Consider the following 288,358-nt stretch of genomic DNA (forward strand, 5'->3'; position numbering starts at 1 on the left):
AAACACCTTTGACAGTAACCGCTTATCTCCCAGGCTAGCAATGTGGACTGATTTCATGGTATTCGATTAATTTAAGCTCCCCTCTCTCTCCTTTTTTTTTTTCATCTAAGAAATAGCTATTTGACATAAACATCTTTGTTTGGCATATCACTAGGAGATCTGCTGCTAATTATAATGCTGAACCCAGATGCTGGTGGAGGAAATTAATCTACGTCCTGCGTAGTTTGTTGAGCTTGTTTTAGTAGGTTTGCCAAATATTTAGTGAAACCCTCATATGACTTTTATTATCTGGAGGTAGATATTAAAGGTCCAAATACTGTTCTTATTCTCCCTGGAATAAACCTAGACAGCTCCACGGAGGGAAATAAATATAGTTACATTTCTATGGATTTACATGACTTTAGTCTAGGTTTACAGTACTGTAAATCCTCAACAGTGGAACTAGGAAGCTAAACTCAAATACTCCATCATCTAAACCTGAGCTCTTCTCTTAGCTGAAAAACACAGTTTAGATCCCAAGCGAAACGCCAGTATCCAACATGTACTTTGCTACACTGGTATACAGAAATCACTTGTTTTGTAAGCTGGCCTACAGAAAACATCTGTGGAATAATTGGCATCAAAATGACTGTTCAGAAAAGCGAAAATGCGTCATTACAAAACAGTTTGAGCTATGAGCTACTCCAGGGGCCAGAGAACCTCATGTGCCTGCTTGGCTCACCTGAATTTCCCATGACACCTCATAACGCATCACCAGGGGAGGAAGGTTGCTGGCAGTGGAAGCTGTCTGTGTGGGCAGGGCGACCCTGGCATGAGTGCCAGCCTTGGACATACAGATGGTGGACTCAAAGCCCCAAGAGGCACCAAGAGCTCACTTGGGCCCAAGGAAAGCTCCCGCTCCCAAAAAGGAAAATGTTTCAGTTCCACTAGGAAAAATGGTCCAACCGCACAAAAAAACAAAATACATGTTTCAGCTGCAGAAAAAGTGACTGTTTTTCTGTAGAATATGTTGGGTTTTGCTAGTCTTCCCTTTCCCCACCCATTTTGACAACATAATATTTTCCTGTTGCAAAACTGGGAGGTGGGGAACCATCAAAATAACTGGTATATCCCACACAGAAAACAAATGCAAGCTTTTGGCTCTAAGCTTTAAATTAACTAAAAACAAACAAACAAACAAAAAAACCCCAACAACCTTTAAACCAAAAATCCCCAGTCCACGTTCCCCAAACAGAAGCAAAGCTATGTTGTGAAAAGTGTATTTTACATGAGAAACAAAACTGACAGAAAATTTCCCACCCTGCTCACAGACAAAACTGAGTAAGCCAGCACAGCATCCCTGTATGCCAGCTGCCACTTAAGGCAGCAGTATCATTTAAGTAATATAGACCTAAAGAGAGGAAATTTCCTAGAGAAAAAAAATAAAAACCCTGCTGAGAGATGATAACCTCTGGCACAATGAATGGCTGTTAACCCCAGCTGGTTATCATTTGCAGGAAACCCCATAGCCCTGAACTGGGGTGATGATTTTAGAAAGAAAACAGATATTTATAAAGTAATAATATAAATTTTTAATTTAAATAGATGATGTGGTTTCATCTATGGCATTTACAGTGCATCGTTAATTGTAGCTACCCTGTTGGAAAGCCACTTTTGAGAGAAGCACCAGGTGCTCTGATTATGACTGTGAAACAGGCTGCTGCTATCAGAAGGGTTGGAGGGAAGGGAGCTTCGCAGCAAGACCCCTGTCAGTAAGACACGATTTCCCGTTTCGTGGAACAGGCTGCGGAGCCCAACTCACAGGTTAAGAGATCCTCAGGGATCTGTGTAGATCAAAGTCATTTACAGGAGCCTGAGGCTAGCTGTACAAACTGTGCAAAGTCCAGTTCTCAGCCTGACAGTAATTGAGTGGGACAGATTTTAGGCAAAACAAGTTCCTGCTTTGTGCAGTATTTGGAAGGCCTCCACTGTTTGTTCCTACCCAGGTACAGCAAGCAGCAGCAGAGCAAGTTCTCCGTCGAGGGGATCCTCTTCTATCGCAGATGTGAAGACACTGCCACCAAATAAATCACTTCAGCACATTTGTTATCTCTCTTACATCCTTTTGCTCTGATATTCTCTGTGGAGCTGTTTGCCACCTTGGTGTGCTCTGCGTTTTGCCCCATCTACACGGGTTTAATTTTCACGCGTCTTTTCCAAGTCAGGAGGGGCAGAAGTAATTTGCTACATTAGCAGGCAGGTTAAGTATTGTTCCATGCAGCAGCAAACACTTATCCTTTTTGACAGATGCATCTGGAGCAGCAGAGGGTACACTCACCTTTGATGTGGGTTTGGAGAGCTCCAGTGCTTTGTGTACTCTTTCGGGCTAAAGCAAACACAATATAATTTGCCTTTCTGCAGCACAGTTCCAACTCAAGCTAGAATTTGGCAAAGCAGAACAATGCTAATAAAACAAGTGTGAAGGAAACCCAAATATTCATGATTTGCATGGCAACATCTTCTACACTCCTTTGGACACTAGAGTGAAAATGGGACCTTAGACTTGCGTTATTCTGCTAGAAGCTCCCAGTCGGCACTATCCAGAAACCAGAGTTGAACCTTGCTTTCCAGAGGAAGGCCCTCAACTAATACCTCGTGCTGCAGTTGCTCACAAGACAAGCCTTTCTCCCCACACAGGGATCTGAGGGACAGAGGTTTTGACCAGAACACCTCTGAGGACAGTGGTAAGAGTGCAGAAGCCCCAGGCTATTCTCATGTCCACTCCATACATTCATGAACAGAATCAGGGTATAAAAGATGCAGTTTACAAACCGGTCCAGTTACCAGCCTAAAGGGAAAGAAAGAGCTGGAGATGGCACAACCTCTCCCTTCTAAACTGCAACAGGGTTTCCAGAATCACAGAAATCACAGCAGAAATGTGGTTGCCATACATTTAAGAAACTGACTTCAGGTGGGCAACCTGCTCTGACAGATTTCGCATTAACACGCCAAACTGCACTTGCTAACACTTCACATCAAAAAGCAGGTGCACACATACACGCACAAACAGCAAACCAGGACTCCAAGCCCTGATCCAGTTGGAGCTCAATCCAAGGAAGCATGGGACACTGCCAAGGTTCGAACATGAGGCTTGGCTCCAGAAAGGATGGGAACCACTAGACGACACACTTCTTTGGCACAGGTGGAGCCCAACCCCAGAGATCTGGAAGACAACCAAGTACAGACAAGCCACTACAGCCGGCGTTCAATACAGCTTCACGCAAGCATCCTCCGGTAACCTTCTAGCTTTACAGTCATTTGCGCAGTGAAACAGCAGTAGCAAACCGCAACAGGAAGAAGAGTCATACTTGTAGAAATCAGCATGATATACGGCCCTGTAGAATAATTCTCCACGTAGGTAAACGTTATCCGGTTGTTCTTGTGGTATACTTTTGATTGTCATTCAGTCCACGATGAATGCTATCAGCATAGTAAGCTAATACAATTGAAATGCTAACTAAGATTGTTGATAGTGCCCTGTATCTAGTCCATTATAATCTCTGCCTAGAGATTGTGGAGTTTGTAATAGCTAGCAATAAAATATTTTTGTCCATAAAGAAGGAAGATAACCACTGCACATAGACTTTGCTTAGAAGTACTCTGTGACTTAAAATTTCTAAATATACAATGCTTGTTCCAACTAATATGGCATTATTGTCTCATAAAGAGTTCCTTGCACTGTACTTTTAGTTAGAAATTCTGTTTTTTCAAGGATGACCTAATACAGAGTCATTTAAATTGCTGGCATTTATATCTCTAATAAACTGTAACCCGATCACCAGGGACTATAAAGGATTATTTTTTCTCTTAGATTATCACAGAGCAGCCGTAAAAGTACAAAATCCACAGAACTGTGTGTACCTAGTCCTAATGACGAACACAGGCCTTCATCCTTCTGGCCTCAGCAAAACCTGATAGACTGGGCCACTGAATGAAAAGACTAAAACAGTTGCTCCCCTTAAATATTTACTCATACTTCCTCTTTTCTCAAACCAGATACCAAGCTCCTGCTGCCTCTTCGCTTTCAAGGGTATTTGGCTCTTTGCTTTAATTCTTCTTGTGCTCTGTATGAGCAGAAACGCCCGGTGCAGATCACACCCACTGTCACGTTTACACCAGGAAGGGACTGGGAGAAGAGCTGCCGCTTCTGTTTTACGAGAGTACTTTGGGCGTTGGTATATACATACACAAAGTGGCTGTTTTACTTCCTCCTTAAGTTGCATTTTATTGACTTATTTATTATGCCTTCATTTCACTTAGGGTGGACAGAAACACTCTGTTTAAATTCACTTTTATACAGAAATTCAGCAGCAGCAGGGGAACTACGGTTCCCTGTGCTAATACTACGAGAACACAAGGATGGCCTCACTGAGTTTACCCTGTGCCCCAGCCAAACCAGGGATCCTTCTCCAAACATTAGTTTAAATCCTATACATTCCAGATCAGGCAGATGAAAACCTACTTGTACAATTTGCTTTGTCCACTGCGTTTTCACTGAGTGTCAGCCATCAACCCCATTTTCCTCACACCTTCATAAGCTTCTCCTTTCTCTTCCCTTTCTTAAATGCTCTTTTCCCCTTCCGTTTCTGTTGGCTAAATTTAAGCTATATGATGAATTCTTCAGAAGAGGGAAACAATGGTAGGAAAATACATGATAGGCCAAAATGAAACCAGGACAGGTTTGACAGCAAACAAGGCATGTCCTCACCTTGGGCCAGGCACATGCTCCTCCTGATACGGAGGGAACGGTGGTGCTAGCAGGGCATCTGTGGGGAGCCCAGGTTGTCCCATGTGCTACCACAGACTGGGTGGTGATTGGATCGAGAGCAGCCCTGAGGAGAAGGACTTGGGAGTACTGGTGGACGAGAAGCTCAATATGAGCCGGCAATGTGCTCTTGCGGCCCAGAAGGCCAACCGCGTCCTGGGCTGCATCAAGAGGAGCGTGGCCAGCAGGTCGAGGGAGGTGATTCTCCCCCTCTACTCTGCCCTCGTGAGACCTCACTTGGAGTACTGCGTCCAGTTCTGGAGCCCCCAACATAAGAAGGACATGGACCAGTTGGAGAGGGTCCAGAGGAGGGCCACGAAGATGATAAGAGGGCTGGAGCACCTTTCCTATGAGGACAGGCTGAAAGAGTTGGGGCTGTTCAGCCTGGAGAAGAGGAGGCTCCGGGGTGACCTTATAGCGGTCTTCCAGTACCTCAAGGGGGCCTACAGGAAAGATGGGGAGAGGCTGTTCAGGAGGGCCAGTTATGATAGGACAAGGGGTAATGGTTTTAAAATAGAGGGAGGTAGGTTCAGGTTGGATATTAGGAAAAAATTTTTTACTATGAGAGTGGTAGAACACTGGAACAGGTTGCCCAGAGAGGTGGTGGATGCTCCATCCCTGGAGACGTTCAAGGCCAGGTTGGACAAGACCCTGAGCAACCTGATCTAGTTGGAGATATCCCTGTTCCTTGCAGGGGGGTTGGACTAGATGACCTTTGAAGGTCCTTTCCAGCCCTAACCATTCTATGATTCTATGATTCTACCCCCCCAGAGATGGAGACAGCCTAACTCTGCTACCAGATTCTCCTGGCCTTTCCCTTCTTTAAAGGGCAGGGAAAAGAGAGGCCCATGTACAAGCATTATAAATAAATCCAAACAGAGACGTAATTAGACTGTCTTTGCAACAATACAAAGAGCAGCAAAACCACAAGTCTTTAGTAATAAATGACATTTTTGGTCTTCAACAGATTACAAGTGCTATGGAATTGAAAGTCAACGTTTTCCTTCCATTCACTAGCTCACATTTTTCTTACAATGGAGCCCTTTTTAATAGCTAATCACAGTCACTTCATCCAAGGAAGGGAACAAGCAAACCCACCTACAAGTCTTCAGCTCTGTGAGGTGGCAGCTGCATGAAAGGTTTCCGGGAGAGGCTGGACCCAGTCAAGGCACATAGGGGACACCAGGGACAGCTGCAGTCCTGGGTCGCTTTGCTACAAAATGATCTCCAAAATCAAGGGTTCTGGGATACACAGCCATCTATGAAGCCAATAGCTAAAGCCTCTTTTGTTGCAGTTCTGTTACTGGCAGTTTTATTGTTTCTCCACAGCAACGCCAATGAGCCTTAATTCTGTTTCCTCTTTTGATCATTTGATACTGACATATCTCTACTCAGTTGTGATTTCGTCTGGCACCCAGAAAGGTGTTGTTAAGCTCAGCTCCACGGGCTACACGCAGTCATTCATACCAGCGCAGAGCAGATAGAAATGGCTTCAGGATCAGGGTGACATTCACTACCTGCTTGTTTTGCTGTGGGCAACCACCCCCCTTCAGCCAGATGCAGTGGAATGGCAATTCCAGCCTCAAGCCTTCAAAGGCTGCAGCTCTGCTCTGTCCCATTCCCTTGCCAATGGAGCTGTCTATAAAGTTTTCAGCAAGGCATGTTTATTGAAACTCTGAAGGAACCAGGATTCATTAAATGCCCTATCAGATGTAAAATACATTTTGCATGGTCCTGCAAAGGAAATTTCTGCAATAAGGTTAAAAGAAGTCACTGCCAAATATTTCAGAGGAATAATGTTTATAGATTAAGACTGATTCCCTTCTCCCTGTTGGAGCTACAGCCATACAGAGTCAGTGTAAGGCAAAGCAGAATCAGGTTCTGGCTACTTTTAAAGTACGGCTTTGCTGAACCACTAACTAGGTGTGGCAAGTGGGTGGAAGAGCTATTAGTAACAAACAAATTAATTTTGGCTATCTGGGAGTTAGGAACTCAGGAAAGAGAAAAATGGAGGAAAGACATCAAGCACAACCAATCACATTAAATGGGTCAGAGTTTAGGAATGTAAAAGCTTGTCATATCCTTTTAATTATAAGGGTAAGTTTAAGAATAAAAGACACAATTACAGCTGAAAAAATACCTCACTTAAAGACTAAGTGAATAGTTATACATCCCGCATCCTTCCAAAAGAAATATTTCAAAGATGGAATATATACATAAAATACCATCAGAAACTCAATAACAATTTTTTAAAAACTTCTGACTCATAGAGCATTCCCTTCCTAAGAACATACAAGAGGTGTGAAAAGTCAATTTATAAACACGTTCTGATTTTACAAAGGCTGTGTTTTGGAGCACAAGTGCTCTCCAGTCAAGCAAAAAAGCAAAACCAATCCGTAGAACTTCCCAGGTACAGTCATCTTGTCCCCAGCCACAGCATCATTGTGGGCCTTCAGAAAAGGGCTAAGCAACATGGCACAACATACATCCTCCGCTAGTATCAGGCCTGTTGTTTAGCCTTCACCCTTCCGAGTTCTAGATCTTATTCCTGCTCACGCTGGTATCAATAGGCACTAGGAAAAACATCCCTTCTCCACAACTCAACTCTCTCATTTCCTGGGCTACCCAGGCAGAAATAACGTAAACATTACCCAGCTAACATGGGAGTCACAAGCCCTTCTACTAGGAACTGCGGCTTTGGGCCTTCAGTACTGTTCTGAACAGTTTTCTTTTGATCCTGAGTTTTGTAATTTTAAAGTCTGGCCTCAAGGGGGAGATGCCAGAGTTAAGGATCTTCATTGATCAGCATGCAATAGTCTTAAAATTCTGGTAGTCCCAAATTGCATTGCCAAGATAATCCTTCTCCTACAATTTCCCTTAGCCTTTGAGCTGCGCTTTCAGTGACAACTCACAGTGACCTTCTGCCAGCTGGAACCTGATCATTACTCCTAAAATAGAAATCCACATCAGTAAGTTTGTCCCAGTCAATTCTGCAAGCCAAATCTGAAACCCATCCTTGTCAATGGGAGGCCTGCACTGTTCCTGTCAGCTGGATCAGATATTTGCACCAGGCACACACTGATTACAAGAATGCCAAATACTTTGCAGGATTGTATCCTTCTTCTCCATTGTGCAGCGCATCTTTCCAGGCACAGCTAAAGTCGTAATCTTCCACTTAATTTTCCGCAGTTCGCATAAAAACATAGATATTTAGTATCCTATCTCAGTAGTATGGACATCAACCCAAACCTGTCTCAGCTAAATTTACTTAAATTCTCTGCCTCTTCTTGTGGCTGGTTCCCCATGGCACATTTGGCTTTCTCATCAGGATAAGCTTGGCGCTATGCACTTCATGCCATCTATCCCACAGGGTAACATATTTACAGTGTTTACAAAACAGAACATGTTTGCAGCACTCATTTCATCACGGTGTTCACATAATCCACATCTCTAATGATAGGTCATGCACTACCAGGCTGCTTTGAGGAGCCTGAGATAATATGGAAGAGCCTCGGCTCAAGCTAAGGTTAAAAGCCTGCAAATAGTTTTCAGATAAATTCAGCAAAGTGGGAAAAGTTAGGTCAACAACATCGTGAGAATATTGCTGCACATAATTTTTGTTACTGAACGTGAGAAGGACTACAGACACACATAGTTTCTGGGCATGCAGGAAGGCAAGTGTGCAGGTGATGAACCAAGGTGGATTGGTGGATGACAAATAAAGCTTTATGCATATTCAGGAGATTTGGTCCAAGCACAACATCCCTGTACCACAAGAATACATTCAAGACACAAGGTGGACACTGCTGGGTCAGTCAGCAGCCTATTTCAGACCTCATAGCACTTAGGTGGGGTTCAGGGACAGAAGATTCTGATAGGTGAGGCTCAGTTTGGTTCAAGCCCAGTCTCATTCTTTATCAGAAGCTGGACTTTATCCTGTCTGTTTACTATGGCAAGGACATACACCTTCCCTTCAGACTATAGCCACATGGAAAGACCAGCAGTCAAACATCCTTTCCAAGGGAAAAGAGGGTTCTTCTCAAGTATCTTAAAGTTATGGGCAAATGTATTGACTCCTGTACGTTTGACTGAAGTCCTTTTCCCTTAATATAAATCTATGCTGTAACCATGACTCATATTCTTAGGCAGCTTTTCTCAGGTAGTCATAAGCAAATACTTGAAGCATTTGTATATTCGTGCGCTAAACCCAGTCTGGCTGCCTAGGTGTTGCATCATATAAAAAGCTGAACATCGTACCTGGCTCTGCATAACACACAAATTTGGTAGGGAGGAGATTGGCAGGTAAACCAGGGGGTTAATATTCTGGTGCTTTTCCAGCAGCTCCCTGCAGAACAGGCAGGCTTTCTCTAAACAGAACCGAAAGGGAAGCAGTCTATGCTGCTGGCAGCAGCACACACCACTGGAGGTGCCCTCCCATTCCCCCCCAGACAGCCATGGTGGGGAGCTGTGCTGAAGCAGGGTAAGGCCAGCATTGGTGGGAAGGTGGCCTCTGCCCAGCAGGTCCTGTGTTGCTCCCAGCCTGTGCATACAGGCACGCTCTCTGCATCCTTGGCATGCTTCTGTCCATGCTGAATCTCTTGGCATCCAATGCACATGGTGAGGACTGGTAAAGCAGCCGAGTAAATGGAAGTTTCTGTACAGTATCACTTGTCCATTCAAGCTTTCCACAGATATTAATGGGACAGATGGAATAATCAATGGGGCTTTAAGGGATCCAGCTTCTACTGGCTCAAACTAGAGCTTGAAGGTAATATAAACAGACAATAAACTCACTAACTCTGATGGAGATTTACAAAGCAACAGACAATTTGGTTGAATAAAGCGGAGTTATCAGACATTTGCAAAGCCATAAGCTCACCTAAAGGCACAAAGAACTCAAGAAGGTATCAAAAAAGTTATACAGGGAAAGAGAGAGAATAAAATAAATTCCCCTAATGTACCACAAATATCAACCACCACACACTACCTACAAACCATATGTTTTTCCCATCTGTTCTGTTATCTTCAACTAAATTTATAGTATTTGGGCTATCGGAAGAATTGTCAAGCCTGAGCTGGGCAGGATTATAAAACCTAGGTGTTATTACACTTTAAAAGACATTTTCCCTCCCCCTGCCACATCAGGCACAAGATTCTACATTTCTCTTGCTGCCTCCTGGCTCTAGTACTACAGAGGATGCTACGCTTGTTCTCAGCTACAGTAAGTGGTAGGGCATCCCCAGCCCCCCAACAAAAGAATAGTTTCTCTACCTTTCTAGTTTTCCTCTCTCTTCCCCATCCTTCTCTCTAGGTACGTCAAAGAGAGGTGCAGAGGCTGAGGCTGCAGGGCTGCTTCCTGCAGCACTATGAACCAGCAAAGCCCTCGTAAGTCAGCAGAAAGCTTCAAGTTCTGTCCCGGCGAGGGCCAGCTCTCTGGGGCAGGCTCCAGGAGCACCACTTGAATTCTCCAGCTGCTGGGCCAGAGTCTCAAATGTGAACAAACAGGATTTGTAGATCAGTGCTGTGTTCATATAATGGTAGCGCAGGAGAGCAATGGTCTGCTTCAAAGCTTACGGGAAGTGGAAGTCTCCTTGAGAAGGAAACAATAAGACTCCATAATTGACCACTAGTATCATGAAATTAAAAAGGTATCTTTCCTTCCTGCTGTCCAGCTACATAAGCCAGAGAGCACCTGGGCTACTTTTCCCCTAGCACAGAGCCTCCTTTCACAGATTGCTTGTCACTGCCACTGAGGAATCCAAGAGCTTTTAGGTGGTCTAAGAAAAAGCACTTTAAAGCACAGCCTGGGTGGCTCTCAGTCTACTCCTTCACTGCTAATCCTACAGCCAATCTTTTAGGAAGAGCTCAGCATGCTGGACATATAAGCTCCTTAAAGATATAGCCCTAATTTTGGGGGCCACGTTTCCAAGAGGTGTTCTCCATTGTGTGTATTCATACACGGCATGTTAGCTCTCTCCTGCATGTGCAGCAACAGTGCTTTTAAGAGTGCACACACACAGAGGGAAACGGCTTGGAAAAACCCAATCCTAACTGTCAAGTCAAATAACAGCCCTTCACGCTGAACCCTACCCCTTTCATGCACAAGACTCTCTAGTTTGTGTATCGCTTGCAGTAGCTGTCTACTTCTCAGCACCTCCATCCAGAAAGCAACATGACTCACACAGCTCCAAAAGCCTCCTAGGAAGCCCACAGATAAGTATAACAGGGAAGATTCCAGTTTGGTTTTTCACCTGCGAAGGATTACGGTAAACGTAACGATTTTCCGCACAGAAGGTCTTTAAAGAGTGTGCAGGATTCCAATAGGTGTCTCATTAATGCCAAGTCATGGAGCAAATGGTGCCGCACTCCTGCTGTCTGGTCCACCTGCCTGTTGCCAAGTGGTTCTCTCCAGCATTGCTTCAACCTGTCGACTGCCAGGTGATGGTCTCCTGCTGCCCCCAGCCCTGCTGCGGAACCGGTGCTGCCTCCAGGACATTCCCTCGTTTGCTTGAAGAGCTGATTTCTGAAACGTGCTAAAGCTCAGTGTTGATCCCTGGGAGAGTCCACCTCCCCCTTTGCCCTTAAACAGCGCATATGGAGGATGTTCTGGCACAGCATCATCTCCGTTCTGCTTTCCAGGGTGGATGGCGGATTGCAATGCAATTTTCCTCCCGGCCCCTCTGTATTCATGACTTTCACCTGCCGTAATCAGCAGTCATTTCCAAGCCTGCCACTGTCACAGAAGAGGCAGATGAGTTCAGAAAGGAGTGAGAAGTGCTGCTTCACTCTTACAAACGTTGATGCACAAAACAGGATTGTAGGTATCAATTCAAACTGTGCAAAAATATATTTTTTAATTTTTTTTAAAGATTTCTTCAAGTAAAGGGAAGGACTTGCATCATGTATAGGAAAGTAGGAACAGGCTACAGAGCCAGTCTCCTCCCTTTCCTTTTCATAATATTCAAGCAAGCCTAGGCCAGGTGGAGTACCGGATACCCTAGAGTGCCCTGGAGAGCAGTAATTAGGCCAGGCAGGCAATATGGGTGGAAATCCCACTTCTAAGCGGTAATTTCCTTGGCTTTTACTACAAATAGGGCTGCGTAAACAATGGAGTTTGGGGTTCAGTGGCCAAGAAGAAATACTAAAAAATTAAATTTTACAATAAACAGGAGACCTTCTTAAGAAATCTCTTTATGAAAAAAAAAAATCTAGCATTATTTAACCCTTTCAGAAAAATCACCTAAGTTAAAAAAAATAAAAAGGAAACCACTCATTCAAAGCTTTCTGTCCTTCCTTTTTCTAGACAGAATAGAAAAAAAAAAATCAATTCATAAATTTGAGTTTGTAAACTTGAATCATCACTACAGAAAAAGTGTACATCTCTCTATTACAAATGCCCCAAACTGAAATGCTTTCGAAAGTGCAAAGCAGGGTGGCTTGTTTTTTTTGTTTGGTTTGGGTTTTGGTTGTTTTTGTGGTTTTGTTTGGTTGGTTTTGGTTTTTTATACAGGTATAGCTATATGGATATAATGCAAAATATTTCAACCCTTCTAGCCAAAACTATTCATCCAATTTAATCCAAATTAGTAGGTGTCTTTGATTGCTCCAAAATTTCATTTGGGGCAAATGAAAATGACTAGGTAAGAAGAATTAATCATTTGGGGTTTTTTTTGTAAGTTGTTTGTTTTTCAATACCTTTATACTGAGTATTACATTCAATGCTGTCTAACAAACATACTAAGTTTACAAAAACTGTTCCATTCTTCAAATTTTCCTAAAATCCCCTTAGCACGGTTGGGTTCTTTTTCCCTAGACATATGCCCTGTGATAACTCTAAATATGAGTCCAAACTCCATCCTTCATAACGTCTGTGAAGGGCTGATGAAGGGTAATCACACAGCCAACAGAAGAGATTCCTAAGAAAGGAAGAACCCTGCTCATCTCAATCCAAGGAAGACTGCAGAGGCTTATCAAATATATCTTCACTTTTGCAAAGCAAAGAAATCCAATCTGGAACTGACGAATGCAAACCTGGAAGCCCTACAATGCCATTGGAAAAAGTCACTTTTAGACTATAGCAAGCCATGGAAGCCACGCATGTTTGGAGGAAATAAAAACTTTTATTCCAAAGTTAATCCAGGATTTCAGAAGTTCTTTTGTATATAAGACATGAAAGAGATCGTTATACAGGATAAGCAAAGATAAAATCTTGCACAAGGGCAAAAGAGCAGGCCTGCCACACCAGGATTTAGAAGCAGGTCTACTGCTGCGTTCATTCATCTACGCGTTCAGGAGCGTGCACACGTACACACGCGATGCACACATGCGGCCATGCTCACTCACTCACTCTCTTCATCCGAATCCTGCTTCATCTCACAATTACTGCCCCTAAGTAAAGCAACGTGCTGCTGATGTCGCAAGGCAAGACAGTTGGTCTATGATCAACCAGCCAGCCAGAAAGAACACCACCACTGGGGATGCACAGTTTTGCCTTTTCCCACATTGAATGGGGCATTAACTTCAAAGTCTATGATCCCTTAAATCTTTAACAATAATTAATAGGAGAAAGATGACTAATATTTGTGTTTGCCCTTAAACCTGCTCTTGGAGGAGAGAATAAAAGCTCAAAGAAAGTGGCATTTTGTGCAAGCAAAGTCAACAATATTAGTTATTCCTGAATTGGTTTGTCTTAACTCTGGTGTTAATGCTTTACTTGGCCTTGTGCTCCCAAGCACATTGCATTTAGCACTTCAGTTCCTAGAGAATGAAGTATTTCACTGCATAGGTCTCCCTGTGCTAACAAGAGCAACCTGAGGGCTGCAGCAATGTCTGCCAGTTGCCATGGGCTACTGCAGTCCTGAGAAACTGTTACAGTCCAAGGAAAATCAGCTCACACCGTCCAGTCCTGGATCCAATGCCCTGGGCTTGTGGCCTCCAGAGTGTCCCCAGAGCTGAGGTACGGGACCCTGCAGGGAACCAACACACCAGGTGGGCTGACGCTTTCCTAGCTCAAGGGAAGACTCACATACAGTGTCTCTAGGCCCTAGCTTCAACATTGACCTCAGTGAGTCAATACTTCACTTCGGAAGGTTTGTTTTCTTCAGACATAAGTAGCATAACGGATTTTTTTTTTTCTCTAGTCAAGATCAATGTATCCTTTTATTCTGACAAGCAAGTTTACGATATGATTTTAAGAGGACTCCATGTTCAAATCACCTCCAATGTGCCATCTCAGGGAAAACTGTAAAAATTAGAAAGCTATTTTTCACACCAGCCAGAGGTCTGATGGGCAAAGCCAGGTTTCTTCCATCCTGTGTGTAACAGCCATACCAAGAAAGGCTGCACAAATAGAGAGAGAGTTCAGAGAGACTAAACCAGTAGAAAAGACAAACTCTCCAGTTTTTCTGTGTCAGCTTGAAACAACCCATGGAAAGAAAAGTGGTAGAGTTGACAATTTTTTCCTAAGGTTTCACAGCAGGTGCACACAAGGCCATTTTAAGATGCCTTCATGCTCAGCAGATCCCAGTGTTGCTTTGTGCATGCCAGTACGCTAAGCCAGGTCAGCAAACCCCAAGCACTGCTCACTCCTGAGCCAGGTATGGCAGGCAGCGAGAATTTCTTCAAGTCCCCTGCAGAGATCATGGGAAAGTTGGGCAATATAGGAATGCCCTGTGGTAAGGAGATTTCCCCATATCCTGCTCTGATGAATGCTCCGCACCAACAGCACAATGTAAAGCCACCCCAAAATAAGGAGAGTCTGGGCCAGAAAACATGGAGCTAGCAATTGCATTCCATGTTCCTTCCGTCCCTGGTCCAGGCAAACTCGCTATCATATTCAAGAACAGGATGAGCCTCAGGATCCAGAAAACAGACAGATGAGTAAACTAGCCCTGGAGCCCAGCCCAAATTTCAAGGATCTGAATTTTGTTTGGAATTTTGAAGCCCACAAATTTTTTGTTTCTCTTGCCTTGTTTTAGACATCCCTCCATGCCAGGCTGCCATTTAGAAACTATTTAAATGGGTGTAGGAAAAGAGAAATTTCGTTAGATTTTGTCTGACCACTTCATATTCCTACCAATGAATAATGGAGCAAAACAGAGATGGAAAATTAATGTCCCTTATTTCAGGAGAGCTTACTGCAAGGGCCTGATCCAAAAGCCACTAAGCTAAATGAGCGTCCTTGGATTAGTTTCTTAACAAGTTTCAGATGCTCAGTCATTTCCATCAGTCATTTGCAGAGATGAGAATGAACTTCAAAGGGTTTGATGTAGAACTGAACTTCCAAGACTTTGGATCTGAACATCCTGGGACTTGTAGGTATGTTTCCAATCATCTGCAGATGCAGCCTGCAGTTAAAGGAAACAGATTCCTAAAGGTTCTGTATTTTGCAAACAGAAAGGTCAAAAAAAGTGTTTTGTTTGCAGGAGATGGTCAGTTCATTCTCCCACTGATTCTTATCAAACCTTCACACAAGCCAGCTGTGAACCACAAAGATGGGAGGCAAACTACTGGAATTTAATGGCTCACTCTCCAAAATGTATTGGCTCATAAACATACACTGTGTTCTCATTCAGTGCTAATTTACTTTAACAATAAACTTATTGTGACTTGTATTCCCACTTCAAAGAGAGTTTTTATGTGGCAAATGGGAGGGGCATAAGTGGGAGTTTTCCTCTGGTGAATGAAACAAAGATACAGTAAGGTGAAGAAAAAAAGCACAGTAATTAGCCTCCATAGGGTGTAAGGCTATAAAATAGCAGTGCCTCAAATTATTTGCAGACGTGTCCATGTTGGAGAGAAATAAAATCTTTCAGAGAGTAACACACCTGTGCCACGGGTAATTGCCCTCACTTGCAAATTAGAACTGGCCCAACAGATGTTTATTCCACCACACAGACAGCAAAAGTAGTAGGAAAGGCTTTGCCTCTTTGCAGAAGTGGAAAACGATTAAACCCACCATAAACTGGTACAACCCAGCTTTGCTGGTACCTCTTCCTGCAGCAGCTGCTTCAGCACAGAGAGCTGATCGTCTCTTGACAGGATAAGCACAGATGTGAGCCAGCCCAGAGACTGCCTGGGAGGCGGGCAAGACTCAGAGAGAGCAAGACAGTAAATCCACATCTGTGGGAAGATGCCAACATCCAGGGACATGCAGGGGGAGCAGCCTTGAGGTGCACAGGGAAGAGGCAGGCCAGTGGAAGATGGCTCCAGCATACCTGCGAGACCCCATCAAGCCCCAGAACAGAGCCCTGGCAGCAAAGCTGCTGCAGTGGTTGCTGAGGGAGGACCAGCCCACCCCAGCATCAGAACAACTTGGACTCAGCAGCCTGAGCTTAAGACAAACTGGCACTTGGGCACTTTTGAACCAGCATACGGGGTTTTCCAGAAGGGTTTACAGTCCCATCCCAGCACACCTGGCTGGACTAGCCGTGCCACAGCCCCACAAGACTGAGACACACTGAGGGATGGATCTCTAAAGGCACGTGGGGCCTCACGTTCATTGATTCAGCTCAAAAAAATCCCACGAGTGTCTGTGAGAAGTTGGCTCTTGCATCTCTCCTTTCTGTTGTTCCTTGGTCCTTAGCATAACCATTTTGCTTTCCTTTCTCTTTCTAAGCAGTCCTAGATTCCTTCCATGGCACCACTTGGTTCAGTCCAACCACCCTGGGAGTACTACGTCTCCCCAACGTTATTGAAGAGTCTACTCCAGAAGAGCAACTCAACAGAGCAGCTGTTTGCAGGATGCTGGAATGGACAAGGTCAGCCTGAGTTCCACCCTGTGTGTCACTGCTGCCTGGAAAAATGCCGACTAAAGAGGTTTTTCTTGAAAAAGATCAATATCATTTTGTTCAAACCAAAATGTTTGGGGAAACATGTCGATTATGATAAAACTGTAATGGAGAAAACAGTCCAAACATTCCATTGCAATCATATAATATAGTTAATGCTACAGTAAATATTTACATTGACCCTTCGCAGCCATGCATTTCATATTTAATATTACTATTACATTTAACATTAAATCTAATAGAACAATTTCTAGGGAAATAATCAACATTTCCCTGAATTTGCTTCACATAAGGTTCTGAGATTTTCCTTTGTCACTTCAATTACAAATGAATTTTAATTTTTAAACACTAGGACTTCCTACCAGCCAGGAACTTCGGCTCCTTGCCACCAACAATCCAAGGTCAGAGTAGTTCACTGGAATCGCTAGTATACCTCCAGCCTCTTGCTCCTGCGAGAGTGTCTGGGAGACAGACCACCAAACAGATTATCACTGGGCAAAACTGGCTGCTTCAGCACAGGGCAGGCATGCTCAGCACACCGGAAGTGAAGAGTCAAAGACAGCACTACCAGCCAGAGCCTGCTCCTAGCGCACCTCTCACTCTGCCAAATGGCCTTCCATCATGTGTAGGCAATTGGAGACTTGAGTTGGACCACAGCAATCTTTTCCTATTTTGTCCCAGTTTGTCAGTCTGTCCTAAAGACATTACTGTTTCCTTTTACCTGCTGAACAGCTGGTTATGTCCATCTTGCATGTGTCACATACATTTACATATGTTTCTAAACTCCATTTTAGCCAAGAGCACTGGAACATGCATCACTCAAAGGACCATGTTACGTCACAGCCTCGGCAGCATGGGCCAGTGTCCAGGAGTGCGGTGACAGCTAGAAAGACACTACCTCTGAAGTGTTTAGACCTACCACATATGACGCACGTTTAATCTGCATTCATTTGTTGTGCTTGCTCTGCAGCTGAAGCACCTACTTGCAAGCTTGAGCCCTTGAGGTGGGGAACTTCATGCTGTGCCCCACAAATGTGTCATTAGAGAAGTTTGCCTGAAGAAAAGGTTTCAAAATTTTTTGCACAGCTGCTATCTACCTTTCTTAAGCATGGTGTTCATTTAAGTATCTCTCTCTCTCTCAAGTATATATGCCTATAACTATCTCTCTATCTATATAAAGTATATATATATATATCTCCATTGTTGTCATTTAGCCCAGCAAAATACTTCTGAGATTTTGTATGTTTCCAGCCTTAATGGTGGACATACACATAAAGGTGTTTGATCAGAGGCACTAAAAGCATGTTTAGAGGAAACACTTGAAGAGTAGTCATTGAAACCAGTCACATTGTCTTTCCTAAGAGCACATCACACTTTCTTCCTCTTCCTTGCCTTTTAGTTGACTTCAAGCAATTAATTTTCTGAAATGCCAAGTGCATTTTTCTCAATCACTCAAACCCACATGCGATGCCTGGTGTAACCAGCCTCATTTTCCCCATCAGAAAGTGTTCAAACATACCCTGCTTTGCACATGGAAGTTGGACTAGATGGTCTAAAGAGGTTCTTTCCAGCCTCAACTGTTTCCCATCACAACAAACCCAAACCAACATGGGAGAAAAATCCAAACAATAAAAACAGTTACTTCTGAAGGAACACACTCTGTTCTTCCTACTTCATTTACACCCTACTACTGCACCCTTTTCCAGAATAGTCCCCAATAGCTCATACAGTCAAAAACTGATGTATATCTTATCAGCTAAATGCAACTAGCAGTCTTACCAAAATAGCTAGCTAGAGTCTTGCAATATTTGTCAAGCACCTCACCAACTGTGAGTCAGGTGAATGTGGAAGAATTTTAACTTGCATTTGTTTAAGCCACACACTGGTAAACTGTCCCAGTTACTGCATGTGAGGAGTGCTTAAAACAGAAGCCCAGTGCACCTGAAAAAACAGAAATCGGAAGGAACTTGAGGGGCTTTTACTCTAAAGTCTCATAATTTTTAACACTCTGTTTTGATGCACCAGAATTTTAGTTTACTGAGAATACCAGGCTTGAGAATATCAGGCTTGAAAATATTGGTATTATCAACAGAGAATGGTTTTGAACATTATTATATAAAATAAACAGCTTTGCCTTATAACTGTAATTTTTATATATTGCATACTGTATACATTATAAAATATTTCAACTGATTTAGGAAACCTAGGATTCAAAGCAGGCTGAAGAAAGATGTAGTTAATTTCCTGATATTTGCTCATTTGAGCAGCTTTTTTTTCCTCTTGCTTCACCAAAGGACTGTGACTATGCTAAGACCCCACAAATCTAGTACCTTAGAGAAGATTTCTGACAAAATTGCATATATACAATGGTTTGGGGAATCCCAGATCTGCTTTGGCCACTGCAGGCTGACAACTGCCTTCCAGATTTTTCCAAATCCCACTTTCTTTGCCTCTAGTGACATCCTATTCAGCAGAGGAATGAAAAGCTTGCCTTTTGGTTTACCTGTTTTGCTGCACAAACACCTCTATGTTACCTTAGACACGTCTGAAAACGACAAGAAGTCATGCACAGGCAGTAGGGATGCTGAGGAAGGCTTCTCTGCTACCTGTAGGTACAGTCAAGGTGTCAATTTATCAAGAGAATTTGTCTGCAATGGTCTACACTGACCATGAATAGATATTGTGCATTATTTTCCTTTCTGTCTGCACTTCCTACTACTCTACAAGGAAGTGAGGTTTAACATTTATAATTTTATTATCCCAACTTTTATGTTTTCTTAGGAAGTTAGAAATAACCAAATCCAAATCCTGAAAATAATTGGTATTTGAACTAATTCCCCAGCTTAAAAAACACATACAGCTCATTTTCTCCATTAGCAATGATGAGAGAACTGAGTCAGCTTAGAATCACCATTCTAATCAAGAACTTCCCTAAAAGTGTTCACAATCTTCTGCTGCTGAGAACACAGAGTGTCTGTTTCTGGCACAAATGGGTTAATAGTGCCACCCAGCTGACCTGCAGCCTGTACTGCAGAATTTCTATGGTTTCTATTCCTCCTTGCTGGTCTTGAAAGCCAAGACACCAGTACTATGTGCACTGTAGTGAGCAGCCTCTCCTAAGCCCATTCCCTCTGCATGTAGTTGGCAAAACAGACGCTACTGCATATTTAATGTGCTGGAGTCACACAGCCCATGGATTATCTTCTAGCATCATGCCCCAAGCACATCACAGGAACTGGCACTATGAGCAGGAGGAGTGGAGCAGCTCCTAACTGAAATAGCTCCTTCTCAAAGGTGCTGAGCAAGGGAACAGATCTAGCCTGTTTTCTCCTCAAAATACTGTAGTCCTCGGAGAGCCAAATGCCTCCCCCTTATCAGCCCCCCCCCCAACACAAGCCACTGCATCTTTGTCTGACAGCTCTGTTACTTGAATACAGCCTGTACTTGCCACCTCGTTGTGACCAGCCCCTTCTCCCTGCTGGCATACAGCTGCTCACTCCCCTGCCAGCACCCACCAGCATTTGTGACCACAACCATAAGGTGCAATGGCAGGCACTTGGGGCACTGAGTTACCACAGACAGCAGAAGCATCACCTTAGTTTGCAGCTCAGATGCTGACATGGCTTCACCCAGCACTCACTTGGTGAACGTGCTCGGGCTTTTTCTTGTTCTTGTTTACCCTGTAAAACAATGCTCATCCTTTGTTTTCCCCCAGCAAGGTGCATGTCATCATTTGTGTAAGATGGGGTGAAGGCTTTTACACCCCTATTCTGGCTGCCCACCCTGGCCCAACGTAGTTGTGCACTCCACACTTCTGTTGTGGCTGATTCTCTATGGCTTTGACCTTACGGTTATTCCTGCGCCGTTGGGGTAGGTTGGCCTGAGCAGAGGAGCAGCAAGATTCCTTAATTCAGCAAATGAAAAAAGAAAAGACTTGAAGGAGATGCTACTGATACTTCTGCCAGCCCTCCGGACTGAAGACAGCAGAGCATGCCATCAAGGAGCTTTGCAACCTAAGCAACAGCTTACCACTGGCAGCTCTAACCCAGGGGCACAGCCTTCCACAATCAAGAGGAGGAAATGGCCGTATTCAGGTTACTCTGCGACTGTCTTTGCTACCACTGTGTTAAGTGTGCTGAGAAGCTTTAGCTAATGAGGGTATGCACACCCATGCTCCTTCCTTCAATTGAAGCATACAAATATCCTGAGGTGTACAAACTACCTGTAACAGTTCTTTCCTACATCATACTTACAACTGAAAGGTGCTGAGATAGCAGGGAACAGGGAATATAGGAGTACAGCAGTGATATATTCTACAGCTGACCCAAAAACTCCAGGGTAAAGGTATGAACCACCACTGACTGATAGAATTAGCTTATATGTTCAGACCTAATGATTAAGACTAAAAAAAAAAAAAAAAAATCGTAGTAATAGAACAATTCCATTTTCTGACACATTTTCTGCTTCCAGAAAAAGCTTTATCTAGCATTAACATCAGTGATACACGAAATAGGTGTTCCTTCTGGGAAAGGTCCAGCGGCAAAAGCAAATTGTATCTCTGCCATTTAAAAAGACGTGCTGCCAGTAGGAAGAGAGAGGAGAACTTGTTGTACCATTAGGTGAACATTTATTTGCTGCATCTTTAAACTCTAGCACAATGTATCAGAAGACATCCCAGCCTACCTGGGTCTCTCCTGTCAAGTATGCAGTCTCCCAGTTAATGAGTTACTTAATAGCTCATAAAGTGTCCCCTAGGCTCCCCTCAAACCACAGCCATTCCCATGCAGCAAACCAAGCACTGATCACACTTACAGCCATTTTTCATATAAAATGTCAGAAAGCAGAAGAAAAACTATGCTAAGATCCAATAAATAAATCATTGATACTTTTTGCTGGGGGAGGGCGAGTAGGAAGTTGGGCATCCTGTCTGCATGTTAGGAGACAGGCTCTTCTAGACTGCTCTTTTATTTGGTCACTAAAACGTGCACAGACAATAAAACTGTGTAATCATCTCCTAACACTTCAGCCCAAGCTTTACATCAGGATCCTTCTACTGAGCTAAACCAAGATGCAGCTTCTATTTTCCTGGACCTTAGGCACAGCCGTTGGCAGCCAAGCAGACCGCAGCAGGAGGCAAGCATGGCAGAAGCTAAGCTTGGTTTCCTCCGGATCAAAGGGCACAATCCATTGGCACCATAACCCAAGCTAAAGTGTCTAGATGGACTTTGAAATATGTCAGAAAAACGTGAAAGTTTGCAAATTAACTTTTATGTTACATCCCACTCAGCTGATGTAGAGTGCATAAACGCTACCACGGAGTGTGTCATAGAGCATACTCGATGGAGGACATTTAACGTTAACATCTGTACTGACAGGGTCACTGGCAATAACAAGTGGTTATCTAAGTGACTGACGATCCAAGCCTCTAGCACAAAGGTTGCTATTTCTTTTAAATTTGTGGTTATGTCCTACTACTAACACGTGTTTCTTTCCTCAGACACAAATCCTTGCTAAAAAAAAAACCTATTAAGACTAGAGTACCTGATCAATAGTAGAATATAGTGCAGTTATGAACTATAAAAAAAAAATGAGTAAGAATTTGAAACTATCTAGCCTGTGCTCTTAAGGAGTTATCTTTCTGTCCTAAAGGGTTTTATTCCAGGAGAGATTTGGTCTAAACGAGTATTTTGCGTGTAGTGACTTATGGATATGCAATATATGCCTAGCTGGTATACCAAATAACAAATGAAATCTTTGCAGAGAATATAGAGCACTTACTGGAAGAAGGTTTTCCAGACAACTGTGATTTCAACCATTAAATTAGATTTACAAAATACTTCAAGAGTCAATATTACTCCACAGTGCATCCTTGCTATATTTCATACATTCAGCACTGCATGCAAAGCATACATTACGAATGATACCCACTCACAAGCAAGTAGCTTATATGTGAACATATGTTCTCTGAACACACATACACACCATACCTGTGCTTGCAGGCACAGTTTGCAGTATTCAGTGTTCCTTAACTGTCTGAATATCTATGGGCTGTTTTAACTAGAGAATTAAATACTCTTTTCAGTAACAATCTCTCCTTCCTCCCAGCTTTCTGGAGAATTTTGTTGATATTTTTTGATTATTTTTGCTGCCAAGCCATAAAACGCACACAGCTGAGGCAGTATTAAGGTGGCTTTTGTCTTCTTCCTTTGTTTCTACAAGAACAAGCTTCATTGACTCAAGAACCATCAAAGCAGTATCATTTCACCCATGTTAGTATGCATGGCTGTGCAGCTGGAGCTGCAGGAAGCCTCCAGGGCTAGGCGTTTCAGCATGATGCCAGCAATGACATCACCCCCCAGTGATCCTTCACAAGAACCTCCTAAGTTTGGTTTAGGCTGAGCAGATCTGGACAAGTGCCGGTGTGTGGTCAGGCAAAGCTTTCCAAGAGTAAGGCAGAATACTGTCCCATGGCAGGCTCACGGGAGCACAGCATCTTGCACCCTTGCAAATGTGGCCCTGGAGCCCGAGTGCTCCCCCTTGGAGAAGCACATGCCTCCAGCACAGCTCCCAGGAGTCACTTTTTCCTGCTTCTACCCTCTGCATGGGACTGTTTTAACACTCATGCTTTTCTGTTCCTTTTACCCTTGTGGCAATAAGGATAGTCTAGAGGGAACTGGTGACTTACTGACCTCTGATCCCACACCTATACCTGCCTGTGTCCCACACCAACCCTGGCCAAGCTGGGGCTGTGCAGGCCCATGGGAGGCCCTGCTCCCAGTCCTGTGTGGCTGCAGAATGGAAGGGGTAACCAGACTGCAGGAGGTCTGCAGAACCTCACCACGCAGGGTGGCATTTGCCAAGGAAAGAAGCAGGTTGACTTTAAAAGCATCACGATGGATTTAACCAAGTTGACAGAACAAGAAGAAAGAACAAGAAAACAAACTCAAGGCAAATTGCATTTGATCTGGAAATTATTAATATTGGAGACAATAAAGACAGCCCCCCTGAATACTATTTGCATAGAATCCCTCCTCAGAGGCAAACCACACTTTAAAGGACTTCATCTCGAAAGAGCACTGCCGAATTGAAACAGAACTACTACCATGACTAGAGGGTTGCGGTGCCAAAAGATGTCAGATTGAACACGAAACAGAATTTTCATTCTTTTGTGTGCTCCATAAATATTAACAACTTGACACCCCGTAATGAAAGCAAAATGCACTTAAGCACGGGCAGAAAAACCAAACTAGCCAACCATTCTTCTTTTAGGATTACAATTGGAAATTAGTTGTAGAGGTCAGAGTTTTCCAGCATCACTGTAGGTTGGGATTAACTCCACGGACATTGTGAGTGCACAAGAGGAGAATTTGCCCTTGTGTGGTGCAAAAGGGTTGCAAACACCATGAAATAGCCACCCCATCCTTCCAGCCCTTTGCTAGGTGGAAAGAAGCAGCTGCCAAATCCTTAAGTCAACAGACTGGCCTCAGCCAGCGCTCGAGGCCAACAAGCAGAGCGAGGTGCAGCACAGGGCTACAGCACCTAGCTGGCCTGCTCAGGACCCCTCCTGAGGCAACCTAACACCCACTGTGGCTGTGAGGCACAGCATCACCCCCTCGTACCCACCAGATGTACTGACAGAGCTTGTGAGTCGCACAACAAAGACTTCAGTGGCTGGGCAAGAAGTGACAGCGAGAGCACAGCAGCCAGGAGTTGCTGCAGTGCATTGCTTCGATTCATATCAGTTGAGCATTTGCCTACCAATTCTCACTTTGCTCATTTATCTGATAGAAGGATCTGTATGTCTTTAGGAAAAAAGCAGCAATTGCACCCAATCTCATCATTTAAACTAGAAGATAAGATTTTTCTATTTGTCTCTGTGCCCACCAAAAAAGGTAGAACATTATCCTCTAGGCCAGAACTTCCACTCTCCAAGATACACAAAAAAAAGAAGTAGTAACAGTAGGAAAAAAAAAAAAAAAAGCAAGAAAGTATACTCCAGCTTGTCTGTTTGGGTTTGACTTGGAATATCCACAAAGTGCAGGATGTTCTGAATTCCATGTTTTGCTCCAAGCATCTCCCAACAAAACATTTCTATATATCCCTTGGAGAAAGCTGAAGAGGGTAGGAAATTGCCTCTGTGTGTGGAAAGTAGCAGTAAATAAAAATAGGGAAATATTTGTTTCAGTCATTCACCCCTCGCAGACCAGTAAAGGCTTTTGCACACACTACCATGAAAGAAACATTTGTAAATATCTAAGTTATTGCCCAACAGAGTGAAGTCAGTTCTACCACTGAGAAGGGCACAAGTTACTAAAATATAGCTCTGTAGTATCTCGCTGCTCCCCTTAAAAATAAAATAAGTTAACAAAGCAGAATATCATTGCTACCATCCCATTTACCAGTGCCTTCACATATTTTCTTCCACCAATTTTAGAGCCAACTTCAGGAACCAAAATGAGAATTAAAGGGGCAATGGTGCACCAGGCAATAAGAGTATTTCCTAACCAATCACAAATATTTCAACTTTTGACTCCTTCATGCTTTGCAAGTCCCCAGAGAACCTTTTGAATGCCTGACCTTCACTTACCACAGAGCTTCACTTGCTGTGTCCGAGGCAGGAGCAAGCCAACCTCACTGAAGGCTCTGGACACCAAGATGAACAATAGCTTGGGCTTAAGGAAAGCTCCTTTTTAATAGCAAGGGTATGCACAAATGCTCTGTCTGCAAGCTCCTGTTGTAGGGATCGGGATCTGCCTGAGCTGAGAGTTGTTTTGCTTCCACATCCTCCTCCAATGCAGGAGGAAGGCACTGTGGAACAGCTTCTTCTTGATTTATTATTGTATGGGAACAGGATAGTCTTAGGTACATTCCTGAACCTCAAACTACGTGCTAGAAACACACAGCAGAGAGTCTCAACCTCGAAGAAACATAGAAGACACAGAATCCTGTTGTTTCTAGCCTTAAATGAAGTCTGTTTAAAGTCTAGGGAACTCAGCAAGCAGCTCTGTGCAGAAGCTATTTCTGCAACGAGTCCCCAGAAATTATTTGGGGCATCAGTTACTGCCATTGGCCTGAGCATAACCTTGGAAACACTGACCTTACCCATACCATCAAATACAGTCCAGAGGAGCTGCCTTCTGTACAAGCCTCAGACCCCCCTGAAGGGAAGCCAGAATTGCCTGGAAAGTCCCACCGTCTCCTGCTGAGACAAATTGTAGTTTTGTGCTCTGGTAAATACAAACTGTGGGTGTACCTCCCTCAAGGAAGGGTTAGAGCTCTGCAATGCTCCTAATCTATAAATTGTTTAGGTAATCTCATTTGACTTTCCTGATAGATCAGGAATGTATTTTGCAGAATCATTTACTGATTGCCCATTTCATTCCTTTTGAAGCATTCCCAGAAAGGCAAGGAAAGGACAGGGACCTTTTGTTCTATATTGTCTTTCTTCCACCTGCAACCATTAGGATATTTGGCTTTAGGTCTTGTTCAAATTTCCTCTCCCGGTGAAATTGGATAATTTCTCTCTCTGCCTCTTGCTGCCCACCACTGCCCTTTCTACTCCCCCAGCAGCTGCTGTAGGAAGACATGCAGGAGTAGCTGCTGTAGGAGCATACAGGAGACCAGTGACTCTTGGCAGAGGTAACTCACACCAATGCTTGTGGAAGAGGCACACAAGCCGTCTCTTGCACCATCACTCTTTGAAAACTACTGCCACAACAATGCCCTGAGCTCCTCCAGTTGCCTGTACAACATACTTTCAGCGTCTGATCAGTTCCAGAAAGTGTTTCACCAGACCAACCCATATTTAGGACCCCAAAAACTCCAACAACAAAACGACAGAAAAAGAGCTGTGGAAGATTTTGCCAAGATCGTGCAGGCCCTTTATTGCCCAGCCAGCAACACAATCAGGTTAGGAGCTTATGGCCTAACCCCAGCCACTGGACCCCAGCGGCCTATCCTACCCAGCAGATGCTACTAGTACCCTTCGCAGGGCTCAGGAGGACTTGATCTAAATTTTACATAAAAGTATATAAGAACAATATGAAAACATTTATGTAAGAGACAAATGTGTGCATTTTTAAATTAGCTTGTTCCACAAACACAGGCTATTGAACAGCCCCATCTGCACATGGGGAAGGCAGCAACGGCCAGGTGTGTGCGTGGGAGAAGGAAAAGATGAAGTAAGGAGGAAAAAACAGGAACAAGTAGCTGAGTGCAACGTGAGGATGAAGTAAGGAGGAAAAAACAGGAACAAGTAGCTGAGTGCAATGTGAGGACGTAGGGAGGAGGAAAGAGGACAGACCCTCTTAACAGGGCTTAGCAGCAGACAGGGCTGACCTGTGCCAGTGCTGCTGCAGCTAGTGTGAAGTGCAAGGGCAGTTCCAGTGCTGTGGGTGGGATTCTGTAATCCCACCACCACCCAGCTTCACCCCTCAGGGACTTTCTGTGAGCTGCCGGGCCTAGGCAAGTCTGGCATTCACCTGAGCAAGTCTGGTAGCCCGATGGGCTGCCTACACTGTGACTGCCATAGTGTTTCACTGGTAATGAACAGGGACCTGAAGGACTGGAAAAGGAAGAAGTAGCCTGTTATCCGTGGGAAGGAAGAAAACCCATCTTGGTTCACCTCGCTGTCACCTGCTGACATACAAGTGGCATGTCTGGAGAAGGGTAAGGATTTACAGTAGCCCTGAGAGTGGCCAGACCCCAAACTTTTTGGGGAGCACCAGCTAGGAGTGAGAGTCCCCATCACCACTTCATGAGTTTAACTCAAACATCTCATCTGTGTTTGAAAAAGGGTTTTTAAAAGATGCTAAAGCCCAAGCTGAAAGTTTAGAGCTGCCAAGGTGACATCCTTGGCTCTGACCAGGAAGCCGAGATGGCAGGTGCTCAGGGACAGCAGGCTGACATCAGAGCAGGGAACACCTCTTCTTGAAAAGGGGAGCTGCATTGAAAGGGAATGCATAAATACTTGGTGCCCAGCATTTGGTCTGGAGCAAAAGTCATAGGGAGATGTCCTCAGGGCAGTGTAATGCTGTACAGGTTAATGACACACATTCTTGTATCTTTAAATCTGCTTCCTACTTGGTTGCAGATGCTAGCTAAGCACTCCCTTGGAAAACCTACGGCGTTACATATCCAAATATTTGAAATTCAATGGACATTGGTCACTTAAGTCTCACAGGGCCCAGCTGAGGAGCGAATTCTCAATTTCTATGCATCTTCACCTTTATGCATGTGCTTAAAATGACCGAATACCACTGGATTGCGTCATGAGTATCACTGAAAACCATGTGTTAAATATGCCTTCCCTGAACCAGCCTTAGACAATTCCAGTTTTTTACCAGAGGAAATTTGAGTAAATCAAATTTTAAAAAATTATGAAACCTTTTAAATAGTCAAATTATTCTGTTGAACCTTTTTATTTATATTAAAACCACCACAACTTAAAAAAATTACAATTTTGCTGATTTAATTTAAACCAGCACTGAAAACAAAGGATTTGACTGCAGTGCTGTTAATGATTCCAGAAAGAAAACCTAGCTGTTTACATGTTTGACACAGAGACTTTTCCTGGCCCCTTTTAGCTGTCCATACAATACCTTGTTAAGTTAACACTTAATAACACCCGATTAATACATAACAGAGAGAGGGTGTATTGCAGCCTCATTTGCTCTATTTAGCAAGTTATATTAAATTCTGTTTTTCTCCCTTAGAACATCGTAAATATACCAATGTTCACCTTTGAGAATGAAAGTCTAAAGTGCAACTTAATATGGGCAAATCATTTGGCAAGTAATTTGCGACCCACGTTAAAAGCACCTGCTCTGCTAAATGGGGTATTTGAGGCTAACTGGAGCTTGAAGCAGAAGAGCATGTTAGTCATCCACTATCTCCCTCTCCCCAAGCCTGTGAAGCTAACCAAAAACCAGGCTGGTCCCACACAAACACTGCTGACCACGAACTGAAGAGACACACCTGGAAGCCTTGGCTTCCTCATGAACATCTCTGTGCCAGCTGGCACTTTGGAGAACCTGTCTCTTGCTAGCTTGTGGTGATGTCTGGTGGACGTTACAAAATTCCTGTACCAAGAAACACTCTGACATACTGAAACATCTATAAACTGCTAAAGGCTACAGCACATGTGCCAGACAACAGACAACTCTACAGACTAACATAATAACAACCTCCCCCTTTTCCACATGGGAAGTGGGCAGCAGAAAACTCCAAAACAGAGTTTGAAGTAGAGATTCTGGAAAAGATCTGTAAAGGAGACCATGGCTCAGGCTTCTGGGGATGCACAAGGACCCTCAACACAGGAGGGAGGTACTTGCCTTTGTAACAGAACTATTTTTGTTCAACAGCAGCCCAAAGGTCTGGGCAGGAAGCCAGGCACTCAGTGGGAAGACTTACAAGGGGACCCAGCAGTATCTGTGCTGAAGAGAGTGTAGGGGCACACCCATCATCCACACAGAGCTAGGCCATATCAGCAAGTCAGATACAGGGTCGTAGACAGGACCTCACCATACTCTTCATTGTGTGTTACTATCCTTTTAACCATCTCCTCAGGCTGTGTTGATTTCCCACATCCTCCCCCCAGACCAGGAAGGCTGTAGGAGCTGAATACTGCCACACATGCACTAAGGGCTACTGTGCTGCAGATGTGTCCCCCAGCCACTGTGCTCACCCAGAAATTGCCCTGCAGCCGGTGAGGACCACCCTGCTCTGAGCAAGTGGAGCTGCCTCTCTGTCTCAGTGGAAGACTTTTACTAGAGTAACTTGGGACCAGCTATGAATTTAGGTTTCCAGCTCTATATGGGTTTGCAGGGGTAAAGGTAGTTCATGCTTTAGTACAGTCTAAACTCTAGTTCTCCTGATGACATGCTGATGTGCTCAGTCCTGACGATTTAAATCTTGTGTTACAGGAACAGGAAAACCAAATCCCCAAATGAGTGCGGGAGGAGAAAATACATTCTGGCTAGGACTTCACTAGGGATATGATTCTCTTGTTAATAGGTGGTAAAACACCTTTAAATATGGGAAAGAACTATAAGCAAGGCTACAAATACATCTAGGTTCGAGTAGCAATGAGAAAGCAGAACTCCTGCTAGTGCATTTCTGACAGTGCTGACTGACACCCTGCGTTTCGAGGGGGATAGGGGATGCATCTTAGCTCCTCCACTGGGGTCCAAACTCTTTTCAAAGGACTTTTTATGGCAAAGCACTTAGTGCCTCACATTCTTACCCAAACTCCCGCAGAACACAGACACCTTCAGACATGAAGTTTAGTTCAGGTCCAGCTCTAACACACACAGATTTTTACGAGTTGTTCAAGGTATAATGTAATAAATTATAGCAATTCAGCAGCAATTGAGCATGCATTTTTACACAATATTATAATAGACACAAATGAGATAATTTCTAGACACATCTTTTCTTTCTAAATCACAAACATATTTGCAATATGTTCTAATTGATATAGCTGCAATGTTACCAGAGCTCTCCTGCCTCATACTGAGGTTCGACCAGAAGAACCTGAAACTTTCCTGTGTTAGGAAGGGCACAGAAAGCCTCCATGTGCTTTACTTCCAGGTGGCTGTACAATAAATGCCAAGTACAATTGAGCATCCGCTGACGTAAAGCTAACCAAAGCACAGCAATACAGAACATTTCTAGGTCCCATTCTCCACCACCAAGTTGCACTTGGCAAAGATGGGGAATGTCTGCATCAGGCAATTTGGTTCAGGGCTGACACCAGAGATCACTGGGGACCTGAAGCGGTGCTGCCACACCAGCAGGGCCCTCTGCCCAGGCTAATTAGCTGGCCTACAAAGAACTAAGACAGCTCAGCCACTCCCAGGGAGAGTGCCCACTCTCAGCTAGCTCCTCTATGCATCTGTTCAAACACCAGGCTCCCAGCTTGCTTGCAGGTCATCTGGACTGTAACTAGCAGGCATAAAGCAAAAGCACAGAGAAGCCAAGCTTTTCACGACAACTGCTTGTTCTCCCTTCAGAGAACTTTACCAACTATACTAGTTCTGACTGAGATAGAGTTAGTTACAGTAGATTCTGTCATGCTATGTTTCGGATTTGTGATGAAAACAGTGTTTTCATTGCACCCGTGACAGCCCTGGTTGCTCACCCCTCCTGAATACAGGCCTGCTGCAGGTGCGCTGTCCCACCTAGAGTGTCTCAAAGAATTTGTTTGCCCGAGATTCCCTAGTGTGCCCAGATGAAGTTTAAGCATTGCTCCCCTCTGCAGGTGCTACCAGTAAAAGTCATCTCCACTTTCCTATACGTGCAGCACTTACACTGAGATCCAGCTCTCTAGAAACTCTTACACACAGCACATAATTTAACAGTAGATTTAATAAGACACTGATTATACACATAATCCAACTATAATATTGATATGGGGTGGATCACAGGGCTGCAAAGTTGCAGAGACATTCTATAATCAATTGGCATTTAACATTACAGCTTTTAACATACAGCTTGCTGGCCTAAAAGATCTCTGTCAAATGCATAATTGGGAGCTTTAATTAAAGGACTACCCACAGCTTTCTAAAGAGCTAAAGACCAAGAGCCTGCAACAACTGAAAAGAGATGAGGTTTGTCACATTCTTATTACCCTCATACACTATGAGCAGCGGTCACGTGCTTTACAGGTCTCTTGCAACAGCACACCGGGCAACTTTCCAGACTGGTATTTCCACTGCAGTCAGAGCCAAACTGCAGCTTATCAGACTCTGACTGTTAACTTTGTCCTTGCTGGAGATGTTTCCACACCTCACCCTCAGGTCTTGGGAACTACAATATTTCAGGCACTTAAGTCCTATAGTGGAGGCATTGCTGAAGTTGCTGTTCCTTCTAGATGCCCATGTTGAGGCATCCTTTCCAAGGCAAATCTCATCTCACATAGGCTAAACGAGTGATAATACACATATTAGTAAGGCAAATAGACCACAGGTAATCACGTTGTCCAAAGAACCCGCATTTGGGGAGAGGGGAGCTGCAGGGACACTCATACAACTCATGGCTGCCAACTTTTGACAGCCGCATGGAAAGGATTTGCAGAGAAGGGACCAAAAGGCAGTGGAAGCTGGAACAGCTGCAGAGACTGGTGAATGGACCATTCCCCGATGCAGGTGGAAAACATGAGAATCACTTCTTTTGGCCTGAGCTTTGGCCCCTTCCTAGTTGACAGTAGTGCCATGAAAGAGCTCGTTGCCAACCATGGCATTAGCTACTTGAAAGTAGCTAATGGTTACAATGATTACAAGTACACACCTTGCACGTACGTTATTTCTCCCAACCCATTTGTTCATTCCCACACACAAGAAGGACATGGAGCTGCTGGAGCGAGTCCAGAGGAAGGCCACAAAGATGATCCAAGGGCTGGAGCACCTCTGCTATGAAGACAGGCTGAGAGAGTTGCGGCTGTTCAGCCTGGAGAAGAGAAGGCTCTGGGGTGATCTTATTACAGCCTTCCAGTACTTAAAGAGGGCCTACAGGAAAGCTGGAGAGGGACTTTTTACAAGGGCATGTAGTGACAGGACAAGGGGAAATGGATTTAAACTGAAAGAGGGTAAATTTAGATTGGATATAAGAAACAAATTTTTCACTCTGAGGGTGGTGAGGCACTGGAACAGGTTGCCCAGAGAAGTTGTAGATGCCCCATCCCTGGAAGTGTTCAAGGCCAAGTTGGATGAGGCTTTGGGCAACCTGGTGTAGTGGAGGATGTCCCTGCCCATGGCAGGGGGGTTGGAACCAGATGATCTTTGAGGTCCCTTCCAACCCAAACCATTCTATGATTCTTCTGCAGCTATTCCCAGTTCCACCACCTCAGTACCCAGTAAGATCATAGAGAAGAAAGGCAGAGATTTATCATTTAAGAGATGAGTGGATTTTTCCCTATCTCTGTACTGACTCTTCTTCCCATATTTCTCTAAGGCTGGAAATGCAGTGTCCTGCCAAGGCCCTGCCCCTTTATACAAACACTGTTCAGCCAGCTCTTCTGTACAGCTCTGCCAATTAATTAACAGGATGGATGACAGGGGGGATGTCTTACGGTTGTGCCAGGGAAACATGGGCTGCAGTACCTCACTCACTGGTAAGCAGCATACGAAATATCCAACAGCAGCAGAAGGACACTAGACAAGGCAAACTATTTGAGCTGAGCCCTGCTTGGGGAAACTGGAACACACATCTCTTGATGCTATCTTCAGGAAGGTGGCAAGACGGGGTAATGCCAGGCTGGTGACCAGATGCAACAGCCCAGGGTGGTGTTTCCTGTCCTCATTTCTAATGTGGCAGCATTGATGGCATTGGGCACAAGAGATCTTTCTGTGAGGCCAGCTTGCTAAGTTTTGCAAGTTAACTCGATTTCACAGAGGGCAATGTGCAAGAGTCCCTTCTAATGGCTGTTGAGCCTCCAGAGCTAACACAAAGTAATGGCTTTCAGACTGTTTATTGCTCTCTGCCACCCCAAAACATGTCTACATTGCTAACAGCAATCATTTATCATGTTTAGAGAGGTGTTTGCAGTTTATTGTATTATCTCCCATAAGTTAAAGGTGCTATTTGCTATAGACTCAGAAGGCGTCTCTGAAAGCAATTTTTTTTTCAGTTCCCTTCCCAGATAGCAGAATTCCTAAATTCTCTGCATTTGGCATTGCATAATGTATCAGAGGAAAAGAGATTGAATCCTAATGTACAAAACAATGACTATACATTTATCTACCAGTGAAAATTACATTATTAACAGCTGTTAATGCACATATATAGCTGAATAGCTAATTCTGAAGGGTCTCTCTCTTTTCTTGTCTTCAGCTCAGTTCATACAACCCTAGGCACTTGTGTGCTGCTTCTAAAAGGATCCGCAAAAGATCCTCTCAGAAAAGCAAAACATGTCAAATTTCAGTCAGGATCCACAGCTCTCCAGAAAAAGGAGAAAAGCCACTGCTCTACATTAATAAAGAAGAGAGATGAGTCTGTGTAATCAGGGCTCATATCACATATTACTATTTATGCTAAACCTACTGTTTATATTGTAGATGTAGCGAGAGCCTGTAGTTCTGGCCACTGCACATTTAGAGGCATATGGGTTTAGATTTTAAGCAGTTGTAGAACAAAGTTAATCTCACTCTGGAGCTAAAAAATGAATATAAGCAAGACTCTTTCATATCAGAAATCCTTCACATGTTTGTTATTACATGAATCCTCCAGAATATTTTCTAGCAGAAATACTTGGCACAGTAAAAAAGTTCCAATGTATTTGTTCAGTTTAAAAAAAAAAAAAAAATCGAGTTAAGATTGCAAGGCTAGTGATGCAGTCATATCCCCGAATATAACCCGAGACTCAGACAAACCAGTAGTGGGAGGACCATATATACTTAGTGACTAGGTTGTCAGCGTGGAAACCTCAAGTGGGTTGTAAGTGTAGGGTTGACTGTCTTTGGTTTTTTCACAGTTGCTGATTCAGCTCTGACAATCAAGGGATGTTGTTGTTCAATTTGACTAAGCAGACTAAATCAACTGATTTCATATTTATTTCAGTTCTGTTTGCCTTATCTCAAGCCATTAGGCTGATACCTAGGCCTGGAAAGAGCACTGGCATTTTCTTTAACGAACATCTCCAAATATGACCTTGCTTATTTTCAACACCCTTGAAACCAGACGTGCACAAAACCAGACATACACAAAAAGAGCCCAACTCTGTCCATTAAAAATTAAAAATTCTCTGCATGCCATGCAAAGCCAGCACCAAATACACTTGGTCCATAGGAGAGACTTGCATGCTAGTGTCAATTGCCAAGCGCACTGCCAAACAGATCAATAATTTTGAAGTTTGTTTGCTTTTGGAAGTTTTTTTTTAAGTGTACATTAAATGACAAAACACTTCACACCATGTTTCCCTTCAAGTCTGGCTGTATGCCACATGTTGACCTTGCCCACAGTTATTAGTCACTATTAATCAGAAACAGCTCCTCGTCCTTTTTCCCTTCGTTCAGAAAACCTTGCCCTTAAGTGCTTTTGGTGCACTTAAGGGCCAGTTCAAGAAACTAAGGACTAGAATTTTATTTTTTTTTAAAGGTCTAATGCTGTTTTGAAAGTTCATAAGCAGTCAGAAGTGACATCACTTTTCTCATATATGTTCCTAACCATAAGCAGTGGAAATTTCAAAGCACACTCAGCATTGGTCTTTTTTGTTTTCCCACTAAATCAATAGTCAGACTTCTGTTGAGCCTAATGGGAACCGAATTTGTTGAGTACTGTGAAAGCCTCACTCAAAGTAGAGCAATTAAGGAGTTAGATGGGACCAGCAGAGTCTCCTGGATTTCAAGATTAAAAGCAACACAGGTCTCTTCCCCTTGCTCCTCTTTCCCCATTTATGACCAACATTGCCGGGGCTTCTCAGATAACGTCCACCTCTGCACAGCAAACAGACATAGTCAGGGCTACAGAAGTCATATTGCCTGCCTGAGCCCTCCTGCTTTCCAAAGGCGCTCTCACCTTCCTACACAGTATGAAAAATAATAATATTAAGGCACTGTTTTGATAGAGACAAAATGATTGTTCGAATAGTTCTGCTAATTTCACAAAGATGCATGATAATGTTTCACATATGGCTCTGTGCCTTTTAATAACAGAAATTGAACACACATTTCAAGACACAAGTTTTGTTGATATGCTGCTGATAGTCCAGAGTAGCTGTTTGCCTTGTGGTTTTAATTATTCTAAAGACAGCCCAGGGATAATTTACCCAGAGCTAATGGGTTTATGGGCTCTTTAAGAAGCATGATAAGCCCACAGATGTGGCAGTGAATGGCATGGGGGTCAGAGCTACCACGGGGGCCTGTACTCTGGAGGATAAGAAAGTGGTAGGGAAGGGTTTATTCTGCAGCCTTGGGCCTCTTAATTATCACATGGCCGTTAGGATAGTTGTGCTCTGTGTAAACATTCCTGTTTTCTCTGGAGGGGACTCTGATCTTGAGAGCACAGTCCACAGCCCCAAGAGTCAGTTCCTGGCTTCACAGCTGCATACCTATGGACAGGGCTGGACCACTTGTGCCAGAGAGCACACCCTCAGGGTCCATCTCCATGTTCCCCCCGACAGAGGGCCTGGCATTTGTCTGCAGCAATCACCCCACCCACGTTAGCCAGTCTCCCATACAGCCAAAACACGTCAGGAGTCCACAGTCAGCCTGATGTCCCTGTGCAAGCACCCACCTTGCCAACACCTCATGCTAGCCCTGGGCCTGTTCAAGCTGGGATGGAAGCTGGGCAGCTGGAAAAGGACAGGCTGCAACTAGTTACACCAGCTAAAATTACATCACTTTGGCTGTCAAAATAGGTTTTGGTTGCCATTAAGTCCTGTGCCAGGAGCTAGAGTAAGATGGTGATGACACTGTGCCATCGACTGCATTAGGAGGTGTGGGGAAAAGGGCCTGTAGCTCACGTGTTTATGAACGGGCAGCACACCTGGGCCTCTCCAGAGCAAGGGGGATCCACCCCTCCCATGGCTGCAGCTTCCCAGTTGCAGTGCTTTTACCTAGATAGCAAATTTGGAGGGTTTTAAACTACATCAGGATATTTCAGACCTAGCACAAAGTCAGTGGCGCTATTCCTGAATCACACCAGTAAAAGGTGGGTAGGAATCTGGCCCCTTCTATACAGGCTGTGTTACACAGTGTTAAGCATCATTTCTTTTAGAATACTACCTGTTAATCATTCTAGACAATGACTCGTATTTTAGGGATTAAACATGCCCAACTTATTGTATAAACCCTGGAAACATCTTCAAGGCAGAAGATGATTTTATCTAGAAGGTGAAAAGTACAGGCAGGAAACGCGGCAAGTCCTAGGCGGTAGAAGCCAACAGTATCTTAGGTTTCAGAGGTAACAACAGATTTAAAGTGCCTGAAAACGCAACAGGTTGATTCCCCCTGTGCTGGGAGAAAGCAGGCAGCCAACAGCTTCACAGACACCAAGACAACCACCTCGCCTGTCAGGGCCATAAGGAGAACCAGGCCTCCCAGCTGCAAAGAAATCTTTGCGGTTGATGTGGACCTTAAGAAAGAGATCAGGCTTGCCACATTAGAAGTTTCTCCTTCTTTGCAAGAGACTCCATCAATTTTGCAGAGGTTTTCAGCCCATTATCACGTTACAGGTAGACAGTTGTCATAAAGCATTAGATCTAAGCAAGGCTGACAGCATAACTGCGGGCTAGCTCCAGGCTTGGCAGTCTGTGCAGCACCTGCAGGCGCAGGACCAGAGCAGCTCCATCAAGAGACAGGCTGGCGTAATCTGCTGTGAATCACTTTGAATTGCTGCCCTTAATTGACAGTGCACTCAAGACCTGGCCTGCTATGTAGGCAAAAGCCTCCAAATACTAGCACACACGCACTCTTGCCAGAAACCTGCTTGCCCTCAGCTGATCAACAGTTTGAGACGCACCTTTTTTTACTAGAGTAAGAGCTCTGTATTTCGCTCTGCTCCTTCATTGCTGCAGGCTCACCATCGTCACAAGAATAAGCAAGAACAATATTTCTCCTGAGAACTGTTGAGGGTTGGTGAGGTGGGGAAGTCAACATGCTGCTACCCTGGGGAAAGGGAGAGGGCACACACACTTCAGATAGGGTCATGAAAGCCCAGATCTTGGAGAAGTGCACAGCCGGTATCAGTGTGCTATGGGGCAGCAGCTAACTCCCACAGGGCTCTTGGAGTAAGATGGCAACTGCTTCTCACTCTAGGGATACCAGCACCCCGATGCATCATCCAGGTTTCACAGCATCTTTTCCTATAGCATACATGGGGGAAAAATACATCCAGACAATACAGACAGCAGAGCACAAAGTCATGACTGCCATCCTTGCACTCCACCATGAGCCTAACCCTGTTCCCTCCAAGCCAGCAGGCAGTTGCTAGAGATTTAAATTGGCAGGTGCCAAAACTTCCTTGGCCAGGTGAGGGGGATTCCTCTTCTACTACTGCTGTCTCAAGTCACCTCCTAAGCAAACTTTCACCTCCTTGTGTCCCAAGCTAAGCTGCAAGTTGGGCACCTCCTTTGGCCTCAAGGTTTTTTGTTCTTACTGATGTCAGAATTTTACTGGACTTTTAGATCCAAATTCTTATCCATCCCGTGCTGGAAGCATTAAGAAACTGAAACTGAAAGTACTTAAACCCCTAGCCTCTGTACTGCCAATGGAGGATGTAGAGAGGCCAGAAAAAGGGGATTCAGGCCTTAGAGGCCCCTTAGCCATCTCAGTTTTTTAATTAAAGTTCCAAAAACGTTTGCTGAAAAGATTAGGAGGCAACATCGAGACCATGCTGGGGGGGTATTTTCACTGTTGAGCCAAGTCCCGTCTCTGCCACAGATGCAGTTGTTTGCTTCCTGATGAGAAGCCAGCTGAAAGAAAAGTCATAAAGAGATCATGTGGCTGAAGGAGCAGTTTCCATGATCAGACAAACCCTTCTCCTTATTCTTTTAAAGTCTGCAGAGTCCAGATTACAGTACCTGACCAGAGCGACAGCAGCTTGTTCAGAGCCACAGGACCTACCCAGGGCTGCACGCTGCATGCTGCACCAGCTCTGCCTCCCCAGGGACCAGCCCAGCCTCTTCAGGATTTGTTTAGCCCCGCATGTTCATTGCAAGGGCTGATTTGTAAGAGGGACCACCAGCAACAAATGTCAGATCTGGTTTAGAACTTGGTTTGAAGGCATTTAGATAGAAGAATAATTGCACGGGGATGTGGTTTACTCTGGAGGAATAAAGGCTCTGTTTAAATGTCTGAAATTCCTGGTGACTCTAATAATTGCAACCTCCGCCTCAATAAAATGCACAAATAATGTTATTGAAACATTTCCAATCCAAAGATATTATTTTTGGTTTAAAACAGATGCAGTAGTCAGTATTTAAAAGGAAGACGTCTGGGCGGACTTACCTCTATTTCAAGGGAAGAGAAAACTACTGGAACGTTGGTTCAGTCTCTCTTTCTCTGTTTTTATAGCCTTCTTAGTACAACGTTATAGCCTTCATACAGTTCCTCTGGTGCTTTTTCTAAACAACTGGAGAGTAGCTCTACAATCATGCACTGAAGAGGTTTTATTACATTAAGGTGTATTTAAGAGCTTGACGTGGTAAGCCACCACATCCACAGAGAAGCACTAACTCTGCAGTAGCTGAGCATCCTCAGTACCATGCCGAGTCAGACCAAGAGGCACGAGCATTGCTCCAGGCATGGCTATTATACCAGTCTTGCAGGCACCAAACGAACTTATGAACTTGAGCCTTCTGCCAATTTTCATTTGGAGGATCATAGGGCTACACAAGAATGGCTAATGGCTTGTAGGTTCAAGACTGTATTTTCAGTGGCATCTTGACACTTTGAGATGCATCCAGGCAACTACTCACCTACTAGTAAGCCTCAAAAGGTGTAAGCTGGTAAAGTGCCCGCCTGCAGCTTTAAGTGCTTAAATACCAAGTGCCTGTATCTCTTCTGAAAAGAGAGCTCAGGATCCCCAGCACTCTTGGAATTTTGCCTTGAGCTCTCTGCTGACCTGCATTGCTCACATGAGCAAAGTCAGATGCATCTCACAGAAGCTGGCAGAAATTGGGCCAGTATTTCATGATTCATGTGCCTATAGGATTAGCTATAATTAGCATCTTCAAGTAAGACAATAACCGTATCATGCTATTGCACTCCATGGATGCAGTATCAGCACATATGGAAGTCATTTATTACTATAAATATTCGGGCACTTGATAGGTATCCAAAAATATAAAATCAGGTTAATCATTCTATCTTATAATCCCTGGCAAGAGATTTGAACTCAGGTTTTTCTGGCTCAGCCTAAGGTTTTACATATATGATCACTTCTGCCAGCTGGCAGCACTAAAGTCTTAGGCTGAAGTAGTTCTCCAGCAGCCAAATCTATCTGTATAGTAACGTTACAGAGCTTCACTTTATGCAAGCCGTATACTACCTAAAGATATCTTGCTGTTACACAGAGCTATGAAAGTTTATGTAGGAGAGGTAGAAGAATTACTTTTTTTCTCAGAGTTAATCATTAACATCTCTCAGGGAAATAAACAACTGAGGCTATTGTCTTATTTCCAAAGGTTGCCCTGGGGCAAACGAAATTAGTATATATATATATATATTCTATATATAGCAGCTCTACTGTCCTCACATGCGTATGTGTAAAATTGTTTCCAAAAATAAACTGGAATAAGAAGTCTCTAAAGTAACTACCCATCAGAGTGACAGCATGGGAGAATCAACTAACAAACTTCTCTCTTAAAAAACCACTCAGCAACATCAGGACCAGTGGTTATTCGACTTCCAGTAACACAGCACACCATCCTTGGACTCATCGCATCTCCCACAAATGTAATAAAATTCAATGGCCATTTTACAATCTCCTATTAGGTGTCATCAAAGCCACAAGACCCATGTATTCCTCCCCAGCCCTGCTCTTCAAGGGAAACTACTGCGTTTTTGGTGCACACAGGTCTGTGATTTGTGAAGTTACAGCAAACACAGGCCCACGCTCGGTTCCTGGACCTGTCTCAGACCACCTGCACTATCACCCATGTATATAAGATGAAGACACTTCTCAGATGCCAAATATTCAGAGGCCTGGCCACAGCCTGTCAGCCCAGTCCCAGCTCTGCGTAACACACAGGTCTGGGGACAGGACAGCTACTTCCACAGGATGTAGAGTCAGAGCGAAAAAAAGCACAGATGGATCAGTTCCAGCCCAGCACAGAGGCAGCCCGGGCACCCCTGCAGTGAGCTTCTGGAACAGGGAGGCTGGCACAAAGCCAGCCCAGGGCTCTGCAGAAGCCCCCTGCAGCTGAAGCCTTCAGCAGGAGCCACGCCGGCTCTTTGCAGAGGCTCTGGGATACATCTGTGCCCCAGCCTTCAGTGCATTCCCCGAGTGGACGTACTGCCCAGGTTATTGCATCACCCATCAGCTCATGGCCAACTGACAGGAACCAGAAAAGCTGGTGGGATCTTGTTACAAAAGGAGATTACAAAAAAAGAGGACAGTGACTAGCAGCTGAACACAGTGATGCTGGTGTCTCTCTAGGACGGGAATTCCCCCAGTCACATAAAGCCAAACACTTGAGCAGCTATAAAACAAAACGATTTTTTTTCCCCAAGTGGTGTCAACCTGACATCCCTGAGGAACAAAACTTCTCTGTATCACCACAGCACAGGTGCCAAGTAGACAAAAGACCCCATCTTTGAACCGTGCACAAGAAGGGTGAAGCAGGTAGAACATGTACGAGGTTTCTGCAGTACGTAACATAGGGCCAGCCTTATGTTCTCTTACTTCACTAGGAAACCTCAAGCATCTCAAACAACCTGCCTAGCCTTCATCTACTGCACAGCCTGCAGACTCGCCACCACCTCACAGGCTTGCTCAGGGAGCCACCAAGGCTCCTCCTCCTTACCCTGTTTGCTTCCAGGAGGAACCTACCAGCATGCTCCTCTTCTGCAGCCATTCCTGCTCCTCTATCAGAAGGCTATAGGTAGCCCACTCTCCTCTGCTTGCTGTGACAGGTCAGCACATACCCACAGGCTGCAGAGCTCCTTGCCCAGGAGACCACGTCTTTCTCTTGGCTTGCATAACACTCTCCTCCAGAGACCTTCACCACCCACTAATTAAAAGAGAGCTCTCTTCAGCCCTGGCAGCAAGGCAGTGAGCTGGGCTAGCCAAGCTGCTTCACAAACACACCTTGAGGCATTTAAGCAAGTGGCCCCATCCCACACACCCACCTAGGTGAAGTCCCAGAGCTGAGTGAACCTCTCTCTGGGCTGGTAGCTGCTGCCCTAAAACACCTCCACCTCACAGTTCAAGCAACGCGTCTCTCTTGTATACCTTACTGCTGTGTTTTGGGCAGCAGAGACAAAATAATCATGGCAGTATGTTGCTAGTTCCTTAGCTGAATTTGGAAAGCTGGATCACCGGCTGGATGTTGCAGTGGTTGATATATTTATTTACATGGCCATATATGCAGTATGTACCACATTTCAACCTATACATGTGTTTGCAAGACAATGTGCTCCATTTATCCATAGAACCTTAACTAACATTGCATCAGAAAAAAAAAGAAACAATTTGCAAAGGGTGAGTGCCTATTAATCATAAGCTAAAGGGGAAAGGAAAAATTTTAAGTGAGATATAAAGGGAGGAAGTGAGATATAAAGGGAGGAAGTGACTCAGTGGGTGGGAGGGAGGGGACAAGCGTTCCAGACAGATGGGACATGAATAACTTTTCCATCTCCCTCTCTCTCTTCTCTCCCAAGTCTTGCAGGAACTGCTGTGTTGAAATAGTCAGTCATTAACTATTTGATGAGGTTTTAAAACCTGAACTGAATTCTCTGAATGTAACCAACTATTATTACAGGGTCTGCATCACAGCAATGCAAGTATTGGAGCCCTTTGGCAAGCCATAGTAGTGAAGGCAGGACTGAGCACTCTGTAGGAAAAGCCACTAAATGGCGTCAGCTGCTTAGCTCTGCATAGCCTTGGTAATGCCGAAGGAATCAGAGCAGTAGTGATTAGTGAATTTGCAGACCGACTGTGACCGAGCAACAGGACATCCATCTGTGCAGCCGGCAAAAAAGCTGTTGTTCAAGCTCTGGTAGGGTTGCTCAGCCCGTGGGAGAACCAGGCCTCGGTATGCACCGGGAGAAGGTCATGCTGGAGGAAATGACTGCGGTTCTCCAAAAACCCTCTGGCTCTGGCTGTCCTCCTGCAGTGCAGTCCCTAGGGCAGATTCTTCCACTTAACGGCATCCATCTTTTCAGAGGGCTGGGGCACAGGCAAAAATGCCCTTTGGTGCCAGTTCAAGGGTAGGATTCAGACTGTGAGTGCTAATAAGTTCCCATACTGCCCATGGGGAACCTCTCCTGCTCAGTCCACCTTATGCTACACAAACAGGCTCTGAGAAAGCCTGAATGAAGCATTTCCCTTCCCGGATGCCAAAGGCTAATTGACCAGCATGAGACCTGCTGAACTTGGTGGAACCAGGGTGGATATAATCACTCAAGAGAGCCAATAACCAATTAACTGAATGGCTTCAGCAGTTTCGAGGTCTGCCTCTTTACTCAAGAGCAAAACAAAGATCAATTTCTTAATAAGCTTTGTAATATGTGCTATTCCCTCTCATTATTATTATTAGCATTGCAGCAGTGTTTTGTGCATGTAATGAAAGAATAAGACAAGGGCCGAAACAGCCTGGGTAGTAGAGAAGGAGTGGGCAAAGTCTCAAGCCAAAAAAAAATGTATACATACATATCCATATATAAACCAGGAAGGCTGTACAAGTCCTCCACAGCACAGGCCCACCAAGTCCTGAGGGAAATCTTACCACAAAGTAAGAGCCTAGCCCTGCTGACCACTTTTACCTGTTTATCAGAGTTTTTGCATGAGGAAAAGCAAAAATTCTTTAGTACAGTAACCTACCGTGGGAGCATCGAGGCTTGGCCTGGCCTCCCCAGCACCACCACAATGGCCATGGACTCACCTTAGCCCGTGAGCTTGGCCAGTTGATTCCAGCAGGCAGAAGCCATTGGGAGCCAGCTGGTGACTGGGCATAGAAGCCCAGAGCCCAGCTGCTCGCTGGCCCTGAGGCAGTGACAGCACGTGGCAGGCAGGGCGCAAGCACGTGCTCCCTCGTGCCGCTGAGGATGCTGACCTCTGGCAGAGGGCTGGGGCAGGTAATGCCTCTGTCTGCTACCACCACATCTGCCAGAGCCCCGAGAGATGTGCTTCTCAAATCCCATCATTGCATTGCCCTGCAGTTCCCCTATGTGTTTTGCTTTTGAAATTGCAGGTTTCTACTCTCTCTGCAGCTACATCACCAGCTGAAATCACATTCCCTTTGTCAGAAAGCTTCCAACACTCCTTACAGCATTCTCTCTTGCAGAAAGGCAAGAAACAGCAGAGCAATGTAAAAACTCCTCCCCACCTCCCAGTTTCTCCTTTTGTACTCCCCTGAAATCAGGGCCACTTGGAGATAATGATCTCACCCATGAAGATACAAACAGCATCGTCTACATTTTTCAGCATCTCCCACATACACCATCACGTGTTACCAGGCAGCCTTCTGGTGGAAGCGCAGGTTTCCCTTTTGGATGCAGGACTCTGCGTGGCCTTGAGAAAGCCTGCTTCACAACAGCAGCAGCAAGACAGCAAGACATTTCTCTCGTGTGTTTTAGCTAAGAATGTTTTACCAGACTGCACAACAAGGAAAACATTGCAGAAGAGGTCTCTGCAGGAGAAACCAAGAACTTGGAGGAAGGGGATGATGCTGGAAGCCCTTTTTTAAAGGAGCTGTAGCTGGATAATTGTCCAAGACAGACTGGCTTGTTGACTTTCCCACAGCAAAAGGCACAGGGCTGTTTAATTGATTTTAGCCTGTAACTAAACATATACTTCTTTCAATATAATGAACAGCAATGATACAATACTGCTCTCCTAATGTAAATTGATCCATTACAGATGAGTGTTTAGATCAATGTGTGATGTCCTGATTGGAAATAAAACTGTTTGCTCAAGATCGCTATAAAGACAACAGGCACTGATGGATGATATTTATGTGACAAGAAATGGCTCTTAAAATAGAGATTGCCAAGACCATGTCCATCAATTACGAAACCAACATTCACCCGGCAGCCTCGCACACAATTTTAAAGACGACAAGAAAGAGAGAAAGATCCCAAGGCCTTCAAGATAAACACACAGGGCACTAGAACAGCAGAGGGTCTTGTCAGCAGAGGTCTCTCAACAGAGACGGAGAGAGCTTCATGGCCATGCACAGTTAAGAGCAGAAGTCAGCCAGAGGAACAAAAACACCCACTAAAATGTCATGGGCCAAATCCTCTGTGTCTTTAAATGGATAGAAGGCCTGAAGAAGCTCCTAAAGCCTTCTGAGTTTATAGCAGCAGGCACTTCCCAGTGTCATTTCTAGTGCTCCCTTGAAGCAGCACCATGCGGCCCAGTTCAGCATGGTGGGCAAAGGACTATAAAAGGCAAAATGCTTAATGGAAGAGACCTGCTTACAGCCTCTCCCTCTTTTTGGTGAGGACTATCCCCAGCCAGGGCGAAGCTGAGGTCTCAGCAGGCTGGTGCAGGTGGGCTTACCTCTCTCAGCTCCACAGTCCTGCTCACTTTCCAGCATGGAAACTTATTATCAGCTCCAGGCACACAGGTGTGGGTGGCCATGGCCACCTGGCAGGGCAGCCAGTGCCCATGGTCATGCAGGCCTGAACAGTACTGTTCATCTGCCCCCATTACACTGGGGTTCGTTTCCTGCAGAGAGCAGCTGGCCTCGTCGTGTAATTGCACCATGGCTTTTGTCCTAATACGCTCACAACTAATGTTTGGTCACCTCTGTGCACATGGAGGAAAGTTTATGACTCCAGCTACCTTCCAAGTAAGTCGGTTGTGATTAACACATGTGCTTCTCTTGATGGTAGCTATTTGTTGTGGTCTTTCGTTACCTCACTTGCATGGGGCATTTTTGTTTCCTCCCTTGTGTGCCAAGGAAGTTTTCTAAGAGCCGGAGTGTGGGCTTGCCTTTGCGCTGGACTGTGTCCCAGCCATTCATTACTGGGGCAGCTGCAAGCACTTCTCTCTCTTCTAGGGATGAGCTTCGCCTTTGAAGCACACTGCCAGAGCCCATCGGGGTGCTCGGTGGGACAGGGCTGCGCCTGCACCACACAGGGCCTGGCACCTCATGCCAGGGGGACCTCCTCGCTGTGCAAGCAGGAGACCGTGGACCCGCGCCTGCCCGGGCACCCCTCCATGGCAGGGAGGGCCCTGCTGTCGGCAGGGCTGGGAAGGGCCAGAACGTGGCGCCGCAGGTGATCGACATGCCTAAGATGGCCGCCAGGGGTGCTAAGATGGCCGCCAGGGGCGCTAAAATGGCCGCCACAGCGATCACCACACCGCCTCCACACCGCCTCCGCAGCGAGCTTGCCCCACCCACTCTGGCTCTTCCCCATCCCATTGGCTGGGGCACCAGCAGCGCCGCTCCCGATTGGCTGTGCCCGCAGTCCATCTCGGCAGCACAAGGGCAGCAGGCGCTGACCGCCAGCCTGGGGTTGTCAGAGCGCGGGGCTGAAAGCGGCTCCCCCGTGCCGTCAGCCTGGGCTCTGGAAGGCCTCGTGTTGTCCAGAAATGGCCCTGGTGTGAGAGCAGGAGCATGTGGGCAGCTCCCGTGGCTCCAGAGCCGGGTGGACCGACTGAGGCTGGAGGAGCCGCTGGATGGCCGAGGCCTGTGGCGACGGGTGAGACAGCGCAGCTCAGGGCCTCAGCCCCGCGCTGGACAGGCGAGTGCTGGAAACACCAGCTTGCCTGCCGCTTCAGCACCAGCCAGCCATAGATGTCCATGGTGGGACAGGGCCAAGCAGGCTTGGCGCAGCAACGCTCGGCTGGTGGGAGGTGCAGTCGCTGACTGTGAATATGTTGGGTGATGGGTGGCCGGAGGTCAGGAAGGGACGCTGGGTGGGGGAAACTAAATGAAAGGACAATGTTGACACAGAACAAATTATGCTAAATGGCTTATGAAAATAGATCCATTAAGGGAATGATGTTCTGCAACAGCATTAAACACAAATAGAGGAGAAAAACAGCCTTTTAAATACAAACAAAGGAGTCTTGGTTTGTGAAACCAATGGCCAGACCCTGTGGTGAAGGACTGCATCTGCTGATCATGTCCTACTCCTCTTTCCTTGCAAGAGTCCCCTTTGTGTCCATGAGACCAATCTGCTGCATCTTGTCCTCCCCTGAGGGGTAGCATATGCCAAATGCTGTTTCTGGTCATCTCTGATCATACATAGCTGAGACTGTGATGAGTGTAGCACATGATAGAGATGGATCAAGGCTGTGTGAGCAAGGAACAGTCTGTTAAGCCAGAAAGGAGCTGGTCCCTCTCCTCTCAAAGCCGAGGGCATGAAATTATGTAGCATATACAGAGAATAAAACTATGTAACTTAAACAGTGATGGGTACTATCTGTGAACATTCAAGGTTCACAAGCAGCAAATAGCCTTTTTACTAAAAAGCTTCTCTTCTGTCGTTACTTTGATGCACTCTCAAAAGGAGTACGAGGGGAAACTCCGTCTCTAGCCAAAGCAGATTTTTGCTGGAAATAGCCAGAACCAGACTCAGTTGAACACTAAGTCGTCAGTTCAAGAGAATTCATCTGATCAGAACAGCTACTTTAGAAGGGGGGGGAAAGATCCTTCAGTACCTGAGACTTCCACTCAGAAGAGAAAAGCCTAATGAAAAACAAAACCAGGAAGGGAAAGCCAGACAAATTGCCATTAGAATATGGTACAGATTTAGCAGGGAGAGAAACCGCCATTCAAACAAACTACTGAGGGCAACATTTTTCAGCCCCTGAGGTCTTCAAATCAAGACCAGATCCCTTCTGAAGGGTAAGTTACACCACTTCTCTTGAGAGGAACTGGCTGTAGCTCCTGAAACACTAACACAGGACAGAGGGGATGAGTCTTGCCTTGAGCACGTGCTGCCTTGTGTGCCTGGTGCATGCGTAGGACCCCCGGCAGAGGCGAGCCCCTCAGCAGAAGGGCAGCCCTTCACACAGCCAGACCAGCCAGGGGAGCGGCAGCCACAGCTCACCAGCCCAGCCTGTGAGCCTCATCTCACCTTGCCTCCCACCACCTTTATTCCCCCTGGCTCCAGAGAACCACACCCTTCGGTCGAGCAAGACCAGCATTTGGCCATCAGCAACCCAAAATTTCAGAAGGAGAGGAAAGCCTGCAGAAATCTGCACTTAAACTGCTGCTGTCTGTCCCTCAACCGTATCGTCTTTTTGACTGAGGTGGGGCTGACTCATCCGCAGCACGCTCCCCAGTTGGCAAGCTCCCCGCCGTCTGCGCTGCAGCCAAGGAGTGAGCACACAGGTTTCCTGCCATCACAGTGAGACGGGGCTTTCACACTCCTGAACTGTCTGTATGTGAGCACAAAGAAGGGGATCTTGGCAGGGGTGCCAGAGCCACCTCTTTCCACCCTTGCTGCCGTGAACTTTTCCAAAGGTTTCAAGGGTGGCCTGCATTTGCTGTTCCCTGCTGGCTTTGTCAGGCTGCCTGCTCGTCAAGTCTCAGGCTGCCAGCATCTCTCCCCTGGATGACTTGGCTCGTGTTATTTTGTGTTAAAACCGGTATGTTTTTTTAATGGCTATAAATATGTTAAAACCATCTCTTTAATTAATCACTGTGCTTTATATTGTAAGTGGAGATTTTTTGTAATGACTCGTTTATGATTTTAAGATGCCATTTGCTCACTGTCAAATATATCTAGCTTTTATCCCTCCATGTTTAACAGGTTCAGGATAGAAACAAAATTTCATCAATGAAGGATTCTAATCCATTTAGTCTAGAGCAAATAATTGGTTACTAAGTAAGTGGAAAGAGATTGAGCGGGTACTTTTATCTAAGCAACAGTGAACTTCAGGCAATAGAAAGTACGTTCATAATCTTAAAGCCATTTTAAACTAATCTTAAAATATTTATTTTTCACTCACACAGGTTTGAAATTGGAAGTACATATGTCTGGATGACTGAAACATGAACGACAAATAGGAGCAGCAGCATGTAAAGTATAGAGAAGTAGAAGCATTAATAGAAATATTTCTACTATAGCAGCTATTAAATGATTTTTTTTACAGTTTGGAAGAAGAACCCATATGTTTATAGGATTTTCCCCCCAATTAAAATATGTGTGTTCGTGTGAGTGTGTCTTTCTCTAAATACTATTTAGCCACACACAAACAGAATGCATGTATAAAATTGTCGATCAGTGAAGTGCGAGCTGCTGCTCCTTTTGTTTCTCGTCCCACTGAGAGGCAGAAAAGGACACCCAATCCAACACCATCAGCATCTTCGCAGCATCTGCCGGGGGTGCAGGCGTAGTTCCGAAGGCCATTTCATGCCCTCCATCACCTCCCGCACCCATGAAGACCCGCGGGACCTCAGTCTTGCCCAGCTGCCTTGCGCATCCGGACGGTGCCAGCAGTTCAGAGCAGAAGTAGCTCCCCCACGCCAGGCTCCGTGCCGGTGCTCGGAGTTACAGCCCTTTCCTGAAAAACGGGCTGCATCTCTGGCGTGGAAACGGCTTGTTAAATTTGCCTGCGCCAGCTTACTGTTCCCATGGAGGTGGCACAGGCAGCCCAGACCCTCTGAGAGGCGAGTTTAGGGAGAGCAGTTGTGCACCCCAGCAAACAGCGCTCAGCCAAATGCCGTTGCGCGCAGCTTCCAGGTGCCCAGACATTCCCTGAGCAGACAGAAAGACGCTTGTTTTAATTTGGGCTCAGATTAAATTCAAGTGACAAGCAGGTGGCTGGATATCCAAAAATGTGTTTCCTTCTGCCCCCCCGCCCCCTTATATTTTTTGCAAGGGAGCACACAGACATTTTATATAGGATGTAAATAAGCCACAAAAAGAAGAACCATTGAATTGGAACTACAGGAAAATAATAGATGCTTTTAAAAATTGCTCTACCTCAATTCCTAGACAACTCCAGTCTGAGATGCCTTGTACGATCTGTCTGCTACGATTGAATCCAGGCACTCACCACTTTGTTAGCTTAAGAATTTTGAGCAATTTTTTCCATTTATCTGTATCCTCCCCAAAATCATTTCACACATTTCTCAGATACATCAATCCTTCCGGCATTCCTCTAGACACTCAGTAGGATGCCCTGCTATAAATATAATAAAGCTTTTTATTATGTCCATTAACCATGGACATGTGTGCTCCAAAAGTTTCCTGACACGCAGTCATTTGTGGCTTTTTAATTATAAACAGAAAACATCTACCAGCAAAAGAAGACAGCGAACTGGAAGTGGATCTTTATGTGTGCGTTTTGGGCATGTTCTCCGATGGGCTGATGGCGCCCACACCCTCCTCCCGATCCCGTCAGAGACTCTCGGCCTGTGCGCGTACGTGTACGTCAGAAGCCAGCAACGCAGCAGATCCGCCGCGGGTGACACAGCTTCGTCAGCTGTGCCGAGCCCGGGGGCTCGTGCAGGTTTTCAAAACCCAGTAACACCAATCAACTCTTTTTTCCATACGCAAATACAGCCCCCCTCCACTTCGCAGATCTTGTTCCACTTGGACTCGGCAGAAAAGAAGAAAGGTCCAGTAAATTACTTGACAAATTAAGTCATATTTATTGAATGCGTTTTATTTCAACAACCAAAAAATTCTAACAGCCTAACAATGCACATAAGTTAAAAATTAATTATCACTTAGTGATAACAAAGATAAAGTTGATTTACATGGAAAAAAGAACATTTACAATATGTTAATCCTTATTCACATTGTTGATACCGCAATAAAACACAATTTGTTTTTTTTTTCTTTTTTATTTCACAAAAAAGGCGGAAAATTGTGCTTTGTTAAGAGGCACTACAAGAAAAGTTTCTTTCTCCAAATAGATATTATATGATGGATATTGAATAAATAGACATATATGCATTGTAATTCGCAAAGTTCTGGCAAGACCACAGGCTAAAATGCCCACAGATTCACTTAGAACCACTGCAAAATTGGCAGTGAAATTAAAAATAAAAAGGCAAGACTCAGCATTGAAAAAATACCTAATAAAATTTTTGGTTGAAGTGTAAAAGATACCAAATGTTGATGCCGTCATCAGATGAACAACCTTACGTAGCTTGGCAAAATTCGGTTTCCTTTCAAACGTATGGAGTGATATCAGCTACAGGATAAGAAGACAGTTTTGAAAGAGTAGCTCCGAGTGAAACATAAAGCAGCAACCATTGAAATTCTGATTAAAGCTGCAGCATACTACAGAAATAAAGGATGAAGAGCAAACGGGGCATTAAGTAAGCAACCCACCATCATTTTGCAAAGGTATAAGAAATTTATGCAGAGATACTCTTACGTTTCAAACATTAGTTTTGAAAAAATCCCTTAAAAATTCCAGAGGTTACTGAGCAGCTAGAATTAGCTTGTATTGCAACGTCTTCTCCCTGTATATCGTCTGTTCTGAGTAAATATCTACACGTAGAGGTTTGTTTTTCGCTTTCAACTCCTACCTTTTATACCTTTCAAATATATAAATAGTATTAACAGTTATATTACATTGCCTGGTGTAGTAAACAGAAAGTAACTTTCCAAGTGATATTGCATGAGGTCTTTGTCAAGGTTACATGAAAAGCCCGTGTGAAAAGAGGAAGAAAAAAACCAGAAGCCTTGTTGGTATGGTTATGACGGCGGTTTGAACAGGCGTCTGAACTCAATCCAGCTGCAGGAGTAGCAAAGGTGAGGTCTTCTCTCGGAAACCATGGCACGGAAGTGAATAGAAAACGCTACTCGGTGTCTCTTTCGACACGATGCCTCAGAACGGGCGGACGCTATAGCAGGTTGCGGCTTTAGTGCTCATGCCAGCGAAGAGTCAGTGGGTATTAGCTCTGCTTTACGGACGTAGCTGCTGGCTCGGCCGCCCCAAACCCTGCGACGAGGGGCGGAGGGGCGCAAAGGGCTGTGGCCCCAGTGGCGGGGAGGCTGGAGAGCGCCCGCACCTCGACGCCGCACGCCAGAGCTGGGATGCAGCCTGGGGGACCCATGGCTGAAAACACTTCGTTTCACTGGCACAGACTGCGCGACATGGAGGAAGCCCAGCTTCAACGGAAACGTGCGGGAGGCTGGCAAGGAGGGCGACGGGGAGGTCAGCAACACAAACCCTCGGTCTGGCAGCGATTTACCTGGACAGGATTGTTGGGATTGTGGCATTTTGTGTCCCAATGTAACTCTACACTTGTGTGCGTGTCTGTCTGTGTGTGTCTCTGTGTGTTTGTGTGTGTGTGTTTCACCTCAGTATAAACAAAAAGCAACAACAAGAAGGAAGCTTACAAATTTTAAGATCTGAAACAGAGAACAGGTAAATAAAATCCACAGTAAAATGTGGTTCATAGTATGAATTCCATACATCAAATCTCAACACATCATCTTTCTTCTCTCTCTATAAAGACCTCATTAACGGACAAGTCTTCCATGCACTGAATTTCAGTTTTAGTCGTTCTGAATCTCATGAAAATTTGTCTGTTCACTATGGGAAGAACTGTCTGGAGAGTGGAACATGCTGTATCCTTTTAAGTGTGCACTGTGTTTAAAGTACTTTAATTTACTCGTTTTCTTTTTAAGGTGCCCTGATTTGTTTTTCCATTTTCTCTCTTTTTTTCCTCTTTTCTTTTTTTGGCAGTGTTGATTTACATCTTTAAATACATACCTCAAAAATTACCCATCAAGTTGCCAGATAGGAAGCCATATAATAACAAAAAAAAAAATCAGGGATAAACATAGAAAATAAATAGAAATTCAAAAATAGTCACCACACCCTGAGAGCAGGCGGCAGTTTATCAAAAAGCCAAAGCAACTCATTGTGAAGTGGTTTTAATACATAAACAAGTCTCGTCTTTAAAGAACTCATTTCACAGTCTATACTTTCAGGTTGTAAAGTTCCGTCCCATGCAATTTTAATATATATATATTTTATGTAAATATATATATACACACACAGAGTTGTAAATTTTCCTTCATAGATTTCATAGGACCTTTTCTTCCCGTTTACTTGCTAGATGTCCCTTTCATGAGTGCAAGATTAATGAAGGCATAATCCTATGTGATTACAACGATTACTTCAGTCAAACGCAGGAAGTGTAACACTCGAGTGTCTGTGTCAAGGCGATGTCTGATCGGACAATGCTGAATTCATTCGGTTTGCACATGGATCATGCGCAACGGAAACAAACAAACAAAAAGTAAAAAGAGAAAAAAAATTGCAAATAAAACCAGAAAATCCTTGGATTGATGTATTGCTTTCTGCGCTCCTATCTCACATTATCTCTGGTCGATGTCCGCTGGAGCCGCCTTGCTTTTGTCGGGGTTCTCCTCCTCAGGCTCCACTTTGTACATTTCCTCAGAGCCCTCCTCGCTGTCGTTCTCCTCCGACTCCGTCAGCAGCTCCTCATCCTTGTACTCTGCCACGTCAACCACCGTTCCCAAATGCTCTTTTAGCTTCCCGTGGTGCTTTACGTGGTAACGTTGGTTCTGGAAGAACTTGATGATGGTGTGTTTGGGGAGATCCAGCTGAGCAGAGAGGGTGTGGATGGCTTCCTGGTCAGGGTAGAGACCCACGTCGTGGATAAAGCTTTGAAGGATACCTAGAGCTTCCAAGGAGATCTTGGTACGGGATCTCGGCTTTTTGGCACAGCTGTCCTCAGCAGGTGGTGGAGGAGCCTCTTCTCTAGGTGGGGAATTCTCCTTTGCAGGCTGGGACTGCTGTCTGTGCAGCACCTACAAGATGAAACAGACACAGACTTCACGTACATGCTGACCCCCGTGGTCCTTGAGATAAGGGAACTTGCACAGGTCTTCACACAGGGTCTACTTTGTTTTTGGTGAAGAAAAGTACAAATTAACATTCATTTTCCACTGCCTTTCTTACCTGTAAGACAGCTGCACCAGAAACTACAGACTGAAAGGAGAAAGCGATATGAAAGGCAAACGATATAAAATAAATATAAACCCACAAAATAAATAATAAATAAAAAATGTAGGTAATAAAAAAAATAGAAAACAGCCAAAATGTCAATCAAGTCAAAAGGTATTACAGTCTCGTGGCTGCGACGACTGGCCAGTTGTTCCATCTCAGACAAGTCACTCTCCCGCTTTGCTCCTCTTCTCCTGCCTCGTTTCCTCCTGTCTTTCTAGGCTAGAGGCTCTCACCGCTTCTACAAGATGCCAAGTACTGCAAAGGCCTAGTCACACGTGGGATTGTCAGGTGCTACTTCATCATGAATAATGATTTGGCATTAAAATCCATCACAGCTGCTTTATGACAGGAAAAAAAAAATCATAAAAGTCCAGACATTTCTTAAGACTTCCCTTCTGTGAAGAGCGACGTTGTAGTCAGTTCAGTTGCTTCACAGAGCTGGCTTAATGTCTCTCTTGAACCGATTTCTCTGTATTACATCTGTATGAATTTCACTAGTTGAGGGGTTCCGAGTTCAAATAGTTATATCCCACCATTCTGAGACACCCTCTGGGCAAACACGGTTTCAGTCTTGCAACAGATTTTCACCAGCAGTATCTCCTTTTCGTCAAGTTTAAAGAAAGCATATGTAGCTCTTAATCTTCCTAACAGCCACTTAAAATGACTAAGAAAGGGCCTGGTGCAGCCCTTATTCCAGGGGAAAAATACCTGAATTGTTAGAAATACAGAGGAGCTCCATCTGCTTTCTTTAAAACCAAATCTATACAAGAGTGATTACGGGCAAAAATCCCCTACAGGACTGAGGGCTGTGTTTGCCCAGAGGTTCCTTCAGATGCAGAGAAATAATTATTAGAACTCAACGCTACAGAGCTAACAAAATCAATATGGACAAATACTTTCTTCCACAAATAAGAGGGAATTCTGGCTCTTCACCCAAAGAAGAAAACGTCTTTGCTGCAAACTAACATCCAGAAAATCAACCCTACATTAAAGCTCTCTCAAGGGAAAAAAATAAGGATAAAGAACGGAAAACGTGCTGAGAACTTGCACTGAATTTTACCCACGCACTGAGCCCCCAGTAAAACGCTACGCTGGTCAAGTTATTGCTGCAAGAGGGAAGTCCGCTGTGGAATATCAGCCTGTCGATACATGCAAATAAATAAAAAGGCTCTGTGCCAAAGAGCCCCTTATTCATTCCCTTTGTCAAATGCTGCTGTCATAGTGATTTGTAACATCAGCCATCTCCAGTCACAGTTTTTGGAAAAGCAGGCGAAAGTCCCCAGTCACTGCCCACCACACACGCGGGGCCAAGGAGCCGAACCCGGAGGAGATGCTGCAGGAACGACCCGACTCGCAGCCTGGCCCCAGGATCGCCCTTCTGCCGCACCTGATGGCAGCGGGAATCCTCCGCTGGCGGAGAAGGGCTGCACCTCCAGCTGCTGCTCAGCACCAGCCACAGGGGCAGGACCCGGCCCCACATCCCCAGCACCTTGAGGTGCAGCGGTGGCATGTGTGGGACACAACCGCACACCCCAGTGACTGCAGCCTGAGTCGCTGCTGCCGCAGCCATGGAGCAATGCTCATGACAGTGACCATGGAGGCAACTTCACGGCAGCTCCCCGCCGTCAGCTAAAAGCAGGTGTCACCACCGGCGACGTGCAGGGCTGGCCACGCTCCGGGCAGGAGCCGGTGGTGGGCAGAAGTGCTGCAAACATGTTTTGGTGCCAATAGATTCATTTTACTCTAGAGCATGTAAGTACTCAGGGTGTCACAGAAATGGAGCTAACCAGGGAGCTGCGGGAAGGAGAAACTCAGATGGAAATGACGGATATTCTGGTTTATGTTTTATTACATCTCGTGTAATAAAAGAGTGTAACGTTCCAATGAATGGAATCGCTCAGCTGCTCTTTGAGGGTTTCTTTTTTGTCCATGGATTGTTTTCAAAGAGAAAGACTGACGTTTCCCTATAGAGGGGTGACAGGCGAGGGCCGGATCCGTGCCTACATCAGCAGGGAGCACTGGAAGCAGTGGAGCCGGGATTGCTGACACAAGCTGAGGACCCAGTCCCATAAATTTGTCGCACAGCCCCTATCTAAATTATCTCCCTTGTTGTGCCCTCTGGCCCCGTAGCCTGACACTATAAGGTCCAGAGCGGCCAAAAAGAAAAAGATTTAGGACCACAAATAAACTGCCAGGGAATTTACAGACAGCATCCTGTGAAAAGCCCCAAGTAGCATCACTAATCAGAAGCTGAATTCAAGTAGCAGCTAACAGAGATAGAAGCACATTCAGAAAGAGTGCGAGTTAGTCAGTTCATTCTTGTTGGAAGTGAGTTGGTTTTTTTTCCCTTTTCAGTTGACAAATAGCATGAGAAATGATCCAGCCTGAAAAATGTTACAAGACTTCCAATCAAATATAATGACGAAAAAAATCCAACAATACAGGATCAGCAGCAGTAAAATGTTTAATTTGAAGGAGATGAAGAGATGCCTACAGCGTCTATAAAGCAATCAACCAAAGAGAGGGCTGAGAGCGGGAAGGAAAAGAATAATTTCACTTAACCCTTCCTTTTCTGGAGTGACCTCTCCATCCTCTCCAGAAGAGAAAACACGTAAGCCAGGGGTTATCAGTGTAAAATATTACAAAAAAGTTGTATTTTATTTGACTGACTGTTTTCCTAAATAACAAAAACCCATAAAGCTATTCTTATATCAGATAAATCTCATGGTTTCATTAACTTCTGGGGACTTGCTCTGGATTTCCATGGCATTAACAAAGGATTTCAGCAACACAACATTACCCATACACAGAGAGATGGATGAACGCACAGAATTTCCTTCAGGTTTAGGCTGTGATCAGTTTTGTATTTCCTTCCAATAATATGGGCTACTTAATACAAAAAAGCGTGCTTTTCTATGGAAAACAGTTCAACTGTTGAGACACATGATACAATATGGAATCTAAATTACCTTTTTGTTAAATATTTGCTTTGAACTACATTAAATATTTGCTTTGACCTACATTTGTAAAACATGCTTGTTGATTTGGGCAATTTTCTTACTTCATGTCCTGCTCTGCATGCCACAGCCTCATACAGGAAACTATCCATTTTTGGCAGTTCCAGATTTTCTGATTTTGGAGTTGTTATTATGCTCTTAAATCTGCAGGTAGAATTTCCACTGGCTTCACGCACTGCTGTGCACACTCTGCTGTAACACTTTGGATTTTGGGTCAGTGCTGCCCTGCTTCTGCGTGGCAGAGAAGGAAACCCCACTGATCTTCCGTGATTAACGTACAGGCTGCAGCGCCTTTTCCAGTGCGGATAACCGCCCCAAATGATGGTCTGACCTACCACAAAACACCACACATATGGTGGGCTTCAGAGAGAAGGGATGACAACAACGGCCACACTCAGCTTTCCTTTTCCCAAGAAAGCTGGCACTGGGCTCGGAAGGGCACACATCCTGGCATACAATGGTGCACCAACTGTGCCCCCCTTTCCCACTCCCTTCTCCTTCCTCTGTGTCCTTCACCACCGCTCCCCGGCCACAGGTGGGGCAGCCTCCTTCTCCTCCACAGCCACCACCATCTGGAGCTGACTTCCCTTCCCCTCCCTCCCTCCCTCTCCGACTCCCCATCTACTTTCAAATCAAATGTGAAGATATAGATTTCCTTCCATGCCCACAGGACTTATTTTTTCCATTCCTTCAAGAGATTTCATTTTTTTAACTCTACAGGCATGGCTGCCTTCTCAGCGTTTCAGAACAGCGCGGGTACGAAAGATGCTGCTTTATGAAAGTTCATTCAGGTAGACTTTAACCTCACAGACAAACTCATTTTTTCAAACAAATTAACCAGCCCTGATAGAAAGCTTGCAAGAAAACAAAATTGATGGAAGTTGACTTGAAAAGATAAAGCGACTGGTCTTAAATCGCACTGTACCGAAATACGATTTGAAGGCCACAATGAAAACCAGCTGGAAGCCATGTGTAAAATATAATAGTACATGCCTACAGGGAAGGAAGTGAGATATTGAATGATTGAGTTTAGGAGAGTATATAATGTAGTGTATCATTACGGGAGTGATCAGGATTACTTGTAATAAGCTAAGGGTTTGTGGTCTTTCTAAAATCTGAAGCCAAGAATTATTGGGGGGAAGGGATCACCGCTCTGTTTTACATGTATCCACTCCCCTCGCCTCAGGACACTCCCGCAGGAGAAACCTGACTTTGGTAGACTGGGACAGCTGCGTTCCCACAGAAAAGAGAGGTGAGCAAACTCAAACTAAAGGATGAACGTCATGTAATTGCAGTCTGCGTCTGCACTGTATTTAATTTTGGCTGGATTCACTATCCCACTGATGTTTGTTTCCACTTCCACCCACTTTCTAGCTAGAAGCAGACACGTGAAAAGGGTGAGTCGCTAAGGGGAGCCAAGCAAGGGTGCTCGAGTCGGGTACACACGTGCTTTTGGGCACAACTGCAGTGAGGCATCGGCCGACGACGCTCGCTCCGTGAAATGCTACCTCTCGTTGCCTGAGCAGCCATTGCAGGAGATTAGAAACAGGAACTGCATTTCTATGTGAAAATCCCAAGCTCTTTTGTTCCGTAGTGTGGTTCTGCTCTTCCCTTTGCAGACGGAATTAAGCATGTGAGCACCTTTCCGATGGGTTTTGCTGAGGTGATGTGGTGCCCTTTACTATGAGAAACACCAAAAGCGTTGTCAGGAGACAAGACCACGCATTGGCAACAGAGACAGCCCTTGCTGAACGGCCTCCGCTGTCCTCTGTGCGCGGGGACAGGACGAGCAGTGACAGGTACCTCAAGCGGCGCGTGCTGGCCAGCACCGTGTCTCACAACCCAAACCCACAAGGAGCAAAGCTGAATGGATCGGCCTTCTCTCCTCCACAGTGGGCAGGGGTCTCACTTTTTAGCTCTTTCACATTCACATTGCTCTTGTGGCCAGCCATGACACCATATCACACCAAGGATACTGGGACCAGTATTGTTCAACATATTCATCAATGACTTGGATGAGGGAATAGAGTGCACGGTCAGCAAGTTTGCTGATGACACTAAACTGGTAGGAGTGGCTGACACACCTGAAGGCTGTGCTGCCATTCAGAGAGACCTGGACAGGCTGGAGAGTTGGGTGGGGAGAAATCTAATGAAATACAACAAGGGCAAGTGTAGACTCTTGCATCTGGGTAAGAACAACCCCATGTACCAGTACAAGTTGGGGACTGAACTGTTGGGGAACAGCACAGGAGAAAGGGACCTGGGGGTCCTGGTGCACAGCAGGATGACCATGAGCCAGCAATGTGCCCTCGTGGCCAAGAAGGCCAATGGCATCCTGGGGTGTCTTAGAAGGGGTGTGGTTAGTAGATCAAGAGAGGTTCTCCTCCCGCTCTACTCTGCCCTGGTGAGGCCACATCTGGAATATTGTGTCCAGTTCGAACAAGGAACTGCTTGAGAGTCCAGTGCAGGGCCACAAAGATGATGAAGGGAGTGAAGCATCTCCCTTATGAGGAAAGGCTGAGGGAGCTGCATCTCTTTAGCTTGGAGGAGACTGAGGGGGGACCTCATTAATATTTATAAATATGTAAAGGGTGACTGTCATGAGGATGGAACCAGGCTCTTCTCAGTGGCATCCAATGACAGGACAAGGGGAAATGGATATAAGCTGGAACACAGGAGGTTCCGCTTAAACATGAGGAAGAATTTCTTCCCAGTAAGGGTAACAGAACACTGGAACAGGCTGCCCAGAGAGGTTGTGGAGTCTCCTTCTCTGGAGACGTTCAAAACCTGCCTGGACGCGTTCTTGTGTGATCTGATCTAGGTGGTCCTGCTCAGGCAGGGGGATTGGACTAGATGATCCTTTGAGGTTCCTTCCAATCCCTAACATTCTGTGATCCTGTGAAGGACTTTTATGCCAAAGGGAGCAAGTTTTTAGCCTGCTTAAGGAGCCCAAAATACAAGCCAGAAAGAACGCACACACATTACAAAATGTAGGTTCGGTTCCTGCGTTGGCTTCATCTAACACCCGTCACCTATTACAGCCCTTTCAAGTATTCGAAACCAGTCAGCAGGATTTACCACCTGTTTGACTCAGGATTTACCACCTGTTCGACTCAACGCAAAACCAGATTCACTGCGTCCTTCAGGTGAGCAAGCCTGTTTGTAAAGCTCCTTCCCAATGACTAGCTAAAGTCGAAGGGAGCATAAAGGACAAGCCAAAACAAGGTGTTCAGCTGCATTTTTCTGAGACCTGCAGCTGGAATTTGCAACACTTCACCCCTGCAAGCGGAGAGCTCCCAGGCAGCACTTAGCTATCACGTTAAGAGTTTACTCAAGAGACAACGTCCATCACCTTGCAAAGAATATCGTACCTAGAAGGAGATGCTGTCTGTCCCTCTGAGCAGATCTTACAGAAATAATCTGTGGGAGATTATCTATTCAAACAAACAAACAAACAGCCTTACGCTCCCTACCCCCAGTCTCTCGCAGCTTGTCTTCATACACAGAAATGTGCAAGAAGAGAACAGAGCAAGCTGCTGCCACAAAGGGGTTTGCACCCTGACAGCCTCCCAGTCCGGGCTAAGAGCATTAATTAGACACAATCGCTGTGCCAAGATGCTTTACAGGCTTCCTAGGAATGTCTGCACAAGAAACTGTAGTAGAAGTTACAATTTGCACCTGTGTTCATTTCTTTCCTCTTAAAAATCCGGTTGTTAGGCTACTCTTTTTTTTTTTTCCTTGCAAAAATGTATTCATTTAGGTAAACACTGCAGCACTAGTCGCAGCTCCAAATTAAGTATTTTCTTTGGGCTCATTCTCACAGTGGTGATTTCACACCTTGACACCATAAAGCTGTGTTAAAGACTGTGGTTTAGTTTCCTTGCTTTTCTTGGATTATACAGTATCCTAAGGTCAAAACTCAGGAAAATCCAAAACTGTTATTAAAAAAGAAAAAGTATCTATGAAGTGATGACAAATTGCACACTACAGGTGTTAGATTACATTTTGACTCCAGGCAGGTTTAATATACTTTAGTTTCCTTTTACAATTGCCCTTAGCAGGTACCGTTATAGGTAAGGGATTTAAAAAAATATATGGTACTCAATAAAAGAAGACCGTGTCAAAAGAAATCAATATGAGCGTGCAAAATGGTAGGAAGTCTGACATGGATAAATATGTTCACTTTCATCTAACTTTAGTCTGAGCTTCTTTTAATTTTGTAGCTCAAATGCTAGCCGCACATCCTGTGCATTTTCCGATGAAGCTTAGTAATAGCTACACAAGAGTAAACACCGTTATTAGGCATAATTATAATACATGTTTGGGATACGGTGGACCCCGTCTCATGCAAGCCAGACCAAATCTGCCAGACAGAGCTGGTGGCTACAACAATGTGTAACCCAGCAGCCCTGGGCCTCGTTCAGCTGCAAAGACAAAGCAGTCACACCGTAAAAAATTTCCTTAAATATTCAGATTTTTCCTATCATCCTTCATCTGCTACTGACCACCACTGGAGCCAGGATATCGGATCAGACAAAGCCCAAGTCCTAAATCTTTCAGCTCTGAGGTATGAGTTACTCTCTGAGCTGCGCAAAAGGGGAGTCAAAGGGAGCTATGAGGAAAGAAATGAGTTCTACAGGGAATCCAAAGTCAAAGGCAAGTTTGGTTTCCAGGCTGGAATGTGAGCTGGTTGAAGTGATTCATTTCAACATCTTTGGAGCACACTCGCCACATGCTTCCCTTTGCTTTACGGCGGTCGCCTTGCTTAAGGGCAGGAAATTGGCAGTGATCTGAAAACACGGCAAGACACCGAACAAACACTCAGTCTCGGAAACAGCGGCCCCATCCTGCAATTCTCCTCCAGGGCCAAACCATCCAAAATGGGCAAAAAGGTGAGAAAAAAGACAACAGGACGAAAAAAACCCATCAAAAAATAACGAAACTTCCAGTTGTGCCTTGCTTTTGCCATCCCACGCAAAGTGATAAGCATAAGCATTAGCAAAACGCAATTAATCTTGACTTGAAGCGAGGGGGAGGCGTCACTCCGCCCCCCCAGCACACACTGCTCCCATTAATGCTAACAGGAGCTTAGCATGCATCAAAGAGCAAATACACCACAAAACATTTTTAAGAGCTATCATCGCTGGAGATAAAATATAAATTACAGCCTGATTGCACTGCGCTGCTAAGAGGCTACATGTGCAGCGCAGCTCACAGTGACAACTGGAGATGACCAGATAACTTTTGGACAGGTCTAAGGTTACTGTGAAACAGCTGTGCAGAGGAATCCTTCCTTGTCTTCGCTTTCCTTTCAAGAAGCCGTGGCACTGCTGTCTGCACAGTTGTTTGAAGAATGTTTACACATCAGCTTGACAAAGAGAAAAAAAAAATTCTGCCATCACTTGACCACAATCATGATCTTATTCTTCAGTAATGCGTGGTTTATTTCCCTTTCCTGGTCTCCGTTAATAGACAGCACGTGCCTACACAATAGCCACTATTTTGTCTGTATAATGTTAAAAAAATAAATCACAAAACTCTGACAACGCAGAGCAGTGTCCCGGTGTTTCCTGGGGTAACTGCTCTCCCTCGAACACTAACTCAACTCTTCCCACAAAAGCACAGGCACAACTTGCATTGCTGCGCAAGTGCCTGAGAACTGGCTGATTTTATGGGGTAGCATCAATGAGCTCATGCTGATGAACGTTAGTGGATTAGCTCTGAATTTCCCATCTTTGGCTGGTTCAAGCCAGATTTCTAGGTTTACTGCACAGTAACCGTGGCCAGCGGTGGCCATCCCTTTCCCGAACACCGAGCTGCAGCCTGGGAGGGTTGTCAACAACCGCTGCTCAGCTCGCAGGTGGAGCTGCCACGTACCTACCGTATACACACACACACCAGGCCAGATTTGTTCCGGCTTCTGCTGGCACAAACCAGGGCGCTGGTGACAGAGAGGCCGAGGCGGCCAGGAAGTGTTGCACAACGCCGCTGCAGACTCTCTCCTGAAGGCATCGGTGATGGATGGCCCCATTGTCTGGGGATGGGGCACAGCCAGCACAGCTGGCACGGGGGCTGCCTTGCTGCATCCCCTGGCAGGCAGGCAGGACTTCGCCGGCCTCAAAGAAGCCGAGCAAGCCTCTCTCGCCTGTAACCTGCCGTAGCCTACCCCTGCAAGGCAGAAAGCAACAGCCCCGTAAAGGTCCGTGCTGCCCTTCTGCATGGTGATGCTAACTGGAGTCCCATTCGAGTGGGACTTTCAACATCTGTGTGCACATCGAGGGCCACAAAGCCTTCCAGTTAACACTTGCCTACTTCAAAACAAGACCAGGAGTGGACCTCTAACTTGCCTCTCCTATGCCTTCTCTTGCAGCCTCAGCAAGGCTTTCCAGGGTGCTATGGTGTCCAAGAGCCCCACTCGGCAATTTCCGGAGCCTGAGCTTGGCTGCGGCTGGAGGGAGGGTCTGTCAAAGATTTCGGGTTGATTCTCAGCTTACCCATCCCAACCCTGCTAATCCTAATGAGGAGCTGGCAGAATGCCACAGGAACTGAGGAAGCGACAAAAGGCTTTTTGGTTTGCTTTTCTGCAGACAAAATACTTTTGGTATTTTCTTCTTTAATTAACACTACACGCGTTCTCCTTTTCTTTCGAAAATCAGAAGAGTACTTGTCAGCAGTGTGAGCAAGATCCTCCCGGACAATCCCCAACCTAGAGCCATGCTTAAGGTCAAGCTCTAAACCTCTAACTATGGTGGCACGAATGGCGCCACTATAATCATGTTGTTTTCCAGTTACTCAGATCAGAAGTAGGCACTGCATTACTTCAGGAAGGGCATGTTTGGATTAGACACCGGATTCTGGGGAGGTGGGGGGTGGGTAATTATTTATCCCATCAAACTGGTTTAGGTCATTACAGATGGCTATTTGGGGTTCCAGGAATACCCAACGGTACCACTAATTTTTACAACGGGGGCAGTTAGAAGTCAGGAGAACCTGACTGTTATGGTTAGTGAAAATAGTAGATTTGTGCTGATGAAACACTACTCAGCATGTTTTTTGCTTTCTAGATGTAACCACCAATGCACTTAATAACAGGACTTGAGCAAACTATACTGTGTGAATCAAACACATAAAAGTATAAATATTCCTTTTTTTAGAAAGCAAGTCTTAAAAAGTGCATTATAATCAGCTACCATGGTAAAAGCTAAATATCCAGCAATACCACACACGCAACTGGCATAATGTGCTTTATTATACCCTTAGCTTGAAACTGGGTAAATAAAAATCAAATGACCAAAGTACAGTCGCCCGCACAGATCAGCGCACTGAGGACAGAAGGCCTCAGAGAATTAGATCTGAGATCCTTTGTCTTCCTGATTACCCTCTGGAAAAGGTGGGCATGTCCAGAAGACTGGGGAAGCTACGCTGGTGTTCCTGCTCTCCATCTCTCACTACTCTGACCTGTACCTATTTTACAGATTCTGGATGCTGGAAGAAAAAGGCTTTTCGGAAAGTAAACTGCACCTGCAGTTTCTGTTCACAGTACTAGAAAATAGTTGGGGAAAAAATGGTATTTTGTTCATTTACAATAAAATGGTTTAATATACGGCCAGAAAGGCAGTATTAGGACAAAGCAGAGGATGATGCTGTCACGGCCCTGGGATCCAACCCTGCCTTTGCTGCTGCCTGCTGCGGGGAGCTCTGTGGACCGCGCAGCTCGTGGCTGGCTACACGCAGGTAATCGCAGGAGGAAGCTCGCACTCAACACAAGCCTGCAGCCAGCGTAGGTCTGTGTGCAAAGACCCCCAGGCTTTTGCTAGAAATGCAAAGCACCATTCTTTGCTTCATTACAATCAGAATCGTGTGGCATTTTTCAGTCAAAAATCTTTCTTTCGGTCAAGTATGTCAACGGAGTGACACCAAAGTACTGCCTAAATAAAGTCTGCTGTGCCAAGCTGTCTGCCTGGGGTGGCAGGGGGGTGGATGTTCTGACAACATTCAGGCAGTTGTTTGGGCATTCTTCATGAAACAGCATATTCTGGTTGCTTTTATTCAGAACAACTTTGGCTCTTCAAATTCTTCCTATTTTCCTTTAAAGCATTATGTTGCTCTAAACTGCCACAAAGCTTTTTTTTTTTTTAAATTTTAAATGAAAGTAATCACTTAAAAAGCACCTACGTATTTTTTCCTTTCAGCATTTCAGAAATGTCAGCAACCCTTTAAACTCAGCTCAAGCACTTCTATAGCTCTAGGCTGTACCACCCAAGGAACAGAAGCTCATAGCCATCTATCTACCCACCTACCTCCCTCACCGTCGTATTTACAAAGGGTTGTACTGATGGGAGCTCTGAAAGAATGAAATGTAATGCAGTTTTTATATAAACGGAGCTGGATGTGGATCTTTCCCATCTCAAAATCCAATAAAGCTTATGATTTTTATTGCATGTGGGAGTCCTTTGGTCTATATAATACTGATTAGCAGCTTGGCCAGTAAGTCTGATAAAACCAAAAAGTACTTTCAAATACATTCTGGCCAGAGACACCTGGGAGCGAAGCGTTCGTGTTGCAGCTGACGGCCCCAGGGGCACATACCTACCTTGGGATTTCTTCCTCGATTCTGTTTCATCTCACCATGGTTTTGTTCCATTCTCACCAGAAAGAACGACTCTGAGCCTCTGTTATTCTTGAATCTTCCTGGAAAGGAGGCATCACCTCAAAACTATTCCCCCTCACCTTTCCAACACACATGAACACAGAAAATTTACAACCTGCTTCAGTCAGGGCTCCAGACTGGACTTTGATGGATCCCAAGCAGAGCAACGCAGTGCTCTTACTCCCGATCTCATTTAAACAAGAGAACACCAGGAATAACATTACTCCAAGCCAGCAATGCTTCCCCGGTGCTAATCAGGCCATTAAAAAGGCATAAGCAGTTTGTTTGAGGCAGAGGGACAAAGGTGACCACAGAAATTAATCAAAACCAGGGAAAAATTAGAGATTAAAGTAATAACACTCCTTTCAGCAAACCACAGCCTGAATGCATAAGTGGATAAAAGTCACAATCACTGCAAGATCTAGAGACAAAAAAGAGTCTCCTGACTGAATGAAATGTAAACCCAACTCACTCTGGCACAGAAGCATTCCCTTTCCAGGGCAATACTCACTGCCACCGGGAAATCCAGACCCGCTTGCTGTGAACGAAGGCTGCCACAGCTGACCCTCCCTTATCTCGCTTAAGGAAAACACACACGCTCAAAGTCAACAGTTGGCGGGAAAGGAAGGAAAACCCAAACGCGGCAGACTTGCTAGAAGAGATTTCCATGGAGGTTCCCTCCCCAAATCAGCAGATGGTTTCCAGTCAGCCAGGGTCAGGGAGTGCCCGTGTGGTTTCCTGCCTGCTTGCCTTTGTAGCTTATCTAGATCTCATCAAGATATGCAGTCTGAAAAAATTAGAACAGCTAAGCACAGAAATTAGGGAAACTAAATACAAATGAGCGTTGGTTTGCACTCGTGCAGACGCGCAGGGCAACCTGTGCCCGCGGGTGGATGAATGCAGCGGTGCTGACCCCTCTGCCGGGGCAGCCACGTTGGGCTGCGGCACATCCCATCTGCAGAGGTCGGGTCAGGTCTCGTCGATGCCACGGTGCCTGCCCAGGCACCAAAGCCATGCCTAGCTCTACCCAAAATGCCCTGGGAAACAGCTCCGCTGCTCTGAAAACACCCGACACCAGTTACAACCCTGCCTGCTTTAACTGCGGTGGTGGTGCCCGCTCCACGGCACGTCCCCATCCCGGCTCGCTGCCGTCGGAGGGCTTGCCGTCGGAGGGCTGGCGTACACGCGGCACGCGTCTGCGTGCTTTGCAAAGCTCTGGGCAGGCGCTGGCCCTTGCAACGCTGAGCATGGGAGTAAAGCAAAAATCCCACCAGGAACACAACCAGCACAAGCCACCATATGGAAAGGGCACTCTCAAATTAAACCCTGAAACCCAGATGAGATCTGAGCGAAGGACAGTTTCACTTAGAGGAAATCTCTGAGGTCAACCAGCAATTAACTGAAAGGTTCTGATTGAATACGCTATTGACTGCGCTCACATCAGACAGCTTCCTGTTTATTATACCTTATGGGCTGTCTAGGTGCCAAGACATTAAACTGTCAATAATCTATTAATACTAAACAGCTCCTCCCTCCTTACTCCCCCCACGCAAATACTCTCAGGCTAAGAAACTGCACTAAAAAGATGGAAATTTTTGAAGTGAGATGGAAATGAGCCTTTTAGGGTATTTCTTTGCTTGGTTCCAGCTGAAAGTACAGCAACATTCATAAACAATATAACACGCAGTCTATAACTACATGGAAAAAATTGTGTTAAAAAAAATCAGACATGATTGAGACCATATCCTGAAATCTGGCTTTCTTTCCCAAGCCATCTTTAAACAGTCTAAGTTAAATTTAATTAACAATTTACAACAAGGAGAGAGAAGTTATTTAAAGAGAGGCCTACAGGTCCTTAACGTTCAGTGTCTGGGAAACAGTTGTACGTAAAAAAAAAAACTTTTAATGAATTTAATAGAGAAAAGCACTTTAATTAAATGCTGTCAAAGAGGATTGTATTAATGACTGCACACAAAGGAATTTAAAGCAAGCCAAGTATATTTAGCAAATAGGAAGTAGGCTTTCAGAGGCTGCAACTATTTATGTTTCTGCCATTGCAATGCATCTAGGAGATCGCGTTGCCAATTGAAAGCAGTTATGTTATTAGATACGATTTTATTTATTACGGATTATTAAAATTTCAAATGCTGCAGGGAATACATTTATTCCACTTCTAAAATGAAAGAACAAAGATATTTCCTGCTTGTTCAGTAAGAGGAAAAATAGAAGAGGAAATAAATAATAAATAATAATAATAACTTGGCACTTAACTAGTGAAGTGCTGTCCAGACAGATCTTTTTATGGGGCTCGCTGAGGCCTGGAATTTCAGTGTCTCTCTCTGCTACAACCGGATGGGTTCGCAGTTGCTACCGCAGCTTCCCTCAACCCAGCACGGAAAGAGGAGCCAGCTCTTACTCTTCATGGGCACGCTACAACTCCTCCTTGTACCCTCTGGTGGCACAAGGGACTTCCGCGATACTCTGCGTGTTTCGAATCTAAAAATTACCAAAATCCCGAGAAGTACAAAGAAAGCTAGTTTGCCAAGCTTTTTGCAAGAAAGACTGAGAAGACCAAGGTTTTCCAGATCTAACCAGGAGGCTTAGTCACGCAACTCTCATAAAAGCCCTGAACAACGATGGGTCTGAGAGGACTTGCGGCAGGAGGGAAGGGGGCTCTTCACAGCCCTCCCTGCCCACGTGCCTGGGATTCAAGTGCAGCACATTGAATGGGCATGGCCTAATAAAAGCATAATGTAGAGATCCAAACCATAAATTTGAGAAAAAGCAACTAGAAAATTTAAGGGTGTCAACATTATTTTGTACTATGATGGCACGAATAGCATAAAACTAAATTTAGCCCAAACTGGAAACCGAGGAATGTTTTTGACACAAAGTTAATGAGATGGCTGGGACTGTAATATCCAGGATACATTCTGTGATTTACCACATCCTTTTTGCCATATGTAATGGTTAAGAGGTTAATAATGATTTTAGAAGTTTCCAACTTCTCAGTGCTCCACCAGAGGCACCTTATACGTGCTCATATGCCTTGGTTTCTGAACACTAAAGCCCTTTTAAGTTAGGCACCACGATGTGAGTTAGTCCCAAATTAATGGTTTTAAAATATTTGTATTTGTGCTAAAATGTAAGATTTTTGCCTTCTAATTTGAAACATGAAGACGTGAGTAGAACTGGGGGAAAAGATATCGGAAAGGAGGCACAAGGGGATACCTACTTCCTTTCACAATGCGAGTAGCATCATAAATGGTGAAGTTCAATTTTCTAAATACGTTATCTGATTTTTGTTTAAGACTTTAATAAAAGTCATATGTGATGTGTGTTGAGAATGTAGCCTTTGTTGTTCCACAGCTAGGGATCTTGCAAACAGCTTCGCTTTGTCTGTGCCAAGATATTTTGGAATATTCTTTGAAACACTGTAAGCATAGATGACTGTGAGAAAAAATATGTGCTACTGTACTTCTGGATACTTGATGTGTGAGAATAGCGCATACGCACAAAAACATCTCCCGTTTCAATCTGCAGTTCCTGCAAAAGTCCATACAAACATGGAACAACATACACAGCATAATAATCCTGAAAAAAACATGTCCCTGCACATATTATAGTCTCTGGGTATTTCCAATCATTCAGAAAAAAAAAAAAAAAGAAAAGCCCACACCAATGAATTTCTGAAAAGACTGGCCTGGGGCAAGGAGACTGAGCACCTATGTCCTGCCCTGTCATAGCCCAACTCCCAGCAGTGCCCAGAAGCTGCACAATTTCTTTCGGAGATGCTGTGCAACACAGGAGGTGGAGCAGCTCACTCGCTCTCAGAGATCTTTGGGGGATAAGCAGCGCAGCGTGCTTTGGTAGCACAACACAGTCTTGTTTCCTTCCCCATGTGATTTTTACAATTGCCTATCTGCCCAGAGAGGCCAGCTGCAATGATCCAAGGCTCTAACTTCATCCTAAGATTTCTCTAAGGAGCCCAAGAATAAAATGTTGCATATGGCCTGTAGCCTATAAACATATACACATCTCTAAAGTCCGATATTATTATTTATGTACAAGTGTGAGGGACAGGGAGTATTTAGGGAACACTAAAATGAATTTTAAAAGAGCAGTATTTTTAACTGCAAAAATTTTCCAATGTAAATGGAACAGAGGCTCATCTAGTGGCTTTTCAGCCTTCAACATTTGCCCGCTGCCAGCCGGCAAGCTTCAAAGGTTATGTGAATTTAAAGAGCTTTATTTAGTAATCTTGCTCTAGATGTTTGCTCATCCTCAACCTAGTACGACTCCTTACAACGCTGGCAGCTTAGCAGTTACGAGAGGGTCAGGACTGAAAGAAATGAGGGCTAAATCTGGTCAAATTGTGTGTGAAAGGCAAAAGGGTGAGACACAGGGGCCAGAGCTACAGTGATGTAATTTGCTAAAAAGTCAGAGAAACATCAACGCAAACCAGCACCCTGCCGATGACTGCCAAGTCTCCGCAGTGCTAAATCTGCACACTCAGGTTTCAAGCGAAGCTTTTGCCCGGAGCATCCCGCTGCGGGAGCGCGGGCAGCCCAGGCTGAGCTGCTCCGGGGCAGCCTCACACCAGCTGCCGCCTGGGCAGAACTGCCTCGGCCCCAAACAGGGCGGCACCTCCTGCACAGCACCGCACGCGTCCTCGGCCCCAGGGACTGCCTCTGCCTCCGCCGCCGTGCCAGGACCCTCACAGGCATCGTTGTTGTAAGAAGCTGGTGAAGAAAAACAGCAGCCGTGCTCTCAGGGCTCCCTCGCGTTAGAGTCCCACCTCATTCCTGCCTCGTCCTCAGCTGGTGCCAGACCAGATGAAAGCTGTCTGGGAGCAAGTGGCACTGAGGTGGCCTCACAGCACCAGCAGTCCGGACAAATACGGAAAGGAGGTACTACTTTGACAAGACTAAACTTGCCACCTCAGAAGAAAACAAAACTATCCACTTTACTTGATCTCCCATTTCTAGGGTTAAATTAAATAGTACTAAACCTAAACTAATTTCAGAACAGAAGCAGATTTGCTTTAATTGCAAGTGCATTCCCCACTACCATTTCAAGGGGAATCGTAGGCTTAAAGTTAATAAAAATCAGCAGCCCTTTCCAGCCACGTTAGATATCCCTCCTAAACAGAAGCAGCTGAGGAGGCGCAGTAGGCAGGTTTGGCTGTAGCAGTCAAAGCTCAGCAGCTTTCCACTGCAATTGCCATTAACTATCAACCACAAGAAGCTTTATCGGACACCTCACAGTTGAACAAGGGGTTTGTTGTCTGACACGTGCTCCTGTTGCCTTTGTCAAGCCTCGTGCAACGAGCTACTGTGGCCCGTCAGGAAAACGGTGTGCACCAAAAGGAAGGAAAACCAGCACGCACCGCCACAGCTTTTGTTCCCGAACACAGCGTGTCCAGCCACAGGGCACAGGTACTGGAGCAGTATAAGAAAGTAGTTCAAAGGTGGAAGCCTTCCAAGAGTTCTGCATGTACTGCTTTCTTCGAAGAGAGTCCCTTACCCCCACTCAGAAGCAGACACACATGCGACAGAGATAAATGCAGAGTTAAGTGGCATTTGCAATATATATTGCCTTCAGCTTTAATACTACACAGAAACAGAAGTTACATAGTTGGAGATGTTTTTCAGTTGTTTCTGTATGGTTTATATTGAAAGAGGATAATGAAACTGACTGTTATTGTCTAATTTTTATAAGAGAGAGAGACTGGAACTCCAGATAACATAAAAACTGAGGAAGACAGATATTCTCCACTTACAAAATTCACAGATCTCATTCTGACATGCATTTCCCCCTGTAGTTCTACATCAAAGACAAAACAAATACTCCAGCTGCAACGAACCCAAACCAAAGTTCTGTGCTTTCCGACAGGAATGAATAAACCTGCACTACAAATAGCTCTAAAAATCTCTCTGAGCTTGTTCAGCACAAGTTGTCTCCCCAGTCTCGACCAGCCCTGTCTGAGCAGACATCACATCCAGCCACAGAATAAGGAGCTGGGAGAATCAAAAAGCAGTGGGCATCCACCTACAGTCTGTCTTCTGCAGAGAAACTATCGAAAAGCAAAAGTATCAGGGTGCAGCCACTAAGAATGGTTCACAGGGCACGCCATCCCCACAGAAAAATTTGTCTACATAAAACAGTAAGGACCAAAGGCAGAGAGCTAGCATGGTTTGAGAAAGTATTTTTTGTCCAAGTCTCCCAAACAACTCAGTCCTGTTTTCCAGTGTGCAAAATCCCCTGCTGTAACCCACACAAACACGGCAAAAACTCACTGTGCACATCATCCTATAGATCATTAAGCACACCATGTTTCCCTACGGAATAACACAGTTTTGCTTCGCTCATCATCTGTGATTGCCTAAGTATTATTAATTAATATTATTTTTTAAGAAAAATTTTAAGTCTCACTGTTTTTCCATCTTCATGCTGTGCATTGTGTGACCCATGAACTCTAAGACGTTGTTTAGAATCAGATCTTTCATTAGGAAGCACTACTGTGGTGTTCATTCCCCTCTTTATTACTTTTAGAAAGAGAATATGAAATCAGTTTCATTGGATTGCCATCGCCGCTCGCCTTGACCCATTTACACGAGGGCTCCATGTTCTGCTGTTTTGTATTTCGTTGTCATTTCTAAAACATTTGTTCCCTTCCATCCCTCTCAAAATAACAAAATTAGTATTTCGTTTACTTCTGTGGTATGTTATTTTCTGTATATTTAAAGAGAGACCACAATGTTTGCAGTGAACACACAATACAAAAGAGCCTTCCTGCAGCTTTCTGCTATGCCTTCTTTTATTTACTAATGTTCCTCCATGATTTATGATCTGAACTATTATAAATTGCCAGATTTGTCTAAATCAAAGCTTCTGAGAAAAAAAGGGCGGAGGGATGTCATTTTTTAAAAGTGACAAAAGCAACAGTGTATCAGAAAGCATGAGAAAACCATTCCTGTTTCTTTAAAGTCAACATTTGGCTGCTCTTAAATCAGTATGTACCTACCAGCTTCAGCAGATCTATCTGTCAGCTTATGCAGCAAAGGGAAGGCAAGGTTCCTCTGCTCTCTGAATAGCAGGTACTGCGCTGCAGTGGTGGCTCATTTCTCCAGAGAACAGTATTATCCACCCCAACACTCCAGAGACAACAGCTTGATTCATCGTTTTCCCAGCTGAGTCAGGTTTCTCTGCCCCAGCAATTAACAATGAATTAGCACTATATTAAAGTGCCAGGCAAGACGGTTATTCTCTGGAGTGGTCACCTTGGACACAGCAGACGAACAGTGGGAGAAGGGAGAGAAATTAGATTTACTGTGTCCCAGCATGTCTGTAACAAACATCGACTCCCTGGTCGGCAACGGGAAGCATCTGTAGGCGCTTCTCAGCGTTAACGCTCCAGAAAGGTCCAACATCAGCAAACGGCCTGGGAACGGTGGGATTTCACGAGGGATGGAAAGTAACACAGGGTACCCTCACCTCTGCAGAGCAGGAAGCTAAACATGGAAGCATGGGGACTGTTTGCTGCAAAGTGACTACTTTGCATGCAGTCTGTCCAACGTAAGAAGAGCCAGGCCAGGCCAGACCAAAGGTCCAGCCAGGATCCCACATCTGATGGTGGTGGAAGAGGATGAGAACAGGGCAAAAACATAATGATGCTTTCCAGCACATGCTCTCACCCTCCAGGAACCTGTGGCTCAGCCACTCTGTAAATCAGAGGTGGTGTCCTTGTGATACCCAGCCAGCAACCACCTCACAGGTCTTTTCCTTAGTCCTACAGCAGTGCTTTGTGATTGCACTACATTGCATGGAACTGGAAGGAGACAGAGCCACTTGTGCACACCTGGATTTCCTTAAAAACCAAGTGAGAGGCTGTGGCGAGCTCAGCCTGCACGCACAGCAACACGTAGGTGTAGCATGGATGCTCTGCAACCAGCATGTGAAGGAAAATCCGCACTCCGACACGTCCATATGGTCACACCCGATGCTGCCAGAGAACACAGCCATGTCACAGAGCTCCACAGGGCTCACATTTTATGACTCCTCAGCACAATAACAAATAAATCAAGTGTGCAGGGAGGAATTTCTTGTGCACTGAGCTTCCACTATAGACATTTTTCATTTCAGAAACATGAAAATATTTGATTAAATGGATTAATATATGGCTGCTGGGAAAAATCTAATGGAAGAGAGAAAAATGGAAAATGTTTCTTTTTAAAGCCCTCAACCTAAAGCTAAACAGCAAGGTACAGGCTAGCAATACCAAACAGAGGGCAAGAATCTGCCACAAAAGAAACAACAGTCCCTTAAACATCAAGAGCCAAGTTCTGTCCAGCTGATTTTCTACAGCACTAAACTGCCCCACAGCCTTGGGGAGTTTCCCTCACTGAAGGTGTGCCCAACCCTGTGATCAGTACGTGAACTACACAAAACCCACAACAAGGAAATTTTTGCCATTTCCAAGAAGCCGTAATGGGAAAAAGGCTGAAATTTATCTATCTGTTATCTTCCGACCAGTCATGCCTCCTCTGATCATCGCCAGCATTTTCTTCCAAGTCCTTCAGCCTGACAGAGAGGCACCCCCAGCCCAGAGAGGGCTCCATGGTGGTGGCAGGGAGCTCTGGTAGCATCACGGGGCAGCCTGTTTTCAGGCTCTCCCAGTCTCACAGCTGGAGGCACAGGAGACGCAAGCATCAGACACAAGTTACTGTACTGTCAAATCCATCAGAGCAGAGAGAAAGACGAGGTGAGCAGAGAGAGAAAGCAGAGGTAAGAATCTCCTGCCTGCTTCGGTGTTCTAGTACTGCACCTGCTGTTATTCACAGTGCTGCTACTTGTATCTTCTTCAAAGGACTGTCATCTCGACAGCAAGGCTGCAGGTAAGGGCTTGACTCACAATGCACAAAGCCTGCAAAGCAAAGTAGGTCGGTGACTGCAGCTCTTGGATGTTTCCACCCCCTGCTAAAATGCAGCCAGACACCGCGGCAGACGTTCGGCACCCGCCACTGCTTTGAGAAGGAAATGAGAGTTGCTTTCCCACTTGACACTACAGAGGGAATTTCAGATAGGCAGAATGTAATTACTTGGCCTGGAGTTGGGCCAGGAGCGGGGCCCAAGACCCCTACCCTTATGTAAAGTGTCACAAAATCTCCAATGACTGCAAGCGTGAGGACCTCAGCTTTACATCTCTGGCTGCTGTCATTGATTCTTCATGGCTAATTACCTAATAGTGACCCTTGCAGCAAATCTGAGAAACAAACCTTGCCGCTTGAAACCATTCAAGTCTCAGAGACCGAAAACTACACAAAAATCGCTTGGTGCAGAGTATCTTTTGACAGCAGGGAGCAGGTGGACAGCAAGCCTCCTGTGTCTTGCACTGGTAGCATGCCACTCAGAAACCTACTGGGGTTTTTGGATGGGCAAACATAGCTTCAAAATGCAGCACCCCCAAAACACAAGCCTACTGTATCAACTGTACACCAGGGTCTCCAGAGTTTTGCTGTACGTAGTTGCCAGCTGGTTCTGTTTATTTTTCTTCATTTTTCATATTTTGACTGTAATAAATAATTAATCCATGGCTTTGTAACTTGCTGACAAATACAAATGCATCGCATTCCAACGCAGTGTAACGTGTCACTCACAAGAGCCAACCTGCATGATGCAGAAAAGTGATGTGCAGAAGGCTTTGGAAAGTAGGCTAATCATCAAGGTCACCCACAAGAGTTCAGGGAAACTTTTTCTTCAAGCTATCTCTTAGAGGATATTCTTACCTGCTGTGGGGCACCAGAACTGGGTTAAATCTACACAGGTCTAGTCATCTTCCCACCTTAGCTCGGCCCTTTACCTTTTTGTAGCTCCTTGTCTCCAAGATCTCACAAACTTTTGGGAACATAGAAGGCAAAACTTGCAACGTTAATTACTTAGAGCACTTCCCTTACTTTACAGCTTTGAGAATCTGAACCCCAGGAAACACATTGTTTCTTCCAGGCAAAGACAGAATGGAAAGCAAGGAGGAAGTCGGTAGCAGAAGAGACAAAGGAGACTGAACTAGGCAATAATTAATCTGTGTGAGACCAACGTGTTTCAGAAGGGGCAGGACTACAAGCCAGAAAAACCTCCCGCCTTTGGCAAAAGGTGACTAGATAGTCGGAAGCAGTGCTAGCAGCAGCAGAATGAGAGCGGAGACAAGGCTGAATGCCAAGATGCATGGCAAGAGTAGCAAAGTAGTGCAAGCTGCCACGAAACAGCAATGGGGAGAGCAAAGGAACTGTGAGATTATCAGAGAGGAACACGGTACAGATGACTCTCTGAGAGTGGTCACACAATGGGATCAGGTGAATGGCATCGAACACCAGTGGCAATCCCAAAGAATGGTCTACAGCAGAAGGCATCACCTCAGCTTTTTAGATTGAAAAAACATCTCCTGAGCCTCTCTTGACCATCAGCAGATGTTTGGTTTTGTGACATGCATCACCAGTTATTAGGGATACACATAAGGCTGATTTCTCCTTCTGACTGAAGCTGAACTGCAAAGATGAAAAGTCTTGTAGTATTTTCACTTTCTTCTACTAAGACCTGAGAGAAGGATAGAACAAAGGTGTACAAACCAAAACTTCATACAAGTCACAGAGGCTGTAGAGAGGAGCAAAACAATCCTAAGGGAGGCTGTGAAGTGAAGGCCCATTCCCCACAAAATGCTTATCATGGTCATTTTAGAGGTACTTTGAAGTGTCAGTCAGTACCTAGAAAGCACTTCTCCACGTTACTCTCTTCAAAAGCCCGGTGTTACCCATGCGTGCTGTGCCCCCCCACAGACACCCTGAGAAGGAAGTCAGTGCTCTGACCTGTACGGGCTCCGGAGGGAGCTGGACAACGTGCTGCATACGCTCACTGTGGTGATGCCTGGACTCTTCCTCATAGATCACGTCCCTCTCATGCTGGGGAAGGTTCAGGAAGCGGCGAATGGTGCAGAGGTTCTCCCAAAGCGTGCGGTTTTCTGGACTCGGGTTTTCTTTCCAGCGGAGCAGCTCGCACAGCCAGCCCTGCAATGATAGGGTCAGCACAGTCAATTCACTGAGCACGAAGGAAACAGATGCGAGCAGAAGGTCAGCTCGACTTAAAGCTCCATGCTGCAAGTTTTGCTGGTCTCATCTCACACAGAACCTCGCCTACCCTCAGCTGCTCCTTGATATATTTTATTTCCTGCAAGTTGGAGAACAGAAACAAGCAGCTGTGCTTAACAGGAACCAGGAAGCATGGTATCTTGCCCCCCTGTCATAATCACACCATGTTTAAAATGCTCGGATATCAATATTTTTCCTATAGAAAATTAGAGTTGAAATAAAGGCGCATCTCCACTCTGTTTGAGAGACCCTTTATTTCTTCATCCAAGCAAGAGAGAAGAAGACATAACCCCTGAGACTTGCTAACAACCCTCATGCTAAGGGCTGTTCCTATCAGATCAGAAATTCAACATCTAATGAAAATGTTTAGAAGAAGATATTATCAAGCAAAGACCTCTGATCTGCTGTCACTAGGTTGCATTGACTCTCCCAGCTCTGAGCCCCACTAAAATTTGACAGCTTTAAATAATCAAATGGCCACTTAGAAGAGGCAACCTCACAGAAAGGGAATCTTCTGGTATTTAACAGAAACACAGCTAACAGGATCCTGCAGAAGTTACTGGAGAGATCAAGGTACTAGGTGGTGGTAATTCCAAACCCAACTACAGATGATAATGATAGTAGATTTTATTCCTGCGATATCATTTTAAGGTCACTTTGAAATGCCTTCAGAAAGTCACCACTGTCGGAGATCCTGCAGGAGCTCTGCACAGGGTCTGCGAGCTCAGGCCCCTGGAGCAGGAACCACCAGTGCTTCAGGAAGGGGCAACCAGGCTGAAGCACAAAGCCAACCGCAGCGCACAACGGCAATGGCTGTTTAGGTGAGGACAGCCCGATGTGTGCTGAGCGTGCGTGGCGGTGACCTGGCCTCCCCAGCGGGTTGACCAGGGACGGCAGCCGTGGCTGCACCTGCCCAGGCCGGGGGGATGCAGCCAGCCCCATCCCACTTGCCCGCAGCCAACCTCACTCGGGGCTGGGGACAGCGGTTCCCGACCGTGCCTACGCACAGGAGCACAATGCACATGACAGAATATGAGAAGATAATGCCGAGGATGCTGTCAAGGCGCCTCACTGACTCCTGTCAAAATATTTTACCTAGTAAATTTATAACCCATCATTTTTGAGCTACAGCTCAGCATTCTGACACCGTTTTGACAGGCACCTTACAATACCTAAAAGATAGCTTGATCAATGTCAAAACCGTTCGGTACGAGAAGGAGCCAAAACGGCGTTTTCCCGGACGGCGACTAGAGTGAGCTGAGCAGCCCGGTTCGTCACCAGCCCACGCGGGGGTTTTTCGGTATTGCTTTTTTGTGTAACAACTTGTAAGCCATTGAGAACTTCCACCGCGTGCTCTAAACCCCCTATAAATACCATAAGCCGTTGTTTGTCTTACTCTCCACTGTGTCTTCTGCCTTCGCCCCCCCAAAAAAGGCAAGATTTGATTATCTCCGCTGCATCAGCCAAGACAGCAACACCAGCTGTTCTCATTGTGCAGCCTCTTCCTCACGGCCTACATGTTAATAACCTGATCATTCCATTTTCTCCTTCAACTGCCGGCTGCAGCACAGCGAAGAGACAAAAACCCAGGCCCATCTGCAGCAGCTGTAGGCACTGAACTGTGAAGCCACCAGGGATTTATAAACTAATCTGTAACACAACACTGCCTTGTTTTTACAAGTGAGAGGCCACATTTGTGCAGACCTGATCTTTTCTTGCAATAAACTGGGGGGGTGGGTGGGGGGGCAAGGATGAAAACAAGATATCTAATCATTTACTTAGGGGGAAAGAAAAATCTGTATTATATTTTCAAAGTATTTTGACCAATATTTGTGTAATCTCTCAGCCAGGTGACGTCTGCATTTTAATGTGGTTTGGCCACATCCCCTGCTCTCGGTTCTCCTCTTTCCCTTTGCATGCTCAGAAATCCTGCAAAACTTTCTCTCTTTTCGAGAAAAGACAGGAGGAAAATCTCCCAGCTCCACAGCGTTTTCTCAGGGGTTCCGCCATACAAAGGAAATAATTTTTGAAACGGAAAATAAACCATCTGTGGAAAAAATAAGCTCCTGTTGCTCCCTGTTTTCAGTGATCGGAATTAGTCTCCAACTGAACTCTTTCAAATGTTTCAAGCAGGTACAGTTAACATCTCCTGAGGGATGCTGCAGCACGAAGACCAATCGTTTAACAGAAAACACACTCCAAACCCTGCACCCGTGGAGCCGGAGCCCCACGCGGGGCTGGGCCTGGGGAGGACGGTGCCAGGGGCTCTCCCGAGGGCTCCAGTGGAGCACAGGATGGCTCGGCAGGGCCACCTCCCCTTCCCAAAGTTGGGGCAACCAGCCCGACGGCGACTGCGGCGTTTTGATTTATCTGTCCCGTTATAATCAGCGCTCATTACAATCACTTAGAGCAACACTACAGGCCTCATTACGGACTAGGCACTCGCTGCCATTAGTCTTTAAGAGGGATAGCGCTCAATTTGCCTGGCAACATGCGAGGTCCTGACCTTGGAGCTATTAGGGAAAAGATTAGACTGCAGTGTGACCATGTGTGCAGACACGAGCAAACCAAATTAATTTCTGGCAAAGGGAGGCACCAGGCAAAGACCCTGCCGTCCCGAGGACACCTGAGAACTTCTCCATTCCCCAAAGGAGACAAGCTAATGGCACGTTTAAAGGAGCCTGGTTCTGAAGGTGAAGCACATCCGTGGTATTCAGAGAGATATTAATCCAGTTTCCCCGCAAAGTATTTGCTTGGCTGATCAGATTAAGGGATCTAGCCTTCAACAGCACACCCCCACCACAGCAGGCCCCAAGAAATCTGTGATACTTCACAGCCTCAGACATATTGCACCATGTGTACCCAGCTGCTACAATAATTAGCTTATGAATGTATCAGCTGGTTCTGTGATTTTTATAAATAATAACTAACCTACAGAGCAGAAAGACTTTCATGAGCCTAATATTAGCAAGAAATTGCAAGGTGTGCCTAACTCTGAATTGTCATTGTGCTAAACGCCCTGTCTTCTCTCGCGTCGTGCGGGACTGGATCTCCCCCAGCACCCTTTATAAATGTTTATTTTTGCATCGGCAACGGCAACGTATTTGTGGCAGCTTTCTTCACAACAGCCATCATCCGCTCACCCCCACGCATACGCACGCGTACCCACTGCGTGCATGTGTACGCTTCTCTGCATCAAATCTCTCCTGCCACTGCTCTTTTCCTACCCTTCCCCTCGTTCGTTCAAGCACTCCTTCTCTCGCCCATCCCTTCAAGACCCTACCTACTCATCTATGGGGCTGCTTATTAAGCGATAGCTTTGGCTAATATGTGAGAAAACACAGCGCTGCAGCTTACTCACACATTCTTTATGATTGCAAGTAACCGCCTTCCCCACGCACAGATGAAATGTCTGCGTCGGATTTTCTTAATTATTTATTTAAATAATCTTAGCACGCCATCCAAGAAAGTTTTGCAGTACCAGGCAATAAAAAAAAAAAAAGTGTAAATGTCAAATAAAACAGTGACAGATGACAGTATTCTCTATTGAATAGCACCGTTTCTTCGTGCATGTTCAATGAGAACTCATGAATTATTAATATTCAAATCTCCTTTTTCTGTTAAAAATCTCAACTTGGGGTTTTTTGGTTGCTTTTTTTTTAATTTTCTTTTATTTATTGCTTTGGGTCTGTGTATGTTACACAGAGCTTTCCAGGAGAATTATTTCATTTAAGAAATGCTAACACACAGAAATTTTTGGAGCTACAGCCATTCACAGTGAATTTTCATCTACAGCTACATTTGTTGGCATGAAGACGCAAAAGTGAATAAGGAGACACTATCTCACCACCTTTTCCCCTGCTCGTCCACATCTGAGCGCGCTAAATTACAAGTAGATCCTACTTCTGAGAACGTACTCTGAAAACCTAACAAGCAACACATCCTTCCCCAGATCTGTGATACACCGTTTTTCTGATCCTGCCTCCTCTGTACGTCGCCAGTCTCGCTCCGCTGCACAAACAGCCCCCTTGACCATCACAGAGTTACCAGGAGAGTTTGACATGCACCGGTGCCAATACGGGTGGCAGAATCTGGCCCTTAACGTCAGCTGCTAAGGTTCTTAAACAGAAGAGGTTTAAGGTTCTTAAACAGAAGAATCTTCTTGTTCCATTAAAAATAAGAGGAGGAAAACCAGCATAATTAAAGGATACTTTTGGCTGTACAGTCAGGCACACCCAGTGTCTGCAGTTACAAGGAATTCTGCTCAGAAGTTCCTTCATTTCACCCCAAAACTTCTAGACGCGTGAAGAACACAGCCCCATTTAGCTCCTTAAAGAGAGCTGCAGAGAAGTGCTGGCCTCTATTTCTGTTGTTCTCATGAGACAAGACAAACATTTTCTAAGCATTTTATTTGATAACACAAATAATATCATATTAATGTCCTATTTTTAATCTCTCTCTCTGTCTCCTAATCAAATACACTTCCACGTAGCTAAGCAAACAACAACAAAAATCTGCAGGAAGCCAGCCATGCCCATTGTGCTTTCACGCTGTTAAAGAAAGAGCGTGCTTACTACGCCGAAGCATCAGCCTTGGCACACTCAAACCCCCCCGAGGGACAGTTAGCTGGTGCAGCAATCCCGAGCCATGTTCTCTGTCACTTGTCCCTGGGCCCTTTTTAGCAGCTTGACCCTTTCACTTTTGCTAGACTTATCCTGGAGCAGGGGAGGCTGCTCCAGCAGTCAGAGGGACCAGACTACGATACGGTCAGGTTTTCCAGCGCTCAATGAAGGACTGCGTAAATATCCTGACCCCCAAAACTGCTTCCTGCAGATCTGCTGACCTGCAGTCAGTCAAGGACGCAACTTCCAATCAAAGGAGAAGGAGGCATGTGGGAAGAGGTCAGGCTCAGTTATGCTGGGGCTACAGGCCGATGCTTACACTTGGAGCAGCATCTCTACTGAAAGCCATCACAGGAGGTGGCAGTCGGGTGTCCACGGTGACTTAGTCACGGGCAGCCTGCCTGTTCAGGCTGGACCACGAGGCACTCGGAGCCTGGTGAAAACTGCAACGGAACTGACCTTGTGCTTCCCTGCAGTTACACTGGAATTAATAACAATAATACAACTGATTTTCTGTGCTGACATTTTCTAGGGTCTCCAGTGAAAGCATGAGTAGGCAAATGAAGAGTTTTTAGTAAGAGTGAATCAGGAATAAATCTCAAAAATAAATGTAAAAGGCCATTTCCTCACCCACATCATCAGTGCAGAAAATGTCAACATATGTGACAAAAGGGAAAAAAAAAAAGTAGCGATGATCGACGCGAGTCTTGAAAGATTAGGAAAGAAATGCTGCGTTCCCCAGAGAAAGCTTCCTTTCTATGCGGGATCACAGGAGTCCTCCGGACAAACTTCCTCTCTTCCCTCCGCTCAGTTTGGGACTTTCTGCAGTGCAAAATGAGCCAGATAATATTCAGCTCTTGTTCCTTAGTCGCCAAACTCTCTTTCCATGAATCCAATAAGTGTCTATTAAAATAAATAAACCCCCTAATGATTCAAGATAACCTAATCAAGAAAGCTGAAATGGATAAAAGACTAACTGTAATGGAGAGTTCTGTCCTGGCTTCAATGAATTCTTGATGAGGGCCGGGGGAGGGGGACTGAATCTGAGAAGCTCTACTTGGAGCGTTTTGATATGGTTCAAGGTTAAGCACTCAGTAGCCTGGATTTTCTGAAACCTCGGTACTTTTCCTCCACCCTAAATTTAAGGCATAATGCAAAGCACTTTCAGGAGGGCCAGTTTCTCACTAGCCTTATAAAACACAAAACAACACGAAAAAATGAATGAGGTACACAAGCCCTGACGTATCTTAGATTCATGGAAACGCCAAGTCTGCTCACAGCTCTTGGCCTCAGAGGGAAGGATGCTGTGCACTGAGGATATTTCCAGCGTGCCAAGTTCAAACTAGCTTCTCCCCACGCTGGAGAGGAAGTGTGGGTTTGTGGTTAGGGCAAGCAGCCTGCCATCAGCTCCCAGGTCTGCCAAGGACTTCCTGAGCAAAGCCCCAGCTCCACGACTGTCCCTGCTTCACTCAGCTGCTGAGGGGCTAACACACTGCTGCAGATGCTGTCCTGGATGGGGGTCACGCTGTGACTCCACATAGAAGGCTGAAAAAAGAAGCTAATGTCCAAAGGTACTTCAAAGAAATCTTAAGTTCAGTCGAGGAGAGAAATATCTTTCCGTAGTTTGCCCGTATGTAACAAGAACACCAAAGTATCAGCACAACAGACATGTCCCAGCTGTAGAGATTCACAACATCATAAAGGCACCGAGATGCTACAGCAGTAAGAAGCGCCCTATATGTATAGACTATATACACTACTCATCTTCACCACCAGCTGTTTTTTCTAGCTGTTGTTCATCATCACCGGAAGCTAATTAGTTCAAGGGCACAGAAAATACCTATTATAAGTGGGGAGAGAAGGCATCCCATCATATTGAACAAATCCAAGGGAATATAAATTGGGAAGGAAAGAGAGGGAAGGACAAAACAAGGGGTTTCTAGAGCTAACCCTGCCCGAGAGTGATGCTGCTCATCCCTCTCACAGTACCTCTCTTTTTCTTCTTGGAGCATGGGCAGCAGGTGAGGGCATGGGAGGTGGCCATGGTGCTGAGAACCATCTAGCGTGGGCTCCTAGTGTGGGGCTAACATCCTCCTTGGCCAGAGAACAGGCTCCCAGACAATCCTGGCAAAGAGGCAGGGATCTCAACATGAAAAGGAAAAGTCAGAGGAAAGGCAAGAAACCGTCACAGTGATTTCCTTCCATAGCCCTGGCTTTCTCTTAACCTGAAGGATCTCAACTGAAGGGTTTTTCTGCCCCCAGCCTCCACCTCTCTCCCCAGTCAAGCTTATTTTTTGCTTGTTTTTTTTAATTTATTTATTTTTAATAATATACAGGCAAATATACGAATTGGAGACAGAGCTTCGCCAGCTGAATGTTTTTTTCAAACTCTGCTCCATGAGGTCTCTCTTGCTTTACTGTGATGCAACTGGAACAAATTCCAGTCCCTTGAGGAAGAATTTCAGTTTCAAGGGTTTACTTTTTGTTTTCACTGGACTGGTGAAGGCCAAACCCTTCCACGTGCCCTGTCTGGCGCAGATCCCCAGCAGCATGTGCTCCCCTCCCCACGCCACCCCAGCCTGATTAAGGAGAGTCTGCTGCCCTGGGAGAACTGTAAGAAGTTTGATTTCCATGTTCATACCGACTTTGCCCTCCCACAGACTGTCAACAAGGGCTCCAGAAAGCTATGCCCACTATTTACTTTGATAGTGACTGTTTATTATGAACAGAACTATACTTCTAAACTCATATTGCCCAGACTAAGAAAAAGAGGTCTGCTGAGCACAGCACAGCTTCTGCTAAAGCTCTCACAAGCAGAGGTCAGAGGGGCAGTGCTGCTACACAGTATTACAGAAGCGCTGGCACATGGTCATGGGGAAAACGGTTTTCCTGAAGTCATACTGTAGAGCAGTTCCAGAACTGGACACAGAAGCCGGTTCTCAAGACCGACAGTCCAAACCTGAAGCAAACCAAGGTCAAAGTCTCTGCCTGTCCCACTGCCCAGCTCTGGAGACACACAGGCTACCTGAACCTCTCTGAAATGGCACACCAGAAATACATCTCCTTCTGAATCACATACAACCAGGAGAGCCCAAAGCGCAGATAGGAAACCAAATCCTGGTGTTCTGGCCACACTCAGAAACACTCCCAATGCGATAACGCAGGTCTCGGGTTTAGCCATTTAAGGGACAGAGGGCACTAGCAGGCAGCATCCCCGGAGAAGCGTGCTGTCCAGTGGGTACATCACTAACAGCTGGCAGCTAAAACAGGATGACAGCTTTGGAAGCTGTGTTTGGAGGGCACTGAGCCCCTCAGCTCCTGCTGCCTTCGAAATTACAAAGGGATGCACAGCACTTCACAAACAAGACTAAAAAGGTCTAGATATAAGTTGCAAGGAATAAAATGCCTATTAAGGTGAGTGAGTGATGAATAATTCAATGTCTAAAATGAACAGCTTGAGATCTTTATGAAGGTGGATTCACTTAAAGAAGTCTCACCACACCACCTTGGTACCTCCGTGAGGCCCTGTTCCTCGCATTTGTGTTGACTTGTGAGCTCTGTGATTTGTAACCTTGGTTCTTGCAGCTGCCCTTCCCTTTAGTTGCTGAACTGAGACTGCCATGACTTAAGTATAAAGATGGCTACTCATTAAATTAGAGGTCAATTAACTTCACCAGTAGATGATGCCGCTTGCAATAACTGTTCTCAGTGGGTACTCAGTGGGTACCACTCTTCCTGTACGAAGACAGAAGACAAAATGAGGCCTCCATTGGCTCCGGATGCTCTCTTGGGTACATGACATACAGCCCTGCGTAAAAAATGTCAAAACAGCCCTGTCGGAGATTCACTGGCTGCTAAAACTGTGAAGATCTCACAGCACCGTGGATTGCTGTTGACAGAACAGCAGTGCCCAACATAACACATGCCTTGTTAGCAAACTGGAAGCCTCTCAGTAGTCTGGGGTGAGGGAATAATAGAGGAAGCCAACACAACGCAAGCCAGGCCTGCGGAGAGCAGCAAGGGAATGAACCTTGGCGGAGAGTCCAAGCAAACCCTCAGACTAGCTCTTTTTTCCCCGCTTTCAAACTCTCTCTTCTGCAAACACGGGCCGTTTTCAATGAGCACTTCCCACCATGTAACTCAGCTGCTGAAATCAGCAGCATCGTCCCCAGAAATGCCCATGACTGGCAAAACTGGCCTGCACAAAGCTCTGGGAAAGCCCCGCTGCCAGTTTTTAGACAAGCTGGACCTAAGGCGACACGCCAACCATCCCACCATGCCAGCAGCTCTCTCCTGCACAAGCATCTGTATCCTTGCTTTTGGCACTCCTCCGGGCCACCGGGCACCCCAGCCAGCGGCGGGACAGCCCAGGCACACCAAGCCAGGCCGGGGGGCAGGCACGCCGGTGGGCTTTGGGGCAGGGGGAGGCCCCGTACTGCTACGGTTCTTGGCTACGGCTTCTCTGTGCCTGCCTTCCAGCGCCCCCATAAACCACTTTCATGCTCCAGCAGAGCGCTATGACATCTCAGCATGGCGAATGCTGGGTCATCCCAGGGAGCCAGTATTGCTTTGGCAGGGCTGTGAAACAAAAGAAACATCAGCCTCAGAAACACTTCTCGATCCGCTGCTGCTGAAGAAACCAAACCTTTATGTGCAGCGACTTTGCTTTAAATGGTAACATTTGTGGATCCTGTTCTCAACCTTTTGCATCTGGCTTTCAACATCTGCCCTGTTCTTCTTCCACGTGAAAGACTACGGAGCTTATTTTTGTTTTGGTGCTGGTGTGCCATGCTGCCGGAGAAGGACACTTGAGCTGGCACAGATCGAAGCTGGTGAGCCACCCAAATTATTGTTGGGTGGTTCAGTCCCTCTCTATTTCAAGAAGCCTCTGGGTATAATGACAGGAAGCTTGCAGGCAATTTTAAGCCAAACCTCAGAGAGGCTGGCATTCAGTCTGTGTTAAACACTCCTCATTAAATGCTGTCCGGTCCGGATTCTGGGTGGAACTTTGATATCTGCACGGAGTAAAGAATAAGGGGCACGTTTGCAAAATCAATTGTGCAGTTTTTATATTTACTGCACGTTTACCACATATGTCATTTATTACACAGTGGAAAACCGTTAAATGCACAGTAGTTGTGCCAAGTGGCATTATGCTTTTAACAGCTTTATTCGTTTAACAGCTCCAGTTCTCATTATATTTTGCCATGTGGTACATGAGATTTTTATGCATTTAACAGTTTAAGAGGGTTCCATGGTATTTTCCTTTTATGTATTTCATACTGTGCCTGGGATTTTGTTGGGCGGTAGAGGGGTTGCGGACTGTAAACCCTGTACCCTGACAAGAGAAAGCAAAAGGCAAAGAAAATTAATGGTTAAATGAGGAAGGAGAAACCATCAGACCTCCGTGTGTCAGGACACAAATACCTGTAACAAGGACAAGGCTCTCCCATGTGCTTTGATAGCCTTTGGTGCTTTTTTTATACGCCTTTCGACCTCTACTTTAATGACTACAACGTTGTTTCCCCGCAGAGAGGAAAAGAAAGTAAGTATTTTGCAGAGTGCATGCATCCAGATACTTCTACCCCGCTCTTGTTGTCACAGACACATTTGTGCATTTTTGCGTGCATACTGATGTCTCCTCCCAGCACAACTGAGTAATTTCATCCAGGATCAGGAGCAGCCCTTTTCACTGAGTAAACAATTCCTTCCAATGGTCTCCAACCCACTTGCCGCCCTTCTGTCTGTCCTCCTTTCCACAAAATCCCTTCTGGTGCATTATATATTTTTTTAAGAGTTGGATGAAATTTTTAAATTAATGGATTCTCTTCAAGAATTCCACCCCGACCTAGGTTTGCCCGCATGTATTTTTTACATCCAAGGTGGAAATTAATCCAGGAGAACTCACTGCAGTGCCCTCTCATGCCTTTTTGTAAAAATGATTGGATCTGATGTGAATTATTCACATGGCAATACTGTATGCAGCACATACAACATGCAAAAAAAAGGAAACACCTGCCTAATACGCGGTTTCCCATTGCCTTCCCTCATTTAATCACTTCAGAAAACAATTTCTTTACCTGCCAAATGAGAAGGATATCATCATTTTGAAAGGTCTTTGTCCCACTAGCAGAGGTGTAAGTTATATACCACCAGTGGGAAAAGACACGCATGTTTGTACAAAAGGGGAGAAAAAGCTTGACTGTGAGCTGATCCTTTCCTCAGCCTATTTAAAAGGGGAAAAGGAAACCACTTAAAGAGGCAAAAGCCAAAAACACGACAGGTTCCCCAGAGATGAAGATTATTATTATTGTAGGAACAGATGTATTTTTATTGGTGGGAGGAGGAGACAGGTCAATTTCCAACCCCAGAGTTTGCTTTAAAAACAAAACCCCAAAAAGCCCCGCAATAACAAAATCCCCTCTACCACTCACCTGACTTTTATTGGCAGCCACTTTGGCAAACAGAGCTTGAGATACCTTGGCCCTTTTCATCTCCTGTTGGATCTCGTCATAAATGGCAGCTGTGATGTTGACGTTGGCGCCGTCCGCCTTAATGGGGAGGTCTGTTGTTGGTGTCGAGGTTTTGGCCTACCAAGAGACCATGAAAATAATAATTAAAAAAGTGCTGCTTTCAGCCCAGCCATCTGTGCAGAAATTATCAAAGGATTTCAGTCAGCTGATGCCAAACTGCATTAGCTACAGAGGGACACTTCCTGTCCATTATTCTAATCAGGTTAATTGTGATTGGAAATAATTGCAGTGCATTCCTATAGGACATGCAAGGCCCCGTCAACTCTCCCCTCTCCCTCTCCCAGCATGTTTATCGAGCCGCTCAAACACAGGACGGGCAGCCGGGGCACTCGGCTGCAGGCAGGCGCTGGCGTTGGCTTCGCCAGTCAGCTACTGCGGCAGAGGCACCAGCCTCTGCCTTCTCCCCCCTCTCTAAACGTGGCCTACACCTTGGAGGAAGAGCCAATTCTCCCAGAAAAAATGAGTAAATGGGTAGAGGTCTCTAAATAATAAATTATTACTCAATTTAATGCACTCCCTCAAGTCTCCCTCATCCTTTATTAAAACTATACGTATGTCATTTGAGTATGTATGGTTTCCCAGCCTTATTATCGTTACGCCAGCCAGCCAGTCACCTAATTTCACCTAGGAAATCAGTGGAAATGAAAAAAAAATAAATCATTTCATAAAGCTGGGCTTTGGCATGACTTTGATGTGCTGCCCTCATTCTCCTAAACTCATATTGAGATTTTGTGTATTCCGCTGCACTCCTTTTAATTGAATGATTTCCCATCAGCTTCTGTGACAAATGAAGGACAATAACGGACGCTGCCAGTACTTTCCCCAGGCTGGACTACCCCTACAAGGCTTCTATCAATAGAGTTCAGCAGGCTCTGAAGGCTCTACTAGACTTTTATCCTAAAGCCCCTCGGCCGTGGTGGCCCCGAACGGAGAGGCAGGTGAGGGAGCAAGGGCGGTGCGAAGCTCGCTGAGCGCTCCTGGCACCGGCAGCCCCTTGGAGAGACAGATCTCATCTGCTTCCCTGAGCAGGAGGAGAAGAGATACCAGGGCTGATCACTGTACCCCTTATGCCTTTTAAGGGAAATATGTAGGTTACTGATATAAAACTTCTGTTTTCTCTTGAGATGTAAAGGTCTTAGGAAACAAAACAACCTAAGCGGCAAAGCTCACGCTTCCCAACAGATCCAAACCTCCCATAAACCCTAGTGACGTTCAGGTATTTGGCCCAATCATAAACCTTTTCAGCTGGCTCCTGCTCTTATGCCAGAGTTGAATCCTGCTACAGTGCATCTAATGTTAATTTTTAACTAGGCAGACATGCCCAAACGCCTATTTGTTAATGGGAAGGTTAACTAGGCAAAACCAAACCTTCTGAACTTCTCCTTCTGTATTGCTGTCCTCCGAATCTTCCCCTCCCTAACGTCTTTTTTGTACCAAAGGCCACATTAATAACCATGCCAAAATCCAATCAAGACAACAATCTAGACTAATCACTCTTCCTACGGCTTCCAGATAAAGCTTTAACCAATCTGTATCTTCTCCCTTTCCTAACAAAAGCTCAGCAGGCACTCCTCTGGTCTTGTTCCCTGCCTGTTGTAGGCAGCACCCATGTAGAAAGGGCCTAAGATTCTCCTGCTCCTGCTAAGTCTAGCCCCCTGCCTGCAGGTGGGGGCAGCTGGACGGCAGCAGGGGCACACCGGAGCCCCCTGGGAAGCCAGTGCTAAATCCACCACCATCCACAAGCCACGAACACACGCAGGATACAGCCCAACGGATGGACCGACAGAGACACCACACTCCAAGATTCAATGTTCACAGACAGATGAGAGTTAGAGCGATTGTGAGAAGCAGAACAAAACAACAAAGAGATCATGGAAAGGAAGAGTACTGTCCAAGACTGTCAGCGCTCATTTAATGGAGCTTAATTTTACCAAAGGCCTGCAGTGTTTTGACAGGTATAAAAAAAGCCTTCCTAGTTGCTGAAGCCTTTGGCTAATGCAGGAGTGAGGTCACTACGGCCTCGAAGGCTGTTATGGAGGCCTGAGATCCTGGGAAGAATGAAATTAGCACATAGAAGAAAGATTTAAAACATAGCTTTGTCCTGCATGGGTCTCCTACACTGCCAGCTCCACAGCCACATGTCAGAAAAACACCTGCCCTACACACCCTGAAAGCTGGGCCATTTTTTCATCAATCACCAAAGTAGGTAAGGCAAGTACCAAACCAAAATATCAGAGCCACTAAAATGAAGTATTCTTTGTTAGAGGCCTAGATTCAAAACTAGTCTTGATATTAAGAAGGAGTTGGCCATTATTGAAATGTCTCGTTGCAAACAGCAGGGAAAAAAGAAAAAGAAGTGTTTGCAACCACAGTGCCAGAGCACTGAGACCCAGCCGTCACTGTTGGTCTTCCACATATGCACAATAACCCCTAAGAGCTCAGAGCCTCTTCCCCACACCACTCGCACCCGTTTGCCGGATCAATCTGCCGTTCACACCTTGGGGAAGGTCCTGAGCAGCGGACAGCCTGTGAGGGGGGCAAGGGGCTGGCTGAGAGTTGGGCAGAGCCAAGCTGGGTTCCTCTGCATGCCCGTACATGTGCCTGCACAACCGCCCCAGCACCAGCACTGCCACAGGTATCTGCCAGTGCTCTCCTCCTACCCTGCGCTCTCAAGCACCATTCCCAGCAGTATTGCTGCAGGAGATCGGTATCTATGGAAACCACGTTTCCAAATGCCATTCCATCAACTTCTCCAGCACCCGAACGTCATTCCTGAAAGGACAGCACAGCTCCTACTGCTGCTGCCCCAAAGCACCCTGCCCCGGGGTAGGTAACGTATCTGCTTGGGGAGGCGACGCTGCCGGGAATCGCCGCGCTGCACGCAAGGATGGCGTTTGTCTCGTCAGAACTAATGCTGGGCATATGGGGAAGCGCACTAGCTGCCCTGCCTGCCCGGGAGCTGGGAAGCAGCCTCATTTGCAGAGGTGTCCAAGTTGTCAAAACAGCACCTGTGCTGACTGGTGCTGGCCCTCCGAGGGCTGCGGAAATGTTATCCAGCGGGCACAAGGCGAGCACTGGGTGCGCAAACCTTTGTGTGTTGCATCTGCTGATCAAAAACCTCACGATATTCTACGGGATTCTTCGAGCCAAAATAAGGCAAGGATAGGCTGCTTTGTACTTGTAGAGTATGGTTTTCTAGCAATGCTTAGCTCTTAAAAAGGCAGGCGAAATTTTCCAGTATTTTAAATAATGTAGAACATGGGAAAAATGTCCTGTTTCGACAGAGGAATGAGATGGGCTACAGATCCAATTTTTAGTCTCACTGGATTGCATCTAACCTCTCCGTTTCCTTCTGTTACGTGATTTTTAGTTGTAAAATCTATTGCAATAAACGTAAGTAGGAACAAGCCGATTCTTTCACAAATAAATATAAATGCAGAAAGTGAACACACTACTTAAGCATTAATATAGTTCCCTTTATGATTCTATTTTCCATGAAAGATAACTAAAAAAGATAAGAGTTATACAATGAGTTTCCCATGTAATAAAAATTCAGTGTCAAATTCGAGTTGGCAGGATATGCTTGCTTTCAGGGAAAACAGTTCTTTATGTCATGTATTGTGGTGAAGTGCACCCAAACGCCAGGGTTAAACTGAACAAGCTCAACAGTCTCTACAGAATCAACAAACCTTCCTTAAGGATGATCAGTCTGAATGTAAAACTACTCTCCCCTCTCAATGCTTACTTATTTTTAGCAGCTGTGGCCACAGAATTCAAGATGAGAAGTGCTCAGTAACACTACTACAAGCACGGCTAATGCAGCCCGAGACTTTGCAGACTACGTGACTGTGACAGCACCAAAGCAGGAGGGTTACACGGGCCCATTTCCTAAAGTTAGTTAGAAATTTCAGTTAGAAATTTCAAACTCAAGTTAGGCAAATGTCATGACAGGAGTTAATCATCACCCTGGCTTTTTCAGAGTACACGTCTGGGACTGCAAGCAGTCTGATAAAGGGGGATGACTGTTACGGTGTAGTACGTGGATGTTCTTTCTTAGTGCAAAGGAACAACCTACTGGGGAAAGTGGGCGGCAACAGCGCATTAATAAACACATGCACTTAAGACAATGAGATGACAGTTAGTTTGGTGTTGTAAAGCATCATGTTCCTTCCCAGCACCCTGCCCATCTCTACTTTCAGATCATCACCTGTGTAAACCTCTAACTCAACGACTGGATTTCCTATGCGGGCCACTGAGCGCACTGATTTCTAGCAAGGTCTACCTAATTCACTGTTGACCTCTTTTCACTACGCGATTTTTACTGCAACACATATGAAACTCTCCACAAGCCCCGAAATTTCCTGCGTTTTGCAGAATGCAATGGACACAGACAAAAAGTTATGTGCATTGTCTTTCTATAATACATTCTATAATAGCCATTTAGTGGACATGTATCAACAGCCTGTACGTAATGCCCACGCGCACTCTTTCAGGCACTAATGTCACATACTTTTTTGCATTTATGGCATTGATTAAAGCTAGAATCATCATCACAATGTCTTGCTGAAATCCACTAAATGTCTCTTAGCAGCCACTCCAAAACCTTACAAAAGGATTCCCACAACTCATCTGGACGACGGGAGCGACAGATAGGGAAAGGGCAGAGAGGAATGCCTTCCCTGGACTAATCCACACAACAAACAGGTAATGAGGGATAGCATCTTACCTGGGGAGTTCTGGAGGAGCTTGGGCTGCTGGCAGCTGAAGACACCATGCTCACGTTGGGGTTCATACTTCTCTCTCTCTCGTCCTGATAGATACGATCCCGCTCCGAGTCAGGCAAGTTGAGGAAATTCTGCATTGCCCGTAAGTTTACCAGGAGGGACTGGGAAGCTGTCCTAGGGTCTTCTTCTTTACGCAGGATCTCTGACAACAAGCCCTGGTTCAAAAAATAAAAAAAAAAAAAAAAAAAAAAAAAAGAGCCCAGTCATGTGTTGGTTTGGTTTTTTTTTTTTTTTAAATTTCTTTAGTGTAACCAGCTGGGTTGTAATACTGAGAACCGACATCAGAATCTCATGGGCTCTCCCAGAGGGGATATTTTGTAGGAAAGTGTTTGTCTTCTGGGGGCTGGGGTTTATTTTGGGACTGTCCTATTCTGGCACTGTAATAAGCTTCTGAGTATGGAGATGCTAGATAGGAAGGTAGGTGCATTGGGTAGAAGAAATTGCAGTTACCACCAGGTGCTTGCTGCAAATATTTTAGGAGCTGTTAGATCTCTTTCTCTCTCTCTCTCTTTTTACTTGAAGCTGGGAACACTTGGCAATCTTGTTCATCTTTGACTAATCTGCCAAGGTTGGTAAATTTAGTTTCGACATTTAAACAGTGCAGGAGATTTATAAAGAAAAACGTTCGGTTGGTTTAGTTACAGTCCGTTCATTTTGGTTTGGACAGTCATTTCTGAAAGGAGAAAAATGGAGCAATACTAAAGCCTTAGAATCTAGCTTTACGGATTTAACCCATTCTTTCATGCCTCATTTTAAAATACCACAGGCTTCACATTGCAACCGTGAATGAACACCATATTCATCTAGCTTTCACAAACACCATTATTCCAGGAGGTAATCAGCACAGTACTTCCAAAAAAAAAAAAAGGGGGGGGGGGGGGATGGGGAAGAGTTGGAGAGATGAAAATGTCATTAAAAGAGGCTTAAATCTAATGGTGGGATTAAATTTACGCATAACTATACACACTCAACAGTTCCACAGATTATCTAGAAGTTACAGGCACAACACACAAGCCTGGACCAGGGCCTACAGAACCTACCGGGCACGGCGTGTGCCCCCAGCTTCCCCCAGGCACCTCGCGCATCAGACGCTTCACAGATGGGTCTTTCACTCCAAAAAGCAGTAACAGCAATTTCCCGAACTACAGACGTTTAAATGCACTGGTGTGCAAAGAAGCAGGGAGGGACCGTTTCTGCCCACCGTTACAACATATCACGAGAACCGGCGGTCGCAGGCTCGCTATTTCACAAGGCTCTCTGCCGCTGTTTAAGCTCCATCCTGTCTGAGCGGAGCGACATCCCTCCTGCTGCCCACCTGCCATGACCCAGGGGCTCTTGGCACCGCTGCTCCCAGGAACGCCGGCCACAGTAGCCACATGAAATCCCAGTCGGAGCTCGGAGGGCTCACCTTGACCTACTGCTGCGAGAGGGGCAACGCTCAACAGTCGCTTACAAAGGGACATGGCAGCGGCCCAGACGCCGTTTAGCTGTCGCTGTTGACGTGAGCATTGTGCAGGTATTTCACGGCCACCGCCAAGGTAAGCTGTCTCACAAGTACAGTCAAGGTTTACTCCTTCCTCGTAAGAACCATGTTACTACAAGACAACCACGTAGTCAAAACCCTGTAATATTTAGCCTTAGCTTACTTTCTCCCGTATCAGTCTCCTCCAAAAAACCTTGCTAGAACACTGCCAATTAACCAAACCCCAACATTTTTAGTATATATTGATCTTATTTATCAGACTTCCTGACAAGACCAAGAGATCAGCGAACGATGTATCTGTACCTGCATTTATCTGCTATCTGCTCTTAAACACCTACATTAGAACACACGCCTGAAAGCTCTATTTCAGCAGCGCTTATGCCAGAAGTGCTCCAAACGAGCTCCGCACACAACCTGACGGCAGGCTGCATGCAGCTCCATCTTTTCAGCTCCTCATCTACACAACCCAGCTAAGAGATTCCCAAATACATTTTCCTGCAATTATCAGAGTAGTTACCAGAAGGACTGAAGCTGGGAATGCAGCCATGGTGGGACCCTCCACTCAGAAATGGGATTGGAGAGAGAAGCCGGCTGGTGACAAAGGTCTACACTGGAGAATTGTCTGCCGAAGGTGTGGTGCTGGGCTGGCCCTGGGCTAGCCTCTGGCATGCTCTGTGACCTCTACACAGCTGCATGCGCATACTTGGCTCCTTCCTCAGGGTCTACCACCCCTCAGAGAAGCTAGGGACATTTTGAAAAGCTTTCCAAAGTTTGCCAGGCTCACAGGCTGAGGGAGATTAATCAGAAAAGGATATTACAGAAGCCTGAAGCCATGACTTGAGCAATCCCAAGATCGATACAGCAAGTCCCCATTATAATTTTCTCCTGAAGTCAGTGGAAAATTCTCCAAATCCAGTAAATAAATTAAATATCAGTTCCACAGATTCTCTAAATTCTTGACTTCCTGGGTGTTTTAAAGGATACATAACTTCTTTTTTTAAAAGAAAAGATAAACTTCAAAAACGAATGTGTTTAGGTTGAAAGAAAGGTACCTGAAAGCTACTGGAGCAGACGCTAAGACAGCTTTTTCTCCCTCCCTTCTTAGCCTGGCTAAATTTATGGTCCAATTTCAAAAATGGAGAGCAGAAACATATGTGAAAGCAAGCCAGCAATTACTTTTCAGGGCAGTCATTGACTCCCTATGTAAATCAGAGGCTCACGGGCACACCTGACTCACTCATGGCACTAAGAGGTATCTCACCACCCAAGGTACCAACTCTTACACTTGGAGGCTCTGACTCATCAGCAGAATAGCTTACCATGGGTTAGATTCGGTGGTTTGAACCCTAGCCTGCGCCTCTTGTTTCTACCAGGGCCTCACCTCTGCTGCAGGGATGCAGCCATAGTTTGCACCGCGGCTCAATCACCAAGCCGTTCCGGTGCCAGGAGCCTCATCTCCGACTGCAGGACCTGCTCCGGGAGATGGGCCAGCTCCTTCCCCCAGTGCCACCACAGAGCAGCCCCTTGCCGGGCCCGAGCCCGGCTCTCCTTCATCCCGCTCCGGGCCCGCAGGCACAAGACCTGGTTGCAAAGAGGGTTTTTCTGCAGCTCCTCCAAGCGCTTCAGCCACGCAGGAACCATGTCGACAGCAGGACAGATAATAAGAAAACTGACTCAGAGGGAAAAATCTTATGTCCTCCTGCAAGCGAAGGTAAACAACGCTGGTAAACAGCAGCAGCTAGGTAGCTGAGTGATGGGTAGGGCAACACCACAGAGTATCTTGAGAGCAATAACATTTAAAATAATGTAATTCTGAGCTACTGAAGTGTACACAAACTAACCGGTGAGCAATATTATAAAAAATAAAGTGATATTAAATAATCTGTTCAGCCTTTTTGTCACCTGCAACAAATTAGGCTTTCAATATGCAAAACATCTTCCTTCCACAAAAACAAATGATCGTGATTTCATTTAATTGTAATTTAATGAGGCATAATGTATTTTTTAAAGTGATATACACCAGGTGCGTGGTGAGGAAACTGGCCCAGCCAGACAAACCCTACTGTTTCTATTTTTGAGAAAACCCTAAAGCCAGCCAGGCACTGTTTTCATTTCTGCACATTATGCTTCTGCTGGAGGGGGTGAGGGAGGGAAACCCACAGCATTTGTACATTTGTTATAAAATTCCATCGGCTAAACTAGCTCATTCCAACTTACTTACATCTCACATATTTAAAAAAAAAAATAAAAATTTGGCAGTTTGCAGAGTAACCAACTCTGCAAACCTAAAAGAAGATCCTCAGGGACTAGGAAGTCTCAAACCGATTTTTAATAGCCAGATAGATCTTCCATATCAAACTCAGCTCTCAGGATACATTTTAGGACATGTAGCTTGATAATATCTTTGCTTTTGCACTCCTGTGCATCATTTTTAAGGCAGCTGCTGAAGATGCAACTGATGAAAAGTTTAATGTTCATGCAGGTCGTGCTCATGAAGGAGGCGTGTGCTCACCTCGAGACAAGGGCTCTGCGCAAGCACAGTTCGGTTTTCGCTTGGAACTTGCACCATTTTTTAAATTACACGCTCGATCCATAATTGACCGTAAAAAAAAATAACCAGAGGTGGAAAAAGGAGCAAACGTCCAATCAAAATAAAAAAGTCACTGGAGCTATTTAAGGTAGGAGTAATCCTGACTGTTTTTTCAAACTCGCTGAAATCCAGTCCTTCAAACCAAGCCAGCAAAGTCAATGTCTTGGGGGTTTGCTTTGCACTCGTTCTATGAAACTCATTCGTGAACTCGTTTCTTTTATTTTTATTAACTACAGAATTTCCAAAACGAACAACCCAAACCTCATGGCAAGAAATCTTTTTTAAAGCAACTTCCGAAAGATGACACAGTACAACGTAGAGTGAATATTATTCAGACTGATGCCTACATCCAAAGGACCAACCGACCAGCCACCAAGGCCAACGCAAAGGCTTGACCAAAGCCCACAGAAGGCGAGTGAAGTCTTTCTGCCGTCTTCCCAAAGGGCTTTGGCTCAGGCCTGGAAAGGCTATAAATGAGATCTCAGTAGGACAGCAGACTGCACGACCAGTGACCGAATGCAGGACAGTTTTGCAACCAGAGCTTTTCAAAAGCAATCTGGATGGGGGCAAGGAGGTCATGCTGGAGTGCTGCCCAGACACCAGTGTCCTGGGGACTGAGGAGGATGAGGGCCGGGGACTCACAAGCACTGGCCAGGACCTCATGCGTGTTGGGTCCGATGACTCGCACAGAAGCTCTGTTCCCCCTCGTACAGACCTAAACAATGGGTCTAGGAGAGGAGGCACTAAGGTTAAAAAGGTTCCAAACAGGCTTTGGACAATCAAAACGCTGGGCAAGGGTAAAACTTAAATAAACTCAACTAATGTGCTAAACCTCAGTTTTTATGTTCTGTATAAGGAGATTATATACAAAGGACTAAAAAAGCATGAACTTTTTTCATACTTTTGGTTTATTTGTGCCTCTCCATACTTCAGCTATTGCCAAAAGTAACAGACAAAATGCTGAAACACTAGAAAAGTATTGCTCCTGTAGTATTTCAAGTTCCAAGTACTAGGTAACTGACAGTCTCAATCGAAAAGCTATTCTGCTTCCCAACAGGTACAGATGCGAGACTGATCAGGATCAGAAAACGTAGGGATTTATTCAAATTCAACACCTGAATCTTAAAGATCAGTGATGTAAACCTGTCCTCCCTCAGCACCCCATCCCCGTTCCACACGCAAGGCCTATTGCCAGCATGGAAGGCAGCACTCAGGGAACCCCTGGCTGGCTACTCACTCCTACTGAACTACACTGCAATTGTGCCTTCAGCGTACCACAACAAACTTGATTTTGCCAGGCCATTTAACATTGACTCTACTTGCAGTCGAAAGCCAGTCCAGGGTGCTCTGCAGCAGAAGCACCAACATCTCATAGCCCTTCAAGGAAAAGCAGAGCCTCCATCTGCTGTGTTTTTCTCACGTCAAGGCAGACTTTTACCATGACCTCTCTTTGCCTCTCTGCATTTACTCCAGGTCCCACCTCCAGTACTGCCTTCTGGTCTGAATAAGATATACTCAACAATTCTAAAAATACTTCTCTATGCCTCTAAGTACATAGCACTCGACAAGAACCTCTATATGAAGTACTCGCAGGCTTCTTAGGACACAAGCTCATTTTCAAACGCTCACTGCTTTGTTTCCATTCCCTTGCATCTCTTCCTAATTCCAGCTAGGATACGAAGAACAAGTGTGGGAGGTCTCTTAGAAATGCTTGTCCTGGCAATATGTCCAGCCCAATTTCACTGAGCAAAATTGCTTTAGATAATCAGTGGAAATTTCTGAGTGGGTCAGCCAAACCGAGCACCTTCACATCCATCCTGTCACAGTTTCCATCAGGCAAAACTATGTTTGCATCCTGTTCCCTGACCAACTGTTTTGTCTCAATGGGCAAAAGCACGGTGCCACGTTCATGCCAGTTCACACGAACTTCGGAACTCAAAGGACTTTGACTAGTTTTCCGTCAGTGCAAATGGGAGACCAGCTGTCTCCCACTACCCTTCAGCATAGCTGAACGCATCACATCAGTCTCTCATTTAAAAGAAATCTCCTGATCTCTAGATTCACTGCCTACAGCCAGAGTATGAGCCTCGTTCTTAAACTCATTTAACTAATGCTAAAACACACACATCTCAGGAGAGAGCTGCCTAGGCACGAAGCATTTAGAGGCTGATTTGAATAAAACTTATACAGGGTGCAACAATGACAATTTGATTTTTATTATTAAAAATGAAGTGTTTAAATCCTCAAAGAAAATGCCTTTATTGCATTAGTTTAATAAAGCCTCTTTTTTATTATGGTATCTCTTTTTATGAGGGAAGACAGGATGTGCATGTGGAGCTGAATGGGGATGCATGGGGACAGGGAGGCAGAGAAAGAGCGACCACCTGCAGCCACAAAGCGCCACCATTTATCTGACATGCACGTCAAACCTTTATATTGAAACACGCCGGAAAATGAGCAAGACACGCAGCTCGTGCACACTCTGTATATCCGTGCATTTGCTTCCAAGGCTCAGGACTCCTGTGCATCAGCTGAGCAGGCAGCAGCCACCTCCTACAAGCACAAATTCTGAAAGCCTGACTCACATGCTACTTAAGATCTTTTCATTCAGCCTATCGAATACAATTAAGTTAATTGAAACTGAAATTTTGGGCAGTGCAAAACCCACTGTTGGAACATATATCCCATGTACCCAAAATCTGCAATTTATTAAATTAAGCACTTCCCTTACAGACTGCCTTCTTTCCTGTGAGTACAACAGAACGCTGCTTGTGCCACATTACACACAAGAATAAAACAAGCAGGCAGCATGAAAGGGTTTCATGCAATAAGAGAGAGTTTTCTATGGGGAAAAAACCAACAAAAAATCCCCCCCAAAACCAAAACCAGAACCCTTGCTAATTGAAAGTCTGTGTACAATGGGGCAGACACCATAGTGATGAATGCAGCATGACTGTCTCACTAGATACCAGGCAGAGAATTAAAGCTGCTTGTATTCCTCTCACCGAAGTTAAAGTGAAAATTATTTGCAAAAGGAATTCTGTCCAGGATTTGGCTCACAAACAAGTAGAGGTGGAAGAGTTAGTTATTTCAACAAACCATATTTCTAATCTTAAAAGCCTCTTAAGGGGACCCTTTTCTGATCTTCCTTCAGTTTGGGGGAATTTTGCCAATGAAAGCAGAATTAGACATAAATGAGGAGTCACCACCCACCTCCCTCCTTGCCTTTCTCTGGAGCTTCCTTACCATCCACGCTCCTGCTCTCAGAGGCCCCAGCCCCTCTACAACTGACCAGCAACACCTCCATGTGCTGCAGAAGCGTTATTTCCCCCTTCCTTCTTGCAGGAGCCCGAACTCGCCCGCAGTCGCACCAGAATCCAGGGCACCATCCAGTATCCCTCCAGCATTTCCCTCTGCCTCTACCTGCTCCTGCAGCCAAAGTGTGACAGAATCCCTCAAAAGGGTGGATCAGTTTATTTTATTTCATCATGTATTTCACTACATCTGAGGTCAGAGTGGAGTTTCCTCCTCTCTGTGCTGTTACTACTTCTTTAATCCAAAGAGGCACGGTCTGGCACCAGCCACCCAGGCAGGAGTGAGCTGGGTAAGTGCTGTCTTCTTGTCTGCAGGCTGGAAAGTCAACACTCTCACCCAGAGCTACTCAGGGCGGGAGGGAGGGAGCAGCGCTCTTTGGGAAGAGTTGCAAGCAGCCCGGACATGTGTGGTGTTTTCACCCAGCTCTCTTTGTATCTGGCACCACAACTGTTTCACTCAAAAAGCCTCAGGTTCACGGATATTTCCAGTTTCTGAGACTGTTCGGTAAAACAAGCACTGGCCACTCACTCAAACGTTTTACTAGTTTTGGCTATTATGTCGAAACATTGGAAAAAAAAAAAAAGATGCTTAAGAAAAACCCAAGAAAGATACAAATAGAAACACTCATTCAGTCTATAGGCTTTGCAGCCCACTGGCGCTCCCGAGGAGGAGAGCAGCCGTTCACTGCTCCCGTGATTTAGGCTGCCTGGACTCTGACAAACGGCCTGACCAACCGTCCCGACTGCACTCCACGAGGCTGCAGCCGAGAGGCACGCTGAGCACATGGGCAGAGGAGGGAGAGTACCTCCATTTTCCTTATGCAAAGCAAGATTCAAATGACCTGTTTTCCAGCTAGGATTTTGAAGAGCACAGATCACTTCAGCACCTTCAGATTTGATAAAAAACTTTCCAGAGAGGGACAAGGTAAATCTGAGAGAGCGTTTTCATGCATTTCCTTTAAAACAGGCCTCTTTCTTCTGTAACCATCACTACCTGCCCATCCTCAATACATCACACCCTGCGATAAGCAAGCTTTGGCTATTACAACCCTTTGGTTGCAACCCGAATGCTGTATTAGGGGACACCATAGTGCAAGAGGGAGATGGCAGAAGGACTCTGCCTTGAGGATGGCCAAAATTCATCTGTATATTCTCCTCCAGCAACATGTCCCTGGCCTTGGCAACAGCTTTGGCCAGCAGTCCCCTTGTCCTGCCTCCCACTTCATAATAGCTCTGCTGGCCAGCCTGAAGGGTGCTTGTGCTTCTAGAGGCTACTAGTCACCTAGAAGTTACCTGATTTAAAGAAGATGCCAGCTTCAGCCCCATAGGCATTTTTGGAGAACCACAGCCTGCACCGACAGCCCCTTTGATTTTACTGCACTGTTTGAGACCAAGGGACAGCTGCTCCCCCTGCACATTAAACCCTTCTCACCCTCTGCGGCCCGTATCTTGCAGGCACTTCCTTCGCTCCAGCTGTTTCAAAGCTTTGCCTGCTTTTAAAAACGTGCACAGGGCAATGCCAAGCATGAGGTGCACCCGCTCTGCCTCTGATGGTTACGCTTCTCCTGTGGATTTGCAGTATTAATCAGACTTCTCAGGTGTTTTTTTTTCTCACAATTAAATGGTTTTATACAATCAAAAAGTGTCGAAGTCTTACAGAAAGCAATGCTTTCGCTAGTGACTGTTTTAATAGCAACCTCAGCTTGCAGCTTGGCTGTGTGTAAACACGCTTTATGAAGATGCCCTCCATTTTAAAATAAAGATATCGGGTATGACCATGTAACTCTCAAGTGTTTGATGGGCCTCAGACAGCTCTCTATCATCCATTCAAACCCACTCTTGCTCTTGCACGCAGTTTTTAAGACCCAGAGAAGGATGTCTAGCTTTCCATTAGTGAGCTATTAGTTCATAATAGCAGTCCAAACAAAGGGAACAAACTATTTCCGTAAACAACATGTTCAAATTATGGAGCCTGCAAATTTCCAACTTAGGGGTCACAGGCCAGCAGAGCTGCAAAAGGGAGACAAGACCAAGGATCCTGGCCATGAAGAACTCGGGCCCAAATTATACAATCACAAAAGCAAGACACTGAATCTCCTGCCCCAGCAATACTGCTCCCCACCTTAGCTGTGGCAAGCTCTCTCCACCCCCTTGATCCACTCTTCCCTGTATGAGCCAGTGGGTCCCCTGGTTGCCTTGGAGGGAGGGAGCTAAGTGTAGGGCCAGGAATTTTAACATCCCTTGTTAAAACATCTCTGCCTTCATCGTACCCGTCTCAATGGGGCTCCTGGAACAGGGCAGAACAGCTCTGGCTCCACTCCTTGGCCTACACCACCTTCTTGACACATCTGAATAGCAACTCGGTGCAGTCCACAAGAGAGGACCATACCTGGGGTTAAAAACTGCAGTGCTGCCAGCTTCTACGAGAGAAAGGAAAGCTACACAGAGCCTAGGAGGGTGTCTTCCCAACATACACCGTACTTACCATTGCTGAGCAGGTTGTAGGCAACATCAGTTTAGACAAACATGGTACTGTGCACCATCATTTTATATGTTTTGAAGGTTGTGTAGGAATTTCCTACTCATTTGAAACAGTGTCATTAAAACCACCTTTGATAACTACATAATCTCTGTGGGTCTGAGAACTCTCTTCTTTCTACCTGTCCTGTTTGCTGAATAAATAGGTATTTTGATTCCATAGTAGAGTGAATTAAAATTGTGCATTGACTCTAAAGATGAAAAGAAGGGGCAGAGGTTAGCCCAAGGCATTTACTAAAAGTCAATCACGCACATTTTGAGGGTTTTTCATATCCAGTTTCAAATAAATCTTAAAATGTTCACTTTGGAACTTTCTGTCTGAAAGAAACCCTCTACATGGCTCACACAGCCTGGGCCAGCTCCCAGCCAAACACCCCGTGCAGCTCTCCCACGTGCACAGCAAGTGCAAAGCTGCCTGGTGTTCGGTCCCGTCTCAGAGTGGGACCTCAGTGGGAACACTGTGTCCCACGAAACACACGGGATTTCTCACAGAGCCTGAAGCACTTTGTTTTCATATGTGCAGACAATATGGTCACAGGTATAAGCAAATATTGTTGCCTTAAGCTACGTATTTCCAGCTTTAAGAGGAAGATCCGGATGTTTCACAAACCATACCACTGCACTTCTTCTTCTGACCCTCCTCTTGTCCCCTTCCCACACACCCATGCATACATACATGTATCAGCCATTTGTTCCGATGGATTTAGCCTAGTTTGGATCAAAGCTTCCTCTACTTCATTTAACAGATTTGCTCAGATGGAAGGTCTCGGGGGAGAAATAATGTTAGTAAGAGGGTTTTTTTCAGCATTGAATATGTAGGTCATTGGACTTTAAAACAAATTACAGAATAGTTTATCTATTAAACAAGCTTCACAGTACATATTTCATGAAGCTATACTAAATTATAGGCTAATGGGTGCCACAGAGATACCACGAAGAAAGATTAAGCAGTGGCCCATAACGCAGCGATTAATACAATTATTAGCTGGCTGGCATACAGCATCTACTATTTGGTACCATCCTGAGAAACAAGAGACCTCCGATCCCTAAGGCTGGTACTTCCTGTGAAATGCAATGAACTCAAACATTTCCAGAGAGAAGCGCAGGTGTGTCTGCACGTCCCAAGGCGCAGATCCTCAGAGGCAGCAGAGGGACGCAAGGTTCTGGGAGCAGGCTTCAACTTCCACTTCAAGCACCTTTCACAGAGTTTGCTTCTCCATCATGGGCATGTGGGAACATCCCACATCATCTACTGTGCGGCATGAGGCTGCCTGCCTTCTTAATACCTCAAACAGTCTCTCATGTGAGGGGAGATCGATTTGCACTGGAATCAAAAGCTGAGGACTGGGAAGCACAAATATGTACCTACATTCTTTTGCTACAGTGATGGCTCCCAGGGATATGATGTGAGATCCACTGGCCTTCTATATTAAGGCCCTGTTGACTAAGGAAACACAGCTGTGAGATGAGCAAATCTTTCATGATATTTAAGACTTGCCTGTTCAGGAATCAGTGTCAAGGATTGTGTAGTACATCATATCACTTATGATGGAGGGCTAAGAAGTAAGTAATTTCTTTTTTCCTTTTATATAAAATTACATGTCTGATCTCTTGTAATAAAGTGATCAAAATCGGGAAGATTTATTTTTTTAAAGAAAAGCTAGAGAATTTAGTGCATCCTAAGATAAGTATCAGCAGGAGGACAGGAGGACTGAGAAAACCAGTGATACCAGTACTCTGAATTACAGAGCCTGTTTTATATACTGCATTCAAACATAAACTGGTTGGAGGACAGAGCATCACATTCCATTTCCAGGTGCAGTCCTGCTCAGGAAAGGTGCGTGGCACCTTCTCAAAGGACGTTGCCTTGGCATGTCCACTCAGTGCCGCTCAGGTCTGTGCTCCTGATGAGTGAGCCTAGCCTGGATGATTACACACCTGGTGTCCTAACTCAGACAGGGCATTTGAAAATGCTGTCAGGTGTGACTGGCCCACAGTCAAGCTACCAGGAGCCACTGAAGTTGAGAAGAAACCACACTCCACCCAAAGACCTGTTTAGTGTCCTAAACCCACTGGATCTATGCCAGAACACTGCAGGAGGTGTAAAAAGGCCAAAATCCACCCCTGACCCCGCCACACCCCCAAAAAAAAACCCAAAAACAAACCATACTGCAGCTGATTTAGTCCAGATTTCAGATTACCTATCAAGAGTGTGGCACAATCTCTACTGTAGCTGCTACTAAACCCCACAGACAGATGCAACCGTGTGTCACTGCTAGGCAGAGGCCAGAGTGGTCTCTCTCACATGCTTGCCCTTTCCCTGCTGTCCTGGAAAGTCCATATGGAATGTTTGGTCAGTAACATGCAAGAGGCTTGGGGTTTCCCGGACACACACAATCAAAACCTTGCCTCCTTTTAAACACCATAGCAGAACTGTCCATTGTAAAGACAAGTTGTACGACAGCTTTCTCGTTGGGGAATGAGCTTTTGGTTTGATGGCAGACTTGGGCATGACCAACCCATCTCTCCTGATCTGGCTAAGCAGAGCTTCATGTTCACTGCCAGTGGCGAAACCCTCAGCGGCAACGTTACTGCTGACCTCTCGCTCAAGTTCAGAATATGTCATTCTGTCAATACCATCTACCTTGATTATACCAGGCTTTATATACAACGAGTTATGATCCCAGAGGGATGAAAAGCTTTTCCAAATTAAAAGCAGCATTTTAAAGAGGAAATACTCATACGTTCCTATGTAGTTTTCATTTGATATCCTCAAGGCTAACCCCAGAACTCAAAGTCATGTTGATTGGAAGTGAATGTTTTTCCTGAGTGCAGCCATCTTATGAATTTAATGGAAGAAGGGAAGTAATAAAAATGTGCTCCATACTTTAATTAGTTCCCTCATAACATGGCATTTCCAAAATGGCAGTGCCAAAGAAAATCATTAATCCAGGAGAACAGACAAAGGCGCTGTATGGGGCAAGGGACAGACCTCCGGGAGACACACACACATACCCCCACCCTTTTTTTCTCTTGCTGGTAAAGCTCACCTCAAAGACCAACTCCAATTGCACAAGAGAAATTTGCACCAATATTAAATATTAAGCCACTTTCCATTTCTTTAGCCTTGCTACAGAGTGCCACAACTGAGAAACCATACTCTGCGTGCCTCAAACACCATCACCCCACGTACTCCAGGTGCCATGCCTAAGCTGATGCTATCATGCAACCGTTTTCATATAATCATAGAATGGTTTGTGTTGGAAGGGACCTGAAAGATCATCTAGTTCCAACCCCCCTGCCATGGGCAGGGACACCCTCCACTACACCAGGCTGCTCAAAGCCTCATCCAGCCTGGCCTTGAACACTTCCAGGGATGGGGCATCCACATGTGCATTGCACTAGGTGAGAGAAAGCCTGTGTCAGGTGTACAAAGGCAAACACGACTCACTGCAAACGCAGACATCCTTCCCAGCAGTCAGTCTTTAGGCCTACGCACACTCGTCTTACACATTTCTCGTGCAGCAGTCTCCGGCACCAGTTGTGGCATCAGCTGTACCACAGGAAGGAACTGAGGAAATGACAGAAGCCCAAAGACACCCTTGATTCTCCCAGTCTCTTGCTATCGCTTCCTGGCCATCGAGTAGGGGCAGATGTGGAAGTTTATAACCACAGAGAGGAACTCAGGGAAGGACTCACACAAGCAGAATTACTGTGAGAGAATGACGCTCAGGTAACGGCACAGCGGTGACCAAATGCAAACAAACAGCTGTTCCGGGAAAAAACAGTCTCGTTCAATCCCGACAAAGAGACTGGTGGAAAAAACGGAGGGTAGTTTGACCCATTTCTGTGACACCCCTCCTGCCTTGATCTGCAACAACCATACAGCTCCGCAAGAGCCACAACTTTGCCCCCTCAGCACTTCTCTGGTTATAGAATAGAAATCGATACCTGTGTGCGGTTGAATGCTACTCTTGCAAAGACAGCTTGAGACACACTGGCTCTCTTCAGCTCATCTCTGACTTGCTGGTAAATATCTGGAGAGACTTCCACCGATGAATTTGATGGCTCTGGTTTGACAGCTCTAGGGATGGGTGGATGATTCAAGAACTGCTGGTTGATAGCTTGTGGGTGCTGGTGAGCCAACAGCCGGCTGACAGCAATCTGCTGGTTTATCAGATGGGCCATTGCTATCTGCTGCCTCACCAGTTGTGGACTGAGCTGAGGAGAAAGGAGCCCAGGGTTTATCATTGTCTGCATCGTTGGCACTTGGTTTCGGATTGGAGTACTGTGGTGAATTTGGCCATGAGGAGACTGTTCGTTAGTTTTTCCCAAGGTTGCCAGCTGGTTGATATTTGGTAAGTGCATGGGACGTTGGCCAAGAACACAATAGTCTGAAAGGTTTTCTCTTTCCACTCTTTCCACTGTTAAAAGAGAAAAATTAGTTTGCTGTCATTTCAGTTTGCACTTACAAGAGGACTGTTAGGGTGAGGGTTACTGCAGGCGACTGTACACAACAGCACTTGCTTTAGTTTGCAAATCTATACTTGCATAAAAACGTCACAGAAACATAAGCAAAAGCAGCACAAAGTAAAAGCAACAACAGTAATTAACGTTCTTCTGGACTCCTCAGGCATCACCCACTGCTCGGGAAGCCTCCTTATCAAGCTCGTAGCAGGTCCTTTGTAGTCTCATTTCCTAAAGAAACGAGCTTGGACATTTCCACTCACACTGCCACTAACTTTTGAATCTGTCACAGCAAACAAGTAACTTTCAAAAGGGGTCCACGTTTCAGAATCACTGGCATCTGGGTGAAGGAAGGAAACCCAAATCAGTATCCACTCACACAGACTCGATGGAAATCAGACCATTCCCTGTGCAGCTCATGGAACAGCTTCTTGTTACAAACTCAGCAACTATTATCTTTTCTGACATAAATGCTACCTTGCACTGTGTGTGGACAAAGCTATTTGGTAACGTCAGTTCACTCAGGTGCACCACAGCAGTATCACCCTGCTTGTGTGGAAGCACGCTACAAACCCATGCAAATCACACACAAGAAAACGTTACAGCAATGGCTCCTGCACACAGAGCCTCTATGAGTCTGTCCAGAAAGCTTAAACCATCTCTGCCCATGATTGCCCATTCTAAAGAAAGTGGCTTCATTCTCTTCAGAAAAGCTTTGTTTAGCACAACAAAGACCCACGGTCCCTAAGTGACACCATGCTACAAAAAATGTAGTACGACACACAACATGTATATACTGTAATTTTATATACCGATACATATTGTCCCTTTAAAATATCTGTGTCAGCAATATTGCAATATCTTTTCATGTAACTGCAAAACTAAATGCACATATTCCAAAACTAAATTTCCTCTAAAAGCAGTATTTGAAATAGGAAATGAAGTTTTAAAAGTACATTACTATTACTTAGATAATTTTAAGTAATCGGAAGTCATTTTACAGTAGGTCGCAGATTCCATGAGCCTCACCACATGCAACTGGATGGGCATTTGTATATTGATCTGATATAAATGTGTTCAGGGACACATACCATACAACTACTAGGTCATTCTTGTATTGCTCTCAGCAAGTAACAAGATCGGATTCATTTCATAAACACCTTAATACTGTTATAACTTGTGTAATGATTAACAACTGTACAAGGCTTTGAACTCTTTTTACAAACTTAATCTATATAAAGCTTTGAAGCTTTACACAGTTAATACTCAGGATGACAGCTTACTGATGACTTTCTCTGTTTCCTTCTAAACAGAAAGGCAGCTCTTTTCACCTTCCAGAGTTAATCTCAGACGGAGAGGGTTGAATTCTCACTGGGGAGGGAGTCATGCCCTGAACACACACAAACACACACGGTTTCGATCTTTAGAGCTGTCATTCTGGAACATCACAAGTACCTAATTTTACAACTAGGTGAAATTTGTACTCAGGATTTTCTTGTAAGAAATTTTAACTCACTCTTCCAATTCTTTTAAAGAAAAAAAAGGAACAAAATCTTTAACCTTCATAAAATAATTGTTGATAAATAAAACAACTTTAAAATGAAAATTAAGCATTACTGAGAAAATTATTGAATTTTTCCACAAAAGCCCATGTTTCAACCCAACTGATTTTCTAAATAAGTGCTTATCGGTGCAGTATATTTCAACTATGAAAGGCAATGCGATACATGCGATACACTACTACTATTGTCAGCAATTGGCCCTTTTGCTATATTATATAATATAATATTATATTATTTTGCCTGCCAGAGACATAACGCAGTATTTCAGTTTGCTGAAAATCCCTACTCAAATGCTGCTCCTCGTGATGTCAGTAGGCCTCCCTGAAAATTAGGTACAGAAGGCTCTACACCGCTAGTCTCTGGCTTTAGGAACAGACATGAAATCAATGTAATGTAAACGTAAATCTATGAAATATGTAAAGGGTGACTGTCATGAAGATGGAGCCAGGCTCTTCTCAGTGGCATCCAATGATAGGACAAGGGGAAATGGATATAGGAGCATAGGAGGTTCCGCTTAAACATGAGGAAGAACTTCTTCCCAGTAAGGGTAACAGAACACTGGAACAGGCTGCCCAGAGAGGTTGTGGAGTCTCCTTCTCTGGAGATGTTCAAAACCCGCCTGGACGCAATCTTGTGTGATCTGATCTAGGTGGTCCTGCTCCGGCAGGGGGATTGGACTAGATGATCCTTCGAGGTCCCTTCCAATCCCTAACATTCTGTGATTCTGTAATGCGAAGTATTAAAGCAGCATTAATACCAGGGACGGACCTGGCGCTGATACAGAGATGTCACGTGTGGACATGGGAGCAGGGAAGAGGGGCTGCTTTATCACAGCCCCAGATCACGTTCTGCGACACGGACGATTCAGAGCACACATGGCCGTGCTACTGCCCCCTCAGCCTCTCTGCCGTAAGCCTGAGCCTGAGTAATGCCATTAAATACACACAGTTGCCAGCAAAGCCAATACAGTTATTCCAAAGGTGCAGCAGCTACCTGGCAATTAGGAATTAATCTGATGTAAATACATAAAGATGTTATTTGGTGTATGTGAAATACTTCGAGCACCTCGCTAAAAGAAAATACAGTAAGAATTACTTTCGGTCTTCATTTACACCCCTGGAAATCTAGAGTCCTTCCACTAGGAGTTTCAGAAGAGCTGAAATAACTTCTGAACTATTTTGTAGTTTAAGAAATACACAGAGAATAAGTCACTGAAACCAACAAATTACTACTTGTTAGAACACAAAAACAGTAACCGAGTGTTTTTGAAAACTTGGTGAGAAATAAATATAAATAACATTCACTTTCTGGGCTGAACCACATTTGCCAAGTTTCCACCCACTCCTGACTTTAGTGCCAAGTTATAAACCCCTATAAAAATAAAGTTTAAGATGAAAAGGCTGCCAGGCTGTTAATCTCTGCAGTGCTACTTGGAATTACAATTACACAGAGACATCACCTGACTTACTTCCATAGGTGTATTTTTCCCTTATTATCAGTTTCCTTTTTCGATCATATTAGACTATACAGCCACGCATATACTCTCAATAAACAAACCAGATTCTGGTCACTTCAACCACTTCAATAATAAAAGGTTACCATTAACAGTTACGCTGGATGGAAAAAATGTGCATTACTCAACTCCTCAAGACTCTTTTCCCTCTCCAACACATTGCCCATATCAGATTCCCTGTTGTTCTCTGGTAACTACAGACTGGTAAGGCTCTGTGGGGCTGGACAGGAGTGAGACCGAGACAACCCCGAGATGAAGACTGGCACTGTCATGGGAGACAGGCCAGCTTGCCGGCAGTGCTCTAAGGAAAAAGGATACAGGAGCCACGAAGCTGCTGCGACATCAATGCTCTGTCTCAGATCCTCTTGAGACAGGGTTTTTCCATTTGCATCGTCCACTTTCCACGTTCCTACCCCATTACAGTTTTTCCTTTCCCCTTCCTTGTTTGCCATTGCTCCACTCAAATTAGGGATATGTTTATAGCTCCTGTCGTCCTGTATGAAGTGGCTGGTACTTGAACATATCAGAATACAAAGCAGTGAAGACAGAGCAGCAGGACCTTAAACTAGGAAGGTAGGGGCTCCATGGCCATGTGCTGACTACGTTCAAGTACTGCTGACAAACTTCCTCTGCTAGCAATGCCTGTGGTAGTTAAACAAAAGCTGCTCCAGGAGGCTGTTACCCACCTCCATCTGTGGTGTGACCACAGCAAAAGACATGGCAGCGTTTCCCTTTTCTCCCTGCATCACGCTGCCTGCTATACAATTCTGCAGCTCTTTGCCCGAAGAGCTCTTTTAAACCAAGTACAATGCTACTGCCATATTTCAGAGCCACCCACCCTTCCAAAGCCATACACTAGGCAGGCAGACTCAAGGTGCCTGGACAACATACACTGTGCCAAGCTCAGCAAGCAGCTCTCAGGGCACTCCAGGATAGCATCTGCCCTTCCTATACCCCCCTACAACATGTCACTACCTCTACGAGACAGTCAGAAACCAACACAATCCCCAGAATGGGAGCAACAAATTGTCATATTTCAATGTTCCTTTCTCTTCTCATAATGATTACCACGTGTGTCAATGTATTTCAAACTCCATGCTGAGTTAGAAACTTCCTGGATACAGCACAAAAGCAATCCAGTGCACCCTTCCCCTGTGTGATGCGCTCAACCTCTACCCAATCCTCCTTGCACAGTCAAGCAGCTGACGCCGTCCACAGCACAATAGCTTGGGGTGGTCCGCATGCAGTTTTCCACTTGAAATAAAACCAGCTCAAAAGACTTAAAATAAGATTTATTTCTCCACCTTCCCTTCCCCTCACCCTTTATTTTCACTGAGTTGTTAATAGGAACATTCTGACAATCAGCCTGTGGGGCATTCAGGGCTTAGGAGCGGCACTGAATTGACTGACAGCACTGGAAACCAAATTCCTACGCACAATAACGGATGCGGCAGGGAGAGCAACAGCGTAATGCGTCCCCCAGCGCTGCGCTGCAGTGGGGACACAGAGGACCCGCCAGCACCCATGACCCAGCGAGTCCTGAACTTTTCAGTCCCACAGGCACACGGGCACTTTGCCCCAGCGGAGGAAGAGGCTGGTAAAGAAACGTTTTGTAATAAGTTACTAGCCAGCGGAATCGCCATGCTTCAATGGTGACAGGATGTCACCACCCAGGGCTGTTCTCCAGCACTTCAGAGTCTGCTGCTTTGTTTTATTTATTATTTAAAACCTAATGATCATAAAAAGCCATTACCAGTGGTGGTCATGGCCAAGCAGGGAGAGCTCTGTGAACTCTAGTGTGCCCAGCACTCAGCTTGAGATAGAAAGGTTCCCACAATTTCTCCTGGCTTAGCACCATCCTACTCACTGGAGCAAGACTTGAACTTTGGAGCTGTGCTTGGGGGACAAAGCACTCTCGGGCACAGTACCACCCTCCGCCTCGGTGGGACAGGGCTGCCACACTACACCGAGAGGGTGCCCTCTTGCTTATGCTACGTAATTATGAACCACCACTTCGTAAATAACAGAACCACTCCAGAGCACAGGAGGTCCTTTTAAAATGGTAATTCTGTATCTTTTAATCTATAATTAGGATAATTACTTATTTCTTTTAATCACAGCCCACTTAACCACTTCAGTGCAAAGGGCTGGTCTCAGGAGTTGTGTTTTTGTTCAACATCTAATCTTCATATTTAGCCAAAGTCGTTCACCGACTTCATTCACTGCCTGATGTCTGCCTGGGCCATTTGTTCCTGCAGCCAGGACCCGAGAAAAAGCAGGTTGACTGAAGAGGCAGACTTGATGAGAAGTTGTAACTTTTAAAACCTTTCCCTTCCTCTACTCCTGTAGGATAGCAAATAAACTCAAAACAGCTACAGTGAACGTACAGAAATTGTTTGGCCACTGGCTGTGGGTAGCAAAGGCCTTTATCCAAGCCTAATGGAAACCAGACAGGCAAGGCCATTGTTTGTTCTTCGTTGTGTTGCAAATCGTTCAGTTCCCACCAAAGCATAAATCACTGGTTTTGTACTTAGAAGAACCGTCATTAAAAGTGGGCCTTTCATCAGCATCAGCTTCAGGTGTACCGAGCAGAGTGGACTAGCATTGCTGACTCTCTCTGTGCAGCTGATCTTCTCCTTCCCTCATGCTAAAGGCTAGATCCAAGTCATCCCTTGGGACACAGATATGCTAACACATTTTCTGTCAGTTCTGCTTAAACTTAGTAAGCCATATTCTTCTGATGGGCTGTCCCTGGACTGCATTGCTTCCAAAGACACTTGTCAGAAGAGAATAATTTAACCCATGATCTTATTTTTATATTTTTGAGTTACCGTAGAGGTTCAAGAGGGCACACAGAAGTACAAACTCAGTTCTTCATAATCATGTTAACATTGTTTGTAGACAGGACATGCCAGATCCATCTGGCAGAGAAAAACATTACCTTGAAGGTGCTTTAGTGACCACATAGTCTAATGCATAAACATTGGTCAGGTGAAATGGAAAAGGAGAAGGAGGGCAAACATTACTCAGAACTGTCTGACAGAAACACAGAGACTACTGGTTTAGATGGACTGATGGTCTCATCTGATATAAAAATATCTCCCTTCCTGTCAAACCACTGTGACAGAAGTCTGTGCTGCTATTTAAGTACTAACCTTTCGTGGGCACCTCAAGAGGGAGGTGCAAATCCCCTTAGAATACCCAGACAATTGTGCAATCTCTCCAGAAGATGCGTACACATCTCTTCCTGACTCATAACATCAGAGATGGTGAAAGGACACAAACATCATTAAGACAGACATATAAACTCTTTAGACACTTTGAATGAATAGAATTCAGTTCTGCTCTCAGAGTTATGTATTCCACAAAATCCACATGATCACAGCCAGCCACATGGCAGCTTTCACACCAGGAAAGCTTATGCTTGTACCTAAGCTTCAGGTTCTCCTCCCTTTCCAATTAAATCTCCGCTAACGTTTACCTTCTAAAAATTCCTTTCCTTTTGAGCTAATACACTGTCATTTGGTAGCACACAAAAATACTTTTTAAATATGAAGGAAAATTCATTTTGAGATTCTGCAGATTTTTTTTTTTTTTTTTTTTAAAGTGCTGGCTGCTTAGAAAATGAATAAGACTGTTCTTCACTAAGCATTCAAAAGAGGCTGGACAGAAGTCCCAGCCTCAGCGCACAACTGTTCCAAACTGACAAAAGCACTGAACTGGGAACAGGAGAGACTTTAAAACCATAAAGTTGAATGACATTCTTTGAACAGATTTGGTCAGCATCTCTTAATTAAAAAAGGCATAACGTCCCTGCATGGCAGGGACAAGACACAGAACAAGTGGCTAGGCAGTTTCTCTACAGAAAGGTTTCCGACCTTTACTGCAGTGACATATGTTCCTTAAAGCAGCAATGGCTGCAGCTCCAGCCACATGCACGCCCCAGGGATGGCATTCAGCTAAGTGCCCACATCCCTCTGCCATGACACATGTATTATTAAGAGTGAGAATCACTGCTTTGAAACAGCCAGAAGATGTGAAAGACATTCTGCAAAGCCGAAATTCATATATACATTTACTTACTATAAAAATTAAGTTTAAGTGAAAAAAAAACAAAACCACTACCAAAAACAAAGGGGCTGTTTTAATTCTCTTTATAGCGAGGAATACCCAAGAGGGCCACAAAGCCCCCTGGAACACTCTGCAGTGGGAAAATTGTTCCTGAATGATACACACCCACAAATCCCCCAAACTGGTACTTAACAAAAGGGACAATGCTGAAATACAAAATGCTACTGTGGGTGTGAAAACAGCAGTCAAGGGGTCCACAACTCTTGCTGAATCTTGACAACTTTAAACTCCTATTTCAAGAGAGATGCCACCTCTTCCTCAAGACCAGCATAAACCGATGAGCTGCTCCCCTCATAAAAGAGCACAGCAGTCCACAGACTAAGAGGACATCTCTGAGTCAGAGATGATCTTCAGGTCATGCATGTCATCTAGATGTTGAAAAGCTTGCCTGCAAACAATGTTATTTTCTTTCCTTTTTCCTTAAGAAAGTGAGGAAAGTCCTATTTTTAGTGAAACAAATACAGAGTCAGGAGTGTAAAAGTAAGCAAAGCAAAAATTACAGTAACGTCAAGAGCCACAGAGCTGACCTGAATGACGCTGGTTTAGTGCCAGAGCCGCAACTAATATCCAAACAAGACATGAAATGATGTCTCCTTAAATGACTTCACATTTTTGCCTCAGTCTGGTAGTTAAGGAGGCAAAAGGTCAAGATCCATATATGCATATATACACATACATACATATATATATATAAACCTCTCTGTTTACATAGAGACATATATAAACATGCATGTATCAGTAAATAGGATACTTTTAAAAGTCAAAAGCACTGCTTGGGAAAGATCTAGTGTACCTTTTCATGAGGTTTCCACAACATCTGCTTCAGAGGAACAACTAAAAAACTATTCCTCAAAGCACGTAACGACAATTTTCCCCAGACTCGCACCAGCACTATCACGGAGTCGCAATCCTAGGTTCCTTCAGCCTTGCCATAAGAAAGCTGAGAGCCCTTCTGGATCCCGTTCCTAACCTCTCTCAACCTACAACAGCCTCTAAAACACATTAGAAGAAAAACAGATTGTTCTGTCTATCCGTTATGGGAAGCAAGCAAATACAATTTCAAGGAAAAAAAAGCATACAAACAACAAATCAGTAATATTGGAAAAATCAAAGAGCAGTCAAAGCAGACTCTCAATTTAAGGAAGCTATGAAAGAATTTTCTTACATTCCTGATCTGTTGAAATAGAAATAACGGAGCTCTCCTCCTTTAAACTGAAAAGCCTCATCATTCCACAAAAACTTTGAGACAGCCACAGTCTCAAAACTCGCATCCACAGAAAGCTATATTTTGACAGACACTGATGGCAGGAGCAAAGACGAAATGTTCTTAATACACAGACAAAGAAAATATGTCTTTTTATTTTTAAGTTCACAATGTATTTATTTCTCCCCTCTGCCCTCCTAACTTCCTCCCACCAAGCTAAGTTGTGTCATCAGGCAAAAAGAAAAAAAATCACACCAGTTAAGAGTTTCAGTTGTGAAAGAATTTTGATACAGTGATAGTCCTCCTGATAAAATTAGAAAGCATGACACTTAGAAGTGAAATATTTATTGAGAAATAGAGATTAAAAATATTTGAAATGCTACGAACCCAAAACACTGGGCAATCAGTATGTAACTGGTACAAGTTTCAACCCTTGACTGTGATCTGAGTTGCATGACAAAGTTCTTAAATACTTCTCTCCATATATATAGTTTATATAGAGTTACTTATATGTATGCATATATATGTATATAGTTACTTAAAAAGACTCATTTTTATTTGCCTATTTATTAATCAAATTAAGAACCAATGCCAGCCTTTTAAACAATTATTCAAACCCTGAATTTGAACAACATTGAATACTTTCTTCCCCCTCCAGCAAGTTCAGTGTCTAGAGAAACCAGACAAGCAGCTCTCAGATTGAAAGGAGTCACCCTGTGGGACTGGGCAGGAGAAGGACAGTTTGAGAACCACTGGACTAAGCCATTACTGTACTGTTGTCATCAATTAATATGTAACCTTTATTAAAAAAGAGAAGCTCTAATTTTTCATTCGAATAGGTTTAAACACATTTAAACCCCGTCATGTACACACAACTGTGTACTGAAACACCTTGCATGCCTCAAAAAGAAGAAAAATAAAAAAATAAATAAAAAGAGTTAAAAAAATACTTCACCTAGTAACATTAAATTAATTCATGGTGCATATTCTTGAACAAAATTACAAGACAAACTGCAGAGCTTAATTACCACCCCAAATAATTAGACGTCCGTGAGGAGAAGAGAAAGCTCACGGAAGAACTGTAAGGTTTTTGTTTCTCAACTCCTGTACATTTTCCATTAGAACTGCATTAATATAAGCTCTCCTCCATACATACACGTGTATCCCAAGGAGACTGGAAAGACCAGACAGCCTGTTATAAACTGACTCGTGTCCTCGCACATATCCCAAGCAGTGGGCTGAGAGCCCGGAGGAGACAAAAAGCCTCCATCCTCACACCAGCCAACTCCCGAATCTCCCGGTATACTAACTCTCGTGCCGCTGAGTAAACTGTGAACATCTTAAAGCCTTAAGGGGCTGGGACAGGGTGGGAGAAAGAACTCAAGCAGAATTTCATTCTAGCATCATCTTGACACGAGACAAAATTACCATGCTGAGCTGAACTAACTGAAAACTTTTCTTAAATTACAAGCATAAATAGATGAACTGCCTTTTCGGTGAGTTCAACAGAATGCACACTGAGAATGTTTACTTGAGATTTGATACAATTCCATTTGTGTACAGCTTTTACATCTGTTGCTAATGATATCACATTATTGATTGTTCACTTTCTCGTATTTATTTAAACATGAACTATATACTCGGCAAACTGATGCTTTTCTTTTTTTTTTTTTTTTTCCCAGAGAACTTTTTATTTTTGCCTGGCTTCAGTTGTAATTACTTTGATCTTCCAGAGTGTATAATTATTTTACTGTTTATTTATTTCTACGAGAAAGGAAAAAAGTTTGACCTAGGAGATCTATATGTGGCAATTTGTAACAGAATCACATAGCTTATGTTTAGGAAATCATGGTTTTGATTAAGAAGCAACCATTTAGTTCCCACTGTTTTATTAAAACAGACATTAGCAGATAATAGGAAGCACATTTAGCACTGTAGGCTGCATTTAGTTTGCAACATCAATAAAGTTATTTTGAAGCCCCTTCCTATTTTGCATTTATTTACCACAGCTCATGTGAATTGTTTTTTTGCTTTTACTTTCTAAATCCAGCTCTAGAGTTACACATGGACACGGGTGCTGGCCCCAAAGACTCTAAATTGCAGTTTTACCCAATCTATCCAGATTACAACCCAAAAAATGAATCACTGCATCATCCATCCTCCTTCATGGAGATCTAAGTCCTTTTTTTTTAATGATTATTAAAGGAATATGTGATGACTGAAGTATACAATTCAAGTCACTGACTTCGCTTACTAACTGAGCTGCCCTGTAGGAATATCTGGCTACAGAAAAGAAACAAAATGTCATGAAAACAGAAATGACGAGAAATTGAAACCACCCAAAGAAGTGCAGAAGTCTTACTGTTTCCAGAGGGTTTAGATTACTGCCCTGAAGTTGCACGGCTGTTTATTCTCCGTGCACCACTGTACCTGCCATAGACTCTTTGTTTTCTCTCCCACTCATATGGTTGATGAATCAACACTACTTGAACTGCTTTATAGCAGCTTGTGTTTACTTCACACATACCTTAACCTTCCTTTTTCTCCTCCTACTAATGCACACATACACTTCCAAACAGCAATGACTGGCTGTATCTCTTTGAATAGCACAGATACAGAGTTATCTGGCAAACTCTTCAGGTTTGGATCCTTGACCTCTTTACTGAGGTCTCATTCTGCTTTTACTGCACTTAACAATTTAACTGTGCACTTACTAAGTAAAAAAAGTAAGAGCTTAAAGAATTCAGTGCTCTAAGAATGGAAGATAGTGGAAGAAAGCAGTGTGCTAGAAACACTCAGAAGCTGTAGTGGCATCTCTACAGTTAAGAATACTACAGTTAAGGGCTTCCAGTGCCTCTGCAACTGGCACCCTTGCCTAGTTTGGGGAAAAAAAGCAAAAAAAAACCAACAACAAACCCATCTATGTTCTCCTAGAACAGCAAGTAAAAGAGAACGGTGATGACCTTGAAGCCATTTGATTCCTTTGATTGTTTTTTAACCAAAAGGATATGTTAGAGCACTTCAAATAAAATTCTTTTATTGAGACACCATTTACAGAAAAGAAACACTTCAGAGTCACATACTGGCAATTTAGAGAGAGAAGAAACTCTCTCATTTGGCACAAGGGTAACCATGTACTAAAATGTCCAATCCACATTTTTACTTCAAGCCTAAATCGCTTCAGTAGGTGAAAAGCAACACCTCCGTTTCCTCATCCACATTGTTACCCTGCTTCTGCCTGAACAATCTTCCTTCTAGACACAAATAATTTTACCATAAAACATTCTTCTTTTCCCCCCCTCTAGAGAAAATCTAATCACTGCACAGCCCAACCTGAGCATCTTACAGGTACGCTCTGCACAAGCCAGACATGCACAGGAAAACCAGATGCCTCAGAACTTGCTCTGATATTTTACACAACTTTGTTTCATGTGTTCTTAACTCAAGCAGCAAACTCTATGGTACTGCCCTGCAGATTTCTAGTCTGTCCTATGCATACTAAACAAGCAACCTTTCACAGTTCATGTATGCCAGCCTTTTAAGAGAAAAAGACGGCAGACTCGTTTTGAAATCAGCTAATCTTTATGCGACTAAAAATACAATGGCTTCCCAAGAAGGACAGGACATTACCCTCTTTCTGCATAACACCTGTGAATCCTGTTATGATTTTCCTGGCCACTGAAAGGATCCCAGACAGAAACAACAAAATAGCCTACATCTTCTTTCAGACAGTCAATCTTCCCTTCAGTGGTGTAACAGAGAGAAAAACTCTGAAAAAATCTATCATGGGGTAAAGCTCCAAGGCTGATGGACATGTGGGAAGAGAGGAGCCAGTTGGAATTGTGGAAAAGCTTTTGACTATCCCCAAACCCCTGCTCAAAGCACGTGTGTGTTTTAAAACAAAAAAACTACCTAAACAAACGATCCAGCACACACGCAAGTCCCTTCCCAGAGGAAAGGATGAATAAAAAGAACAAACTACACGTGACGGAAGCTTGTCACATCACTTCATGTACTATTAGAAGGGGACCAGACATTTCAGTGGTGAGAGTGGAATGAACTTACATAGAATAATTTCACTGCCTCAGGCATCCACTGCCAACCAACTAATACCATTTCATTGTAGAAAAAATACAGACAATGGGCTATTTTCCTCCTAACTTCAGTGGTTGCAGCACCTTGTTATTTAGCAATGCCTCTTAACTATGAGGTATTAAATCCTCTACTGGTATCCAGATTCCACATGACAGGAATGCCAGTACACTTTGCGATATTGAAAACAGAGAGCAAGGGCATGTGTGACTTAGAAAGGCAAGTTTTTTAGCTTTCATGAATAAAACACAACTAAGGTATTTTACACAGCAATTTAACTTTCAAGTCCTGAGATACGAGAACTGTTGTTTTCCAGAACGTTTTAGCTTAATTCAAAACACAGTTGATCTTTCAGCACAGGTAAATGGGATATTTTAAGCATGTTTTAAGTGGCCTGTGTTTTCATGCCAGCCTTGTTCGTAAAGTATCAGATTTAATTTCAAATGTGCTGTGACTGTGCCCCCTTTGTAGACAAATTTACTAATATTATTATAGCTTACTATCACCTTCACTTAAAGCAAATAATCTCAAACTGTCAGCAGAAGTTCAAGAACTTAGAAAGTCACCAAAAAAAAAAATCAATTTACCTTTAATCTTCTTGTACTTTTTGTACCATCTCCCAAACTCCTGGCACTTGGTTGCTGACACATTGGCATAGTATGTGCTATTTACAATGGATGAAATCATACTCTGGAAGTACAAAAAGAAAGACAAAAGGTGTTTTAAAATATCTTGCACAATTAGAAATCTTTTCCAGGGAAAGTGAATGACAAGCAAGTGCACAATGATCATCCATTTGTGACTTTAAAACCAAAAGAAGTGTCTGATGAGTAAAAAAATTTTGTTTTATTCTCCATTCTATATTCCCAGCCATAATTAAACTTACAAAATAATAATTATTATTTTACATAATAATGCAAAAAAGATTTAGTAAGAACCTAGACTGAGACCTGCAGCTCAGGTCAGGGAGGGGTGGGAAGTTCTACCTTACTTTGTACTTGTGATATTACAATCTCTAAACTTTAGTTGTATAACAACAGGCGCTGCCATGCTGGGGAACACATGCTCGCTGCACCTGGGTGAGAACAAGCATGATTTAGGAACCAGATCCTAAAGGTAAGATTAGATGCTCCAGCATGCATAATCCAAATAATGCTTTTCAGATGTCTCTGTTCTGCTTCCAAATGTAGCAAGACCACACAGCCAAGAATTGGAGAACATCCGTGCTGCTCACTGCAGAACAACAGTTAAGCAAATAAGTTAAATTAATGTAATTTATAGAAACGTGTGATTAGCCCTTGTGTGAAAAATCACCCAAAAGAGAAATTAACAGTGCCATTTAGAGCGAAGGGAAGTATGCATACTACAATATGGAACAGCCAAAAATCAGAAAAAAGCTCAACAAAACTGAAGTATCACTCACTTCACCACCACCGCTCTCTACTCTTTGTGAATTCTCTCTAAGCATCTCTTAGTACCAGTCAACTGAAGCAGAGAGGTGCAGAACTGATTTGAAGCACCTGATACTCATAAAAATGACACTATATATCTGGGATGCTTCTGCCCATAGGGTGGGAAAGAGCCTGATTACTGGTAGTTCTTCCTTTCTATTTTTCTCCCCTTCCTTCATCCATTCTGTAGAGGAGGCATCTTTTTAACAACAGTTTGCTTTCCCTTTTCCCCCTCTGAACTCTTCCAGGGTCAAATCGTTCCCAGCACCCGTACATTTCCAGCATAGAAATGCAATCTAACACCACTAACACATGGGACCCAATGCATCTTCTCCAGAAACCACGTTTTTCTTACGCCCTCCTTCCTCACTTACATGAAGTTTCAGAAAAAGCCCTGGCACATCGTATGACCTTCCTGCCCAGAGACGAGCGAGTGAGGTGATCTCACAGCTCAAACAAGCTATTTACTGTAGGTTCAAGCTCTGGCCCACTGGCTCCTGCAGGCTCTTGTGCAAAATGGGATCTTGGCCATCTCTGGAAAGCTCCAAGGCTTACAAACTGGCTTATCCAATTTTAACAACACTTTGAAAACAAAAACATCCCCTCCCTCTTCCAGATTTATCCAGCCTTCTATCCCTATCACTGCAATATCACAGGACTCCAGCTGTTCCTAAACTCTTGCATTTTGAGGACTTAAAAAATATGAGCAAAACTGGGAGACTTAAGATAACTGGGTGGCGGCAGATTAGTTTCAGCCTTCAACAGGTAATTTCACTTTCAGTAACGAAGCTCTTTAACTTTTCTACTCAAAGTCTGCTACGGTGCACTGGAGTAGAATCTGAAGGCTATGAAGTAAGAGCCTTTTTAAGCAGCAGCTTCAATTTCTAAAACTGAGATTCAATTTTCTAATTAAAATCAATATTTTGAGACATAAACCTAGCATTGTGGCAGTCAGCAGCAATTCCCTCCCCATAAATCCTCCCTTGCTCCAAGTCGTTTTAACAAGCAATAGTATTCTAAAAGCCTGACACAGAGATAGCCCTTGCTAAGGAAGGATTTCAAACAAAGTTGAGCTGAAATAACATGGGGTTTTTTAGTGTCACTTTAGTTAAATTTCCAGTCACTAAGGAAGGGTGGGGAATTTGTTTAGCTCTGCCTACATAACATTTCGGCTTTTCCCTCCACCAAATCCTCTCACTCTACAACAAATCGACATTACTGAAATTGCAGGGCTATTAAATATCACAGAATATATTAACCCATTAACCTTTATTTGAGAAAGAAAAGCTTAAACTAAATAATAAAATCAAATAGTAAATCAACCATTGGTGGAAAATCCTAGAACAGATTCTCTTCAACTGCTTGACAGTAGAGCAGGGGAAAGAACCGTAACAACTTTCAAACTACGTATCCTCACTATTAAATGTACAGGAACCCTAGGGGTATTTCTGCTAGGAATTTTGATAAGTCTGCAGAAAGAAAATATCTGTTCAGAATAGAGTGGCAAAAAAACCCACTGACTAATTACAAATTTCTAAATAATGCATATTATTCCCGGCAAAATCCCTAAGGAAGGAATAGATTATATGAAGTAGTAGATACATTTGGTGTGTGCGTGGCCACGACAGCCACGTGGAATGAAAACTAGTTAGACCAGAAGCTAAGAAATATCCACACAAAGAAAATTCAGTGCAGTAAGTTCAAGGAGAAAATATGGTACATGCTCACATCCCAAGAAATCTTGCTCCAGAAAGAGACAAAACACATGGTCAGTGCTGAAATGAGTTATACAATATACAGCAAAGACGGAAATGCTGAAATAAGTGGATTTCTTTCTGCCACACGCAGTCTCCCCACCTACCCTCCTTCACCCCCAGCTTGGTTAACCAGGATTTATTTGTTTGAACAGGAGCCGTATGCTAGGGATGGCTAAGCTGCAGCCACATAATACACCTAGCAGGAAAAAACAGAACAATTTTAAATCGAAGTGAATGATTACATTTCCCATTAGCGGCAATCAGAATCCCCATCTGGGCCTCATGGAGAGCTCAGGCACTGAGAACCAGAGAGGAAGCACCGTCGCTGATGGGAGCGGGAGCTCCCCGCGCTGCCCCTCTCCACTTCTGTACTTGAGGCACTGTGAACACATTAATAAACAGCAGCATTTACTCTGCAGTTTGACTCCTGAGACCACTCTGCAATTTGCTGCTGCCAATAATATATTAATCACAAGGGAGTTGTAATGACATTTCACATTTGGCACAGTATTTTTTTAAAACTGATTTGGGAGAAGGAATTGTATTAGAGGCATATTCAGATGATGGTAATAGACAGCTCCTATACAACCTTCCATTGTATCTTCTGTATTTCGTGAGCCAAAACAAAAGAGACTGAAACTTTTATGGCAATAACAATAACAATAGTAATACTACAAGCTGCACTGTTGCAGTCCCAATTCAAGGGTTAGTCACTACTCAAGGTCACTTACACCTGTGCTTAAAAGTAAGCAAGCTCAATTTTCCTCAGAAGGATCTCCTTTTAGCTTTGTCCACTAAATAAATACTGGGGCAAGGATTTTTGCTGCTACAGTTCTGCCATCCGTAATTTTGTAAATATATTTCAGATGGAGGCCACAGAAGGAGTAAACCAACTGAAGCATTTCCACCTGGTAGGCTTTGAAACCGAAGCAGGAGGAAAAAGACCCAGACAACAAATGAATTCTGCATATGAAATGATGCGTAGTTTAGTTATAGTGGATATTGAAGACGACTGGGCAGACACAACCATATGCTGCAAACATAATTAGCTGACCAGATTCCATAGATAATTCTATTTAAAGAAATTACACTTAAACTGTGTGAAAAGAAAAATACTTTCGTATTCGATGCACTTACGCTCTGTGCACATACAGTTACTGCTACTCCTTTAGTAAATAAGGCAAGTTACGTGGCTTTTCCTTACACAGCCTTTCCATTCCTGTTAGTTCTGCAGACCCAACATGGCTAAGGAAAATGAAAATGTGATTCCTACCAATGGCCAAGACCTAAGTTCTGCTCTGTATCTCACTTCTGTGCTTTCCCTGGAGTTGTAATCGTAACACAGTGAGGCGAATTTGTGCTAGTTGGACACAGAAAGAATTCTCTCAGTTCACGGAGGCTTTGAACCACCAGCTGCAAGATGAGCGCACAGTGTAATGCAAGACAGGCAACCACAGGAGAAAAAATTCTGGATATAGGCTAGCAAAGCAAAGGATGTTTAGTAAGCAGGGATTACTGATGTTTTGAGTTTTTAAAGATACAATACACAGATTAATCTATGATTCTAATAAAGTTTTTAGTAGGCAACATATTTTTCACTCCTATCAGTTACTTGGTATGGGTGCTGAAGTGTTTTTCTGTTTTTTCTGAGAGGCAAGGAGGACTCAGTCATGAAAATTTTATGAATCTCTTGTTATGACAACCTGAAGTACAAATAGAAATCATGATATCCGTAGGAACTCGTGTCTTAGACATGACATCACTGCCATTTATAAGGCAGTCATAGAGAATGAGACCGAGTTTTTGTTCTTTTTTTAACACAATTACATATACATTTTTTGTTGCCGTTTCCTCGAAATTGGGGCACAACTGCTAAAACAGCATACTTTTCATCATAGCTGGAGGCTGATGAGAGCTAATTATGGGTTAGTGAGGGAGATAGGCCTCTGCTAGTAGGAGAAGCAATTCAAATCTTGCACTTGAGGACCGTTAGTCCTATCGCAAAAGGTTCAGAATGAAGAATTTACATCTCTCAGCAGCATAAAAATCAACCAATTCATTCATAATTTCCACTTCACAACCTGCTAAGCATGGTATAAAGATACTCTTCTTACTATTAATTAGAATTTCTCCTTTCTTAAGGAAACAAGAAATTGATTTGATATTTATGGAATTGTTTAGTCTAAGCCCTTTTCTGAACAAACGTGAGCTTTAGATCTTGTAAATCTGACTTTCCCGAAGCCTGTTAAAAACACCAACCTGTGAGAGAGGGCATTCTTTGGCTAATGTGCTCTGATTCATCTCTTTGAGCAGTTCCTTTAAGGCATTGCGAACTGTGGCATGGTTCCACTGCTCTGCTGGCAAGTCTTCCAACTTTGAACAACTGTTAAAACAGAAAGCAAAAAGTAGATAGAATCATCAGCTTCATAGATGCTTACTCTTTGCATACAAGTGCTACAGACCTTTAAGCAGTGAGCACAACCTTGGAGTTTCCTGCTTAGGCAGCTCGTCAGGGTGTTTCTCCTCTTTCCCCTCCCTGCCAAGCCTGACTCTGAGAAGATGGGTAGTTTAACTAAAAGAATGACAGTGCATGGCAGGAACAGCAGCTAATCCTACTATGATATCATATGTGTGCATAATCATTCCCTCTGGGGCCTGGTGGAGAGCAAAGAAACTGCATAAAGCAAGCCCCAGAAATGGCTGCATAAAGCCATCCTCTCCAGAAAAAGATGTTCCTGCTGGGACAGAAAAATAAACATATACGCCACACTGTCACTAACCAAATCACTAAAAAGTAAGGGCCTGCATTGTGCGGATGCAGTGCTTGGAGCAGTGAGTCTGAAATATTTATTTTGTTTTATACCAGTTCCTGTACTGCCCTCATCGCTGAAGTATCCGAGAGCCCTTCAGAAACGCATGAAGCCATATGCCCAAAATCTGTCACACGTAGTGCATTCTCACTTTCATTCTACAGGAACTGGATACATAGCAAAGCTTTTGTCTTCGTGTGACTTGTGCCTCTTCTAATTTAACGAGCTTATGGTCTGTGTCTACATACATGAAGGCAGACTCAAGAAGCACATCAGAAAGTTGGGAAAAGCTTGTCATTGCCATTCATGCCTGAGAAACTTAATGCACACTTGCCAATCAGCCTCTGAGGTGGTTCCATCTTACGCCTACACAGCTTGGCTTTACTCTCAGAGTTGAAAGTTCAGTTGTGCTTGAGGTGTTCAGGTAGTCAATGACCATCTTTATCTCAAAGTCACAGGCTATCTTTTATTTACATGGCATCCAGGCATTCAAGCACTTTGAAGATAAAGAACGAGACCTTGATCTTGGGTTGATACCCTCCGGTAACACAGATGTGACAATAGGCTAGATGGACTCCTGGTAGCTCATACTTCTGAGGAGATGAGTTACTGCACTCCAGTTTTATAATGGCTACAGGCTCTAGATGCTATGCTGCAGAGATGCAGTCTTGCTGAGAAACAATAACAGTACATAAAACCAAGCAAATGCCTGTTAGTGGGAACTGGAAACCCCAAGCCCCAGCAGAGATATAACAGGAAAGAAATGTTGCTGTTTGGGAGGTTAACATCAGTGAGGCACCAACTACTTCCAAATTCCAAGCTGAACTGAACAGTTAGAGGGTATGGACCTGCCACCAAAGGACACAGACACAAGTCCCAGTAGACCACTCTTCTGTTCAAGTCGAGCTTCAAAGAATTGTGGGCAAATTATTCCAGGCTGTCTGTTATCTTTGCCTCTTTCCTCTGACATGTCCTGGCCATAGAGCTACAGCAGACTGTGCAGCGTAGGCTTACCGGCAGGTCTAGAGTATGCCATGCACTGCCAGGGACCTGCCACAACTCCTTACGCAGACATCAGTAACTATTTGAGGACTCTTTTGAAGGCCAATAGAGAGAAAGGGGGATAAAAAGTGGGAGGGGGAGAAGGGAGGGCAAATAAGTGTAAAAGTGTCACGAGCTTTTGTTTTTCTAATCAGAACTAGCATTCAGGAAAGGAAAATGTTTTCCAAATGGGGCAGCAGTAACACATCCCCTCCTTGTCTTCTTGCCTTTTCACTGGGAAAACCAGTGGAGAAAAAAGGAAAGTCAACAAGTTCTCCTCCTGCCCATCTCAGCAACTGGCAGTAGAAGACAAATAAGGCAGCCCCTGGAAAAAGGCAAGAAGTTTATTTTTTTGATACAATAAGGCCTCAAGAATCCATTAAATTTGGGATTGTGGAAAGGTCTGCCTTCAAAGGCCCCGTATCTTTTCTTGACTGAGTTTCTGTTCCTCCCCTCTCTGATACCATATTGCTACTTCAGAAAACATACAAAATCAGTTGGAACACGCAGCAAAAAGCTGCCAGGTGACCCACCTTCTCTTCATTTTTCTTTTCATTTCACCAAAAGACTAGAAATTAATGAAGACAGGATATGCTGATCTCTGTAGTGACGCTGTAATCGACAGAGCAGCTCAGAGAATAGAGAAGGACAGATGTTCAGAAACACCCACCTTTGTAATTGGATTTTCAATGTCACAACATGATAGACATCTTGTAGCATGTCGGCTACTGTCGCATCTGGTGCATCAGTCACATAACTGAGAGGGAGGGGATTCCACCTCCCCAGCTTGATTATTCCTGAAAGAAAACAAAAGATTCATATTTTATATTTTATCAGCCATTTATTAAACCCTTTGATAAGCTTGTTTGTTCACAAGATTCAATATCTGCCTTGAGGTTTACTGCAGTCTTGCTCAAAAAGATCTGTTGTACTGACTCCTGAAGCAAACAATGGGGAAGAGTAGGGACAGATTTTAAATTCTTAGCAGAGAGTTGCTGACATGTTCCTGGCTCTTAAATTACTTCAAGGAAGCACAGGAGGCTTCCTCCCTTCACATCTTTCATCATCCCACTAAAGCCTAGTTCTCTAAGTTAGAACAAGCTTTAAATACTCTATAGTCCTGATTTTGCAGTCTACAAAACTCAGAAAATAAATGCATTGGTTTTGACTTGAACAGGAAAATTCCTATGTGTGGGCTTTCAGTACACAGTTACAATCTAAGCACAGTACGATTCCGAGCGTGGATGGATGGCACTAGAAATCCACCAAGTAGGAAGAGTTCACTCCCAGCTACGAGTCTGCACTAGGCAGACGGTTGCTTTTCTTTGAAAAAAAACAACTGCAAGCTGCTGACCGCAGATCCGAAATAGCATTTTGGGGGTGGGGAGAAATGCTGTGAGGCCTATTTCTACTTCTGTTCATTCTGTAATAGGGATCATCACCTCTTCTGGATGAGCTTGTCACAAGGACTGTAAACTTGGATGGTGAACCATTTGGTGCAGAGGTATTATTTCTGTTTAGACAATTGCAGAGGGCCCACCCACACCAAAAACAATGACTAATACCCAGGAACAACTTCCAGGAAGATGCCTAATAAAGAAAGCCACAGTGCCATCCTACCTGACAGTAAAGCAGTTCAGCCTTGTTCTGCACTACTGCAACTACTGCTTTTATCCCTCTTCCACCCAGTCCCCACTGCCACACTGTTCTGCCCACATAACTTTTGTCGGCACAGCCCTACAAGACAGCAATCACCTTTTCTCCTATTTAGACTGAGGCCTTTTCACGTCTGCTTATACATTTTTGGATCTTCAAAATGACCGTCTGTAAGCTCTGCTGCCAGAAACACACTAATAGATGAGAAAACTGCCTCCTTAACAGGAGCTCCAAGAACCTTCTTCTGGAAGGATGCTGTAATGCCAAGAAGCTTCAACTCTCTCCTCCTCACTTTCTAATCCCAGTTCTTCACCAGCTCTGGAACTGATCAAATTGAAATAAATAGCAACGGCCTTTTATCCCACTCTCCCAAACACTATCATAAAATAAACACCACCTCTGAAACAGCGAAACAAAGCTTCTTGCACAGAGACAATAACAGAACACAATGCTTATGAGTCCATGAAATAACTGCTACGGAATATTCTTTTCCCCATTCCTACACAAGTTAAGGAGGGAATAATTTTAGTACAACTCCCTTTCTGAAGCACTTAAACGTTTGCATCTACCACTGATGCGTGGCTTTGCAAGGTATTCTATCACCTCATACCGAAAGAAGCTCGAAGCGACCTAGTACCTCCTCAGTGGCACAAAATTCACCGTAGCACGCTGGTACAGACAGGCTAGTATTTCAAGAGCAAATGAGAAAGTTTTTGGCAAGAAGAGATCTTGTCCAAATGAAACAAAAAGTTAGTAAGTGTTGCTTGATATCCAATGCTTGAAAATGGGACATAAACAGAACAAAAACATTTAAATGATGCACTGTTTCAGTATTAAGATTTAACAATCTGGTGCTGAATATGCTGCAGTATAAATAGTGCCTGGACTCAGATCCAGTAGAGTAACACACAGCACTCATTCACAGCACCGTATGTCTCCAGTGCTGGCTCCTTGAGTCATGTTCCACTTGCCAAGAAAAGCTGTTTTTCTTAAGGGGATGGTTTACTTAATGTTATCTCTGGTGACAACAAGAAATGCATATAGTACAGCATATATTAGTCATGAAATGAGCATCAAGGGTCCACTGAGTGAAATACATGCTGGGAAAACACAGTTTAGCTGCTGACTTCCTTCACCTCCTTCTGCTATATAATAATTCAAAGCAAAATCACCTAAAAATCCAGAAATCTACACCAGCTTCACAGAACACTTGGCTTCCTATGTTTAACCACGCCAAGTTTTCATGTAATTGAAAAAATAAGCATCATATGTGCCCCATAAGTCACATCTAAATCGGTAATATTTTACAAGAGGCTTTATTTTTCATTCAATTAAGGAAAGCACTCAGAGAGCACACCATCTGCAACTGCTCGGGCCCGGCAACGCTGGCCGTCGGGAGTCACTGAAGTTACCAAAGATGTCCCCAAACTAAAAAAGTGTAAAAGAAAAAAAATGCAGTGGAGCCACAGTGCACCATGGGAAATACTATGCAAATGGCTTTACAGGAAATGTCTGCTACTACTGGAAGCTAGGTAGATTTTATTTTTTTTTTTTTTTAATCCTCCTCTAGAACTGGAGAGGAAATTGTTTTGGCTGGATTTAGACAAACACAGGTGTTACCATAATGCTCGGTGCCTCTGCACGTTAACACCTGCTGTGAGTCCTTTACTCTGTGTTACAGCACTGCTGATGTGCACTATTTTTTCAGCCGGTGTGATATGACGTGTGAAATTTTTTTTTTCCAGAGCACATTAAGCTGGTCCAAACGATAGCCAGAAGCCATGGTTTCCATCCAGCTCCTCAGCAGACTTCACAGGTGTTTATTTCATGGCACCGACACCGTACTGAAGGCAACTGTTGTATTTGGGAAGACGACGCCAGCGTGTTGAGCAAATGTATTCTCTGCACGCTAGAGACTCCTCAGCAAAATCCAAGCGGACCAAAATCTTTCACCGTAAAAAAGGCCCTTCTCGTCCAGGAGTGGCTGTTTCTAGTGCAACAGCAACGCCAAGATGAGACCAGCCCAGTAGCAAGGAGTCACTTCCACATATACATTTTCACATATACATTTTTTTATTGTTCCTCTCATTGACTCCAAACAGTACAGCTCAGGTCTCTACAGAAACCACTTTAACTGGCCTGACTGAGCTTTTATCCTACCACAACTGAGACTTGGGAGGAATGAGCAAAGGTCACCGTGTTATTAGTGAACATACTACTGTTCCGGGAACATCACTCCTCTGTCAGCTCCAGACTGTCTCAAAATTAAGTGAGGGTAACGCACAGCAGATCAGACTGCTCAGAAAATCCAAAAGCACATCTTCCATGAGTTCATAAAATTCTCCTGTTAATGAGTCTGGTTCTCTTTGCTGTATCAATGATCCTTTGGGACTCTGTTCCTGTAAGAGTTTTTTTGAACAGAAAGTTCAACAGATTTCAAAGCTTGCACACACTCAAGAAACAGCCATACACTAGAACAGCTCTCAAGAACTCATCTAGAAATGGTTGCATGCAGCCCAGCCATTATTAAAGACAATAAACAGATCAAATAGTGTTCTCAAAAGATTTTTTTTCAAGACATATTTTAGAAGAGATTTTCTGTCCACACCGATTGTTCATTCTTGAATGCACATCCTTCTACGTACAGATCTTAATTCATTAAGTTTTAGCTTCAGCTTCATCAAAATGTAGATAGGGAAAAAAGACAGAGTAACGTAGTTTTAAATTTGCATAACTCCCTTTACCCACAAGAATGCCAGAACACACTAGCAGCGAACTCCTGTGAGCCCGAGTGTCAGGTTCATACGTAACAATCACTGCAATTCACTGCTGTTGTTCCACTCAGGCTGATGAAGTGCCACCCTGCCAGAGGGCTTTCAATCTAGTTTCATTCAAAACGCAGCTCCTTTGGAGAAAGAAGTGATAACTATGCAAGTCAGAGCAGAACCATACCTTGAATAGAAGGCTTAACCTGCTACATCATGGCTGACCCCTATATCTAGCAGAACTCGTCACAGGATCTTCATGACCTTTACTTTGCACTATGACCTGAAACAGTGATGCATCCAAAGCAACTGGAATTCACCAGTGAGACGAGAACTGAATGGATGCAAGGTTGGGGCTAAAGCAGACTTCTCAAATAACGACATTAATCAGGAGCATAACAACAGCAAAAGGCAAAAAGCTGCTTTCGTAGAAAAATACACCTAAACTGTAACCAATCCCTTTTCATTGTTACGTAGCTTACACTGTCCAAGGAAATTATTTACCTATATGGGCTAGAAGCCTCATTTGTCTTTGCAAATGGAAAGATAGTCATACAGTACACTCATTCCAAGAATGCCACATCCAGAGTTTAGAAGATATACATGTATCTCTCTAATAGTCTAGCTATGACACTTCTTGGTCATAAACAGGATGAGGACAAGGTCCTGCATCTCCCAGTACCTGCACTTAACTTTTTATCTAGATAGTCTCACAGGAATTCCTGGGGCATCTCATGGACATGTCAATACATCACTAGTGTAAAATCAAACTCATATAATGGGGCATTTTCCAAACTCCTTTCTGCAGCTAAACAGAGCAAACAGGACCAGAATCCACCTCACACTGTCACTGGCTCCCCTCACAAACTATCCCCTGCTCCCACCATGGTTAGACTCCTCATTTCACCTTTCACAAATAATGAGCGTATCTGAGTTACATCTTAAATGGACACTTGTAGGTAGGTCACACAGGATTAATGCAATTTACTTAAAACGGTAATCGGCTAGGGTTAAAATTAAGTCACGGGATCAAATGAAGGACATTTTGGAAGTCCCTATTAGCATCACCACTCCCACCTCAACATTTTTCTGGAAACAGCTACAAAATGAATCATGAGTAATACTTGCCCAAATACGCACAGAGAAGGAAAGAGAAGGAATTTTGCGTTCTTTGGCTAAAGAGGAAAAAAAAGGAGAGCAGAGAATATCGATTCCTTATTAAACACTGTTAATAAAAGCACTTGTCCACACTAAACAGACAAACCATTTGAATCCCTGATGCACAACACCAAAACCTCCCATTTTCCACAGCATAAGCAAATGTAACCTGCTGAGACTCATACAGGGTGAGGTGTTAAAGCAGACAATTGCTTTCCTTGTGGACTGACGGACAGTCAGGCTGAAAACCAGAGAAGGGCAAAGCTTGTTTCTTACACTACAGCTCCATGCTCGCTAACGCTGCGTCAGCACCATTGCAGGCTGTGGCAGCACAAGTTTCATACAGCTCAGGCAGGAGCATGTGTTCACGTCACACCACGGTGTTCATGTGAGCTCCAGAAAGGCCGAGGGAACAGGCAGTGCCCAACCCAGCATAAGACCTCCTGGGCTTTATTTACCCCTTCAAAACGTTTTGAGCAAATTTGATTCTGCAGAGTTACACTGGACCAGAGCTGTGGCTTATGTGGCTGTGGCCACCCTAGAGCAATACGAGATGCCCTAGTCCAGCTCCCCCGCGACACGGGATCCCAGCCCGAGAGCGTCCAACTGCAAACACCAGGCCGGGGAAAGAACACAACTGCTGTTTGCTGCCGTGCTGTGAGTTCAATCAAACAGTTTTGTTTAAACATCTTACTTTTCAACAGCAGCTCTTATCAACACAACAGAAACTCAGGAGGAACTGCAGATTAGCATTAGCACCCTAGCACTTTTGATTCCTTTCACAACTCCAATGAAAGATCTCAATGAAACACTCAATAAAACCCCCACCTCTGGGACCATCAAGCCATATATCTATCAGCCACTACTGGCAGGGCCCTCCTACAAGATGTGTAGGCTCTTGTGACGTTGATTGCATCTGTTCATCCTCTTCAGAGGCGTCTTGTCCCTATGCTATAGCATGTAATTTTCCTTTGTTCAACTGTGCTTTGTCACAGAAATTAAAAACTGCCTGTCCCATGCAATAAGTACAAAGAATTATTTATCCATAAATCAGTTTGCAGGAAATCACTACCCTGCAGTACATAATAACTCAGCCTGTGTTTCTAACCTGTGCCCTGGCTGTAGTATATCATCAAACTGTAACAACATAAAGGCATAATTTGTAGTTATTATTGTTAATCCAGCAAAGGGAATGACTTTCCAAGCAGAAAGGAGAAAAAAGCAACAGGAACAATTAAAAAAAACCAAACCTGATTATATTAATTTTTGTATTATATTATTGAGCTGCCTTTTCTAGCTCTTATGGCAATTTAAAAAAAATATTACACTGCCTTTGCCCATCATTATAAGGGTGCCCGAACTATTCTATTGAATTTCAATCGGTGACATATTGGGGTAATAGATGGGAAAAATAATCAGTATAATCCTCCCTTACACTTCTAAAGCACCTTTCATCAGAGGATCCCAAAGCACTTTAAAAACATTAATTAATTAAGCTTTGTGACATCCTTGTGAGGTAGAGCGTATTATGCCAATTGACATATCGGTGATTTAGTGATTGAAAGCACACAATGAACATAATCCTGTGTTTATGCCAATACAAAAGAACGCCCCTCCTTCCTCATTTCAGGCCATAATAAATAATTCAGTGAGAGAACAGGAATAAAGTATGTGATTACACTGTGATGTACACATCCACAAATCAACAGGAACACCCACACTCCCTGAACGCCGAACACTCCACCCCAGCTCCTGAGACTTGTGCAACTTCAGGGCTCTGCACACAAGGGCGACCTTCAGCCAAGGGGAAGGCACGGCCCTGCCACCCGAAGCTCGGGCAGCGCAGAGACCCTTGTGCTGCCGTTGCTGGAGGTATTTGCTGTTGATGTTCTAAAACACTGTCATAAACTATGTGTACCGACCATGGTTTATAGAATGCAATTTCGTGGTGCAAGGAGGCATCTATGAGCCGGTCAGTTTAAACACTCATAGCTAGCCCTGCTGGCTTGCACATCTGTGGCAGTACACAGAATTCAATATAGACGATGCATTTACATGATTATATATGATATTTACGTGATCATATATTAAAATGTTTATAGAAACATGGTGCGAGTAACTTTCACTAGAAAGACTGTTAGTGTTACAAGGTTTAATTGCTGAACTTCACAGTACTTTCACAGATGAAAATCACTTTGATATATGAAGCTTGGTTTGAGTTTTTAATTTTCTGAATGCTAGTCTGCCCATTCCTTTCCTCCAGCATGACTGTACTCAAGTATTTGACTTAAATAACATACACCAAACAGTTTGATGCCTCGTAATTCTACATATCGGGTTTACATTTTACTGTAAAAAGATTGTGCCTCATGTAATAGATGCTGCTTCACATTTGGGAAACGTTATGTGAGGACCCTGACTTTTATTAGATTAATTTAATGTAGGCACTAAGTCACTAGACTAAATTAATAAAGACCTAAAAAAAAAAAAAAAAAAAAGAGGGAGAAAAGAGAGAGAACAGAATGAACCCACAAATTAAATAAAATTTTCTGAAGCTTGTTATTTTGGAAGTCTTTATTTAATTTTCCAACCCCCTATTCTGTTTGAAAAAACAGCCAATAATTGGTAAGGAAACAGAAGGGAAAAAAAAAAGTTGATGTTATTTACTTCAGGGGATTATTTCTAAAACTGTTATATGATAGAATATGAATACCACAAATAAATAGAAGGGTGAAGAAGCACAGGAGGTACAAAATATTACCAAAAACTCCAGTGTTTTTTACATTTTCCTGTATTACTTTTAAAACTATTCCCTCCACTGAGGAAAACCACACTTAGCCCTGCATACCACCTCTCTCTTGGCATTTTCAGGATAAGTCTGCACTTACCTTGGACAGCAAGAAGTAATACATGATCAGCAAGAGAGAAGTCCTCTTTTCCTCTCTCTTGTCTGAGAGAGAGAACCACTCCTCTAAGCACCCCTTCCACGGCATCAAAAAAAGTCTTTTCAGTCAAGAAAACTCATGACGGAAAGGCTACCACACTTGGGCTACTAAGCAGTTGCTTAGCACTTGCCCTGTGTAGCCCCGTCAGCCCGGAGCTCAGCCTCCGCCTGCTGCAGGGTGTCCCCTCCTGAGAGCCCCCACCACCTCGCGCCTGTTGAGCAGCCCCAGTGCCCGCAGGGCTGCAGCACCCGCTCCTTCACAAACACCCCTTCTACGTAAAGCCCAGAGCGCGGCACTCTCCCTGGGTCTGCATGAAATCACCGCCTTTTCGGCAACCTCTACTCTGATGGTAAGATCCTCCCCAGCTCCATCCCCGGAACACTCGAGCTTGCTCGGCTGCCCGGCAGCAAAGGCTGTGCCTCCTCCTGGGGAGCAGTGGCTGCTGAACGCTTTTGAAATCCAGACCAGGAGCATCACCTCAGCCTCACAGGCTGAAAATCGGGCTTTAGCGTATCTGTCTGAGTTGCTCAGAAACACCAACGCACGGGTACTCAACGGGTGGTGCTCTTCTCTGCTCACGCATTTCGTTAACAGCCACAAACGATGCCTGATCATCTCGCCCCAAATTCTGGACTGTATTGCCGCCTCATGACCTACAAGGGGCTGCACATGAGTAAAAGGACCAGAACTTTACACAAACGTTTGCTTTCCAACCTCCTTTGCCAGCTTCTTGGCAGCCCAATGCCACCAACACGACCTGCCTCACCGCACCTCCAGCAAGGAGAGCGAGGCAGCTGAGCGGGCAGCCTGCGGTCCCCACCCTCCAGAAGCCTTTCTTGGATTTTGTGTTGTGATGTTTTCAAATGGAGAAGAGAGGGAGAGGCAGAAGATGTTTTCCTCCTTTGGAGAAAACCTGTGTCTGTTTTTAAAAAGCTGCCAGTGCCCCAAACTCCTTCAATTCACTGCCCCAAACTCCTCCAGTTCACCCAGCTCCAACGCTGGCCTATAAGCCTCATGCGGATAGGCAGCCCACTGAGCAGGGAAAAAGCACAATAACATGGCATTGCAACGGAACACATAAAACTCATTTTAAAGGTTATAAAAGAGCACTGCTAATAGGACATTGTAGAGGCTAATAGGCTTAGAATTAAGCCTACGGACATTGTTTGGCCTTGTGTGAATCTGAATATCCTGCCTACTCACAGGGACACAGCTACAGAGAGCACAGAAAGCCTGGCTCAGACAGCAGACGTACAGTAGCCAACTATCTTTGTGTTGAGTCAACTACAAGTAGATTTGAAAATTCCTGGGTCTCCAGTCCAAAGAAAAATAAGGACACACAGCATGCCATGCTGCACAAACCATCCCCTAAACTGAATGCAGATTCATATTTTGGCCCATGTAGTTTAACAGCTTAATCTCTTTAGTTTAAGATTTGTGTCTTTTGGGGTTTTCCTTACGCTGTATAAAGACTAGCAGAACATTTTTTCACTAAATTACTACTTTTGGCTTGCCTTCTGTCTTTTCTTTCCTCCCACCAGACATTCAGTTCTTGACTTCCATGAAAAACAACATGAACAACTGAAGAACTAGTAGGATAGCATGTAAATAGCAGGAGAGAAAAGCATGTATTGCTGAGGAAGGAGAGGGACTGAGGACTTTGCTGAAAACCCCAAACAACTACTGCTTCCACTAATTCAACATTAATGCAATATGTGAAGGTATGGCTGCTGTTACCTCCACAATTTGACCCAGAAGTCCTTTGCTCTCTGTAGCTACATTATTGTAAGAGCATATCCACATCCATGCAAGACCAAACGATGTCCCTAGGCTTGATCCTGGTATCTTTAATGACACTCAGTTAAGAACTAGATCCACCATGAAGCTGCTAACAAAGCAGGTAAAGACTTGTATTCCAGCATTTTTATATTAAAATATTATAAGGAAGCATCAAGTTATCTATCTGCAGGTCCATGTGCATGCACACACATATTTAAGAATATGCAACAGACCAAAGACAGAGGGTTTGTTGATCTTTAGGCTCAGGCTTCCTCATAACTCACAAACAGGTAATAGGCAAAGCATCAAACCTTACCCTTCCCTTACAAATTGATCTACTAGAGAGAGACAGAGAACAGTGTTTTTAAGGTTGCAATATTTCTTTTCAAAATACATTTAAATAATCCTAGTCTCTGATTTGGGTAGTATTGTAAATTCAGACACAATCGATTGAATTTAACGCAAATTTTTCCTTCCCCAACAATCACTTCAGTCGATAACCTGATTCTCAGGTTCCTCATCTCTCTGTTTCTTCCAAGGAAGAGCAAAACAATTCTGCATTTCTGACAAGCCTAAATAAAGCTTCGCTGGTTACTGAACTATGCTACATTTCCTATCAACAGAAAACAAAGGAGGAAAAAAAAAAAAACATAGTTCACCACTAGAGGAGATGACTCAGAGCAAGCAGGAACTGTTACCAGACTCAGAAAAAACAGTTTTCCCTTGTATCATTGATGAGCTCACATTATGCTGAGATAAACCCGGATTTGGTTTTTTAGCCCACATCTTCCTAGAACTGAACCTATTTTCTTACAAAGCCACCAGATCCTTTTTGGATCCTGTTAGCATTTTCATCTTCACATTAGTCAGTTTGCAAACAAAAGACTGAAAGACAGAAATAACTATCTCTTTTTAATTTGAATGGTAATTTTCTGTGCACATGGCAACGACTATTCACCTTTTGGATCTGGAGGTTTGCAGCACACGCACGTCATGCTTTGAAGCATTTCCAGAAGTTTACTGCTTCTTTATGCAGCAGCTAAGATTCTTGCGTAATCAAAAGATAGAGAAGCTGTGGAGCTGCTATGAAGAAAATTAACTCTATCCCAGTCAAAACCAGTACAGCTGTTTAATGACACCATCGGACACTGCAAGACCGAATAAAGTCTCAAGCACTGGTGGCACTGCAAACACCCTCATGAGACGGTGGGGAACTCTCGTATCTCCTGAGATCCATCTTTCAGCACATAGCTCACAGTGCTTCGCAACCCACCAAGCTGGAAGGCAACACACCAGTGCTCTCAGGCCTCTTTTTCTTTGTGGCACAGCAGACACCTTAAGAGACAGGTTATCACAATAGCCCCAGTGACGGCTCTTCTGGTGAAGGAAACTGTTGTTCAATATCAACACTCCAGTACTAAACCAATTCCTGTACCAGAACTCCATTCCTCCAGAGCTCAGTCCTCTGGCCACTGTTTAATTCCTAAACTATGTCTCACGTCCAAATGCAACGAATGAAAAAATCCCCCAATGCTGATATTTCAAGGAAAAAGGGAGGAAAAAACGTCATTTCTAACCATCCCCTAAAGTGCCAGGTGTCTTGGGTCCACGTATGCACGGCTTCTAACTGAGCATAAGCAGAAAGGGAATCCAGAGGTCCTATCACAGTTATGGGGAATATTTTTAAATAAAGATACACTGGGATGATGCCTTATTCAGAACATGATACCAATACTAGAAAATTTCTGGAATCTACCAAAGATGCATTTCACCATAAGGTACAACCTATACCGCTGCCAGCGTTCTCCTCTGTACCATAAGTACACAGTAATTGACTGATATTTCCTTGATATTTCCTTCTGTCCTGATGGTTAAGAGTAGCCCTGAAGAGAAGGATTTGGGGGTGTTTATAGATGAGAAGCTCAATGTGAGCCGGCAGTGCGCTCATGCGGCCCAGAAGGCCAACCGCATCCTGGGATGTATCAAGAGAACCGTCGTCAGCAGGTCAAGAGAGGTGATTCTCTCCCTCTACTCTGCTCTTGTGAGACCCCACCTCGAATATTGTGTCCAGTTCTGCTGTCCCCACCATAAGAGAGACATAGATTCATTGGACCGTGTTCAGAGGAGGGCCACAAAGATGATCCAGGGGCTGGAGCACCTCTGCTACAAGGACAGGTTGCGGGAGCTGGGATTGTTCAGCCTTGAAAAGAGAAGACTTCGGGGGACCTAATAGCTGCCTTCCAATACCTGAAGGGAACCTACAGGAAGGCTGGGGAGGGACTTTTTACAAGAGTGTCCACTGATAGGACAAGGGGAAATGGGTTTAAGTTGAAGGAGAACAGATTTAGATTAGATCTTAGGAAGAAATTCTTCAGTACGAGGGTGGTGAGACTTTGGAATAAATTGCCCAGAGAAGTTGTGGATGCCCCCTCCCTGGAGGTGTTCAAGGCCAGGTTGGACGGAGCCTTGAGTAGCCTGACCTAGTTGAGAGGCGTCCCTGCCCGTGACAGGGAGGTTGGATTAGATGATCTCTGAGGTCCCTTCCAGCCTATGCCATTCTATGATTCTATGATTCTGTGACTGGGGATTTCAACTAATATCATCACAGTAAAGGAGATAAGAAGATACAAATAACAGTACTTCCCAAAGTCTTATGAAGGAAGATGAAGACTCTGCATGGACACGTATTCCCAAAAGAACAGGCAGAACGACCCTCCAATAACCTCCTCTCCTTTCTCACAGAGGGATCCCGAGTAAACCTCAGCACTGAGGGAGCACTCCCAGCAGAGCAAGCACAACACAAAGAGGCAGCTTGGGGAGGTTTATCGTTTTCACAATCTGATTGATTTCAAAGGTCACCCTGGAGGAAAAGCCTCAATCTGGTTTCTGCCAACACAGTCGTTTCCCACAGCCAGTAACTATTCCCTGCTCTTGGCACTCACTGAGGTGGTGGGACGTGGGTTGCACTGTGGGTATCTGCATCTTACTGAAAGTCTATTTTACTTCCCCAAAGTCTGTTGTTCATTTGGAGACCTGGAGTATTATTCGTTGTTTCGTAATGCAGGTCTTAAGACAGGTATAAACTGCAAAGAAATAAAGACTTTCTGAGCAAGTAGAAACTTCATTACTAAAGAATTATCCCGAAAGTCTGAGATGCCTAAAACACTAAAATAATACAGACTTCAAAACCACTTGAAATTTCTTCTTTTTCTAATCAGTTTAAATAGAAAAAGTAAGGAAAAAAGAAAGTACATGGAGTAAAGAGGTGATGCAGCACACCCACTACACGGGACGCTCCAGCACTTCTTCAGGTCTGTAGCTCTCTGAGTGGAGGCAGCTCAGCTTTTCTGCCTACCTTTTTGATCAGCAGCACTCTAGATGAGGGCCAAACACCCATCGTAATGCACGTCCACCTGGGAAAATCCACTCAGAAATACCCTCCTTTCTCCATTTCACATTTGAGTTTATGGTGGATGAAAATCCAACCAGAGGAGCCTATCAGCATTAAAACAGCTCTCATGTTCCCCAGGTGATGGTCCTGATTCACAGTTTATCACAGAATAACTCACTTGAATGAAGAGCTCACGCAATAAGGGTCCCAGTCAGTGTGACCAGGCACCACTGTGGCGTAGATGTAAAAGGTCAAAGCCACATCATTAAAATGGTAATCTAAGAGAACAATCTCAAATATTAAATAAAATGGATACATTATGGATGAATCTATAAAATTTTGTGAGAAATGGCTTCCTTTAGATACACTGTTCTAGACTAAAAATGTTGCTGTCATGAAATTTGAGAAGTCATTCAATCAAGTCGTGCTAAAAATGAAGTTCTACCCAATCTTCGCAATCAGGAGTAATTCTACTACTGGTGGTCCAAAATATTGGCCTCTCTGTTACCTTCTTTACCTACTCTGAGGCGAAATGCTTTTCATCCCATGCCCAAAGAAAGGAACTGAAATCTGAAGGCCCCTCATACGGAAATGTCTAAAGAACACTGTTAATTTACAGAAACTAAGATTATGGTTTGTAATGGAAATACCGTCTCTTTAGGTTGTGCTAACATAAACTCTTTACAAACAGCAATGAAACGGCGGTAGCAGTTTCAAGTCATCAGGAACTTAAGCCAGCTTTTACCCAGCTATATTGTGTACAAAAGGCTTCATATTCCATTAGCTGTGTCTGCATGTGCTCTGTTTAAGTAAGGGGAATATCATATCTGAAGCATCTTTTGAGTAATTTTTACATTGAAGGGAAAAATTAGCAAAGGTAATGAAATGCCACGACTATAACTTTAGAGCGAACTTGGTAGAACTGCAAAATTATGCAGGGGAAAGGGAATTAGCAGTGTCTTCTCTCACCAGAGACAGGTAGACTTGACAGGCTGATGGGCAAGAATGATGCACACTCTCCCTGAGCCTCAGTGAGACAACAGAACCCTCCACGAACAACCGTCCCAGCCAGAAAATGGTCTCAACTTTGTTGTCAGCCCTTTAGGCCTCCTTCTGTACAAAGAAACTAGTTCTAATTTTTAAAAAGAAATGAATAGGTTTTCTTTCTTGCTAACATAGATCTCAGACTCATCACAGTCCATCAGATGCTCTCCATCCTGGCTGAGAATCCTTCGTGGCAAGTGGCAGTGCTGGTCACTGCCTGCTCACTCACCCACCCGGAGCCACATCGCTGTCGCCCTCATCCTGCCCACGCCACGCTGGTCCTGTCTCTGAGTGAAGGCCAGCCTCCTCCCAGCTCTACTGGAATAAATCTCCAGACCACAAACCTCTAATATTCCCTCTTCCTATCCTTTAGCTTGAGTCATGACTTTTCTTCCCAGCGTCTTCCCATGCATGTTACCCAAATTTATAAACGAGAGGAAAAGGAGATCACTGGAGACTGCCATGGGTCTAGTCTACTGGGATGCGTGAGGGATGCCTGCTCCACAAGAGCCGTGCCCGGGGTACCTGCCACCAGGCACGCTCGCTCAGCCTGTACAGCGCGGAGCAGCCCGGTAACACAAAGGAGTGAGCTGCCAGGGCAGAGCGAAGCCACCCTTGTAGTTGAGAAAGGAACATGGCAGGCAGGCAGGGCCATCTCTGCCAGCCACGTTCACACCTCGGCGTTAGCCTCCTTCACTGTGCACATATGGGCTACACATTTAACTGGCCAGCTGCACCGAAACATCTCTCCTTGCAGTCAAGGAGAAAGAAAGATTTCATTTTTCCACTAAAATAACCCACTTTACTGCCAGAGCAAGTCTTTTCTCATATAGTCTCTTCTGGACTGGTTTTCATGTATCCATTATTAAATATTCAATGGAATAACTATTTCTAAATAACATGTATAATGCCTTTTAAGTGGCTGCAAATATTATATGCATAGCTGCATAACGGGAGAGGACAGAGCAGTCAGTTTAGATCATGCTCCCCTTACCGATTTTCACAGCAAAAGTAGTAAAGTATTTGTAGGGAGCTGATACAATAAAATGCAAAGTGAATTTAAATTAAAAGATAAAACACTTACTTTAAGGGACTAAGACTTTTCCTCCTTCCTGCACACAAAGATATGTGTATCTGTATTAACTCTGGACACTATACAGTTGAGATATATATATATATGCATATGTATGTATGTAAATTTAGACACAGGTACGCAGGATGTTGGTATAACTAAGAAACAAAAAACACAGGAAGAAAAAAAAAACAATTTTTTTTTTTTTTTTCTCCTAGTAATACCAGAAAATTCTTCATATCTCCTCTTGGGGTTTGAACATTAGTAGTCGTTCTCTGATGACATTTAGGTGAGAAGCCTTCAACTACACAAAGTTGGTAAAGTCATTATTTCTATTGCAGAAAATTATCTTCAATCTTTTTGTTCATGAAATCACTACCAAAAGTTGACATTTCTTCCTGAATATTCCACACGTAACACAGGTCAGTAGACTGTAGAAGTAAGAGATATTTTGCTTCAGTGGATCAAAATCAGAGGAGAAAAAGGGTGGGAATCAGTTCATGAAACTATAACTTGCACAATTGATTTTGCTTAAATGAAAACCAAAACAACTGATCATTTCCTGGCAGATGAAGCATTAAATTAAAACAGAATTTAAGAATTTTATTCTTGAATTATTTAGTTCTGTCCTTACTTCCTATCACTGTAATCTCTCTTTATTTAAAAACTAGGTTTTAAAGCAGAAAAATTTTAAAGCAGAAATTCTGTCTCGAACTAGAAAAAGTTGAAACAGGAAAATATCAAAACCACATCACCTCAAAACGAAATATTTTTAAATATGCCCATGCCTCCTCTGCTGTTTAACTTTCTCTCCCAGTGAAACTATTCAATAAACTTGGTAAGACTATTAATATATTTGTTTAATCTCTCAACCCCAGCCCTCCCCGGACCACCTTTACGTGGATTTGTTAATTGTCAGAGCAGCGGCGCAGCCCTGACGGGTGAGTTTCCCAGGTGAGAGCTGAGCCCTCACAAATCCAAGTTCATCACTCGCCACATTGCTAATGAGACAAGTGCAGCCCAACATGAGGTTAATTGTCAGAAGCAATAATCTAAATTAAACTGGCCAACATTCAAGTAAAAGGTACCATTTAAAATATCCTTTTCAAATGAAAGCAATCTCAGGAGTTTATTTGCCTACTCAATATAGAATTCCAAGTTTTTTTTTTTTAAAAAAAAACCTTCCTCTTCCCCTCTAAGGAACCAAAGTAATTATTTTTAATACAGTGACATATGTTAGACAAAAGTATTAAGGAGGGGGCTTCGTTCCACTCCAAGTCTCCACGGAATTTTCCCTTATGTGATCACACATCTGAGCTCAGAATTTAACCCAGCCAATGAAGATTTTTTTGAAATAATAGCTATTAGCTGATGAGAAATCCTTTCGCAAATAATCCCAAAACATGGAAGATCTGGTATGATGTTCCCAGCACTGAGAAGTATAATTAAAACAATATGGGGAATTGAAAAAAAAAAAAAAAAAAAAAAAAAAAAAAAAAGCAAGAGTTCACAAAAACATTTGAGAAATGGCTCAAGTCAACTCAAAGCTCACTTGGTTTTGGCTGGGACTCCGGGCTCACGACAGCTTCAGCCTGCCAAAACAAATACAACCACCCGTTTCTTTCCGATGCTTTCACCCAGAGAGAGACCTGCTCCTTTGCTTTCCTCTGCTACGATAATGCCATGCCTGCTAGGATTTGATCAGGGTTCATATCCCTGCCTGCCTTTGAAACAATTATTATTTTGTTAATTGTGAGAAAAAAGGACTTAGTGGCACCTCGGACTGACATAACAACCAATAGCTTCCAGATAACTGTTATGTGCCATAATTAAAATAATGCACATCATTTAGGAGAAAAGTTTAAAAATACCTTAGGGGAAAGTAGTTTGGGATATAATTCCGCACAGGGAATCTGTATAATTTTGGTTGTAACCACAGAGGAAAAATGCAGAATTTAAGATAGAAATTATTCACTTACCATGCAGTTAGTATAAAAAAGTGTATTCATCTAATAAGAATGAATGTTGTGGGTGTAGTTACAATGTTTTATGCATATGTTTACTCATAAGGAATGACAGCAACATGTATGGAAAAGTAGTTTTTAATTAACCTTTTTTATACTTTTAAAATTATTTGATTCTTTGTCATTTTTATGAAGTTAAGAAAAGCTGTAAGTGGATACAAAGCTCCCTTTCAACGCACTCAGTCATCTATACCTAATCTCTGCACTAGTGACAATCAGAGTACCCAGGTTTTCAAAACTCTTTAATTCTAGCCTTGAACATGAGATCATTTTAACTCGGGTAATGCAGTGGAAAACCTCTCAAATGAATAATGACAAATGTAACAAGAAAGAATAATGCTGCACAAAATACTAGGAAAGACAGTGGATTCAAGTAAGTAATATTAAATGAGAAAAAACTTGGCTCAGCCTTTAATGATGTTCCACAAGAAGTGCCTTTCTTTTTCTAGCACAAAGTTGAACTCTTGAATCCTACAAATGCCTTAGTCTAAGAGGTAGCTGGCAAACACAGTGGCATGAAAAGCATCTTGAATTAGACTTGGCCAGTTCCAGATGAAGACGCTGACTCCAGCTATTTATAAACATTTTTACATTTATCTTTTTTAAAAAAAAAATTCCCATTTGGGAAGCTGCTGGTCCCTCTCCCAAACATATCAAATTCAATCCGCAATGCAGAAGCTTTGTTACATTCCATTCCATTCCTTGGACGCACTGGACAGTCTACTGCCTACTCAGGAACCCAAGGGGAACATTGAAAACAACACTCTCGATGCACTAAAATGAACTCTGGAAGCTCGACAGAAGCATATGTTTACCTTCGTTCGCCAGCACAACCCACTGCACCAAGCTGTACTAGCAGCACACCCAAAGATGACTTCTTGAAGACAAACAGGCAGTGGCAAAACTGAGAGGACTCAAGAGTTCCTGAACTTTGATGTAGGTACTAATCCTAGGCTATTGCCCTGCTTTTGCTGCCCGATTCTTAATATGCACACAAAAGCGAACAGCAGATGGTCAATTCGTAAGACTGGCAATATTGGCATAATCAGCACAGAGCCATCGACCCGTGCCCACGTTCAGCCAGCCAAAGGCTGATTGATCAACTGAGATCCACTGAGCAATGACTAAAGATGCCTGGAGAGCACCTAAAGAAAGGACATCACTCACTGGGTCAACTGAGGAAGGCTCTTCACGGTTCAAGGTAACACATTTACAAAAACCATTTTTCATTTCTCTTTGTACGTAGTGGTGTGATCTCTTTCTCCTTTCAAATCTGAATTTCCTTTTCAGATGTGGGAAGCAGGCATTTCAGTCTTCACTTCTCAAACATTATCAAAGGGCCATAACATAGTCCCACTTAAAAGGTAAGAAAATACTCTACTGAATAACTATTATAGATGTAAAGATGTAGAACTGCCTGTTTTCAGCATTAAAAGCAAAAAAATATTTCCAAGCAGCTTTTCTAATTGGACTAAAAATATGCTAGGCTGCATCCAGTTTACCAGGTCTGTTTCTGAAGTGTACATTCCATCCTTTCTTTGGAGATTTGAAGAAGGACACAACTACAGTAAGGTCAAAGGCATTAAGCAGTCAGGACATAGGGAAAAAAAAATAAGGCAAGCAACATAAAACAGCCTTAGGTTTTTTCCTTTTTCTTGCAAATTAAGAAATGTACCATGGAAGTCTCCTACCTGCCTGACACTTTGCACCTCCAGCAGTCAAGAAGCAAGAGGCACATTAAAGAGTTACAGGACTTCTATCCGGAAGAAGCTTAATGTTTCCTGTCCCGGTCCAAAGACACCGATCCCGACAGGGCCACTTGGGCCACAGCAGCTACTTGGGCCACATCGGTGAGGTTAAAGTCATTTACTTCTGCCAATTTAAGCCCAAACTGTAAATGCTTATTCAGTCTTCTTACAGCTTTAACAACTCAAGCAAGCAGGATGATGATCACCTTTGTGGGCTAAGCTGCCATTTACCACTAGCTAGAATTAAATAAAAGCAGAAAGACAGATTTGGAAAACTTAAAGCACTTTGAAAAAATTACACTCTGCTCCAAGACCTAACACAGTAATAGACTCTCACAGGAATAGCTATTTCCCTGGCAAGACAGCGCAATAATGCAATTACTGCCATTTAATTAATTTATATTCTCAAAATCTGTCTCCTTACAATTCCTAAGTATTTCGCTTTAACATCAAGATAGGATTTTCTGCCCCAGTTTGCCATAGCAACCCCTGCAACAAATGGCAGTTGTCTATAAAAAGGGGGGACTCTTTGAGCACACATGCACGGTTTGGTATGGCTTGTTTTAAAGCAGCTCTGAGCACAATGGACCTTTTCTACCTCGTGGGATTGAACACCAAGAAATCTCACTTCAAGGGCTGCCACGCTCCTCTGCAAAATGAAATGACACTGCTGCTAAGTCTGGATGTAATTACAGATATGAAAGGATGACTGTGAAAGTTTGCTCGTGTCTTCCTCTCCCTCCTGTACTATAGATGTACTCGCCACATAGCTGCTAACATCCAGACTGAGTAACATGCAGCAGACTTAATATTTCCTTTCATTTTGTTTTAAATGTTAGTACACTACTAAAGCACGTTTCCCACTGAAGAATGAGACCTTTGTCTGTCTCTCTTGCAGGCAGAGCTCTCCCCTGCAGCCCTGGGCAACAGCTATACCGGGAAGCCTCGACCTCCGGCCCAACAAGGACACTTAGTAGGGCTAAGGGTAATCCCGACCCCTCCTTGCTCATTCAGTTTCTCGAGCTGTTTGAAGCAATCATTACCAACTCAGCTACATTTTGTGGTTATATTATAAAATGAATCATTGTTCAACAGTCCAAGATTGCTAAACTCATTTTATGTGTGGTTTAGAGTAGAGTCACTGGATGCTCAGACCCCTCAGAGCTGTACTCCCTCCAGTCCAGTCGCAGCGGGGAAAGCGCTCGTCCTTGGCACTAACCCAAACGTAGGGTGGTGTAACAGAGCAGAATTTGGCCTCTAGTACTTGTTCTCACAAGCTCCTCACGAGCTAGCCAAGAGTTTTTCAGCCACTTCCTTCTGAGCAGCTTTTACCTCAGAGAGTCGATAGCTTTTGCAAGTCTTAACACGACGACTTCTGGGACCTGAAATATCTACCACCCCTTCTGAGGTACTCCAATTACACCCTCCCAAGTGTAACTTCTCACTGCATGTTCCTATAGGCACAACTTCTGTTTTAAGAGAGCCTGTGGAATATTTGATGTTGGGATTTGGTAGGAGTGAATGAATGCTCCATTATTCACCCTGGTGGTACAGCAGTGGTTGCTCTGAAGTTTTACAATGCAGCGTATTGCTGTAATGACATCATATGACATCATAAATCTCCCACAATTTCTAAAGCTTCTGATGAATGTGCTTACACGACCACCTTGTTAATAAATGAAAAAAAAAAAAGTTAATCAAAGAAAAATCTTGTGCATTTGTGCACTATTTAAAAGTCTACAGACAAGCACTAACCACCTTACATTTTAACAGCAAAATCCTTTACCGTACGTTCCAAAGAAAAGAAGGCACCATCTGGATTTACGGATGCAGTTAGACAGGGAACCCTGCTTTTACATGAAAATCCCACAAAGCAAGCTCCTCTGTAAAAATGCATGAAACTTAATTTCAACTAATATTTCTAACAAGTTCTCTGAAAACAAGAAGTTACTGTAGTTCTTCTATTACATCCAAGTGTTTATGATATTTCAACCACAAATAGTCCAAATTAACAAGTATTTTCCCCTTCTTTTAAAACCTTCCTACATACATATACGTATTAGTCAAGCAAAGACCAACTTGTCAGCCCTTGCCAAAAAGGTGAGTATTTGCCATGTCCACCTTCAGTCAAACACACACAACTAAAGCAACATGGTAGCCTACTCAAGGCTCCTAACCTCAGGCTCCCTGCATCTCCCTATTGTCTGCAGCTTTCTCCTTCCTCCAGTCTTAAGAAAAGTACTTGAAACCAGGTCAAATCTTACAGATATAAAAACAAACCATGCCTCCCCCCTTTCAGTCTCAGAGCTCCCACACTTCTGTCCTCTGAGACGCAGGTCATCCTTCCCCATGACTCTCCATGGGGAAGAGGTAGGAAGATTCCTACAGGTAATTTCTATTTTGTCATCCCAGTCTAAGTCACTGCGTCTCACGTATTCATATAAGCAAGCACCTAAACCCAAGCTTCTACAATGTATTATAAAAAATAACCAAATTACTCTGACGATCATGAAACAAAAAATATCCTGCAAATAGATGGCTTTCATATAAGGAATAATGTCCTGTAGCAAAACGGGTTTGGCCTGTCCCTTCTGTAGCTAAATAACTCACTCCAGAATAGCTGTATTGAGTTTGTTTTTCCATATTAGGACACAGTCGAAAAATTACATGGATGGAACACCTCAAACAACCTCTTTGCAAACAATCAACAGTGGTTACTGATCCTATAGATAAATGTATCTGAAGCTGTGTAACCTATGCTTCCAACCTGCCTCCCAACAGATTATTTACTTCTTTATATAAAACAAATTTGAAATGTAGCTTGAGATACGTCTGGAAATAAAAATCATGTTTCAATCTCTGCCCTCAATTGCATCAGTGGAAACCAAAAACTCTACTGACTTCAGAAGTATTTGACTCTATTTACACTGCTATAACTTAAAGCATGGCTTAATTTTCTTGTAAAGAATTCCTGTTGAAGCTAAGGCACCAACAATTATGAACACTAATAGCATTGTGAGTGCTGATTTTGGACTCTGCATCACACAACTGGATGCCCGTTTAACTTTTGCATTTCACTTAGCCTTCACACCAAGACAAACCTTTCTAGTTCCATTTTTGGCCTTTACTAGGGTAGTACCAGAACACTGCATTTAAGTTTCCACCATTGCAAGGAATATTTACTCTGAGATACGCACCTAAGTTTTAAGAGGTGAGGACATTATCTCTACTACTACCAGCTTTTTCACTTCTGTTCTTAACTCTTCCATTCTAAGGAAGCAAAGCCCCATATGAAATTGCCAGCCTAGACTCCTCCCGGCTCAAAAAGCCATGTTCATGGTGTGCAGTCCCCACTTTGGCATCTTTCTTCCTTTCCCATCTCTCTTTTTATGAGATGTCTAATGGAGAGCACTGCTTTTTCATGAACTCCATTAGCTCCCTTAAGTCACTTTCGGCCTCGGTTTCTGTCAAACCCTGTGCTGTTCTGCCAGAACATCAGTAAGATGCTAAATAGCATATGTAGTTCAAGGGAAATATCTAATCTGCTATTTTTGCAAGTTCAAATTGCTGTGCTGCTGATAGTAGGAATGGGATAATAAGATATTACTCAGTGCTGAAATCCTCTTTTTTCTGGGAAGAATTAGAAAACATATGAACGGTCCTATAATATTCAGTGGTTTGCTGAGCATGACTATGGTCCAGCCACATGCCGTAGTGTATATACAGCCTTACAAGTTTATAGCATACTGAGGTTTCTGCTTAATTTAAATCTGCTACTGAACTCTAATATCTAGTTCTCTCGTTTCCCCATCTCCACACATCCCCACCAGCACTCAGTGCCAAAGGCTCAGAAATAACGAAAGGGCCACAGGAGGCCCCAGGCACGTCTGAACCCAACAGACCCGCGTACAGTCACACTGTCACATGCCTGCACGCCCACCAAGTAACATACTTCAGAGAGCAATACCTTATCCCAAAGTTACCAACCAGCTTCTTTTTGTTCCCAGCGAATTAAAATGCTTGGATCTTTTTCTATTCTGTGTTCTCATGCCAAAGACAGGATCATGCTCACAAGATTCCGATGGAATCCTCTAAGATTTTATTTTTTATCTCTACAAATCAAATTTTTTTAAGAGAAGTTGAAGCTCCCCTCATCAAGAGCCCAGAAGCATGGGAAAGAAAACATCAAGAATTAACAACGCTACGTATTATACTCCCACACAGGGTTAATTTTGTTTCTGAATAGGATTCAGAAGTCTGTCCCACCCATCAGATGAGCTACTATACTTCTGTTAGCGTTCTGGCACCTCCTTCTGTACAAACGTAGCCCTTTTTCTATAAAGCATGTTATATAAAACACTTAATCCAGCAAGCATGGAAATACGGGATTTTTTTTGTTTTCAGATTTAAACTCTTCACTCCTTGTATCAGACAGCATCTTCTTCCCCCTAAATACTACATCGCACAACTAGCTGAACGTAAAAAGACATTCAGCAGGTGTATGAGACCAGAAGAAACCAGGACCCGCCTTCCTCTATAAAGAAATTTCTATAACACAAGACCTGACTCAATGGGCCGACGATCCACACCAAAATCAGAACATACTTCGTCTTTCTTCCTGTTGAGCTACAAACTACACCTTGCAACTGCCCTGGGGAAATAACTGCAGGTTTTGTAAAAGACAAATGCTATGTTGGTATAAGAAGTTATTTTGTCAAAAACCAGTTACATTTTGTATCTAAAAATACATGGACTAGGCGTTGCCTATCTACTACAGGATATGCATGCTATGGCTATGTTGCTGCAAATGCAAATTTAGATACACATCTTGCCACACAGCACATAGGATGGTTTTAATACTCTTAAATACAGTTCAATTAACAGCAGCTTGCATCCATAGCCAGTTCCTGGATACGTGGCCAGATAAAATCTAAACAAAATGCTAAGCACTCAAAGGAAAACAAAGTACGCACTATTAATTGCACGGGAGTTAGCACTGCCATCATGTAATCCTTGGTGAAATATGGTATTTTTTTAAATTTATTTATTATGATCTGTTAAAAGTAATTCTGTTTAAACAGCATTGCACAATTTCCAGACAATTGGATCCATGAAAAAAGCCTTATGGCTTTGTGTCAGGTCTTTCCACATTATTATGGTGCAAAGGCTACATAAATGTATCTCCTTCTAATTCTGGATTTTTTAAAATATCAAGACACTACTGTTTTTTTTCCATCCGCAGCTAAGATTTCTCTGTCTCCCTCACATTTACATGCGAAACCAGAGTTTATGCACAAGAGACACAGACAAATCAGTAGTACAGCTCTATCTGCAACTCCACTCCAGCCTCGTGTGGACAAGAAGGGGAAGGAGGAGTGGGACAGGGAGGTTGCTGTACCCCGCTGAGATGGTACTTACTTGCTGCACTATCAAAGATGAAACTGCTGTCCCTCACCAAGACATGACATTGCTATTACAAACAGCATAGAAACACTCACTCTCTTGGCTGTCTCTCTTCTTTTTTGCTTTCTCCCTCCCCCCTTTCCTGTACAGATACACACACTCAAAATTGTAAAGCAGAAAAAGTGCTTGCAAAATGAAATTTTACTACAGAGCAACAGAAAGGTAAGGGGAAAAAATATCTCATGTTTTTATGGAAATAAAAATATCCCTTGTTATTGAAATCACTTTGGATTATTAGGCATAAATGTTTTTTAAAAGTGTACTCCACATTTCACCATAAATGCTGCAGTTTTCATCTCGTATCACTCAAACCAGACCATGGAAGCTTTCTAGCTAAACATCATTACATTTCTTTCCTACTTGCCTTTATGAAGTGCCCTACTACCCTTTTGGCCCCCTTCCGAAAAAAAAAAAAAATCATAAATGCATGCATAGGTTGGAATTTAGACAATTTGGCACTGGTCTTTTAGTATCTGGGAAAAACAATCAGCCTAACAGAAGCAGCTTTGTATCAGTGAACTTCATAATAAAAGTACTTCTAGGTAAAGAAATAAAAGAACATCTCTACTATACAATACCAAACTAATCTTTGTGATAAATTTATTAATTCGACTCTCAAAAGGTCAGTAAAACATTAATTCGTTCCTTTAGGAACAACACACTTGCACTAAATAACGTAATGGGGTCTAATCTAATGTGGTTAAATAGGCGATCAGTAACATTCAAACAGCCTTGGCCCCAACACTGACACAGTCCAGTACAAAATGGTAAATTTACCATAAACCATTTTAAACTTTCAATGACAAAATAAAATTCCATGGAGAGTACTTACAATAGGCAAATCTTTAAAAATCACCAGTTTCTACTAAATTCTGCCATAAGGGTAAATTCTTAAATACGTGACTTTGTACTGGTAAATATCCAGTTGTTTCCAAAGGAGAATTCTTACTGGTTGTGCTTTAAGGACAGGAAGGGGGATTTGTTCCAGATTTCTCCAGAAGTCCCCAGGAGGGAAGGAAAACCTAACTCTGCAGCACCACGGCATCTCATAGGGTTACGTGGCACCAATGGGGCCACGGCAGGACCTTCACCTTCCTTTACATCAGGGAAACGCCCACCCTCGCTACACTGTCCTATACATCAGTTGTGCTTCCCCACCAGACACCAGACTTGTCATCCTTCACCTGTGTGCTCTCGTCTAGACTGTGACATCTCTTACACAGCTGGAAACTGCCATTTTACATACAGCAATTCACCTTTTTCTGAGATAAAGCACACTTTTGAAATCAACAGGTCTTTCCTCTGTGAACAACAGAAAAGTTCCACATTTGATCCAAGAGGCAGATCCCGCTGCTTCTATGAACACATTTAAAACATATTTCCTTTGGAACAGATTTATCCCATTCTGCATAGGGTTTTATTTTATGGGTGGGGCTGTTTTTTGTTGATTTGGGTTTCTTTGTTTCATGGCAATTAGTTGTAAAACACCTTAAGATGCATTGCTAGAACGACTGCTCGACAAAGAACACTTTGTATCTTATTGTAAAATATTCAGACACTCAACCCAAACAAATGGTGTCTGTAATAAAAATACTGCCATAGATCTTCATTTGTACTAGAACAAATCAGTTTTATTTGTTCATTCTGCGTTTTAGTGTCATAGGTCTCTTAGAAAAGATAATTTATAATTCCTTATGCAATTAGATATGAAATTAAGTCGTCTTACACTGCAGAAGAATTTATAATAAAAAGACCAGGTTCAACCAGTTCCACTGAAAATATTTTGATAGCGTCAAAAAAGACAGTATAAAAATCTTTAGTGTTTTAACAAATTAACACATGCCTTTTGAGTAAAGTACTGTACATGCTGTTAATCTTTTAATTAGGTTCTCAATTTCACATACACATTTATGGTAGGGGGGATTTTTAGTGATCAGAAAATGCAAATGTATGGTGTTGCTATGCTGTTTTAGCAGAGATATCAGAAAAAAAAGAACTAGTACATGTAGCCCTCTATTTAAAAGCTCCACAATAAAATATTAATAAATCTTTGTGAATATTATCAACGAAATATCATTCTTCATTCTTTTAAGCAAATAAATACAGCTTTCACATTGAGAAAAAAAAAGACTTGTTCTCCACGCTCAAGCCACTGGAAAATAAAGTTTTATGTTCATAATGCATGCAGTTTTTAGACCTATCATCAACATTTAAAAATATATAATCGATGCTATCTATATAAACAGATACATAAATAGTGACATATGAAACATTCTACAGCAGCATTTCAAAAATGCCAATTTTCTCATGCTGACTGCCGCACAATTTTGCCTAAAAACATCTCCTTCCAGGATCTTGAAAAGATTTCATATTATCTATAGCTCATTATTTGATACAGTCTCTTCCTCAAGCATTTGGTCCATCCTCAGTTTCAACACAAGATACACACTCTTCCCCCCCCCCAGACTATTTCACAGATTCTATAGCTGAAAAAAAACTACTCAAAAAGGCAGACAAATTGTCATCAGTCAACAATCCCTATGCCAAGGGACATTTTTAGCACGGAGTTGTCACTGTGAAAGTAGGAACTATCTACTAGCTATCCCACATAATGATTTTTGTTAGAAAAAGGAAAAAGGCCAAAATGTGGCTAAGCAGCAAATATATTATAAAAACAAAGTATGAAAGCAATTTAGCTAAGAATCCTGACTGGCACAAGCATTCTCCTCCTAGCTCGCTTGTTTGAATTTAACTCTTTCTTGGTAACTGCGGAAATAGCCAGGTGAGGTCAAAGATGCTGCACATACAAGACTAGGGAGTGAAAACGGAATAAAATACAGACCCCAGATCCCAGAATTACTGTAGGTTTATTGTATAATTGACAGTTACTTCATCCTAGAAGAATTATTTTCCTGTTAGAATAAAGTTGAAAGTAAAATTGTCCATAAATACCCAGTGAAAACACCCCAACCTCATCTTGTTCAACTTGATGCGATGCCTTTTTATAATCACACCTGTATAAGCATTTTTTTTTTTTAATTTGTCTGGGTAAATCAAAGGTATTCACTGGCTGAAAGGAAGACAGAGTACAAGCAGTTCTCCATAAGCCCTGCAGCAGTGCAGAGAGGAAGAGACACCAACCCTGAATAACCAAGTAGCTCAGTGGACAGGAGGAGGACATACACACCCACTTGTCTCAGCTACAGCTTGAATCCCAACCTCCATCGGTGCTCTCTGACTGAGTTTCCAGTGAGCAGGATAGCAGGCAAAAAGGAGGTCACTAATAGCATTGTCTTTTGCTCATCCTTTTCTGTGCTGTAAATGTAGCCATTTAATCTCCTGCAGACCCTCGATGACAAACAACGCATTCAACCGGTGTGAAAAGATGCAAACATCAAATACAGTTGCTGATTGACACGTTCGTTTCGATTCCAGTAAGGGCCAGGAGGATTAAAGCTGGGTCCCTTCTACACTGCTCACACACGGCAGTGAGAAACCCTCTGAACTGCCCCTTTGCTGCCGATGCCAGAAGGATCTTTCCTACAGAGATGATCAGAGACAGAGCAGAGGTCACTGTGTTTGCCCTCTCTTTTTTTTTTTAAAAAAAAAAAAAACAGGAAACACTTTCCTATTATCCCCTTTAAGTTTTCTCTTCTTGCTTAATTAGGTTTTCAGTTTCAAACCAAACTGCTTTTCATGCTTAGCTCGCCTATGTGGTTAAAGCGGGCTGAGACGTACTGCCGTACACCAGGAGCTCGCAAGGGACCACACAGCCAGCACCGTTGCTCTCCACAGGCTCTAACCAATTCCCCTTCACACATGCGGCGAGATCCAGACCTGGGCACTGATGATGAATGGACTTTGGACAGACTGGCCAGCACAAAGAAGAGCTCTGCTTTCTCCCCGGCAGCATATCCATTACAGAGGCTGCACAGGGGAACCTATGCCCAAGGCAAACTAGAGATCCTAAAAGCTGGGGTGTGCTTCCCGATAAGCAAAAGCCAGTCTGGGGGCTGAGCCCTGCCTCTGCGAGGTGAAAGAAAGAAGCGGCTAGAGGTGGGCTCAGCTTTGTGCCCCTGGAGGGGAGGCAACGGGGGCAAGGCAATCTGCAGCTGGGGTGAAAAGCATCCCCTCATGTCACAGGGTTAAAATGCTGCTTCCCTTATCTAGGGCAGGGACTAGAAAAAGAAAAAATCCCAGATAATGAGCAGACAAAAATGTCTGAAATAGAAAAAAAAAAGAAAAAAAAAAAAAGAAAAGCTACTCTAACATGTTAACCACCACCAGGCTTTGCTCTCCTCACACTACTGAATGTTTAAATATTTAGCTTGTCAGCCAACAGGCTGCTAACTGCACCTCTTTTTCCTTCTCTGGACAGGGAAAGACCTAGTCTAATCTAATTTATTCCCATTTTTAAATACAGCACTGCTTCATTATCAAATTCATGCAAGAAAAAGACAACAAAATTGTATTTTAAATTAAAATTAATAAACGCTATTTCCCAATTTTCCTCAAAAATATTGGTGGTTCATGGGCTTGTGAGCTTAGCTGAGAGGTTGGGAAGAGGGCCAACAAAAAAAAAAAATATCAGAATTTATTATATGCTGGTGTAAATTTTTAATTGATTAGACATAGGCCTTTCAGACTGAACTTGACTATTTTATTTTATCCCAAACTACTACAAGGGCTGCTGTGACACAAAAAAGCCTGTGGCTCAATCTCCCCAGCATTTCTTCATCAGTTTATAAAACTGGTAGAATATGTGAAAATCTTTCCTTGACAAGCACAAAGCTTGAAGAAACTTCTGTCCTGCAGCGTTATCTTTCTGCACACAGCCCGCAGCGTAAAGCAAATGGAAAGCACTAAAGAAGACAGCCCTCACCAAACCGAAGCACGGATTTGCTGTTACGGCTTAGTGGCACTTCTCAGAAACAAAGCAGGAGAGAGAGGAAGAGAGAGGAAGAAGAGGTTTAATGATTTCTACCCATAGCGCCGTCTGAGTTTGACCCACTACGACTGTGGCACAAACGAAAGACACACAGGCCACTGCAACGAGTCCACCAGAGCCCCCGGAGCCGCCACCAAAACACGATGCATTTCAAAGCGCTTGGCCTCAAACTCCCGCGGCACGGCTAGGGAGTCTCACAGACAGGCAGGGAAGGAAGAACGGGTGCTCCACTGGGACCCCCAAAGCCCGCTCCATCCGCTCCGCTCGCCCTGGCCTCCTCTCCTGCGTACGCACGGTGCTGTGCTCAGTACCGAACCGCAAATGAGACGGAAAGCGGCCGTCAGAAGTGCTGAGCTCTTCAGGGCTACCTTTGCTCACCCTCCTTTAAGCTGTTCAAACACTAATAAATTACCCATTTACTTATACTGCCCAGATGTTTGCCATCTAGAAAAATACATTATTATTTGTAAGAAGGTTTTGTTCCATCACAAGAATCCTGTAAATAATATATTGGGATCAGAAAGTCAATATCATGTGGCAACTTTTACCAGCACGGGGAGGCAGGGAGTGGCAGGGAAGAAAAGGAAAGAGAGATGCTTCCGGATCACTCATTAGAAGTTAAGAATTTTCACAGTGAGCTTATCAAAGAATCAAGTATTCACTAGAGTTCATGCTTCTAGGATGATGAGGTTACTCAAGATAATGCTAAAGATGGAGAACGAGGGTGACAAGGAACCTGAAAGGTCGGTTTAGTAATTGCATTTTGATTTTTTGTTTCCATATATATTTTATATATATATACACATATATATATATATATACACAAATTACATACACATGTTTATATTATAGAGCTAAATTATAAATATACATTTGTTTATATATATAAAACAAAGTAAAACATAAAATATATTCCTCTTTTGTATGTATGACATCCTAATATTTCTTTACATGTCCCATTTTCCACAAAAAAAACCCTTTAATTTTAGTAAACCCTAAAAATATAAGCGGCTCCCATTCCTACCTCTCTTTCATTTTTAACATAAGACTTCTCAAGAGCTCCAAGCAATGTTTAGAGAGAACTTTGGGGCTTTAATTGAAATGGCATGAGATGCTGAACCTTTAACAACAGTTTCTTTCAAACCCTGTGTCCATTACGTGCTGAAATGCCTATCGAAAAAAAACAAAGAAGGAAGGGGTTTTCAGCACACTCACTAAATTCTGACTTTCTCTCATGGTTCTTGTAATTGAGATTCACTTACATTTGTCATGAAGTTTTGTAGGGTAGACAAAACAGTGATTTGCTGGTAAATGTCTGCATATAGGGAAGGAAATAAACATTTGAGAAGTACTCAGCACACTTTCTTCAAACATCAGGTAGAAAGACAAAGAATACAACTCGAGCAATGTACAATTCAAGAAGGAGCAGCTTTTACAAGGAAAACTTTGATCTGGGTGGCTGAGTATCGCTGCATGAAATCCAGCCTGCTTAGCAATCCCAGGCAAGTTGTCATGAAATCGCACGTCAGAGCTAACTGCAAGTCATTTCAGTCGTACCCCTCACACCTATTACTGTTAAATGGTTTGGTTTGGGCCTTTTACAATTTCACCTGCAAAACCGGAGAGAAAAAAAGAAGAGCTTACCCATAAAACACATCTCCAATAGAAGCAACAGGGGCAAAAGGGGATTACTAAAGGTAAGGAGCTGTTAATTATAGATGGAGTAAGACCAAACTGCTGAAAAACACTCTGAAGAGGGCCAGGCTAGTTTCTTTCGTTTATTTCGGGGTGGGGTTTTTTGTTGTTTTGTTTTAAGAGGCATTGGCTTAGCAGGATGCTCCTACTCTGTAGCAGAAATGTTTGAGCTGAGAGAAATACATCACCTCTACAGGGACTGAGAATCTATCTCTGTACAAACGAAAAAGAAAAAAATAGCAGCAAAGTAACAGAGCCAGGAAACAGCCCTACATTTAGTCTGTTGATGGCTGTATTGTCTTGTTATTTAAGTCATTATATCACCAGTGTCTCTCCTATTCATTAAAGCCAGTAAAATACTACTAGAAGGTCTTTGATCACATGAACAGGGAGCCACAGCTCAGACATACAAGCAACACTGGGCACTTGGCCGAGGAGTCAGAAGATTCCATATTGTAACACCCTTGTCATTTATTGCACACTATTCACAGGAGAAACCTGAACCAGGATTCCTCTCATTTTTCCCATACTGCTACCTTGCACTTGTGTTAAAAATAGCACATCTGGTCTTCCCAGCTGCAGCAAACTTAGCTGTATACATCAAGTGCAGTTTAGCAGGGTTTCACTACACTTACTATACCTTTCTTGATACAGAAATACAAAACCAGCTTGTGCATGTTCAATACAGCCCCCAGCTGGTATGTTCTGCCTTTACCTGACATTCAGTTGGAAGCTACTGTGGTCCTGGAGACAGCACAGATGGGAATACTTCACAGGATCTTTCCCTACTAATCATCTGCTCTGGTCTTTCCAACTGCCCCAGAGCCCTACCCTCTTGGACCAGCTCAGGCAAATCCATTCCCTCATCAGTATTTACAGCCTTCAAATATTTGTACATGTGGTTATAACCCCGTAAGTGTAAAGCTGGCCACACTGGTCTCACAAAGGCTACCAGAGCAAAGGAGCTCAGCATTCAGGCTGCCACACTGTCACACACAGCAGCTTGGGGTTTGCACTGATACACTAAACGTCACCATACCGAACAGACACGGTCTTTGCTTTGAAATACTACTTAAATGCAGGCCACAAGCACGAGAGGCCTCCAATTAACAGCAGAGAGCAGCAACTCTTGAGGGAAATGAGCACACTTGCAGTCTGGGCTCCTTCCTGCCCCGGCCATGTGCACTATGGATCCAGATAGAGCCCTCACATATCCGTGCCTTGGTTTCCTGGCCCCACAGCCCAGAGAGCCACCCTTCTCTCTTGCTGCCTTGAACCGCACGGACAGCTCCCCGTAGTGCTCTGGAGCGCCGCGCTCTGCAGGAGCAGCGCAGCCAAGTCAAGCCTGTCCTACGGCAGGCAACATCAGAGCCTTCCAGGCGAGGCAGCCTGGGAAGGACAGTTGGTCCTGAGATACACCTCTGGGAGTCACGATGTGATGCTAGGGCAGAGGTGCCCCATCGGCTGCTCCGGCCAGGCGCAGACTGGCAGCAACACAATTCTCCTCTTCACTCCAGTCGTGCAAGGCTGGCAGGGCCGATGCTGCCTGACCTCAGCTCATAAGTCACGATCTCCACAGAACATCACTCTCTTCCATGCCTGGCTGCTGCAACTCCACATGGCAAGGCAAGGTACTTAAACCTTTTCTGTTTCTCATTCTTGTCTTGCACCTTCCGCACTGACCATGGCCAGTCTCTCCTTCCAGCCTTCCACTCCAACCGGCCACCCCCAGCTCTCTGCAGCCATACAGCTTCCCACTCTTAAGACAGTAGACAGCACTAGAAGAAATCGGGCAGCATGAGGAAGGGCCTCCAAGGCATTAAGGCAAGGCATTGTCTCTTGCCATGGCTCCGCTCATGGCAATACATTACTTAAGAACCAGAGCTTGGCAATCTCTACAGTGACAGGGATGGGAAAGATCTAATGTTTCTCTCGCTCTGTGTTAACTTCACTCCACTGTTTCCTCACCCCTCCTTCTGCTCCACTTGGCATCTCAGCACCTTTTCACTCTTCTGTACACCCCTTTCCTTGTGGTGGCCATGCACAACAACTAACCCAAGCGACTACTTTGCCAGTGCCCGGCTAAACCTGCCCACAAAGAGCAGTCAGGGCAGACATTCCACGCTGCCCTGCCAACACACCTAGCAGAAGCCCAGGCAGGGGAAGGCAAACTCCATTTGGATGGCCCATTCAGCTTTCTGAGCTTTTGCAGACAATGTACACCAGTTCTGTGAACACACTCATGACAGCTAACAAGGAACCAGTCAAAAGAAAAAGCATATATACATATACCCACAAGAAATCACACCATTTTCTTTTTCATATGGACTCTAAGAAAGTAGAACCTGCTAGAAGCGTTGAACTAGCACTGCTCTTCTTCCACCCCACACTGAGGAGGGAATCTACTTTCACAGCAGGTCCCAAGGCTGCAGGACTGCACACAACATACTCCAGATTGCAGCTACTTCCATATTACCTTGGTCCCAGTACTCAAGACTATATACTGTATGTAGCCCCTATCAGTTCCCTTCTCTTGCATAGCCCAGTTGGAATACCCCACCTACCAAAAAAAAATTCAAGTATTGCATCAGGGCATGTAAACTTTATTAAATTACATATAGAACAGGTGCCCTTTAAAGCCTGACTCTTTTCCTCTCTGGAAGGCACGTGTAGCAGGTTCCCTAGTGTCAGGTGTAGACTCAAGTGATGAAAGAAAAATACATAAATGTTTATTAAACCTCTGTTGCCATTCACACCACCAACTTTCACACCCCAGTGCCAAGCTGTTAACGAATTCCCATGCTGTTCCAGAAGACTTTTCACAGCTCCTGTCAGAAAAGGGAAGTTTCATGAGGGCGGCACTCCCTGGAAAAGTCTCTGCTCTCGCCACCATCAACAAAAAATGTTCACAACCAGCTGTTTGTGGAATATATGTGTCCTGCCCAAACTGTGTGGGAATAAAGAGCTTCTTCCACTGAGGCATGAGGCCACTCTCATGTACATCTACTGATACATATTGGTCTCAAGATTATTTATACTAAGACTTCTTAATTTATCTAATGGCCAGGACTGAAAATTAGCCATGATAAGCCAAGTGACCATGAGTGGGTAGGAGAGCCTCCAGGCCAGGTGGCAGCTGAGCGTGCAGGCTGCAGCTCAAACACAGCGTCACCTCCTTGGGGAGCTCTGGAGCTCCAGGCTGCTCCCCAGGCAGGCAGCCCCACGGCAGGGACCCTTTCGGCACACAGATCCCTCAGGGAGGCAACGCACCACCTACTCCTCCATGCCACATTTCCTTCCCGGCCCCCAGTCTCTGCAGGGCCCTACACGCAAATGCCACACTGCCTGCTCCAGCCTCAGTAGGTCTGTGGAAGTGCCACGGAGAACCGCGGCGAAGGTGGTGTGAAATTGCACAGCAATTCTCTCTGCTGCCACAACTCCTCTTTTCCCCACAACTGGTTCTTTTATCTGCCACTGGAGACCCTGTTCTAAAAGGAACAAGCAAAGGCAAGATGTTTCCCACAAGATGAAGTGAACACTGCTACTCCTCTCGGAGTCATCCAAAACAAGAGTGGGGGGAAATGAAACACTTTCCCAACTCAAAAAAGCGACAATTATTACATGTTACATTACAGCTTAGACAGCCTTTATAGTACAAAAGCTTTGACAAGCTCACGTTTCTTTGTCCCTGGAGGACACGGGGACACCTACTCATGTCAGTGTTTTGCACGGCATGTTGCTCAAAGCTTTACCAATTTGAAAAATGCCCCTGAGAACCTTCAACTTCTCCTCCAGATCCTGTAATGCAGTCAATGATAAAGCATAGAGAAGAACTAACTGACTTTATCAATGTATATTGCTAAATTAAATCAATCCCAAGCACTAGAACAGAAGCAGACTTTTCCTACAATCAGAATGAATAAAGCAAATAACTTTCTTTCCTTCTTTTTAGCATCCAAAAATTGTGGTCCCAAATAAATCCTTATATCAACAATTTAGCAGCATGCTTCTGTCAACCCTAGTTGACAGATTATAGCCCAATATTCTATAATTTTTCCTATTAAGCAAGCTCAGAGATCTATTAGCACTCTGTCTCTGCCTGCACCTCATCTCTCAGCTTGCAGGCAGTTAGCACAGAAGCAAGACACTACAGAACATGCTGCATACTTCAGCTTCGTATCTCAAAATCAGCATGACCTGCAGTATTTGCCCAGGATGTATAAAAGACTTCAAAGAACTGGTCTTTCAGTGCAAAGGTAAATAAATTGACCAAGTAAGACATTTGTTAGGTGACAGATCTTTAAGGTATTTTCTGTCGTTTCTAAACGTTACACCACCTGAGGTTTTCTAGTGGAAGGTAATTGCTGCCTTAAAGACAAAAATGTTGAAGTCTTCTCTTTTAGACTAATTACTACAATTAGAGATTCAACTTTTATTTTCTAGACAAGTTATTCGAGCAACACATCAAGCAACAGATTAGTATCTGAACCTGCTTATTGTCAAAGCCTGTAGTTCAAAAACGCAGTGGCCGTTTCCTCCCTGCACGGTGAGTAATTTCCTTCGTGAGTCAATCCGTCTCTCCTTCTTGCTATTCTCACAACAGAGAGATGCTGCAAAAGCAAGGCTCCCCCAAGTGAGATGCTCAGCCAGTGTGGATCACTGCACTGACTGGCATGCCTCCTTGGAGCAGGTTTCTTGCGAAGTCCCATTCCCCTCTGTAAGTGCCAAGAATCAAATCTTGGCCACCTAATGCAGCGTGTTCCACATGTTAGCTCGCAACACGTTGAGCAACTGTGTTAACTGAGATGGATAGTGCTGTCAAACAGGAAGCTGGCTCACCGGGATGGAAACAGTGGGATACGCTGACCTTTTACATTCAGAAAAAAAAGCATCCCTAAAATGACATAAAATGTTTCATATTAAAAAGCAAAACAACTACCTTCTCAAAGAGCTTTTATTACCGTATTGTGTAAATAAACACATGTGCATGAGCTCTGTCTGTATGCAGAAGCTGAGCCTCTCTCACAGAGCAGAGGCTGACAGAGGAAATGAATCATTATCATCCTGCTTGGAAAGAAGTTTGTACAAGGAGCACTGCACTATTAACCACTGCCTGAACTCCTGGGTTTAACACCACCACTGCTCCCTCTGTTCACACGCTCAAATACCTCGCTATACAAAATAACTAAACCCAACAGATAAAATCCAAATCCCCAGGCATAGCTTCTATTAAACTACTCTAAATTTGCACAGGTTTTACTGATGACACAGAGATGAAACTGAAATTTACAGGCTTCTCATCCAAAAGAATAAGCACTGAAATAACCTGTTTAGTAAAAAACGCCTCTTGAAATGTAAAGTTCATTCTTGAAAGACTTTTCCCAGCCCATCACCTCCTGCCTGTCTCCCTCAAGATTAGGATTTTAGGTTTGTTTTTTTTCATACTGATATTTTGGGTAGAGAGAGAAAAGCTTTGGTTATTTTAAGATTTCGCTGTTACTAGAGAATCATCTCTAAGTGGAAGGGACTGTAGAGCTTTACAAAGGGCTTTGCGACAATATAGTAGGTAAATGAAAACAGAGAAATCAGCCTGCATGTTTAGCACTACAACTATTGGCTATAAAGAGAGCATATATATATGTATGTACATATACGTCACCATTATATGTAATGTATAATTTTAAAAATAAAAGACTATAATGTGTTGCTCAAAATGGCCCTGATACAAAAAGGAATACTAGGTACCATCTAGCTGTACACCTAGAGATTCTGTCCAGCTCTTCTGTGCTGACTTCCTCGAAGCAGCAACATGCCTCGTGGTACAGAACAAATGTGTCACGGATACACTGACTGATCATTATCACCACACTTCACACTTCAGCAAGATCCAGCTAGTGCTTTCTAGGCAGGCTAACAAGGTAGGGCTTGCTGTACACCTAGTTTAAGATTAAGCAGTCAACACAATCGACATAACCACTTCCAAGATTTCCCACCAATTTTCTTGCTTTCTCCTTACATGGAACAACCTCAGGTGCTGTCTTCTGCCAGGGCAGAGAAGAGGGAAAAGAACTTTACTGAATACCTTGTGCCTGAGCTGCAGAACTGTGGGAATACCCCAGAGCCAGGAGCGCTGTCTCCACCAGCTGGCTAAAGAGCACATCTTTGCGAACCAGAACGAACTCAGCATGCTCTTCTCGATTATCGTATTCAAGAGCGGCGTCCGACTGCTCCACCACACAAAAGACTGGAATCATCAAACCTAGTTGAAAAAAAAAAAACAACAAACAACAAAGCATCAGTAAGAGAGGAACAAGAAGCGTGTGATACATCTCTTATTAAAGCTGTAAATTAAAACACCTCCTAGAAGGCTCATCTGAAGTGGAAATCTGCCTTTCTTCCCTGTGGGATAGCTTTTGTTTTCTTTCCAAGGGAAATAGTGAAGTCTCATCACTTGACTCATTTAAAAACCACACTAAAAGCTCCAGAGAATACAATTCAGGAACAGAATCACAGTCAGCGTGATGACGAACAAGATTTCCTAGTAAGACCTTTTCAACATTGCTGAAGTTCCATGAATGTCGCTATTTTTTCAGGTCAGAGCATCCCAACATTCAGCCATACAAGAACCTGACACAGAAATGCCGCTTCTGCTTCTTTCCGCACAGCGAGTGTACGGAGGAGTCAGCAGCGGCGAGTCCCATAGGCAGCTCTCGGCTGGAACAGGCTTATTTGCGTATTTTCAGACCACGAACAGTCTTCTCACCACTGTGCAAGGAAAATAGCCCTTGCACCGATTTCGCTGAAAACAATAATCTCGTGTTGGCAGCTGATGGTCACGCAGACCCAGAGAGGGCAGTGGCTGTTCTGCCGCTGCACGCATGGAGAGAGTGAGAACAGCTCTCTTCACAAGAGGATCAAGCAGGAGGAGGAACCACAGAAGTGGAAAACTCAGGGGGTGGTCTGGATTCAATTTTGTTCTACTTTATTGCAAATTTACTTTTGTGGTTACAGGATCAAGTCATCTATGGCAATAAATTGCGGGGCATGAACTCAAAGGGATTCAATACTACAGACAGTAGAGAAACAAGCCAATTTGCAGGAGACGGCCCTACAGTACTCAAAGCATGCGCACGGAAGGAAGATGGAACAGACAGAAAACCTACAGACCTGCACAGCCATTTCCATCAGCTGCTGCAGGCCCGGCTGTAGTCAGGGGGTGGCAAAGGAAAAACCGTTACCTTCAGCCACAGAAATGTATTAATTGGTTACGTACCATTTGCTAGTCCCTAGATAAACCAGGAAATATCGGGGCAGAAACAAATCTCAGCCTAGAGCTGTTCTCCAAATGTGCTATCTAAGGCTCGTAACACTGCCAGGAAGTTCATCTCTCACTCCTGTTCTTCAGAATGAAATACAACCATTTCCAGCAGATAACAACTATGAAAAACAAGTGAGTGTATTTATAAAAGGCCAGACACAAATCACTGTATCTCTGGACCGGGCAGTTCTTTAAGGGAACAAGAGGAGAAAGCCACATTTTGGTTCCCTTTCCATACAAAGTCAGTTAAATATCTTCAAGATCTTCTACTATCAGTAGCTTCAGTATCTACAAACCAATAATTATGTACCTCTTCAGAGGAGTCACTGTGCCCTGAAATAGATACAGTCACACCAGTAACAACTGCAAAGGGACTTAAACCCTCCTTGTCTTGAATTTGCAGAGTCTGGATTTACTTTCAAATACATTTTAGATACACAATTCTCACTTAGTGACCTATCTGGCATGGAGTGGCTCCCAGTCTGACATTCCAACCTCAAGCCAGCAGCAGCAGATATCCAGTTGACGTGGTTCAGTTCTTTCTTTTAAAACACATCCTGAAGTAACATGTAAGTAGGTTACGGCATCACATTGATGCTGCTCCTTCTTCACTACTTGATTCTGGGTTAAACTGATGCATTTTGCAAGTTCAAGCACCCAAATTCTAACACACAGTGTTAAAAAAAAAAAAAAAAAAAACCTCAGTGAAAAAAAATCTCTAGGTGCTTTCCTGAAAAGACAGTGCAAGGCTGGTCCTTTTCCTCTGAAACCAATGACAAAATTTCTATTCCTATCAAAGGCTAAAAACTGAACTCTATTTGTCCATAAATGATTTAAATAGCTAAACCAAAATTTAACCTCCATAAGCAACAAACTTTCCCTCCTGTTGAGCATACAGTCCGTCAGAGCACTTTAGACAGGGCTATTAGTGTCTTAACAAAAGATTCAGATACTTGGCCAAATACTGATGCTGTGATATTGGTTTTGTAAACTACATTTTGGCGAGACAGAAAAAGCAGGTGAACGCAAACTGAGGAGAGGGACGCCACAGTGTCTTTCATCCTCCTGCGTGCCTGCCTTGTTATGCAACAGTCTCTCCACCTTTCCAGCACAGAAGTTGCACTTGTTCTCCATGCTCGTTTACTGTCTCAGTACAAATGGGATCTCAAATGCTAGAACTGATGCTGTACATGACACCACTTTATGGATGGCACAAAGGACCCACAGGACTCTTGCCCATGAAGACTCTCCTGCCCCTTCCTGCTGCCCACACTTGCAGGGACCCTGATACAGAAAAAGCTTTTCCAAAAACATCTCGGAACTCAGCGACCCAGCATAACTGATGATAAGCTGCTATTAGAATCTTAAAAACAGAGAGGAGGGCAGGTTACCACATCTGCCATCGCTAACCCATTCTCACACCTCTCGCTATAGCGTCTGGAATCTTAATACCAACGCTATTTCACTAAAAAACAACAGTAATCCAACTTATTTCCAAGTAAATCTCACTCTAAGGAAGTTCCATCTGCTTTGCCCGCTATTTCGCATCAGAGAATTAGGCTATAATGTCTCTAATGGATTTATTGCCTCAAACTTCTCTGTTTCCTGATGTTATCTGAAAATAAACTAACATACTTTCAGTACGTTGCAATCAGAAGAAAAAACATCTGCAGTCAAAAGTCAACATGCTCTTTACACACTGAAATACACCATGTCTTGCCCCTAGATGCATTTATGACACCTCCAGCTGGCTACAGGGCCCTTACAGAAGAGCAAAGCAAGTCAGACACTGCTCGCTGTCATTCCAGTCGAAGAACTTGCAGCAGTACCCAGAGAGCAGGAGACCAAGCATCCATAATGAAGTCTCACATGCAGTGCTACAGCAACACAAGCCAGACTTACTCACAAATCCTGAAAGTCCTCGGCTCCCTCCCTAATGCCCTATCAGCCAGAACTACTGTCATCCTCGCTCTCCCATGCACAGGGGCAAAAAAGGCTCAGGTCCCTTCTGCACTGAACTTCCGTGCACTTGCTCTCCCAGCTTTAGAGAGATGCTGCAGTGAATGATGCCGTACAGCTCATGGTAGATGACATACGGCACTGATTTTCACAGATGGAGAAAACAAGGGGTAATCTGAGGGCTAAAAAGGAAACAGTTTGTTTCCTTAAAGGATGAACACAATGCTGGAATGCACACAAAACATTAATAACGATCACAAATTACACAAAAGACTTTTTCTCCTTGATGTTAATTAACTTAACTGACTTATAAGCAGCTCTTTCATGCTTCTCACAGAGCTTTGACCCCACATAGGTAGCATCTGCATAAAATGTTAGGGGAGCATAAAACAAGGTCTACATAAAGGCTTTTATAAGGACATCCATACACAGCAAGAACTCCTTCTAATCCATGGAAGGGAACAGGGAAAAACTGTTCCCGCTATTACTCAGAAGAACAGAATGGTTAGCAGTGACCAGTACCTTTGTGTACCATCTATTTTAAAAACAAATCAGAGATGGAATTTAAGCTCCACTGTTGCTTTCATGGAAAAGCTGCAATGTACAGAGAAGACTTTGTAAACATAGTTCCATTTTTTGCTGAGACCCTTCTAATTAAGGGAAATCAAGAAGAAATTAAATATGTATCAGAGACCTGTGACCAAATGCACATTTTCTCCTCCTTGCTCATTTTAATCTACAGTTTTATTTCACCGGGGAGTATTCCATTCTTAAAAATGAAGGAAAGAGGAACAGGTATTTCATTCAAGAAATGACAGCTCTTGACACTCCGCTGCATAAAACACTCATTTTTACAAAAAAACTTGAAGCCAGTTAAAAGTATTATCAAAGTGCAGTCATGCAGCACCCTGGGAAGCACTTTCAGTTGTAAGGTTTGCAAGTAAAAGCTGTAAATTTCTAATGACCAACCAGAAGGACAAGACTGAGCAGATATTAAGCAGCCCTGGACTGTTCCTTTTATTCAGTTGCAAATGATACTCTGTCCAATGCATGCTTTAGAGCAAGTAATAAATGTGATACTATCAGCACTGAACTTCTACGCATCGTCCACTTCCACACAGCCATCACAGGCTTCACACCTAAAGCAAAAAATTGAAGGATACAGGATGCTGAGGAGGAGGTTAAACTATTTCAGCCACCCACCCCTCCCGCCATCAAACAGGGAGCAGCGCTTTCGTGTCCAAGTAAGTATAATATGAAGATCAACCAATAAAAAGAGGCAGCAATACAATTTGTGTCTTTTTAGATTAAAATCTGTTTCCATCAGCACAAGTTTTGAGCTCCATCTAGGTATTATTTAATTTAATCTAATTTGAACAATTTCCAAACATCAGCTTGATTAATTTCAACAGCATGGTGTTATGGAAAGATTTACTGTACAGGGGTTGTCTAGCAGGGAATTAATAAAGAAGCCAGTTCTTAGCCCTGAGTAACATGAGGCTTTAAGACTTCCCAGATTTCTAGTGGGAATACTTCACAGCACAAGCATGTTTTCTTCTGGGAGCAGAACCCACCAAAATTATTAAAAACTGAGATCAAATGGTGGTGTCAAACCCAAAGGAAATCATTCTACAGTGGAGAGATTTTTATCAAATGAAGAAAGTGGAAAATAAATTTTTCGTTGTTGCTGTTGTGCTTTGGGTTTTTAGGTTTTGTTGGTTGGTCGGTTGTTGGTTTTTTTTTTTTCAAACAGAACACAGACACACATGCAGAGTAATCTCCCTCAAAGACAAAGCCAATTTCTATGGTTGAGAGTTCAGAAACCAGGACATTTATTCAAAAATTCATAAACTACTGAAAACTCTTCATTATTGCATGTCGAAAATCCCTAGCAGGGACTGTAACGTCAGTCATTCTCTGAACTAGTCTTTCCAATACAGAGAAAAGTAATGAATAAATAAATAAATAAATTCTAGGTGACAGCGAGCGGAATACACAAACATTCATCCCCACGCACACCTCAAAACACTGAATTACGAGCAACCTCAGTTGGACTTCTAAGATGAGACCCTTACCCTGCAACAGAGACTAGGAAGCTCAATTAGCAAAGCATGGGTCCTCTTGAGGAAATTATCTAGATAAAGATTTCATATATTTAACAATAAAGCACGCTTCCACAACTGGCAATAACCACAGGAAGCAATCAAACTACAAACATTTCCTAAGCCTAATCTGCTTCTGGTTTTTCTTTAGGCGAGAGCCCTTTATGCAGCGAAGGCAGTGACAGGAAAGCCATCCATTTATTTATTTCTCTTTGTGCTGCAATAGAGCTGACCTTATGTATACCAATTTGGTATTTAACTCTCTTTCCCTTTCTTTCAAACAAATTTGAAAAATGAACCTAAATTGAGAAAACTGTTTTAAAAGGCAGAAATCAGCATCCACGCGGCACAGGAGAGGTTCGCCGGTTCTCCTCCTCGCATCCTGCAGCTCTAATTGAAAAGGCAGAAACCAATTAAGTTTGACAGCTTTCAGTTATTCAAAAATACCTGAATTTCTGCACCAAAGACAGCCATTCTACATCCTCGTGCAACATAAATCCGTATTTTCTATTCTGAAAAACTTAACACTACCACCAAGAAAAAAAAAAGGAAAAAAAAAAGTGAAGCTTCAAAGCTCAGCGTACCACTTCTTTGAAACACTGTAAACTGCAAATCCTGAAAGGATCGGAAACGAAAACCTAGTGCGCACGCTAATGATCAGGAGGTTTCTATTCAAGACTCGACTAGCTGAATAAACACAGAATCATCATAGAATCGTTTAGGTTGGAAAAGACCTTTAAAATCACATGTAACAAGAGAAGACAAATTCATAATAAGAAAAGATCAACTGCATCCCAAAACGTTTTTTCCCTAAGAGGAAAGACACCAAATGGTATTTGCAAAAAACAGTTTTTCGTCCTGATCTCAACACCACTTTTATTTAAATCACAGTGTAGCTGTAGCTGGTGGTGATGTGAGATCTTCCCCAGAAAATCCTGCAGAGTCTAGCTGAGGGCTGCAGATACAGGATACGCAATGACAGGCTGAGCAGGCACAACCATCCCATCCCCACAGTGCCACACGTACACGCCTGGATCAGCCTTGAAGCAGGTCCCAGGTTCGGCCCATGCCTGTGCAAATCAGTGATGAGGTGGGTGAAACGCTGACGCATGTCAGCAAGGGTTAGTCACGTCCATTAAGGCTCACCATCAAACTGCCCCATAAATCATAAACGTAATTAAATCGGACAGAATATAAGCTGTTGGCACTTAACTTATTTACAACAAATGCTTGGTTTGGGTAAATGGACTGTGTTTCAGCCCTTTACGTATCAAGCACCAGCTTACAACAGTCTCATTATGAAGCTGGGAATTCTTCCACTGTAAATCTTCTTTACTGGGGACTGAAGGAATGACTTTGCAGTTGTTTGTCACTAACCACTCGGAACCACGTGAAGAAAGCTGTGTGTGCAGGCTGACAGGAGGCCAGCGGGAAATCTCTGTGTCAAACACAGGAGGTCGTATCGGGATCTTTGCAACTGTACAACCCTGCCCAAAACAAAAGCGGCAAGCACCTCATTACAGCAAAAGGTTTTGTTTAAAACCAAGGACCTTACTTTCTGCTAGTCCTCCGCTCTCCAGCATGTTCTAGACAAAATGGGAGATATCTGATTTCGCACACAACCAGTAACGCGATGCTGTTAAACTCCTACTCTTCACGGGTTTATAAGCCCATTGCAAATAATTTGTTCCAGGATGCAATTTGGTAAAGAAGAGCTCAGTCCACAGACGATTTTAATACATTTGCCAAAGAAACAAAATCATGTTAAATAACACTGCGTTGTAGAATTTTCCTTCTTAGGAGGGCCAGAGGAAGTAAAACTAAGGACAGTATCTTTCTCCTCCTCCTCAGTCATTTTTCCTGGCTTTACATAGTCAATAAATCTGTAGGCAGGAAATGCATTTCTACATATTATATTTTAACCGATGGTGAATGCAAACCACAAGATATTATTTACATCGTTCTTCAGCTTCCAGTCCTTTCTGTGGCTTCAGTCTCCCAACCATCACAACTATCCCAGATCTCAGGAAATTTTATAAAGAAGTCACTAAAGTCTCCGCAGATGTCCTCCGCTTCTGACAGCTTAACTAGCCAAAGAATCCTTTTCCTAGCTGAAATAACAGCTTTGCTGTTTAACACAAAATATTCCGGGCCACTATCCCACCACAGAAACATATTATGAAATTCATAACTTGATTTGATAATACTCAAGTTTCTCTGAAAACGGCGTAAGAGAAAAAACAGCACTCAGAGCGTGCGCTGAGACGAACAAGAAACGTGAAACAAAGCGGGATGCGAAGTATTTACCGCCGGCGCAGCCTCTCCTGCTGCGTGACCGGGACAGAAGCATCACCCACGGGAGATGAGGCCTTCTGTCGGTCACAGCGGATCGGCTGCTTCTGGTAAAGAACCGCTTTGCTATGCGAGCTGCATTAACTCAACCTAAACTGGAAATGCGTCACGCTGGTTGGGCACCAAGGGCAAGAAAGCAAGCAGCCCGTGGGGCTTCGTGCCACCCGGCTCGCCCAGGCACGGCCGCACACAGGGTGGCACGGGGGCAGGAGCCACTGAACGGGAGGGTAAAGCACCTCCATCTGCCCACCTAGATGAGTGAAAAGCGAGAGCAATGATAACTCAGACCTCAAAACATGGTTTGAAGAGTGCTAGAGTCAGCCACCCCTGCTGTCCTAGCGGCAAGCACAGCCCCCCAAGGCGTGCGGGAGCGTCCCGGGCTGCACCAGTGCCCTGCCTTCCGCCAGGACCACACGCAGGCTGTCCAGCTCACACCGAAAGGCAAATGGGAAGACACTATAGCTACATTTTTCCTAAATAAAACAGCTCAGTTGTTTCAACTGGTTTCCCAGCTAAAAAAGAAGAAAAAACACCCCACAGCAGTACTTTATAATATGAACTAATGGAAAATATACTCATTTCACTCAAAACCATTGAAGGAAACGCTTTTAAATTTAACTGGCGTTTTTTTTTTTAAATCATCTTAAGCCATTAATTTCCTATAAGTTTTAGGCTTCGGTTTCTGTAACTTAAAAACAAGTTCAGGATTCAGGAGGGGTTTTTGGTTTGGGGGACTGCTTTCTGTTGTTTTTCTCTCAACTATGTAACAAAACTCGCCTAAGGGGCTAAGACTCTCTACGCCAAGTTCCACCCAGAATTAATTTTAATGACCGACATTTTTAAACCCTGAAAACTGGGACCACTAATAAGCCCTTAACTTCAGTGGTGTTAGCAGATGCCACCATATTATGTAATTCTTAAAGCAAAAAAACATCTTCTAGCAAAAAGCATTTTAATGAAGGTTCTATTAACTAGTCTTCTGGTACTGGGATAAGTCCCCTGGAATGTAACAGAAAAGCTTTTGTAGCTGGTTTGAGGTTTTATTTCTGAAGAAGAGCTGTGCACTGCACTCAGGGCTGTTCTGGGATCTCCACTGCGACACACCAGTGAGCGCTCTTCTCCTTCGTGTCCTTTCCTCTGTGAAATACCCCCTGGCAAGGAAAAGAACAAACTGTGTCCCCCAGCCTTCATGTTACCAGATAAATAACTGACAGAGAGTCTTAACGCAACTACTGCACCTACATGTCTGTCTTCAAGCCCAATTGCAGGCTCCAGCAGTAAGACAAGCTGAACAGATCGGTATTCATTGCAACCATTGCCTCCTTCCCTCATGTCTTTTAGATACTGGCAGCATTAGAAAACCTCATTTCTAAGTGACAAAGTCAACACATGTGGCAGAACTGGTGATGGGCAACAGTTAGAAGTACGCATGCAATAGGATTAGCCACATTAAACACTGTCTCAGAATAAATGTCATCAAACTCAACGGTTACTGGTTGGAGCCCTTCGTCCCGCTACACTTTCAGCAAGGGTTCAGCTACTGCTACGGCAACATCATTCCTAGATGGTATTTTTCTGGTACAAGGAGACCACAGAAATCTTCATCAGATCTTCAGCAGGAAAACGAATGGAGGAGAGAACCACAACTACAAAAGAGTAGGAGCTGCTCTGTCATTCTGTCCTCTAGAAAGGGGCTAACTTCCCTGTCTCCCTTTTCACCAGGCAATATGCAGAGAGTCTCCAGACAGCTTGCACCCACAGCCCATTATGGGTCAGGAACTGGAATATGGGGCTTGGTCTTTGCTTACAACTCTAATCTTCCACAACCCTGCAGAGAGAGAGAAATTTCTGAGTGGCATTCTCTTGTATTCCTCGCTTTTCATGGACGGAAGATCAAGAGCTGTGGGGGAAGCACTCCACCTTTTCACACAGACAAGGTCACACGTTTGACAGCTATCCATGAGAACATTAATCTTTTAGGAACATCTATCAGCCATCAGGTCACACTGATCTAACAGCTTTCAGTAACTGCCACATCTTTATCAAACATGTCATGCGGTCCAGGAACAAGACTTAACAGGTACCTCCTCCTTCCCAGGTATGCCCAGTGCACTTACTTTGTTCAGCCAGTAAGTGCCATTTTGAGGACAGCGTGGAAAGGACCTACCTACAGGTTGATCTACCGCATGCAACTCACTTGTTAAGAGTCAGCAATCTGCACTTTTGGGGCTCTACAGACTGAACTGCTACATTACGTACACAGAGCTACGCTGGAGAATCAGATACTTCTGCTAGTGCAAGTGCATGTGCTCGCTGGGAGGTGTTAGCCAAAGAAAGCAGATTACATCTGCTCTCCAAAGGCTGAACTGACTCCCGGTTCACTTCCGGATGCCATTCCAAATGTTGATTTATAAAGCTGTATGGTACACGACTAGAGCCAAGGCTACCGTAGAGAGGATCTCTCTTTCCACGTATGGTACGGCTGAAAGGACGCTTCTGCTTACAGCTCTAGGACTCAGCTTCAGAGAAAACAGAGCGCCAGGTTCCCTCAGCCTCAGGTCTTCGACAACAGTTGGGTCCCTTTTCAAGGAACACAGCTGCAGTGTGCGCCCAGCACGAGGCCTTGCTATCTACAGGGGTTTAATCAGAAGACTGAGATGGTGGCGTAGCTGAAGGGTCACAGAAGAGTCAGTGTACACCCAGTACAATGGTGTAAGAGACCAAGTACTCTTACTGGCATACGTGTCCACAGATTTGGAGAGCCAAAAAACTGGAGAAAAAAGCATAGAGTAGCACAGCACTTTATTTTGAAGGAGAAAGCAGTCTTTTTTACTCTTTCCACCTGTCCATGGCATTCTCAGAGTTCATCTACTTGGCAGGTCAGTACGACACTGTGTTCATATTAATATAATCAGAAGGCTCAAAGCAATGACAGAAGCATTACTTTCATTATTAAGCCAAACCCAGACACTCCGATAATGCCTAACTTGAGCTTTACTGTCAAGCAGCACGCCTACTTACTGCACACTTGATCACAGGAGCCCATATGAAGTCTGCCATCCAGACTTCTAGCTTGAGCAACAAACTCTACTTTAAAAAAAAAGGAAAAATTAAAAAAAAAAAAAAAAACAACACACTTCTGTTACTCTGCATTTTCTCTAAGTCTAAAAATTGGTAGAGTGTATGACAGGTCCACCTCATTTTTCTTAATGATGTTTTTATTATTCTTTCACTCAATTAAAACAGAAATGGATATTGCATCTTCTGACTGTATAATTGTTATTGTAATCTGTTTTCGATCACTGCTTGGGAAATGGGTCCAAAACAACATAAACTATCCACAGCCTCAGAATACAAGTCATTTTCTTTTACTACGATACTTAAAGAGACATCTATCATGTTGCTCCGCTAGCATGTTTGTATTATAGCAAAAAAAAGTTATTTGTAAGTTGGGAAAAGACATTATGAAAATCACCTTTTACTCCAAAGTATTGTGTGACTCATAATTTATAACTACATTTCTTAATAACCATTCAAAATAATAAGGCTGGAAACTGTGCACATCTAATTTTAATATATAAATAATGGAAATGTATATAAACCAAAATATGCTCAAAATATGAATTTATATTACTCTCAAAAAATAGGCTGGTTATAGTTTTGAAAATGACATGCTTCATTTCCAATATATGCCTGTCAGCTAAATTTATGACAAAACACTCTCTGTGAGTTTAGATTACCAGGATGGTAAATACTTCTGTGTGAGTTGCCTCACTTATCTGAAGTTTCCGTACAAACGCAGAAAAGTCAGCAACTTCTAGAGAGCGAAGTGTCGGCGACACGCAATTAAAGGCAGACTCATCCAGCCTCTTCTCAACATCGTAGAAACAGAACAGAACCTCTCCCAGAGAAAAAGTAACCTTGTGGCTGTGTGCAGTGATACAAACCACGGTTTTCAAAACAAGAAACTCCCCTCCCGACATGTCTTGCCAGATTTAGTACTTTTGAGAAGGTTTGCTGTCAATAGAGTGCCTTTTCATCTCAGTACGTGTTTCTGGGGAACAAATAAGGAGGGAGCATATTTAAGTGGGAGACTTCTACTGCACTCTGAAAATGCAGTGGGTGTACAGTTATCTCAAGAGATGTCGCAGCTTCGTATAAAATATAGTCTGACAGGTTATTTTTATTAATCTTTTTCTGAGCTTTTTACCTTGCTGACATTGCTACTAACAAGGTACAGCTGTTCTCAAACTGTTTAATATTGCATGTCTGTCTGACACAAGGACATCAGTTAGAGCAAAATGACTGACAATTTTTACTATTAGTCAGGTAATTTTCTATTTAGAAAACAAGTCGTATGCTTAAACTTTTATCTAGAGCTACCTGTCTCTCTTCTTCAGGTTCTTCTTGTGCCCTTCATACAAATAATGACAACCCCCTCTTCTTCCTAACATCGCTGCGTGTAACACCAATAATCATTCAGTATTTGCCAGGAAATTTAAAATATATCTTGAGTTCAGACACGAGATCTCTGCCCTAGCATCCGGCTCAGGATACTAGCACGGCAGGGCTCACACTCTTGTCTTTTAAGCAATCCTGTAAATTATTTGTGTAGCCTTATTCCAAGTAGAAATGTCTCCTGGAAGGAGGTTTTATCTAAGTCCTCAGACATTAGCAACATCAACATTCACATCTTTAAAAATCAGAGTAATAATAACACTTTTTTAAAAAAAATAAAAACAAACAAACAAAAACCAAACAACGAAAACCTTTTGAACATGGTTGATAAGGGCTTCACAACGCCGGCAGCCCTATACTGCTAAACAGATGAATGCGGACATCTTGGTATATCTGTAAGTCTTCTGGGGATACCAGCAGAGCTAGTACAGTTATCTAAAAAGAAAAAAAAACAACCTAAAACACTAGTTTATGACTTTTTAAAAGTTCTCGAAAATAAAGGAAATAAAATTGGGAATATGAAATTAAATATTTTTCTCTTACTAGTATTTGCATCAATGCAAATGAAGATCGGGACAAAGTACACACTGCAGCTGCAGTATGTGCTTTTGTACAAAGCACAGGAACTCTGGAAAAAAAAAATCCTAACTATAGAACTGCAACAATGTGGACTTGCTGGCTGAGAACATACCACACGTTAAAGCAGTCCACACTTTTCAACTGCCACAAGAACCTCATCTAGACGGGCTAACAGTTCCCCTGAATCAAACGGCAACGCGTATTTTCCGTCTTACGTGTCACTAATCAATGTAAACTCATTTGTATGTAACCCCACAGCAGAGACGTCGCTGATGAGCATTCTGCAACAAGTACAAAGCTTGTTGGAGGGCAATTTTTTTTTAGTATGGCTAGAGGCTAGAAAACATTTCTCAAAAGCCATGAAATACTCAGCTGCCTTTTGTCTGCTGTGACTATTTCTTACATCTGCGCTAGTGACACATGTCATCGTGAGGACCAACACATCTGACCCAGGACATTTCGTACAGTAGGAACCAATTACCACAGGATGATTTTTTCCCAGCTAGGAAGGGCACCGGTTCCTCGCTCAACACAGTGGGCTGGTTTCAAAACCCCTTTGAGCTTCAAAAGGAGAGCAGCACCCTTGTTCGGTAGTTACAGAGTCTGCATCAGGCGCAGGTTATCTCGAACAAACCTCCATGATATCCATTCAAAAGGACCTGGTAATACTTTATACCTTGAAAAACTGGGCCTTTAATCCTAAAACACAGCGGTAGTTACTAATTTAACTAAATTATGATGAGGGATGGTAATTAAAGGCCTAACTTATCTATGCCTTGCAATTTGGGATTCGAAATAAAACCTTCCTAGGTTTTACAGGATTTCAGTTATTTTGAAAAGTTTAAAAATAAGATTTAAAAGCAGGTTGGGGACTGCTCAATCACAAAAATAAGAATGTTCCTAAACAGGTCACACAGCTGTTTGGCGAATAAAAATACATGACTGCAGTAAAACTGTCTTCATTTTACAACATCATAGATGCCACATTGTATTACCATCTCCGTGTCAATGAGAATGACAAAAATCTTACTGGTACAAGTATTTTACTTAAGCTCCAAGTCACCACTGTGGCCCTTCTCCTCCCCATTCCACACAGACAGCTTTAAAGAAAACAGTAATAAAGGAAAGTAACTGCAGAAATAAATATCCAGACTAGCGTCTCGATGAAGAGTATTAAATACTTTTAAAGGTATTTTAAAGTAACTGATACCATCTGAAAGTCTGTGCTACAAACTAGAAATTTTAAATATGACATAGCTGCCTGTTGAAAAGACGACTTGATTACAATTACATTATGCCAGATTTTTTCTACTTTTAAATCTAGATAAAATATTCAGTATAGTAAAATGATTTAAATAGAATAAAAGACTCCCTCAAATTAAGTATTTAGGAAAGGAAAGAAATCTTTAAACCTCACCTTTAAGAGTTTATTCATAACAATAAAAGTTTAATACCATTTTTCTTCCTTCGATGTCTGAATCCTTCATCTAAATTCTGAGTGAGAAATATGTCGCCATTTAATTTCTTGAAAATAACGTTTCCTCACTGGCATCTTTATTGTTTTTAATATGATTTTGCCATCTTCTTCAGGCATAAAAACAACTCTGGGGAGTCACTGACAGAATCACCTTAACAGGAGTTTTTCAAACAATGACCCTATGAACAATTGACAGTAAATCTACTCTGTTCTATCCCAGTGAAACTAAGAAAAGGCAGGATCCCATTTATTGGGGAGGGGGGGGCAGGGTGAATTAACACTGACTTTTATGTTGGTTTCTTTTTCTTTCCTTTGGCTCAAATGAGAATAATAGCATCCAGTTAACTAACGTGGCCATGGGTATGGGGTGGAGAGGAGGTGAGGAGATGACTCAAAACACTTTGGAACTGTTGCGGGAAAAAATAAAATCTTGCTACAGCTAATCTTAAATCTTGAATTCAAAATTGTCAGTGGCTTTCTGCAGATGCAACTTAAAGTCCTAAAATTACTCTAAACATCAAATTAAGCCTAGGTCACCAAATGGGTGGATACCCTATATTCTGTTTAATGCGTATGTTCAATTGCACATATATTTCAACCAACTGTGTCTTTACTTTAATAACAGACCAAGTGCTGAAAATACATAAAGAAAGACTATTTTTCTACCTCAGCAAAAACGCAGCTGATACACTACATGACCCTCCAGGAGTGATTGCTCTGTTTATTCTGTTTATATGACATAATCTGATTGGAAAGGGGAGGTGGGGGGTGGAAATCAGCAAAAAGACCAGAAACTCATTTTTAACCATCATTCATAAAAAGAAATCACTGTCTTCCTTTTCTTACTGCTTCTGTTAAATTAGAGGTCTCTTCCTCATCACGTCTCAGAAACGTGTAAAATCCGGGAATTTACATTTCCTCACAATCCCTATGGAATTATATCAAAGTACAAGGCAACATTTTCCAACTGTTCTGCAACAGAAAACACATAAAATATATTTACATACTGCTGGCTCCTGAACTGACAAGGATTTGCAGTTTTCATGCTTCCGTATCTCAGTGCGTTAATTCTTTCGAATAGCTGCGTACTCCTTTCAGGCAGCAGGAAGATATTCTTCACCCAGGATCTAGGCAGGAAGCCTATCTAAAACTTAACCTTTCACTTTACGCAATTCATAAGGACAAGCGAAACATGCTCCCTTGCTCCACTCGGGATGCCATTAGAGCTTAATGTTAACTAACCGTTTAGAACAGAGGAGCAAATGCGATCAAGCTGTACTCATCCGTCCGCATAGAAGTGGATTTTCTCCCCAGTAAAGTACTTTAAATCCTTGTAGGACATATAAGAGGTAGCGCAGACTCTACAACATTTTTGCAGAAATATTTAGAATGGATTTTGACAAACGGCTTTTTAACCATCCTCGGTCGGCATTTCTGTCGCGCCCCAGACACATTAGAACAGATTTCTAACTACACCTAAGCAGACAAGACCGTGATACATCAGAACTTTACGTGGTTTACAGCAATTAACAGTGGCACTCCGAAGAGTCGCTGCATCCGCATTTCCGGTACATCCGACTTTGTAAGAGTACGGTAACCACAGCTACTGATTAACACCCCGATCGCACAGTTTAGTTTGAATTGACTGAAAGTTTTCTCCTCCATTGATATTCTGCAAATTAAATCACACATTTTAACAGTTAAATGAATAAGAACGTATTACTATCAGGTTGCGTCAAATTAATCTAACCAGCAATTTTTTTGCAATCATTTCCTGCCTCAAATCTGAGTGTGTGTCTTGGCTGTATTTTGGTTCTACGCTTCTGTTTCAGCAAAACCAAACTTCGAAACAGCTCATTCTGCATATTGGCATTTTAAGTTGCGTTCAGAGGCTTTGGATGCTTATTTTCTACACTCTTCAAAATCGACGCATTCGCATATTTATGCACATCCACTCGTACGCAAACAGGTTCATGAATTGCAATCAACAGTTTTGTAAATATAAGTTTCCTAGCCATTAATCATCTCTTCTTTTTTTTTTTTTTTAATCCTTATGGAGTGAATTACTAACTGAGAGGAGACGCCAATTCTAGTAAGTGAATGTTACCCAACAGGGATATAAAGCTGTCAACACCATAGTGCTCTTGCTTGCTCTAAACTCTCTCCCAGGCTTCATATGTTTTTTAAAGCGATATTAGCCTTTTTTTCCCAGGGACCTTTATAAAACCTGCCTCTCCTGAACATCTGAGCACTTGTGCTTTATTACATACAGGTTTTAAAACAGACCGGTTAGATAACTGCTGAAACATTTTAAAAAGCACTGGGTTAGTCAGGCAAACCAAAACTGGACTCTAACACATTGGACTGACGCTAACAACATCGTAAACAGTACTGAAACTTTTAAATCCCCTATTAAACACAACCTTTAAGACCCCGTTTATCTTTTTAGTGACCTTCACTAGCTTATTACAGCCGCTGTAATGGCCCTTTGAATTAAGTACATTCAGATCAGGAACAAAAAAAACGGAGAGTCATAAGGCAAAATTTCTCATGAGAACAATTGATTTTCTGCCTGCACTACAAAAGCTTAGTTTAAAACACTTTTTCACTCAGAAATCTAGACCAGAGAAAGCTAAAAACACCTACAGCGCTATAGTATTTCTCAGAGAAGTCACTGGAAAAATGATTGTAGCAAACACTACGATTATAAAACTTGTTACCAAAGGTCATCAGTCTCATCATAGCACCAGTTAGTTGAGAGCTTATTGCTCTGTTCACAGGGATTAAGGCCAGAAACAGATCTTATTACACCAAAAAGCCACTTGATAAGTAGGAAGGAATTTCAGCATTTACATATCGAAGGCCCAAAATAAGATGGAAAAAAGAACTGCCAGCGTTTGTCTTTGCTTTCAAAACCTTTAGATATACTTTATAGAATAATAAAGTAAAATAAAATCAAAACTAAAATGGTCTCTAGCTTTCAGTAAAGTATGTAATTTTTTTTTCCCAAATGAAGTTCACGTTCAATAAATATTAGTGCTTTTTAAAGCCTGAAAAACAAGAATAAACTAAAAGACTGACAACTGAAGCCTCAGATGTCATTTCTTTACAACTTTCGACAGTTTCCTTTTTATCAAACACTAGGAACAATACTAAAAGAGCTTTTACTAATATTTATTTGAAGAGCAGTTTTATACTAATTTGCCAGTATATTAAAAGCAAGCCTTTGCACGAACGTCTCCAGCTACATTTCACAACTCGAGTGAAAAAATTACTAACACCGCAGCGACCACTGCAAAGACAGAGGCTTCCAGAAACACCCGAAACAGTGTGATCTGCATTCAGAAAAAGATCACTTGGTCACACAGGTTCTTAAAGATAAAACTTGAAAAAGAGCAGAGGAAAAAATATCTGGAAATTAGCTATGTTGATTTATCTTGAGAGCATTTCAAGGAGGAAAAAAAAAAATGAAATCAATTTTAAACAGCACCATTATCTTATTAAAAGAGTCTGCCTTAACTAATTTAGTATTGAGTATTATGGAACTTAGGTAAGTATTCAGACAAGAATAATTTTCTTCTTGCTTTCAGTATCAATAAGGAGTAATGAACAAACTTTATTATGAATAGCCTAAAACCAAAGGGATTGAGACTGGTTAAAGAACACCAGCTAAGATTAAAAAAAAATAATAATCACTCCTGCATTTCCTATTCCCCCACACTTCTACACTCCAGTCTACACCAACTTTATAAATGAGCTGAAGAGTAATGAATGAAACTGTAAGCTCTTAAAAGTTTGCTTTCAGAAATGCGAGTCTTTGTCTTAAGCGGAAGAAATCTTCCATAACTTAACAGGCCAGAGTCAAGCTGAACCACCGACATAACTATAAAAGCCCATAGATTTATCTCGGCTAACACAGCTGCCATTAGAAAGCAACATATATATTCCAAAACATTTTTAAAACATTCCTTTAAAGTATATTTCTATAAATGCCCCAAGGAAAAAGATTCTAGCTCCAGTTCTAGCATTCTCTTTTAAAATCAAGCAGCTATAATGCTTCAGTCTCAAGAAACGCATCCAAAACTACGTATATTACTTTTTATATGATTAACTAGTTCATTTTTACAATTAACCAACAAATGACTTCTCCACCAATTTGTAAGTGGAACAGTGCTACAAGTCTTTCACTGCAAAGCTGTCTCTTCTTTTTCCCATACATTACAAGAACACGGAGAAGAGGTTTAAAAAAATCAGACATATAGTCATCCAAGAAACATAAAAAACCAGTGAGATCTCTTACCCTTCATTAGTTATATAAATGAATCCTACGTTTTTAAAGATAAAATCTGCAGTCCCTTAGCAAACTTCAGCAATTAGAAAGCCTATTGAGCCAGAGAGGTCTAAAACCAGCATCTAATGGTAAAATCGCTAAATAAACCTCGCGTAATAGAGAGTCATGTGACGACCGTATGAAAGTATCTCTTGAAATGTCATTTACACAAACTCTTTGTGTATAAACAACTACATTTGTGAGTTACCATTCTGCACATTTTAAAACACAGAGAGATGGTTTTTCAAAAACGGTGAAGTTATTTGTGGCCTGCCCTGCATTATTTTGCTCGTAATATCACACTAAGTTCAAGATTTTTAAATGTATTTTTCCTAACACGAGGCTGCGCTGCCTTAAACACGACAGCATCAGTTAAGATGAAAAAAAAAAAAAAGCAGGCATTTAGGAACAGTGACTGGAAAGTTTAGCTGCTTGGAAAAAAAGGGAAGAAAAAAACCCAAGCAACTACGCGCGTCACTTAACCGTGCTCTAAACACAAAATTGACCAGCAACTAGATAGCAAAGTGAGTATGAAAGTTAAAGTGTTCTAGAGAATTGCAGGAATGCTGCAAAACTAACGCTCGATAATTGTGCCCAGAGCTGAACCTTGCACGCCTTTTGCCCCGTCCTCTTTTAACAGCTACTACAAAATTTCATTCACAGAAAGAAACAAAAATAAATCCCTAAATGCAAACATAAACGCTGCGATTTTTTCCACCCCGGAGCCCCGGTCCTCAGAGCTGTGAGGGTGGGCGTAAGACACCTAATTCGTGTCACCCGCACCCGTGAAGGCAGCCAGGCTGCCTGTGCCTAACCCGCAGGCGATGCCCCCTTCCGCCGGCGCTGCCCAGGCCCGCCGCCCCGGCCGCCGCCGTGCCCTCCGGGAGCCGCCGGCGGTGCGAGGGGATGCCCGGGGCCGCCCCGGCGGCGATCCGCCCGTTCTCATGCGAAAAGCGCCGAGCGCTGGGCCCAGCTCTGCCCGGTTACCCGGCGGCAGGACTAGGCCCGGCCTTTTGTGAGCCGCCCAGCTGGAGCCCGGGCCTGGGGGTGGCCTCTGTCGGAAGGCGGCCTTCCACCGAGGCAGTTCTGCTCGCCGCACACCTCGGCAGGAGTCCTCCCACGGACCCCGGACACCGCCGCGGCGCTGAGCGGCGAAAGGCTTTCCAGGGAAAGCTGCCACGCGAACCTGCCGGCACCTCCGCGCACGGTGCCGACCCGCCCGCCAAATGCCACCCCGGGCACGCCGCCGCGCCGAGCCGGGCCGGGCCGGGCCGGGCCAGCCGGCGGTGCCGCCGTGAGCGCGGCCGCACGGTTACCTCCCACGGGCTTCGTGACGGCGCCGTTGGGCCTCCCGCGGGTGCCCATGGGGCTGCCGTTCTGCTCCAGCCTGGCCACCTTCCCGGGCGGGGGCCCTTTGACATCGGGGCTGCCGCTGCCTCTGTCGGGGCTGTCCCGCAGGCAGGGGCTCTCGCTCCTCCGCTCCATGCTCGGAGACGCGGCTCCCGCTGGCAGGTCGCAGTAGAAGGAGCACGGACCTAGGGCGAGACAAAACAAGGGGCGCTTCAGCTGCCGCCGGACCGCGATGCCGCCCGGCACCGGGTCCCGCTCGCTCGCCCAGGCCCCCGCAGCGCGCCCACCGGGCGACCGCCGGCCGGGTGCAATGCCGCCCCACTCCCGCCGCCGGGGCCGGCCCCGCTGAAAGAGAGCGGTTCGGCCCCAACGGCCCCGGCCCGGCTGCTTTACCCGCCCGGCTCCAACCTGCCGCGGGCGGGGGCAGGCAGCGCTGCGCCCCGGTCCCCATCGCGCCGAGCGAGGCCGGCAGGCAGCCCGCCCGCCGCAGCCAGGTGCGGCGCCCCGGGTCCGGCCTCAGCCCCGGCCCGCCCCCGGGGGCCGCGGGGAAGAGGCTGCCAGTCCGGGCGGCCCCGCTGGCACGGCCCCCCCGCGCCGGCCAGCTGTGCAGCCACGGAGCAGCCGGCTGCTGGCGAGGAAGCCTCTAGCGAGCGGCTCCCGGGAGCTGCCGCTGTACTTACTGCTTATAGCCTGTCTGTAAGTTGGCTGAGTTGGGCTCTGTCCATGGATCAGAAGTAGAGAATCCAGGGTGGAAAGTTTCTTGTTTCCTCCTCTCACGCCGCTTTCTTCCTTTCTACTCCTTCCCCCCACCCCCAGCCCCCTCCTTGCCCTCCTCCCGGGGTGCCGAGGCGGCGGGGCCGGGGCGGCTGCCCGCGCTGCGCGGGGCGGCAGGGGCCAGAGCCCCTTCCCGGAGGGTCCCGGGTGGCGAGCGGAGCGGAGCGGAGCGGGGAGGTCGGGGCGAGGGGGCGGGGAGCCGTGGGGTCGCCGGCTGCGGCGCGGAGGAGAGGGGAGAGGGAGCCGACTTCTCACACCTTCAGCGGAGAAAATCAATACCGGGGGAGATAGGGAGAGGAGAAGAGGAGGGAGCGCCGCTCTCCCGGGCTCCGCGGCGGCGGCGGGTGCTTGGCGGCGCGGGGAAGCGGCGGCGGCGGCCCCCGGTGTGTCACTTTCAATCGCTCCCTCCTCTGCCAGCGACAGCAGCGGCAGGAGGGACTCGCCACAGAGAGCGGAGAAACGGTTATTAGTTGCGTTGAGTCATCGAGGCAGAGTGAGTCCTTTTTGGGGTTGTCCTTGGTTTCGGGTTTGGTGTGTGTGTGCGCGCCCGTGTGTGTGTCTGCCTGTCTGTCTGCGCGGCGCTCCCGTCCCAGGGCTGTGCATCCCAAACATCGCCACCCCTCCTCGCCTCCGACACCCCTCCCCCTCCCCGCCCCCCCCCCCCCGCAAAAATCAAGTCTCGGTGCTATCTCGGGATCGGGCGCAGACGGGCGCGCAGCAGCCCACCTCCTCCCGGCCCGCCCCGCGCAGACCCGGCGCCGGCCGGCCCCGCTGCGCGCAGGGGTGGGAGGCAGAGACCCACCTGGCAGGAAATTAAACACCAATAAATAAATAATACATCTCGCACACGAAAAGCGAGCGCGGTGCCGCACGGAGGGAGGGAGGAGGGCGGGGAAGAGCGGCAGGACGAGGCGGCGGTGACAGGAGAGACCCAGGGCAGAAGGGCGCAAGGACAGGGGCAGTCAGGCTGGGGGAGGGCCGAGGGGGAAGGATAGGAGGAGGAGCCGGGAGAAGAAGGGGATAGGGGGTGGGGGGGATAGAGGGGAAACCGGAGTTGGGGAGACCGGACCGACCGGGAGGAGCAAAGCTGCCACGGGCATCCAGTCCAGGCGCCCGGGACGGTCCGACGCAGCCGGGACGGCCTCACCGCCTCCTGCCACCCGGCCCGTCCCCGGGGAGCCGAGCGACGGCAGGGACCCTCCCGCAACCTCTCCCCGCCGGGGTGAGGCGGCAGTAACTTTTCGCGGTGCGGCGGCGGCTGCCGCCCCAAGGGCCGGTCGCGCTTCCCCTGGAACGCCGAGAGCGGGCGGCCCGGCCCGGCCCGGCCCCAGGTAGGGCCCCGCCGCCGCCCTCCTCTCCGCACCGGGCTCCAGGCAGTTACCGGGCTGGCCCTGAATAATTCATGGCGGGGGCCGGGAGGAGGTGAGAAGCGGGCAGGGAAGAGCTGCTGCTGCTGCTGCTGCCGCCGCTAAATTATTTAATAGCGGAGCGCCGGGTAGGGCATGACAGCGCCGGCTAAGTGCAGCCAGCGGGGAGGGGAAAGCTCCAGCGGGGGAGTCGCAGCGGGGCGGGATCAGTCCCCTGGCCGGTCCCAGGGAGGCCGGCAGTCGCCCAGCAGGCAGTCACCTCTCGCTCGGGTGCAAGGTGCACCCGCGCCGCTCCCCGGGGCCGGCGGCGGAGCGGGCGCTTCCCCCGGCGGGGCCATGCCCGGCAGCGCGCCCCGAGGGCTCGCAGCGCCCCCTGCCCGGCCCGGGGGGCGCAGGGGAATGAGCCGGCGGCTCCGCGCCGCCGAGCCCTCCCCGCCCGCCCGGCGGCGGAACGAGCCCCGCGTTAAGGTGGACCGAGGAAATCCCCTCTGGCGCGGGGGGCGGGCGGGCAGCGGACGGGCGGCGGGGGGGGAGGGCTCGGCCCTCCGTCCTTCAGTGCCCGCCGTCCTCCCTCCTCCCCCGCCGCCCGTCCGCCGCTGGCTCCCTACAGGGCACCGCCCTCCCCGCTGTGCCCCCTTAAGAGCGCTGCCTTTTACGGTGGCGCCGGAGGGTCAAAAAAAACAGGGGGCTACGGGGGGCGTTGGCGGGGGGGGGGGAGGGAGAGGAGAGGTTCTTCCACCCACCCCGTCCCGGGCACGGCGGGAGCATCACCGCCACCGGGCAGCCGTGGCGGCAGGTTTCCGTCCGTCCCGTAATCGCCCGGGGTGGGTAGGGTGGGCAGCGGCGACAGCCCCGAACCCGCACACAGCCGTCCCGGTGCGGCGAGCCCCGTCGGTGCTGCCGCGGGATTTGGGGGAGGGGAAGGGCATGTCCCCCGCGGGAGCTCGGCCGCCGCTGGCCCCGCTGCTCCCCGCCTTCCCTCCGAGCGGCAGCGACTGCCCGCCCGCTGAGCGCTCGGGTCTCCCGGTGGGCTCCGGGTCGCCCCTGGAAGCGGAGCCGGGAGAAGCAGCGGATCCCCGGGCAGGGTAAGAGAAATAATCGCTTCGCTCCACATCTGACCCCCGGCCCGGTCCCCAAAAGCAGCGCCGAGTGCGGCTTCTCCCGCCTCGGCCGAAGGACTCGCGTTTCTCCCCTCCTCGAAGGGGGCAGGGGGACCCGCCGCCAAAGCCCAGACGCGGTGCCAGTCTTGTCCCGGGACAGCAAAGCCGTGAACGGGGTGAGCGCCGGGTCCCATCGCCGACTGAAGTTTGGGGGAGCCAGAAGAGATGCGGGGACAGCGGAAGGCCGGGGCGCGGGGGCCGCCGACAGGGCCGGGGCTCCGGGAGCTGTCGGAGGAGCGAGCGCCTGTGCCGGGAACGCGCAGGCTGCGGAGGAGGAGAGAGCGCAGCGGCTGCCGCCAGCCAGGGCTCCCGCCGTCCCTTCCAGAAAGGAGCCTCGAAGTTTGGAGAACTCTCGTTTTTCTTTTTAAATAACCCGATCTAACTTTTCTCCCTTTTTCCCCCCTAAATCTGATAAAGCTCAGCAGCAGCTCTTACATGGAAGTTAACATTTTCCACCAACTATCGAATAATTGAATAATGTTTTGTTCTTACCTTTGACGTTGAACTACGAATTCCCGCGGATCAATGGCCGGAAAGTTAGAAGAATTGGTGATTTAGGACTTCAGTACTTCTGGAAAAAAAAAAATGCCAATGGTTTAGCCAGGATCTTCCCTGTCTGATTCGTTACTATTATTATATCTGATGATGTGGATGGATGGAGAGATTCAATCCAAGCCCATTAATGAGCTATTTATAAACACGACCGTCTGAAGATCGTCATTTACATTTTGTCAGTGATCCTTTCCTTAACAGCGGAGACGTGTGGCGACAGCGCGATTACAGGACTTTAGTAAAGCTCCTATAAGAGTACGACTGGCTTGTTAATCGATTAATATTTTATAAAGTGTAAATATTTTATAAAGATTTTAGGAAAACTATCGATTCTAAATTATTCAACTAGTCAGAAGGGCATTTGAATAATGCATACAATTAAATACATTTAAATATATATGTAGCGATTGCTTTATTTGCAATGATCCCCTGCACCTTTCTCCCGCGTTCGTTTTTTTCCCCACCGGCAGCTGGTTTCACATTTGCGCGTTTCCTGGAAAATCAGGATCGCCAAATACATGTTTATTCCTGTACTTATAAACCGAACGTTTACAGAAAATACTGGTTTAACTTTGAAATCGGGAGCGGCGATCATTTGCAAGTTTCGACGCGGAAGAAAAAGGGCTTATTAGTGAAACTGAAGGGAAACCGAACCGAGCGCGTATAAATTTTGCTGGTTGGTAACTTCTGTTTTGTAAACATCATTTAGTTGAGACAGATTTTATGATACACGATGCTTATTTATTTTTTTTTACATATTTTTCCCAATAAAAGCTTTTTCTTTCTGTTTCAAATTACAAATGTTTGGGGTTTTTAGTTTTGTTCGGGTTTGTTTTTTTTTTTTTCCCATTGCATGATTTTCACGTTGTCCTTATTTCCACTGGGAAAAAAGGGCAATTATTTCCCATCGCTTTCCCCATCCGTCCACAATCTCGCTATAAAAAGAACTGAATTATTTGTTGTTATTATTATTAATAACCTCTTTTCATTTTCTAACACGAACTCCAGTACGAGAATTTTCTGCTCTTGGACTCCGGTGAGAGCAGGAGTGGGTGCGCTCCGCGTCCCAGCGCTCGCTCCCCGTTACTGAAGTTTATGGACGCCTCAAGTGGTTGATTGCCAAAAAAATTTTTGAACAAAACAAACGAACAAAAACACCTCCTTGGAAAGGTTTGGTTTTCATTAACCACTGCTTTTAAAGCCAAAACGCATGGAAGCGAACGCAGATCCGTGCCGGCACAGGCTTCAGAGGCGGACGGCGGCAGCTGGGGCGGCCGCGGGCTCCCGCGCCTCCGCCGCCCGCGACGCCGAGCGGTGCTGCCCCCCGGGCCGGGACCGGGACTGGGGCCGGGGCCACCCCTCGCCCCACGCAGCTGCGCCCCAAAGCCGGCCGCCGTGCCGGACAGGATCCGCTGGGCTCCCCTGCCCTCTCCTCGCCTCCTTTCTCCCCTTCCGCCCAGTGCCTCCCAGAAGTCACGGTGTCCGCGGGACTCCCGCCCCACCGCGGGGCTCGGCCGGGCCGGGCTCCCCGCGGAGCGATGCGGCCTGGGCCGAGGCAGGGGCCCCGGCCGCCTCACAGCTGGGTCCCGGGGGCGCCGGCCCGCCGCCCGCGGGCACCACCTCGAAGCGCGGAGGCCCAGGGCTGCCGCGACGGCGCAGCGGCCGGCGGGCTGGGAGCGGCGTGGCCAGGCGGAGCAGCGCCGAGCTCCCGCCGGGGCGGCGGCCGCAACAAGCACCGCCGGGGCACCCGGGCAGGGGGCCTCAGGAAGGGAAGCGCGGCGCCCGCAGGCGAGGGCTCCGCACTCCACGCTCCAGCTCGGTCCAGCCTCCCTTCCCAGCGGCCGCCATCGCGGCGGGACCCGGGCTCGGGGCCCGGACTGGACCACCCGCCCGACCTGTCCCGGCGCCTTCCCCCTTCGCACAGCGCCATCGCGCGGGCATCGGTGCCGGCGCAGCCCGAGGCGGCCGCTGCTCCCTCCCGCCCGCCCGCGGTCCGGTGCGGCCGGGCAGGGCGAGCAGCACCTGCCGCAGGGGCCTGCCGGGCCCCTCCTGCGCGGCGCGGGCTGCGCCGGCCCCGCCGCCCTCCGCTGCGCCCTCGCCCCGGCAGCGCCGCTCCGCCCTGCCGCCTCGCCCGCCGCGCCACATGCCGTCGAGGCTCCCGCAGCGCCGCGCTACGCGGCGCGGCGCGGCCCGGGCAGGGCAGGGCGGAGAGGCCGGCCCGGGAAAACTCGCAGCTGGCAGCTCCTGGGGTCTGACCTCCTGTCCGACTGCATTTTTTTTCGGGCTCCCCACGCGGACCGGGAAAGGCGCGGCCGAGGAGCCGGCCTCCCCCAGCGCCTCTGCGGAGCGGCCCCTCCATCCGGCTCTCGCCGTCTAACCCGGCCGCTGCAGGAGCCGCTCCGCACTACGGCGGTCCCTCGCTCGGCGCCAGGTTTAGGAGCTGACGCTAAAACGAAACGAAAACGTCCCTGATCTCGACGGCGGGACGAGCCCAGCCCTGCCGAAGCACTTCGAGGGCAGAGCTCTGGCTCTAGCCGACGGTGCCGGCGGGAGCACGGGTCGGGTCATCGCCGATTCCCAGCCGCACGCCGGTGCTTTCCGGCCGTCAGCCCAAGCCTAAGCGGGCGGCGGCCGCCGGGGCGCCCGGAGACTCTCCCGGTCCGCCGCAGAGCGCCTCTACCCCGCGGGAGCCGGCGGAGGCGGCTCTGCCTCCCCTGCGCACCGCCGGCCGCCCCCAGCCCCTTCGGGGTCCACGCGACTCGTTCCTACTGCGCCAACTGAAAAAAAACAAACAAACAACAACAACAAAAAAAAAACACAACAGAACCAAAATTGTCTTTACGGCGTCCGAGCTCCGACTGAACGATTTCGGGACAGCAGTATCTCTGCAGACCGTACCCTCGCCTTCATCCTTCCCCTCGCCGATTTTAAGTTTTTTGTTGTATGGAGAAGCAGCTGCGGGCTACAGAGAGGGAATCTCTACACCCTGCCGTATACAGGGAAGGGAAGGACTCGGCCGGAGCTGTTATTACACCGTATTTCAGTCCAGCCCCGGCCGAGGCGGGCGCAGGGAGCGGGGTTCGCCCCCGGGCCGCCTGGTGCGGCGCTGAGCCGGCCGCTGCCGGGGTCCGGCTCCCCACTGCGATCTGCAGCTTCTCCTTGTTCCTCACACTCGTCTCCAGCTCTTGGCTGTCCCCCCGGCCGCAGGTTTGCGTTTTCCCGCAATCACACGCTGCAGCGCGAGCCGCACGGGACTTCCTCCGTGAGATTTCACGCTCATCGACCCGCCTCACCTTAACGGACTTGCGAGACTTCGGTTTTGTACGGCTTCGCTAGAACAGGTCTGTTAGGATTTGTAAACTGTCAGGAGCAGAGAGCACGGATCGAACCGCCTGTGCCCTGCGGCTCTTCTCCTTCAAATTAGCAGCTCATAGCTGGAAACGAAGGATGAGTTTCGCCACCTTCGTTGCGATTAAGTAAAATTCCCCAGATCCGAGAAAGAAGTGACGGACAAGTTCTAAGACGAGCCCCGCCACCCGAGCACCAGCTGCGGCTGCCCCTTCGCCGCCGCCCAAGGCCAAGGCCACTCCAGCGCCGTTTGCCCCGGGCCGGGCGGCGCCCCCGCTCCCCCCCAAGGTGGCCGAGTCGCGGCACGAACGAACGCGGGAGGGGGCTGCAGCGGCGAGCCGCCCGCCGCGGCCGGGGGGCCAGCCCGGCGCCTGCCTCTTCCCCCCAAAGGTGTCTGCGGGGCGCGGGGTGCCGGGGGAGCCCCCTCCTTCCTCTCTCCAGCCGCGCTCTCGCTCGGGGTGGGGGAGAGAGACGGCCGAGCTCGGCAGGAGATGCCGAGCGTGCAAGGCCGAGGACTCGTACCCCGAGGCACGAATAGTTTTAATTGCAACGATTTACGTAAATTAGCAAGATATCAGCCCTTCTCCCCCACCCGGCTCCGACCTGGAAGCACAGCATCACCCGCCCACGTCGGACACCACCGTCTCCCAAACTCTCTACAAGTTCTGCGGCCGGGGGAGACCAGACGGGAGCCGAGGCCCCGGCAGAGCCGGAGGACAGAGCAGCTCCCAAGCGCCGTCCCCGGGAATCAGCGCTCAGCCTCGGCCCCGCCGCGCTCGTTCCCCAGGACGGCGCGGCTCATTAGTGACTGGCTTCTGTGCAGAGCAGAGTGCCATTTTCTTCCTAAATCCAAACTTCGCCTCTTAACAGCCCGATCTTTGTAGGCAAATCGCTCGTGTAAATTAAACCACCAGCAAAAGCGCACGGAGAACCCTCGGCTCTGCGGCACAAGGCAGCAGCTCCCGCTGTCTCCTTCCACGCGAAACAGCGCTCAGGGAGCAGAGCCGTGCTGGGACCGACCGCACGGGTCCCCGCCGCTGGCCGCCACCTCCCGCCCTCCCTCCCGCCGCAGCCAAGGGCAGGTCATCCTGCGACAGAGCGGAGCCCGGCCGGCAGCTGGGGATTTACAGTTCTTTCTGCAAATAACTGGGGGCTGAGGATCTGCCCAGAGAAAAGGGGCAGACAGCGCAGGGGATTTCGAGTGAAGACAAATAACAGGTTTTATTGAACTGTAAAGCCGGAAAACGCCGTTGCACAGATCGAGGAAACGCACCCTAATACACACGAGCAGCAAACGTCCCCACGGCCCAGCTCCAGCAAAGGGCAGGCAGCTCGGAGCCTCCCCGGCCGCGCCGCGAAGCGGGCTTGTCCCTGTCCCTGCCGGAATCTCTGCGGTCGGAAGGCTGCAAGAGGCTGACGGGATAACGCTCAGCCTTTTTAGGCTTTCGTTAGCCCTAAACTGTTACTAAAGGGGCTAAGCAGGGAACACGCACGGGGCACCGAGGCTGGCAAAGACCAAATCCTGTCGCTTTTCCTCCTGCTAACAATCCTACCGCCTTTTCCCGTGGCCTCAAAACTTCGCCTGCCTATATGCGCGAACACTTACAAAGACCTTTCGGGGCCAAGGGCTGGTACCTGGCCCGCGAAGGGAGACACCCCCCCACCCCCCCACCCACCCCCCTCCCCGGTCCGGGGCTGCCTGCCCGCTCCCAGCAGGTTCAAGGGTGGCCGAAAGGTGGCCCGCCGCCCGGGGCAGCCCCGGTAGCTCTGCAGAGGCGGCGCCCTCCAGCCTACACGCGGCCTCCCGGCGCGACGGAACGAGGCAGATGCCCTCCGGAGAGATCCCGGGGCAGGGGTTTACTGGGGATACTGCCTGGAACCTGCCTGCCTGCTGCCCGCTGAGCTCCACAGAGCTGGCCTCCCTCTGCTTCCATCGCCCCCGACGGCGTGTCCATCCCGTTCCCAGGCAGGGCAGGCGGGCAGGGCGCGGAGCGGGCCGGCAGGTCGTGCCCGGCCGTCTGCGGGGCATGCCACCTCGCAGCCCCGCAGTGCGGGCGCAACCGCCGCGGCCCCGGTGGCTGCGCGGCCGCCGTGCCCAAGCGTATCGGTGCCCAGGGCGAGGCACACCGCTGCCAGGCAGCGAGAGCGATTCTGCCTGAAGCTTCGTCTCCTACCAGCCCAAGCGCTTCCCCCGGCCTGCGGCGCCGGCAGCCCCCCGGCAAACCTCACTCCCCTCTGCGAGCGGCTGCTGACCTGAGCACAGGCAGCGCGCTCCCGTGACAAATTTCAGGTTGGCAAACGGACGGGTTAGCGGTATCCGCCGTTGAAATCCCATTACAAAACCAGACCAGACGCAGTGCTCGTCTGCTCCCCGTCACGGAATCACTCCAGCTAAATCAGCATCTAACAAGCGAGTTTGTCCCCAGCGGGGACTGCAGCTCCGCGAACTCCGGCACTTCTGCTCCGGGAAGTGCCTTCCGAGCACGCCGTCCCTGCGGAGTGACACGATTATTTCCTCCTGGCCAGCGTTTCGCTGGGAACCGGAGGCATCCCCGTCCCCCGGCCGAACGGGCGCAGAGCCCGCCGGGGTCCCACGCCGCCGCAGCCTCCCGCCCTCCGAACGACGAAACGCTCCAAGATCTCTGCGCTTTGTCAACACGCCGGAGTACTTGACAGTCACAATTACCTGTAAATATTCTGACCGTTTTGTATACGAGACACTTTTTTAGCGTTAAGCCTGGCAAGTCTCACCCGAGAGGAACCGTAACAGTACCGCAACTTCGACGCGGCAGACACCGGCGCTCCGCGCTCGGCAACCCGCTCCGGCACCGCCGAGCCCGGCAGCGGGGGAGACGGCTACCGCTTCCTTCGCTCCGCGCCCTGAAACGCAACAGCTAAGCACTTAATTAAAAATGCTAACGTTAAGGCGAGAATTCAAATTAGTGACAAGAAAAAGAGGTGCCCGGTATCGGATCATCCTTTCGGACAGCGCAAAGCGGTTCACTCGCGGGCAGATCAGGTGCCAGACTTCCCAACGTATTTGCAGCCTCAGTTTAACAAAAATTAATCATGAGATCTGAGCTGGTCACTACGAACTAGACTCCGAGATTTCATAATCGGTCTTCCCAGTCTTCATTTCAACCTCTCCCTTCCCTGCTCATCACATCATAAAAATTAGCAGCGTGGAATTACCTGTTTGCTTCTTTGTGCCTCCTTCAAGTAAAGAAGGTAAAAGTCACTTCACCTATTAGCTTGTATAAGTAATAAAGAGGTGGTAACTTGGAGCTACCACATTTTGAAGATTGTGTCACATGCTTTAGCACAAATAAGGGTGTTATAGCCCTAGCGATTACTGGATCAATTCATCTGTGCAACAACTTGTGGCGCCTTCGGTTCTTAGCAGGTATTTGTTCTGGCCCTGGGAACCACTCTGTACATCCCGCCTCGCTAAGATGGACATAAACCACAGCAGCCCCTCGGTTTCTGGGGCATCCCCGCACGCTTTTGCCGGGGCGAAAGGCGGTTTGTCAGCGTCTTGACTCTGTATCGACCTATTTTGAACCAGATCCGACGGGATTTCTCGGGCTGCAGCATCTCCCCTCGGCAGCGATGACAAGGCGGAGTTGCAGCGGCTCCCGAGAGGGTCGCAGCGTGCGGCTCCAGCCTCCCCTCGCACAACAGGGAGCAACTCGCCCAACTTTCGCAAAGTGTCGCAGCCGTGGGCTTTTCGTAAACCGTTTGCAAGAGGGTGGCTGCTCAACCGCCCGGCCACCCTGCCGGCCAGCTCCGGAGGCTTTTCACAGAGCCGCCTGGATCCGACTGAGGGGCCGCGAGTGGGCGCCCAGTCGCGACAGGAGCGCACGCCTCGGAGGGGTGAGCTCATGGCACTCCGTGCCCCGGCGGCTCCAGCCTCCTCCCGCGCTTGTTCGGCTCCCAGGGCTCCAGGGAGCTCCGGCACCCGCTCGGAAGCCGAGCCGGCTCCTCGCCAGCCTGGCAGCGAGACGGGCAGGGGTACCTCCCGGGCGGACACTGTCTCTCGTACCGGTGGCAGCCCGCAGCCCTGCCGGCATTCTGCACTGAGCAGTAAGGGGACACGGACCTTCGTCAGGCACTGGACTGACGGGGAAGCCCCCACGCAGTAGGAGCCGGGCTCTGGCTCCTAGGGGACGGAGCGAGGACGGACGTGCTCCTGCCACCCCCGTGAGGGGAGGGTCATCAGCATCGGGCTTTGAGAATTCCAGCCTCGGCGACTGCCGGCGGGAGCGGGACAAGGGCAAGGCGGCAGGTGCTGCGGGGAGAGGAGCGTCCCGAGACCAGCGCGGCGGGAGACGGGGCCGGCGGCGACCCCCGGCCCCGCTCGCCCTTCGAGGCGCCCGTCGGGCAAGACGAGAGGGTCGGTCGAGGGCCAAGCGTGCGGGACGGGGGGCGGGCTGCAAAAGACCCCTTCCCGGCCCGCTAGGCACTGCCTATCCCCTCCGCTGCTTCTCTTCGACGTTACGAAGACCAGCCGGCCCTTCTGCAGCAGAGGGCCCGGCCCGGCCGAGGAAGCCACGGGAGAGCGGGCAGCCTCTGCAGATGGGCAACTCCCTCAGCTGCCTGTGCTTGGCCGAGGCCGCCGGGCTGGGCCCGGGGACCGAAGCAGTCTTTCCCATCTCCCTCTCCCTGACACTCCGCATTATCAGGACGACCGAGCTGAAGCACCATCAGGCCGTCGGCCCGACCCCGCCAAACGCTCAGGGCACGGGGCCTTTCCATTCTCCTGGCATGCCCTCCATCGGGTGGATGCTTCCCGGCTTCCCCTCTTCGTCTCCGCGAAACGCTGCCACCACTGTAAGAACGTGTCAGCTCTCCCTGCAAAGGCCAGTCCTTGCACCTGGATCGAAGGGTGCCAGCAGCGATGCTAAGCCTGTGCTGCTATTTGCCCTCGGCCTCCTCACCCCACTTGGGGTCCCTCTGGCAGGTTATGGTGTCATCTGCAGGCCTGCAAATGAAGGCGAGTGTCCCAGGTTTCCACTGCTGGATGCCTTCGTCCGATCCGCAGGGATGCACAGCTGTACCAGCTGGAGAAGGGGGTAGGGGATGCAAAGGGATTGCACGGCCAGTCTTGCTTCAAGAAAGATGGAGACACGGATGTCTCCGCTACACAACCCACCTGGGCCGCCCGTTTCTCGCCCCTGCTGCCGCCTGTGCTATGCCCTCCCCACGCCGAAGCTCGCCGGGCCCTGCCTATCTCTCCGGCCATGCCAGTGGCAGGGAGCCTGTCAGCAGCTACAGGCCTGACAGCTGGCACCGGGGCAAGCATGCCCTCCCATCCCCACTCCCTCTTGCCTGGCAACTAGGAGCCTCGAGGGCTCAGCGGCCACCGGAGCACAAAGCCGCAGAGGCCGCGGACCTCCATCCCGGTGCCCGAGGAGGGAACCCGGCCCGGGCTGCGCCGCGCGCACAGCGGGAGCCATCCCGCTCGCAGGCTTCCCAAGACCCGCCGAGGCTGAGAACCGAGGGCCTCGGGAGCCCCTCCCGGCACATCTGCCTCTGGGGCGACCGCAGACAAACAAATACTTGCAGACGAGCCGTGAGCGTTTGAACAAACCCAGACCTCCAGCTGCCCCCGCACCCGGCGGCCCAGCTCCCCGCTGCCTGCGGCCGGGCGGCAGGAGCCCGGCCTGCTGCCCGCTCCCTCCTGGCCCCGGAACGGCACCAAGGCAGCCGCCCCCTCCAGATCTCAGCCCGGGAGAAGCCGAGAGCCGGGCGGGCGGAGGGGTGCTGACGAGGAAGAGAACCCAATAAACCACTTTCTCAATTGCCACCTTGATTGTATAGTTCCGCTTTTATGGGCCTGCCCGGCAGCCCGTGCACGCTGCCTTACACCGCTTTCCAAAGCTTCTGCACTAATGCCCCGCTGAACCCGGAGCGCCCTCCCGCTCCCACAAAGCAAACAGGGAGCGCGGCGGGGGGCCTGGCCCCAGGGTGCTGCCCCCCGGGCTCCGGCTGCAGCCCCCACACACCCGCCCACATCTCCCCTCTGCCACCCTACAGCCCCGGGTTTTATGACGGCCTTGGATGTCTTTCAGCTTGGAAAAAAGAGGAGAGGAAAGGAAGTCTGAGGTCTATTTATATTCATATATTTTCGATTAAGACAATTAAGTAAGCCGCACAATGTAGCGGCCCCTCCCTCTTAACAGTTTCCTTATTTCTGCCAAGACGGTTTACTCACTGCGCCTAAAACAAGCTTCCTGATCCCTCACAAAAATTAGAAACAACAGCTAATAAAGCAGCAAAATAGGAGGTAGGCTTCATGGGAAACCAGGCACAGAAAGTAACCGTGCAACTGCCAGGCTGGATTTCTCTTTATATCATAGAACGGCATAGGCTGAAAGGGACCTCAGAGATCATCTAATCCAACCTCCCTGTCATGGGCAGGGACGCCTCTCAACTAGACCAGGCTACTCAAGGCTCTGTCCAACTTGGCCTTGAACACCTCTGGGGAGGGGACATCCACAACTTCTCTGGGCAATTTATTCCAAAGTCTTACCACCCTCTTACTGAAGAATTTTTTCCTAAGATCGAATCTAAATCTGTTCTCCTTCAACTTAAACCCATTTCCCCTTGTCCTGTCAGTGGGCACTCTTGTAAAAAGTCCCTCCCCAGCCTTCCTGTAGGTTCCCTTCAGGTATTGGAAGGCAGCTATTAGGTCCCCCCGAAGTCTTCTCTTTTCAAGGCTTATATATTCATGGATAACGCACAACTCGTTTCGCCCAATTCTTAAACATTAGGCCAGGCTGCAGCTGGCCATCCGAGCAGATGCGTATAGCAGGGTAAGGCCCTGAACTGGCAGAGGGGACCACTGGTATCTCGGAATTCAGCACCCCACCCCCCCAATTCTGTACAATCAAGTATTTACCAGGAAGATGGCAGAGGGTGTGAGGAGCTCTGGGCTGCACGCCCTCCCAGAGGCCTCCTTGGAACAGAGCTCTTACAGTTTTTAAGTGTCCAAGTGTAAAAAGGGTAGAACATACAATGGCATATATTTGTTTTGAATCCTTTTGGTGATTCACATTGCAACCGAGGAACACTATGCTAGTGCTGAGGAATTAACACCTTCCCTTTTGAGATAATTTCTACCAACATCTGCAAATAGTGCCAGTGACTGATTCCTTTGCCCCCCGCCTCAGTTTCCTGTAAATCAAATCATACACACTCATGATACATTCACACTCCCTCTAAAAACTTGTAGCTGATGGTTAAAACAAGCCATGGTTTAAAAGTTAAGAGGGAGACCTGAAGAACCATAACAGAGGTGAGGGAGATTGGTAAGTTCCTGTCAGTAACGAGAAATCGGGAAATGAATGGAGGAGGGTGATCCTGTCAGTTCTGCCCTGGTGTGACCTGCCTTCAGAAAAGCTGCAAGGCAAACCATCTTATTAGACAAGAGGATCAACTGAGGAGGAAAGCAGATACAAACACTCCACCTGTGGCAAAGAAACTCCTTGTCATAGCTCACAGGCAGCCCCCAGACACAAAGCCACAAGAAACCACACGCCACTGTTGCTGGTATCCACAAACTTTGGCGTTCAAGATGGAAAGCGGAGGAGGTGATTATTTGTGATTAGAGATACCAGGAGATGCCTCAGATCTCTAGATGTAACTGTATTCAGGGCCCTATCTCAATGCTACTGACTTAACGTCCTCCATAATTCAATTCCCAACACAACTTTAATTGCAAAAAAAGGTTTTGTGTTTTCTTTTTTTTCTCTCCATTTCCTGCCTTAAGCAACAGCTAATAAAGAAAATATTAGGCAGTTTGCTCCCTTTCCTTTCAGTAGTTCCTGTAGTTCAGCACGAGTTGAAGTGGTCAGGGTGAATAATCTGTCCTTGGGTCAAGGTCACGATCCTGTGTCAGTGTGTCAGCCTGAACACAGCACTGCCTTTGAAGCCAACAGCAGTCTTGCACAGGGACAGCTACGGGATCACTCCACTAGTTTGTAATGCAATCTGGAATGTTTTAGAATGAGAAATCATTATAAGATCTGAAGTTATTGTCCTGATACAGCCTTTTTAGAATGGGAAAAAAATTAATTATCAGTACCATGGCATACTGTTCTCTCTATATTCTCATGAGATCTCTGCTCTAGAAATAGTGCCAGCATTTCCTAAAAGTTCTTGGATAATGACTGCTTTTATGCAGTTTCTGTAGTGCTCACTATTGTTCCTAGAAGAGTGGAGTTGTTGGAAGATGCATTTGGTTTTCCTTACTGCTTTGTAAAAGGTTTTGTTTATTTTTTTCATAAACAATTAAAAATAGCTTGCCCTCTAAAAACATGTCTTTTCAAAGCACTAGAATGAGCACAAGCAGGGGAAACAGCCTTTGAAGGAAAAATTACTTTGGACAAGTTTTGAATTTCAGACATAGTCTTTGTTTATATTTGACTGACAAAACACCTCTCAAATATTCTTTGAAAGGTGATTACATTAGGCAGGGGCTATTTTAGCAATTTCACATCTCATAGCATCATTGTATACAGGGATCTGTCCACCCACTTCCCTCACTACAGTCACAGCTCCTTGAGCCTTTATTCAGCTATCTTTCATCACTTCTAAAAGTCACACAAACTTTTTTATTTGCTTGCAAATTAAAATCAACATTTTCTGTACCACCAAGTCTTTTCTAGGACTTCTGGTGGGCTGCGGAATCACTTTTGGCCTGTTGGTCATGTTGTATTTAGAGGTTTGTTGCAGTACTTTGTGTAGAGCTGGGCAGAAAATGTTTTCCTGCTTTATCAAAATTTTCAGGATAGCAAAAACAATTCTCATTTCAAATCACAAGAGAGCTGAAATTTTCAATGGTTCATATTTTTAAGGGAAAGAAAGTGAACTTGCACTGCACATCCCTTCTGAATTACATTATCCTTCCTTCTCCATTCTATTTTTTCTGTCATTTAGGGAAAAAGCACAAAGCCCCTCCCGTGATGGCACTGCATGGCCATCACAAAGCAGCACATTTAGTTATTCCTGTCAACAGCTCAGGTGGTGAATGCTTCAGTACTCACACGAGTTCTAGAGTGGCAGCTCTCACTGTTTTTACTTTCTGTGTAGTCTCAACACCACCATATTTTGATGTTCCTGCTACACTTGTGCATCTCTTCAATAAAAACTACACTTGTTAGCACATTTGGAAGTTTTAAATATTTTTAATATATGTTTATCAAGGTGAATTCTATACCAGCTTTGGATCTGTCAATGTCAGTAAATAACCTCACGGTTTTAGGAACTGGGCCCCAGAACACAATGGCCTGTGCCACCAGAGATTGAGACCAATTCTTGGCATGGTTTTGGCCTAAGCCAACTAGCACTATCTGAAACAGCTCTTGGGCATACGTTAAGAGTTAGCCCAGGCCAGACTTCAACACCAAAAGGCAATTCCCATGAGGCTACCTTGTTTTGGTGGGCAAGACAGTAGAACCGTGTTGACAGAGACTGTTGTGAGCAAACCAGCCTCAGTGACAGAACCTTTCTGGTACACCAGTACAGACATTGCTTCAGCTAGTCCTGCATAAGAAAGATGGAGTAGCATGACCCAAACATCCACTCAGGCTTTTGAACTCCATGCTCCTGCACAGTGCTGTGAAAATGCACATTACAGCACAATGCATATAAACCAGTTGAACATGAACGAAACCAGCCACTCAGTGTTACTGTGACGTGCTTCTGCACAGTTGTACCAGAGCTGAAGAAATCAGAATTTTGTTCTGTGTTGCGCTATCAATATTTAATTCTCTGTGTCATTACAGCATCTGTCCTTTCTCAGGTACGGCAGAGCAGCAATGTATGGTGTAACATTTCAGCAAAAACATATCTACTAACATCCCTACTTCAGTAGTTTTGTGAACAGAGGTCGCACCCTGAAGTTCTCTTTTCCACCAAACACAGACAAGAAAAAGGCCTCATCAGTCTTCCATCCTCAGTCAATGCCCTCACCATTCAGATAATTGCTGGCAACCACATAATCAGATATTTTCATAAGCTGATCCATTCCAAAATTAGCTCAGATTTTCAATTATTTCTCCTAAATGCCACTCTAAAAATCCCATTCTTTTAAGGGTAAACTTCTAGTCTAACTCGAATCAGTGACAAAACTTCCAGTCTTCAACAGCATCAGGATTTCATCCTAAGTATTAAGGTGCAACCTCTCTGATAGCAGAAACGAGCACAGTTTCATTAAAATAAAGTGAAGAATAATGCTTAGGATTTGAGGTTACGCTCTTCACACTCATTTCGCCAGTGAGTATAAAGAGAATCTTCTGACGGACCTAGCTCAGTTACAATGCTGTGAGCAGAACTTAGTTTAAAAAGATATATTACAAGGCAAAAAGCCATAACTGTTGTAACTATTAAATGAAGTATTCAGGCTCAGAAACACTCAATATCTGCTTTTGAACCTGTAGCTGTTGAGACAGACCAAGGAGAAGACAGGCTTCTGTCTATGCCTTAGGCTTTACTTCTTCACGTTTTAGTGGTGACAGCAAGTCAGTGCTTATATAGACAGCAGAAAGGTAAAGAAAGCTTCAGTAGAAAGAGAAACTGCTCTGACTCTGCCAATACAGTAAAGCACGGCACATCAGAGACAGAAAGTTATACATGACTTAGAACATCTGAGCAGTGCTGCAGGCACAGTTTCCTGATTGCACTTCCAGTGGCCAAAAGCAAAGGCTGACAGAACAGAAGGGACAAATTAGTATGCCTTTTGGGGGCCTGATTGCAAATATTGAAGAAACTCTGCTAAAGGTCCTCATCACACTCAATGAGCCTACAGTAGTAACTGACAGCCTCTCATTGCCCATTCTGTTTTCTGGTCTGTTGGAAGGATTCCAGAATTTGATGGAGGAGGGTGTTGGAAATAGGAGGTGCTAACAGATAACTCTCATATACTTAAAAGCACATAGATTCTCAGTAAAGAAAGAGGATTTGCTAAGAACTCAGAACAGTACATAAGACACGTTTTTCCTTCCAATGTTATAAAAGCAGATGAAATGCATTCTGCATATGCAAATCTGGACCTATTCTTTCACTCTGCAGCACACACCACTGAAGATAGTAAGCCTACACCAGCTGATGTGTGTCCTTAAGATATCAAGAATGACCCAGGCTCTGCAGTGGTTTGAAGGGTTATATCTGCCCTACACAACAAGAGCCAGAGTGGTCTGGGAACAGTTTTGCCGGATGTGGGTTAAGGCTTAGCATGGCTGAAGCTACATAACAAATAACAGAACTTATCCTCTGGGATGTAGTATTGCTATTTGACAACTTCCACATGAGCACTTACTTACTCTTATTAATGCCTGGTGGAGCTCAAGTCTCATTAGCTCCTGTTTTAAAGACATGGTATAACAGCACACAGCCTGGCTACTTTGAGGCTTGGGCTACAGACTCAAGTTTTGCTCCAGTTCTCTGCCTACAGAGAGGTCTCTTGGGTGGGATTTTCAGAAGCACATTATTGGCACAGGAGAACAAGTCTGACTGATCTTCTGCCAGGCGCGTCCTCTGAAGTCACAAAAGCACAACTGAGAACCTCTCAAGTCACCTCTTGTTTTCTGCATCTATAAAAGGAAACAAACCTGACCCACTTAGCAATCTTAGAGAGATCTGTAAGGATCCGTTTGCTGACAATTGTGAAGTCTTAACACTGAACTTGCCAAGACAGCTCTTGCCCTTTCCCTGAGTAAGGAGGAGCCAAGTGCCTGCAGAACAGTCACATTTCTGTTCTGCATGAAGGCGGGCTTGAGAAAGACAGCAAGGATCCTGCCCTGCTGCTCCCCAGCTTCTCACCCTCCGCATGCACTGAGCCTCACTTTGTGCAAGGGGGAAGCGAGGCACGGAGCTGAATGACTGCCCAAGGCTACGCAGCCGGTCACCGGCAGGTTCCTCAGTCATTCCTGATTCCCCGTGCTGCGTGTTCTTCCAGATCAGGCTGCTTCCCAATCTGGGAAAACATTTCCAAAATGCAAGGCAGAATCCAGACTTTCAGATTTTCATTTGATTTTGGATGATCTGCAAACTTTCCATATTTAGAATCATTTTGAACTGTCTGTTGGGACACAAATATTTGGATTACACATTTTGTCGGTCTCTTTTAATAGTAACATCTAGAAACTCCCTAGGAAAAGTAGTATGTGCTTATTATCTCTTCTTTCACACATTTAAAATATTTAAAAACTTCATTTGGCTCATCACCTGGTCTGAATCAATAATCAACTCAATGTGGGAAAGAAGCTTCAGAAACAGGGCTGAATCTTACACATATCAATGGCAAAAGTCCCATTTCTACAGTTGCATCAGGAGAAGGTTTCTGCGCTGTTACAGAAGTAACTCAGCTAAAATGTGCTAACCCTTTGCCATTCAACCATTTTAAGGACCAATTTACTGAAGGTTTATCCACAATAAATACAGTCATAAGCCTTTGCTTTTCTACACTGACAATTTTTGCTGTAGGGAACGTTCAAATGTCAAATAAGCCTTCAGATGATTCCCTTCTCATCTAGGAATTTGTGCAGCCTGATACAAATTAAAACATTTTTGCCAATAAAAGTCAACTAGCATTCAGAATAAGTAACAAAAAAAAGTTTTGCCCAATCTTTGTCTTCTGTTGTTCTTTGAGTTGCTCCATCGGGCCTCCTTAACTCACACCGTCATTTCTGTCTCATAGAAAACCACTTTTGCTGTTATTAACTAAGGAGTTAATGAGCTGTCAGTATCAACATATCAACAAAACAATGCAGCACCTTCTGCACAGGCAAAATCATTACCTAATATCAAAGAAGAAAGGTTTCAAACAAACTTTGCCAGGCAGGCACATTTACTGCTGCATTCTTACCTTCCTTCAGGTCATAAACTCCAAAAACACCAAACAAAGATTATCAGTGCAATAAAAACTATAGATACAAGGAACCTGCCAAAAAAATAACAGGTCTTACACACAGTGAAGAAACTCCAACTTGTTTATCAGTAGCTACAGCAAGATGAATAATGCTGAGCTATGAATAAACTCAGAAAGCTTGGAAGAACATAGGAGCCAAGCCTGGGCTCCAAGACTTCCAAAGCGTAACTCTGATAGATGTGCAAGGTTTTATTCCCCTGGGATATTCAGTAGGGTAGTAAACTAAGCCACTCAGCTACCCTTCAGGGCTGCCTCACTGAGGTACCTGTCTTGAAGACATCATCAGTTTTTGTTTTTGTGCCAAGCTACAAGTCTTGGATAAACTCATCAGCATTTGCTCTTTTCCAGATGATGTTCACCTTGACTTTAGACGGATGCTATTGTTCTTGGTGAGTTATTCTCTCACAGATCCTGCTGCCTTAGGGTTTAGAGACATTCAGTTTAAACAGGTGGCTATAATTAATTATTCAAAATTATTTTTAGGAATTTGGATTTTTTTTTCTACTGACAGTGCATTAGTAATAAGCATTGTACAAAAATAAAGCAATTGCATGCTGTTTGGGGTATTTGTGATTAAAAAAACATGCTCTAGCTCATTGTAATGTTTCTGTAGGCTGGCATTCTTTGTGAGAAATTTATGTCTTGTAACTGCTTTGGTTTTATGTTAGTTGTATGTTTTAAGGACAATATCCGCTAAAGCAGTTTCATGTGAAAAATGGAAGTCTTCTTACCTCAAGAAAGTGAAGCCATAAGTGCATTTAATTTCTAATTTCATTTGAACTGCATTTCTAACCTCATCTCCCTTTTATTCTCAGTGAGTCTTTAGCAAATACTTGGTTGCTAGTGGAATAAATTCAGAATGGTCAGCCAAGAAGATTATTAAAAAACATTTAGGGACAGTTAGCAGGTAAGGATACTACAAAGTACTGTTCTGATGAGCAACAGCATGAAGAAGCTGGAAGAGTACCAGGAGCTAAAATGCACATACAGAACCTGTTATTTAGCATGTGCAATATACTATATTCTTGAAGTTGTAAAGAAGTAGGCTGAGTTTAGCATTCGGTTAAAGAATATATTGAAAAGAGAAGATTGTGAGCTGCAGTATGAGCATCAGGAGCCATCAAGTTTCCATACAGCTCCTGCTGTAGATAGCAACAAAGGGGAAAGTAGAGATATCTTTGCGGTACCTGCTTTTTTCCCCTATTTCCCCCAACAAATGAGGTAGTTGGGGACAAATACCATTCTAGACACAACTGTTTATTCACAACATTTTCCTGACAACACCTTTCATTCTGGTATCATGGTATTTTCAGTTAAAGTGTAACCAAATTAAAACCCAAATGGTTTTAAAGTGAGACAAATAGCTGCAAATGAAAAAAAAACCACACCAAAACACCAAACAAACTACACCAAAAAGCCAACTAAGAAATATTTACCCCCTTTTTTTTTATATAGATATAACACATTAGGTTAACCTTCTATTCTATTTCTTTAACCACTACAAAAAGCTTTTCATCTGACCTGAAGTTCTTCTTTTCCTGGGTGGACTGTTTGTTGCCTGGTTCACAAAATTTTGTATTTTTCAAGCAGCAGCAAAAGCTAGCCAGGGCTGAGCTTAAATAAAGCCCTTGCTCTCACAGGCATGCGGTATAGAAGGGAAGAACCAGGTGACACTGATCAGGGCCATTAAGGCCTCTTAGTGTACTCAGAGCCCTGATAATTATTCATCTAGCTCGAAACTGTGGAAATAAATTAAAGAGTAAAATAAAAAATGAGGTTTTGGCGTTCTGAAAGCAATGCGTTACTTTCCCACTCCTCCAGTGCCTCAGACTAGGTGAGATGTGGAGTACTTACGCATATGCACATTTTGCTAGGGTGGAAAGGCATCATATGATCTATCTTCAGCCCCAATATTAATACTTCGCATCAGAAGGAGTTTCTTTGGTAATGTAAGCACTGGAACTTCGTCCTAATAGATAACCATTGTAAATGCTACGGAGACTGAGCCAGCCTTCAGCCAGTGATGTGTGATGCCCACTGTAATACTGCAAATCTGAGAAGAAATCCTGTGTCGCTGAACTCATGCAAGATTTGCCACTGCTTTCCATGGAGCCAGGATCTTGCCTCAGGCAAAAGCAAAACTGCAGAAGTTACAATATATGCTCTTCCACTCCAGCTCCCAGGAACAAGACCTGAATGGCAGATGTATTATTATTTATTGATACCAAAACTTGCACAAACCTTATAATCTCAAATGATAGCTGAGTGCTTTCCTAGTTGATAAACCATATTTGAGGAGCTTTTTCAAAGCAGGCTCAAGCTAATTTTTTTTCCTGAGTAAAAGGTGTTGTCAAAGTATGAACTCTGAACAGTGACAACTGTTCTCTTCAGATACACTGGACACACATGAATTCAGTTGACAAAATCTGGTCACTGTTACAAAGCAAGCTTTACCTGAACTTGTACAATGAGTTTGTTTGTTTTTTTCACCCCAAAAGATATGTTTATTTCTTTCTTTAAATGGAAAAACAAATATTTCTGAAAAATTATCTAAAAGAGCAGAATAGGAATCTGTTCTGTCACAGGAGACAGGGTTACATAGCATAAGGACTACGGGATAGTTAAAATTAAAATAAAATATATCAGTAGGAACAGATTTAATTCACTGCTGAAACTGCCTGTAAAACATAATTCTACCTTTCCTTCTTCCTTTCTGAAAGATGGAAAATCAACTTGCACATTTTGTTGGCTAGGACCTGACAACAGTTTTACCAAGGGGAAGATGGGGCTTTTGTCCTTGCGGAGCACTGTCCAGCCTGGGACATGTTTCTGTGTCATGCAACACAGTCAGAACAGTCTTGTCCTGCTCCCCCTGCCCACATTTGGCTGGATTTGTGTTCATCCTGGAACTGCTGGTCAGTTGTTAATTGCAATGCTGCCTCTTGCTGCCTTTGAAAGACCATGATGAACCCTGATGGTTGGCTCTTGTGCACTTACATTTTGAGGAAAACAAAAGCTCGGTCTTGCAAACGCTCCGAGAAAACAATATTCCTCTTTTGCAAACAGGAACTGGGAGAACTGAGTCAACTAATAACTTTAAGAAGCAGATGAATCTCCTTATCTCATGGTCTTATACCCCCTTCAGTTCATAGATGTAAATGCCATTGACAGCAATGTCCTCTGGAGGACCAGTACAGCTGAATTAGAAGGTCATTGAAACAGATGACTTTTCCATTCCTTTTTCACAGACTGTTTTGAACTTGGCATCTGTTCTCCCATGTGTACATACATATAAAGGCCGCTAACTCTAACAGTCTCTCTAGGCACATTTCTACGATGGAGATGGAGAAGACCCTTTCTTTGGAGAAAAGGACATCAAGATCTAAAGTGCCAAACCTTCTCTTGCTTTCAAATGCCTTGAACTGCTGCAGTTATGTGACACAGCCTGAGAGCTGGCTTAGCTGACTCGTCACACTCCTTCACAGGTGAAAAGGTAATGGCTTAAAAGAGAGAATCAAGTCCACAATTTGCAAAGCACCTCTGGGTCCTTTCAAAATATTGTGTACATCATTTGTACACATGTGTTTGTGAGATGGGGGAGGCAGGCCTGGGAGAAGTAGAGAACGAGTAGGAATATAATTAAACCCAAAAACTAATAAGAAGGAAGATCTATAGGAAGATAATATCACCTTGTGGTTTTGCAAGTTATTTTTAAGTACTGTATAAAATCAGTGAGAATTTGATTGTGGTATTCACAGTTGTGATACTAATCACCAGGCTCAGTTACACAAATCTGGCCTCAGGTTTATATTGATTGAACATCTATTCGATCAATAAAAAACCATAACCCATTCCTTTATTTCATCTAGTCTCAGGGTCTGTTGTCCCGTACATTACATCTGAATTGAAGACAGGCACTGCAGTTTATTCTATTTGCTGCAAGAATGGCTCGATGCACAAAGAACCATGTAGCTCTACCGCCTTGTTTGTGCTGTGAGCTGAGCCCAGTGGTGCTGCTGGGACAGATGCTGAATGAGAAATCCTCTGACAGAGCTCATGACAGCATTTTACTCCTGGTCAAAACTTGCAATGAAAAGGGGTGGAGGGAAACGGGACCAATGAGGAATATTTGCATAGCAGCAAGGACTCACAGTCTGTGGCTTTTGGGCCTTGGGACCAGGAATGTATCACCTGGGCTGCTTTTGGATTGGGTGACGAGGTCCTGAGTTTGGACCTAGTCCCAACAGACTAACCAGACATGGATGATAATCCCAGCAGATACAGAAAAAAGGCTTTATCGAATTAGGTGAACAAAGTATTGATTTTTAGCCTTCACTCCATCTCACAGAAGTGGCCAAAGAGCTTGCTCTCTTATAAAGCTAAGACAAAAAAAGCAGACAATGATTTTACAAAAAATACCTGATCTGAACAAAAGGCAAGAAGATACAAAAGACAAAGAGAAATAGAATAAAGGCCGCTATTCCTCTTTCTCTTTTGCAAATGTAACTTATAGTTTATTATCCGCGTGTCAAGGTCTTGTGCACCTTATGAAATTAAATGAAATTTGGTAGAATACAGTGAATGAAGAACATAATGGCTTCACTTTCCTGTGGAGGTGCACGCATGCACACACACACGGACAAAAATTTTGGCCTCAAAATTCGCATCAGTTTAAAAACTGTTTCCCTAGCCTGATTTTGACACATAAAACCATCTATAAAAAAAAAAAAAAGCCAAAATAATATAATGCAGCAGTGTATTTCAGAGGTTAATTTCACTTTGCCTTCAAAAGATATTATTTTGTGAGTTTTACATGTCTCAAATTCCACTGACTGTACCTTCAGTTCTGGAAAATGCAATAGGGCAAACAACCCAAGACAATCTGGGTTTCCTTTCAGAGTTAAGATACATGGGGTATCTCCCTATAGAAACAAACAAACAATGAAGCACTGCATGAGTATTTTTCACAGGAGTGCTGCCTATATAGCACTGATGAAACCCGACATTTTATATCCCAATAACAAGGATGTATTCTGGAGGAAGGTATTTTAGAGACTGCTGTTGACTCTGCCCTGGAATGTCTGCATGTAGCAAAGCAAATGATTGCCCTGAGGGGATTTTCCCACTGCTCATAAAAAATGTCACAGCCTAGCCTTGTCCCATCTGTACTGTGCTGTCTCAGGGCAACATCAGTGCAACCCATTTGGAGAAGCCTATGCCATAAATAGTGATGCTTCAAACATTACACAGAACAGTGGTTTTTTGTTGTTTTTTTTTTTTTTTTTCCCATTTAAAATGGTAAGAAATGAATATATTAAAAGCAGAGCACAAAGTGGTGCTTTACCTGCAAAAAAGTAGCAGAGCCAGATCTGTGAAACAGCAGATTTAGATCCTGTCTTCATTTGGAGTGAAAGGTTGAAGAAAACAGAGAATCAACAGGAGAAATGATGCGTGCGCTTGCGTATACCCACATGGCACACGTAGTTTCTACTAGAATTGCACCCAGTAACTCTGCCCTGCCTGGCCCACCTCGTATCCTTACTGGATGTAGGGAGATCTGAGGTCTGACACAAGAAGTCCTTCTAGCCAGGGGAACCTAGGATGTGGCAGGGTCCAGCCACGTTTGAATTCATCCATGTGTGCCCCATGGTCCCTCTGTCACAAAACCCACTGGATCTAAAGTGTATGTGCAATTGAAGTTTGGGGTTGTGATGTCTTTTCACATCCAGCAAATTCTGGAGTCCAAGTTAAGGCTTCCTCTTAGGACAGACTGTAGGATGTGAATGAAAATTTAGCATGTCTGAAAATGAGAAAAACCCCAAAGCTGTGCAGCACTCCCAGGGCCACATGAGAGGCCAAAACCCTCACCAGGCCTGCCTCTATAGACCAAGACACTTGAAATGGGATATGGAAGCTCTTGCCCTGACAGAACCTTCCAAGTCAATCCATTGTCTAAAGTGTTCCACCTACATATAACCTGCAAGGCAGCATGCAGCATGGTTCCTTCCACCACAGTGTTTCACCAGCCCTGCACATGTACTGGGCATACTGAAAAACTCCATAGGCCCGTGCAACTTTCTAATTTGTAATGGCACCAACGCAACAAGCCAAACATGCCCACAGCTATCAGAGGAACGGTTCACTAAAGTACAACCACTGTTCTAATATTTGCAATTAAATGCTTGTTACGACTACATGGTGGCTGCCAGGAAGCTTTGAGAGGTGGCAAGAATAAGGCAATGGTCATAGGTCAAAATATCTGTAAGGGAGATAATGAGGGATTCTTTGTTTTATACCCATACACTTATATCCTTTCACTCCCTCCTTCCCACACAAAATAATGCTGTCTATGAATCTCCCCATAGTCATCCTGTCAGAGAATTCCACTGCACTTCTCTGAACATTTCCTCGCTGTTGTGTCCATTTAGATATGAAATAGGTTAAGTGGAACGTGACATACAGAATGAGCTTGTGTTTTTGACAAACTAGAGATAAGCCTGCACCTTTTGCCCTGATTCACTCTTCAAACACATTTCTTGTTAGCAGGTAAATCAGTCCAGATTTGACTTGGTCTGTGCAGATGTGAATCTCCAAGTTAACTTTTTGATTCAGAAATCTCACACCTCAAGGAATAGAGACCATTATACACACTCATAATTCTTGGGACCCTTTTTGCCTGGTCTGAAATCCCTGTTTGTCTCTCACTTTCTGCACAGGAGGATGGTACTCCCTGCAGAAATAGAAAATGGGCAGAGCTGGAAACAATGGATGCTGACAAGCACACTGTCATTATAGGTATTTATGTGCTGAGTATCAAATTGATAGTACCTTCATTTGTAACTTTTGCTCATCTGTTCACTATTATTAAATGAGCTCAGAAACCAGAGGAGATTTGAGAGAGACAGAGGGTAATTATACACTTTAAGATAAGATATTTTTCATCACGGTTTTAGAACATAACAAGCTCTTAAAAAAAAACCTAGCAGAAAGAATGTGGGTATTTCAGTTCAGTTACATTGCTGTCCTCAGAGAGCAGATTCATTAGAAAATCTACTTCTCGCTTTGATTCTAACTAAATGTACAAACATTGCAAAGGCTACAAAAAGTTTTTCCCTTAAATACTTCATTCTGCTTAATGTAGATTTTTGAAAATCCTGTATTTAAATAGTGAATTTGTGGTGTTGATCAACAATTTTAAGATTTTTAATTTTGTTGAGTGATTTATCTGTTTACTTTCGTAACATCCATCTGTACAGGAATTTGTCTAGTCTAGCTGTAAAGTAGCTCTGGGTGTTTTATATGATCTAGCATCAAAAAGCTAAATATTTTATAACACTGAAGTCAGTACTGGAAAATGGGTATATTGAGGATAAGGATCAGCCACAATAAAAAGGTGTGGGGAGGAAACTAGCAAGCTGTCCTATCTATATTGCTACTTGAAATTACTAGCTTCAGCTTAAAGAGGAAGGTGTCAGAAACTACTCCTTTAGGAAAAATGCAGTGTACTGTTTTTCCTGGTCCTATGCAGTGAGGTCCTCCAGTGGTAACTCACCTTTAGTTCCAAGTTTCTGTTTCACATGCTGAGCAAGGTTTTACTCTTCAAAGGAATTCTGCAGTTCCATATTGCCACAGAGATCATCTGGCTGTTGCTTTTCCATACAGAGGTTCCAGTCAATTTGTCTAGATCTCTACACACCATGCCTGCAGCCTAGCCAAAACTCATGGGAAAATATGTCATTCTGCCTGAAAAAGCTACCCAGAAAGCACAGAAGTGCCTGGCCAAGGGTAATTTCACATTATGTTTTTTTTGCTACCTTGATCGAAAGCTTAGTGCTTTTGTCTCAGCGCAGGACGTGTCTGCAAAAGCAACATACTACAGAACTATAGCCTGAAAACACCAACTTTTGCCTCACAACCTTAGGAAAAAAGAAAGCAGGCTCAACAGCAACATTGACTTCCTAAACTGATTCAACCAGCATATAAGCATCCCCAGGCGACTGTCATTTTATAACCCTCCAATGACCACAGACATTCTCTCCTCTCCTCTCCTCTCCTCTCCTCTCCTCTCCTCTCCTCTCCTCTCCTCTCCTCTCCTCTCCTCTCCTCTCCTCTCCTCTCCTCTCCTCTCCTCTCCTCTCCTCTCCTCTCCTCTCCTCTCCTCTCCTCTCCTCTCCTCTCCTCTCCTCTCCTCTCCTCTCCTCTCCTCTCCTCTCCTCTCCTCTCCTCTCCTCTCCTCTCCTCTCCTCTCCTCTCCTCTCCTCTCCTCTCCTCTCCTCTCCTCTCCTCTCCTCTCCTCTCCTCTCCTCTCCTCTCCTCTCCTCTCCTCTCCTCTCCTCTCCTCTCCTCTCCTCTCCTCTCCTCTCCTCTCCTCTCCTCTCCTCTCCTCCTCTCCTCTCCTCTCCTCTCCTCTCCTCTCCTCTCCTCTCCTCTCCTCTCCTCTCCTCTCCTCTCCTCTCCTCTCCTCTCCTCTCCTCTCCTCTCCTCTCCTCTCCTCTCCTCTCCTCTCCTCTCCTCTCCTCTCCTCTCCTCTCCTCTCCTCTCCTCTCCTCTCCTCTCCTCTCCTCTCCTCTCCTCTCCTCTCCTCTCCTCTCCTCTCCTCTCCTCTGCCAGCCCCCACTACCTCTATTTCATATCATGCAGCGCTGTGTTGCTAAGGCTCCAACAGAAGCAGCAGTCTCAACATGGTACCAATGACCACAAGAAGATGGTATCTGTTTGCCTGGCAAAGATACTTAGCACCTGTCCTTTGGAATGCTTTCTCAGTTTCTGCAGGGTCTAATGAGCTAATGCTATGATTAGAATTCAAGGAATAATCAGAACCATGTTTCAGATAATTTTTTTCAGCTACAGAATCTTTCTCTAACTGTTTCTGAAGCAGATATGAAAAACTGAGTGTTTCCAAAAGGGAAGGGACTTCTGAGAGGACTCATGATCAGTGTGTGCATGGGTTCTTGTACACAAGGTAACTATCTGGTCCCATTTCAGAGTGAGGCCAAAAGGAGTATGTTTTCGATCTTTTCCTGGTTGTTGCTAATCCACTGCAAACGGAATAGTTCATCTTTTACTATCTCCTCATCTTCAGAACTTTCTAACCCAACCTGATACTGGTGGCAAACTAACTTAATAAGATGGTGTATATGTATTTCTGGATCAAGATAAAGTAAAATGCTAAAAGCATTTATTGTGTTGAAATTTTCTGTGCCAATTTTCTGGTAAGAGGGAGAGATTCAAAAGGTCAGGGCTTTTGCAGTACAGAGTTTGTAGTATATTAGTTACAGTAATTCAGCCTGAAAATTCCAGGAGAAACAAACACAATGGAATGCCATAAATTACAGGAGGAGACCACAGCTTTAATCAGCTCTTGGGAAAAGAGGAACATGCATTTGGTTATTGACAGTTGATAAACTGAATTATGAGGTTTGAAGAAACTAGGACAAAGAAGGAGATCTAGGATTTTTTTCTTTAAGTAAATAAGCTTTTGTTTTCTTACTTTTTTTTTTTTTTCTGATTACAGACTTATTTTTCCCCTGTTTATTATACTGATACGCTCTCAAAACTGTTACCACTGTTCCTGGCATTCAGCTTTCTCAGACTCTCACTGGACTGTAAAGGCTGGGAAGAGCATGTCTCTAAGAGATGTCTTGAAACAAAATCCAGGAAGCTGAGGAGATTCTGAGAGGGCTGTGATTGATTCCGTACAGTGAAACTGTGCCGATTACACAAAGCTCTTAAAATCCAGTCTTGAAAGTGAGACTGAAGCCTTTAAAAGCCAACACAGCCCAAGGCTTCTAAATCAGCTTAATATGTCTCTTTTCAGGAGCCACCAATTTCCACAATTCCATCATTGGGGAACTTGCCATTGAAATTTTTCCTCTTTGTACAAAATTCGGCTCCAAAATTTAAGTCTTTATTCAAAAATGAAGATCAGCCATGACAGTGTATGCCTATTCCTCCTTTTTCTCCACACCATCATTATCATCATATTAAGGAAACGCAAAGTAATCATTGAAAACACAAGCAATGCATTAATTAATGTAGTATTTGAGTTTGCACAGAGCCTGAAACATGAGTTTGGAGGGGTATAAAGTGCCTCATTCATTTCCAAGGTTTGATTACTGTACAAATCGGAAGCTAGTGTGTTGATGTTGCATTAAATTGCTGCTGATTATATCAGAGAATTTCACAACATTGAACAACCTCCTATGACTGTCCAGGCTGAAATATGAGAGGTCTAAAGAGAGAGAGCAAGCAAAACCAACCTTATTTATAGGTGTTTTTTAAAAAAATCTCATTATTTTCAAGCCAATCTAGTGATTTTTTACTTTCTTTCTTTTTGAGTTTGGCTAGTATTTCCAAATGTTTTATCAACATTTTCTGCCATGGCCAGAAGCTTTAGAAACTCACACGCAATACCAAAAGACAAGTGTGTGAACACCAGAAAATGAAACAAATAAGAATCTATGGCCAAACTCAGGAACAGCATAAAGACATGAAATGAGGAAAACAAGACAGTTTGACCATCTTTTGTTGGTATTATCTTATAGTAATTAATACCATAGTACAGGCATTTTTGTTTGGAATAAGATTTCTTTTCTTGACACTGCCTTGCAAAATACCAGTGTATGAGAGCTGTCAGGTTTTCTCCTCTTTAAGTTATGCCACCACAATTTCCTATCAAATAATTGCCCTCACAAGCAGGTACTGGAATAACATGGGACAAAGAGTTTTGCTGTGTTCCTTTGTAAGCCATCTGAGTCAGAGGTTAAAGAAATCACTGCTCCAGAGGCTCTTAAACATGTCATTGTCATAATATAAAAACTGACTTACTAACTTAGATTATTTGGAGAGTTAAGTGCTTGTGTTATTGCAAATTAAACTAATTAGTATCATTTCCTGACAGCTGCAGTGAGCAATAGCAATTCCATGATTTTTTCTTCAGCCGCTCATGTGGGATGAAGAGAAGAGTGGAGACAGCTTTGTGATTTAATGGAATGGGATCAGTTTATCATCGTAAGGGCACATCGTTCCATTCTTAGCACAGCTCTGCCGCTTCCTCCGCTCCCTCCCAGTTCATCAGCTATTATTGCACTATTAACTTATTACATGGAAGCCAGGGCAGACAGATGGAAGTTGCTGGGAACTTTGCAAATAGCCCGACAAAAAACTGTGCTGGAATTTGCTTGCACTACTTCTCCCTTCTGGAACTGTTGTAGATTATATTCACCATCCTTTTAACCAAAATTGTAGCTGCCGGTAGAAGATACGAGAACTCATTTCAATACCACAACTGGTTTAATTGTTTTAGAGGTGGATTCACAAGCTAGCGCTGATTGGAGTCTCTAGCTTATATGAATAATTGCATAAAAGGGAAAGTTACAGTATGTAATTGGCAGGCATTTAGCAAATCACTCGCATTTATCATGTGTGGAAAATGTGTACCAATCGTGGTGGTAAAACCGTTGTGCTTACTTCTACCCAGAATTTCCATAAGATTACGTGAGGAACAATAGCAGACAGTCCCAACAAACTCTTATAAAATGTCATACTGAAAACTAAAGGTAATCTGATCAGTAAGGAAAAGTCTAAGATTTCTTTAGATGAGCCAGAATGAAATAAAACTCTTGTCCATCTCCCACTTCACAGAAGCCCACACAAATGGATGAAATTACTCTGAATTCAATTATTCTGGAATTCTAACTTTCTAGAGACCATTGGGTCGTGCTTGAACTTTTTCATTAGATCGCTTTGGTCAGATTCGTGCTCTACTTATATTACTAAACTGGCTCCAAAGGTTTGCTCTATCTTGGAGTCATTGGAACAGACTGTAGCTTTGTGGTTCACAGACTGGATTAATGTTTTCAGCTACTAATTAATTGCTGATCACCAGCATGGAAATTGAATTATCTATAATCATATTAAAATACGGGGTTTTGTTCCCCTCCTCCATGAATCATTTAGCTTAGAAAGTCTTGATGGAAAGAAATGCATATTTTTCAGACAATACAATACTTGAGTAAAAAGCTAAAAGGGCTGGAGAAATGAATCCTCTTCCTCATTGCTGAGCCAAAAATAATGCACAATGCCATCTATCTAATGTCTCAGTATGGTCTCTGTTAGCACAGGGTCCGAGTACCTTCCATTTTTTATGCATTTCTTTTCAGAACACTCCACAAAATGGTTTCTAATGATCATTTGTCAAAAGAAAAAGTAAAGAACAAAAAGACTGAGATTTCCTCAAGGCAGCACTGGAAATGTGTGATGAAACAGGGAATTAAAACCCCTTCCTCCATGTGCCAGTTTCATATCTGTAACCATATCATTTTTCATATCTATAATCAAGATGACAGTAGCAGACAAAGTCTATCAAGGGAGAACTAGCTGTGGATCCAGTTTCCATTCCCCGGTTTCTGGTTTCAGGGACCTTACACATTCTGAATCAGCAAGTATCCTCCATGGCCACATAGGAAACACCTCTTTCTAAGCATCTTAACACTTCCAGTCATTTTTCCATTAGGATTGATTCCCTTCACCCATTTTTTTCGTTATGTTTTACCAGGCTAAAGGTCTACACTAAAGCTGCTTTCCGTTGCTGAAAAGGAAAGATGCTGCTCCTCCTACACCAACCTGACTCCTCTCTGCCACCACTCTTGACCACACAGCCTTCTCTCCTTCTTGGCCAAGGACCCTTCGGTGGACTCCTTGGTGAGCTAATTCCCCTTGCTGATCTGGCAGAAAACTATTTGCCTTTTTTTTTCCTTCACAAAATGCATTCCTAATTATTCTGTCACACAATTCAACCCTTCACTTGAGACAATATGTTCATTGCCATGAGATCTGATGGCTTGGAGTCTCCAAGAAGTTGAACAGTTGGTGAATATCAGTTGGTGAGATTTTCTGGAAACAGTGGTTCAAGTCCTGCTCTGCTGACCTCTGAAATGGTCCCACTGCAATTTGGAGAGCAGATTGAGCAGTACTGGCCAGCAAACAAATAAACCACAAAGGAAGCAAAATCACTTACAACTCTGCCCAGCAGAGTGTCAGGGGAGGCAGCCAATTCTTTCTTTATTCAATGTTTTTCCTCTCAGTGAAAATTCTCCCCACAGCATGCAAATCAGATCACATCTTTTAGAAACACCTTGCATGGCTTTGAGTTTACTTTCAAATTGGCAGTCTTAAGTTAATCACAGGCCATTTGGTAACGGATCAGTTTGAGTCATAAAAATGTGAACATGCCCAGCATAGCTCTTGGTTTAACAAATGCTTGTGTGTAATAAAGTTTAAAAACACACTCAAAAGCCAAACTCCCATTACTGTTGTCTAACTGCCCAGACCTAAGCAAAAACTTGAGGCAGCAGAGGGAAAGGAAAGAGCTAATCTTTCAACATTTGCATTTGCTCCCTGCCCTGGTCTTAGACATCATTTCCAGAATGGTGTGGCCACTTTTTCCATACTGCCAGCATCAAACTAATCTGCTTTCCTTCATTTTAGCATTAGAACCAATTTAATTTCTTCTCCAAATATATCACACCTGCATTAACCACACAGCAATGTTATGAGCTACTCCACACTGTTCTTTCTCTTTCTCCAGAAGTACACAATACAAAGGTTTGTGGATTTCAGCTTCCATGCCCTGCGGCTCTCCACTTTTCCACTTCCACCAGTAGCCAGGTTTGTGGAGATGCACAACTGGAAGGAATGACACAGGCTCTGGAGTAACTCCTGCAATAACTGGCCATCACTGCACCTTTAATGCTTCATCACATTCTAGACATATTTGAAGTTAATTATTTTAACTGAATATTCAATGTCTTTAGGCAACTTCTTAAGAAAAATAGTATGTCTCATAAGGACATGATATAAAATATGCAGTGTTAGAATGGATCCTATATTGTCATCTAACAACACTTTCACGGTGAAGCCCTTGCTCAATTTGTCAGCCAGAACAAAACCTATCTTATCACTCAAGAAATCAGAAACAATACTCAGTCTTGGATGAACCAGAGGTTTAATATTAGAGATGGGTGAACCTCTCTAAGTTTGTGCTTTAGGGAAATTCTTAAGACTCATTTTGCAGGGCTGATCCAACTAAATGGGAGTGTGATTTTCTTTTCCTGTGTTTTAAAAGCTTGCTTCTTTTCCCACACCACTTTTCCTGTTCTGGCTCTTCTCTGCTCCTTTATCTCCACACTGTTACCTTCTCACTAGGCTCTGCTTCTTCCATTCTCTACTTCACTGTTCTTAATGGGTAATTTTTCAATTTTTGTCTGAAAAAGTAAACCCAAAGGTATGTAAGAACAAGCCAGTTTTGGAATCAGCCATGTGCAAGCAAGTCTGGATATTAAATGAAGGAGTTTGCCTTCATTGTCTCCATGCATGTGATTCTATTTTAACTTTCCTGTCATCAAACTTTAGTCAAGGTGAAGTGACACATCCCTGCAGAAATTATTAAGACACTGTTGGTAACAGGCACTTTGCCCCACAAGCTTTCTCATGAATGAAACAGTGACAACAGCTGTAAAGTTTGAGCAAGACCCTCTTGCTGTAGGCAAAGCTTACACAACTCTGGCATTTTGCTTTCTGTCTCCTCACCGGTCCTCAGAACTGTGTCTGTGTGTCCAATCTGTTTTAATGATCTAATTTGTGAGAAGTTTGCTACTGGGGGCAATCAAGCTGTCTTTTAATGTGAGTAGTAAACACATCTCAGTGTTTCTGAACAGCAGATAGGAAGTTAACATCAAAATCAACTGAGTCATTGCTGATTCAAACTTCGTACAATACTTTTAAAATGTATCCCAGAAGCAGGAGTAGTCTGATTTTAATTTCAATCCAATTTTTTAAAATACATTTTTAATGAACTACAGCTCCTATAATTCTAGATGTCTTAAATTATTATACGCTTTAGAAAACAAATAATATTTCAACATGATACATCATGGAAAAGCACTCAGTGAGGGTCTCTAGTTTTCAAAACTGAGTAGTGATTTTGAGTATCTGATCTGATATATCTGAAAGGAGACTAATTTTAGTAAGTTCTCGTATCCATCATCAGAGAGGCAAGCTCGCTTAAGACATCTCAAGACAGTCTTTTGCAATCTGATTTCCAAAAGTTTTTGAAGATTAGTGACTTGATATCCTAGATGGAGACAGGCACTAAAAACATACAATCATTACCTTGAGATCACCAGTTCCCAAGAATATTTAGACAGAGCAATCCTTCATAGGCTTTTTGAGGGGCATAATCTCAAGACTGTAGTCTCAAAGTGATTGAAGCAGCAAGATCTGGTGAACACAATGTTTCTTTATGGACTGGAAAAAATAAACAGAATTGGGTTTCCTTACCAGAAGCACATTGCCATTTCTGTATTATAAGATAAATTAAACTAAAGAAGTCAGCTATTGACTTCTCAGGTTACAAGGGTTACCACAATAACCAAACAAAGCTCACACTGGTGATCTATTCCAGGGGTTACGGCCAGTCCTGTCTGGAACGATAGCCACAGCAGAACCCACACAGAGCAGCAGGGATGTGCTGCGTAGAAAAATATTGCCCTGCAGAACTTGTTGTGATTCAGTGGCAGACATCCCTGAGACATACAGTTCCCTCATGACAAATATTGTCTATTACTCAATTAACACATCTTTAAACTGAGAAGACAGGCTCTTGGCAAGAGGCATTTGTATTGTGTAGTTAAACAGATAAAATAGTTGCTTGCCTTGTTATAGAAAAATACTCAGCGGTAGAAGTGTGCTCCCCTCCGAGCCGACAGCTTCTCTGCACCATGGTGCTACTCAAGCATCTACAGCACTGAATGCTCCACTCCAATATGGAACAGGCTTTGCAGTGGACCGACACAACTGTATAGAAGTAGACACTGTTGCACCAAGAGCCTTACATAAAGCTACATTCTTATCAGCTGTAGTGAACGCCACCTACTCTTCCTCAGCTTTCCTACTGGCAGCCAACACGGCACCTTCAGAGTCTTACACAGGATTTTGCCACAGACTCTTCCTCTGACCTGAGTGATGAGCGTGTGTCAAAAGCTCATCCAACACAGCCAGCCTGGTACTCCTTGCTTTTACTTTCAAGATCAGAGCTCCACATCACCACAACAGCTTAAAGCAGCACTGCACAGCTTAAGCACACACTAAAAATGCATGTCAACATTAAAGAAAGGAAGAAAGGAAAAAAGAAAGTCACAGTAGTGAAGCTGCTGCCTGTTAGTCATCCCAGTCAGTAATTTAGAAACAATATGAAAACACTTGACCAGAGAATTACAGTGTGGTTGTCTGATCCTCAGTGAGCATCCCAGTGCCAAAGGCTCACTTATCGTTTGACAAAGCCTTCAGACATCCTTCTAGGAGACTGTGTTTCTGTTATGGCCACACAAATCTTTCTTTCTGAAAGATCTTCATTTAAAATCTTTGCTTCCAGTGAAGAATAGGTCTTTCTCATTCACTTCCTATTCCTTACAGCTTCCTTTATAAGCACTGGAGAAAACAGGATCTGCAGGTCACTGCTTTGACAGTGAACACGGTGAAGTAGGCAAGCCTCTGCCCAAACGTAGCCTGTAGCCTCCATTAAATGCCATCAGTGGCACCCAGGGAGGTTGTTCCCACTGCTGCAGCACAAGCAAGTCAGTCTGGCAGCAATGGTCTGGTTTTATTTGGACATTGCAGGTATGTGGACTAATCCCCAAGCTCTACAAGCTCAGATTCACCACCTTATACCTATTTTTTCAGTCTCAGGATAAGAAGCCACTCCTGCAGACATCTTTTCAAACCCACAGTCGCGTGCTCTCTCCTCTCCAACTCTCTGTCGTCCCTCAAGCAGAAGATACTGATGTACCAGAGCAAACTCTCCACAGTCTCCTGCTCTGGCCACCCCCTTTCAGACCCCTTTCCCATCAGCACAGGAGCGCTTACAGCCAACGGCCCTTCCTGACTATGCTGGGATGGGATCTTGAACACTCTTCTCCACGGTGAAATTAAATGCTTTAAGAGGCTAAGGCAACTGCTGTGGATGTATAACTACACATGAATGTGCCCTTCAATCCATCACACCTTCTCTCATGCTTATTTGCAGATTTCCAGTTGCTTCCTATTTTATCTTAACTTCCTAACGCTTCTAAATAATTTTGCTGCTAGCTAATGCATCTTTTTAATATAGATGAACAAGTAGTACTAAAATCTCCACCGTCCTAATCTCTAGATTCAAATTATTTGACTTGTGCTTAGAACGTAAAAGGGCGCGTACACTGGAGACCTTGGCTCCTTGTGGTGCTAAGCACGCTCCCCTCTAACGCAGTGGATCAGAAATGTGAACTACCTTCATCTGTTGCATTAGGACTAAAGACTATGAATAGCCCCTGGACTTGACAGCAATGTCTGCTTTTGCTTAAATAGTAGACATGGATGTTTCTGAAGGCAGGAGATCAAGTGCTAGTTATCAGCATTATCAGTGAATACATGTGTATTTCTAAAAACCCTCGCCATTTATTTAGGCACACTAACCCAGAAGGGTTACTACTCATAGGCAAATAAATCTGCTGTACTCTCTGCCACAGGAACGTTTTCTACTACCTTAATCCATGTGTGTCTCTGCTTTAACTAGCCACTATCAAGCCAAATGCAAACATTTCTATAGTTACTTCACAATAAAGTGTTTTGATCAAAAACTCTAAAAAAACCCACATATATACTATTTTATTTAGAAAATTGAGGTTTGCATACATACTATTCCTATATATGCTACTTTTTGAAGTGAGAATCCTTCTGCACAGAAGCCACTTTTGTATGCTACAGTTGATCAAAAATCCAGAGAATAAAAAATTCTGACGTTCCAACAAACTCAATAAACCAGAATAATTTTAAATTCTATTCTAATTCTAAAAAATTCTCTAAACAATCTTCAGTCTGAAGAAAAGACAAACTTCTACCAATATCTTTCTTTTAAGGATCTATAATAACAAATATTTGCGTTAAAAGAAGCAGAAAAGAACAGATTTCTAGAATTCTATGACTGATTCTCTACCTGCTAGCTATTGAATTTCCATATTTATGGAGTTTAAAGTTTTTAGATCAGGTGGCTACTTTGTTCAGTGCTCTAATACTTCCGTGCCATTCTACTATTTTAAAAGAGAATGAGAGAAAGTGGTGAGAAGGGCAAGCATTTATGAATACCTGGGTTGTGATCTTCATCATCTGTTTGCTTGACTTTTGTGTTAGCTACATTCTGCTTACAGTACCTTAATTTGCTATTTTAATGATTTAAATAAAAGTAAATGCTCTGAAAAGAGGAAGGGGCTAGAAAGACAGCAGCAGAGCTATTTTCTGATCCTATTCCTACTGCTGATCAGGCAAGATTCATTAACCAATTTTTCTCATGGTGTTTCCAGACAGCAGAAGTAGAAATGGCAGCTAATACAGCAGAAATTCAATTTATTCTGAAAGCGTTAGCTCTAAGATAGCATGTGTCTTCACACTACTCTATGTACCTCACTAATGTTCAAACAGACAACTTAGGAAATGCCAGGTTATTTTTAGAACAACAACAATAATAACTATTCACAACATGCAATCATGCAACCTGAATGAAACGATGCTAGTCCTGGATTAGTGAGACTTGACTCCTGTTAAGATTGCTCTTTGCTGTGGCAGAAAGCACTTCTTTTTGTACCTTACCGCTTCAGTATGGCACTATGCCTTAGGCCGATACAGCCCCGGTCAGGGAGGAGGGTTTTCCGCTGCTGCAGTACATTGCAGTTTGGTAGTGCGGCAGCAGGATGCATCGTAAGGCAGATTACTGTGATTTGGCACCGCGTGATTCACCAGATATGATTGCGTCTCAGTTCAGAACTAAGTGGAAGCGTCTGCCCCTTTGTATTCATTCAAAAGCCACGACGTAACTCTTAAATCACGGCTGCCTTTACCACCTAAAACATGAAAGGAAGCCAGCTTGTGTCCCAGCAGTAACTTTGCTCTCTGTGCACCAAATTCAGTAACCCACCTGCTCTGGTATGCATGGCAGTTCCCTTCTTCTTCCACAGACAAGATGAGCACTGATGGGATTTGTTTCAATACGAGAATCCATTCTCCCCCTTTCCCTGTTGGGCAATTTCAGATTCTCAGTCTCTGCCTGCAGCCAGTCCTGTAACAATACAGGTTTCTAGAAGGTGTAAGAAGTCCTCTGGGAACATGAAAAGCCTTCGAGTCAGTATGTAACTTTTTTCTTTAATCTTAAACTTAAATAATACGACAGCTGTATTTCACAGGTACCATTATTAGCTGTGTAACGACAAAAATAAGAGGAAGAGGCAATCCCTGCTGTCAAACCTCACAATTTAGAAACCTAAGATAAGTAAGAAGAGCCTTATCACTATGCCTTTTGAGATGGGAACAGAGATTAAAGAATTTCTCCAGGTCATCTAGGCATTGTGCAGCAGAACAAAATGAACACAGATCTTCTGACTCCAAGCTCAGCAACTTAACTACAAAGCTTTCCTTCTGTTTCAGTGACTGGAAGCAGTTAAGCCAGCATGACTTGTTATCTTTATTCAAACTAACCAAAGTGCTTATTAAAGACCATGTATTTTCTGGTGGCTGAAATACCATTTCTGGGGACCTCTCTGCCATGTTATTTTGTAGAGTTTTCATTAGTTTAATGCCAGCAGTGGTGGGATTTACAGCAGAGGGCTCAATCCCAAGGATCCATGGACCTGTGACTGACATTTGAAAGACTGTATGCAGAATCCTCTATTCCTAGTGCCATCAACCAGAGCCCTGCAGGAGACTGTGGCTTCCCTGGATTGACAGCTGACTGCTGCCAAGGGGAACAAATGCTGTGTATAGATTTGCCTATTTCCTCATGCAAGTGTCTCACCAAGAGAAGGCTCATTAGGAGGTAGGAGGGAGGGGAGGTCGCTGCAGAAGATAAAAAGAGCAGCTCAATCCCACTAACCACATATCTACAGATAGCATTGTTTGAAACAATGAAAACAGACAGGATCACCACCGCCACTACTCATTTCCCTTTCTCAGAACATCTTTCCCTGGGAATACATGTCACCTGGAATAAGTGTCAGGTCTGCATTGCTGTGTTACAGGTACTGCTGGAACACATAAAATGGTAGTTACTATGATAGATAACTTCTTCATAGTTTACAATGAACAAGAAGGCCAAGATTTGCAAGACCAGAGTTTCTTGTGCCACTGTCTGAGTAGCTTCAAGCCTTCCTGGTGACATGTCAGTCACTAAGAATACTCATGGCTTAGCATACTGAAAGAGACCTGCATGCTGCTCATTAAAAACCCACCAGCTAGCTAATTTAATCAAGGAACTGGTGTGTACTCGAGTTAGTCCCAGCTTCCACCTTCCAGAGGACATGGTCAATGTGTAAGCGAGGGACATGCAGTGCACATACAATAATAAGCAATGAGGTATCTACAGTTCCAAGCAGTACATGCTCACTTGTGAACCGTGTGCGCCTGAGACCTCCATCCCAGCAGTCTGATTGCTACAGTTTTCATTACTTTTTGTTCACCATCATGAAGCAACAACCTCTAGTGTTTCAGCCCAAGAAACAGTGCAGTTTCCTCTCCACATCAAAAAGTCCTCTAATATTAGTGCCTTGCAAAACAGGACATCAATTGCTATCCCAGAACTACTTAAAAAGCAAACCAAAAACAAAAGCCAAAGCCTCTTCATCATTATACAACTGCAAATATTTTGGTCCCGCATGTCAAACAAGCTTAGTTTTGACACAGACTTCTAAAGTTTCCGCTGACTTGGCAATCAACACCCCTGTCTCACAAGCTTCTTAGTATCCTAAAATTCCACAGCTGAGCAGCGAGAAATGATTTGATGAGGGACAATGCATTAATTCGTCTCACAGATCTGTTTAAGGGAATGACAGGAATGAAATAATTTAAAGAGAAAGGTCTTTGCATGTCTGTCTTCTCAAAGACTCTCTGTATCAAAAGCTATGAATTCATGTTACTCTGCCACCAGTGAGGCTTTTCCAATGTAGCAGTGGCAGCAAATAACATATAATAACTTGTGGTGAACTGTCATGAACATTTAATTTGATGCTAAACACATTTCCGGCAAGGAATAGATGGAAATGTTTTCTAGGTGTTGAAGTACTTTTGTATCACCGAATCGATATCACAAGTGTCTCTTGCTATCCAGCAGCAGGCTGCAGTATCTGCAACAACTGGATATTTTTTTATCATGGTTTTTGGCACTTTCTAGAGGCCTCATATTCAGCTAATGGCTCTAGCACAAGTTTACAAACCAGAGGCAGACTGGATGCTAGGAGAACATTGTCGTTCCTCCCACGGAGCGATTGGAGGTCTGTCAGACCAGCTAGGGGTAACGCAGAAAACTTTCCAGGAACCCACAGAAGTTTTTATTTTTCTGTAGCCTTTTAACTGCCTGGCAGGGATTGGAAACTCCTGCTTGCATCAGTCCTAAAGAAGGCTGGCCCCTGCTCGTGCCCTGTGAAGAATGCTCTGAGATCCCAAGAAGACCACAGCTTCACATGCAGGCCATGTGCCCTGGCGGCAGTGGTCTCTGCTCCATGCAGATGTTCTAATTTGCCACTCTCAAAGCAGATGTGTCAGAACTAGCAAACTTGGGAGGTGACCACACTAATCTGCCTGAGGGACCAACTGTAGAAGGAATTTGATGAGCAAACTCATGCTTCTGCTATTGCAGCAGAGAACATGGCAGAGATGCTTCCTCACCTCTTTACAGTGGCTGTAATCATCACCCTTTCGGTGACTAGGCAGCCACACCATACTCTCTGCTGCTCACCTTTGCAATGTGATTAGAAATGCAAGGATTTTGTCTTAACACAGTAAGTCTCCGCAGCAAGGCATTTGAGAATCGCGCTCATTACATATCATAAGATAAATAATCCTCTTCTGAAACGTTGGTTTCTATCTACAATAACACTGATATTATACCTACCAAAAGAACAGCCCTTACAGCACTTTGGAAAAAGTGAACATGCAAAGTGCTGTATATTTGCATTCCCATATCATGCTGAGATTCCTGGGTATTAAAAATGCTATAACCATTTTTTTCCCAAATATCACCTATTGCATCCTTGAAATACAATCAATCTTGTCCAAAGACTTGGGCAGAAACACATGAGGTATGGCTCACAGAAATTTATATTCTTATTTCTATGTAGAACAACAATATTTCATGTCATCAAAAATATTTACCCTATTTTCACAATATTTACCCTATTTTCACATGTATCTCCGCGCCTCAAAAAATCTATGCAAAATCACAGGGTAGATGGAACTCTGATGGGAATTCCTTAAGTACAGAGGTCACATCACCATGGAGAATTCACAGCATTGTTCTGGGAAAGACAAAAGATCTACAAGCGCATCTCATTTTAGGATCATGATCTGCTTGGATTGTTTGAAGGTGTTATCATCTCTGAATACCCAATATATGAAAAACAAGAATCTGAGTTGATACTGATGCAGTGATCAGCATACATACATTCACAGGACGGTCCTCTCCACATCCAGGGCTTCTGGAAAGGAATCACCACTGTGAAAGCTAGCACAGCCCTCATCACTGATGGAATACACACGAGGAGTAACACTTACATACATACATACAGTTCTGAACATGTCTATGTGTTTTGGGCTCACTTCTCAAGATGTGCTCTTTAACTCTCCCTGTTTCAACCATGATTATCCTGAGCAATAGCAGTTCATTTAGGTTTGGAGTGTGCACTTTGGCTGTCAAGTTACTTACTGTGTTGGGTAATGAGCACAGCTTTTATCTTTTCGTTTCAGTTGGACTTCTCAAAGGTAAGTCCATAGTTGATAGTAGATCAAGGCAAAGTTTTACATGGAAAGTGTATGAAGTGATTTTAGTGTTTCCATTTTGTGGTGGCCTATCTGGAACCTTTCAAATTGGTTTAAGCTTCTTCAAACACTTCAGATTAGGCATAAATCTTGTGACACACAGAACCACACCATACACATCATACTGTGAACCCATCTATTTCAGATATCTAAATTCCAACATGGATAAAACAAGGAAATTATTTCAAATATTCAAATTTTTAAAAGTAATGTTCACACTGACATAACAAGCTGAAGAGTCAGTCATAGAAGTCAACCTGTGACAACAGAAGAGTAGGAAAACCCCAGCCTTTTATGTGACTACAGCCAGACATCCTAAACACAGGTTTGGCTGGCAGTCTGGAAAATGCCAGGTTTAAAAGCCAATATTTGCACTTGACACTACACTAAATGCACAAATCCTTTAACATGCTATTTTGCCTTAGTCAGATTTTTATGTCCATAAAGATATTAACACTAAAACACAAACATCCCAGTAGTTAAAGAAATGGAAAAAATTTTTTTCCTTAAAACCACCTCCCTTTGGTAAAAAACAGAGCCATTTAACAGAAACTGAAAATTCTTATTTAGAAAAAATAGATCATGCTAAGTTTAAAAATCTTTTGACAGGAAACTGTTGGACAACTCTACTCTTAGAAGTTCTTGGCCATTTATTGGTGAAGAATTTGCTGTCTGAGAGCTGTCAGTGGTTTGCAGTGTGCTTTATGGCATAAAGAGTATCTCAGCACATTTCAGCAGTGATTTCCACCTCACATTGAGCATTTCAGGAGTAAGAGATTGTTTCAATGCTTCTGATATGTTTTTCCTCATTGCATCCCAAGAGCAGTGGGACAAGAGGAGCTCTGGAATAAACAGATAAGACTACCTGCAGAATTGAAGATGGCTCTTAACAAGAGCAGATTTCTAATTCCTCTTCAGAGAGAAGGTGAATCCTTTTCTAACACAAGACAGTGCCGTGTCCTGTTGAGCTGATTATTGCATCTGACTCATTAGTTTATGTAACAAAGAAGAGGTCATTGTATTAGACAGTATTAGCAAATGCACTTTGAGTACAGAGTCCAGTATTTGGCTCTAACCTCAGACATTAGATAGCTTTGCAGCCTCCCTCCTGCTCCATGGCACTATGTGCGACACACATGGGATGGTGGGTTTCAGTGCTCTGCTGACTAACTGTGCTCTGCCCATGGGTATACACCTTAGAAAAGGCTGTGGCTCTGCACTGCATCCCTGCGAGAAAAAAACATCCTAACTATGCGAAACGTGAGGTGGGAGTCAACTTGTTAATCTGCCTCTTGATGTGTGCAATGTATCACGTGTGCTAATACACCTCCACGGAGGAGACGCAGGGCAAATCAGTTGCACTGGAGACAGATTACAGCAACTAATGGCATATTCAGACTAGCTCTGATTTTCCTCATCTACTGATGATGACTGCAGTGAACACGCAACAGGACAGGCTCCAGCAACTTACCTGTGGAAAAACGTCCTTTTCCCCAGAGCATTTTGACATGTTTTGCATGTTCCACTCCCAAATACAGACAATGATTTTCTCTTTTCTATACCTAATTTTCATAATCCAATAATTTACTTCACTCCAGTGCTGAATCTGTGTCGTTGCCTTTGCTCCCCTTGTAAGCAATATGAAAATGAAAAAGCAAGATTCTGATTCTTGCCAACTGATTCTACCTTGCCTCAGAACAAGGAGACCTCTGCAAGAGAGTCCATGCTTCTGCAAATGAAAATAAGCTTACCGCATAAGGGGTATAGGGTAGAGAAAAAAAAAGGCTGTCTATTATTTTTATATGCATGTTTCCACTACCCCATGACTCTGTGCCAAACTGAGTCTCTTTCTCCCTAAAACCGAATTAAAGTATCCTTGCTGGATGGCACGATTTCTTGGTGGTTTTTATAGCCAGCCACAGGAAAATTAAGTTATGTGCATTTTAGTCAGAAAGTCTTGTTTCAGGTTCAACAAAACTGGGAAGTGATTAATCCTCTTCTAAAATATTCCAGATGAGAGCTGACACATAAAAAAAACCCCAACCCTCAAATGGTTACTCTCCAGCAAGGCAGTTCATTGTACAACTGGCTGAAACTGCACAAGTCAGTAAATAAAGCAGCTGGATTTTCAGCTCCAAAAGAACAGTACGTTAATAATAGGTAAAGGAAACGGGTTTAAACTTATGTTTCCTAAAGATAAGACAGAAGCAGACACTGTTTGAAAGCACATCAGATTTTACTGAAATTTGCCATTGGCTTAAGAGATAATGAAACACCCATCAGCAGGCCACTTCCTAGAGGCCAGGGCTACACACAGTAATCTTGAGGAACATAAGCCACGAGTCCAGAAAATCCTCTTCTTGAGCACTGTATCATATAACCTTTCTGAAGAACTCTTTCCAGCACATCCCCAGCATTAGGGTTTACGTTTAGTGTGGAAAGATAGGTGTATCTGCAAAGGGTGGAGGCCAGCAGAGTAGTAGGAGGGAGGTCATGGTGACACAGACTTCTTGGTACGCCTGCCTGTGGCTATCTTGCCACCCGCCTGCATTCCTGAGCTTCCTCTGCCGCGCAGCACTAGGGGTGTATTTGCAGCTCACAAGGCTATAGACTTCTGGTCCTCAGAGCTAGCTTGCTATAGCTACACAACGCTACATTGTGCCGTGCAGACATAACTCACATTTCTTGTAACTCAACCTCAGTCCTAGATGGAGTTGTGATGATTACATTTCATCAACCATGCTGCTCGCAACAATCTAGTTACGAAGAAGAAACTTAACAGGGCTCCAAAATCGCAAAGACTGAAACACATCTCAGATGCACAGTTGTAATACTTGTTCTCAGCCAACTACCGTTGCTTCAGCACTGCGCATTAGTATGCTTCCATGCACGATCCAGTCACACTGGTCAGTAAGGAAGTTCAGCCAGGCCGGTCAGGCAAAGTGGAATGAAAAAGCAGACTGCCATCTGTATGCCGAATATATTCTTCACCTTTCCAAAGGCCTCATATACGCATTCTGTGGGAAAGGAAAGATCTTTTAGAAAGATCTTACTGAAAGAAATTCTCAGCATCTTCATTTTTATATGTGAGTAGAATTTATTATTTTGTAATCTGAATCTGTTAAAAATGCATAATTGAAATAAACCTCTCAGTTTTTTCCAAAGGAAGGAAAGAAGGAAGAAAGAAAACACTAGCAGTTTGCATTCAAAGCTTTTATATTCACTTGGCATTCTGCTGTACTTAATGATAGCTCTACAAAGAAACACAGTTACTGTCTTATGTGGGCAAGCGTATTTGTGGCTGAGAAAGCGCTGCAAAAATTGAAAAGAGAGCTTTGATAATTGTATACCACATTTTCACCCCAGTTTTTGCAGCCAATTCATTTAGTCAAAAGTCATGTTTTCTGCTTCTTATTTTTCATTTCCTCTCCCCTGATTTAATGTTTTAGTTCTGGGTTGAATATCATTTTGTGTGACGTACCAAGACACAACCAAGGCTGGAATGCTTTGTGAAGTTTAATTACCTCAGCTCATTCCATGAGACAGTTCTTGAATCAAAACACAGGTTACATTCCATCGCTTTTGTATTCTCAGCGCTTTCCTAACCCAGCCAGGCCTCCTTCACTACATAGGTGCCGTTATCACAGGCCCACTTTCTAACAAACCACTATTGCACCAGCATATTGAAGTTCCCTTAGGATTCCAGACTTCAGCAGTTTAAGAAATCTTCTGTTTAGCAGCTCACAAAAATGTTGTTCCTTCCCTTAACAGTATCTCAAGCTCCTCAAGCTGAACTCTCACTTCTTGCACTGCAAACAAACAATTTGCTACCACTGGAAAGACTGCTTTTGTCTGTGCTCTCTCTTCTTCATTTACATCTTCCTTCATACCTGTCCAAAGAGGAGTGCATTGTCCAGCTGAAATTCAGACACAGCTTGTTCTACTGTGTTTCATTGCACTTCACTGCAGACTTATTCCTTGCAGGAGCTGATGAAAAGGCAAGGTTCCAGATCCTAAGTTTTGGGAAGAAGGACCCCAAGTGATTTTGCTTCTGATTGAAGCCACTGCAGTCTCTGGGAATTTTTTGTCTTGATTTCAGTAGGTTTTCCACTGAGTTCTCAATCTACTTTGAGATAAAGCCAATGGACCATGAGTTGTATTACCCTCCGTTGCTTCAGCATTTGAGACTTACTGACAGAAAACAGACGGTAAAGACAAACCCTTCAATCATAACGTACCTTTTAAGAGGGAGAGATAAAAGCTGGTCATGAGTTTCTTGATTTTTGTTGTTTCAAATGTTGTTGTGTTGCTGTGACTGTTGTGTTTCCCATCAGAATGGTCTTCAATTCTAACTTCCCTGTTTCCTGGGATTTCTTCAGAACATGTAGAATGAGAGCTTTAACAACTTAACTCACACAGGGATCTTTAACGGGGGCTTCTTTCCTCCACTGTGTTAGCTAACAAAATTAAATAAATAAATGTTTTGTTTGTTTTTTGAATAAAGGGCTCTATTTTTTTTCTCTTGGATTATGTGCAATTATTTTATTCGTTTCACAATTATAGCCTTGCCTTTTAGGCTGAGTAAGATTTATTTTTTTTTTAATATAAGTAACAAGCCAAATCCTTCTGCTTCCTTTATTTTAAAATCTTGCCTTTTCACAGGCCAAACCATCTGTAAGGGAGAATAAAGCAGGACAAGAATTTATTGCCTGGACTATGGGGACAGGGAAACTGGAGCTCGCTCTCTCTTCTGTTACATGTAGGGACCTGTTAAAAGTTGTCTGTTTGCATTTTTGGCTTAATCTCTAACCACATTTCTTGCCGTAGTTTAGTAGAAACTGATACGAGACAAATCCAGTTGGAAGAGTCCATCATAACCCTTCAGTTGCGTACCCCTTTTGCCTACGACAATGTGAAGGGTATGACTCCCTGTTCGGACCTATAAGCTTAGCACTGAGCTCTGCTGCTCTTCAAGTGACTTTGTCTTCTTTAGGATAACAGTAGTCAAATCCCCCTGTCCCTTTCCTGTACCATCAGGAAATGCTATTGAGTCGCAGATTTTTAAACATAAAGTACCTATGATCAAGCCCTATTGTTTATTTTCTGGAAGAGGAGTTGCCCAACTTGGTTTCTTTGAGCAAGAAGAAATGAAAAGCCAAATGTGACCGTTGGTAACCATCAGGATGCTATATTTCACTTCTACACACCACCACAATTATTTCCTGGAAAATTAATTGGAGAGGGAACCCCTGCATCACCTCTGCACTGCCTCCAAACTAAGGAGCCCACAAACTGCTGGTGCAGCTTCAGGCAATCTGTGATGCACTCCAGCTGCATTTGTGACAGCTTAAGTTGTGAAAAAAATACAACCGAGGTACACAAGTCAGCTCCTTAGCCTAGTACCTGCTGGCGGGAAAGAGACCAACATATACGCTTTCATAAGCAAAGCACACGTCATCTTGCCTCAACTCTCCACATCTCCTGGAGATTACACCAGAGGCTGGGATTGTGATACGACATATTTTAATGCCAAATCACTGCAGTATGATCCCCAATGTGATTAGCACAGTTCAGTCTTAGCTGGGATATTATGGCTTAGATTATTCCTATTAGTTTCCAACTGATCTTGGAAGGCAAGTATTACATCTGATTTTAATGAAACTTTAGACTTCGTTGTTTTCAGTCAGCTAATGAAAGAGTTGAACCTTCCCATGACTTGCTGCAATTATAACAAAGGCTGTGCATTATCATGAACAATGGTAACCTCTTTACAAGATGTAAAATTAATCTTCCAGTACTTGTGTATAGATATGTTTGGAAATGTAAACTGAGGAGTGAAAAGAAATTAATGCTACCCTGGTGAAATGTGAACCTACCTGGCACAGAGGCTTTCACACAGTACACTCTGGCACAGCCTCTTGGTTACGTGTAACTTTATGTTAACAGGAAAAGTCACTTTAAAATCTGTTTTGTTCATGAAAGCCTCAAGCACACACACAATTTAATCACATTTGGAAGATCATTTTAAAGCACTGGTGAAAAAACAGAAGTGCATTATAAGAAATGAGAACTCAAGGTGGAGACATCACTACGGCCTTGAAAGGAATTTGGTTTCAACATGCAAAGAAAGTTTGCATTTGCGTGAGCTTTTCCAAAGGGTCTGGCAAGACACTGTACTTTCAAGACTGAAAATGATTTCCATTGGGTGGCTTGTTTGCTGGCTTCTGTAAAACAGCTTGGTGGTCCCAGGACAGCTCTTACTGGACTAATGTTCTTCACACGAAAGCCACGACTGTAATTGGCATTAACTGTAATTGGCATTAACTGTTCCCTGCTTTGGCAGCCTCATCTGAAAAAACAAAAATCAAATATGCAATGTGGACTGAATTGCCCTTAATGGCCCCTCCACATCAGGGATAAGGGCATACTGAGGGTAAGGAACCGCGTTTGTGGAGGCATGCAGAGAACTGCAATTTCTTCCACTGTCCAGTCTGCCAAGAGGTTACAGGGCTCCTGAGTGATCAATCAGGAGACAGAGCAGTATCAGATCCTCTTTGGAGAAACGGGGCATTGCAGTGGCAATCACCAGAAAACCTCTCTCCACCACTTGGCTGCAAGGTGATCCTGGTCATATCAATCTCTGTGCCTCCTGGCATACGTACACCTCTCCACAGCTGGAGAGGGCTGTTTAAATACTAGCAAACTCCAGTACAGGGTTTCACAAAATTTGGAAGCATTTTTTAACTCCTGAGATGGGGGTTTGGGAAGAACAAGCATCATCCTGTGCAACATTACTCTACAAACCAATACAAATTTGAAAGGGTTCACTCCTTCACCTCTGTTTCAATGTTCTGTTTCTTTGCTTGTGGGTAAAGGTACACATGCAGGGCGTTTTCGCACTTTTAAAGACCATCAAGGGTCCACAGATCAAAGGTCAATGAGCATAAGCACTGACCTACAATAAAATCCACACTGACAGAGCGAGCCAGGAGTGCATGAGGCTGAACCAGGTTTGTTCTTGCCAAAGCTTGAGGCTGAGTCGTTTGTAGCTGCACCAGTGGCTGACACCCACTGCTACTAGTGGCTCGCTTGCTACAGTGAGCAAACTCTAACCATGCAAAAGCAAGCTCATTTGCCTTAAAGTACTTCAAAATTACAGTGACTTTCTCCTTCCCAGTAAGTAGAGATAGGGAGCGACTACACAGGTCCGGCAACACCAAAGAAGCAGTATAAAACCATTCTGTCCAAAAACATTGCCACCAAGGACTGCGGCTGCGCACGTGTGTTCACAGGCAGGCCTCCATGTTAGCATGGGTCCAGGGGTTGCACATAGGCCTGAAGCAATGCAATTTTGACCCCGGATTTTTGAGGGTTTCCAAGGAGAACAAACAGTCAGTACTCTCTGTTCTCTTTCCACCTAGATAAACAGTTATATACTAGTATTTAGTAAGATTTTAACCACAGCCTTACAACTGTATCCTTTCCTGAAAAAAAAATCCCTAGAGTTTTCAACAGCAGCATGGTTAAAGACTACTCCTTCAAATGAATTATGAACATTTGCAGATGGAAAATCCAAATGTTATTAAACACAAAAAGTACACATTTAGTGCCTCTAAATTGGAGAGATGGGGATTTGATGGATGGACCACTTGGTGGATAAGAAATTGGCTGGATGGTCCCACTCAAGGAGTGGTGGTCAGTGAGTCAATGTTCAAGTGGAGACCAGTGATAAGTGGCATTCCTCAGGGGTCGGTATTGGAGCTGGTGCTGTTTAACATCTTTGTTGGTGACATGAACAGTGAGATTGGGTGACATGGACAGTGAGATTGTGTGCAACCTCAGCAAGTTTGCAGATGACACCAAGCTGTGTGGTGTGGTCAACATGCTTGAGGGAAGAGATGCCATCCAGAGAGACCTTGACAGGCTGGAGAGGTGGGCCTCTGCAAACCTCAGGAAGTTCAACAAGGCCAAGTGCAAGGTCCTGCACGTGGGTCGGGACAATCTCAAGCACAAGTACAGGCTGGGCAGAGAATGGATTGAGAGCAGCCCTGAGGAGAAGGACTTGGGAGTGTTGATTGATGAGAAGCTCAACATAAGCTGGCAATGTGCACTTGCAGCCCAGAAAGCCAACCGTATCCTGGGCTGCATCTAAAGAAGCGTAGCCAGCAGGTCGAGGGAGGGGATTCTCCTCCTCTACTCTGCTTTTGTGAGACCCCACCTGGAATACTGTGTTCACCTCTGGAGTCCCCAACACAAGAAGGACATGGAGCTGTTGGAGCGAGTCCAGATGAGGGCCAAAAAGATGATCTGAGGGCTGGAGCATCTCTCCTGTGAGGACAGGCTGAAAGAGCTGGGGTTCTTCAGCCTGGAGAAGGCTCTGGGGAGATCTTGGAACATTCTTCCAGTACCTAAAGGGGGCCTACAGGAAAGCTGTAGAGGGACTTTTTTCAAGGGTGTGTGGTGATAGGACAAAGGGCAATGGCTTTAAATTGAAAGAGGGGAGGTTTAGATTAGATCTAAGGAAGAAATTTTTCACTCTGAGGGTGGCGAGGTACTGGAACAGGTTGCCCAGAGAAGCTGTACATGCCCCATCCCTGGAAGTGTTCAAGGCCAGGTTGGATGAGGCTTTGAGCAACCTGATCTAGTCGAAGATGTCCCTGCCCATGGCAGAGGGGTTGGAACTAGAAGATCTTTAAGGCCCCTTCCAATCCAAACCATTCTATGATTCTATGATCCCAAAGTATGCCACATGCAATATATTCATTCTCTCTCTACACGAATGCAATTGAATTATTTTTGTTCAAATTTTTCATATAGTCACCTTTGTGCTGAGGTCTGCTATGGAAGAACATAAAATTTTAAAGGTAGAAGCCTCTCAAACTTTGAAGTTCCTAAAAAACAGCATTCATAATTAGAAGACTGAAGTAACTTCACTACAGTTATTGCAACAGTTCCAGTTGTAATACCATTTCAGTTCAGCAATGAACTCGTCATTTACTCTTAGGAAGTTCCTAGATGGCGTCACCGAAAAGGTTCCAAATCTGCTGCGTAATGGCTAATCTACCTACCAAATTAAAAGAGCTCCAAACTTAAACTAAAGCAGAGTTCCTCTAGTCTTACTATTTAGGGCAATAGTCTTACTCTCCAAACCAATGGGGTACATAGAAGATGTATAATGGCTGCTGTAGAATAACAACTTCATGCCTATATTAATAGAAAAATACAAATAACTAACTTATGGCCTGGCCTTTCATAAACTAAAATTAGTTTCCTTTCAGGATTAGGAACTTCCCTTCTTTTTCCTCCTCTGGCCTATTTTATGGTACTTTTTTTCTGATAAATAAACTGTAGAAATAAAAGCACTGATTTATAATAAAAGGAAATAAATTTCTTTCATAAAACTAAGAAAAAAAAAGGGTAAGCCTCTCATTATATCCTGCAGACACTGGTCTACGTAATTATGGGTATTTAGATGGAGCTTTCTGTGGCAGTGAATGCCAAGCACAAAAGGGGCTTGCTCACTGTTGCTACATAGCTTCTACCATACAAGGCATCAAAAATAATAATGGCTGATACTTCCTGTCAGTGAAGACAGCCAAGAGTTTCTGCTTTTGACTTCTAGTGCTCACGTGGCTGTGAAGCTCAACTTTTGCAAGGGTTATCTTCCCATACACAAAACAAAGCACCATAAGATTGCTATTCCCCGAGGCTCACTTTTCTCAGCCAGCTTGATATAGACCACTTCAAATTTAATTAAAACATTTTAAATCAGCTCCTGCCACTTTGAAGTATAAACTGAATTAAAACATCTTAAGAAACCTTGCACCAGAAAACTGGTGAAGAGTGGAAGAGCGTTGCTGTGTGAAGAAAGGTTTCCACTTGTGTAACTGGTACTGCTGAGAGCTGCAGGCAGTAAACTGGTCTCTTTTGACTGTATTTCTCAAGAGCCTGACAAGTGCTTGTTCAGAGAAGTTCTTGACTGATCAGTCCTACTCCTTGGTAAGGAATGGAGGTAAGGGGATGTTGGAAGGCACCTCTGGATAACGCCTAGTCCCACACTGCTTCTGAAAGCAAGGCCAACAGAGCAGGTTGCCTTGGACCTTTTCCTGAAATGGAAACACCACCTCTTCTTCTGTTGCTAGTACAAAAGCCACCACAACTCCATAACAAAGGAAGAAAGACTTGAGGAGTCTTTCCTTAATCTAAGCTCTCTTTATGAGTTTGTAAGGTGGAGAAGTGAGTGAGTGACTACACTTTTCCATTCAGTCTGCTGTAGACAAATACTTTGATGCCCACTCCAAACATAGGAAGTGCTACTGATAACACAAACCGTGTCAAAGCTTTTAGCAAGAAATCAATAAATCTCCTTATGCTTAAGACCATGAGATACAGGAGTCAAGTGGATAAAGCTGAGCACTCAGAAGCTTGTTGATTAGTGTTCCATTCCCAATTCATATCGAGTTACTTCCAAAAATGTGCTGTACTGTAGAGTGTTTTGAGATCCCATGGATACAAGAGTCCTCAGTCCCATTCGGACACACACTAATTCATAGCCGGTCATGAAGTGCTGTCAAAACTACATTGCACTCCTGAAAACATGATGCATGTGCCAATTTTTTTTAACTGTGCTTATTATCAGATTATACAAAATTACATGCAGAGAAAATTATACTTCATTAGTTAATCCAGCATAAATCATGCAAAACTGCTCAGAAAGATAATTCCTAAACAATGCTACAGTTGTTATAGTCCAAAAAGCCAATTCAGTCATCTCAAGCAAGTATTAAAAGAAACCTAGAAAAGTTCTGTTTTCATAAATGTTGATGCTTTTTATATCCAATCTATTTGCATATATCTTATTTATTAGGCTATTTAATCAAAGACTCATTATAGTGGCAAAGCACCAAAACTTAATGATCCTTAAGACAATCATAACTGACAGGCGACAGCCTCATGCGGCATCTGCTGATTAGAACTGACTTCTACATGAATAGGTGATCTACTTGAAAAGAAATGTTGTAGCCAAAACTTTAGTACCATCAACTACAACCACAGAAGTTACCATTAACAAGATAAGCAGCTTAGGAACTTAACAATGAGTGGAGACGTTTATAATGGTTATGCTAGTTTTTTATCTAACAACATTGGCTTTCTAAAAACAATTTGTAAGGAACCTCTATTCCTCACATTTTCATTAAACTATAGATGGATGACCCGATACAACTAAGCTGTCTGCTACACAAGGAGTTGTGGGAAGGATCTGGCTGGGTCCCTCCACCTAGGCTAGCTAGAGATTTTTTCCTCTAGTTTTTAGGCATTTCCTTGAGTAATATGAAAGCACAGCATCTACTCTTGCGAGAAAGATTGAGATGTCCTATGCTTGTAAGTGGATTTTCAAGAGACAGAGAAGTTGGGGTTTTTCTGAGGACAAAAAACATGAAGAGGCTGATTTTAGACTTAAAATAAGCAGCCTACAAAAATATGTAGTGATAGGTACTGAACAGTAAGATGATCACGTTTCATGAGCTGCAGAGTGCTCCCGCGTGAATTTCTCCTGTTTTCTTGTGAAATGGGGAGAGATGCAAAGCTACTTCCAACTTTTGTCTGACCTACTAGTTGTTCTGAACATGCTTATGCACTCAAACTGGAGCTTATTACATTTGTGAAAATTATTTGAACTTTGCCTCCTGACAAATGGAGCGGACTGACCAGCAGGCAGTTTTCCAAAGACCCCTCTCTGATTGAGAATGGTCAAATTAAAAAAATAAGATTATAAAAGGTCCCTCAGTGTCATTTCTTCTGACACATACATCAAGATTGTGATACCAGTATTACCTTCATTCTGAGAGAGAACAGGAGGCCATAATATCCCATGTTTGGCAACAAAGCAGAGGATTAAATCTTTACCTATGCTAGATGCCACCTTTAAATATAAATAAATACGCCAATCATGAAACAAAAGCGCACAAGACAGGTTTCCAGGATTCCTTGACTGATTAGGAATTCATTTAAACTGAAATCAAAGCAGATAATCCTTTTTTCAGTAGTTGATACAGATTCATTTATATAGCACTGGCCTTCACTATGCTGTCCACTATGTATACTAGCAATGATACAGCACATCTCCCCATGATCAAATAGCTGGAAAATATAAGAAAAAGAATGAAGAATAATTTATAAAATAAATCAGCCATAAAAGTATGAAAAAGCATCTGATAGCCTACTTGCTCATTTGCTTTATAAGATTAAAATCTTTTTTTTTTTTTTTTTCTGAGTTGAGAGAACTTCCAGTGCTAAATGATGGGCAGCCTGGCTGGATAATCACAGAAGTGTCTTTATAGCAGCTACTTGTATTAGCATATACTTTAAAAAGCTCAAGCTAGTCATCAGTTTTAGCCAAGAAATATTAGTATTTGGCTGTACTTTCAATATATCATCAGGTTAAGGGAGTCGGTTGAGAAGCTCATTATACCACCTCCAGGGTTCATTATACGAGTTCCTCGTGCTAGAAAGTGTTTTAATATTCACATTTAATAAATGCTCATTGTGGCTGGCAAAGAGGGGGTATGGATCATGAAGTTCATTTGGGAGGTGGATACAATAGGACAGGATACGCTGGCTTAAGAATCTTACTTAACTAATTGTTTAAAGCAGCGTGCCCAGAAACAGGTTAGGTTTATCTCTTTAAAAGTTTGAATAAGAAATTTCAGGTGACTGATGTCTGATCCTGAAATGAAGTTCACGTTGGCACAGTGTGTACCCATTCTTCAGGACTGTGGTTTTGCAGCATATTTTCTGAGGACTGCAACACAGAAAGTAATGCAATGACTGGACTAGAAAGAAGCAGAGGGAGCTAACTACCAGTCAAGACTTAGCAGATGAAGAATTTTCTCTCTTTTCTTATGGGAGAGAATATAAAATATGAGTGACATGAATCTACTGTGATGATTTTAAAATTGAGGCACTCTCTAAGGAAGAATGAAAGCTCTTTCAAAAGAGCAGAGGAAGCTTTTAACAAAGGGAAAATGACAGAAGGAAAATGACAGAGGCTGTTTTGATTGAGCTCTGGGGATTTAACGTATCTTTTGTAAAAATCTGATCTGCTATTACTATGCTCTGAGCAAGAGAGTTTATTGTACTTTAATAATGACACTAATAATGTGTTTGAATATCGTGTGTTTCTGTAATTGATTGCTGACAATGTATTATTGAATTCTGTAGCTGCAAAGAGTTTGTCTGGATTACCGCTAATAAAAACTGTACAGCATGCGAAGCAAAAGATGGGACAACAACATTGCAAACACAAGGACATCACATGTTTAAGGTCAAATCCTACAGATGCTCACTACTGTGAGGATGTCCCTCACCACAATAAGCACAATGCCCAATGACAAGCAGTCACAGGATTAAGTTATGGAATGACGGGTGATGAAGTCTAATAAAAACGAGTGCAAAAAAAGGGCTGAAAAATGGCACGTCCTTCATAAAGTCCCACTCTTGAGAAAACTTTTCTCAGCCTTGGTAATTTTTCTGAGCTTCGAAGGGAGAGGAAAAAAACCACCTGTGGCAACCATCAAACCATACGAAAACACTGTTTTTGAATAAGAAGTGAGCTAGGCGGACAAACATTATCCCAGCAGTATACAGGAAGGGGAACAAATGATATAATATCTCGCCCAACCTTCCCGAAGGAAAGTAAGGTAAACAAGCCAAATGGCTGTCACTAGAAGATCTCATTAGAGCTTTTCATTGTGTATCACTTGTAGAAACACAATAGTTCAGGCCTAATAGAACAGCAGGTGTGATGCTAAAAGCAAAGAGGGGAAAAGCCATACACATTTGAGGGGAAAAAAAAGAAAGCACCTTGGCACTTCGTCGCAGCCTTAAAAATGCCAGGCACTAGTGGTCTAAGCTGAAGGAGTAGATTCTGAATCAGGAAATACCTTGATTTCTAGCCTACCTGATAGAAATTTTCTGCTAACTGCTCCTTTTTGCTTACAGCAAGTAGACTCCAGCTGACAAGCTTTGGGAGATTTCAATTACAGGACTCTGAAAGCCTCCAACAGTGGGTTACAGGTCCTCTCATTAACAGCCTCCTGCACCATCTTTTATTGCATGCTACCAGCAGGATGCTCCGAAAAGTTCAAAACAAAGGTCAATTTTTAAAATTTAATCCCTTACTTTTAACCATACTGGTTTCTGATATTGTTTTTTCTGTCTCCTTTCTGATAGAACCTTTAAAAGATTTGTAGACTTGTCTCCCCAACACACTTAATTGTTGCTTAGAAACTTTATTACATAGTTGTTAACTTTCAGTATGTTTCCAGTAGTCAGTTGGAATTTAATTATAGTAACTACCTAAATAAATCTGACTGTAGATTAAATAACAGCTACTCTTAAGTAAATAACATTTGAATATTCTCTCCCTTTCTCTCTCACACACAGACATCACTTGGAATATTCACAGCCTTGCAAAACATGCCATTTCCTAGCTGTTTGGTCTCATCAGATATTGTTGTAGCAGTCATTTCTTTTATTAGAAGGGACCCTTGGGAGGTCTGTAGTCCAACCTCCTGCTCAAAGCAGGCCCAGATACTATGAAATCAGGTCTAGTTGTGATAGATACACAATCATCCTCTTTTTAAATCATGACACTTAGAGCCTTGGTATGGACAGGAATAGGGTGATTAATGGCTGATTGTAGTGAGCATTGTGCCTTTAAGCAGAGTGGGTGTTCTAATTCTGGCCACCGTGGACTAAGGAAACTGGTGTTATAGAACGATCATTTGGGGTTAACGTATGATATGTGGAACATCTGAAACCTGTTATTTTTCCTAGCTGAGGTTTATCCCGAAGCTTCATAAACTTTCCATTTTAAATTACAGAGCTTCCTTTTTTAACTATAATAAACTTTTATCTTAAAATGGTGTGTGCCTTTTAATCATTCCAAAGTATTTACTTTAATTAGGATTTTAAAACCCTGCAAAAGACAGCACTGTTCTTAATTTTGGCTGTGAGAGTTTGTGCTGCATTCAGCTAGAGCAGGTCCTAATACCCCTGCTGAACTTCAGCCAAATAGAGCATTTGAGGCAAAGCAAGATGGCGTGAATTCAAAAAAGAAGACTTGTTTTCATGAAAATATTGGTCCAGTTTCATGGCATTATCTATAATCCAGTGGCTTAGTATAAGAAAAGAGTTTTCATCTTTCTTTCTCGATAGACATGGAGCATGTGGCATTCGTGGAGCGTCAATATTTTCTTAGATTTCCTATACATCATTAAAGATTCAAAGTTCAGAAGTCCTGAGCATCTCCAACTCAGCAAAAACTTTTAGGAGCTGCAAATGCTTACCTTTTAGCAAATCAGGTTCAAATGATATATCCAACGAGAGGAAAAAAAATAAAAGAAAAAAAAAGAAAACAAGAAAATGTTCTTATTTTGGGTTGCTGGAACTTCCTACCTGAGACTCTAAGAGCTTCCTACCTGAGACTATAACAGCAGCGAAAACAAGACAACTAAGATTTTAACTGAGGTTATCAGTTAAAGTAACAGGTAACTGAGAAACCTGGAGTTCCTAGCAAGTACTATCCCAAGTTAAAACCCAAGATGCCTTTTCATCTTGCATTTTAAATCAAGATAGTGAACTTGGCTTTGCCAGTCTGAGTTAACACACACTATGGCAAATTTTGCCAGAGTGTAAGACGTTTCTATCTGAGCAATCCTAATAGTTCTGGCCCTTTCCTGGTGTGGGGTCATGCAAATCAGACCTGAGATAGGAGAAAGACTGTGGGTTGAGCTAATTTCTGCATCACTTCCGTACTTACTGCATCTGAGGTTTTCCCACGTCAGACTAACTGCTGGCCACAGCCAGAGATCAGCATGAAGAGGTGTGGGATTAATGTTCTCTTATTCTTTTCTGAAGAGACGTTCTAGCATAGAAAACTATTACTGCTTTTTATTTAGGACATATTTCAGTGGGCCAGGGTCACTGGAAAGCATTAACTCCTGCACAGCCATTTTGTAAGGACTTCCTATTACTCCAGCTGTACAAGAAGAAGGAGTTTATCCAGCTACAGCCATCCTCTGACATGAAAAAAAAAGAGAAAGTTGTTTCCTCCAGTTCTTTCTGGGAATATTGTAGAAAAGGATGCCAACACAGTGAGGCCTATTGGGTCTTACCCTTCTTCCACTCCATGCATCTGAAACCTCGTAGGCTTTGGAAACAAACTTCTTGCAAACTGGACTGGGGAACAGGGTTATCAGTGCTCACACACATGGAGGAGTGAGTTTTTGCTTTGGCTAGGTCGTAGTCCTTGGCCCTCAAAAAGAGAAAATGGGAACCAAAATACCTTAATTTAGGGATCAACTTAATATAAGGGTCACAGAGTAATTGCATTTCCCTGGTGTGCTAGAGCTTGAAAAATAAAGATGCTTGTAATATAGATTCCTGGGTTTTAGATTGCCCTATATTCAACGGTATGTAGGTTTTCTGCATTAGCATTAGGCTCTTTTTCAGTTAGTCTTTGTTCCTGTTTGTGCTCTTAGATGTCAGTTCTGCACAGGAATAATGAGGCTAATAAACCTCTCAGATGTATACTTGCCTAGTGACATTTAAGAATTCTGGAAAGTGAATCATACTATTTATTAATCTGGTCTCTAGTCCTAATTTAGTCTCAGAACAATAGACTATGGTTTCGTACCTAAAAAGAGCTAATGTGGCCTTTAGATGACATGACTTAAAGACAACTTGAAATTGAAGGGTAAGAAACATCCAAGTAAATCACACCTTCTGAAAATGCCAACCTGACTTTTTTTCAGTTTTGCTGAGCTGGTGACATTGGGGCTAAACATGGTCTCACTTCCACTAGCGCAAAGCCCCAGCTTGCACTAGCCTAAGCAATATAAGGACACATTGAATTTTAAACACACCACTCTCCTTAGCACGTCAGCTTGGAACTACTGAAATACGTAACACTAGCTATGTACTTAAGTATCTTGCCAGTGTGAGACCCAAAATAAAGCTGCTTGCCACTAAGGTCATTGTAGACTTCAAAACAGATTCAAACTGATAAGCTGCAAAGTCAAGCCATGGTTTCTAATTACTTTTTATTTTATGTGAATATGTGTTTCTCTGGCAGCATGCAAAAACCTGAAACTAAATGTCTTTCTGATAACACTATTTGTAATGATCCCTTTACAAACTGGAGCAGCACATCACTTTTGTTGACATGGAAAGCACAGATTAGGAAGACTTTTTTGCCAATGACCAGTACCTTCCAAGTTCATTCATGTCAACCATGCAAAGCTTGAGACAATCATTGAACTAATACTGCCATCATGTTTTCTTTTGCGTCTTTTTTTTCACTCGAAACTTAGGGCGGCCCTGAGTTACTCAACAGAAGGAAAACAAAGAGGAGATGCTGACAACAGAGTGGAAAGAGGCTAAGAGGAGCGTACTTTCGTTTTGTTCTATACCTCTGAGCATTGTCAACAGAAGATTATCAGCTGCAGAAATTAATTCTTTTTTCCTCTTTATTATGTAAATAATCTTGGATCACCCTTCAAAGTACTTTTTCAGGTCTTTCTTTTCTACTAATTTTTCCTGGAGGAGGCAACTGAAACCGGAATTGGGTACTCACTACAAAAAGAATTCATAGATTTTTGCATGCAAAAAGTGATGGATTAATAGCATTACAACATATTTCACTTTCTCCTTATAAGAGTAAAACTGTGTTCACAAGAACATTGATAGAAAGGAGCAGGATTAGGAATGCTCAAGTCATAGAAGTGCCATGGTTTCAGCAGGTACGCAGTAAAGAAGAGGGAACCTTGCCACATGACTGAAGTGATGAGGTACAGCATGAAATAAGCTACTTTTAGCAGTAGTTATCACAAAGAATTCACAAGTGATTCACAGGCTGAAACAATTGAAAAAAAATCAATCATCAGAGAAGTTTAAGTAATTAAAATAGTAAAATCTGCTCTTGGAAACTTCATGGCTGAAGTTTCACTGCTGCTTCATTTGTTTTAACTGAAGCTGGAAAATTAAAGGGATGACACGTCATTTGCAGAGTCCTTTGGCTGGATCCTTAACAACTAAAAATTTTCATAGCCCCAGTAACTTCAGGGAACTCATAGACTCATCTTGGCTTCCACTGAACCATGCTGATTCAGACCAGCTAATCACCTGGTCTTATGCAGTGGTTGATTCACTGCCAATTTTTGTTGTGCTTTTATGAATAATATATAAGCACCTTGAGTTGCGATTAGGCACTATTTGTTACACTGAAATAAATAGAAATAATAAGAGCAATTTGGCACTTGTTCTTTTACTACCAAGTACTATATAATTATAAGTCATTGAGAAATTCTGAGAAGCAATTTGGAACAAATGTTGCTTATACTAATGTTTGATATTTAGACTGCTGGGTCAACAGAAAGAGTTACAAGAGTCATTTATGGTGGCCTAATTGAAGCCTATGAAAAATATATTTATACTCAGTGGTGCTCCCCTTTTTCATCTAATGGGCTTACTGATCTATAGATTCACTATTTGATCAGTACATCTGGCCTTAGAGGCTTCATAGTTTGCAAACCACAACCTACTAATAAGCACCCTGCTGCCTGTTTGTTAAACAGATCAGTGCTGGCAGGCACCCAAAACTCGAGCCTTTGAAACTTGGAGCTTTTTTAACTTGCCCAGTCTATTGTGTGGCAAGAAAGACAATAAACTATGAACCTCATAAATGCTGAGCAATTAAATGTAAGTTAGTAATATAGTTATGGTAATAGAGACTGCTTACCTCAATCCATTGTATGTCTCATTTCTTCTTTATGCTATCTTTGCTAAAAGCCAACGAGCAGTAAGTAGTATGCGTGCACATCAATGGTTGAGATTTCCTTGTAAACAAGATGGTGGCTGCCTACTAAGAGAAATCCATCATCCAAGGAGTAATGCGATTTTGCTTTCATGTTCAGCAACAAAAGCACCCACTCAAGATCACAGCCCCTACGTTTTAGCACACTGAGATGGTTTCTATCATAGATGGAAGTTCAGCTCTGTGATCCGAACACCTCCCCTTGCTTCTCTAGAGAAAAAGCTATTTACTTTCAGAAACACATCTTCAGAAGCAGCAGCATTCCCCTAAAACTGAGGAGCATAAAATCAACTTGGTCAATGACCCATTCCAAGCTTGTATTTTGAGAAAAGTGGTGTTCTGCCTATGCTTGCATTATGTTCCTAGATTCTCTAAACTAGGTGGCTCCAGTAGCATATGGAATACAGTAGGACTTCAGTAGTTACGTCCCATGGCTTGAGACGAACTTGAAGAAGGTTAGGTACCTGTGAGATTAAGGAGTCAAGAATAGCCATGGGGGTTTGGGAAAACAAATACCATTTCCCCGAGAGCATCTAAAACTGTGAATGATCAGAAGACAACTGGTTTAGAGGAAGAAAAACTGATACAGAAAGGAGAGGACATGAGGGGCACAGCATTTGCCCTTCATCTGCAGAACATCATACATCCATCCACCACACGGAGTCCTTTCAGTCATATTCACAGCACCTGGATATACCTGATGTCTGTTTGAGAACTCATCGGACACGAATCTGATCTAAACACTGGAAAAAAAAAATCTGACTTCACGACTAGGCACTGCCCTAGGACACAGGAGTGAACTATTTATTTTTACTTGAGTCAGCTCTACCTTGAACTGGCCATTGTACAGTCTAGTGAAGTAGTAACACAAAAAAGTATCCACAGATGCTCCAGGGACTGCAAAGCTGCTTAGGGAAAAGCACTCATGGAAAAGGTTAACTCATTCATACTTCCCAGGATTACCAACTCAGCAGTAATAGTGACCCATCAAGTTAATTCAGCATAGGTATTTTGGAGGAACTGCTATAGGATAGAAAAAGGTAGGAAAAGTTTCCTGAACTGGTGTCTTTCTAAATACACTTTGTACTTGATAAAAAAGAAAATGCATGAGTGGAATACACAGGACAGAGGGAAGCCTCCCACCTCTAACAGCTCCATTTCTAAGTGTTGAAGTGATTAATTCTCAGCTGATACTGGTTCATATACTTTTCCATATATCTAAGAACTATGTTTAGTGCTCAGGAAACATCTTTGGAGGGAGATGGGAGATGGACTATGTGCAAGCCTTACTATTTTAAACAAAAACATACTCATAACCAGTTGAGCATTCTGCTTTCTTCAGACAGGGCCAATATGACAAGCTCTTTGCAAAAAAGCACTTGTTCTTCATCCAGTCCAAAGTCTTCCTTTGGTGCTAAGCAAGTATATTTGTAAAGTACAAAGGCAATCTAAATTCTTATTCATAGCCACAGGAACTACTAGGTTGATTTTTCTGACTAAATTATTAAAACATTTGCAGCATCTGTTTATAAAGTGTGGCTAAGGAAGAGACCGCTATCACAAGAAACCTTCAATCAGCATATTTGTTCTCTGCCATGTGTTCGCAGGTCTTTGTAGATGACTTACGTGCCTGTTACTGTACATAGCAAACCCGTCACTCTGGGATGAGTAGCCATTTTGTTTCAGTAATGACACTCTATGGGGAAGTAAGGGGTACAAACATTAGGTCACCGTATTTTCTGCTGGCTTAAACTGAAAATGCTATTAGCTGAAAAGTTAAAATGAGTTGATCATTTATATACATCCCCAAAGTACTTATCATCTGGGGAGCTCCTGGACTGGAATAGAAAGGATGATCACGTCTGTGTGCGTTGGCAGAACAACAGCTTATCATATAAGTTTGCAGCTCCAGAGAGATCATTCATTTCACCAGCTTGTTTCAAACGCTAACCCGGAGAGGCCCCTGCAGGGATGAGGAGGGTGGTGCACATCCAGGATCACTCCATTTCAGTGTCAGTCAGCCAGGCCAATGGTGCCATTTAGGAGGTTTTAGAAGTTAAATGCATTATCCGCTAAAAACCAGACAGAAAGTATCCAACAACAAGTAGCTTACAACAAGTTCTAGTTAGTACTAATCTGGGTTGGATCCAAACCTGTAACATACAGGGGAAAGTCATACTATGCAATACTGATCCCCAGAGACCTCGCACCCTCCCTGAAGTCTCTGAGGTTGGATATTGCCGATCTGTTTTCTTCACAATACTAGTGTCCTCATTTTTATAGAAAACAAAATTATCTGTATAGCTTCCATATCTAACATCAAGTGATCTACCCATAATGTTAATTGCTTGAATTTTACTATGCCAGCAGTCCAGTCACAAGAGAAAATCAAGTAACCCGTTTCCTTATTTGCAAGCCAGAAGCACATAATGTTTATTAATAAAGAGCGTGGCTTACATAGATTTTACTGTTATTGACCATAAAATGGTGTATATTATAAGCAAGGGTGAAATTTCTAACTAATTAGTCTGTGAAGATCATATTTAATGGAATACATAAACTTTGATTCTTTACAAACCTTTAGGGTCTTATTCATTGAGCGTATACATATGCAGTCTTTATGCTGAAGCAGGATTTTGACACATAATTCAAGGTTAAATAACCCACCTTGAGATTCACAAAACAGAACAGCTTACATGTTCCAGTTCTTTTAGCTTTTAAGAAAGGAATCAAGGGAAATATGACACACCTTCCTCAGCCAAAGAACTCTAAATACATCCAGGAAAAAACCTGTAATTATCCAGACACAAAAAATGCAGACAGCAGGCGAACAAATAGCGTTTGCAATGTACATTTTTACCTCCTTGTGTCCTGGTTCAGAATACAGTTAGTTAACTCTTACAAGAAAAGCTTCTACATTTGTTTTTCCTAGATCACCTATTGCCACTGTGCAGGCTGACAGTCTTGCTACACTGATGACCTAAGGATTTGGACTTCCCTTTGCAGTTCTCAGCAAAACACTTCAGCATATACGCAAGCATCACCGACATCAGTGGGATTTGTGCACATTTTCAAGTGCTTTGCTTTGTTAAAGTAAAATCCTGCGGTAAAATGAGTAAAATCTCATATGGGCCCATTCAATGGCAATGGAATTTAACTCATCACATGGAGCATTATTAGTCATGGGAAGATAGATGAGGAATGGCTAATCCAATAACACTGGACTCAGTCCAGTCCTCCTTCAGTTAAAACTTCTAGCAAACTCACTTAAGCCAAAGACTATCATGTAATTACATGAGCACTTGCCTGGTTTAGTCCAAATCTTGCATCTGATCCAATCTCTGATCCAAAGCCAAACTGATGTCCTTGAGAGCTTTCCTACCAACTGAGATCCTCAGGACCAGCCTAAGTCTCACCACCTGTATTGATACCTAGTTCGCATTAGCTATGGCTATGACTTCAGTAGCATTTCAGTCACAGAACGTGCAGAATTTTGGTCCTTTTTTAATTTTGTTTCTGTTTTTGTTTCAAAAGACCTGTAATTAGAGGGCTGTAGGTGCCATAACCGTGACTAAGGTGCGGTAACCATCACTCCAAGGAACATCTTACTATTGGAAGATAACAAAACAAATATTATCATGTCATTGCAGAGACACTATAAGGCTCCTGTAATTCTGGATTAGGGACTTGCTTTGTCTTAATGTCAGCATACCAACTAGATTCTGGTTTTAACAAACTTAACAACTGTATTTGTGTTACCTTTTGGAGTCTCTCCCATTTAGACCAAAATCCTTAAATTAAATGTGTTCCCCCACTTGTTGTTCAGGTTGATGCTGCCCTCTTCTGAATAAACTGGATTATGACATTCGTCTCCCAGGAATTTCAGGACACTTGGAAAGTAGGCAATTAGTTACACAGCAACCATCAAATAAGAAAAAAGAATCTTCTCTTTTTGATCTCACTTAGCTTTTCAACTTTGATTGGCTTTTATTAGAAAGGACTTGGGTAAGACACTATCTTTATTTCAAGGCCTTCAAGGACAAGTCTTACTTTACTCTACTTTCATCATCTCATATTCTGTCATGACAACAGTCTTCCGCCCCCCATTTTGCAATTCAAGCATTCATTACTCACGGTTCCAGAAAAGCCTCATCATGCTTTATCCCACATGGCTTTTCATATATGACAGGAGGCAACTGTAAAACTATTTCAGTGTTTTCTTCCACATCACTCCATATACTCTGCTGTAATGCTTACAAGATAGCTGTGTTCAGTACTATATCGTGCTTTCCTGCCCATGCACTGCAGTTTCTACACTGACTATAAGCTTTTTGGGGCAGGGACTATCCATTTTTTTTTTCTGATTGTGGTCAGCACTTAGTACAGTATAACCTTTGCTGGAGCTCTTTTCTGTTGCCACAATTCAATTATTAAACATATCTCAGAAAGAAATTAAGCCAGTCATTGATTAATAATATTTTTCACAATTAAATCACCATTGGGATAATAGTGAATCTTGCGCTGTGGATGATGAACCTGCATGAGTGAGCTTATTGATTCTTCATGCAACACATCCCCACCAGAGTTTGCAATCTGGTCCTAAATATGTTTGAATATTTGATAAATGCAATTTACTAATTAATAAGGGAGATACATGAAGAAGAGAAGGAAGAGGGGATCCCTTCTTAAAAAAAAAAAGAAAAAAGAAAAAGAAATTGAGGCCACTCGATGGAGATAGACTCTTACTTTGTTAATTGAAGGACCTACAGTGGAAGAGTGAATCCAGTTTCTGGTTGGAATATCAATATTTGCAACATCCAGAACTTGAGTTTCTCATTTGCTTGGTGTAAGAAATCAAACTGCAGCAGTCTAGTATGAATCTAAATCATAATTTGAGTATGCCTCACTCAAAACGGTGGAGGTCTCCTCCCTGCCCCCAAGCTTGGTTCTATTCCTTCCTTAGTGGTCCTGCTGACCACTCAAAGCAGATCATTACATATTTAGAAGTAATTTTTAATGGCTGAATCATTCTTCACTAAGATGGTACTATGAAGATTTTATTTCTTAATGCATTTCACTTTCAGACAAGAACAGTACAAAAAAATTAATTTCAATTCTCATGGGGTTGTACAAACTTTTCTTCTGGTTTTGGTTCACATCTGTGTTCACTCCCTCCAAGGTTGGCTTTGAGTTTCACATTCAAACAAACCGATAATCTGTCAAAACCAACATGTTTTTTAGGCCTTGGGCTGTATTAGCATAGGAGCTATTCATAAAGCACAGAAAGGTTTTCTTTTTGGTGGGCTCAGCCTCACCAGTCCCACACAATCTCAATACTTACTAATCTCTTTGGAGTAAACAGCTTCTTCAGAGCAAGCACTTGAAGGAGCAGACCTCTAGACTGCCAGCATTAGAAGACTGCACTTTTAGGGCAGTAAAAATACAGCTAAGTGTAGTTCACAAGACCAAACGCCTGTCCAGACCAGTTGGAACTTGTACCTGTGGCAACACCAGTTATTTCAAAGTTCATTATTTGTAATCAAAGTAAAACAAGAATGTAAAGCTATGAAACACATTGTTTAAATAAACTACTAATTACGATCATCTGGAAATAAGCTATTATGCTGACAAGATACTAATGGCTTTTAATACACAGCCCAGATTATCTTTGAATTTGCGTATCATCTGCAGTACTGAACTTTGAAGTTATTTATAACAAAGAGTATTTAGATTAATACAGAGGTGCAAACCTTCCCACAGTCCCCCAAAGGGCACTTCTGTGTGTGCATTTGAAGTGGGGCTTGAAGAGTTGGGGCAAGCAAATGCTCCAAATGTGGTTTCTCTGTAGTGCTACATAACAGCAGAGTGAGCAGGGCAGTTTAGAGGCATGTCTGTTGCTGAATTCCCTGGCACCTTCTGCCACTGCCATGCAAAATTGGAGGGGGTGCAAGGACTCAGTTGAAGAAATCAACAATTAAAGAAGAAGTTTAAATTAACCCAGAACTTATCCTGACTGTTGAAAAGGAAATCACTACAGTGGCTATCCCCTGACACTCCAGGGAACATGAAACATTCCTCAGTATGTTAATTTTTTTTTTTTCTCCCCCCAGTCCATACAAGTAAAGCCAACATTTTCAAGTTTGAAATTTGGTAACTAGGCACTTGTTTAAATACTCAAAGAAACAAGCCTGGTTTTTGAGAGTCACTCTCATGCCAGTTCACACCAAAGCCAGTTGAAGTCACCACAATGCTCAGCACTTCTGGTAACAAGGTTATAAAGACAAAAAAGATTAACTTTTTAGTCTTTCAAATGTGTTTTGAGACCTGTAAATACCTCCCTGTGTTTAAAAAGTCTTGGGATTCTTTTAGGCTGAGAGATACTTTGAAGGACCTCCTTATGTCACAAAGAAGGGAAAAAACAAGCCCAGGAAGAAGAAAAGCAAACCTACCTGAAACCTGAATAGGAGATGGGAGACAGAAGGGAAAAGTTGACGTGCTGCTAAGAAACAAGAACCTTAGGCCTCAGAGAGCTGAAATTCTGAGCAGGGCACCAACTTCTCCTCCTCCAGGCACCGACACTTCGGCAAATCATTTAATTTCTCTGTTTCTATCTATGAATGAGCTAATCTTTTTTCCAGGGTCTGGTATGAATTAACAGTGCATGTACAGCTCAACTAAGATATAAAGCACCAGGGAGCACTGTACTGCCTACACCAAAAATTAAAAGATCATGAACCAGGCCACCCAAATCAAGAGATTCATAAAAATAGTAAATCTGGGTTTCCTTTTATTGGTCTTCCTGTTTTGCACATTCTGTGTGCATTTTCAAGATTAATTTAGTTTTCTTTGAGAACTAGACTCTTTTCTTCAGTAAAAATGAGATTCCAATGCAAGTCTATTGGTAATAGATAAATATTGGCAAGATAAAAAGGGAAAATAGTCTTGTTAAAAAAATGCTCCTTTTTTACTAGTACTAAACCGTCATCATGTTAAATGTTCAAATGTTCTCTGTTCAGGATATAAATTCATCATGATATGTACAGTGCTAATTGATGTAATACTTGAAGTCCATTCCAGGGCTAACAGGCACAAAATCAAACAGTGCTGAGTTACTGGGGGGGGTGGTTATTACACTGATTAAAAAACTAAAATAAAGATAGAATGATCACAATTGCTTTGATGCTAACAACAGGATGGTCTATATGCAAATAGTTAATGATCTCTGGCCAGAAATCTCTTAAGATCCTGTGTGTTGAAATAATGCAGAGGGAACTGCTCAGCAAAAGAGATGGGCCAGAGGCCCGAGAGATGTTTGTTCAGCTATCTGATATGAAAAATAAATGAAGGTCACAGTGGTTTCTCCACTTCTATACCCATGGAGTTAAATGTGGGACCACACAGACTGCTATAATAAAAGCCACCTGATACCTGGCCTAAGGCACTGATTATTAATATATTAAAGCTCCTTGCCCATTCAGTAATTTTGTAATAAAGACATGTGATAGTTTGATGTGTGGGGGGGTGTTCTGGTGGCAGGGGAGGGGATTTGCTCCCTGTGCCACCAGATCTGAGTCCCATCCCCCCGGGGGAGGTTGAGCCAAGGCGGCGCCTCTGCGAATTGCCCTATTTAAGTTGAGACAAAGGGGCGGGAAAGCGGCTTTTTGCTCAGGAGCGAGGAGAGAGAGCAGGAGGGCGCTGCCCTCGCTCCCGGCTCCCGGCCGAGCGGCCGCTCGGGCCCGGGCCGGCGCCATGTGCTCAAGATGGCGCCGGGGAGCCACATGGGGGACTCGGTAAGCGCCCCACTGCCGGGGTGCCCGCCGGGCCGAGCTTCCCCTAGAGAGGATTAATATCTAAGAGAAGACAACCACAACGACCGGGTCAGCAAAGATGGAGCAGGAGGAGGTGTACTGGAGCTGAGGCTTCCCTTGCAAATCGGTGTGAGATTGCAGGCGGCCCCCCTGCAGCCAGGGTGTACTCGGCGGAGCAGCGACCCACTCGTGGCCTGTGGAGAAACCCACGTCGGGAAGGAGATGCCTGAGCCCAGGAGAGGTCGTGGAGCAGGGGATGCGCGACCAGGTACTGTTGATAATGGGGCATGGAATGCACGACGAGGTCGTGGAGGCATCTGGAGACCGTGGGACGACCCACGCCGACGCGAGTGGCAGCAGCTCCCTAAGAGGCCGAGACTGGTAAAGCCCGAACTGGTGCGATCCATGGGGAGGATTGCAATCCTGCGGGCAGGACTTACTTTGGAAAAGTTTGGGGACTTTTTCTTTGTGAGTAGGGGATCCACCGAAGCAAGGGAAAAATGGTGTAAAGACTCCTCCTCCTTTAAGAAAGGAGCGGCAGTGAACAACATGGATGAACTGACCTGCACTCCCCCATTCCCTGTCTCCCTGCGCCGCTGGGGGGAAGACAGAGCCAGGAACGAAAGGAAAATAGGGGGTGGGGAGGTGTTGTTTTAAGATCGGGCCTTGTTTTCTCTTTCTCCTCTCAAGTAACCGGTTTCGTTCCCTTTTGTCTTTTGTTTAGTAACTGTTAATAAATTGTTTTGTTTTTATGAAGAAAGCCTGAGTCATGTTTTGCCCGAGACCATGCTTGGTGGGTGCTCCCGCTCGGTTCTTGTCTCGACCCTCAGTCCAAAAACCACGACAAGACAGTACATCACTGGAAGTCAAATAGGCTGACCCATTAGGCAGAGTATATGGATGTGCCTGCAATTTTGCACGTGTTCTGGCATAGCCTGTCTTCACAAAGATGCCAGACTTGGGTCAGAGCCCCTGTTTATTTCCTTTATATCTCCTATTATAAGTCTCAGTAGGACTGAAAGATCACTGTTAAAATTCAAGACTCTGATTTGCAAGCCACCTACTGTGTTTGATACCCAGTTTCTATTCATCTCACTGGGATCTGAATTCCCAAATACTTTAAGTACCATTGGAAATCTCAACCCAAATCTCTAGCTTCATTTTGGGCTCATTTGAAACTTGCATTATCTCCAAAGGGAGCTTCATTGGGATTTATAATTAATCCTAGTATATGGGTAAAATTACACTGGCAATATCTCAGCCAATTCCCTATAGCTGCTCAAGTCTGTCAAATCAGCTCTTTAATCTGATGGTGAATTATTTAACCACCACACCAGAGCCAGCATATCCCAGTGACTTCCATAACTTCTATTTATGTTCTGAATACATCCACAGCAGCTGTTAGAGCGTGAACAATGATTTCCATAGAGACCTTCCTTGCATTCCTGTACTAAGCAAAGACTGGAAGAATTCAAACCAACTAGGTGATTTACAGATATCAACCATAAAAGCGATCACAATCATCATCAGAATAATTGCTTCACCAGGGAAAGCCATGATCTTAAAAGTCCTTGTGAGGAACTACACTGGCCACCTGAAAAAGAAGTCTGGTACAAGTAACCACATCGGCACACTACAGTGAATAGGATTTTCCATTAAAAGAGAAATGTTGGTCAGCATTTTCAAAATATGTTTCTGTCCAACATATTCCAGTAGCATAAAAATTCTTTCATTTCGAAGTTGTTTTTATTTATTATATGAAAACTGAATCAGTTTTGTCCAAAAACGTTCATTCACTGCTAGCTCAAGAGAACCAAAAAGTAGTTTCAAATAAATTTGAAATACATTCTAAAATCCTACTGTAATTAAGGAGTAATACATAATAGTAATAAACCTTAAAGTAATGACAACACAAAATGAAAACAGTGCAAAATTTTAGCAAACGTTTTTAGGTGTGAAGTCAACTCTTAAGTACTTTAAAAACAAGTACATGTTAACAACTTTGTTTCATTCAAGCGATATACTCTGATGAACAGAGAGACTGAGGAAAAGAGTAGGTAATCTTGAGCAGCTTTGTAATTCACAGATCTGATTAATGGTCCATTTGACAAAAAATCCCCAGTGGAAACAATACAAACATCTACAAACAATATAAAACATGGCGTGTCCGGCAGGGGTTTGGGTTTTTTGGCAGCGGCTGGCCAGGTCTGTTAGAAATGCATGGTAATAGCCTGTCCCACAGAGGGAGAAGGGTTTTGGGAAGGGAGTTGGCAGGGCTCATAGACAGAGCTTTAAACTAGGTATGAAAGGGGGTGGGGATGAAATCAGGGTCACTGGAAAGGAGCCGGAATGCAGTATGCCAGTGCTTGTGGGGGAGGAACGCACTAGCAAGATAGCGCAGTCTTGTGAAGTTGCAAGGGATCAAGGTGTCAGGCGGGTTGCAGACGGAGCACAGGGGTTGTGGAGGGGTTGGTTACTGTGGAAACATCTGAGCATCATCAGGGGGCACCAAGTACCTCATCAGGGACCCAACTCAAATGCCTCTATATGAATGCCCACAGCTTGGGCAATAAACAAGAGGAGCTGGAGATGCTTGTGAGCCTGCAGTGCTATGACCTGATCGGCATCACAGAGACATGGTGGAATGACTCCTGCGATTGGTGTGTTGGACTAGAGGGGTATAAACTGCTCAGGAAGGACAGGCAGGGGAGACGAGGAGGGGGTGTTGCCCTCTATGTCAACGAACGGCTAGAATGCATGGAGCTCCACCTGGCAAGTGACGACAAAAGAACCGAGTGCCTGTGGGCCAGGGTGAAAGGAAGGGTAGGAGACTTTACAGTGGGAGTGTGCTACAGACCACCCAATCAGGAGGACCAAGTGGATGACACCCTACGTAGGCAGATAGGAGTTGCTGCTCGTTCACAAACCCTGATCCTCATGGGGGATTTTAACCACCCCAACATCAGTTGGAAAAATAACACGGGAACAAGCAATCCAGGGGATTCCTGGAATGTATTAACAATAACTTCCTTATCCAAGGGATAGAGGAACCAACGAGGAGAGGTACCATGTTAGACCTCGTTCTCGTCAATAGGGAAGGGCTGGTAGGTAATGTTGAACTCCTGGGTAGCCTTGGCTGCAGTGACCATGAGATGGTGGAGTTTGAGATCCTAAGGGCAGCTAAGAGGGGGCAGCTCAGCAAGCTTGAAACCCTCGATTTCAGAAGAGCTGACTTTTGCCGCTTCAGGAACCTCCTTGGTAGTGGGCCATGGGATAAAGCCCTGGAGGGACTGGGAGCCCAAGATTGCTGGTTGACTTTCAAGGATCATCTCCTCCAAGTTCAAAGGCATTGCATCCCTAAAAGGAAGAAATCAGGCGAAAACACCAGGAGACCTATATGGATAAACAAAGAACTCCTGGCTAAAATCAAATACAAAAGAGGAATACACAAAGCATGGAAGCAGGGACTGGTAACCTGGGATGATAACAAGGAAGTTGCTCATGTACTCAGAGACCAGGTTAGAAAAGATAAGGCCCTGACAGAGTCAAATCTGGCCAGCAATATTAGAAATAACAGAAAAGGATTTTATAGGTATGTGAGAGAAAAAAGAAAAACGAGACGGGACGTCTCCGGAAGGATACAGGTGACCTGGTTACTGAGGACGTGGAGAAGGCTGAAATATTCAACAACTTTTTTGCCTCAGTCTTCACTGGCAACCACTTGAACCACACCACCCAAATCACAGAAGATGTTGGCTGGGTCTGGGAGAGTGAAGAACCACCCAGGGTAGGAGTAGATCAGGTCCAGGAACACCTAGAGAACCTGAAGGTGCACAAGTCCATGGGACCTGATGAGATACATCCACGGGTCCTGAAGGAACTGGCGGCTGAAGTTGCTAGGCCACTAGCCATCATATTTGAGAGGTCCTGGCAGTCTGGTGAGGTTCCTACAGATTGGAAAAGGGCAAACATAACCCCCATCTTTAAAAGAGGGACCAAGGACAACCCAGGAAACTACAGACCAGTCAGCCTTACCTCTGTGCCAGGTAAAATCATGGAACATTCTCCTGGTAGCTGTACTAAAGCACATAAAAAATAAACAAGTGCTTGGTGACAGCCAACATGGCTTCACTAGGGGCAAGTCGTGCCTGACTAATTTAGTGGCCTTCTACGACAAAGCTACAGCGCTGGTTGACTTGGGTAAAGCAACGGATGTCATTTTCCTGGACTTGTGCAAGGCGTTTGACACTGTCCCACATGACATCCTTGTCTCTAAAATGGAGAGACATGGATTTGACAGATGGACCACTTGGTGAATAAAGAACTGGCTGGATGGTCGCACTCAAAGAGTTGTGGTCAATGGTGCGATGTCTACATGGAGACAAGTGTCAAGCGATGTTCCTCAGGGGTCTGTTCTGGGTTCAGTGCTGTTCAACATCTTTGTCCGCGACATGGATGATGGCATTGAGTGCACCCTCAGTAAGTTTGCCGATGACACCAAGTTGTGTGGTGCCGTGGACTCACTTGAGGGAAGAGACGCCATCCAGAGGGACCTTGATAGGCTTGAGAAATGGGCCAGTGCTAACTGCATGAGCTTCAACAAGTCAAACCCTTCACCGGGGTCAGGCCAATCCTAGGCACAAATACAAACTGGGCACAGAGTGGGTTGAGAGTAGCCCTGAAGAGAAGGACTTGGGTGTGTTTATAGATGAGAAGCTCAACATGAGTCAGCAGTGCGCTCATGCGACCCAGAAGGCCAACCGCATCCTGGGATGTATCAAGAGAAGCGTGGACAGCAGCTCGAGAGAGGTGATGATCCAGGGGCTGGAGCACCTCTGCTACGAGGACAGGTTGTGGGAGCTGGGATTGTTCAGCCTTGAAAAGAGAAGACTTCGGGGGGACCTAATAGCTGCCTTCCAATACCTGAAGGGAACCTACAGGAAGGCTGGGGAGGGACTTTTTACAAGAGTGTCCACTGATAGGACAAGAGGAAATGGGTTTAAGTTGAAGGAGAACAGATTTAGATTAGATCTTAGGAAGAAATTCTTCAGTACGAGGGTGGTAAGACTTTGGAATAAGTTGCCCAGAGAAGCTGTGGATGCCCCTCCCTGGAGGTGTTCAAGGCCAGGTTGGATGGAGCCTTGAGTAGCCTGATCTAGTTGAGAGGCGTCCCTGCCCATGACAGGGAGGTTGGATTAGATGATCTCTGAGGTCCCTTCCAACCTATGCCATTCTATGATTCTATGATCTTCAACTTACATAGCATCCATCAATTGCAGAGAATGTTGCAACCACAACGGGTTTCTGGGAACTACATAAACATGGTTCTATTTGGCAGGTGATGCGGGTAGAGATGAAGTAAGCTGACAAAAGGTACAAACACTGCACGAACTAGAGGTGAAATCTTGGTGCTACAGAGATGAAGAGCCAGTTTCATTCGTGGCTGTGACAAAATTTCTTCAAATTTATGTATTAATGTCATGATCATCTTTGTTCCTATTACATACAGACCTAGATCCAAAAAAAGAGCAGTGGAAAATAACACATGCTTTCTCCCCCACTTACCCCATGTGAAAATAACTTTTAGAAAGTCGTAAAAAGGAAGCCTCCTGAGGCCCCAAAAGCTATTCCCTGCTCCACTAGTGTCTGTCAGTTCTTCTCCCTCCCTCCTTGTTTTATGAAAGCGGACCGGCAGTGGGAGTCAATGGGAATTTACCACTTCCTTTCATGGAAACAAAGTTCTGTCTCCAATCTCCTCATTCCTGTCAGCTTTTGAAAGAAGTGTTGCTAGAGGCAGGAATACTTTTTAAAAAGTCCAGCAGACTGCTGAAGTCAGTTTTAAAAGCATCCTTTAAGAGTTTCCCTGAGGTGTTTATGGCTTATATCGCTCAATTAGTACTTTATATTGCAGTATTTTCTTCAAAAGCAATCTTTGACTAATTGTAAATTCTTAGAAATATGCTTCATATTTTAAAAGTGCTGTTTTACAGCTGCAATAAGGTCCTCCAGGGTGCATACTGGAAGCCATAATGGCACATTTTGGCCATCAAAATCCATTACTGGACTTCAACACCCTCCCCATCATCATGATGGGTGTCTCCAGCTCATTGGCTTTACCTATTAACAAGCTGATTTTAGCACCTGTTCTCACAAAATGGATTTTAATAGAAAGGGGGCCAAGCTGAATGCATCTGGGGAAGTTCAGTTTTGAGGGCCAGCTGAGTCCATCATAAACATGTGGAGGCTTTATAAAAATCTCAGCGTACACAGATCCCAGGGTTTAGTAGTCTTGACAGTGGACTTCAGTAAACAAATGATTGGAATGACCAGTCCAAAGCACATTTCATTCTCGGTATACACTGGACAGATAAACATGAAAGCCGTAAAACTGGGGGCAACTGAAGTTCTGAATCTTTAAAAAGCAGCCCGCTCTAGCACCTGGGACTTGGGATAAATACTTGCAGGTTGAATTCAGTTTTGAAAGAATTCTGCTGATTTTCTACATGATGTTTTTACTTGACTTGAAATAATTATAATAGAAGAACCAAAATTTTATGATGTCTTAATTAAAAAGTAACATTCTCCCCAGAGTCACTTATATTAAAATGGTGGGTAAATATAATAGTGGTAAAGTATTGCAGGAGACTTATGCTCACCTGAAACTGTAATTTCCTTTGTATAAAGAAAACTTTCCACTTTTCTTTCTTCTACTCAGATAAAGAAGCATTGCACCTATGCTCTCAGTACGTTAATGAAAGATTTGCTTTCACTGAAATTATTTAAATGCTTGGGACATCACCAAGAATTTTAGCAGCTCGACCTGATTCAACAACCAGTAGAATTCTCTTGTCTGAAAGAACATTTGTAAAAAAGCAACTTGAAATCATTATTCATTATTCTTTCTTCTAGAAAAAGATGAATGACACTAAATAACTCAATATTTTGCAGTTTGTCTAGGCCCTGTTCCTAAAGTAATGACAGTCCAGCTCCAAAGACACTTGGAAAAAAGCTCCCAATGGGAACACACAGGTGACAAACATAAGGAGAGGCTGACAATCTCTAAAAACAAGGTATTTTTTTAATAGCTCTTTCTTTCAGACTGAATATGGAATCAGTTATCAAAGCACTTAAATCAATCTGACACAAGCCAGGGAACAGATCATCCTTACACAGGCTACTCCAGAAAGCAACCTTGAGTGCATTTGGACCTCAGAAGAGGACAGAGCAGGACTAGCAAGGAAGTGTCAGACATGCAAATACTTCAAAATCCAGTAAACCTTTGCACTGGCTTCCAGCTCTGCCTCATAGCTCTTCTATTCCTAACCCTTCCAGCAGAAGGGCAGACCTTCAGAACAGGACAGCCTGAGCACAGCACAGTAACCCCAGAAATGCTGATTTAGGGGGAAAGGCAAGTTTCATTGCTGTGCTGACTATGCTTGCATTAATGCCTAGGGGGATAAATTCTCCCAGTTTTTACTTCTTTTCATTAGGAGAGGTCATAATTTTGAAACAACATTAGCATTTATTTGTTTTGTTTTAAGATTAATTTAGAGTATAGAGAAAACATCAACTTCAAAGAAGAATTGATTCTCACAACTCAAACCCTTGTGAAGAAGATTCTGTTCATGGCAAAGAATTTTCCAACTTCTGATGCAATACGACCATCAATTTCAACATAGATCCATTCCTGTTTACGAGCTGTAAGTATTTATTACTGCGACCTAGGATGGGATTGTCTAGGGACACAGTGGTAACCAGAACTAGAAACCTAACAGGGTTGCATTTCTCAATATATTCTATTCAATATATGTACAGTCAAAAGAAACAAAGATTCTATGGACATCTTCGTGCTTCCAGGAGAGGTTGTGCCATCTCCAGCCTTGGTGTTACTCAGAACTATGTTACCTGAGAACCCTGAGCAATCTGATACAACTTTGAAGCTGAGTTTATCGTTGAAGTTGGCCGTGCTTTCAGCAGGGTTTCAATCAGGAGACCATCAGAGGTCCCTTTCAATCTAGGTATCCTCTATACCACACTGCTTTAAATATCTAGCCATCATGTCTGCTTATGTCTGTTGGTTTCCATTTTGGTATGCATGTTTTGTATTATCCACATTATGCCTTATATCCTGTCCTCACCGAGCTTACACGGACAGAAGTCCAAGACACTGGAGTCAGAGCTACATGGCAGAACTGGGGCGCTCATTCAGTACAGCAGGCAAGCACACCCTGAGCTTTAAACCCAAGGGCAGTCACACTGACACGGCAGAACTGTTCCCACAGTTTCTCCATGCTTTGTGTACTGGCCAAGTCATATTTGTGCTATACATCTCTGGGCAAAATCTGCTATCAAAGTGAAATGAAATATTTATCTAATTCAATTAAAAATATTCAGGATTCAACTCCTGCTATAAGAGTAACAGTAATAAAACCAGATTCATTATAGAGCAAATTTCCTCTATAAAACTGAAAACCATTGGATTAAAAGTACTGTGGAGCAGCAAAAAGTTTACATGATGAAATATTAACAGTCTTCCAAAGCAAAGTGAAAATGTGGAAATGAGGCAAGCCATGAACTTGAGGTAACAATCTGTATTTCCCAAAGTCTAGGATTCAGGGCAGCCCCTGTATCCAGTGTATGAAAAGTCAGACTGCTGTGACAGAGCTGAACGCAAAACCTGAAACCTCCAGAGCTGCATGCTAGCCTGGCCTAGCCCCCTTTAAAAAAAACCACCTTTTTATGAAGCGTAATGTGACTGACATTAAGAAGAAAATCTGAACCACTCACCAATAACATACCAACCTCCCAGAATCGGGACTTTTAAAAAGGTTTATAGCTGAAGAGGCTAGTTACGCATTTCATAGTTAAGTATATACGTTTATGCATGCTTCTCCACTAAAGTACTATGACACTGTTTTCTGTAGCAGAGGAGACTAATTCCCACCAGATCATGCACCGTGGTCTGGAAGACAACAGAATAAATAATCAAGATGCTTGCTCCTCCTGCTCTTGAAAACTCCCAAGTGCAGTGCTAGGGTTGCTGAACAACACGAACAGAGCAGCACATAATCAGCCAGACACACATGCTCCCCCCAAGACTGTAACAAAGTAGTGGCTGGCTTCTCAGCTCATGTTAACCTGCACAGGTCCATTGCAGTCAAAAAGCTGACATGGATATTTGCCATCTGAAAATCTGCCTCGAACCTTAAAGCAGCTGGAGAACATGGCTGAATATCAATTGCCTTCAATTTAGAGAACTACTTTTGTCCAGCTGAACTCTTTATCAGAAAGCTACATTCCTTTTGTAATGGAGCATTTCTTTATATAGCTAATATACACAGTAGGTGTCCAAAGCATAGGTTTTGTGTTTGGAGAGATCCAAATATATTAGACAGTATCTAATTTAAATAAGTATTAGATAGAATCTAAATTTAATAAGTATCAATGGTCAAAAAGCATGGACCTCTCCCTGAAGGTGAAGAACACCCTCTTAATGAAAAACAGAAACTTGCAATAATCTTGGATCCATCTCCAATTTAGACCTTGTATTTTCCCCTGTCATCAGAGTTTCGGTTGCCTTTGCTACGAGCTTTCCATTTCAATTTACAGAGCACTAGCCCTAGGCGCTTCATCAGCATCTTCAGGTCCACTGGGACATGCAAAACACTGAGTAGCTGGAAGAGCCATCAACAAAACCCTGAGTGACAAACAAAGCCGATCAGTTGCTCAAGGAAATGGACGATATCCCCAATATTTAAGAGTGCCAAGTGGATCCAAAACCATAGGGGGGAAAACAGGCTGAAGACATTAACAGGGAGCTCTCCCTAAGGAAGGTTGTCTACTGTTTCATTCAGATAGGCAGCGTACAAGACAGGGAAGACTAAGCAAAGTGAAAAACAAAAGCATAAAGAAGGACACATCAAAATCGTAGGTACGTTCTACGCATTTGCGTAGCTCTTATTGCTACAACACACCACATCAGGTGCAGAGGATACGTCAGCCACATGCATTACAATAGAAAACAAGTTAACATGAGAAGAATCATGAGGGCCACTGCAAGCAAAGGTGATTAGATCTCAGCTGGCTTCTCCTTGCAAGCAACCTTCTTAAAGGAAAGGTGCATGCCCATACATAAGCCCTTACTTTCCCTGCTTGATGTCTCACTCCTTGTTAATCTGCTTTCCAGCACAGCGTACCAGCCCAAGAACTTGCAGGAGTATTAGCAGTACTACGCTCCTTCTTGGCACTGACTGCACGTGGCAGCTGCATAGCTTGTAGTCAGTGAATTTTGCACCTGGTCTGGTAGCAGTTGGCAAAAACCTACTGTCCAGATGGACATTAAATTTGCATTATTTACAATATATCAGAAGTGAATAAACCTATATGAAAGTGACTTACCTGTTTCTGACAGTTCTGAAGCCACTTTAATCCAAGCAATGCTTAGATGCTGAATGCTTTACCCACCCATAGGGAAAAGTTCCACAGGTCTTGATCACTGTTAACGCTTACATAACCCATATATGTGGAAGGAGAACTGGAAAGTTCAGTCCTTTTCAGATTATTACCTTAAATGTCATAAACCAATTTATGATTACAGCACTTGTGTCCAAGAGCATAAATTGTGCAAGGATCTGGCCTGCTGAAGTTTTCCTACTTGCAATGTGAAAGAATGGAAAAAAGGCAGGTCACAAGCTGAAGTTTTCAAATGGTCACTGGAGAGGTAAGCCACTAGGAGAGGCCAGTGCCTGATGGACTGTGTGACCTGAGTGCTGTAACACACCAGACAATGCAAACAAGTTTCCTGCAGTGTTCCTCTCATCTCCCAGCCAACTTTGAAAATTCCCCTTTATCACACAGATGGTAAGCCCCACAATGTCCATAACTCTTCAGAATTCATAGAAAACAGTCATTCTTTATATTGAAAGTTCTTTAGCTTTGCAAAACTGGCATGAAATACCATAATGGAGAATGATCAGGTGTGCCCTTTTTTTGAATAACCTGAACTGAGAAATAAAATCTTTTGCTTTGAAAATTGTAGTCTTTAAAAGGTCATTTTCATTTATATATTCAGTTATCAGCACTTCGGGACTGTCAATATACAATCCATTTTGCTAATACAGGCTTTAAAAATATTAACTAAAATCTTCTGAAAAGACAACAGGTCACTGGAAGATTATTTTTGTTCCTACGTAATGACAGAAATTGAGAGTTCTTTAGGCCCAAGCAGTAGAACAACTGACCGCTTCTTCACTTTCTGAAGCTACTATCAGATCAGCCCATTGACACTGCTTCAGCCCCTTCTCAATACCAGCTGTGACTGAGCACATCATGATTTGTGTAATGTTTATTCTCTCCTCACTCTGCTCAGGAGATTAAAGCATACTAATCAGACTTTCCAGCATGTGAGCCAGTCATTGAGAGTACACCACCACAAAAACCCCTAGTATTTTCATAGCCTGAGCAGACTGTACAGCCCATGGTGTTTTGGCGATTCAAGGTCACTTGCCTTACAAATTACTCATTCCTAGATTCCACATCATTAAACACCTGATTCTATTCACTGAAAACAGCACAAGCTTCACAGGGAGAAAAATTATTAAATGACAGTTCTGCTATAGATTTGCTAATCCAGTATAAATAGTTACAGTGCCTGTCACAGGTCCAATAGGATACAGTTGAACACATATCTCAAGGAGTGGCTCTTAATCACAGTTAAACAGCTATTTGATGGAGACTACACTTCCAGTTTAACAAGCAGATGCTTCAGAGGCTTGTGGTGCTGAAGGCAGTGCTGTCTGCACTGTATCACCACTGATTCTACAGATCACTGAATGCTGAGAGCAGCCACAGGAAAACACCCTGCAAGGCAGCACAGCATTCAGCGGTGGCACGAAAGGAGCAAACTAGCAACCAGGAGGAACATATGTCTCAAGTTTTCATTTCCTTCTTTAAATATCCCAGGTAATGAGTGAAAATAGCTATGAAGAATGGAACTAAAGTCACCATGGAGCAGAGAAAATTATAGACTCCAGTGTTAAATCACCACAGTACCCAGTTCAGAGATTACCGCCTGTATTCAGCAACATCCAGTGCCCAAGTGTTGTTAGATTCAAGTCAACTCCTTTGTTGATGCCCTCACCATTTTCTTCTACACGCGTTTAAAACTGGAGCTGAGCCTGGTGCCAAAGTCCTTTTTATCAATTAGAGCAAACGTGTGTGAGTGAGGATGTTTTCCAAAGTGATTAAGCATCAGCTGGCCTGCTGCTGCTGTATTTAGGGTGTATACAGGCCTGTGCTCCAAACAGCTGTGCCAGTGGAGCAGTTTATAGTGCTTTTGTCCTCTCTACTTGTTCTTACTCTCTCTTATTTCCCTCTCCAGTACACCAGCAGACCTGCTATGGAAGTGCCTCTGTTACAATCAAAATGAGTCAGGTCAACTTCATTTCAAGGATAGATCTTTCTGAGCAAGCCTGTTTTGTGGTGATCTATTTGGTCTCTTCAGTAGTTTTGATGGCAAGGGTGGCCTTAAACACTGGGTTGGGAAGGCTAGTGGCAGCAACCTCTAGCCAGTATATCAAGTTATATCAAACTAAACTAATGTTAAGAGTAGTCACGCTGAAGTTTGCAAAAGCTAAATTAATCTGAAATGAAGTTCATTGTAGGGTCAGTGAAACATCTGTGTTTAAATGGCTTTGGGCTTGTTTAGTCTACCACAGACAAAATGCAATTATTAACTAATGAATTAGATGTCCAAAAGAATATCCTCTAGTCTGCAAACAGAAGGTATCTATTTAATTTTCTACATCCAGGTAGTCCCATGGAAGACTTAAGCACATGTTCGCACCACTCAATCCTATCGTCAGCTATATGCAGCATTACAGTGTAGAGAGTTGAGTTTTCTCCCTCAAAAAGAATACAGTCTCAAAGACAAAGCTTGTCTTCCAGCAAATAGGTTTTTTTCTTGTAATTAATATCATATTGTTCATACAGATTTTAAAGAACAGAGGTCTCTGTTTCTCAGTAATTCAATTCTACCTAATTATTCTAATACTGAATACAAATCCCAGAAGATATTTAGCTTGCAACAATTATTTCTGTCTTCTTGTTACTAAACTGTGCAGTAACGCAAAAAGAGCCTTAAAAATGCTTAATATTTCTGGTTATTGTGCATGGAAGAATGCAACACTGGGTTGATGTTAAGCTTCCAGTTGGAAAAATTACACTACAAATGTAAAATGTGTATCAAAAAGCACAACTTAAATTAGTTACAGAAGCACAAAAGAAGGACCAAGGAGATTTTAAGAAACCATCAATATCAGATGTCCCAAATTAAGAATTTGCAAATTTGCATCAGGTTCCTAACGCTTCCAAGACACTTGCGTGTCTCAGCCAAAGCCTACTGCAGACAACAGGAGTGTTACTTCTCTAACCTAAGCGGATTCCGATCAGGCCTCCAATCACAAAAGACTCAAGCAGGCTTCCTCCTAAAGCAAATTTTTGGTTTCATATATAGAAGCGCATTGCAGACTAACATGAGTCAAGACTAATCCCTCAAAAAGACCAAATCTCCCATCCCACCAGTGTCTCAGCATTACAGAGAAACTCCTGCAAAAATACACTGCCGTTGTGGGTGGTGTGCAACAGTGCTGAAGTTCAGACTGCTGCCCTCATGCTATAAAACTGTAATGTTTCTTTGCAAAATGAAAATTGCTTTCAAACATTAGTGTATGGCACCATACAAGAGCAAGAGCAATTGAAAAATTGATCAGAAATTTGAATTGTGCAGGTGGAGTTGTGAATAAAGGTATGGGACAAGCAAAGCATGAAAGGAGGAAAAGAGCAAGCCCTGAAGTCAAGTGTAGTCTCAAAACCCACTAGCTTCATGATCCTGAAGGAAAAGAGAAAGCTTCTTGAGGTGGTAGCTGAAAGAGAATTTGTATAGCTACACACAAGGAAGCTGCTTCCTGTTGTTCGCCAGCTCCTTTGTCCTGGGAAACACGACTTGCACATGCCTCCGAAAGGAACAATATTATATCATATATGACTTTTTTTCCTCCCAGAGTATTTTTTATCTCTTCCCTGTCAATGAAAGAGTTTTGTGGAAGTGATTAGCTGTTCATTGTCACTTCCAAGGCACTGACTATTGATGTTCTCTGTACAGTGCTGAGAAGGGAGAGGGAGTAGCGTATTATATCCAACTCCCTCTATAAATGATACAATTTGAATACAACTAAAATAATGTAAGCTTGCAAGTAGTTCTGGATGATTCTTGGTAATTTAATAGTATCTCAGAACATGAGATCATTACATTTGAGACATTTCTTGGAGCTTCCATCTATGCACAAAAATTATTTTGTGAGTGAACAATCCAAGCATTTGCCATGGCACTGAACGGTTTCGAGATCACAAGATGAGATCTTCAGCAAGTATGAAATGTCTCAGCTCCATCAGCTTTGTACTATAGTATCAGCTGCACCTTGACAGTTTGTATAAATGGAGGAGTACATGGTTTCTCATTTGGATTAACAAAATGATCCTGGATGACCATAGGTACATTGTCTTTTGCATCAAAATTAATCAGTAAGCAGAGTTTATGCATAAGAATGCCCTTACTAAATGCATTGATTGTCACTTTCTTAACACATGTTTTACATTCGGCACAGCAACAATACAAAAGCATTTACAAACTGGATCAGAGCCAACAGATGTCTCCTCCAAGCCATCAGTTTCAGAATCCTACCCAGTTCCCACTCCTTCCCAGAGAAAGCCTGGGAAAACAGATTGGGAAGATTCATAAGCACACACACATGATTTTTATGTGTCTTTGTGTGTATGCACATGCACAGACATACAACTAAGTGTATATAAGTATAAACATGTACATACACAATATGTTCTACATGTACAATAGACAGTACTCAGAGGTAAATGTTACCTGGGCTCTTCAGGTATCTAAGACCTTCCTAAAACCAAAGTTTATGCAAAGAACTTTTTCTCTGTTCAGTGGAGATATGTCATTAGAAGACAATGCTACTTTGGGAAGGGCTAGAACTAAGACATCTGGAATTAGATATTCTGGTTTCCTCCAACAGGGTATTCCACATTTAGAGACCAGTTTCTCTATTTCACATCTTGGCTGAAGGCCTGCCATAGCAGGGACTGCAATACTAGCTATGCCTAGACAGACCTGGGGGTAGCTGTTGAGTCCCTCTTTGAAGCAGGTCAGGAGCAGGCATTTCAGAGCTGCATGGCAAAAGGAGAGGCCACATATTGCAAGTAGTATTTTGGAGCTGGTGACTGCCACTTTCCACATTTCAGAGAGGAAACTCTCGCATCACCATGAGAAAACTTCCTCATTTTGATTGAAAAGAGCAGCTTTTATTCCTCAAAAGTTGCGGTAGTTAAATTGCCTCTTGTTTGTCCTGATCACCATAACTGTTAATGCTAGAAAAGGAGAAGTAAAGAAAAGTGGATGGCTGTAGGCAAAGATTTTCAGACATGTCTTGTTGAGATGACTAGTTGCATGTTTCCAGCTGGAGCCCATTCCTCTCCTGAATGCCATCAATAAAAAAAAGACCTATTCTATACATCTGATTCTTGCTAGAGAAATGTACATATGGTTCTCTTGAAATTATTCCTTTATTGTTTCTTTTTATACCACTTTGATATTTACAACACTCAACATCTGTACTGTAAGCCTCTAGAAAAACACTAAGAGTATGCGCTGCAGGTAACTTCTACAGGCAAAAATCACATTAACTCCAGAAAAGCAATAATATAAAAGTAAGGTTAGACATAGGAGAATGTTAAAGGTTTGCATTCAGGATCAGAAATTTTTAACCTTACAAAGGTCCACCAGACCTCACGAACAGACCTTTGCTTCTAACTTAGTCTCCAAGAACGCCAGTTTGCGCTGAAGGCCTTGCAAGAAGGCCCTCCAAAAGCAATAACTATGTGCCTTTCCCTACCTGTTTTCTCAGGCAGAGGGAGGCACATGATATTATCTTGCTTAGGATTTGAGGTTTATACAAGTTATCCTTCCTTCTAAGGGCATCATCTGGGAAACAGAAACACGACTTAGGACCACCACTTTCCTACTCCAAGACAGGCTTTGGGGCATTGCCCTGTTGATACAACTAATCAGCAAAGGCCCACACCTGGAAGTATTTGTGCCAGAAACCACACAGATCAAGCTCCCGAGATTCATAACAGAAAAAAAAAAAAAAGTTACTTCGGACTGGTTTAGGAATGCAGCACAAAGCGCAGCCATTTTTCCACAGTCAAAAGCAGTCCACAGACATGCCAGAATACATAGGGTGATATCAACCAGTAAGGAAACCAGAGGAAACCACCTGACCTGTTCCAAATACAGATGTAGATCTGACATATGACAAGGACACCACTCCTTCAGACAGGCTCTCATTTCAACAGGACGACACATTTCTGAATCAAAATTCAGAACATGAATTATTTTTTATTTTACGGAAGACAGTAGGCTAGGGCTAACACACAGTAGCTTATTAGAAAACAAGATTAGAGCTCTGTTATCTAGAAAGATACATTCTTTCAACAGAAAATTATGGAATAAGAAATTGAGCAACCCATTCAGGTTTTGTGGACACTTCATTAAGTTTGCTGATGACACCAAGTTGTGTGGTGCTGTGGGCTCACTTGAGGGAAGAGATGCCATCCAGAGGGACCTTGATAGGCTTGAGAAATGGGCCAGTGCTAACTGCATGAGCTTCAACAAGTCAAAATGCAAGGTCCTTCACCTGGGTCGGGGCAATCCTAGGCACAAATACAAACTGGGCACAGAGTGGGTTGAGAGTAGCCCTGAAGAGAAGGATTTGGGGGTGTTTATAGATGAGAAGCTCAACATGAGCTGGCAGTGCGCTCATGCGGCCCAGAAGGCCAACCGCATCCTGGGATCTATCAAGAGAAGCGTGGTCAGCAGGTCGAGAGAGGTGATTCTCCTCCTCTACTCTGCTCTTGTGAGACCCCACCTCGAATACTGCGTCCAGTTCTGGTGTCCCCACCATAAGAGAGACATAGATTTGTTGGACCGTGTTCAGAGGAGGGCCACAAAGATGATCCAGGGGCTGAAGCACCTCTGCTACGAGGACAGGTTGCAGGAGCTGGGATTGTTCAGCCTTGAAAAGAGAAGACTTCGGGGGACCTAATAGCTGCCTTCCAATACCTGAAGGGAACCTACAGGAAGGCTGGGGAGGGACTTTTTACAAGAGTGTCCACTGATAGGACAAGGGGAAATGGGTTTAAGTTGAAGGAGAACAGATTTAGATTAGATCTTAGGAAGAAATTCTTCAGTACGAGGGTGGTGAGACTTTGGAATAAGTTGCCCAGAGAAGTTGTGGATGCCCCTCCCTGGAGGTGTTCAAGGCCAAGTTGGACGGAGCCTTGAATAGCTGGATCTAGTTGAGAGGTGTCCCTGTCCATGACAGGGAGGTTGGATTAGATGATCTCTAAGGTCCCTTCCAGCTTATGCCATTCTATGATTCTATGATTCTATGAAATTGTGTTGAAATGGCATTATGGATATGCATAAAAATGAGATGCTTATATGTGTAACTATCATAGGAATAATTCAAACAAGTTTGGGTCAGGCAATTATGTCTAGTAGTAGCTAGAATTCTAAAGTACTTCAGGAAAAGGTGATTGTAGTGAAAGTTTAAGTTCTATAAATTCTATTCATGCTCTGAAAACAAAGGATCTCTTTCCTTCGTGCCCCTCTCCATTGAAACGGAACAGCAATTCTCATGGCCACAAAATAGCCTTAAATTTTTCTGACCCAAGTTGTTCAGTATCTTGTAGCATAATTCCATGGGTTAATTATAAATTTGCTCTTACAAATTTTAAGAGCATCACTTAACACTAACTGGATTCCTTTTGATACGAGAAATGGGAAACAAGACCTTCTACTCTGCTTTCTCAACCTGTGCTAGTCATTATTTCTTTTCAGACTACCATATACTTTCTTATTCATCCACATTTGAAACTAAATACTTACAGTATTTTCAGCCTCCTCTCTTATGAAAAATTTTGTATCTTTTAACTATTTTGTCACAAAAATGACTAGATTTTTCTTGCAAAATGGTATCCAGATCATAGCAATACAAGTAAATACAGGTCTTAGTTTTCTACAATGGCATTTTAACCTTCCCATACTATTTTCCATCTCTGTGTAATCTAGCATTTTCTTTATTCTTTGGGATATAGCCCAACAGCAAGCAAGCTTTCATCTCAGCTTATTTTTTAAATTTATTCTAGGATGCAACTGGACTGACTTGCAGGAGTGCTTCAGTCCTATTCAAAGATGGAGGTTTGCTGCATTGTCACCCATAAAAAGCACAGTTAGCAGTTGCTATTGGCATGAAAAAAGTCAATATTTTTCAGCCAATCACAGTCAAAAGGAACAGCAGCAGAGCTATTCCCTTAACAGTTATTCAGTTTAGTGCGTTCCACTCAACTAGACAGTTTTGTCATTTGATCTTTGATATATTAAGTATTACACCAGAGCTTTCATTACTCAGAAGGATACGGGAAAAGTATAGCCAATGAAACTACAATGCACAATGCTTGCAGTGTAGCATGTGTGTTTGTCTTCATTCCCTCCCCATAGTAAATAAAAAGAAAAACAGAACTCAGATTTGCTTCTGTGCATTGGAGAAGTCAAGAAAAATGGATTTTGCTGGTGAGGAGTAATTAGATGATTAAGATGAGTTTAACACATGCCTTCCGTGGACACTGACTTACCATACCAAAATTAGGAAGTTGCAGCTGTAAACTGAATTGCCATCTATTGTGCACACTTACTGAAAACTCATTTTGAGGTGATTCATCTAATATGTATCTCCTTAAGAGTGGCATTAGTATTGCTTTATCGTCATAGTATGTTCTTCGGAGGTTGTTGATTACACAAATTACCCAAAAATTTGCCATATCACTGTCTTCACATGATGATGAAATCAACTCATCATTCATGCTACAAGCTCTATTTTCTGTAGCATCTTTTATACTAGGATCAGCCAGTTTGCTGTTTTTAAAGATGGCTCACTGTGAAGTGATTTACCATGTGCATAAACAGCTGAGTTGGAACAGAGGAAGAGAGTGAAATGGTGGGAATGACCTGCTGGTTGGAATGTGAGTATAATTACCTCTGAGCAGCAGCACTGCTTCCTGTCAGCTTCAGCAGTTCGTGGAATTAAAAAGTTAGTTTGGAAGCTGAAGACGTTTTTAAGCACTTTGAGAAGACACTGTAGACTTTCTTAAACAAACGCAACAGACTAACACCCTGACTATATGCTTTGGAAGAATGTATGTCCTTCTGGCTGTCATTGCTGGCAAATAGAAAACCTGTCTATCTGATAATTGTTATCCAGTTATCTGATATCTCTGACACAATAATTATCCAAAGCCAATGTCCAGGTTTCAGTCCACAACTGGGGATTCCAGTTCATATACTCAGACTGATTAACTGGCATGAATCCCGTCAGCCCCACTGCCAAGGTTACCTCAGTGAAGCCTACTTCATCATGAGCAGTTCACTGTGTTCCATTCAATAACTCATCTTAAATTATACCAGCATCTTCTTATTCAGAAAACAAACATTAAAAATTGAAAAGCTCTCAGGCCTACAATTTAAATAGCCACCTTATTTAAACTGTCACGGGCTTTGAACCCTCAATGACTGCAAAATGTGCATGATGTGAAAAAATAACACTAATGCAAGCCTAATGTTGCCCTTGCCCAGTTCCTTAAGGAATTCAATGTGAAATAGTCCAAGAATAAAGAAAGAGCTACATTTTAATTTCATTAAAAATTAAGCATCATAACAGAACCAACAGCAAAACAGCATTAACTGAAGGCAGCATTTCTGAGTATATGACGAAGTAATAGTTTTCACTGAAGGAGGTATGTTTGAATGTGTGTATGTATACCCATATGCTTTATATTTATACACACACATAAAAACAAAAGTTCAACTTGTATCACACATTTCATTATATTACAAATTGCAGAGAATACAACCTTACTTATGAAAGCACAGGAAAGCTGTATCATGCTTTATTTTTACACTGCATCGGATAAAGCATATATTTACTGCTGGTAGTCATTAAAACATTATAACTGCATCAGTAATGGCATCCTTAGGGAAGGGATAAGGCTTGGAGTAGCCAAGAAGTAGTATACTAAATAGCTTATCAAAAACTGAGAATACATCTTATTTCTCTGGTTAAATAACAGCTAAAAATGACATAGAAATAGCATCCTATAACAAGAAAACTCAGAAAAAAAGCAAAAGAACAAAATATTCCAAAGATTTTAAGAAATATCACAAGTCCCTGGAACAGTTGTCCTAGACTTAGAGAATTCCTATCTCGACTGTGTAGTAGCTTTTATTCATTAACTTTTAAGGCACTGATTCACTCGTATATTCTAAACCACTGAAGGTGAACTGAGAGTGAACTGAGAGCTGCATTTTAAAAGTTAGAAACAGCTATGAGAATTTTAATATTACAGTGGCTGCCATTCAAAAAAACAACTTTGCAAACTCACCTTGTCTTTTTCAGTGTGTTTCAGGTGCTATTGTGTGGTAGCTGTTTAAAAAAAATAACAGAAAATATTTAATCTGACCACTTTATAACACAACATTGAAGTTGTTAGATAGACGTAAACTATTTACTTCTAATATACACAACATACATAAAACCATGAGTCACTATAAGTTTTACTGTTTACTTCAGCAAAAGAAGAGTTAGGCTCAGCTCTCAAACACACGGTAGGAAACCACTGTAAGCTGGTGTTGAGAAAAGGAGCTAGAAAAGCTAATTTTTTTTTCTTTCAAGCTGAATGATTAGCTTCTTTGGACCCTTCTGAAAATTATTGTGGTATTTTAAATAAAGTGATTCTCTTGGAGACATAAAGACCCTAGATTTGTTGGGAAACAGTTAGGACTTGGTCTACTACGCTCAGCTTGAGCAGAAGAGAGGCTTTCTCTAAAAGCAGGAAGTCTCTGCTTTTCACACGCTGCAGCCTCCCACATTTTGCCACCAGGTGGCAAGACGACAGCCAAAGGGATAACGCTGAGCCCCTGCGGCTCACACATCAGTAACCAGCTGCTGCCCTCTAAGGTAGCGACGAAAACCCGAACGGCTCCTTAGACGCAGAGACTCCAGCGACATACTGCGTTTTCTAGATTTGCAAAATGTTGAGAAGCCGAAGGTAATTCGGGTTCCACACAGCTCTATCAACCAATTTATAAAACGACTGACAAAGCAGGTGAGGGTTTTGTATTGCAGTCGGTGTTGCAGCTGAAGTTACATGCTACTTTATCTTCCTACGCACTCTGATACTACTTAGTTGTGGAAAAAACACAACGAATGGGCAGAATGAAAAGGAGTAAACTCTGATTTTCATGATCTCAGTGAAGTCTAACATACTTCAAAATAACCCAAAGTCTGAGACAACATTCATTTGCACAGAGATAAATGAGGAAGCATTGAAGCCAATTCAATTATACGACTGAAACACAAGGACAGGTAAGTGGATACACAGGTATCCACTACCAAACAGAAGCCAAAGTTCAAGGTAAAGAAAAAAGTGAGCCCTTGCTGAGCTTCTCTGTTTCTAAATGTTTTCTCCTAGAACGTGGAATTTGACGTGAAACCCACATCCATGGGGTGGGATAGGCTCCAGTTTTAAGTAAAACGCAAGCAAGGATTCATTGTAATTGTAGAGAAGAGAGTCTTCTTTAAAAGAAAAATAAAACCCCTCTTGTTACTGGAATTTTTTTAAGATATTTTCCATCAAGAATAATTTGGGGGAATTGTTTCATAAAAAAATTCTGAAATACAAAGTTTCTGGTTTAGAGGGCTATCTCCCCACCTACTCCTCCACTTCCCAGAACCATGCAATGTATTGTACCAAGACTAAGTCAAAGACCCCTGCTACCGGAATTGTTCTGTAAGATATGACTAATTGAGTGCACAAAACAAACAAACAAAAAGCCTTTACAACAAGTAAATTATATTGTTTCTCAGATGCTTTTATCAAATCTTGCCTGCAAACAGAATGGAAAAACTGAATGGAGAGGGTGAATAGATGCACCTCCCTCCAAATAGATGCTGGAGGGTTACTGGCAATCTCTTATTCTTTACTGACACAGCATATTGAGAAACAACCGGAGTAGTGACCCAGGTCTGATCTCACTTTACAAACCTGTAAAGCAGAAGTCGGTTGAGTTGCACTACTGTAACACTGGAATCAGGTCTACAATGACAATTTCCATCACAATGCACAATGTGTGGATGAGATTTAAACATCTACAAAAGAAAAGAAAGGTGATTCAGCACAGAATATCTGAAGAACCATTAAACTGAGTAACAATAAAAAGAGTGTTTAAACACAAGATTTATTATAACCAAGTATTCTCACTACAATTCAGAGTTAAAATCAGAGGTTTAAGCTGGGTGTATATTTTTTTCCTTCCACTACTCCCTCTTGAGAAAAACTTTTCATTTCTGTCATTCAGGCTGGATGCACTACCCTCACAGGCCATAGTATTATAAGTAACCAGCATGTAGAATATGAATGAGACTGGCATTCCTCTTGCTCCTGAAAACCATTATTTCTTCCACAATGCCAAAGCATTGTTTGCAGTGCACTATGGTAAACAATTTGCTGTGACAACAGCAAATAAAAGCCTATTTTTAATTCAGACATTGTCATTACATTATTTCCTTTGAGCTCTGTGAATCTGCTCCAACTTTTGGTCTAACCAGTATGAAATATTCTAATGATTTCAGAAAGCGCAAGGCTGTGCCCAGTGCTTTTCGACTGTTTCTCCCTTACTCCACAAACCTACCTCAAAATTAGTAATCACAGTAATAGGTAGGGTTGCAAAGCTGGGTGAATCTCATCCTGCGCTGATAAGAAACGAATGAGAAACAAATAAACCTTCCCTGAAGGAAAAGGAAAGCTGCTGCATTGTGTGGAACAGAAAACGAGCCTTTCCACCACATGGTTTCCACCTTTAGGCTATGTTAGCCCTGCGAGTACTACCACGCAGAGAGTTCAATATCAAAATACAGTAAAATTTCAAGCAATATCAAGCACCACAGGAAACGGAGTGTTTGCTCTTGTACACATAGGGCAGCAAACAAAAATCTGCAGCACTTTGCCGTGTTCTCAGGCAACTCATCATGCAACGGAGCTGCGCTCTAGAAATTTTTGTATGATCAGATTTCATTGGAAGGGTCATCATAAGATAAGGACTTTCTGTCCTCTCCTGCTTGGACATAAAACTATCTGAACGTACCCATCTCTGCCTGAATAAAATTAGAACATTAGTCTAATTTGGTTTTCTAAACATCCACGAAACAGTGCAAAGCACTTCTTTCTGCAAGACAACTGAAAGTTTAGGCTTGCAGTTATAGCTCCTCAGAATACTGTGTATGCATTTTGGCACTTCTTCCTATTTAGAAAATTACTATTTACCACACGACCTAGCATGTAAAGCTGTACATAAATCAAGATTTTTATTTTTTTTTAAGCCAGTACATTGTTATCATATACTTTACTGAAAATTTTTAGACTTCAAGGCCTATGAAGTCAGTGAAACAGTGATGACTTTCAACTCGCCACAGAATGAACAGTGATTTGCATGGCACTCCTCATCCTGCAGTGCTCTACGAAAGCAGGAGTGCTGTTTGCTCCAGCTGAAGTTAAGAGGAACTGAGGACATTCCTCACGTTTCATATCTGAGCTCCGTATTTTTGCAGACAGCTCAGCAGCAGCAGATGTGAAGATGCAAACAGCATGTATGTAACAGGCTGCATAACAGCAACATTTGAACCACATGCTACAACACTGACATATTAATCTTAAATCAGTATTAAACTGAAAGATTCAGATGAAATTATTCCAATCTACAGGTGTTCCATGGACAGGAAATGGTTTAGGATGGAAAGACAGATTGCTTGCATTAAAATGCATTGTAGCTCTAAAGCATGCTCCATAAGGCAAAGAAATGCTTCTTTCCTTTAGAAACATGTAGATTCAAAAGCACCGATATACTTCTCTAAACATAAAACATTATCAATTATTTTGTTGTAACCAGAGAGGGTATTCTAGAATGGCAGAAATATGATGAAACAGTACCAAAGCAGGTAAGAGTAACCACTGTGAAACAGTAAGGGATTAGAGTGCACTGGATGAAGGACATTGTCACACTGGACCAGCGTGAGTAGAATCAATGAATTCTGATGGTTCTGCTGCAGGGTGCGCTTTGCTGGATATTGAGATACATTGGGAAGTTTTGTTATGTGGCTGTGACAAGGACTAGTTCTACCCGGTGCTTATTTGGTCTGCTGAATGTTTGCCAAGAAGCAGGTCAAAAGAAGGAGAGATGTGTTTAACATCAAAACAGACATGAAAAGTAAACCAACAAATAAAATTAAACATTCACAAACAAAAAAGACTAAAGCCATTAATACTAAAAAGCATAAAAAGGTCAGATGTTTAAAGGGAAAAGTCAGCAGAAACTCCTAGCAGTGCTAAATATTGTAGCTAAAATTTTAGCCCTACTGGAATCAATGGTCAAATTACCTGCGAATTCAATGAGGCTGAAGTTCACCATACAAATGAAAACAGAGCAATCTTTAATAGTATTTCAACAGAAAATACAATTTAGGTCATTGTATCCTCGCTAATACCTCATCCAGCTTGTCTGATTCATCATAACCCTTCTCTAGTTGAGCAGACTACCAAACACAGGATTATTTATAATGAATTTTTTGTTCATCAGTACATTCCACAACATCCCCTGCAATAGCCGACAGCAACACAGAATAGATTCTCCAAAACAAAGCTATAGTCTTATGTGTAATTCAAGGCAAATTGGATTTTTGAAAGAACTTCAGGTCATACAGGGCCTACTTCCACAGATATTCATACAGGATTCGAAGATTAATTTTTAAATGGAAATTGAATTTGGTATGCAATAGGGAAATCAGGACTGCTACATAAACTGCAAATAAGGAAGTGTCAAAAACATCTCCAAAAAAGGATTCAGTGCACTGACTGACAATCTTATGTCCCACAAAGTCAATCATCAAATGAGAATATTTGAAGTAGATGTAACATATGAACACTTGCTTTAGATAGCCAGAGGAAATGATAAATTTCTTACAAATCTGGTATATGAACTCTCCCTGGCCACTGACTCCAATTCCTAGACATGAAGCCAACTATTGTTAGGCAAGGCATTCTATGCGTGGCAGGAACAACAAAAATCTCCTTTTAATATACAGACATTTTCATTTTGTTAACTTATGACGATGTACATTTCCTTCTGAAGTATCACTAAGAAATGTCGAAGTTTTCTTTCACATTTAACTTGCCTCCCTATTTATCTCCTTCACTCTTTTTCTTCCTCTCATCTGAAAAAAAAGAAAACCAAAAGAAAAAGTCCTAAAGGAGTACGTTACTTACAAGAAGAAAGCTCATTGTAGGAAGAATATACATGTAATATTTCAGCTCTGTTGACTGCCTGAGTCACTGGTGAGAGCACCATTCTGTAGGCTGATCTGGAAAAAAATGAGGTAAAAAGAGAGACTGGGAGTCAGGAAATTTAAATGCTCTTGACTACTGACACACTTCGCTAATATATCTTGAGCAGATCAATTAACTTCACTGTGTGTATTTCTAAAAGGATATATTAATTTTATCCATCTTTGAATAATATTTTAATTTCATGCCTTCAAAGCCATTCCAAAGAGGACTATGCTTTTATTTGTTACTAAAGCCAAAAGATCATCCAATAGGGGCAGGCAAATCCTGATATTCTATGGCAATATGTGACACCGTTCCCTAATTAAACACCCGGAACAGAGCTCAGTCATTAACATGGAATGATTCCAGACTCACACTGTTTATTTATGCTTCCCCAAACTCAGCAAGTTAGGATTATTTAAATTCCTGGACTGATAATGCCTCCATTTGTCTCATTAGTATTTATTTTCATTTCAGTTTACCTTTGTTTCTCGAAATTAATTCTCTCCAAGTGACTTCTTAATCACAAATATCCAATATGTACACACTCAATTTCCTTTTACTTTGTTTGATATTTCTTCTGTTGCTTTATTATGCTAAAAATAAAGATCTTTTGCATGTACAGAGAAAGGCATTTACTGAAAACAGACAAGATGTATTTCATTCATCCCCTTTTATCCACCCATACCTGCTTCACTGTCTATGTTATAAGGTAACACCTAAATAGTAATTCATTTTCCAAAGATGGGCCTCTTGGTCTTCCTGTTGAGTGTTCTGCATGAAAGAGCTATAAAAACATGAGCTAATTTCATAAATACTAAACTTCTTTCCGTCACTCAAAAATGGAGCACAGGATATATCTACCTCAAATCTTTTCAGAGGTTATAATCAGTATATAATTTTCTCCAGTCAAGATCAACAATAAAGTGATGTATCATTGTGTTTTCGAAAGAATCTCGAACATGGATTGTGTTTTGATCAATCTCCAAAACTTTAAAATACAATTAATGAGCACTTATCTCTTCAAGTCACTAATGTTTGTTGCTCAAGAGAGATCTTTATGTTCAGTCTGCTGGACTTGACTTCACACTGCAGAAAAAGGCAACTACTTCTATGGCTTTGGCACAACAGCATATTTAACAAAACCTCCCTAGCTGCAAACAAAATGAAAACATCTTGCTTCAAACACTTCTTTTAGCCAACACTTTAATAAGAGTCTCTATATTATAATCAAACTTCTAACTGAAAGAATTAAGGCTAACTTTCATTTATATAAAAAGGTGGAAAAGTCAACCAAATCTAAATCTTCCACTGTTCACTGTCAACGATATCAGATTCATATTCTCAGTTAAAGACATTACAAAATAATTAAAAATAATTTCAACTGTTTACAATACCAATGTAAACCAAAACGCTAGTATGTTAGAAGACCAGATTTTAAAATGAGGTACAAGTATAAGCAGATTTATATAAACCCCAAAATAGTATGCTGAAGTTCTGTGGTACAATTTGTAAATACTTGGAACCTCAGGTAACAACATTCCTGGTTTACTTGCCACAATCCTATTGATAAAGGTCTGGGCTATGTGTGGCACACAGTCCTTCTTAGGTTTAGCTGATATTTCTTTTATTCTGAGTAGTGATTTGTTCAGAGTCCTTGCTGGATGTTCTCTGAGCGCTCCGTGGCACTTAACTCATAACAGTCTAATTCTATTCTTGTTTCTACAAATGAGATCTGACCAAGCTCCACAAGTAAGAGAATTTTCTTTGTGACCTTACTTATGTTCTTTAACATATAAAGAATTTTTGTTTATAGTTCTTTGCAAAGAATAAATGTCTTTATATGAGTTTGCTCAAGCTGAAGTTCAGCACCTCCCATAACTTACAAAGTGGAAGAGGGAATAATTATGATGCAATCCTAGTGATCCATCACAGGTGGATGAATCACAATAATAGGTTTCAACAACCGATCAGCAATCCAAAGCCTGAACGACCTACATAGGTCTTTCAAGTTTCAAAGCTTATCACTAGAAACATGCCTAGAAATGCTAAGATAACAGTCCTATTTTGACAGACAGAAACTCAATCCTTGCTCCAAAGAGCTGACAAATCACCAGGTTGGGACTAGATAGATCATCTTTAAGGTCCCTTCCAACCCAAACCATTCTATGATTCTATGATTTGTCTGTTCAGAAACAGGAACACAAGAAGAGGTTATAGTGCAGGTCACAGTAATGAAGACAGGACTCCATCATCCTGATCTATGCGCTTTAATGCACAGCCTGCTCAATCATACTGAATCCCATCAAGAAACCCAAAAAACTGTTTGCAAACAGTCTGCAAGTAAATCAACTGATTTTAGTTAAGCGTTCAATACAAAAGACTCTCCTAGTATTTTTCCTATGGATAAAGGAATCATACAAAGCTTCAAGTTTCCCTGGCAATTCTGCTGTTTAAAAACAAGCAAAAAACAGGACAAAAACCCCACCAATGCAAACCATACAGCTGGTGATCCTGATAGTTAAAGACTTACAGCTAACTGATAGTGATGTAAACTCCTTATGCCAGATTGTTTAAGCATAGAAGAAAGCACAAATGCACATAATTAAGATCTGATGTTTGCTTTTTCCTCTGAACACAAATGCAGTATTTGTGTTTGAGCACTGGCAGTAACAACTGTGAACTATGCTATTAACGTCTGATTTAAAAATGCTTGTGGCAGGATCCTGTCTGGAAGAGCAAAAATAAAAATGTATTCAGACAAAACAACAGTGAAAAGTACATTAAGAAAATTAAAAGCAATGATTACAGAAGAAAACCGTGTAATCTTTTCTCAGAAAGTTATTCACATATAACTTTTCCTAAAATGGATCCAAACACTGCCATTCTCAATAAAAATCTAAGTTTCTGAGAGGATATATTTTTAAAGTATATGCAAACTCTTGTTTTATTTAAAGGGAGAAAGATAGCTCAGTACCATATTTGCTTATTTTCCCTGCACCTTTTTCAGGTTAAATAAATCAGCACTGAACAGGCTGAGGAGTCTAGCTGCATTAATTAATTAACGTGGGTTTAAGAATTCACATCTTTAAAAATCGATCATAGAACTGAGGCTCCTTCACTTCAGTCGGAGATGCAATGAAAATTGCTGGCAGTTTAGAGAAGCAGCTAACACTAAACTGCCATCAGGAATCCATTTGCTAGACAGTCGCCTAAATTGATCTCTGGCTCTAAACCAACATCTGGATGTCCATCCTTTCACTGCCTATCCATGGAATTTAGCTGCCTACTATAAGTGGCTAAAGTAGGACAATACGAATTTGTTTCGTTGCCTGTTCCTATTGAAACATTCTGTAGCGTTTGCTAACACTATGTAAAAACTGTCCTACCAATTCGTCTTTTTTTGTGAGACATGCACATGGAAAACAGACCAGTGATTATCGCTCCAAATGTTTAAGGACATTGTGACTGAAAACAGCCAAAAGAGAGCCTTTGGGAAACCCATGATCCAGGTAGGCAGAAAGATGCTGTCATCTTCTTGCTGTGCAGGGGTTTCTGGCAGCCACTTCTGGCAAAGCATCCTGCCAAAATTTGTCTATCCCTATTGCTATCAGTCACATCGCTTCCACTGTTAGATTGAACAAAAACAAAACCTCACAAGATGGCACCAAATTCCTCTTGAAAAGTAACTGCTCTGTTGGATCTGTCATTAATTAAGTTTTGTTGGTTGTTTTTTTTGTTTGTTTTGGTTTTGTTTGCTTGATTGTTGTTTTTTTTTGTTTGGTTGGGGTTTTTTGTTTTGTGCTGTTTTTTCAGAGAAACACAAATGGGCAAGACTATTTAAGCTAGACACACTTGTAAATGTCACCAGCTATTTGCAGATGGACTTTAATTGCAAATGCAGCTGAGCGAAGCCTGAATATGGAACTCCTAACAGAACAAAACAGTATCCTGAATGTCATTACAAGCCCTTAGATCAGTGAGTAAGAGGATAAGGAAAGTTCTGTAGCACAGGTAGATTTAGCTTCGGGTCAACGTGGCCTGCAATATGTTTGTCTCAGGTTTCACATGTTTTTACTTGAGATGAATTAGAGAACTGCAGAACAGCTAAGGTTGGAAGGGGCCTCTGGAGACATTTAGACCAACCCACCTGCTCAAATCAGGGTCAGCTTCCTGTACTTCAATCTGTGTCCATTGTCTCTTATCCTGTCACTGGACACCACTGTAATATATTAAGAAATTTACTCAAAATTTTTTTGGAGGGAAATAAAACCTTTTCAGAACGTAATTAACATTTTATGCTGCTGGTTTTGGTATCGAACTGTGGGAAACTACGGCGGATCCATGGATCCCAGGACAGAAGATGAAGAAATTGACCTTGGAGAGATTGCTGTGTACCCCTGAAGATCTGGAAACTCCCTGAACAGAAAAAATGGAAACAACTTGCAGGTGCTGGGAGAGCCAGGGAACCGTAAGATAAGGAGGAACTGTAAGATAAGAAACCCAGACTGTGTTTTTGCACTAATTGCACGATGTAATGAATTTGCCTTGGATTATACAGAGCGCGTGATCACCAACCATGTATTAGGCTAAGGCGCGTGAACAGCTGTAGTTAACCAACCACCTAATTGCTTGTGTCGCGTGCACTGTTAGAATTAGTATAAAAGTGCTGAAACCTGCAATAAACACACACACACTGATGAATACTACTTGGACTTGCCTATGTCGTGTCCGTCTCAACGGCGACATACAGCGACATCTGGTGACCCCGACGTGATACGTCAGGACACAAACTTTCTGACCGCAGGGCGAAGCGCAAGTGGAGTCGGAGCCCAGCGTAGCTGACAGCGGCGGGGAAGCTGCGAATTGATCCGGATCGACTTAGACGCCTGAAAAGGTGGGCCGCTGGGAACGGGACAATGGGGAATAGCCTCACAAAGGAGGAGGAAGCCGTCCTTTCTCTGTGGACGCTAATATTGAAAAGAAAAGGACTGAAAGTGACTAATAATAACCTCCAAAAAATGTTGTAGGGGCAACGACAAGGGCTTGAAGCGGACTCTGTGCCACAGCACTCAGTGTGTCTGTTTGGCAAGCCCTAGGGGAGAAACTCGTGGGGCAAGAGAAGCTACAGACTTATTGACAACGTGGCGATCACTTTTAGAGGCTTTGAAGGACTTGAAGCCTGAGCGCAATAAAGCAGAGGGTAAGATGACTCTGTTCCGATAACCTCCTCTGCAGTAAACGAGGTCATGAGAGACACTTCTCATGTAAATGGTAGCTCAGCTGGGAGGTTACCGCCTGTGGCTAAGCCGAGAAAAAGACTGCTGAAACCCGTTTGTTTAGTGGAGCCGGCCTCCCTGGGAACGTACGTATCCCCCGCAGAACAGCTAACGGCGGCAGAAAAATCCTCAGGAACGTATGTGTCCCCTGCAGAACAGCTAAAAGCAGCGGAAAAATTTACTCAGTGAACAACAATGAACCAGCCAAAAGGTATCATTGGAAAGTTTTACCACAAGGTATGAAAAATTCACCCACTATTTGTCAGTGGTTTGTAGCGAAAGCCTTGAGCCTGTTCGAGCTGCGATTCCATCAGGATATTGTTATCATTATCATTATATGGACGATATCTTATTAGCTGCACCTTTGCAGGTAATGCTAGCTGAAATGGAGGCTGAAGCACAAAAGTCATTACAATACCATGGATTGGTGATTGCTCCAGAAAAAGTGCAACTTTAGCAGCCATGGTTGTACCTGGGTGTGAAGGAGTTAGATCAAACGATAATGCCACAACCAATTCAGTTGCAAATAGATGTAAAAACCCTGAATGATGTGCAAAAACCAGCAGGGATGATTAACTGGGTCCGACCTTATTCGGGGTTGACATCTTCCAAATTACAACAGCTTTTGGAGTTGTTAAAAGGGGACTTGGACATTTCTGTACCGCAAGTTCTAACTCCAGAAGCAAAACAAGTAATTGAAGAGGTGGAACAGGCAATCATGCAAAAACATGTATGGAGAATTGATTTAACTGTATCAGTACAAGTGTTTGTTTTGATAGATGATCTGATACCTTTTGCAATGCTTGCACAATGGAATTCTGATTGGCAGGATCCCTTGCATGTTTTGGAATAGGCCTTTCTGCCCTTTAAAACTAAGAAAACTGCTCCTGGCCTTTTCGAACTTTTAGCTCAAATTGTTATGGAAACTAGAGTTCATTTTGTGGAATTGTTGGCAAGAGATCCTGAGAACATTGTGATACCGATACAAAGTGAATATTTTGAATGGTGCCTTGCCAACAGTTCAGCACTTCAAGCAGCAATGACAAATTATACAGGTCAAATTAGTTATCACCTGCCCTCACATCCATTAATAAAAATGGGTGGCCAGATTCGATTTGCACAAAAACAATTAAGCCAATCTGACCCTGTGCTTAGTCCCACGGTATTCACTGATGTTTCAGGAAAAACAGGGAAGGCTGCTATTGCCTGGTATGATGGACATCAATGGCAGAACAGAGTGGAACACCAAGAAGGCTCTCCTCAGATTGTTGAACTGAGGGCCATGACTATGGTATTTCAGCAATTTTCTTGTCCTGTTAACGTTGTTACTGATTGGGCCTATGCGGCTGGCTTAGTGCAATGGTTAGACAAGGCTGTCCTTGGCTGTGTTACTCAGGAAAAACTTTTTGGAATTTTAAAACTATTATGGACTGAAATTCAAAAGCGACACTCTCCTTATTATGTATTACATATTAAAAGTCATACGACCCTTCCTGTTTTTTTGGTGGAAGGAAATGCAAGAGCAGATGCACTAGTATCAGGCATAGCAATGGGACCTACTCCAAATACTAAACAACAAGCTATTGCTTCTCATCAATTTTTTCATCAGGGCTATCGTGCCCTGAGACGACAATTTCGCTTGTCGAATGCTGAGGCTCATGCTACTGTTGCTGCATGTCCTGACTGTCAAGGCCAACATGTCCCTCACTACTATGGGACCAACCCTAGAGGGTTGCGGGCCCTCCAGATCTGGCAAACAGATGTTACTCATATTGCTGAATTTGGCAGATTAAGATTTGTTCATGTATCCATTGACATGTTTTCCTCGGTCATCATTGCTACTGCTCACGCGGCAGAAACTGCCAAAGATGCATTCGCCATTGGCAACGGGCTTTTTCTACTGCTGGAGTCCCACATCAGATAAAAACAGATAATGGTCCAGCCTATTTGTCTGACAAAGGTAATTCATTTTTACAGCTGTGGGGTGTGACTCATGTTACTGGTATCCCTCATTCTCCCACTGGACAAGGTATTGTCAAACGTGCTCATGGCACATTAAAACGGCTTCTGCAAAAACAAAAAGGGGGAATGGCAGGGGATCCTCTAGAGGCTCAATTGAACAAAGCTGTGTATGTCTTGAATTTTTTACAGGTTTCTGATGATTCTCAGGAACTCCCTATAATATGTCATTTTAGCTCATTAACCACCACCTGTGGGATGTCCCCAGGAGACAAGGTTAGGGTTTGGGATCTACAGGCAGGTCAGTGGTCTGATCCCTGTGATCTGAAAACCTGGGGACAAGGGTATGCTTGTGTCTCGACAGATGGTGGCCCGCAGTGGGTTCCTGCTCATTGTGTCCGGCCTGTGGTGGAAAGTTTACCTCGTTGAAGGATGGATGATCCCACAACCAAAGCAGAATGTATGGGTAACTTTCCCAAGCCGAGTCTGTTTTGCCCGGGACGATAGTTGGTGGGTGCTCCTTCTCTGTTCTTGTCTCGACCCTCAGTTCTTTTTATTATATTTTTCTCCTCTCCATTTCACTGGGGAAGGAGTGAGAGAGCGGCTGTGTGGAGTTTAGTTGCTGGGTTGGCCTAAATCACAACAAATTGTAAGATAAGAAACCTGGACTGTGTTTTTGCACTAGTTGCACGATGTAATGAATTTGCCTTGGATTATACAGAGCGCGTGATCACCAATCATGTATTAGGCTAAGGCGCGTGAACAGCTGTAGTTAACCAACCACCTAATTGCTTGTGTCGCGTGCACTGTTAGAATTAGTATAAAAGTGCTGAAACACGGAATAAACACACACACTGATGAATACTACTTGGACTTGCCTATGTCGTGTCTGTCTCAACAGCGTCATCGAACAACACTCAGTAACAGTTTATTTTATTTGGGCACTGAATGTTAGAACATTAATATTTGATGATTCTTGACATTCACATATTGCTTTATTATCAACATCTCATGTTTGTGCATGTCAAATATCAAAACAATGCCTTTCAAAGGAAAAAAGGCAAGTCTTACTTGTCTATCGAAAAGTATTTAAAAAGCAATTTTGAGTTGGTATGACCAAAAAAAACAATAAGCTGCAAATCTCAAGTACTTCAACAAGAAGAAATTAATAGTAAGGGTGAAAGTTTTATACTGCCGCCATTATAAAAGCATTTTCCAATTAAGGAGAAACCTTAATTCTACTGATTGGCTTTGTGCCATTTTAATATTTGACTTGACTAATTAAAAAATCATATGCGTCTGAGAACAGTTATGTCACCGTCCTGCATGTGTCTGTTTTAATGTAAGAAAAAAGTTATGGCTTTTTTTGAATAGAACTGTTTTGATGTTGACACTGTAAAGACTGTGGTAAAATATCAGTCTACTGAATATTTTAAACAATAATGCCTCTATAACATTAAAACTGTTTTTTTAAGATTTATAGCTTTATGAAATTATTAGTCTCAGATAATCCTACTAAGATGCAAGCACTCTTACAGTTATTTCCATTAACTACGTAAGAGTCTTGACAGGTTAACATCACCTGATAGAGCAGTGTCTTTTTAGTAGGTGATTGTCTTTTCATCTCGCTGTCAGCGTTCAAACTCTGTACATGAATTAGATAGCTAACGTCTGCTGGTAGATGTGCAAGTCTCACCATGCATGCAAGAGTCTTTCCTCAAGTTTAATTTTATCATTAAGTAGTATCCACTTTGATTAAAAACCACGTGTTTAACCCTTCTCACAAAATTATCATGGGAGGGACTTCTAACTCCCAGTTTAGTCAGCAAATCTCTAGTCAGGTCTGCAAATCATAGAATCATAGAATGGTTAGGGCTGGAAGGGACCTTCAAAGGTCATGTAGTCCAACCTCCCTGCAAGGAACAGGGATATCTCCAACTAGATCAGGTTGCTTAGGGCCTCGTCCAACCTGGCCTTGAACATCTCCAGGGATGGAGCATCCACCACCCCTCTCTGGGCAACCTGTTCCAGTGTTCTACAACTCTCATGGTAAAAAATTTTTTGCTAATATCCAATCTGAATCAACCTCCCTCTATTTTAAAAATCTATGGACAATGTCAAAGGCATCCAAGAAAGATAAGAAAAAAGTAAACCTACCATCAGTAAGTCTGAATTCACTACTGGTACTTGCAACAGCAAAGCTGTGCAAATGGAAAAAGCGAAAACCAGTGGCAGAAACATCAGGCAAGTGGGAAACAAGCCTCATCTTTCTTCTAGTCAGAGAGAAGTCTCTTTTGGGACAAGGGTTAAAGGGGATTTAGGAACATAAAACAAAACAGATCTTGTTACCTAACATATCAACAGGACTTGC

The 288,358-nt window shown here is 43.7% G+C and overlaps 1 protein-coding gene across 2 annotated transcripts; it reads right to left on the reverse strand.

Moving 5' to 3' along the window:
• Positions 1-52,502: 52,502 nt before the first annotated feature.
• Positions 52,503-183,921, reverse strand: SATB2 (SATB homeobox 2). Of its 2 annotated transcripts, none has more exons than XM_086615682.1 (11): positions 183,879-183,921; positions 183,437-183,655; positions 163,628-163,804; positions 126,528-126,654; positions 124,266-124,389; positions 119,386-119,488; positions 105,781-106,253; positions 91,847-92,059; positions 87,022-87,177; positions 75,687-75,884; positions 52,503-52,958 (listed from the first exon to the last, which is right to left on the reverse strand). In XM_086615682.1, exons 1-11 carry the CDS (start codon positions 183,919-183,921, stop codon positions 52,503-52,505), a joined length of 2,289 nt encoding a protein of 762 aa, XP_086471808.1. The 2 variants fall into 2 exon arrangements, with proteins under 2 accessions (XP_086471808.1, XP_086471807.1); XM_086615681.1 differs by having other exon boundaries at positions 183,864-183,921.
• Positions 183,922-288,358: the final 104,437 nt, after the last annotated feature.

The sequence above is a fragment of the Tauraco erythrolophus genome, chromosome 8 (assembly GCF_009769465.1).
Source record: "Tauraco erythrolophus isolate bTauEry1 chromosome 8, bTauEry1.pri, whole genome shotgun sequence".
Taxonomy (NCBI): domain Eukaryota; kingdom Metazoa; phylum Chordata; class Aves; order Musophagiformes; family Musophagidae; genus Tauraco; species Tauraco erythrolophus.

Excerpts from the sequence above, each read along its gene's own strand:
- SATB2 (XM_086615681.1), bottom strand. The coding sequence starts at position 183,921 with ATGGGGACCGGGGCGCAGCGCTGCCTGCCCCCGCCCGCGGCAGGTTGG. Across the intron at positions 183,656-183,863 it reads GGCAGGTTGGAGCCGGGCGG|GTCCGTGCTCCTTCTACTGC; the intron begins GTAAAGCAGCCG and ends GTCTCGCCCTAG. Across the intron at positions 75,885-87,021 it reads TGGCTGCCAATAAAAGTCAG|GGCTGGCTGTGCGAGCTGCT; the intron begins GTGAGTGGTAGA and ends CTATCATTGCAG.